Source organism: Diadema antillarum, unplaced genomic scaffold, assembly GCF_040938485.1.
Source record: "Diadema antillarum isolate AM-2024a unplaced genomic scaffold, OU_Dant_1.0 seq00000565_RagTag, whole genome shotgun sequence".
In the NCBI taxonomy this organism is placed as follows: domain Eukaryota; kingdom Metazoa; phylum Echinodermata; class Echinoidea; order Diadematoida; family Diadematidae; genus Diadema; species Diadema antillarum.
In genome coordinates this window covers 2,094,482-2,325,781 of record NW_027271504.1, presented here as the reverse complement: position 1 = coordinate 2,325,781, position 231,300 = coordinate 2,094,482, and the positions used below count along the sequence as shown (strand labels likewise).

At 39.3% G+C, this 231,300-nt stretch overlaps 6 protein-coding genes and 1 non-coding gene across 7 annotated transcripts; 3 read left to right on the top strand and 4 right to left on the bottom strand.

Moving 5' to 3' along the window:
* The first annotated feature begins 9,357 nt into the window (after positions 1-9,357).
* On the top strand, positions 9,358-66,662 carry LOC139735217 (uncharacterized). The gene is made up of 21 exons (XM_071645975.1): positions 9,358-9,631; positions 42,530-42,596; positions 44,270-44,326; positions 45,255-45,326; positions 45,986-46,142; positions 47,437-47,567; positions 50,184-50,272; positions 50,781-51,002; positions 51,516-51,809; positions 52,344-52,522; positions 54,138-54,269; positions 55,190-55,233; positions 56,072-56,472; positions 57,098-57,161; positions 57,367-57,523; positions 58,354-58,568; positions 58,965-59,082; positions 59,786-60,171; positions 61,101-61,542; positions 62,186-62,271; positions 63,305-66,662. The coding sequence occupies exons 1-20, from the start codon at positions 9,582-9,584 to the stop codon at positions 62,230-62,232; spliced, it is 3,324 nt and encodes a 1,107-aa protein (XP_071502076.1). The 5' UTR covers positions 9,358-9,581; the 3' UTR covers positions 62,233-62,271; positions 63,305-66,662.
* A 5,528-nt stretch (positions 66,663-72,190) lies between these two features.
* On the bottom strand, positions 72,191-72,262 carry Trnae-cuc (transfer RNA glutamic acid (anticodon CUC)). Its single transcript has one exon. It is a non-coding gene; the product is annotated as a tRNA-Glu (tRNA).
* Positions 72,263-72,580: 318 nt separating this feature from the next.
* Positions 72,581-180,875, top strand: LOC139735184 (probable E3 ubiquitin-protein ligase HECTD4). Its single transcript, XM_071645944.1, has 62 exons — positions 72,581-73,411; positions 75,704-75,951; positions 77,481-77,589; positions 81,991-82,129; positions 82,367-82,528; positions 83,233-83,419; positions 84,514-84,672; positions 85,581-85,694; positions 86,643-86,792; positions 87,827-88,068; positions 88,586-88,653; positions 89,676-89,759; positions 90,763-90,936; positions 92,608-92,725; positions 93,109-93,318; positions 94,480-94,698; positions 95,381-95,490; positions 96,217-96,409; positions 96,876-96,995; positions 121,908-122,012; positions 131,652-131,815; positions 132,193-132,360; positions 135,308-135,506; positions 136,439-136,546; positions 137,620-137,708; positions 138,292-138,488; positions 138,760-138,877; positions 139,341-139,461; positions 140,124-140,290; positions 143,947-144,093; positions 144,620-144,767; positions 145,831-146,024; positions 146,670-146,977; positions 147,426-147,588; positions 150,173-150,251; positions 150,748-150,938; positions 151,462-151,597; positions 152,996-153,184; positions 156,287-156,442; positions 157,045-157,220; positions 157,815-158,034; positions 159,036-159,197; positions 159,739-159,893; positions 160,432-160,705; positions 161,325-161,589; positions 162,075-162,344; positions 162,799-163,070; positions 163,866-164,032; positions 164,756-165,227; positions 166,170-166,297; positions 166,875-168,952; positions 169,361-169,463; positions 170,208-170,441; positions 170,991-171,181; positions 171,926-172,192; positions 172,676-172,828; positions 173,681-173,853; positions 174,410-174,562; positions 175,154-175,353; positions 176,201-176,396; positions 176,937-177,159; positions 177,813-180,875. The coding sequence occupies exons 1-62, from the start codon at positions 72,675-72,677 to the stop codon at positions 177,947-177,949; spliced, it is 13,359 nt and encodes a 4,452-aa protein (XP_071502045.1). The 5' UTR covers positions 72,581-72,674; the 3' UTR covers positions 177,950-180,875.
* LOC139735188 (nociceptin receptor-like) lies at positions 113,197-114,231 on the bottom strand. Its single transcript, XM_071645948.1, has one exon. It carries the CDS (start codon positions 114,229-114,231, stop codon positions 113,197-113,199), a length of 1,035 nt encoding a protein of 344 aa, XP_071502049.1.
* On the bottom strand, positions 118,684-119,709 carry LOC139735187 (nociceptin receptor-like). The gene has a single exon (XM_071645947.1). The coding sequence runs from the start codon at positions 119,707-119,709 to the stop codon at positions 118,684-118,686; it is 1,026 nt and encodes a 341-aa protein (XP_071502048.1).
* An 8,815-nt stretch (positions 180,876-189,690) lies between the features above and the next one.
* On the bottom strand, positions 189,691-198,710 carry LOC139735164 (E3 ubiquitin-protein ligase RNF185-like). Its single transcript, XM_071645925.1, has 6 exons — positions 198,515-198,710; positions 194,638-195,162; positions 193,304-193,435; positions 192,515-192,569; positions 191,544-191,664; positions 189,691-190,655 (listed from the first exon to the last, which is right to left on the bottom strand). Exons 2-6 carry the CDS (start codon positions 194,790-194,792, stop codon positions 190,558-190,560), a joined length of 561 nt encoding a protein of 186 aa, XP_071502026.1. The 5' UTR covers positions 194,793-195,162; positions 198,515-198,710; the 3' UTR covers positions 189,691-190,557.
* A 5,159-nt stretch (positions 198,711-203,869) lies between these two features.
* On the top strand, positions 203,870-227,494 carry LOC139735183 (prostaglandin reductase 1-like). Its single transcript, XM_071645943.1, has 9 exons — positions 203,870-203,978; positions 205,353-205,398; positions 207,495-207,551; positions 220,717-220,881; positions 222,427-222,544; positions 224,417-224,572; positions 225,159-225,264; positions 226,633-226,751; positions 227,384-227,494. The coding sequence occupies exons 1-9, from the start codon at positions 203,870-203,872 to the stop codon at positions 227,492-227,494; spliced, it is 987 nt and encodes a 328-aa protein (XP_071502044.1).
* The last annotated feature ends 3,806 nt before the right edge of the window (positions 227,495-231,300 follow it).

The following is a 231,300-nucleotide window of genomic DNA, read 5'->3' as shown; positions in this document are numbered from 1 at the left end:
AATCACTCTATACTAATGACATAATTTGATAGTTTCATTGTTCCTTTTACAGTAACTTCCCACTTTTTTACTTTTTTATAGTCATATAATTTGTCTATTTCAAATTAATCGTCACTTGATTAGAATTGCACCAGTCTTGAATTTTCCCTAAATGCAGATTGATGATCCCCATGTCCCTCTGGCCAACATTGAATGTATGAAATATATTTGAATCATCAGCAAATAGTCTAAAATTAAAAAATGAATTTTGAATTTGGTAGGTCGTTTATATATATTAAGAAGAGCGCTGGCCCAAGAACTGATCCTTGTGGTACACCACACTTTAAAGGACAAGTCCACCTTCATACACATAAGGATTGAGAGAATGCAGCAATAGTAGAACACATCAGTGAAAGTTTGAGGAAAATTGGACAATCCGTTCAAAAGTTACGAATATTTTAAGTATATCTGCGCAGTCACTGCTGGAAGAGAAGACTACTACAGTGTATGATGTCTTCTATAATATTGCTGCATTCACTCAACCCACATGTCTATGAAGGTGAACTTGTTTTCGGACTACTGACTGTTTCCTTGTAACATGTATAGGTGAGCCTAAATGTTTCACAGTGAGCGTGATGAGTGTTTTGAAAGCGTGAATAGTGGTCTTGCATCGACCCAAACAGGTTATAAAAATATCACTCTCTGCTAAGCTTCAGTTGGAATTATAGATAAAAAAGAGTGGACTGTGTAATCATGATTTTCAAGGCATAACCTCTAAGAATATAAAGTAGGTAGTCACACAGTCCCTGACGAGAAAATACACTGGTTCTTTTCAGTACATAGTATTATATTTTCTGTATGTCCTTCATCGAAATCTTACATATAAATACTTTCTCCCTCCCTCCCCCGTCTCTCTCTCTCTCTCTCTCTCTCTCTCTCTCTCTATATATATATATATATATATATATTATATATATATATTATATATATATATATATATATATATATATATACATATATATGTGTAATACATTGATGATAGAATATCCTGAACAACGAGAATAATGACACGATACTATACAATACTAACGATACTAGCACAATTTTTCAGTTCAATTCAGTTCCGTTCATTTTTGTCTTTCCATTTTAAACAAATTCATAACGGTTACAGCTCGTTATTCCGAAGGTTCGTTATTTCGAAGGCTCTTTAGTTCGAAGATTCGCTATTCAATTTAATTCAATTCAATTCAATTCAATTCAATCATAGTTTATTTCCAATCATCGAAAATCAAAAAACATAGTACAAAGTATACATGTGATGAAATATTGTTCAAACGTTTGCATAAGATTCATGTAATATATATACGAGACATATTATAGAACAACATATAACATGTACAATATTTAGGAAAACACTGTATAAATACTTCGTGGGCGAGCGGAAAATAAATTCGATTATGGAAAATAGTGATCCACTAAAAAGCATAGCTTGTCGGACGTGGATCGCTAGACAAATAATGAGTAAATTATTTACTATTCTATAACAATATACATGTAATTATTTTGAGATACACCGGTTGGGAAAAAATATAGAATACCAGTGCTAGTGCCCGGACACTGCTCACTGAACCAAGTGTACCGGGAAAATATGACAAGGACAACATGTTCGTACACACATTCGATTACCCACACGTATACACTGTAAGACGCGAGACAGTACCGAGAGGAGAGAAGACGGTAACAATACAAGTCTACGAAGAACAAGAGACAGGAAAGGAAGAGGAGAGAAGAAAGAAGAGAAGTCTGCACACAGAACACGCCAAGTGCTGCGACATCAGGACAAGTGAAGGCTCAAGCATGAATCAAAACAATTTAAATTATCTAAGATTATAAGTAGAAAGTAAATATTTTCTGAGTTTGTATTTAAATGTAACAAATTTTGGGGAATCTTTTAAACTATTATCTAAATTATTCCAAAGTCTGGGTCCGGTATAAAGAAATGTATTTTGGGCATGTGCGGTTCTCATTAATGGAAGATGAAATTCGTCGGATCATCGCGTGGGATAGTTATGAACATGACTATTTCGATGAAATGAATCATGGAATATTTTAGGTAAAAATATTTTTATTTTTTATTTTATTTTATTATTTTAGGTATTCCGAAGGTTCATTGTTCCGAATTTCATTTTCGGAATAACGAGCCTTCGGAATAACGCCACAAATGTTCGGATTAACGAACCCTTTTTCATTTTCGGATTAACGAACCTCTAGGTATAGGGAGTTCGTGTGTTTCGGATTACGACCCTTCGGAATAAAGAACCTTCGGAATAGCGAACCTTCGGAATAACGAACAGCACCCATTAATACAACAGGTAAGAATACAAAATTCAAAATTGAACCATGTCTCTTGATTGCAGCAAATTAAAGAATAAAACATACTGAACAAAAGTGTTAATGGTCATACTAACATCTATCAAAGGTGTCTCAAAAAATAACAGAAATAATGATGAGGCCTACATAACAGTTAGCTTGCATGTAAAACAGTCGTAAAGGTGTGGAATCATCACGGAGAACGGATATGAATGTCTTGACCAACTAAATTTAATCACTGATTAACTGATATAGACCACATGTTGCTTGGACATATCAGTTGAATGAATTCGTACATTTTCCTGATGTGTGAAAATATGTTATAGCGCTACTAATCGAACAGTGCTTATAAAACAACAAGGAAAAGTAGAAATTACGCGGTGCATAATATATGTCCCCGCCGGAAGTAGCATTTTGTAGCAAAATGTACAATTTAGGTCAAAAATCAAGGTCAAAGGTCAAAGAAGCCAAAGGTCAAAATTCTCTGTAGAAGTTTTGAAGCCCTCACCTAGTGCCATCACATAAAGCAAGCGGAATCGAAATTGGGTTAGAAATGGCAAAGGAGTAGCACTTTGTAGCAAAATGTACAATATAGGTCAAAAATCAAGGTCAAAGGTCAAAGAAGTCAAAGGTCAAAATTCTGTGTAGAAGTTTTGAAGCCGCCTCACCTAGTGCCATCACATAAAGCAAACGGAATCGAAATCAGGTTAGAAATGGCAAAGGATTAGCATTTTGTAGCCAATTTACAATATAGGTCAAAAATCAAGGCCAAAGGTCAAAGAAGTCAAAGGTCAAAATTCTGTGTAGAAGTTTTGAAGCCCTCACCTAGTGCCATCACATAAAGCAAATGGAATCGAAATCGGATTAGAAATGGCGAAGGAGTAGCATTTTGTAGCAAAATGTACAATATAGGTCAAAAATCAAGGTCAAAGGTCAAAGAAGTCAAAGGTCAAAATTCTGTGTAGAAGTTTTGAAGCCCTCACCTAGTGCCATCACATAAAGCAAACGGAATCGAAATCGGTTTAGAAATGGCGAAGGAGTAGCATTTTGTAGCAAAATGTACAATATAGGTCAAAGGTCAAGGTCAAAGGTCACAACTGAAATTCTGTGTAGAAGTTTCAAAGCTCCCACGTAGTGTTGTCATACAAAGCAAACAGAATCAAAATTGGCTCATAAACTGGGACAGAGAAGTAGCAAATTGAACAATTTGATCACACACGGACGCACACACACATACACGGACGGACACACGGACACACACACGTACGGAGCCCGTTTCATAGTCCCCTGCTCGAACTCGACCGTTGAATTGTAGTGTATATAGTAGTGTGAAAATAAAACGATACAGATTATGCAATATACGTATCATGGAGCGACAAAGATCAGTTGCCACATACCAGAGACTATAAGACTGAAGGAATTACGTGACGGTTTCTTCTGAACATGTGAAGAAAAACAAGTGGTAATTCATTGGTTGATAGTTTTACTTTGTACATTAGAATTCGGAGATTATGATGGAATAAATCCGAGATTTTCAAGATTCTGTCTTGGTTGAAAAACGATTTGTATGAGATAATTATTCAGCGCGGTTGATGAATTATCTGAAAACACGTTTTGGATATAAGATACGAAAAAGAGAATCCAGTAATAAATTAAATAAATTAATAATATTCTTATCATCCTCGTTATTATTACTATTAACATAAAACATTACCAATGTATCATTAGTATGTAATAATGGGATAAATATAATTCTGTATAGTTATGATTATGATTATTGTTATTAATCACTATCAATTACCTATCGAAGAATGTTAAAAAAACACACACAAATAGGCTATAAAACTCTTCTTCCTGGAAAAAAAAAATACAAAAAGATATACAATCATGTTAACTGGTGGTTAGAGACAAAGTACTAGAAATATTTCTTGAGTGAATAATATTTGCCACCATTGTGATAGGCAAGGTCGTGAAACGGTAAATCCAGTTTATATGACGTATGTGATGGAGCGTTCTGACGGACAAGGACATATAGCCTAACCTCAGTCTGTCCGTTTGGACGTATTTCATTGTGTCGATTTGGCATCTCACCATCGCCATGTCTATACCACTTCAATACAGAATGATTCGTGATTTTATTATATGCATGCATGAATCCCTGTATTATGTTTGTCTCTACTGTGTGTTATATATGATGTGTGTGTGCGTGTGTGTGTGTGTGTGTGTGTGTGTGTGTGTGTGTGTGTTTGTATGATGTGTGTGGGTGTGTTATGCGTAAAAGTAGGCCTATATGTGCGTATGTGTTTGTCGAAGTGTTCATTATATTTCATATTCGCTTCAAAGTTATGGAACAATCCACACCTGGAATAACGAATTAGATATTCATCTAAAATAAAATGATTAGTTTAGTGTAATTCATGATGCACTTAATTCGTCTTTACGTTGTATGTACCTATATTATTCTTTCAAATGAATTTTAGTAAACAAACTATATCTAATTTGATAACAATGGGTATCCATGATTAGTTACAATCTCTTGTGCAATGAATCGGAAATGTTGTCAAGGTGCTCTTTAGAATCATGTCATGGTCAGGAGTATATTCTCCAACACAACGTAACATTTTATAATGAGGCACGACCCGCCCGAATTAGGATGCTGTCGTGTGAGTTCCTGCGTGAGGAAAGGGAACAGGACGACATCCGCAATTTTCTTATTTCAACTATGAATACTACGGTTTGGTTTGGTGTTCGCCCAACTTTATCACCACATTCTGCACCGACTCCTTCCGCCAATAAACCTCATTTATGACATGATATCAACCGCAATATATACCACGGTTTTCTATAGCCCACTGCCCTGAAACAGAGACACAGTGCATGCCATCAGTAAATTCCTCATCAAGTTCAATCTGCCAAACACAACTGTTCACTTGTGTATTCCTCACACATGCTATTATTCCATTCGTATATCCTATAGTGAGGGGCATGTAACACTTGGCTATAATATTCAGTTTGTCTATTCATAGTTAATGCGTAAAAATAATCGGAATCCAAATTGGAATCATTATAATAGTTGCTATAAGTTGGACTATCCCGAGTGTCGGGATGCACCGATTTGAATACAAATATGTCAACAAAGTAACTATAAAGCATATATAAATCAAGACAGATCTCCGAAATAATGTTTGAGTGGAATATAAAGCAGCACAATACCTTACAAGTTTCACTCTTAAAGTGGAAAATGTTGGTTTATTAATTAAAGAGATGGCATAGTTTCGATTGAGCTGGGGCTTCAGGTTTCCAACGTTTTATCATGATGATTTTCAAGATGATGACAAACCTCTTTAAGAAATATGGAAAAGAGTAATAGTTCTTAGAGGATTTCAAAGTTTATTTGATGAAAATTGGTTTTGAAAAGATTGAGATGTCCAAAACAATTAAGCAATCCTAATAAAAGGTGGGATGGGGACCCATCATTTTTTAAGATCGCTTTGTTTTACTTATAGTTTTTGGATATACCTCAGCCATTTAACAGTAGTTTTTCATTAAGAAAATAAACTTTGAATTCATCTTAGGATGCTCTTTAACAATTCATACGAAGGTTTCTAAGTATCTCGCAAAAAGTTAAAAGCCAAATCCTCACGTCAACCAATGCTACATCATTCCTGCTGAATTCGTGAAACACCATCAATGCTTCAAAAAATGTGTTGGTGTATACCAAGCAACCACACCGCATTATGGACTACTATAGGTGCATAGTTTCTTGCATCCTAACCCCAATATATCCATTCCCCAAATACGTGCAAACGGCATGAAATATACGGAGGTAGTTTCTTACAATCCATATATAACTGCATGGAGTCATGGTCGTCCATAGTTTTTTGTATCACGAAACACTATGGATCCAACCTTTCGTTCAATCATGGCTGTCCCGTTAAAGACACTTCGACCAGCACAAGTAATCAATGACTATGACAACTTTGCATAATAATATGTTTTTGTACAGTTGCATAGTTGGGTTGATATCCGTTATTCCGAAGGATTGTTAATCAATCAATCAACTTTATTTTTTCATTTCCAATAAATAAACAGGGAAAATTATATACAATGCATTAACAGAACATATTTGTAACAATTTCAAAAACGCATGTGATCACGAGTAACAGCATAAATTCGTTTTTTAAGGTATACATATACATATGCATGATACAAGGATTGAAATGGAAATGGAGGGTCCCACTAAAAAGCAAAGCTTGTAGGGTATGGGACCCTCAGAAAATACATAAGAAAACAAATCAGTCAGTGCACGGAAACAAAATTATTGTGCCTGGTTAAGAGTTCGTTTATCCAATTGAAGACCGGAATATACAAACGACCCAAGTCTAATTTTTGGCCAAATTCAGTTTGACACTGGAAACTGTAGCTCATAAACGGACTCATGCATCTTGTACATAGTGATAAACCCTAATTACCCCAGAAGTGCCTAAAATGAAAGAGTGAAATCTTGTATGAATGTATAAGAATGACCCATTACAAGTCCAAGTCCCTGTTTTATGAAAACTTAAAGTGGATTATATAGTTGATTTCTGTCATAAGTCTATGGTAGCCTGTGTGGCGAGGGAATTTACAATCGATTATATCTTTTGATGAAACGGCGTCCAGGGACTTGGGCCATTCTTACATTCAGAGCCTTCTACTTTATATACATTCAAAGCCTTCTATTATAGAAGGCTCTGCTTACATTCATATTATAGCGCCCTCTCTCATTATACCTTGTCCAGGCCTATTCCTGCATACACAAAATGAGTGATTTATATAGGTTGGGAAAACAAATGAATGAGTTATAATGGAATCAAGCTAAATAAGGGCAGCAGTGGAGAAAAGGTGCAAAATTACAAAGGAACCAAGTTTCTGTCATTAAACTTGATTGATAGAAGTACTGGGGGCAACATAAATGAGGAAAGATTTGTTTTCAGTGTGCATGCCAGTCAGTGTATAAGGCCGAAATATGGTCTGAATTTAGGAGTAAATGTAGCAATCAAGGCATTTTAGAAGATGGGGAAAGTAGTGAAATTATAGCATTTAACCTGACCTTTGAACAAATGGCCAAAAACATTCAGAGAATCAGTGTCTCGTAATACGTGTGAAAACAAAACTCTATTTTATGAAATACATTCCTGCACTGCCGAGACACAGGGAAAATGGTGATAAGCTTGACCAATGACTTTTGACCCTTGACCTTGAGCATGTGCGCCCACAAGTTGATGGGCACAGCTCGATCTATTCACTCATTCATACCGCGTGCAAAGTTTTAATTGGATACCTCTAGAGGTTCCTCACATAGTCCAGATATTATTGCCTACAGAGACAGAAGGAAGCTATTTCCCCGCATTTAACACATGCACATTAGGCGTTTTCACATCAGCCCGATAAAAATCCAAGCACGAGATATTTTCAAATTTCCCAAGTCAGAAAATAGCGCGCTATTTCGAAACATCGGGCTGATGTGAAAACGCCTATTGTTTTATAGCTACGTGCATATTATATACACACATAAATGCACACACAAAGATACACACACATGATGAATTAGTATCGTGATGAGGGACATTGTGCTATGGTAGGTAACTACATTGTTGTGGGGCATATACGGACTAAAAGCTGGAAAGAATAACACAAGTCACAACTCTCTTATATTCCTTTTACCATATTGTACTATCAATATAGCAGCCTATCCTGTATTATGATTCAAAGAATTACCCAAGTCCATTATGATTCAGAAAACTACCCAAGTTCATTCAATAAAATGACCTCTCCACTATCTTAACAACAGTTAATTATATAACAATATATGTATTAATTTTGTATTTACACTGTTGCCTTCCCATCATAGTTAAATAGAATATTATTGGACAAATAAAAAAGATAAGAAGTTGTTTTTTTATTGTGTGTGTACTCGAAATGACATCCCATGGATTTGGGTCGTTTTTATATTCAGCTGCTCAATTTTTATTGTAGGCCTATTAATCCGAATGCCCGTTTCCCCGCATATGGATTATTCGGATTAACAAACCTTTTTTATCATTTTCTTTTCTATTTTAGTAACAACACGAGCAGCTGGATTGACGAACCTTCAGTTTCTGGCAATTTCTTTTGATTATATCTCAAACACTATGGGATGCAAGAGTTACTAACAATAAAATCTTTTAAATCATTCACCATTAATTATTTGATTATAATGATATCTCATGGGAATTTCAATTTTGGCGGCCTTCTTAAATTATTACTATCTCAAAACTCTCAAAGACGCAAGAGTAGGCTATCAGAGACCTGGTTCGGATTCAGCACCCCCGAAATATGTCATCTTTCATATTAAGAAAAAAAATCATCATGATATTACGAAATATAAATGAATTTCGGATTTTCGAGGCCACTTTGGCGGCCATCTTAACTATCTCAAAATCCTCAAGGATGCAAGAGTTCTGACTATGCACATTCGGATTCAGCACCCTCGAAATAGGTCAAACCCGTCAAAAACATTGGGCGGACAGTAAAACAGGTAGTGTTGTTTAATTACGTTGCACCATGGTTCAGCTTCTTGCACCCAGACGAGTATAGTATAGTACCTCCTTGGTACTAGTAGTAGGCCTATTTATATCGGAGTATGAAGTATAAAGTATTTTGAACCAGAAAAACTATAGACAGTAGCAATGCATAGGGGAGGGTTCCCCTCGTACTGCGCGCCGAGATCCAGGGAGACGTATCACAGTGTAGTATGGTGTTTGTGCGTGCAACTAAAATATAGTTCCCTAAGAAAATGTCACAAATAATCATTAACGTGATCTTTTCACCATAAAGTAACTATATTTATTCAATTATATGATTTTTATTATCCAACGTATAGCCTGTACTGTTCCTAATCTTCAATATTAAAGAAACGTATGACTGCCACTTCGATGTCCTCATAAGTGCGTTCGTAGAATTAGTGCGCCACTGCCGTAGTAACTTTCTAACGCAGTGGAACCTGAAATTCATACAATTTTCTATAATTTACCGTTGATTTTGCATCCTGCGAGGAGGATTCTCACGGAATACGAGGAGGGGAAATTTAGCGAGTCGTAGCTCGTCGATATGAGGGCTTGATCTTTGACGTGTCTTCAAAATCATACGTTCTCCTGACAGCTTTGGGTCGTGTACGTGAATGTAAAACGCTGGTTGCACCGGTATTGAACATGAGTACTAGGCGACCCAGAGAGCGACCGATAAAATCAGGGACCGGCAGGTAAGTAAAATACCCCGTAGAATGGCAGATATTCCGTTAACAAGTGCGGAAGTGCTACATTATGATTCTATGAATGATTAAGTACCTTATTAGGCATACAGTTTGCTGCTGTATCTGTTGTATCCCCGAAAGTGCGTGTGTATTGTATTTGTAAACATGGACGATCTACCACACAAAATGACATGTATGGGTCAGCATGCGTGTGACGACACTCTGGATTCTCCTATCAGTAATGCACGATATATCAACGCTGCCATTCATTCATACCGTGTCAGTGTAGTGAGTGTGAGGATGCAACGTCCTATGTAGAAATATCACTGTACGGCACGCGCCCAGCCATTAGCGTTGACACAGTGCTGCATGCAGTAGGCCGATAAAATATATTCTAGTAGTAGTCTATGCAATTAAAGCTTTCTGAGCTCTTACCTGTAGTTTTGTAGATGTAGTATCATTCTTGCCACATAATATTTTGTGATGCATGTGTATTGCTATTGGGACTGGTTAGACTAGGCTCCTGGTCAGGCCAGGCTGGTGTGATACAGTCAGTAGGCTATGTCCTAGATCCTATTTTCAAAATGTTGGCAATCCATTGATGATTGATTGGTTAAGGCCAGGGGCCACACAGTCACAGAGTTTTGAACTCAAAATGACTGCAGTCTAATTGGTATTGGGTTACAGAATTGTATTCTCACGTGTTTCAGCTTCTCTACAAACAATGTCATTTCATTGCAATTTGGCCCTTGTCCTTAATCCCCCTCTGAATAATAAAATCATTGCGATAAACATTGCTGTGCGTGGAGTGCATGCAGAAGTTACAAATGCTAGTTCGAGATTCGCTCTCTTCTCATCGTATGCATACGGGCGTATGCCTGTCGGAGACGCATGTTCTGCTGAAATTGGCCAGCTGATGGGATGAATTGTCAATATCAGAATAACGGTTGTGATTAAACACACAAATTCACATCATGCGCAAATATCACCCAAAACTTTGCGTGTGATCAGAATCAAACACAAAGTCTCATTTGATATTTGCAAAATCAAACATCTTTTCAGCAAAAGACTTGCATTTAATAACAAAGTTTTGTACAATTTGGGGCCTTGCGTTTGATTTTTCAAGTTGTTGCAACTGGGCGGGCGGAGGCCAACAAGAGTGTTACATGTCCTGCTTTCCACGAGAGTGGCTGGCTTCAGCAGATGAAATGTGTGCGCTAAGCGTATGTGCATTTGTATCAGGGAGTGGTGAGCTTCACAAAATAAACCACAAAATACACACACACACACACATACACATACACACAACCTATGGAATTCCAACTACCAAAAGAGTCACATTTTGAGACAGTACCATTATTTTTATTACATTTTTTCTTTGTCAGAATAAGCTAAAATATTGAATTTAGTATGCACCAGATTGCATGATTTACAGCTTAAAAATGCTAAAGCTCCTTATTGGGGAGGGGGAACAACCCCTCCCACACCCTTGTCTCACTTCACTCAGGTTGTTATTTCGAACATCCTTGAAAAAAAAAAATGTATGGTATCAAATAATGAGGATCTCCCTCATAGCTTTTTGCTAAAAAATTTGACCTAATGTTATAACCAGGGACCAGGGCCCCATTTCATAAAAAGTTGATATGATAGCAACTCTTGCTGGAATGTGGCAATTGTTATAGTAACGACAAGAATCCAGCTTCCTGATTGGCTGTTGCCATTGGAAGTTGCAGTTCCAGCAAGAGTTGCCATCCTAACGTCTTTTATGAAATGGGGCCCTGGTCTGTGTATTATCATACTTACAAATAGTATATTGTAGTAGTATTATGAGTAGAAGAAGTATGATTTTATTGTGGTTATGATTAATTAATAAGAACAAAAAACTATTGTAAGGAAAAATGTATGTCCACATAAATGGTAATAGTTGAAAGTTACTTGTACATACAATGTTTGATGTTGTTTGCATAGTGCATGTGGCTGTGATTTTTGTCTGGTACATGTGTACTGTAATTGATTTTCCCCCTCTTTCAAATTTTGTGCTGCACTAAACTACAATTATCGTAGGAGCATAATGGTATTTTTTAACTATTAGAATACATACAGAATTACTTTCATCTGCCAAATTATGAACCATTGAGGTTCAATGAAATGGGCACAGAGCAAAAAGAAAAATACAGATATCGGAAAAGTTCCTGCTTATTCAATAGTATCTTAAGTGTGTGTCTCCTACAATTGGGCCATGGACATTCTCGAATCTTTAAGTTCAGAGACAATTTTCCACTAAGCTTACATTTTGTATCTTGGTTTCTGATCTTTCTTTTCTGATTTTGGAATTGGGAAACCCCACAAATTTTGTGGGATTACTTTCCATTTCATCACTGTTAAAGGGGAAGTTTCTGTGAACATACAATGGATTAAAGTGAATGCAGCAATATCAGAACACATCAGTGAAGTTGGAGAAAAACTGGACCAATCCATTTAGAAGATATGATTTGTAAAAATTTGGTGCCGCCATTGCTGGATTAGAAGACTGCAACAGTTTGTAAGAACAATACAATGTACATGTATTTGGATAAAGAAAATACAGTGTTTAAAAAGAATTCTGCAAAATTTAATATTTGTAGCTACATGAAAGAGCAATTGACTTACCTCTTTCAGAATGCAAGAAAAATATTGTTCCCCGCTTTACACATGTCAGTAACAAGTCGAAAAATGTGATTGAAATGAAATGTAAATATTGTAACAGAGGCACTACTGCTGTAATTTTCACCAAAGTGTCCATTTCATTGGTTGAAAGAAGGTCAATCATCAAGAAGAAATTAAAAAAAAAAGACTTGCTCATGAATCATACATTCCAATGCAGGTTATAATTTTCATGGAAGTCGTCATGTGAGTACACAACACTAGTTACACATGTATTGAGAAATAGGGTATGTTATGTTTGGGGCTTTTGGCAGTTGGAATTAAAGTCAACCGGCTGGCTACAACAACATATGCATCAAAGAATGCAATTCCAGCCCCAAGTCCTTGAAAATGTAATATCTCATGCATACACTCTTCTCCATGATTGTGCTTCCCTTCATGAGTTGAATTCAAGGGGCTCCCATAGAGAGCTGTAGGCAGTAATGTCCATTGTATCCATTCTTTCTTGGGGGGGGGGGGGGGGGACACAAATGGACCAAGAAAAAAAGGGAATCTGTAAAGACCTTGAATTACCTGGTACATTTATACTTTGTTTAGAGTCCCCCAAGACACGGCACAACCTCCGAGAGATGTTCAGTGTTCACCCCAGAAGAAGGGGACTCTGTAACAGTCAGGGCGCAAAGCGTTTGGGGTGAGTCTGGGGTGACTCTAAGGTAAAGAGCGCGCTACTCAGCCTTGCGCAAGTAGAGCACAACCTTTGAGAGCTATGCTAGACTTGCTTTAGATGACGGGACTCCAAACAGTCTCTTGAGTGAACACAGCACACACTTCCGGTGCTGTTTGTGACGGAGTCCCCATATGTGCGCATAAGAAACTGTTACTCTCTTGAGGAGAAACGTCCGCCCACTGGTCTCCATAGAAGCACATGCCGACCTAGCGCTAGACGACTAGGGGATCTAAACATTTCATTCTACTTTGGGAGCTTTGTGTGACAGGCAAAAATACTGTAAAACACAATATTTTCGCGGCGTAAAATTTTTGCGAGTTGCCTCTAATGTTCAATGCATATACTGTAAAACATGATATATTCGCGGCATGAATTTTTTCGCGAATTGGAACCGACAGCCTTTTTCGTGGCATGAAATTTTCGCGAAGTGCCACTGGCGTTCAATGCATATAGTGCAAACAAGGACTTTTCGCGTGCATTTTAATTTCGCGAATCTTGGCGCTCGCGAAATTCGCGAAATTAAAGTGCACGCGAAAATTCCTCGTTTTACAGTAGTGTAGACAAGAACTTTCTTGTGCATTTTAATTTCGCAAATGTTGGCTCTCGCAAGATTCGCGAAATTAAAGCCAAAAGATAGTTCTGGTACGCCTGTGAAAGTTGTCAAATTTCGCTCCCAAATGTGAACGTATGCCTAAGAAATGTGCGGAATAACGCTTTGATAACAAGATATTCGATGGTTAACAACAAAAATGCGAAATATCAACCAAAAAGGTTCAGTCTCAGAACTTACCCAACGGGGTCAGGCTAAACTCGGACTCGGGAACAACTCGGCCTCGCTTTGACGGCGGGCTGAGTTGTCTTGGTTGTCCCTCTGGATTGTACAGTGTTGTACTATGGGAGCGGCCTGTATAGCACTTCGCGTTCTGGCTACTCGCAGTAATGGTCCAAGTTGATACAACGCGCGCATCAAAAAAACCCTCTTTGGCGCACATGCAAAATTAGTGTGCGCCTATCAAGCACCTCTAAAAACAATCAAAGACACTTGATAAACAACAACTTCAAAGACAGGGTGTCTTAGCAACTCAGATGATGTGCATAATACGCTTGAGGACTGCGCGCTGTCCATTTGTTTTGTACAAGATTAGCACGCACTTTCCTGTCTGTTCAATTAATATACAGTAGAATATGGCGAACACGAACTGCGTGTAAATTGTTTGAAATAGGGTCGAGTTTTCCCTGAGACCGAGTAAGTCTGGATCCTTTTGGAATAAAAGTCGGTTTACCGACTTTTATTTTTTATCTCAAAATACTCCAAAACGACTCATCATCCCGGCAAATCGCATCAGCCGGGTAAGTTTCTTTGTAGACTCTTTCGATATATTGCAAGCAAATATGAAATGGTGCCAGACGGGTTTTCAAACCCTTACCAGAACTATGTTTTCACTTTAAATGCACGTAAACATTCCTCGTTTTGCAGTAGCATCAAATGAAGTGTCAAACAAATCCTCTAATAAACATATTTGTGTGCATTCTAGTGGCATTATGTAATGAGAGAAGCACTCTGAGAGCGCAGACCTTTGCCAAGCAGCTCAGTTAAACCACTGATTTCGTTCTTCCGTAGAGGTCAGTGATTTCTACCCATACTGTGTTATGCATGCTGAAAATTGCCCGATTTCCCAAAATAGAAGCCTTTTGTTACATCATCAATGCCAGCTGCGCGGCGCGCTTCACCTCGCCTTGGACCAGAAACTAGAGCACACTCGAGTACGCATATGAAAACCTAAAAAATACGCAGCTTAAACTCCCAAGTTCATTGACCCTACTGGCCAAAATATCGAAAATCCTTCATAAAATCCATACAAATTCCCAGATCACTTCCAAAATTTAACAATCTGTTCCTTGTGTCATTCTCAGCCTTTCCTGACAGTTTCATCCAAATCCGTTCACAACTCTTTATTTTGCACACGGACAAACAAACAAACAAACAAACCAACGGTAATGAAAACATAACCTCCTCCCTTGGTGGACGAAATAATTGTGGTTGGTGTTTGTGAAAACCATTTGGCATTATGCAAGGTTTAGAAATCTCCTTGTTTCTAATGTCCATAGGTTTGTTACCTGTTTTTTTTGTTTTTTTTTTGTCATATGTGTTGAGTTTCTTTCAGAAATATATGTGTTTGTCTTTTAGTTGATGTGCAATACACAGCTGAAATCTAATGACAGTGACAGGCCAAAGATTCTTGCAATATTTGAGGTATCATTTGTTTGCTTCTGGTCTGGGCTTGAAGATGAAACGCTCTGTTTTTTCCCCCTGTTAACGAGTTGAGGACGGGCTGATTTTGCTACAACATGCATTTCCCATAGACATGTGCACGAGTATACTCGGGACTTGTCCCCAACGGGTTAAGGATAAACATACACTTTCTTTGGAGCAGATATTGGCCAAAGAATGTTAGTAAGCAAGAAAAAAATAACCCTATTACATTCATGACAGTACTGTCTACTTCCATTGTTGGAGGGGGAGTCAGGAATTCATATTTTACTCAGTGACCGTACACTATCTTTGCTGTTTCTTTCGTGCTGACTGAATCACCTGGTTTGTTTCCATGACAATATCTCCTTATTATTAATCTTAACCTAAAATCAATCAGAAACAAATGATATATATCAAACTTAACTATCAGCATTTTGTGAAGTGGTCCCTGTGCAAAGAATTTATTTTGTTGTTAGGGTCTTTATGTTTAACTGATAATCTTCAAAATGGAACAATGCACATGTGAATTTTTACAGCCAGTCTATTTCCCTTGACTTCTTCCATTCTTTCTTTAAACGCTCTCGTGTGTAAAGCAATGTCATGATAGTCATTGTGTCACCTTTTTGTGTCTGCATCCTAGACAATTTCTCTGAATCTTGGGGAAGCCTGTGCGTCTGTTGTGAATATGGCTCTCCTTCCTGACAGAGTCAGTTAAGATCAATGCGATGGAAATTCTTGTACAAGTGTAGCTTTGTCTAGCAGTGTTGTCTCATTTCGGAGTTTTGATTTTTCACCCTTCTCAAGCTTGTCCAGACTCCCTTGGGTATTTTTGTTGCCAAATCATGCGATGAGTAACAAAAATTTGACGAGAGAGAACCAGTTTTTCTCATCGCAGCGTGCTGCTGCTTGAGTATGAGCCCTGTATGCTGTATGTACTTGGTATGCCCAAGTCCTGTGAATTTCCGAGATGTCATTTGCTATTTTCCAGTTTGTCAGTGTACATAAGATCTACAGAGTGAGAAGTTCCTGCCCACGCAAGTAAGGGGCTTTCGGCTTCTCCCGAAATGCGTAAGCAGCAGTAAAGCGTAATCAAATTTATGGGATAATTTGCTTGTTTAGTGTCTGCTCGCTTTTGGGGTGCAAACATGAATGTTGTGTGGTGCAAGACTTGGGATATCATTCCTTTGCAAGACTCTTCCTGTAGGATGTGACATAAGCAAACATGGCTCTGAAAAACAAGGCTCGAAGAGTTTTGAAAAGATCATGGCTGTTGCCCTTTTCATTATAAAGCTTTAATCATAACTTCGCTAAAGATTGATTTCATAATTTTTAAGTAATAGGCCTACCTATTCATTTTGTTAAAAGGTAGAAGGAAGATGATGAGAAAATGGAAGTCCACATTCTTTTCATTAGTGACAGTAATTGTAGAAACTGTAACAGTGCAAAAGCAATAGTAGAAGTGATAATTCTGGTAATAGTAACTGATAATGATGGGCAATAAAAACCCATAATGAAGCAGGGCAGTAAAAATCAAGGATTGAGGGAATTATCTGCGTTTAAAATTTGTGTGTGCCTTTTGCAACCCTGAAAATTAGATTCCTTTCATAATCTGGGGGGCATTTCATGAAGCACTTTGTCCGACAAAGTTGTCAAACAAATTTGCTCTCAGCCAATCAGATGCAAGGATTTCAGTAGCTTGTAACAGTTTGTCAGAAAAATATCCGACCAAAATGCTTCGTGAAATGCCCCCCTGGTGTATTCGTGAGATATACATTTTGTAGATAATTCAATTCAGACCTTTCCTCAGAATAATAAAACTAGAAACTGGACCGAAATAAAATTCCAACCGTTATTCTTGGTACTAAAGGGTAGCTATTTGTTTTTCAAAACTCAGAGGTGTAATACAAGATTTCATATCAGATTTTGGGAAACATTCAAAAATGCAAGATTTTGTAATGTTTGCAAAAGGGATCATACAACCTTTTAGCATTCATTTATTATGACATGGTGTGGAAGTCACACTTGGTTTCCCAATTACCATACTTTGTTTGGATTAAAATTTTGCTGTACTTATAGTCTGAGAGCTGGCTGCTGGTCAATTTACCCCATCAAGCCCAAAAGGTTTGACCCCTCAGAGTTGCTGGGACCACCCTCCTCATTAAAAAAATGCCCGTCAGCCTGGTCCCTGAGGGCGGGTTCGGCCCCCAGGGACCCCCCGAAAAGGCCCTCCGGCGGGTGTAATTTACCCCATGGAGCCCATGGACCAAACTTGGCCTATATGAATGTCCTATGGGTGTACATAATCAAAATATAAAAACTGACAAAATATCTGGTCGGGAAAGGGGTTGCCAGACCGCTTGTTTGCAGGCATAAAACCTTGTTTTTGGGCAAGGAGTCTGCGCCAAGACTACACTGTCCCATAGGCCCTGTACTGTAGCGTCTCCCAACAGGCTGACAGACAGTAGTTTGCAGGCACAAACCCTTGTTGGTCGTAAAGGAGTCTGCGCCAAGACTACTACATGCACCACTTTGGCACTGTCCCATAGGCCCTGTGTTGAAGCTTCCGGGAGAGGCTGCAGTGTAGTGGTGCGTGTATTAGTCTTGGCGCATGCAGACTCCTACATACGACCAACAAGGGTTTGTGCCTGCAAACTAGACAGACAGTGCCAGTTAGTGCATGTAGTAGTCTTGGCGCAGACTCCTTTACGCGCAACAAGGGTTATTGCCTGCAAACTACCCGTTATACCCTGGGACCCAGGGTAGTTTGCATGCATAAATTGACCACGCACACACCCACCCCCCCCCCCACACACACACACATATATTTACACATGACTCTATGTACAACTGTATATACCATAACACTAAACATGTTACAATTAATATGTTTCTCATTAATGCAGCCATAATACCTTGCACATAATAACTGTCAAACCTATAAGATGTTCATACCTTTTGAATGTTTTACATGGATACTATCAATACACCTTTAACCCATCCCCGTCACGTCCCACAAAAAACGTGGTTTTTATTATTTATGACCAAAAGAGGGCGTCCTAGGACCTCAGGCTTGGCCAGGAGCTGTAGAATAATTTTAGCCAATCACAGAGATCCTTACTGGGACTCAGAAAAATAATTTATGCAAAGAAACATATTTTAGAATGTCTCTTATTGGCCAAAACATCTGCCAGGGGTTCGAGCCTGCTGAGAAACTAATCAATATTCATGTTTACAGCGCGCATGTATCTTTGTTGCCCAGCAACTGCAGTGATTTCTTACGCGCGGTATCGTGATATCGATCTCCTCATAGAGTGCTTGACGATATCTCCTTGTGTGTGTACGTGTACTGCTATGCTGGGGCACGGGGCCCGGGGGTGTGTGTGTTGAATTTCATTTACGTTAGTGAGTGTGGGTACCTTCTCTAGGTTTCCCGTCCATTTCTCTCTCTCTTTTCTCTCTTTTGCTTTCGTATCATTCTATATCTTTCATTCTCAGAGTACAATCGTACTTCTGAGAGTGTTTTGTTCATTTTTTCTAAGTGATTATCTCGTTTGCAACAATTTAGAGGTGAGTTTTTGTCCTAGTGTTTGTTGAGTTTTTTGATTGAACACGATGTAGCTTATCTACGTACATGTATGTGCGAAAACATCGTAGTTTGTGTGGTACTCACTCGTTTGTTTTCCGTGTAAGCATTTTTGCCGTAGTGTCTTCATCGTTCGTCTTCCAAGCATCGTGTTTTCACCCTAGTTTTTCTCATCGTAGTTTTTTACCTCGATTTTTTTTTGGGTGCAAGATGTTCTGTGTATTTTTTTCTACGGTAATATGCCATCGTTGATGATCTTCGTGTATTCATTACTAGTTTTTCACCTCCGTTTCATTTTTGTGTACAACTAATGTCTAACGTGGCGTAGTTACAACTATGTTTAGAGCTAGTTAGCTAGGTCTGCGATGTCTGTATCGTTTGCTGATATGTTTTGTGAGCTGAGAGTGACTATGATGGGAGTGATATTCAGGGTTTTGCTGTGGTTGAGGTGATGGCAAGATGTAATTTATTTTGTGTAACCATGTATGACATTGAAGATGGCGAGTAAAACTACGACACGAGTAGCCTAGCCTAGGCCAATGACGAGAGTGACACTGACGAAACGGGGGCTGATGCTCGCTCGTGCACGGGAGTGGTCTAGAGACCTGCATTACAGTTGTGTATTTATTTTTTTTCCTTTTTCTTATTCACTCGGGTATTGTGCTACCAAAATTCGTGTCTCTGAAGAAACTCAACCAAAAGCTTGAAAACAAGTTTGCATCAGGTCTATTCTGTAGTACTAGCACTAGGTTCTAGATCTAATTCATAATGGCGATGCTAATTTAGTTTTCATTTAGAACTCGATGAAATCCATTTTCTTTGCTCATTTTTCAACTGATAAATTATTTAGAACTGTACTTAAATTCTGATGTACTGCATTCACCATTGTAATAAAAAAGAGCCTGCTGATCAGATGTGTCATTGTATCCTTTTCATTTCCTCCCTATCCTTTTGTTTTCCTTCCTGTCACTTTCTTCTTTGACCCTGGATGGAAAAAAAAAATCCCATCTTGCCATGTAAAGACAGAATACATAACCATCATGAAATATCATGACATTGAAGTAATAATAAGAAATATTCAAGTGACCGAAATACTTGTTTGTGAAAATAAATAACAAATGAAAGGTGATTTCTTATGGAGCAGTTCTTTCAAATGTCAAACAGCTTCGATAATGAAGCAAGTGAAATCTGAAAACTATCCTGGCAACAAGGTGAAATTGATAGGGAATTCTGACAAAAACTGTCACACCATTTGATGTTTGAATTTGTCTTTTTATTGGATGAGGTTATAAAACTAAGTGCCGCCGATAAAATAACAATCCTCTCAATTTGAACAAGAACAGTAGGGTGGTACACTAGTACGACTCAGTAAACAGCTGATTATTTATGCATCGTATCCATGGGCAACTGCGGGGTAACTGCAAGAAGGCGCAGGAAATTAGACTTGAGTCAAGAACGACTATTTATTATTATTTTTTTATTCAAACTATTTTTTTTTTCTTGGACTGAAAAAACCCCAAAATATTTCATATTACGCTTCTAAAATATAAAATGAATATATGAAGTCTTTTTATCGTGATTTTATGAAGAATTAGAAGTATTAAAAAAAATATAGATACTAGACGGGCTGAACAAGGAAGTCTAATTTCACCCCAAGAATTTGCAACACACAGCATCTCGGGTGCATTCCTAGCGTTCTTGCCGCACTCTCACGATCACCTAGCTAGGCCATGTGCACAAGCCAGTCACATGTTCACAGTAAACACGTTGTTAGCCAGTTCACCGATCTCATTCCTGATCTCGTGCGTGTAGAAAATTCTCTCAAAACTAAGCCAGACATGATTTTGGAACATACATTACAATGTCAAGACCTTTTCAGTGGACTTTGAATTCGCTTTTTGTCTGTTTTAGCTCTTGAATGTACGACTTCGAACGTCCGATTTGTTTTTCACTACACCACGTGGTAGGAGTTCCGTGTTTTTTCAGCCCCATGCTTCTCCACACGCGTCACACTAGCACTATGTACCTGTACACACACAAGCCATTGCGATCGAAGTTTGAGCGATAGCGATAACATGTGCGGAGCAGACATGCGGATTTCAGCACAGGGTAAATGAGTAGTTGAACGTATCACGATTGTAAAACAAATCTTTTTCTATGTCTCTGCAAATTTGAATTAGGCTATCTCAGCATAGATAGATTATGATACATTACAAAATAGATTAGCCATAGCAAGAACTTGCTTACATGAGAGTTATTAGATAACGTTGCAAAATAAAAACCCCGTCATTGAATGGAATGTTCCAGAGCTATCGGGGGGGGGGGCTCGAGGACATTATGGACACGTCGATTCGCAAGTGGGTAAGATGTGATTACAGATGGCTTGAAATGAAGAGGATTTATCAATGAAATACACAGAAACAACATTTTTTCATAATTCCTGCACAATTTATTATTTCTTTTCATAAAATTCACATAAACTAGTGCTGTATTGAGTCAACTAAGTGCATATTAGCACAAGTGTACACGCATCATCCCTCCTGCCTAGTGGGAATGACACAGGCAGTTTTTTCTATGACGTATGAATGCTCTTCGCGTGTAGATCGCACCGTAGGGAAGATCGCGCCCAAGTTCATGGCCAACTTACTAGGCAGGCACGATATTACAGATTACACAGAGGCCCGTACGTGGATGGGTTAAGGAACACTGAAGAAATTTGAAATTTGTGTGAAGTTGTATTAGGTTTTATTGGCCACACAGCCTACTCTTTCTGTATGATGTATTCACCTTATGAGACTCAAATAGAGCTTTTCAGAAAATGCTGAAAAACCTTTGTTGTGAGTAAACTTCAGTTTAAGACCAACCACAACAGCGCTAAAGGCCAGTTGTATAACACATTTAAGTAAACATTTTCATCAACCGTGCATTAAACATAACTTTAATAAAGTTTATGTCAACAAGTGGGATGTAGCTTGGATTACTTCTTTTTCTCCTGCTTGATATCCTCTTTTAGATACAAATAACAAGTCTAAATCCTAATATAAGATTCCTTTGAAAACCTCAAACTAATAACTTTTTGTGTTTTTGGCTGATAAAAACCACCCTTTGATGTATAAAATAGGCAAGGATTACAGCATCCATGCCAACATTTCCTTTATTTGACTCTAATAAATTCCAAATCAGAATAAACTGCATAATATAAGGAAGGAGCTTAATGGTTTTGGAAATGATATTGATCAATTTTCATACTCAGTAGTGCATGTCACCTCATAGTTTTGGGCACATATCTGCATATCTATAATACTAATGAACATGTAATTACGGTGTTCTCTATACATGTATTTCTTCCTTGGAACCTCAAATAACAAGCTTCACAATAGAATGCTAACTTTCTGTAATGGAAATAAACAGGCCAAGAGCATTTACTTTGATCTTGTGTTCTCTTCATCTCTTCAGCGCTTTTTTTTTTTGGTCATCTTCTTATTTCTGGAGATATATTTTATTTATAATAGTTCCCAGCCCCACACAAATGGTGTCACATACTGCAAACACTGCCAATGACCGTGACCAGTACACACCAAGTTGAAACATAATAGCTCTCTTTTTATATAGCATATAGGCTGAAAGTATTAACTTGGTCTTGTGGTCTCTTTATATCAGCAGTTTTGTCAACTCCTTATTTCTGGAGATACACTGTACTTCATCTTCAGTTCCCCAGCCCCACACAAACAAAACTCAACCTACGGTGTCACACACTGCAAAGAGCGCATCGTAGTATATGATTGCCGTTAACCCGGGACATATACACACAACGTGAAATATAAAATTACCAGCTAAATGAAATGTTAGCTTAATTTCTTTTCTTTAACAATAGCATGCACGATGAGAGCATTTACATGTTGTGTTCTCTTTTATATTAGAATTTTTGTCATCTCCTCATTGAGATACTTTGTCTACCCCCCTCCCCCCCCCAAAAAAAGATAATACTTGCAGGGTGTATACTTCCAGGGTGTCACATACCATATACAGTTACAATGCAGGTCCTAGTTCATATTTATGATTTAGTTGCCATTCAAAACCATGGCAATTACACATCAAACCATGCATCACACTCTATGGAAGACTAAAGCTTACATAAATTACGTATAATGTAGGCCTATGATAAGCACATGTTTCAGTTCCAGTATATGATTCCTGAACTGACAAGTATTTGGCATGAATTTATTTCATATAATATAAAACATAATTTCACATTTTAGTCTATCATACAGTATAATGCATGATTTGAGAAACTGAAGTCTACTCACAACAAAGGGTTTAGTTCAGCATTTTCCAAATATATATATATGTATATATATATATTTGTCTTATATGGTGGATACATAATAAAGGGTAAGCAGGTTGTGTGGCCAGTAAAACAGAATACAATTTCACACAAATTTCAAAATCTCTTCAGTGTTCCTGCTTGAAGGTTCACTGATAGTATCGATGTAAAACATTCAAAAGTTATGAACATAATTATAGGTATGTGCAAGGTATCATGGCTGTATGGAGAAACCACTGGTCATGTTTTGTGTTACGGTATTCTTAGAATACATAGAGTCATGTGTGAATGTGTGTGTGTGTGTGTGTGTGTGTGTGTGTGTGTATGCGTGTGTGTGTGGGTGTGTGTGTGTGGGTGTGGGTGTGTGTGTGGTCAATTTGTGCATGCAAACTACCCTGGGTCCCAGGGTATAACGGGTAGTTTGCAGGCACAAACCCTTGTTGGGCGTAAAGGAGTCTGCGCCAAGACTACTACATGCACTAACTGGCACTGTCCGTCAGCCTGTTGGGAGACGCTACAGCACAGGGCCTATGGGACAGTGTAGTCTTGGCGCAGACTCCTTGCCCAAAAACAAGGTTTTATGCCTGCAAACAAGCGGTCTGGCAACCCCTTTCCCGACCAGATATTTTGTCAGTTTTTATATTTTGATTATGTACACCCATAGGACATTCATATAGGCCAAGTTTGGTCCATGGGCTCTATGGGGTAAATTACACCCGCCGGAGGGCCTTTTCGGGGGGTCCCTGGGGGCCGAACCCGCCCTCAGGGACCAGGCTGACGGGCATTTTTTTAATGAGGAGGGTGGCCCCAGCAACTCTGAGGGGTCAAACCTTATGGGCTTGATGGGGTAAATTGACCAGCAGCCAGCTCTCAGACTATTAGTTGATGCATTGTATTTGATGCTGATAAGGCTATTTATGTTTGTGTTCTGATGGTTTTGGCTCAAGACATGCGCATGGCTTTGCTCAGGTTTTCGTGCATCAGTCAGCTCATTACACATCAAATATGATTAAAAAACTCTTTAATTTCTGTGTTTTTGTATGTGCATGGGTGGGTGTACAATGTATTTTTGTGGAATAGGAACACAAACCTTGAATTTCGCTGTACTCCTTGCATACATGTAATTTTAAGCATTGACTGGCAAGGAATGTCAAATGAAATACATATTTATCATGTATGTTTGGTAGCATGAAATAGAAGCTTGCGGTAGATCAATCCCACCTCCCTCCCCCCCCCCCCCACAAACACATATAAATATACCTTCCCTTGTGTCTATGCCTGAATTGAAGACCATATGGAGGTTCACATTGTTAACAACAAACAAACAAAGTCGATATGCAGTAATTGCTTAAGTATCTGACAAAAATTAACAGTCAGACCCATATTTGCAACTCATTCCTGGTTTGCTATAAATCTACAGTACCAGTCACCACTAAGTATTACACGTTTACACGATTCGAACGTGTACCCACACAGACGCCAGTATCGTGTATTTGGCACGATCACACGTTTCAAAAGATGTTCCGAGTCAGTGCGCTCGCGGGGAAACGTGTAGTCGTGCGAATTACACGCAAGTTCGGAAGCCTGCGCGAAGCGTGTAATCGTCGAAACGTGTAGTACTTACACGATATGTCCGCGCGCGCTCTTCGACTCGGTGTACCAAGGAGGTACTAGGCAAGCCTAGTACCTCCTTGGGTGTACCAGTACAGTATGTGTGTGGCGAGTACACCGGCAATCCGATCGTATGCTGTGTATATATGTATACAGTTACGGTTTTCTGTGCTGTGCCACATTACGTTAGCTTAGAGTGGCGTAAATTCTCAGGTTTCCAGTCCATTTTCTCTCATTTTTCTCTCTTTTGCTTTCGTATCATTATATCCCTTTATTTTCAGAGTACAATCGTACTTCTGAGAGTGTTTTGCTCATTTTTTGTTAAGTGATTACCTCGTTAGCAACAATTATGGAGGTGAGTTTTTGATCGAGTGTTTGATTGAACGATGTTGCAACGTTGTTGATTATAAGCTGTACCGGTAGTATTCTTACCGTAAAGTGTCTTCGTCGTTCGTCTTCAAGCTTCATGTTTACACCCTGGTTTTCCTCATCGTGGTTTTCCAATTCCATTTTGTTTTCCGGTGCAAGATGTTCTGTGTATTTTTTTCTGCGGTAAAATGCCATTATCGATCGTGTATCCATCATAGTTTTCCACCTCCATTTCATTTTTGTAAGATCTAACGTTAGCTAGTCGTAGGGTCTGCGATGTCTGAATCGTTTGCTGATGTGTTTTGTGACAGTGACTCTGATGGGAATGATTTTAAGTTGCGGTGGATAAGATTGGCTGTAATGATAATAATGATAATGAGTGTGGTGGTATTGATGTACGAGCTCTGATGGTGATGCAATTTATTTCGAGTGACAGATATGATGACGTTGACGATGGCGAGTACGAGTAGCCTAGATCATAGATGGGCCTGTAAGTGTATATAGAGGCGGGCAGGCGCAGGGTAGGGCAGTGGCTGACATGACGCCCGCTCGCTCGTGCGCCCGCGCAGGACAGGGTGGTCTAGAGACCTTCATGTTTTTTTCTTTTCTTTTCGTTTGTTCACTCGGGTGTAGTGCTCCCAAAATTCATGTCTTTGAAGTCCTGTCTCTGGGTGTAGAAGCTCACCCAAATTAATTTGTAGACAATAAGTTTGTTCAAGTCCAGTCTGTAATGCTAACTTAATTTCTATTTTAGAACTCGATGAAATCCCATTTTCTTTGCTCATTTTCCCACTATTAAATTATTTAGAACTCTACTAAATTTCTGATGTATTGCATTCACTATTGTGCTATATTATTAAAAGCGCCTACTAAGCAGGTGTTTCATACTTTCTTTTTCATTTCCTTCCTGTCACTTTTTTCTTTGACCCTGGATGAAAAAAAAAATACGATCTTGCTATGTAAAGACAGAAAAAATACCATCGTGAAAATATTATGACAGTAAGCTAATAAAAAGAAAAAAAAAATAGGCGAGTGATGAAAGTTCTTGCACATTTGTAAAATCATAAATCAAAGGTGATTTCTTATGAAGCACCTCTTTCAAAGAAAATAATGTGCACTACAAGATTTTAGTACAACAGTTCAAATGATGAAGTGAAATCTGAAAACTGTCGTGGCATCAAGTGATATTGGTAGGGAATTCTGACAACGACAAAAAAAACAAAACAAAACTGTCACGCCATTTTATAATGTATGATGATTTTTTTTTTCAATAATGGGGAAGGTTACGAAATCATAAACGCCACCGATAAAATCACAGTCCCTTATACAATTACCGTAACAGTTGATTACTTCTGCATCATATATCCTTTTAACTTTCAACTTTATTTCTTTTGAGATAAAAAGGGTATAAACTTTATGAAAAATATGAGCTAAACTTCTGTAGTATTACTTTAACAAACTTGGCAAGTTTAAACAGCACCTTCATATTTTAGTACTATAGTATTAAGTAACGCATTCATTTTCAAAATAGTATTTTGCCTAGTTATGTATTTCTTTGGAATACAAATTTTCCGTTCCTCGGAAAAGTACTTGCTCTGGAACATACACTGTATATGAAACTCGTCACCAATAAAAAAAAACACCATACAGAAGGTACGCAATCTGCTTGACCTTGGTAATCCTTACGCTCACTAACTGCAAGAAGGCGCATGAAATTCAGCTCTGCATATTATTATTACATTTTTAATTCAATATAAGAAAATTCCTTGGACTGAATTGGTATTTATGAACGGGAACTTGGTCATTACATGTTTGCTGCATCTGATTGTCAGTTTGCATCGACGTAAATGCGCACGGCGATGGAGGTAATTTGATTGGTTGTACAAGTAAAAAGCAAACCAAAATAAAATGACTGGACGCAAAATGAGTCAGTGTATCTTTGAACTATTTCATGCTCATGACGAAACGAGGATAATTACTATCTAGCGTTAAACAATATGAGTACATGTATATACATTGATATATGCATGTATATGTTTGTATGCAGATAGGTGTACAATTTGTATGTGATGTATGCAGGCACGTGTAATGTGTCAACATGTCTTAATTTCAACTGCCCATTCAAAGATAGTATACAAGAATAATATTTCATGAAATTGCACAAGGAGTTTAAGCCTGCCCGTCTTAGTTACAATTCCCGACCTCAGAAACATTGATCGACTAATTGCTGTTTGTATTTCAAAGCAACAGAAAGAAATACAGAATCATGACATTCAAAATCAGGTTTTGAATCATCATAATGATACGATGTCATGGTTATGTTAACGAAGTGAAGAAAGTACTCGGGCAGTTTTTAGATCTAGGCAAGACTATACGAATTCACAAATGAAGTGTATTTCTTACGTAAGACACTCTGTCAGTGCAACCTGACCTGACACATTTTCTTGAAAGAAAATTTGTAGAGGGAGACAAAGTGAAGAAACTGGCACCTGACACATTTTCTTTTCAGCGGGAAAATCATCAGCATTATATACCAAACCTCCGTGTAAAGCTGTGTTTAATTAATCCCAGTGCCTTCGGTTCGCACTGATCTCCAAGATCAGAGGCGGGTCCACTCTGTTCCGCTTGGGTGCTATTGTGCGGGACAGACACTGCCGCTCACTCAATCAGCTGTCCTGAAAGGATCGTCTTTCTTTGACAGTCACACCTTTATAGTCTGAGAGCTGGCTGCTGGTCAATTTACCCCATCAAGCCCATAAGGTTTGACCCCTCAGAGTTGCTGGGGCCACCCTCCTCATTAAAAAAATGCCCGTCAGCCTGGTCCCTGAGGGCGGGTTCGGCCCCCAGGGACCCCCCGATAAGGCCCTCCGGCGGGTGTAATTTACCCCATGGAGCCCATGGACCAAACTTGGCCTATATGAATGTCCTATGGGTGTACATAATCAAAATATAAAAACTGACAAAATATCTGGTCGGGAAAGGGGTTGCCAGACCGCTTGTTTGCAGGCATAAAACCTTGTTTTTGGTCAAGGAGTCTGCGCCAAGACTACACTGTCCCATAGGCCCTGTACTGTAGCGTCTCCCAACAGGCTGACGGACAGTGCCAGTTAGTGCATGTAGTAGTCTTGGCGCAGACTCCTTTACGCCCAACAAGGGTTTGTGCCTGCAAACTACCCGTTATACCCTGGGACCCAGGGTAGTTTGCATGCACAAATTGACCACACACACACCCACACCCACACACACACCCACACACACACCCACACACACACACACACACACACACACACACACACATTCACACATGACTTTATGTATACTAAGAATACCGTAACACAAAACATGACCAGTGGTTTCTCCATACAGCCATGATACCTTGCACGTACATACCTATAATTATTATGTTCATAACTTTTGAATGTTTTACATCGATACTATCAGTGAACCTTCAAGCAGGAACACTGAAGAGATTTTGAAATTTGTGTGAAATTGTATTCTGTTTTACTGGCCACACAACCTGCTTACCCTTTATTATGTATCCACCATATAAGACAAATATATATATATATACATATATATATATATATTTGGAAAATGCTGAAATAAACCCTTTGTTGTGAGTAGACTTCAGTTTCTCAAATCATGCATTATACTGTATGATAGACTAAAATGTGAAATTATGTTTTATATTATATGAAATAAATTCATGCCAAATACTGGTCAGTTCAGGAATCATAAGACTGCAACTGAAACATGTGCAATGCCTAGGCCTACATTATACGTAATTTATGTAAGCTTTAGTCTTCCATAGAGTGTGATGCATGGTTTGATGTGTAATTGCCATGGTTTTGAATGACAACTAAATCATAAATATGAACTAGGACCTGCATTGTAACTGTATATGGTATGTGACACCCTGGAAGTATTATCTTTGTGTTTTTTTGTTTTGTTTTTTTTTGGGGGGGAGGGGGGTAGACAAAGTATCTCAATGAGGAGTTGACAAAAATTCTAATATAAAAGAGAATACAACATGTAAATGCTCTCAACGTGCATGCTATTGTTAAAGAAAAGAAATTAAGCTAACATTTCATTTAGCTGGTAATTTTATGTTTCACGTTGTGTGTATATGTCCCGGGTTAACGGCAATCATATACTATGATGCGCTCTTTGCAGTGTGTGACACCGTAGGTTGAGTTTTGTTTGTGTGGGGCTGGGGAACTGAAGATGAAGTACAGTGTATCTCCAGAAATAAGGAGTTGACAAAACTGCTGATATAAAGAGACCACAAGACCAAGTTAATACTTTCAGCCTATATGCTATATAAAAAGAGAGCTATCATGTTTCAACTTGGTGTGTACTGGTCACGGTCATTGGCAGTGTTTGCAGTATGTGACACCATTTGTGTGGGGCTGGGAACTATTATAAATAAAGTATATCTCCAGAAATAAGAAGATGACCAAAAAAAAAAAAGCGCTGAAGAGATGAAGAGAACACAAGATCAAAGTAAATGCTCTTGGCCTGTTTATTTCCATTACAGAAAGTTAGCATTCTATTGTGAAGCTTGTTATTTGAGGTTCCAAGGAAGAAATACATGTATATAGAACACCGTAATTACATGTTCATTAGTATTATAGATATGCAGATATTTGTCCAAAACTATGAGGTGACATGCACTACTGAGTATGACAATTGATCAATATCATTTCCAAAACCATTAAGCTCCTTCCTTATGTTATGCAGTTTATTCTGATTTGGAATTTATTAGAGTCAAATAAAGGAAATGTTGGCATGGATGCTGTAATCCTTGCCTATTTTATACATCAAAGGGTGGTTTTTATCAGCCAAAAACACAAAAAGTTATTAGTTTGAGGTTTTCAAAGGAATCTTATATTAGGATTGAGACTTGTTATTTGTATCTAAAAGAGGATATCAAGCAGGAGAAAAAGAAGTAATCCAAGCTACATCCCACTTGTTGACATAAACTTTATTAGAGTTATGTTTAATGCACGGTTGATGAAAATGTTTACTTAAATGTGTTATACAACTTGCCTTTAGCGCTGCTGTGGTTGGTCTTAAACTGAAGTTTACTCACAACAAAGGTTTTTCAGCATTTTCTGAAAAGCTCTATTTGAGTCTCATAAGGTGAATACATCATACAGAAAGAGTAGGCTGTGTGGCCAATAAAACCTAATACAACTTCACACAAATTTCAAATTTCTTCAGTGTTCCTTAAAGGTGTATTGATAGTATCCATGTAAAACATTCAAAAGGTATGAACATCTTATAGGTTTGACATTTATTATGTGCAAGGTATTATGGCTGCATTAATGAGAAACCTATTAATTGTAACATGTTTAGTGTTATGGTATATACAGTTGTACATAGAGTCATGTGTAAACATAATTGTGTGTGTATGTGTGTGTGTGCGTGTATGTGTGTGTGTGTGTGTGTGTGTGTGTGTGTGTGTGTATGTGTGTGTGTGTGGGGGGGGGGGTGGGTGTGTGTGTGGTCAATTTATGCATGCAAACTACCCTGGGTCCCAGGGTATAATGGGTAGTTTGCAGGCAATAACCCTTGTTGCGCGTAAAGGAGTCTGCGCCAAGACTACTACATGCACTAACTGGCACTGTCTGTCAGCCTGTTGGGAGACGCTATAGTACAGGGCCTATGGGACAGTGTAGTCTTGGCGCAGACTCCTTGACCAAAAACAAGGTTTTATGCCTGCAAACAAGCGGTCTGGCAACCCCTTTCCCGACCAGATATTTTGTCAGTTTTTATATTTTGATTATGTACACCCATAGGACATTTATATAGGCCAAGTTTGGTCCATGGGCTCCATGGGGTAAATTACACCCGCCGGAGGGCCTTTTCGGGGGGTCCCTGGGGGCCGAACCCGCCCTCAGGGACCAGGCTGACGAGCATTTTTTTAATGAGGAGGGTGGCCCCAGCAACTCTGAGGGGTCAAACCTTTTGGGCTTGATGGGGTAAATTGACCAGCAGCCAGCTCTCAGACTATTACGACTGCTAGTACGCTGTCTTTTATCACCAACTCCAATCGTCGACCTTGTTGCCTTCCAATACTAGTAAATGAGAATATTTTCTTGTTGTTGTTTTTTTTGTCCCTCATGCCGATTTTCGTATAGTTGATGCCGAGGAGCGAAACACGAGCTAAGAAGACCGAGTTAATTGGGCTCATTCACGTTTTCCTCTTTAATGATAAAACCAGGGAGGACCCTGATAAAACTAGTGGTCTCTTTATAAAGCACTGAAGACTGTCAGAAATGATGCTCGTGACGTTGTTATACATAACCGGCATGCGCAGTACGTAACCACCACATGCGATTATTAAATGGTACGATATCTAAATTGGAACACATGAAATGCAAAAATAAAGGATGTGCTACTTGTGTATAGCGAATTAATGTCAGGACATGATCAGAAAAAAAAAAACAATCTTGTGACGATACATCAATGCGTACAAAACAACATCAAATTATAATGTTCATATTTCATTCACAATCAAGAATTTAACATATATTTTCATGTTTATATTCAGAAACATGTCATTGACATTTTCAGGATAAAACGGGCCAACGATTTTGCAAAATGTCTTCCAGCGAAAGGATGGACTCGACCAATCGAAACGAAACGATTAACGAGAGACGCGGTTTTCGTCATTACGTAACACAAGTTCAAATGGTTTATTTAGTGATCCATGCACCATTCTTATCACGTTGTGTACACTTAATCGTTTACACATCACAGGACATTTCCCGCCGGGCCACCAAAAAAAGCCGGATGTTTGCCTTATAGTTTTGAAAATGAACAGCGGTAACTATCGGCTCCTTAAGCTGCTAGAATAAATGTTAGATGTTTGCTCTTATTAATTTTGGAAATGAATAACGGTAATATTCGACTCCGTATAATACAAAAATAAATGTCGGATGTTTGCTTATACTTTTGGAAATGAATAATGGTAAGATTCAGCTCCGTACGGTGCTGAAATCAATGTCAGATATTTGATTTTGCGTTCGGAAATGAATAAGGATAAAATACGGCTCCGGAAGATGCTGAAATAAATGTCGAATGTTTGCTTTGACGGTCAGATATAAATGATAATGATATTCAACTCCGTACGGTGATAAAATAAATGCCGGAAGTTTACTTTTACGTTCGAAAGTAAATAAAAATAATATTCAGCTCCGGAAGATGCTAAAGTAAAATGTCGAATTATCCCTTTGGCGTTCGGAAATGAATAACAATATAAATCAACTTCGTACAACGATGAGAAAAATGTCGGATGTTTGCCTTACTTTCGAAAGTAAATAGCAATAACATTCGGCTTCAGAAGATGCTGAAAGAATGTCACAAGATTGTTTTTACGTTCGGAAATGAATAACAGTTATATTTTGCTCCATGCGATGCTAAATAACTGTCGGATGTTTGCTTTTAAATTTCGAAATGAATAACAGTAACATTTAACTGCGTTTGATGGTGAAGTTAATGTTTGCTTTGACGTTCGGGAATGAATAACAATAGTATTCAACTCCGTCCGATGAAAAATACTAGTAAATGTCTGATGTTTGCTTTTATGTTCGAAAGTAAATAGCAATAACATTCAGCTCCGGAAGATGCTAAAATAAATGTTGAATGTTTGCTTTGGCATTCGGAAATGAATAACAATAGTATTCAACTCAGTGTGCGATGATGAAATAGTTGCTGGATGTTCGCTTTTATATACGTTCAAAAGTGAATGGCAATAACATTCAGCTCCGGAAGATGCTAAAATATAATGTCGAATGATCCCTTTGACGTTCGGAAATGCTAATAACAATGATATTCAGCTCCGTACGATGATGAAATAAATGCCGAATGTTCGTTTTTACGTTCGAAAGTAAATAGTGCTCAATAACATTCGGCTTCGGAAGATGCCAAAATAAAGGTCAGATGATTGCTTGAACGTTCGGAAGTGAATAGCAGTAACATTCTGCTCAATAATTAAGATGCTGAAATAAACATCAGACATTTGCTATTTCACATTTCGAAATGAATAACAATAACATTCAGATGCGTTTGATGGTAAAGTAAATGTCGGATGTCTGCCTTGACGTTTGAATGTGAAAAACAGTACATGTATAACACATTCGGCTCCGTACGATGCTGAAATGTGTCAGTTGCTGATTCATTTCACTTTCGGAAGTGGACAGCAGTAACATTCGGCTCCTTACGATCATAAAATAAATGTCGGGTGTTTGCTTTTGAATTTGGAGATGAATAACGGTAATATTCTGCTCCGTACGATGCTAAAATAAGTAACAAATTGTTGATTTTACATTTGGAAATGATTAACGGTATCAATCGGCTCAGTTAGATGATAAAATAAAGAGCGGATGTTTGCTTTCACGTTCGGAAATGAATAAGGATGATATTCAGGTCCGTAACATGCTAGAATGAATGTCGGTTGCTTGGTTTTACATTTGAAAATGATTAACGGTAACATTCGGCTCCGGAAGGTGTTCAAATACTTGTAAAGCGAATGTTGGATGATTGCTTAAATTTCCATCAAAAATAAATAACGGTAATTTTTGGCTCTTGTATACGATGCTAAAACAAATGTCGGATGTTTACAATGTCTGCAAATGCTCCCACTTTCTCATTTCAAACCTAGATTTTGACCGTGGCATCAACTTTTAAATCTATAAGCCTATATGTGTATATCAATATTTGCGAAATCTTAGAACTCAGAATAACGGTATAAGATGATTAAATTTTCTATTCATTTATTTTAGACGTGGGTATACCTGTATCATTCAGTAATACTTGATATTTATTTTTCTATGTTTAGTATAGGACCGATGGTTTTTCTTCTTTTTTTTTGGGGGGGGGGGCACCAAAAAATAAAAATCAATCATTTTGGTGGCCCGATCGGGCCACCAAAATAAAAGCTATAGTGTGGAGCCCTGGTCTTTTGTGGATAAAGTGTCTTGCTGAAGGGCAAATATCGGGCTTCGAGGGGATTGGAACCGCGAACCCGTACCACGGCTAATTGATTCGGATTTTACTTGTATTTGCAGGTCAACTTTAGATAGACCTTTTTTTTTCTTTTTTTGCGATACAGCTTGGGCTTCATGCGCATTTATTTACAACAACAGTAAATCCGAAGACGAGCAGAAAGAATGTCAGCACCAGGAGTAATCGCACCGGGCCGAAAGGGGAAAAGGAAAAGTTGTATATCCTGAATCTACCCCCCACATCGACAAGAAGACAAATGGAAAAAAAGAAAAAGAAAAATATGAATGGACCCACATGAAGCATAATTCTGGAAAATCTGCGGGATATTCGTTATTTCATTTTGCTGTGTTCAAACTATACACCAGTATAGCTTTTCGAGTGTGATCTTAGTGCGTATGGACGTTCTATGGACTTTAAGTTTATAATGCGAAAGAGGGTAACTATACAACAATTAACGACATTGATAACGCCAAACATTCGGAAATTTCAGAGTGCAAGAAAAATAAGACGTCCCGGAAGTACGCCAGACATCATAATTGCTTTTTTTTATTCCTTTATAGCTCCACAGCATCACCTAGGAAAATCAATTTGACCAAGAACAAAAGCGCGTCCCTCTTTTCTTCCTGGGCAATTACCCCGGACCCTTCCCCTGGCCCTAATCCTAACCATAACCCAAACTCCTCACCCTAAACCTAACCCTAATCTTTACTCTAACCTTACCATTAACCAGTATTTAGCGGGGGAAGGGGGGGGGGGTTAATTGCTCCCTGGGGTTAATTGCCCGGATTAGGTTGCAACACACAACAAAAACCTCTTCCCTAGCCCTACACCTTCCCGATCTCCGTGTGTTGTCAGGTGAAACGACATGTTCAAATACAAGAATAAAACAACAGTAGGTATTGATTGAAACTCGACACCCATTCATGCCAGCCAGGCCAGGCTGAAATGTAACTTCAAAGCACATTCCGACAGCTGGCTGACAAAACCACATGGCAAAGGAATTTGCGCGCGCGTGTGGATTGCTCAATAAAATTGGAGGGCCTGGGAGCGGGAGAAACAAGGATGATTGCTACTAGTCTGTGAGTTATCAAAAGCAGACCTTTCGAACAATTGCAAACGTCATGATACTATTTTGTCTTCCTTTTGGACTGAAAGAAAAAAATCACAAAGACGAGTTGAGTACACGTTGTATCACAATTTTTTACATAGCCATGCAAAAAGATTACTACACTCATGTCATGACAAGAAATGAATATTCCAAGACAAATACAAAGCAGCCTCGGGTACTGACGGTGACAAGAGACGCCATGCATTCACGACGCACGTTGGGGAGCAACAGGGAGGTGGGAAGAGACTCTTCCCGCCTCCCTGGGAGCAACATGGAGTTGGCAGGGAGGGGTGATCCTGGAGTTTGTGAGAATTTCCAGATACTCCGTGACAACAGGGAGGTGGAAGAGAGACACTCCACCTCCCTGGTGACAACACGATTGTGACGATCTTAAAGCATGGACCCTACCACGCCCAGCAAATCTGCGTGCTACTTCCTCAAAATTTGAAGGAACTTTGTCTCTGATCTCTTGAGTTGTTTTTGCTGAATATCAGGAGCTCTCCATGCCTGAAGTTCAAATGGATGGTTGCCAAAAATTTCATAATTTATAAATCTCTCAGTAATTTATTTTAGGCTGTTGACGCTGCCGTAAAAACATTCGAAATTTCATATAAACTAGTCAGGATAAAGACAAAAATCTCCGCACAAAACAAATGCAAGTATTTTCTATTGTCATTGGTAGTCAAATTTGTGTCTTACAGATAATTAAATTATGATTAAAGCAATAGGTATAGTATTAACTATTGTATTACACGTAGTAACACTTTCATGATAAGTTTGACGTTTTAAACGGCTACATTAACAAAAATCGCAGGAGAGTTTTTTTAAGGAGTTCAACCATTTCTAAACGTGAAGGCATGTTAAATGAAAGGGAAAAAAAGAATCAACGTTTGTAATCCTGGGTCTTCGACTTGAGCTATCTTTAATTAAACATTCCTTCTCTGTTCATCTCCAAGACCCCAGACTGTTCATGACCTCCGAGAATGCGCCAGTACGCGCGGTTTCTTCTGGTGATTGGTCTCTCTCTCTCTCTCTCTCTCTCTCTCCACCTCTCCCCATTCCCCAGTCTGGCACCTTGGCATCGTGGGAACTTTCATGTGAAGCGTGCCAAGTTACTAGTTACCACTGACCTGCTGGCAGTGTAATAATGCGAGCAGCAAGTGGTAGACATTTTCTTCTGCTGCTGCTACTTTTACTGCCGAAATACTGGTACTCGGCTTGGTTCACCACACACTACCACCAGTTATTTGGCGAGAGACACGTTGTGTATTGGAATATAAATGGACTTTTGCACCTTCCTGAATTGAGTAAGTGTCTGACAGTTGTTGAAATCGTGACATCGCTAACGTTAGACAGCCAGCGTTAGTTTTAGGTTTGCGTATGCGTGATTTCATGGGTTCAATGTTCGAGGAAAATGTTGGCTGTGGGGAAAAAGGTGGCTTCGAAATTTTTGCTTGCCCGATTCCATTGACTGCGCCCATGAGTACAAATTTGACGACCATCGCGAGTCGACGATGATAGTGCTGTTTAGGCAGCTGTGCATGCTGTACTAGTGTATAACTTTGTATATTGTGCACGAAGAATTTTCCGGCACATGGCAGCAGGACGATATGGTCTCTTTCCACCTCCCTGATTAGTGGTATATCTAACGAACTACATTGTAGTATCTAACGAGCTACATTAGTATCTTTGCGGTGTGCCGGAGCATGCTGCTGCTATCCATCCATGCTCGAACGTCGTCTGCTCAACACAGCGCTGTCTGGATTCGATCAGCGCGCACAATGTGCACACGCATGCAACACGCCCGAAACGTGTAGAAGAAAAATACGCGTATCCCTCGCTCGGACATCGGCACTGAATCGTGACGTTCTGAACGCTACACGTTTCCCTCTGCGGGCGGGCCTGTGCGAGCGAATCGTGTAAAGTTCACTTCCACTCGATTCGCTCACGCGAAACGGGTGAGCGGACCCGAAACGTGTAAACGTGTAATACTTAGTGGTGACTGGTACTGTACATAATATTTTTGTACTTACCCTCTTGACAGGGAAAGTAAAGCTCACTGTTAGGCAAGTCAAATGAATTGGTACTTTGCTATTGAGGGTATTGACCCTTGTCCATACGCCTTTCAGGACAAGTGGGAAAAGTGATTTTGTCGTGAAGGGAAAGTACATGTATTAGGGTACATTGATCAGTAATTAACTGCAGGAGTCCTTCAAAATTGTGGGGCATGTTTGGTTTACGCCACTCAAAAACAAGATCTTGGTTTGCCACCCATCAGAAGATTTACATTATACTTCTTTTATATGGGAGTACATCTGTTTGTTTGTTTGTTTTTTGTGTTTATAGTGCATATATGTTCATTGTGTATATTTGAAAAAAAAAAATTGATTAGGTCTAAGTAATAGACCATTCCTGTACTGTATTACAATTTATGGATTATTCTTTTCCTACAGTGTAGTAACAAAGCATTTCATTCACCTGTTTTCTCCAATTAAGTTTAATAGGCAGGAATTCACTTAATTATTTGCTACGAAGGGCAACCTCTGTCAAGCTTATTGGTTGTTAAGGACAGCTTTTGTGAACAAAGCATGCATAAATTTAATACATTACAGAATCTCTTACCAGCATGAATTTTCAGTTCTTATTTAGGGGTGGATGGAATTTGTTAGATGACAGTTCGGACAGAAAGAAAATTATGTTCACAGTAAGAGTTCTACCTAGTTCTGTCAGTTTGGGTAAGTGCACATTTCATATAAGCTGATTCTCGGAAAATATCAAAAAGTGCATAGATCTGCAAATAAGAATGGACAAGCACACATATCATACATGTACATTGTATCATTCTATGAAACATTATTCCACCTAGCTTAAGAATACGGTATACAGTAATACCCCACCAAGATAAAGTATGATCTGAGCTATCATCCGAGATGGTCTGTAATGACCCTACATGTATGTAGTCTTTGACATTTTGTATACAGTGGACTCCCGTTATAACGAAGTCCCCGGGACGAGCAGTTTTCTTTTGTTGTATCAAAATTTCGTTCTAACTGAACAAATAAACAATAAAAATACATAAAGCGTATAATGTTGCGGCCTTAATTCTTACTTCGTTGTAACCAGAATTTTGTTATAACCGCTTTTGTTATAATGAGAGTGCACTGTAGTGTCTCTTGCATAATACTCTTCATTTACCATCTACAGAATACTGTAAAAGTGGAAATATCAACCCACTGAAGACAGTTTGATTTTGCTACATCATACATTTCCCATAAACCCTTGCCTGAGTATGCTCGGGATTCGTCCTCAACAGGTTAATGGTGTTGAAATTTTCATGCATTTCGCGCAACCAGAAACTAGCATGAAAACAAAAGCATGTGAATGTTTTTGCTTGCCATATGTTTCTGTAGTTGATGTCCTGATTCTGCGGAATTACAAACGTGTGAAACTCATCTTACTTGGCTGAGTGTGAAAAATAACTTGTGCAAAAATATCAGCTTTTACAGTAGATAAAACATATTTCACAGAAAGGATTGATGCTCTGTTGGATTTTATTGAATTATTATTTTCCTTCCCTGTGCCTTAGCTGTTTTGTTTTGTTTTGTTTTGTTTTTTCTGCTGTGGGTGCATTTTCTTTCAGAGGGTGTACAATTTCTTTCCATATCCGTAGTCAGTTGAATATGGTCCGGCCATAAAATTAGTTGATCCCTCAGGAGTTAAGTTTGTTTTAAATGATGATGTGTTGTCATTCTTTGCAGTTTGATTTACAAACTTGATTAATACAAAGATAAGGCATCTCTGCACATGATATTGAGCCGAGGTGTTGCGTGCAGAAGCATCAGAAATTGAGAAAACCGAGATGAAAGTGAGATGCATTGACTGGAGAGGGGCTTTTTCGTTCACTCGGCCTGGTATCGTTTTACAGGAAATCTGAGTAATTCAGCAAAGCCCATGTGATAGGACACGCTGTCAGAATACAAACTGTAGGATATTTTTATTGGAATGGACCGTTTCCACTCAATGGCAGTTTGCAGTGATGGAATGTCAACATGTTGTGGCTTTCATTCACCACATTCAGAAGACTTTTTTTTCTTAGACATTGCTGCTTCTGTTTTTTTTTTCTTTTTTTTTTTTGGGGGGGGGAGAAGTATGTTATAAAGAAATGAAAGGATTATGTGCATTAGAATACCTTTGTGTGTGTGTGTGTGTGTGTGTGTGTGTGTATGTGTGTGTGTGTGTGTTTGTGTTTGTGTGTTTGTTTGTCCTAAACATCAGAACATATATTAATATTACTATTCTTTTTTATTGAAAGCATGTCAAAAGAATTCTTTTGATCCAGTGTAATGGATACAGAGATTGTTCAGGTGTCATTAGTACTTATGTATTTCCGGTTTGTTCTTTTACTCTGATATACGTGTATTTCAGATGTCGATCTCATCTTGGATGCCAAGACCTCTCTGAGCCTAATACATGTAGCAAACAGAGTTTCTTGTTGGACAGTTTTATTCTGGTGTGCTTTATATGTCTTGACAATCAAGCCCAATAAATCCTTTACTGCAGTATCTGTGGTACATACGTAGGTAGGGCCTACATGTCAGTGCTTTTAAAGTTCATTTTGCTATTTCTTGACTGATTTTTGTTTCTTTTTGTGTCATTGGATATGGATATACAATTGTATGTGGAGACATAATGATTATAATAGTCTTAATCATCGTCATCATCATCATGAAAATTTAGTAGCATTATGACAGTTTCAATCGGTGAAATTTGTGGAAATCATTCATGAATTAGTGAAATGTCCATAATGGTGTGGTTCACTATCCCATCATTTCTACCTACCATCAGTCAAGGTTGTGCATTTGCTCCTGTATTACTGCATGGTAATCTTGAGTGTTTCTGTGAAGACTTACCCCCCTGGCATTTACTGTGCCCATGTGTTGAGATACATTGTATGTGGGTCAGGGTTGAGAAGGAGTGGGGTGGGGAGGAATGAGTGGCTACATTTGAAGACCGACAAGTGCTTCTTCTAGTGACGGGGGTAAGAGTGCAGAGGGATGGTATTTAGGGGGATTTGCATGTTCATTAGCCACAGCTGATGCCCAAACTGTACTGGGAAGGTTTCGCTACACAGACATTCGTGAAGCTTGTAAAAGGGGCAGACTAAGCTGCGTGGCATGTTTGAAATGTCAGGGTTTTCACTGCATCATCTATGAACATGTAATGCACTGGCATATACCATGTCTCAGCAAGAGAGGAGCTGGTAGTGTTAACAGTGCAATACAGTATACAGTATGTTAACTTACTTTGTGATTTAGGCATTTTCTACATTGTAGGTCCTTTCATTTGTTTGCTTGTTTTTCGTATGTTTTGTTCTGATGTGTTGCCTGTGCTATTTATTGTCTAGTGGCGCTCGAACTGTAGGTCAGTACACAGAGGTATTCATATTTGTAGATAATTTTCTCTGAGGACATACAACATTGTAATGAGCTGTTTTAATTCACCTGCTTTGAACTAAAAACATATCAAAATTTGTACTACATACACGAGTTGAGTGTTGGGCAATCCTTGGGCGTGGGTTTCTGGTTGCTTTGAGCCATCTTTCTAGTGCATGAAAATATGTTGCAAGAATGTTGACCATGTTACTACGAAAAATGGGCAAGTGTCCCACAGTGCTGACAATGCCCGGTGTATGCATATTCGCAGAGTGGTATTGTTCTCTACTGGCCCACCAACCAGCTTTTATAGCATATGGCTACTATGCTGTCAATACTGAGGGTGTATTCTCGGTATTGATTGTTCTCTATGAACAAAGACGTACATGTAGCTTATTTCAGTAGAGTCCTTTGTGTCCAGATGAGAGACTCCTCTGGCTGTGTGCTGTAGATGGCAATGTGTGGCATAAACAGGCCTTGTGCAATGGACACAATGCTGCTTGTTTGTTTTTTCTTTGTTTCTTCCCCCAATATTCTCCTTTCATTTTTCAGTTGGTTTTGAAAAAAAAAAATACACAAAAATGTACATTGTTCTGTCAAGGTGATTTTATGGGGGGGGGGGGGGGAGGAGAATACAAAGGGATTTTCCCTTTTTGCTGTGTATGACTGATTTCCACACATCATACACGTAGCTATTTGCAGAAAGCATTATATGGGATATCCTGTGTATTTTATACTTCAGTTTCCTGCTTATATATACATACACACAGTGAACATGTGTAATAAATTCATGCTTATCATTTTGTTTGCTCTGATCATTTGTAGTAGACGTTGCAACAAAAATTTGGGAATGGATAGTATATAGAGCTTTGTATAATACTGTAGCTGATATTAGTGGTCCTTGTGAATCTTTTTTTCAAAAGGATATAAGGAGCGTGTTCATTAAAAAGCAGAATATGCTCTCTTAATTCCATCTTTAATCTTTACTCATTTCTGGGGCCCATTAAAGTATTGTAAACTTTAAGATATTTTGCGGCATGAAATTTTTGTGATTTGGAGCCAACAGCCTTTTTTGCGGCGCGAAATTTTCGCAAATTACCACTGGCATTCAGTGCATATAGTTTAGACGAGAACTTTCACATACGTAGTTTAATTGTGCAAATCTTGGCTCTCGCGATATTTGCAAAATTGATATGCATGCAAAGATTTCTGGTTTTACAGTACCAGGTATTCAGTATGATGGGTTGACAATGTACACTTTGTACATTCCATAATGATATATGATCGGGGTTGTGTTGATTTGTATTTGAGTTTTTTGGTTTTTTTTCTCTCTCTTTAATAGTGTAATGACTTCGCTTTGTAAGCCTGTCACGACAGAACATCATGCATTTTCATTATGTTCTGACTACAAACACACTGGATGATGTGATGGTTGATGGCTGTGTCAGATTGACCTTGATATATACCTGTGGAAATTTAGAAAGATGCAGCCCTTAGTTCACTGGGAAAATAGGGAGGGATTGAGTGGTAGATGATGCTGTCGCATTCTTTGTGTACAGTGTTTGCTCTAGAATAAAGAAAGGTTCAGGGACAGATAACACACTCCTTGTGTATACATTTTGTGTTAAAAACATATGATTCAGCTTATTACCCAGTGTAATACACACACATGCACATATACATGTACATGTATTGTATATAAATATACTGTCATAAATACAGTAGCCATTAATCAAAGAGTAAAGAGTGAATTGTGTGCCATCTGTAAATCAAAGGTTTCAGTTTTGTGTATCAGATTTGCTTACATTCTTCCCTTGTGTCTATTCCTGTCCTGTCTTTCACAGAACCAGCCGGGCACCACCCAGGAATGCTGTGGCTCAGAATGCATCCCCTCCAACCACATCTCTCAAGGTATGAGCCATCCCAAGGGCTTTCTTACCAGATTATGATCACCCTTTTTCCATTCTCACCAATTAATATCCCAACAATAAACAGGCATGATATTCTGTAGATTTAAATCTGATTTCAGATTTTTTTTTCTCAAGTCTGTACACATTTTGCTATTTTCATTTATGAAAATCACCTGAAAATTTTGATGTCTGATTTTTTTCTAAAACCTCAATATCATCCCTGAATAAAGTGTAACAAAAAAAAAAGGTAATGTTTGACAGTGCCATCCACTCTGAAACTAAAAGTCATGATGTTACAGCGCAGTAGAAATATCTATTGTGCAGTGAGTTGCTAGCCACTGAAGCTTCCATAATGTATAAATGGCTCTGCAGGCTTCTGAAGCAGCTGATGTACTACCAGCCATGCTTGCCTGGTGTAGTGATCTTAACACAGAGGGGAAGTCAGGTGACAGAGATCACAAGTTTTCTATGGTTAGGGTGCATACTTTCAATCATGAAAGCAAATTTCACTCCAAGTTAATGAGAATCATGCTCCATTATGTGTGTAATTTTTCTGGCAATGCTTTGGTGGCTTTTGACATGGTTGCGTGGCAGCGTTCGCAGCCACCTAGCGACTTTTCTCAAAGTCAGGATTTGTCATTGCTAGTGTAACTACTTTGTAAATCTCAGGTGTGAGACAGACCTGCACTGGTGGATATGCATTGCTAAGACAGTATTCAAGTTATAAATCTCTTTCCCCTTGATTTTTGTAAATGGCTGGTTTCCACACCCATCTTGCTTTAACCTGGTGCAAGGTTTGATTGTTACGTCATACATGCGCAAAAAGGGTGTACGAGGCACACAAGAAGTTCCTGTGACTTTCAAACTATAGTAATGCATTTTCTATTCAAAGATTTCTTCTCAATATACTCCTGATATGGTGTAGCTCATCACCGCAATTGTATTTCCTAACTTACTTGATTTGGGGACCAGCTTTATAGCCCTGGGAAATTGTGATGCTAACCCATTACTGTCAAACAGGGTGGGAATGATGCAGATATGTAGCCCCCATATTTTCAGTAAAATGGCCTCAGCCTCTTTAATATGTCTCTTACGGTCTTACAGAGTAGATCAAGACTAGTACTAGAAGTGACCGTGTGGTTTGGAAAGTTGACTGCTAGATGTATTGAACTTGTTTTGAGATGTGGTGCAGTGCAGCAAGCTCATCTGAATTGAAGTTGTGTCTGCACTTTGTCTGATGGCATACCTGGGAGTACTATATGTGTGAACCAGCCTTTAAATCCTTTATTTGTAGTCATCCTTCTGCATTGTTTAGCTCTGTGAATGAAACCTTGAGGAGATACTTGCAGAAATATGTGAGAATTTTTCATAAAGGATAATATCTGTTGAGAGGATTACTGTTTACTCACATCACACACACACACGAAGCTTTGAAGCTTATAAAGACTTTTTCAAACATGTAAGAATTAAATATGCAAAAGAACTGATTTTGATGGTATATTCTGATCCAAGTGATGTACTTAAAAATGAACTCTTTGCAGGCAAAAGTGTGATACATTAGTAGTCTGTGTAATTAGCAGCCTCCATTTGTGATGTGAGCTTGTAGCTACAGGTGCTGACTAATGGCTGATTTTGGTGACTAATGCATGATGCGTTCTTATCTCGCCTCTCCAGAGTCTGCACGGTGTATATGCCAACCAACACTTTGTCCACATGGCTAGTGTGTCTAGAGTGAGTACCATTAGTTACAGCCAAGGTTTACTTATCAATGTGTCAGTTGTTCAAACTGAAATAATGAAAGATAAGATTTCTTTGTGTTGATATGGAATGACAAATGCCAGATAACTTAGCACATATTGATGATATGTATCACAGATGTAAAAGCTATTAAAGTGCTAGGGCATTATGTTTCCCTGGTTGTTTGTTGATATACCCCAGATTTTTAGTAGTATAATGGGGGAAAATAGTTCTGTGGATTTCCTTGAAACAGCTCATGGCGTTCATGGAAATTATAGATTCTATGATTAGATTTTGGATAATATCCCCCAAGGTTGAATGTCGCTAAACTTTTAAAGCGACATTTTTCTGGCTGTAACTTCATCTGGGAATGTCCCATGATGATATGATTAAATAGTAGGAGAAGTGAAAATAAAGACTGTTCTATGAAATGACAGGGGTGGAAGATCAAGGGCCAAGGCGATGGTCAAAGGTCAATGTGCTTTGAAATTTCTGGTCATAATTTTAGTTTTGATTATCCAGTTGTAATGTTATCAGGTAGGAAAGAGAAATACACAAACAGTCATAATGGTAGAATAACGGGTGAAAGTTAAGAAGTCAAAGGTCACTAAACTTTAGCTTTAAAAAGCTGCGCTTTTTTTTTTTTCAGCCATAACTTTAGCTATGAAGTCTCATTGAGATGTTCCTTTGTTTGTTTGATTCTTTTAATGCCATAATTTGGAAATATTCCACAGGCACAAAGATAATTAAAGATCCATTCCCAAGGCTGGTGGTCAAGATAGTAAAAAACAAAAATACCTCTAAATGTAGATGGAGGGAAAAGATATCCCTTATGTTTTCTTATCTTGCTAGTGCGTTGTCATAATGGTATGACTCCTTGATTCTGTAAGGTATAATGTAATATGTCTTGATTTCTACCCAGGGTTGTGTTGCAGAGCTTCAGGTCAAGAGTGGTAAAAAGTTTGAGGGGATCCTGAACACATTTTCCCCATTAGTAAGTGCCTTCCCCTTTGACTTTTCCCACAACATACACAAAGCAAACTATGATACATGCATTGAGAGAAATCAGTATTCATATTCAGACCTCCTTTGTGTGTTTGTATTTAACATCTGTTAGTGAAATTACTGTGTAAATAACAATGTTCCTGTGGTGATGCAACTACTCTTTACGTTGTGATTTATGGAACTTGGTCACATCTTTTGCAGTGATCTGTGAATGTGTAGCAGTATTTCATCAGTCTCAGATCCATTTTCAATTGAGTAAAGAAGTGACATGTTGTTGAGGTTAAGTTGCTGTGTCATTGCTCAAAGCATGAAAGGTAGAATTGACATATGTAATCATGAAATAAGAAAGAACACCTCACTGTCAACACGAGAAGTTTTTGTGGTTTATTCTTTGGTTACATTTTCAACGTTGCACCCATTGGTCCTTTGTTGAATCAGTGGCATTAATTATGTGCTGCACAAAACTACGTAAGTCACATGACCTATTAAATAATGTAGAGTAAGGTGAAAGGCTGAAACACACGAGACTACAAACTTGGTGTACCAGAAATGAGAATCCTGTTGCATTTCATGGGAAATTCCCCAGTGACTTCATCATTTTTTCACTGCACTTGTGACCAAGACCGAAATCTCTTCTCTGTTGATCAGGGTGACGTAGAACTCCAGGAGGTCCACGCCGTTGATCCTCAGAACAGCTCCGCTATCCCGTCACCCAGCGAGATTACCGAGAAGGTGGTGTACAAGGCTTCCAGCATTGTCTGCATCAACATCAAGGACGTCGACATGGACTTTGCACACAGAGGAGGTGGGTGTGGTCATCTCTATGAGTGTTTGTTTGTGCATGTGTAACTACATGTATACATATGATAACATTCGTACACACATGCATATACATGCATAAATGTAAACAGATTGACACACACACACACACACATGCACCAAAGTGAACCGATGGCTAAATGTACTCCAGACTGGAATGTATGGATGACTATCACTGAAACTTTGGAGTCATAATAACTCTAGAATCACTGAGCTAAAATTTCTTGCTTAAAGGGAACGTAAACCCAAAGAGCAATGTGGATTGAGTGAAAGCAGTAATATTAGTAGAACACATCAGTGAAAGTTTGAGGAAAATTGGGCAATCGATGCAAAAGTTATGAATTTTTAAAGTTTTGGTGTTGGAACTGCTGGGTAAGGAGACTACTAGAGGTTATGACGTATGAGTGGACTACAATATAAAGAAAATATAAAGGGAATTCAATAAAAATTCATTTTTCATGAAAATTACATATTCCATCAACTTGATACTGACATATGTTAGGGGTAGCACTTATTCCCCCTGCTTTCTAAGAGCGGCTAGTCAAGTACTCTTTCATTTTGCTAGAAAAGTGAATTTTTGTGGAATTCCTTTTATATTTTCTTTATATTATTGTCCACTCATACGTCATAACCTCTAGTAGTCTCCTCATCCAGCGGTTCCAGCACCAAAACTTTAGAAATTCATAACTTTTGCATCGATTGTCCAATTTTCCTCAAACTTTCACTGATGTGTTCTACTAATGTTACTGCTTTTACTCGATCCACATTGCTCTTTGGGTTTATGTTCCCTTTAATACTGTAAAAGCGGATATTTTCGTGCGACTAATTTTTCGCGCTCGGCAGTGGAAGAAGAGTTTCACATGTTCTTAATTCCACGGAATCAAGACATCAACTACTGGCACATATGGCAAGCAATGATATTCCTGTGCATTCATTTTCGCGTTAGATTCTGGTTGCGTGAAATGCGCAAAAATTTCCACTTTTGCAGTAACAAGGCGTGTCACATTAAAAAAATGATACAGTGGAAGTTTTCACATAATTGATATTTTGCCTTTGGGACACTGTCAGTGGATAATCTTGATCTTGCACATGAGATTAACTGTGCACATATTTCAATATGTCCTTGAAATATCCATGTTTGTGTCATATGGCTGTTTCAGTAGAGCACTAGCTTTACTACAGTTTCTACACTGCAGAAAATATGCCAGGTTTACGTATTTACCAACCGTTGAATTGTATTATTAATGTACATGTATACCTCCTCCATCTCCCGCAAGCAGCCGATGCATTCCAGACGGATGCAGAGATTGCACGGAAGCAGAACGGCCAGATCATGGAGAGAGATTTGGAGGTGTGGGAGGATGGCAACACAATATCGGATTACGGCGACGACCCCCTCTCGTCGGGAAACGTAAGTCTTGACTGACTCGTGATCGATGACTGTAAACCTCCACTGTTGCACAATTTGATTTTTATGCCTCCGCCAACGAAGTGGCCGGAGGCATTATGTTTTCGGGTCGTCCGTCCGTCCGTCCGTCCATCCGTCCCGTTTTGTTTTTGTTGATATCTCAAGAACCGTGTGGTGGTTTTACATCAAACTTGGTATGAGGGTATAACCTGGGGGGATAATACTTTGTTTAGATTTTAGGGTCACGAGGTCAAAGGTCACAGGTTTTGTGAAAAAAGGTTGAAATTTCATGTTTTTCTCCATATCTCGCAAATGGTTCAAGGTATCTTCATGGAACTTAGTATCGCATATGCATGTACCGATGGGCAGTGATTATCTAGGGAAGTTGGGGGTCAGGGGTCAAAGGTCAAGGTCAACTCCTCAAAATATTACTACTTTCCTTATATTTATGCAATGCCTGAAGGATTTTCTTTTTTAACTTGATGTATGCATGTATAACCAAATATATATTCTGTGGGAAGTTTCTTGCCAAAAGGTCAAAGGTCAAGTGAAAGTGCTAAATTGCACGTCTTCCTCCATATCTCAAAAGTAACTCAAGGTATTATCATGAAACTTACATATTTATGCATGTTCTACCTAACAGTGATTCTCTTTGGAACCGTGAGGTCAAAGGTCAAAGGCCAGGTTTAGATAATACTATTTTACCATTTGATACTGAAATTATACTTTTTATGCCTCCGCTACGAAGTGGCCGGAGGCATTATGTTTTCGGGTCGTCCGTCCGTCCGTCCGTCCCGTTTTGTTTTTGTCGATATGTCAAGAACCGTGGGGTGGTTTTACATCAAACTTGGTGTGAGGATATATCCTTGGGGGATAATACTTTGTGTGGATTTTAGGGTCAAAGGTCACAGGTTATTTTGTGAATTTTTTTTTTGTAAATTTCATGTTTTTCTCCATATCTCGCAAATGGTTCAAGGTATCTTCATGGAACTTAGTATATATGCTTGTACCAATGGGCAGTGATTATCTAGGGAAGTTGGGGGTCATGGGTCAAAGGTCAGGGGGTCAAAGGTCAAGGTCAACTCCTCAAAATATCACTACTTTCCTTAAAATGCAATATGCCTGAAGGTTTTTTTTTTTTTTAAACTTGATGTATGGCATGTATTACCCAATATATATTTTTGGGGAAGTTTCTTGCCAAAAGGTCAAAGGTCAAAAGGTAAAAGGTCAAGTGAAAGTGCTAAATTGCACTTTTTCCTCCTTATCTCGAAAGTAACTCAAGGTATCATCATGAAACTTACATATTTATGCATGTTTGACCTAACAGTGATTCTCTTTGGAACTGTGAGGTCAAAGGCCAAAGGCCAGGTTTAGATAATGCTATTTTCCCATTTGATACTGAAATTATACTTTTTCTCAATACCTTGAAAATTACTCAATGCATAAACTTATAAAAGGGTCAAAAGTCAAGTAAAAATCATCAGTTCCCCAAATACCTGCACTCTGACATTTTAATCATTCATCCAATTGAACCTAGTTCTAGGAAAGTGAACATTCAGCACATTTGTGTCAAACCTGTCATTTTAATATTTTGCCAATTGTGTGAAACTGTCGTCACACATTGTCAAGACATTGTACTATAGACCTGTTAGGAGAACCATGCATTATGGCGGAGGCACATCAGTAGCCGTAGCGATATATCTAGTTCTCAATACCTTGAAAATTACTCAATGCATGAACTTATAAAAGGGTCAAAAGTCAAGTAAAAATCATCAGTTCCCCCAAATACCTGCATTCTGACATTTTAATCATTCATCCAATTGAACCTAGTTCTAGGAAAGTGAACATTCAGCACATTTGTGGCAAACCTGTCATTTTAATATTTTGCCAGTTGTGTGAAACTGTCATCACACATTGTCAAGACATTGTACTATAGACCTATTAGGAGAACCATGCATTATTGCGGAGGCATACACCAGTCACCGTAGCGACATTTCTAGTTATCTTTTATGCTTCGTTGGTCTCTGAGAGCATTAGTGAATAGATAAGAATCTCATGTAGGTTGCCCAGCTTTGACCCTCAAGCAGTTTCATGACATTTTGCTCCTGCGACAATTGCTCCTATGAAATACCTGCATGGTAAGCCAAACGTGATTTCTACCCACAAACATGAACCTAACCCTAATCCTCTCATCAAACTAAACCTAAAACCCTATCACAACCCTAACCCTAATCGTAAGTCCTTGGAGAAAATAAGACTGGAGCAGTTGTTGCAGGAGCAAATGTTGTGTCACCCAAGAAGCAGATATGATACTGAGTTTATATGATGTTCATCGTGACCTAATGAATTTGAACTTATTGTTTTGTCAAGGAACAAAAATGTGTGATATCATTCTCATCATCAGAACAAAGAAAATTCATCTTTATCTCCCCATAGGAGCCTGCTGTGATGAATTCATTACAGCATGCTCCTATGGTGTGTTAAAGCTAATTGCTAATTCTGCTTCTGACACGTGACATATTACTCTTGAAAATGTGCATATTGTGTGAAATTGCTTCCTAACTTGTTGAAGCACCATTATTAATGTTTCTTCTGTTGTTGTTTTTTTCCATTGTACAGTCCAATGGTTGGAGTGCAGAAGATATGTTTAGGAAAAATGAGCAGATGGGTGTGACATCATCGTATGACAGTGCACTACCAGAATATACGTAAGTATTCATCCAGTGAATGGTGAGAGTGAGACCAAGATACATTTGCATAGCTGTTAAATCAAGTCACTGAAGCATGAGTGCAATCGTAGAAGAGTTTCTGAATGTAGTATGTTGGAGGAAATGGTGACAGCCACTTTCTTTCTTTATCCGTGCAGAGAATAAATGCTTCTCAAGTCCTGTGCATTTTTTTAAAAATAATGTTTCTGTTTGGTGATATGAAGATGACAGATTGAAATGTTTCTGAATATGGGGAGAAAGCATTGTAGGTAGTATAGCGTGTTGCCATGTGCCATGGAAAATAATGTTTACAGGATTTGTGATAAGTGTCTTGTAGCAAATTTATGTGTACTTTTGACATTAAGTAAAATGAGAGTTATTACACCTTCTTAGAGAGGCAAGTTCTATTGGATGAGCAAACGCCTGGCATTTTCTCAGTCATAACGTGGCTCATTCTGTTTTCGTTTGCATTTTATTTTATTCTTTTTCATTGCCTGTATGGGGACAGAACTCCCCTTGACATGAAGGACACTGAAGAAAATCACAGAAAGATACAGTGGGCGGAGAAGATGGCTCAGAAGATCGAGGGGTCCACGGATTACCGGCACCGAGTCAGCAAGGAATTGGAGACGTCAGAGGATGAGAAGTTTAGCGCCGTCTCGCGCCCCTCGGGCCACAGTTCTTCCTCATCCCCAGCCAGTGCTTCCAGTAGTGCAGAAAGCCTTAATACGTGAGTTTGATCAAGAAGGAGAGCTCAGGCCACTCCGTTCCTATCCCTAACTAAGTTTGAAATTAAAAGATTGCCTGAAGGTAAAGATGCAAGTTGTGCTCATGGGTTTAGGTCATGTCACCTTGTGGTAAGACTGCAAACACATTTTTAAGGTCATGGGCAGATTGTCTTGGTCTTATTTGTTGTGTTTTACTTTTTTCCACCTTTAGGTGTTACATAGTGTTTAGAATATGTAGTTCATGGTATCCAGCTCCTACACAGGGGTCCAGCCAAGAGCTGTTTGTCAACCTTCTGCATATGAATATATAGAGCGTTTCCAAAATCTTGCAGTTGCTTGCATTACTCTTTGATTGAGCAAACCGAAGGAAAACTGTTGCTACTTCTTTGAGTCTCTGTGTGCCCTCTTTGTTTTGTAAATATAAAGCAAGAACAAAACACCAAAATTTTGTGATGAGTACATCAATCTGATAATGGCTGATGAGTGAATTATGCCATTTCTGTTTGTCAACCCAGTGGCAGGTATGTGCCTCCAGCACTGAGAAACAGGCAAGGAGGCGAGGGCCACAATCGCAACATCCCCAGGGGCGCCACGCCCCCCGGACTGTCCCTGCCGCCCGCTGGCCGTGCCAGGGCGCAGTCACCCCACACGCAGCATATGCACCCCTCGCACCCCTCTCCAGGCTCCCCCCATGGCATGGCTTCGCCACAGCAGAGAGTTCAGACGCCACCCCACTCGCAGCCAGCAGTTAGGAGTCCACACATGAACCCCCAACAGCAGGCACCCCATGGTGTTGGCAGCACCCCAAGGTACCATGCTTCGAGCCTCTTTCCTTATGTCGGAGAAGACTCCACAGTGTACAGGCATCTTTCACTGTTCCTTGGGCAGTGCAAAAAATTAACAATAATACTAATTCATGCAGAAGTTACTACTTTTACAACGGTTGTCAGCATTTCACAGACAGATTCACAGACAGAAAGATGAGTCATTGCTGTTTAAGCCATCAATGTTCTTTAATTAACAGTTAGTGTGCTATGTGAACTGGTAGGCAGGCATGCTGGGGTGCATTCTTTGCCGATTGGCACAGATGTCTAGAACACACATTTCAAGTGACAGAGAGTACTTAATCCCTGTTGTGCCACCATGACTTTCATGTTGAACTGAAGAGCATTTATATACCTCAGTGGGATTTGCCAACTTTACAACTAGGTCAAGTTTGAATGTATTACTGAATGCAGATAAAAAAAACCTTGGCCTGTATAACACAAAAAGGGTTAAGTGACACCTATCATGCATCTTGAGCTATCAGGATGACATATTGTCTTCAATCTGCTACGTCATAGGTCCCCGCCTGGTATACCTCAAGCCCACCAGCCCCTCCCCCAGCGAGGTCCCCCGACAGGGCGGCGGACGGCAGCGGAAGTGGTCCAGGGAGGTGGATCAGTACGTCCGCCTGTGCAATCTGTGGGCCCAGTGGTGGCAGCGCCATTTGCTGCCACCGCTGACAGCAAGCAGTCTAATGGTGAGTGCCGGGAATGAAGTCCAGTCAAATTTGATGACAAATCATAACGTGTTGGAATGCTGTGTCATTTTTGAATAGGGGCTTTGAAAATCAAGGTCTTTCAAAGTTTCACAACATTCTATTCATGATTTTGTAAAAAGTATCTACGCTTCGTCTGATTTTAAGTTTATGTGAGGTATTCCAGGGGTCACACTTAACTTTTTTTTAAACTAGCCAGGCGGACTACTTAGAATCAATTTTGACACTGAAGCAATATTTTGGCTAGCCAGACGGACTAGTAACTTCAGAATTTTATGATTTTTAGCTAGTCCGACGTGATTTTGGGTGGCCAATGGCCAGCGGACCATCGCCAATTTCGAACCCTGTATTCATGCACATTTTAGTATGTCTCCTGGATAGAAAATGGAGAAAACATCTCTTGAGACAGGAAAAGTATAGTTGCTCCAAATATCCCCAGTGCTGTTAAAGGGAAGATAAACCCCAAGAGCAATGTGGATTGAGTAAAAGCAGCAACAATAGTAGAACACATCAGTGAAAGTTTGAAGAAAATTGGACAATCGATGCAAAAGTTATGAATTTTTAAAGTTTTGGTGTTGGAACCGCTGGATGAGGAGACTACTAGAGGTTATGACGTATGAGTGGACAACAATACCAAGAAAATATAAAGAAAATTCTACAAAAATCAATTTTTCATGAAAATTACAAATTCCATCAACTTGATATTGACATATATTAAGGGTAGCAATTATTCCCTCTGGTTTCTGAAAGCGGTTGGTCCATTGCTCTTTCATAATTCTAGAAAAGTGAATTTTTGTTGAATTTCCTTTATATTTTCTTTGTATTGTTGTCCACTCATACGTCATATCCTCTAGTAGTCTCCTCATCCAGCCGTTCCAACATCAAAACTTTAAAAATTCATAACTTTTGCATCGATTGTCCGATTTTCCTCAAACTTTCACTGATGTGTTCTACTAATGTTGCTGCTTTCAATCAATCCACATTGCTCTTTGGGTTTACCTTCCCTTTAACATCAAGTTTGGATCGAAAAAAAAAGGTTGCTCTTTCAGTAGACATTAAAAACCTCTAAGTAGCATTTGTGTAATTGTGTCTGTTGTTGTTGTGTCAGCTGTACAAAATATGTGTACAGATGGCGATGTTGATAGTGGTGGCATGAACATGTGTGTTGTTTGTGTGTTTGTATGTGATGTTGTTTGTGTGTTTGTATGTGATGTGAAGGTGATGGTTGGTGATGATAGGGTGAGCTCCAGTTGTATGTGTTGGTGCAAATAAAGAGGACCACCTCTCCTCAAAAACTTGTAGAGTAGAAATGTCTCCATTGTGCAAGTTTTGAGAAAAAAATGCTGATTTTCTGTGTGCCACCATTCATTGCAACCCCCCTTTCCCCCCAGTAGATAAGTCAAGAGATGTATTGTGAAGGTGATGGTGATGGTGATGATAGGGTAAGTGCCAGTTGTATGTGTTGGCATATATAAAGATGACCCCACCCCTCAAAAAACTCTGAGAGCATCAATGTCTCCATCGAGCAATTTTTGAGAAAATGATGCTGATTTTCTGTGCTCCACCATTCTTTGCAAACCCCCCTTTCCCCCCACAGTAGATAAGTCAAGAGATGGGGCTGGTCCCCAGGATGTAGAGAAAAAGACGCAAGCAGAGACTCCCCAGGCCCAGAGAGGAGCACCGACTGGTGAAAAGAGCCCTAGCTCTGGCATCAGTGATTCCAGCAAAAGTGAGCACTAAACTTGTCTTTAGTTTTTGCTTGTGTTTTTGTTGTACAATGCAATGCAATGCGATGCGATGCGATGCGATGCGATGCGATGCAATGCAATGCAATGCGCAATGCAATGCAATGCAATGCAATGATACGCTCTTCCCATGAGACTCAGAGCGCTCTCAAAATTACAACGATAGAAAAAGAAAATGGAGTAGTGAGTAAAAGCAATCAAAGTATTTCGATCAACTTTAGATCCATCATTTAGATAACATACAATAGGTAAATACAGGCATATACATTATGTACACAATTCATACACTTATGCATACACATACACAACATACACATATACCTGTGCAGAGCTAAAGATTGGATTTAGAATAGTATGTTTTTTGAGAGCTTTTTTGAAAGAGTTTTTGGATACAGACTGCCTTATAATCAAGAGGAGATTATTCCACCCCAGTAATTGTGAAAGTCCTGTCACCAGCTAGATTTCACTATGCCCAGTGTTAAGCATACTCCCACACAAATTGAAGGAACATGGTTTTGTGAGTATGTCTCTAGTCTTGTGAACAGGAGTTTGAATCCTACCAGGTGTGACCATCATCCATAGGCACACTTTATCCTTTTCATTTCTACATGATATCCCTCTCACAAGAACCCAAGAGCACAGATGGCTACCTTGCATTCCTGAGATAATGAAAATTGTTAGGTCCTCTTAGAGATCAGTTTTTTGCTTGAACCCCCCTTTGCTCAAATTGATATTTTACTCTGGTGCATCACCAAGCCTTGTATGCTATTGTCAGATGGAATAACAAAAGTAGTTCGTTGAGATCTAGTGTTACATGTTATGCTTGATGCTCACATCCCAAAACTGATGTTTCATAACTATTCTCCATGTTTTCCTTTCTTATGCTCAATTTTTTTTTTTTCAGGGCAAACAATAGAACAGTTCCGAGAGTTTCAGGAAAATTTCATGGTGAGTCAATATTTTCCCTTTTTTTACATTTCCTTGATGACATCTTGAGAATTTATTTCAAGTTTGACAATTTATCTCTTTCTAATCTTTCTCTGTATTCTTTCTTCTTCTTCTTCTTCTTCTTCTTCTTCTTCTTCTTCTTCTTCTTCTTCTTTTTTTTTGGGGGGGGGGAAGAAAAGCATGAGGTTTGCAGGTTTTGGTTAGTGTGAAAGTAAACTGTGGCATATTTCTGTTGGTTTGACACCAATTTTCCTTGTTGGTTGCTTGAGAAAAAAAATACAATACTGTATGCTACTGCCACTGGTCAGAATGTGCAATTTGAACAACAGCCCATGGATAAACTATTGCAGCAACACAATGGTAATGTAGGGGTCAAATGAGAACGTGATTTGCTAGAGGTCAGTGTCAAAGGTCAAGATTGGAGTATGACATTAAGGATAGCCAAAGGGTACTGCATTGGAAGTAAATATGATAGTCAATAACTAGATTATAATCTCTGAGAATTGGGAACATGAAAATCCCTTATGACAAATATTTGGCAAACCACATAGGTTAAAGACCAAGGATAGAATGTGTTTGTGAAGTTTCGCCTAGTAGGTATGTATTCTGAAGGTCAAGCAAGTTACAATTTGTAGCAGAGTAAGTTATGGGGGGGGCATAATATAATTGTCATACAGTTGTAGGAAAGGAGTTACTAGTGGCATTTGCATTGAACTTTGTGGAGCACTGAAGTGTGCATATCAGGAAACCAGAGTTTATTTTGAAGTTGTTATGTTGAAGCGCTATTGCATATGAAGTAGAAAATTTATGTGACTATTGCATCCTTTGTGCACTACAGCTGCAGGAAAAAGAGAAGGCAGGTCCATCTTCTGCAGCGACAACATCCCTTCCTCAGTCAGCAACGTCAGCTCCTAGCAACCCGCAACAGATACAACAGCTGCAACAGCCAGCGCAGCCGACGCAGACAGCAGCGGCAACACCAACACAGACAGCGACGACGCCATCAGTGGCCCAGGCAGCAGCAGCACCACCACCCCAGGTGTCTGCATCACCAACACCTGCTACTGAAGTGGCTAACAGTCCATCAACGACGGCTGCTCCAGCGGTAACGATAGCCACCACTACGAGTGCAACTTCAGCGGCAACTACGCCTACGTCAGCCTCCAAGACGGCAGAAAAAGCAGCAACTCCGCCCACTACGTCTTCATCAGAATCCAAGAAAGAAGAAGCCATGAAGTCGTAAGTCCAATCCACTCTTCTCCTGTTGTGTGCTCTTCTAAAGAGCCCTTGAAGCATCTTTTCTGTTTAGTTTAGTTTTGTTTTCTTTTCGTTTTAATGGGAGTAGTTAAGAAAGAATCAGATTGGACTATGGGGTTCTCTCTAAGCACCTACCTATGATCAACTGCATATGTTCAAATTAAAGAGCAGGTGGTATTTGTTGGATTTTCATGCCTATGAAGGTGCTTGTGCCAGATGATCAATCTGTCGCTAAATTCTGTTACTAATCTGTTACTAAAATCCTGTTACTAAATCTGTAGCTAACTCTGTTACTAAAATCCTGCCTACATTCCCTTCTACAGAGCAAGTAGTATGTGTGAAACACCCACTGGCTTTCATCATGCAGTTTTACTGAGGACCAAATCACTTTTCTCCTATATATTCAGTGTGTGTTTTGAATTATTTGTAATCAGTGGAGTTCTGTCATGTATTTATTTTAAAGTGAAATTTATTTGTAATACAGTATGTGTAATATCATCATGTAAGTGCAGCTGCACTATCCCATGTGTTATTTTGTGTATCTTGTGTATATGTAGATAGAATTGTAGTCAGTCATCACAAAGGTTGCTTTCATTCTCTTTTGCAGGGTGGTGGCAAAATCAACGCTAAACCCCAACGCCAAGGAATTCAACCCGATGGCCAAGACATTTGTGAGTTGATGCAATCTGTTCCCAGTAGTTTTAAAATACTTTTGATATCATCGTTCTTTGAGTGTGAGTTGTGTGTGAGAAGTATGTTGGAGCTGAGGAAGAGTCAGAAATTCAACAGCCATCATTCTCAAAGTCATTGATTTGTGTACAATTATCAATATATCCTATAGTGCCAACCCTCTCTCTCACGTACACATACACACAGAGGATACAGCCGCAGAAGACGCCCACGCCTCCCCGGCCGCCATCCCAGCCCAGTCCGGCCCAAGTCATGCCAACTCCCTTCAGCCACCCAATGAACCCACCCATTTACCCCGTGCAGCACTACCCGCCTAGCATAAGGGCTCACAATCAGCGGAAAGGTAGGCGGCCGTTTGGGTGGCTATTTGCCTGGTGACACTGGGATTGTTAAGTGCGCTTCCTATTTCACTGAGCCCACAAGACTGGGATTATTTCAGCATTGCCGCAAGCAGAAACGTTTTCATTCGATTAGCTTATTACGATTTTGGTTAATTGTTACAGAAGGGTTTTTTTGTCTCAACCCCTTGATGGCCTATAGAGTACTAAAGTGTGATGTCATAGCCACCCATCACCATAGAAACTGGTTAAACAACCTCACCTGGCCCAAGTGTTTATGTGTGCACCTGGTTCCAACTCAAGGTATAATAAAAGACAATGACATCATCACTTTGGTACTCTATTGAGATTTTAATGTAGTGCCAAGGTAGTCTCTGTCAGTGCCAAGTCAATTGTGAGGGAGAATCAATGAACAATAAAAATCACTTCTCCCAACCTGTGTCTAGACCTCTCCTATTGCCACACTTTTGATTTAGATAGACAATGGTTGATGTACATGAGCAGAGTATAGATACGCATACAGTAGGCATTAGCTTGAAATTGTAAGGATCCTGGAGAACTCATAGACGTGGCGGGGCTCAATCTTAGGGAGTGTACTGCCATTGTGACTAGCTGGCAGAAGTGGATGCTTGTGAATACTGTGCCTTGGGGCATTAAGGTCTGCAGGTTGATATCTTGCCAGTGCTGGATACTTGTTTGTGCCTCATTATTAACTCTTTTCCTGCCAACAGCAAGGCTGTGACATGCAACAACAATGCAATTTTGTGCAAGTTTGGCTCTGAAAGGGCTGTTACGGTGAAAGATTCTAACGCTTGCCTCTCTTGTTTTTTTTTAGGTGGCAGCAATATACCCCAGCTGCGGGGCCAGGGAGACATCCACCCCATCCTGCCAGTGTCCATGGCTGCAGGCCAGCCCCTGGTCACACACCTTCCGCACATGCAGCTCTACGCGCCCCACCCCGGCCCCAGTGGCCCCATCACGACACAGACGGGCTCCGGCTCGCACGTCCTCGCCCAACAGCAGCACATACCCTACTTGTACCAGGCCAAGGTAAGTCATGGCGGGTCACGTGGCAGGACAAGGCGACGTGCATAGTCAAGACATGAGATCAGATTTTGAGCAATCAAAGGGATCCTTTTGATATCACACGTACAGGCTGTACACACAAATACAGATAAATATTTTTGTTTTCTTTGTGCAAACATTGTTTAGTGTGTTATTACCAAGAAATTTGCATATGTTCCTTTGGCTGATGAACTGCAACATCATGTACTTTGTCTATCCTGTAGAAGTAGTTTTTTTTTTTCTGTTTGTTTCAATGTGTGATTTTTGAGAGAGTTACTGCTATTTTAGATAGGTTTTACAGGCTTGATAGCGACTGTTTAAAGTGTATTCTTATTCTTATCTATCATTCTGTTTTGTTTTTCCAATTTGTGGCACCTGCAGCAAATACCACCTAGGATACCTAACCAGCAGAACATTGTGGCGGCAGGACAGCACCCAGGGTCCAGCCAGCACCAGATGTCCCAGGATGCTCCTGTCATGGTCTTTCCCACTTTCACAGGTAATGACCCCCCAGCCTGGTGCAGTCGTATTTCCCAACAAGCCGCGTGGGATTCACTCTGTGTGGAAGATTGCTGCATACTGCAACAACCAAATTTGTTTATGATTGATAATCGATTAGAAAACACTACATAGCAACCATGATCAGGTACATTTTTAGATTACAATACTGTCACTTTCCTTTTTGGCTAATATTTTGGATTTCCGTCATTAACTGGAATTGTGTTAGTGCAGTGTTACTTGACACATTTCTTATTAATGCATATGTGCCCAAAAAATTGACAGTTTCCGCAGGCATATGAGAACTATGCTTTCCCTTTTATGTGCCCACTGAGTGGACAGGTAGTGCCAAGAGGTTCATCCTCCATCGCCAGATTTATTTTCAGATTTTTAATAGTATGGTAGTTGACTCCAGCAGAGCACTATGTGTCTGTGCTTAGGGGTTGGTTACGTTAGCAAGACAAGCAGACATGTATACAAGATGATTGCCAAGAACTATGAGTACAGACAATGACTGCATGCAAGGTACTTGATAACATGCACTTGGCCCTATGCTGGTAGCTAGTGAGCATGATTGTGATACTTCAACTGAGGTGATTGCACACGCTTGTGACATGTTAGGCGTTAAAATCAAATTGTACAAGGAGGAGAGTTACATGTCATTCATGCCGCCTCAAAATGTCTGTTTGATGTGTGTATTTCAGCTGGGATAAACAATTTTGCAGGGGCCCAGAACATCCCCATCTCGCAGACGCCAAGCCAGATGCCGACACCATACCACCAGTTCAACCAGCAGCAGCAGCAACAGCAGCAGCTTCCCCAGCCCCAACCCCAGCCCCAGCACCACCAGAACCCAACGGTGCACCTGCAGCCCCACCAGGCGGCAGCTGCTGCAGCGGCCGCCCAGGCCCAGGTGCACCACCAGGCCTCACACCCTCACGGCCACCAGCACACCACGCCCCCCCAGGCGCCCCACACCCCTCAGGGACAGGCGCAGACTGGCGTCATGCAGCAGCCGCAGCAGCCGGGCCACGGGGGCCGGCCATCCCCAAGTCCTGTCAACCAGGTCATGCACCAGGCAAGTTCTCAGGTGTGAACCTGTGTGCGATGTTCATCAGTGTTTGCAAATCTTGCCACTAAGTGATAATGTGCTGCCTCGTCTTTACATTGATTATTATGTATTCCAAGTTATTCATTTGTGTAGTACTGAGCATGGAGAACCATATTTTAGTGCTGTGAACACACAAGAATGAGATTGTATAGCTGCCTGTCATCCATCAATGAAAAGTACTTTTGAAATGACAGTTGGTACAAAAAATGGCTCTTAAGATTTGATTCAAACAGTGTCTTTACATCTCACAGTAAGAGTAGTATGCTGGCGGCTTATGACCAGGCCCCCACAGTAATATGTGCTTGACATGAAAGGAATGTGGAAAGACTTGCACTATGTTTGGAACAGCCGATATCCAATTGGGCCGTATTTTACCTCAAGGAGCAATGTGCAGTTATCTCCTTGAGCCAGTGCTGTGCCCAACAAAAGTTAAGGCAACAGACTGCATTGCGTTTGTCACACAACTTATTTGTAGAAGGCAAAACTGCATCTTGTTACATTGAAAAGACTTCCTTCAGGCCTGAAAAGCATTGAACTCAGTGCCATTCACCCATATCTGTCTGACTGCAGTTTTAGAGCACATCAGCCTATATTCACGGAGATGGTTGAAGTCAAACTCATGGTCTTTATTTAGTTCATGGACTGAATTATGCATGAAAAAGACATACCTTACACATCGCATATCGATGCGCAATTAGCATTGGATATCTGTTGGAGTGTGCGATCTGTCACTCGCGTGTACGCGATATAAATATGCATAAATCATGGACTAAGTCTAAATCACCTTCGTGAATATGGGCCAATGTGTCTAGCAAGTTGAAGGTCATTTAATTCACATCAGCAATAACAGCATAATTAGGACAGTGCCATGAAGTAATTTCTCACTTTTGCCACTTTGTCTCATGTAGCAGCAGCATCAGCAGCAGCCTCAGCAGGCCACCTACCACCCCCAGGGCATCATGCCGGCCATTGGCCAGCCCCAGCCCCAGAACCACCAGATGATGGCAGCAATGGCGGCCGTCAACCAGCAGGGCGGGGCCGCCGGAAGCCCCCACACGGCCAACAACCACTCCCAGCAGCAGAACATGCTCTCCCAGATGCACCCCCACACCCACCATGTCATCCACCAGCCGTACTCCCAGGGGCCCCAGCAGGTGGCCAACATCACCAACGTGACGCCGGTCCACTCCACGCCCCACCCGCACCCCAAGCCAGTCTTCCTTCATAGCAGCCAGGGGCAGCACGCGGGGCCTGGGGGCCAGCAGGGTCTGCAGGCTATACCCATGCACAACCCCCAGCCCTCAATCATGTCATCACCCGTCCAAGGACCCTACATGCAGACTCCACCAGGTAATGCTGATCCTGTAAAAGCCGTTCATTCTCACATTTGAGGACAAGAATAGGCCCAGTACTATTTTGTAGCCAATATTCTTCTCTCTGTAGCATCTGAGCACACATTGGCCGATAAGCCTTGTCATATTGCTCAGATGTTAATGACACATGGTAGGCAAAAAAATTGATCTGTATACTTTCACCTAGAACTCCTTCCTACTGATGATTCTCCTGTTCGTCCAGTTTATTTATTTATCTATCTATTCAGTATTCTTTGACCAGGGTAACCCCATCAGTGGTTTATACTCTGTTATCCTTGGAAGGCCCTGCAACAAAATTCACAAAGTAACATATCAAGGGCATCCAGTTGTACATAGCTCTTTTGGAGCGCTCATGTTCGTCTCTTTGAATCTCTCTGTTTTGTGCATCAATGTGAGTGGATATGAGTTGCTTGTATTCCATGACTCCACTGCATGACTTGGTATTCTTATTTGTAGCAGTGATCGCTGGTTGTTTTGATGAGACATTCCTGAGGACATGTACTACCCATTGTTATGTTATGTTATGTTTTGTTTTTTTGTTTTTTCTCTCCATAAGTTGTCCATGTGATTAATTTGTAATTTGTCTTTTTCCATGTCCTTTTGTCCTTCGGTCATTTCAGGACAATTACAACAACCTCAAGTCCAACAGTATCAACCAAGCAACTGAAGAGAGAGTAGGCATGTTATGTGGATATTATAGTTAAAGGTAGGTAGGCGGACCAGCCCTTGAACATTTACAATTCTAGCAAGCTATCTACTGATGTATTTATCTTTTTCTGGATGTTATTGGAGTTGGTATTCAGCGCTTGCAGGGTCATGAATAATGTGACGGAGGAGTTTGTACTTCTTCTTGTTCTTAATCATCAAAATTACTGTTGCCATAGTGTTTACTCAAAGTTGTTGCACAAGTTTCACTGTTCAAGAATATGATAATCCCTGTTTTATTATGATTTCATTCTTGAACCCATAATCACATTTAGTGTTTTGCAACACTGAAAATTTATGAGAACTTGTGTAAATTAGGATGAACGTATATTCATTTTACGTGGATTATTGAAGAAGGTTGTTACAATAGGCCTAAATTCACAAAGGTAGTCTAACTCCTATCAGTAGATTGTATTTAATCCATGGACTAAAACAAGCACCTAATAGGTGTGCTTTTCACATGCATGTGTCCGCATTCATTCATTATTGGATGTATGTCATGCACATTTCTGTAGGCAAAGTTTGCATAATCCACAAATGAAATTCAAACTACCCATAGGAATTCTAGCCATCGTGTTTATCAGCATAATGCCAACATAATACTGGATGCAAAGGAAATGTGGCTAGAAGTCAAAATGAGATAACCAGTAATTCATTGAACATGTTGTCATGCAGAAACCTCAAATTAGCCATCATGGTCTAAAAAGACTTTAATATATTTCTTACATACAGCTTCTCACTTGCTTTGTACTCTTGGCAATCAAATAAAGGGGGTTTTCTTTCATTCGTGAGCAGTTTGATATCCTTTTGAACCATAGATTACATTGCATACTGAAGCATAGTTATCAAGTTGTTCGAAAAAACACTATGACTCTTTTAGGCAAAAAAAATAAATATGGAATTTTATGCAAGCTGGATAGGATCTTTCTGATATGCTGCCTGAGTGACTGCTCTCAGTGGTAGACTTACGTAATGGGTAAATGCTCCTTTAACAGTTTTCCCTTTTCTTTTGTGTCTTGTTGCCCTATTGACAGGAATGCAGTTTATATCTGGATCAGTGATCCAGGTTGCTTCAAAACCGTGAATGCTGCACGGGGCTACTTGATGTGGAAACAGCCGGATATGCTGCTATGTGTGATAAACAAGAGTATTCCCAGTGGGGAGCGTAATGTCTGCTGACATCGGAAGTGTGGCCCATCGGCATGGCTGTTTTTATTTTAGAGGAGTCGTCTCCGTTCGCGGACACTGCATTCGTAGCAGCATTGAGCGACTTCTCGCGTAACCGCAGATGTGCCGTCATCTTTGTTTTGGGCGGCGTGGACGATTTGTTCGACTCCGCCCCAAGACGTCTTCTAGTGATTCAAGTGTTGGAGGCAAAGGAGAAAGGACAAAAACATAAATACAGATGTATCTGTAGCCAAAGAAGGGCAATGTGTCTGAAAAAAAAAAATAGGAAGAAAAAAAAAGACTACTATAATATGTTATGAGCACAATTCTTTCATGGCTGCTGTAAATCGAAGTTGTGGATTCATGAGATTAAATCAGAAATAGAGAGTGTGTGTATGAGACAGAGAGAGAGAGAGTAAATGTGAGATTTGTACGAGTGAAAGGAGAGTCTAAACAACAGCAGAGTAATTGTTGGCATGAGCTCGATCGAGGAAAATCATCTAGCGAACATGGAATTTGGTTTCTTCATATCACAGCATATTGTGCAAATTAGAAATATTTCTGCAAACCTCATGTTATTAAAAGAACAATGAAGCAAAAATGAACCAGTGGCACGGGTTATTCGGAAGAAAATGACAGATGCCCAGGTGCTCTGTTGGTTTGCCGTCTCCACGCAACAAGCAAATGTAGCGGTGACGAATAGAGAGAAGAGGAAGCCACCGTAGACCCGGCACGGCTCCCATCAAATGTCGAAAACCGATGGAACTGCTCATCGTCGACGGAGAAACGAGGGAAAAAAAATGTTTTCAAAGATTATAATGATATTATATATGTTATCTTTTAGCCAAATGAATGCATCTGTAAAGGAATGCTTTTAAATCAGGCCTTCCTGTCTTATAAGCCGTGAAAATGCTGCTGCTGGACACACGGCAGAAGATGTTTCTCTGGGCGCTCTGCAGGCTGTCCAATGAGGCAGAGAGGACTGTCGTGCCGTGATCGGGTGCGAGTGGGAGGCGAGAGTAATTTACTTGAGAGGGAGCTGTTCACTTCAAGGAAAACAAGCTGGGATCGTCAATATATTTATTACGCGACAAGAGTGAAGTTGGAGCATTCCAGTTTTGTAGAGAGAACTTTCCAGTGGTGTCTGGTGCATGCATTCACCTCACTAGGTTCCGTTAGTTGGACGGCGCCCTCTCTCGGGTCGCGGAGAGCGTGTCGAGAGCGGAGTACAACACGCCCGTGAAGGAGTCAAAACTGCTAGCAGGGAAAAACAAAACAAAACAAGACAACGTGAGAGGGAACAAGGCTTTCGCTAAGAGGATCTTTCAAAGAGAGAAAAAAAAATATCTTTAGGACATCAGGAAGGGAATGATAATTGCAAAGCATATCAGAATTTGAGAGACATTTTATTATAAAATAGTTGTAGTCTGCTTCATGTGAACATTGAAGTACATGTGCATGAACAAGGAATAAGTAAAAAAAGAATTCAGTGGTGCGGCTTTACAGGAATATAAAGAAGAAACAATATTTGTGAGGAAGGAGAAAAATCAACAATGCAATGGCTGCTTTGTGTGAAAATAGAGGAGAGAAAAAAAAACAAATATGTGATAAGATATAAAGCAGTTCTAAAAGACTGCGCCAAACTGGGAAATATAAGATCTTGTTTTATATAAAATGCCACTTTATCTTTGGGGGAACAATAAAATAAAGAGAAAAAAAAATTGTTATGCATTGGAAGTGGCTCGACCCATGTGGTCTGGGAAAAAATAATGGGAAAATTTTCATAGGATAACCCCCCACATTTCTCCACATAAATTTATAAAGGAGTGAAGTTAACTCCTTTGGTACTGCTGCACTGTACAATTGAGCGAGCGTAGTGCAATACTCAAGTCAGTCACAATGTAATGCCGCAGTACTTAACGAGTTAAAGCTCTCCCTTCTTGTAGGGGGAAAGAGGCAACCTTTTCTTGGCGAGGAGCTTGACTGGACATTAGAATGTCTTTCCTCTTTTTGCCAGGATGATGTTGATCAAGAAGGGGGAGAATTGATAGTCTCAGCTTGTAAGTAACAACCAACCATGTGTACAACATTGGACAGTGCTTTAGCATCGACTAACAGCAGAACAGAATTTTTTAGTAAAACTGTTGTTACATTGATCAGTGGGCCACGAGTACCAGCTCTCCTTTCTCACGGCTCAAACATTGAGTCTCAAAAGCTACAGCCTAAGTCAGCAAAGTTGCTGAAGTATCTTTATGTTGTTACGCCCACTGAATGCACATATCCGTAGAAACGCTTGGAGGTGTTTATAATAATTTAGCAGTTAAGAATACGAAGTCAAAGCAACCAACCTTCGAGCCAAATGTATGAGGACTCAAAAGCTAGTTGTTTGTTGACATCCTGTCATAGAAGCAAATTCAGAGGTAGCAGTTTCAAGGGATAATCCATGAAGTGTATAAGTACAGACACTATTATGTCAAACTCTGGGGTTGTGTCGAATTAAGTGCCAAAAGTTAAGAATGTTGACACAAATCTGGTAGGAAAACCGATTAAATTACAGCAGAAACAAAATTAAAGAATTTTAGTGGCTTCCTTTGACATGGTATGATATTAACCTCCATATTCATTGTAATGTGGCTCCATGTCCTACACATTTATGAATCAGATATTCTGTGTCTTGTCTTTTTATGTCTGCAATACCAACTCTTCCCCATACAGTAGAGGGGACGTTTGCCCCTCACAGCTGCTCTTAAATGATAATGTTGCTGTTTTGAGTTGTGAGTTGCTGCTCTGTTGTTCATGTTGAATACCTAGGGAGATTTTCTACCACATCCTCTTGCATATATGGGCAGGTGCTATGTTGGCTTCCTGTAACCCTCGGTCCAAATGTAAACATGATCTTGAACAAAACAAATGGAGAAAAAAAAACCCCACACACGCGAAAAAGGAGGAAAAATGAATGAAGGACAGAGAAAAGAGAAGCTTGGTAAGACAGAACAGGGCACTGCCGAAAATTTTTTCTGACGATACTGCCAAATTCATTTTTTGTCACCCCGTAGTGTTTGCACAGTTTTATTGTAACTCGAGCACAATTCAGAGCGTAATGCAAAGTACACAGTATCGGATCAACATGGACAACCGGGCAACATCTTGCAAACTTTCACCCCCTCTGTATCCATACAGGTGACTCGATGCCTTGTGATTTCACCAATCTGCCGAGATGTGATGTTGGGTTTAACCTTGTGTAGTTATGATAATAGTAATAATATGTATGAATTATATTGCGCCAAATCCACTCTGTAGAGTGCTCAAGGGGCATACATACTATTAATGACATGGTTCACGATTTTTTCGCAAAAACAAAACATCTCTTTTCACAAATACCAGCTAAGACCCTCTCAGTACACCTCCAGTTTTACAGTTATGTTTGATTCCCCCTCCATTTTGTGGCATGTTTTGTACCTCATAAATGTACAATACCTCATAAGCAAGAGAAAATAGTAAACTGTCTAATTTAAGCTTGATTTCCTATGCTTTCGAATCCAGAGGATCTCTGTGATGTTGAACAGTCTGCAAAAGTTGGTTTATGCAATGATGGTAGCTATTTTGATATTCTTTTTGTTGCTTAGTTTGACCCGATGAAATTTAGAATAGTCTTTTGACACTTTTCCTTGTTTTTTTTTTCCCCTTTTGTACTGGCTATTTCAAATGCAAAGTAACTATCAATTTATACCAACGCTCATCATTAATACACCCCTAAGGAGAAATGATGCATATGAAATAAAGTGCTTTGACAGACAATTAGATTTTTAGTTTTTGTTGACATTGAGAGCATTCATGTTTTCACTCACCACAGCCTCTCTGTTTTTGCGAGGAGTGAATTAGAAATAAGATCCGAGTGCATTTAGAAGGGGACTACTGGAGCGTAGAATTGTGGGTGGTGAAATGAGATATATTGTGTTGGGGCAAAAATGTGGTATAAACCAAAATGGAGACTTCTTTCCTAAACCCAGGTCAACATGTATTTTCGTGTATTTGATTGTACTGTCCTATGCCACTTCATAAAATTCACTGTCTTTTTGCAAGCTAGGGGATAATTAGACTTGTGAAGTTTCTTAAAGATGCATGATAAATGTGATAATCTCCCAACTGGTTAAGCACACTCTTATGCTATCGCCCTGGTAGGAGACGTAAAGTTTTGATCAACATTTCCAAGTAAAATTCAAGCTGAGACTATACCAGTCAAATGTCTACTGTGTCTTTTTTTTTTTTCTTCCCTGTTTGTTTGAAGAGCTTGAAGAGCTTGAGTTCTTGTCTTTTGTTCAGTAGTGTAGTGATCTCTGCCTGTACAGGCAACTCCCTTTAGTACAAAGTTCTTGGGACTAGCAGTTTTCTTGTGTCATATCAAAATTTTGTTAAAGCTGAACAGTGAAGTACGCAAAGATATATCTTGATAATTTTGGGACCTCAATTTTTATTTCGTTGTAACAAAAATTTAGTTTTTCGTTATAATGGGAGTGCACCGTACAGGCAAAGATCACTACATTACTGACGTGATGGTAATTGTCCCCGCCGAACGAGTTCGAGCAGGGGACTATGAAACGGGCTCCGTGCGTGTGTGTGTCCGTGTGTCCGTCCGTGTGTCCGTCCGTCCGTCCGTCCGTCCGTGTGTCCGTGTGTGCGTCCGTGTGTGATCAAAATCTTCAATTTGCTACTTCTCTGTCATTTATGAGCCAATTTTGATTCTGTTTGCTTTATATGATAGCACTACATGGGAGCTTTGAAACTTCTACACAGAATTTCAGTCGTGACCTTTGACCTTGACCTTTGACCTATATTGTACATTTTGCTACAAAATGCTACTCCTTCGCCATTTCTAACCCGATTTCGATTCCGTTTGCTTTATGTGATGGCACTAGGTGAGGGCTTCAAAACTTCTACACAGAATTTTGACCTGTGACTTCTTTGACCTTTGACCTTGATTTTTTGACCTATATTGTACATTTTGCTACGAAATGCTACTCCTTCGCCATTTCTAACCCGATTTCGATTCCGTTTGCTGTATGTGATGGCACTAGTTGAGGGCTTCAAAACTTCTACACAGAATTTTGACCTTTGACTTCTTTGACCTTTGACCTTGATTTTTGACCTATATTGTACATTTTGCTACGAAATGCTACTCCTTCGCCATTTTTAACCCGATTTCGATTCCGTTTGCTTTATATGATGGCACTTTTGACCTTGATTTTTGACCTATATTGTGCATTTTGCTACAAAATGCTACTCCTGCGCCATTTCTAACCCGATTTCGATTCCGTTTGCTTTATGTGATAGCACTAGGTGAGGGCTTCAAAACTTCTACACAGAATTTTGACCTTTGTCTTCGTTGACCTTTGACCTTGATTTTTGACCTATATTGTACATTGGCTACAAAATGCTACTCCTTCGCCATTTCTAACCCAATTTCGATTCCATGTGCTTTATGTGATGGCACTAGGTGAGGGCTTCAAAACTTCTACACAGAATTTTGACCTTTGACTTCTTTGACCTTTGACCTTGATTTTTTACCTATATTGCACATTTTGTTACAAAATGCTACTTCCGGCGGGGACATATGTTACGCACCGCGTAATTTCTACTTTTCCTTGTTGATGATGGGAGTGATGATGATGATGAAGATGACAGTGATTATTATATTATTTAAGGAGTGTGACAGTGATATGGTTGGCAGAAAGCCAGATGGCTATGAATGCTTTCCAATCACAGGGAGGTATCTCTGTTTTACTTCTCAACTGATGGTCAAAATGAATAAGTGTTAAGCCCCTCCCCTTGCTTATTTTTTTCTTATTTTTGCTCTTAAAATTGTGTCAGCCCCCCCCCCCCCAAAAAAAAAAGAGTCTATATGACATTATCTTGAATCTTGAAATTGTGTTTGGGTGTTAAAGTGAAATCTCAGGTGCCTGCAGAACTGTCAATTTTTGCTCTGAAATGTATACATGTGCATAGAGTGGGAAATAATGCGGTAATAATGGGTAATGATGAAAATGTGAAATATTAGGCAAAAAGGTTTGCAGGAAGTACTACAGTTAAGAGCATACCTAATCGTGGTTGCTACATTATTATTGTTATTATTTTTTTTAATGATTATTGTTAATCGACAATAGGGCAAGAGCAGTTCTCGCTAATCTTCTGCACTACAAAGTAAATCGCATAGGGAGCTTGGAAAATATGATTGCTAGGGCAAGATAGATCGTTGCGTAATGTTTTACCTACCCACAGTGCTGAATGAGGATCCGGACTCTTCTGGAATATAATTATATGTGCTACTATCAAAATTATTCTACCCCTAATCTATGGTCTCAGAGTACGCCAAAACAACTTGTCATCCTGACAAATTGTGTATTCCAGCTAAGTTTCTTGGGAGACCCTTTCGATGCAGTGCAAGCAAATTCCAAATGGTTGAAGATGAATTATGAGCCTTAAGTTAATAAAGTCTTTAAGGATTGATGAACAAGGTGTTGATGCTGGTGATCAGGTGACGATGAGAACAATTGGTGGTAGAGTAGTGGTAGTTGGTGATTCATGATGTATAGTGATGGTAAACAGGGGTGTTTGTGTTGATGGTACCTGCACTGATGATGGGTGTATTAATGCCAAGAGTAGTACAGTACATGTATTTTTACTGTTATTGGGACTATGTGGCTATATGTGAAGGGGATATTTGCTGTGGCAGTGGTGTGATGACTCCTTCAAAACAATCATTCTTAAAAGACAAGTCCACCTTCATATACATGCGGATTGAGTGAATGCAGCAATATTAGTAGAACACAGTGAAAGTTTGAGGGAAATCAGACAATCTGTCCAAAAGTTATGAATTTTTTAAGCATCTGCGCAGTCACTGCTGGATGAGAAGACTACTACAGTATATGATGTCACATGCGCAGAACGATAAAAGTATAAAAGAGAAAAGTATAAAGACAATTTCACAAAAAAGTGCATATTTCCTCAACTTGTCACTGACTTACATGAAGGATAATATTCCCCCTGCCTTCTGAAAGAGGTAAGTCAATCTTCTTTTTTTATGCAATAAAAGTGAAAATATGTTGGTTTTTATGCCTCCGCCAACGAAGTGGCCGGAGGCATTATGTTTTTGGGTCGTCCGTCCGTCCGTACGTCCGTCCGTCCGTACATCCCGTTTCGTTTTTGTCGATATCTCAAGAACCGTGTGGTGGTTTTACATCAAACTTGGTATGAGGGTATATCCTGGGGGATAATACTTTGTTTGGATTTTACAGAGACTCCAACCCCAAGCACCTTCTGATCTGGAGATTCTCCCGCCCGAAACCCTGAGCAAATGGGAGACTCCGAGTTGATGTGTGCGAAGCGCGAAGTTCCTAGGGTTCTAGATGTTCTCTGGTGCTATCTAAAGACTCCTAAGGCTTAATTTATTTTTTCAACATACGATAGCAATAAGTAAGAAATCCTCTCCACCGGGAGACACAGAACCAGGGCGGGAGAAATAAAATCTCCAGCGGGAGAACGGGAGATTTTGCAAAACTGGGTTTTCGGCGGGAGATCTCCCGTCGAAAACGGGAGAGTTGGAGTCTATGATTTTAGGGTCACGGGGTCAAAGGTCAAAGGTCAAAGGTTATTTTGTGAAAAAAAAGTTGAAAATTCATGTTTGTCTCCATATCTCGTAAATGGTTCAATAGGTATCTTCATGGAACTTAGTATATATGCTTGTTCCAATGGGCAGTGATTATCTAGGGAAGTTTGGGGTCATGGTTCAAAGGTCAGGGGGTCAAAGGTCAAGGTCAACTCCTCAAAAGTCACTACTTTCCTGTATATTTATGCAATGCCTGAAGGTTGTTTTTTTTTTGTTAACTTGATGTATGCATGTATTACCCTATATATATTCTGTGGGAAGTTTCTTGCCAAAAGGTCAAAGGTCAAAAGGTCAAAGGTCAAGTGAAAACAATGAGTTATGGACTGCATTAGGACCGGCCCTATGTATTTTATCAAAAAGTTTTAACGAAAGTGTGATACATGCAATAAATAATGATATTCAAATTAACTAATGACAGGATATGCCAAGTTCAAAAAATTTTTATGAGTGAGATTTTCATGACTCTGGATCTCGGCGCGCGAATGAGCGCGCGAGCGAGGGTGTGGGAGGGGTTTTTCCCCCTGTGGCCTCCCACAGTAGGGAGCCTTTTCAATTTTTAGCTCTTAATAGTGCGATCAGGTGCATACTTAAGTGGCTATTTTTTACATATTTTGAAAGACAAAAGGGAAATGTACCTTCAATTGCAACTATCACTTGAATCCTTTGAGCTATGCTCCTTATTTTTGGCCCAAATTGCAGACTTCACCCAATTCGTGACAAAAATGGGTGCCCTGCGTGAGATCGTGAGACAGACCCTAAATGCTTGAGTCTCACGCAGAATGCGTGAGACTTGGTAGCTCTGTAATGAGGCAATGATGTTACAGCCTCAAAAGCTTGCCGTTGGGTTGTACACAGCAAAAGTCATGTGTAAAATAAATTGGGAGAAGATATTGCTTTGGTAGTTGCAGGAATTGTATTCTGTGCAAAAAAGTAAAGTTTGTATTCTTTTAGATTATTACTAGCACTAAATAAGAATGCATGACCGAGCAACAACAACATGTCTTCATTGCAACAATCACCTTAATGACAAATGCATTAGATGTGTATTTAGAAAATGTAAATAAGAAAAAGAAGAAAAAAAGAGATCGTGTTCCCACACCGGGAATCGAACCCGGGCCACGGCGGTGAGAGCGCCGGATCCTAACCACTAGACCATATGGGATTGCACACGTGTGGAGAGGAACCTTATACAATATATACACTTTTACAATGGTCAACAGCTACATGTTGTTTTTTAACTATAATTACCCAATATTTTTACTTATTCACTTTTGAAAATGGTTAGGATACTATAAAAAATAATATGTTATCATTCTTCATCGAATCAATGCAAAATACCTTCAAGTAATCAATGTTTGTCACTATTTATAATCACATTATGATCCCTCAGTCCAGTTTGTTATTGAAAATGGAATCGCCCAAAAAGGAGAGACGACAGCTAATCTACATATTGCAACAAGATGGCTGCCTCCAGTGCAATCAAGATTTTCTTGTCAGGTGGAAAAAATCAACAGGAAAGGATCATGTGAGCTCAAATGGATTTTTCCGGAATTGAATGACATAGATTATCCAATATGTCTTCAGTTGGTATAACAGATACTTCCCAGTGGTTGTCTGTCAATGAGGAATCGTTGTTTTTACATGACGGTTTGCTGCGGGTTAGCGATCTCGTAAAGCTTCCGAAATACATAAACAATGCCAGCCCGCAGAGCGACAGCGATGAAGTTGTATCGTTTGACACTAAAAATCCCGCTGAACTGAGTCAACGTCTAGTTTCTGTTTGCGAGAGACACAACAATATTTACGCGTATGGCAGACTGCTTGAATACCGACTCAATGCCCTGAAGGGTTTGTGGAATGCTCACCGTCAAATTTGTAGCAATGTCGAGCAGCTGGAGAAGGAGGCGTTCCCTAGCGAGGAGGAAGCCGCCACTGCGGCAGCGGCGGGTATTGGTGGCCTTGGCTTGCTGAAAAAAGTGGGGCAACACCCATGGCATACAGCGGAACCAGCGGCCTTTTCCAGCCGATTAGGTCTACTTCTAGTGTTTCCACTCCTCCGGTCTCAGCAAAGACTTAATCCTGAGCTAAGTGGCGAAACTGCAACCCTTCTCCTGAGTTGCTTGAGAGACTGTCCACCGCTAAGTCTGTCGAAAGAGCCGCCAGACTGTCTGGATGGACTTGAGAACCTCTTGAGTACCTGGCTTGGAGAAGCTGATGATGGAGAAGGCAGCAGAACTGTCGTGCCACAAGGACAGAGTGCTCAGAACCAACAAAAGCTTGCCTCGGCTCTGGTGGCTCTTGCTTGTGCAAGGTTCGTTAACTAAGAGTGAAGACTCCAGGTCAAGTTGTAAACAAATAAAGTTGTAAACAAATATAACAGGGTGCCCATAATTCGACAATAACGCCATCCGCATCCAAAATTTAACTGCTGGCTACATCGTATATATGTACATGTAAAAATCTATGCTTTTGCTTGCAGTCTAATTTTGGCATGGGAGGGATGTCGAACTTCATGCAAGTTTTTTATTGATATTGAATCAAAATCTTCATAGTCATTCATACCTTATTAAATTGCCAACACTTCACATGTTTAGTAAGTACAGACAGCAATTCCTTTAAATTAAAGTCAATTGTGGAATTGTGCTACGACCAATTAATATTATACATGCAATTGTATGTGCTTTGGATTTGATCTAAAGTTTACATTTTATGCCCAGCTGAGCAGTGGAATTTCAGTTTTTTTGAGATTAAGCGTCTTCAAGGGTGTACCATAGCGAGCCTTCACAGTGTATACCACTGCTGATAACTCACAATGGAAGCCAAACAAAGATCATCCAAAAAAAAAAAAAAAAAAATCATTCCTCATTTAGACTCTATCTAATGCTAATGGTTGACTGTGGAACACCATAATTTTTTGATGTTCATAGAAATACACTCAGCAAAAAGAGAAAGTGAACACTTTGTTGAGTTCATATTTTTCACAGAAGATTTTGATAAAAATAAATATATTATACACCATATTAAAGGTAATTTCATTAGCTATCAAATTAGTAGGTCAATATAAAGGAAAACGTTGTGCATGAGTGAACATATTTGTTTTTGTCTACCAAGGCACAAAAGTAAAAATTGCAAAAATTAACATGTCTTTCATTTGGAAATGCCCTTCAAGATAACAATGATAACAAAAGACCAGTTTAACACAATGAGAAACATTAATGACATTGCAAAAATGATCAATTGAATGAACAATTTGTTCTCTTTATCTCTTTATAACGTCAAACAAAATCAAAGTTGGAAACTAAAGGGGGAAAATAAGAATTTTCTGTCAACTCAAACTTCAAATGACATAGGGAGTAAGGGCACAAAGATGTTTAATTGAACAGAATATCTTTACTTCATTCTTTTTATTTAGTAATTTAAGAATGTTCATGAGACAAATTCAAGAATCAAATATTTACACCTTTTCTAATTTGAGAAATCAATTTAAATTTATGCCATTTTTGTTTATATTGCTTCTTCTCTCATTTCTTTTGAACTTGGATTTGACAAAAGATTCTTCATTTTCCTCTGTTTTAGCCTTTATTAATCTTTTGGCTTCAAAGATATCATAGAGGCCATGGCTTTATGTTTGCAACTTAATTCATGTTTTTTGTTGTGTTAAATTTGTCTTTTTTTCATAATGTTACAAGGAAAATGTCTATGTTAAAATAATGTGAAGGAATGCCTTATACAGCATACTGTGCAATTAGAATTCAAACAAAAAACTTCTGCCAAAATCAACATTTGTCAAAATCAGATATGTCTGAAATGCTATGATCTTTTGAATGGAAAATATCCGTGCTGGTCCCATACACCCATCATCATATTTTTAGCAGTATTTATAGTCTTGATGTATGTGGTTATAATGTTTACAGTTTTTGATCTAATGTTTTAGACACTTTGATGTCACAAAATCAAGAGTAAAGAGAATCAGCTGTGCAAATTAATCCAAACAAGATTCAGATCGTCCGTTGCTTGGTAAAAGCTTTCTTATCAGACATAATTTGGGGTTATCGTTATACAGTACTTGTATTCATGCAAATGTTATACTGCATGGCTCACTGCCCTCACTGTAGGTCAAACTAGTATCATGTTATCTCCATGTATTTTATGTAAATACATGGATGTGAGAAAGTGTGCAAGCAGGTAATCTCTCTTCCAATGCTATGTATGGATTGGAATTTTCATATGTTACAGTGCATGTGTAGTAAATTCTATTAAAGTCACCTGGTTTGGTGATGGGTCTTCAGACTTGAAGATAACTGTGCGCAAAGTGAAGCAGAAGGCGGTATATCTGATAATAACTAATGTTTGCATTTGATGACGAGCATAACAATTTACTTGTCAGTTTTGAAAAAGTGTCGCATTGTTTGTACCCTCTGTTAAACACAATTCTAACTCTTTTCAGGTACTTTTTGTCATAATGTGTAGCACTGGTACCAAATAGACATTCTGTGAACATGAAATTTATTCACTTTGCCATTTTAATTAGTATATTATATTGTCAGTTTACTCTTTAATGTTATTGTTGAAGATGTGATTTCATTTTATTTTTGTGTCCCAGGGGTTCCATTGGTACCCTTATCCACACCACTCATCTCCTGCAGCAGCTGGGATCTGCCCAGGGGTCTTCCCAGGGACCATCCCTGGGGCCCCTGCCGGTGGCTGATATCTTACAGAGGCTCCTGAGGCTGGAAGGAGGCCCGGGCTCCCCATCCTACCTACACGGCAGCTGTCATGTCGTCTGCTGGGGCTTTGAGGACATGCTGGGGGACAAGGAGGAGAAGACGGAGGACAAGGAGAAGGAGAAAGGTAGGAGCAGTGGAAGATCAAGCAGTGAAGGATCAAACTCCTTAGAGTTACTGTTTCAATTTTGCTTCTTCTCAGCCTCTTTTACTTCATCAAAAGCTAGGGACCCTCTAATGCTATCACTCTTTAAAAAACAAAACAAATGAACAACAACAACAAACAAAAGAAAACAAAACAAAATATCCAGAAGCAGCAAATATAAGTGTATGGCAACTTGGGGACATACATCCAAAATCCAGGATTGAATAGACACCATCTGTGAAAACCATATCCAGCTGCTTCAAATAAAAGAGCAAAACAATCATGTTGAATTTTTTCTCTCTCTCTCTCTCTGAGCAAATGAATTAACTTCTTTCTCTGATTTTGTTTCTGTTCTCTTTGTATGTCCAAATGATGAATTGCTTTTTCATTCTTCAAAGAAACCGCAAGAGCTTTTTGGATAGTTTGTGCTGTTTTTATCTTTTGAAGAAAGACTATTGATGAATACATGGCACCTCATACCCATGTGTGTGTTTTCTTGTATAGACCATGCAAGACACTGATTGATTGGTACAGAAGATATGAGATCAGTGCTCACTATGAGTATTCAAGATTGAACTTTGATAATTGCTCTGTCATGACATGCTATGTGGTTAATATGCTTTTCGTTCTACTAGTATTGCAATATGAGGCCATAGGTGTCAAAATTAAATAATTTCTTTCTACTTTGTGTTTAAAATTTCCTTTGGTACCGTATTCGCCGGCAATAAGGCTTCATTACATTTAAAGAGGAAATCCAGTCCAAATATAAGTTAGTCTGATAAGAAAGAGTAAAATATTACGAGTTCAATGGTATAATTTCGATGAAATCAGATGTAAAATAAGAAGTTATGACATTTTGAAATTTCGCTATTTTGGGGAGAAACAGTTATTGAACAGTCAACATGAATAAACAAATGGCAAAGTGAGCATGTCATTCCCTCACAACGTACCATATAGTTTGTACATAAAATTTTGAAATTTCCAGTTTTTCAATCAAACGCAATTACGCCTGAGGCTCAAATCCTTGTTTATATCTGATTACTATTCTGAAGTTATTCAACCAGGAATAGCATCATGTTTCAGACTTCAATGACAGAAACATTGAATTTTCATCATTTTTTGTACATGCTCAATGGAAAATTGGGAGGGTATGACATGGTTAGCTCACTCATTTGCATATTAATGTCCACTGTACAAGAACTGTTTTGCAGAAATTAGCAAAACTTCAAAATGTCATACACTTGTAACTTCCTTATTTTTCATCTGGTTTTGGTCAAATTTTTACCGTTGAACTCGTAATATTTTACTCTTTTTTATCAGACTAACTTATATTTAGACTGGATTTCCTCTTTAATGGAAATAAATTCAGGGTGAGGCCAAAGTATGTATTTCAAGGTAAGTACTTAAGTGTAAGAATATTCCAGATGAGATGTCTGTACCTACTGTAAAACATGTTCTTTATTGTCATTTTTAATTTCTAATTGATGGTTTGTTTGTTTATTTGTTTGTAGAGTCCAGTATAGGCAGGAGTCTGGCATGTGATGGTACCTTTCTCTACTGCACCAATGGCAGAGGGAAGGGACTGGCTAAAGTTGGCTCTGGCCTTCATGGCTCTTTGAGGTATATATATATATCAAGACATTAAGAAATTAATAACAGAATGATACGAGATTTTGTTGAAAATGAAATTATTGTATTTTTTTTAACAGTATCTTATCCATTGTTTGATATTTCTTTCTGTCTAAAATATTGTACTTGAAGCATTTCTTGAATGACCAATTGATGTGTTTGATGATTTTATTCTTTCATTATTTGTTAAAAATCAAATTTTGCATGTTTTCCAGTTTTTTCGTTAGTATTCTCATCAGAAGTTACTTTCGATTATTTCTTATCCAAAGTTTAATAGAAAGTTTTGATGACTCATGTAGTGTTCATTTTTATTGTTTGTTTGTTCATGTTTTGGGTGGCACTCTGTACAGATACATGTATACCATCTTGTAGTGGCCATACTTGATTTTACTGTATGTGTCACATTTTCGTACAACCAATACCTGCTGATGAGTGAACAGTTGCTCAGTTGCGAATGGTAATGTTAATGACAATGGTTTATTTAAACAATTCATTTGCAGCCATGGAGATGGTAGAATTGCAGGATTTTGTACATTTTCATTTTATAATAACATACATAATCATACAGTCATTCTTCCATTAAAGTGTAAAACTACACTATCATAAAAAATGACACTTGATGAGCAAAATTAATCAAATACACTTGTACATACGCATTGGAAGCACTGCTGTAGAAAATTAAACATAACCATCATTTCACAATCATATATGCACGCACAATCTTACAAACAAAAATATAATGTGAATGTGGCATTGCTAAATCATAGTACATTCTGTATTATTTCACTGTCTCATAAAGCTTATCATAAGCACTACTTCATGCTATTGCTATTAAAACACACAAGGATAGACCAATTTAGCTAAATGAATATTGTTGTCAAGGGGGGGGGGAGGAAATTGTGTGGCATTAAGCACTCTTTGCTAACAATCTTCAAGAGAGATAGTCATATTGTATTATCTGAAATAATGCCAGTGTGGTAATATTTTATGGTACATTACACTCTTTGAGTGACACTGAAACTGTGAATGACCTCTCGCAAATTTGCTTTCGATCACCATGCAGAATTAGCCGAAGCATACAGCTACATGACTCATGCCTACAGTTACAGTAATTATAACCAGGATATGAGGAGCGAGCAAAACCTACAATTCATTTCCTCTGTCATAGTCCTTGTCTGCCTTCATTTATTAATAATTGCACATTCAAGAGGTACCAGGATGGATATATTCTCTTATGGATGGATAGATAGATAGATAGATAGATAGATAGATAGATAGATCGATCGATGGATGGATGGATGGATGGATGGATATATTCTCTTACGGATAGACAGATAGATAGATAGATAGATAGGTAGGTAAATAGATAGATAAATAGTATAGATAGATAATATAGATAGTATAGATAGATAAATATATAGATAAATAAATAGAGATAGATAAATAGTATAGATAGATAATATAGATAGTATAGATAGATAAATATATAGATAAATAAATAGAGATAGATAAATAGTATAGACAGATAGATAGTATAGATACATGTAGATAGTATAGATAGATAGAGAGATAGTATAGATAGATAGATAGTGTAGATAGATAGTGTAGATCGATAATGTAGATAGATAAGATAGATAAATAGATAAATGTAGATAGAGAGAGAGAGAGAGAGGTGTACATTCATATATCTTTGCAAAGTACATACAATATATGTCACAGTACATTTGTATATGAAGTGCACCCTACCATGTGCTGTATTTTACACATTACTAGCTACTGCAGGATGTGCAAACAGGAAGTCACATATGGTGAATAGTTACCTTATCTCAGCCAAGTGTGTTTCACCTGTCACCGAAGTGCAATGGGCCCTGGGCCTTGTCAAAGAGAGGGCTGTAACCTTTGTCTTGTACTAATGTAATAAAAATTGTGTGGATTTGGAATGTTCAGTTATTTCTTATGCCACTGTCAGGAATTTTCTGTCAGTAACTAGCAATCATGTGATATCTGGTGAGTTCTAGTTGTTTGAAAATGAATAAATGAAAAACATGAATAAATGGAAGTGAATGAATAAATGTACCAACATATCTTCACATTTTTTTTTATTGACAGCTTATGTTCTCAGGGTTTTTATACCCCCGCCAAACGAAGTTTGAAGGGGGTATATAGGAATCAGCGGACGGTCGGGCGGTCGGGCGGTCGGGCGGTCGGGCGGTCGGTCAGGCGGTCGGGCGGTCGGGCGGTCGGTCCGTTGCAAATCTTGCGTCGCGAACTACTTCCTCAGTTTTCAACCGATTCCCATAAAACTTGGCACAGATGTGTGCCTTGGGTTGTAGATGTGCAAGACGTATTTTTTGACAGTACCCAAAAGTACGTTGCCATGGTAACGGCATATTATGGGCAAAAATGGGTACAAATCTTGCGTCGCGAACTCCTCCCACAGTTTTTGATCAATTTTTATGAAATTAGGTACAGATGTTCATCTGAATATGTTAATGTGCAAGACACATATTTCCGCTGTGGCAAAAAGTGCGTTGCCATGGTAACGGCATGTTATTGGTAAAATATAGGGCAAAATGCTTCATGGCAAAGCTGCTTCATCAGTGTTCTTCCAATTCTCATGGAATTCATATTGAATGTTTGTCTTAGGATATAGGTCAGCATGACACATTTCTTGACAGTGACAAAAAGTATGTTGCCATGGTAACAGCTCACATATTATGAGCCAAAATGATGGAAAATTTTGTGTTGCAAACTACTTCCTCAGTTTTTGCCCAATTTCCATGAAACTTGGTACAGATGTGTGCCTTTGGTTGTAGATGTGCAAGACGCATTTTTCGACAGTACCCGAAAGTACGTTGCCATGGTAACGGCATATTAATGGCAGAAGATCAAGGAAAGATCTTGCGGATTTAACTACTTCCTCAGTTTTTTCACCAAAGCGTATGAAATGTTGTTTTGACCAAAGCTTATGAAATGTTGTTTGGCGGGGGTATAACCAGTCCCTGTAGCGACATTTCTAGTTATGCCTCCGCCAACAAAGTGGCTGGAGGCATTATGTTTTCGGGTCGTCCATCCGTCCGTCCGTACATGTACGTCCCGTTTTGTTTTTGTCTATATCTCAAGAACCGTTCGGTGGTTTTACATCAAATTTGGTATGAGGGTATAACCTGGGGGGATGATACTTTGTTTAGATTTTAGGGTCACGGGGTCAAAGGTCAAAGGTCACAGGTTATTTTGTGAAAAAAGGTTTGAAATTTCATGTTTTTCTCCATATCTCGCAAATGGTTCAAGGTATCTTCATGGAACTTAGTATATATGCATGTACCGATGGGCAGTGATTATCTAGGGAAGTTGGGGGTCATGGGTCAAAGGTCGGGGGGTCAAAGGTCGAGGTCAACTCCTCAAAATATCACTACCGGGTACTTTCCTTATATTTATGCAATGCCTGAAGGATATTTTTAAAACTTGATGTATGCATGTATAACCCAATATATATTCTGTGGGAAGTTTCTTGCCAAAAGGTCAAAGGTCAAAAGGTCAAAGGTCAAGTGAAAGTGCTGCATTGCACTTCTTCCATATGTATCTCAAAAGCAACTCAAGGTATTATCATGAAACTTAAATATTTATGCATGTTCTACCTAACAGTGATTCTCTTTGGAACTGTGAGGTCAAAGGTCAAAGACCAGGTTTTAGATGATACTATTTTACCATTTGATACTGAAATTATACTTTTTCTCAATACCTTGAAAATTACTCAATGCATAAACTTATAAAAGGGTCAAAAGTTAAGTAAAAATCATCAGTTCCCCCAAATACCTGCACTCTGACGTTTTAATCATTCATCCAATTGAACCTAGTTCTAGGAAAGTGAACATTCAGCACCTGTGCAAACCTGTCATTTTAATATTTTGCCAATTGTGTGAAACTGTCATCACACATTGTCAAGGCATTGTACTATAGACCTATTAGGAGAACCATGCATTATTGCGGAGGCATACACCAGTCGCTGTAGCGACATTTCTAGTTTTTTTCTTAATTTGCTGACTAAAATGGTATATGACACATGCTTTTCATGAATTTCACAAGTCAACTGATGTTTGCAAAATTGACAACTTACAAAAATATTAAATGAAGTGCAATATAGGTATCTGCACCAAGGTGGAATATTGCAAATTTTACTCCTTGGAAAGGGATAAAAGGTAATATTCATTCCATCACAGTAGTTATCAAATGGAAATTCAACCTCTCCGTCAAGTCCTTATACATGCTTTGCTTATACCCATACTGTATGTTGCATGTTGGCATATACAGTATTATGCCATTAAGTATTTCATTGTTGTTGTTTAGAAATATTGTATGCACATAAATATCTACTTTGTGTCTGTGTTCCAGGGGCTTTGTGTATGCCCGCAATCCCGATGTACCGGTAGGATGGGTCACCTGCAACAACAACTTCCTGGTACACCGCCCTCTGGAGGCAGATGCCAAGACAGACGTGCTTGCCACCATCATTAATAGGAACACGCTCAAGGTGACTAAAATAGACCTGCCCCAAGTGGCTGCACTGCAGCCTAAGTACTGATGAAATGAAATGTAATTCTAAACGTAGAAAAGCTTGATTTTAGTCGGTAAAAATTATAAATATTTACATTTCATGTATAGTAAGCTCCCTTTGCGAAATCATTCTACTTTGTCATGCCCCTGAAAAGACAAACTTCTTATACAGAATGTTTCTCGTCCATTTTCTTCCCACCCACCCCCACCCCAGGTTGAGGGAAGTGTGAAGATGCCAGAGGCCCTTGTTGCTGGGGCCCAGGTCACCGTATCCCTGTGCAGTGATGGCACCTACTTCTACCGGGTCTGGTGCCCCCCAGGGCCGGACAAGAGTGGCAAAGGCCAACCCCTGACTGTGGACATCTTTGACATCAAGGTAAGCCGTCCGACCAAAGGAGCAATAGTTACAGCTGTTGGATATGTTTTATATCTCAGTCAAGGGAAATAAGCTTTGGTACGTTGCACCGGGAATAATTTTATTCTTAATTTTTTTAATTTTATTAGCAATTTCAGCTGATGATAAATATTTCAAATGGTATCCTGTACACTTCTATGGAAAGAACTGCTAAAGAAAAGACAGTTTGTGTAGCAGTGGTATAAAGAATGCATAGCAAATTGTAGTGCGTTACAAGGAAAATCAATCCCTGTTTTAAGTATTTCAAAGTACTAGAGTGTACAAATGTTGGCAGTTTGAACCCATTTCCTACATTCATCAAAAAAGAGTTTATCTCTGTAATGTATTTTCTCCGCAAGAAACTTTGCCAGTGATTGCTTGTTCCACAGATTCAAAATTTTCCCTTGTCATGATAGGGTGCATCATTGCATGATCTGATATGTTTGCAGAAGAGACTTGTACTCTGAGAGAAAGAGAGAGTGTTAATCGTGTAGTTTATGGTACAATGTATAACAAAGCACGAGATATGTGAAAATTTGTGGCAAATATTAACAAAAGTAGGTCTCAGTAAGTGTCAAATCATGCCAGTATCCAGACAAAACTATAGGAATGATATAGCAGACATATCCAGTGCCAAAGAGATTGTGTGGATGATTCATACAGTGCCACACCACTTTCCTCGACAGCAATGCAACGACGAGGTGGTAGCCGAACCGCTGCGACAGTCTCTCGTCCTGCAGCGCAACGACGACGCCCTGCGAGGCGTCAGCGACCCTCTCCTGGTGCGGCTGCGCAGCTATCGCCCCGGCAACGCTGCAAGTCTGGCCCAGCTCACGGCTGTCAACAATAATGCCAGTGGAAGGGAGGAAGTGTGTAAGTGTTTTATGAGAGAATTCATCTTTTAGGGATTCCCGATCAAGCTGTGGTACTTTTTTTTTTTCAATGTATGCTGAAAGTATAATTCCACATCATATTCAAGATTTCCTCACTGCATAGAGTAATATCAGATGAACAGCATGGCAAAAGGTAAACCTAAAACAAGCCTAAAATTTAAAAGGAAAGAAATGTTGTAAGAATTATCATATTTTCAGAATCAGTGATATCAGTCACAACCACATACTATAAAAGTTGAAATTTTAGTGTATTTCTAGTGACATGAAACCAGCTCGAAAATAAAAGTGCACAATTGTGTCTGCTGGTAATATGTAATAATGTAATATCCATTTGATTCTGTGAAATTAGAGAAATGTCAAATTGATATTTTTTGAGCGAGTGCAAAAAAATTCCTCGTGCAAAAATTGTCACTTTGTCAAAACTAATATTGGTAGAGGTGATGATGTCATAACCTGACACGTCTCCTGTTGAATTCTACACAAATATTCTATGAATTGTCCCTTTTACTGTAAGAATTATTAAGAATAAGATAATGGTTTGCATCAAATTATTGTAGCTTGTGATAATCTATCAATGATGACTTTTAGGGAATAAGAGGTCATACTTATTTAATGATTGACCAAAAACATGATTTTATTTTTTTTTTTGTCTACAAACCAGTGAAATGGTTATTTGATTTTGAATCAAACATTACAAATATCATTACAAGATATAAGGTTCCCATTTATACTCACGTCAGTGCCTTGTGTGATATTTTGTTGTTGTTTTCAAGCACAGTTTGCTGGGCTCTCTGTTGGATAGCTGACAGATGCTCAATCTGTTCATTTTCCAAGCAAGAAAAATTAATTCAGTGTTGGAAATGCCGTGGTAAACAGAGAACACACACACAAGCATTGCTCTCTCCATGCTGCTGACATGATGATTTGAATTTCTAAGCTATATGCAAATTGAAAAAAACAACAACAGCAGCAACCAGAAAATAGTCGCAAATATATTTTGAATATTAATGCCAGATTGTTGTGTCGGTGATAGAGTGAAGTTATTTTGTGAATGGTGGACACTCTTCTTTGTAGCCACCACTAGTTCTGGCCTCACCCTGAAACTGCTGCGAAGGTCTCCCATCTACTGTTGTGGCAGCAGTGTCGTAGTGGTGACGGCGCCCCCTGGAGGCAGTGCCAGCACTGCCAATCGCTCCCTCTTCAGTACCACAGCAGGTCTGAGTGGTCTCAGAAGTGAGTTTGGCTTTGACAAGAAATTTTTTTAATGTTTATTTACGTGTTCGTTTGTTTGGGGTGGGTTTTTTTTTTTGGGGGGGGGATTAGCCAGTATTTGGAGCTTTAAAGGACAAATTCACCCAAATGTATGTGTGGATTGAGTGAATGCAGTACTATAAATGGAACACTTTGGTGAAAGTTTGAGGAAAATTTGACAATTTGTTCAAAAGCTATGAATTCTCAAAATTTCAGTTCCGCCATCGGTGGCTGAGAAGACTACATCAGTTTGTGTCGTCACTGCAGGACAATGGTATAAAGAAAATAAAAACTGAACATATGTTCATATTTCTAGCTAAACGAAAATGACATCACTTACCTCTTTCAGAAAGCATGGGGAACAATGTTACCCATATCATGTGTCAATAATAAGTCAAGAAAATATGTACTTTTCACAACAAATAAAATTTTGTGAAATTCTCTTAATATTGTCTATATTTCCTCCTGCACTTGTAGTCTTCTCATAAAGCGATGGCGGCACTGAAACCTAAAAATTGATAACGTTTTAACAGATTGTCTAATTTTTCTCAAACTTCACTGATGTGTTCTACTAATATTGCTGAATTCACTCAATCCACACATATATTTGTGTAAACTTGTCCTTTAATGCATGTCATGCAGTGGTTTGCCAATGTATAGTAAACACTCACATCTTTACACTGCTGGTTTTGCTTGTTTAGCTTTTAGTATTTTGGATTATTTGATATTCAATCATATGTGACTAGCAGTCAGGGACTGTTTTTCCTTGCATAAATGGAATAGAATTTTGCTAGACTTAAAAAAAAGAAGAAGAAGAAGAAGAAGCTTTGCTGGTATTTATCTCAAATGTTGGTATGCTTTGCTCTTCTTTTCTTTGTTTGTATGGACAGCTCTGGCCACTAGTCTGTGTTTCAGTCTTTCAAACGGTCTGCTGACCAACAGACTTGACCTGCTCGATGCCCCGGCGTGTGCAATAGCAAGAGGAGCCAATGTCCAGGGACTTGGTGAGTCCGTCCTGTCGGGGTAACATGAATTGTGTGGGATAGGGGGGCATTTCATGAAGGAACTTGTCGGATAAAATATCTGACAAGTCAATTATATCCGACAAGTTTTGAGAAATTCTTTAGTCTGATTGGCTGATTTCTCTGAACTTGTCGGATATAATTGACCTGTCTGACATTTTATCCGACAAGTTCCTTCGTGAAATGCCCCCCTGGATTAAATTATATTTATTGTCAGTATGGAGATTCACCTTTTTCAGTTTGTTTGTTTGTGTGTTTGTTTGGGTTTTTTTTTAAATAAATTTGACCACACATACACAAATATGTATGGCAACAACATATTTGCACTGGCCAAAAGTTATGCCAGATAACATGTTAAGCATTGGAAAAACTGCATTGTATTTGGCAGATGAATCAGACCTACATGTAGCTATTCAATTATTGTAAAAGGTGTCCCAAAGGTCATTTTGACAAACAAGATTGTGGTATCGCTGACATGTGGATGAGAGACATCACTTTCTATTTGCCAAGTGTTCATGATGTCCCAACACTATTACGTGTAGTTAATGTTGCATTCAATATGTGAGTGGATGCATGTATGTGTGAGTGTGTGTGTGTGTGTGTGTGTGTGTATGTGTGTGTGTCTGTGTATGTGTGTTGTTGTTTGTGTTTGTGTGTGCTGGATGCATTCTGTACATGTGACCCGATGTGTGCAATGTGTTGTGTATGTAGAGTTTGCAACAAAGCAATGTCTTTTGAAAATTCAAAGTGCTTTCAAAATCATTCTCATGACCCGTCTCCTCTGTCCCCTCTCTCTCTTTTTTCTGTCATCCTCTCCTCCCTCTCTCTCTCTCTCTCTCTCTCTCTCTCTTTCTTACTCTCATTCTCTCTTTCGGTCTGTCTGTCTGTCTGTCTGTCTGTCTCTGTCTCCCCATCTCCTTCCTCCCCCAGGTATCTGCTATGACATGAAGAACAACTCCATCTGGACCTGCTCGGGTGACTGGGTGGACCGGTGGCAGAATCCCGGCCTGAGAGCCACCCACCATGTCTGCAGCCAGCTGGGTGTGGCCCACTCCCCTCTGGGTGACTCACTTCCCCACGGTATGTGGTAAAGTTCAAGTTCAAGTTCCAGTTCTTTATTCAACAATTTCATACAAAACATCACAATGGTTACACAACAAAAACACATTAACACATTTACAATCATACAACCCTCTGCAGAACAGAGAAGGAAAGATAAAGACAGTGGAAAAGAAGCATTATAAAAGTATAAGGGCACAACAGGAAGGCTGATTGCCTTAAATGAAGTGGACCCTGATGACAATATCAATCATTCAGATTTGCATATCAATACACACACACACACACACACACACACACACACACACACATTATGAGGTGACACAACGCTTTATACGTAGCAAGATCATTGCAAGTTATGTAAATCTTTTAAATACAACTTACACCCTCTTCCTGAATTGATTTAGTGAAGAGATACATTTGTAGTTCTTATTTTATATTATGGTAAATCATTCCATACCAAAGGGCCTCTATAGAAAACAGAATTTTTGAGCATAGAGGTACGTACGGACTTGAGGTCTTTTCCTGGCACAGAAAACCCTATTCTGTAAGTACATTTTTGTTATAGTGTTGTCAATGTTTCCTCTGATAATGTTACAGATTGATCTATGCTGTCTTCCTTGCTATGTTGATGCTATTTGTTTGTATCTCCATTTGATTGATTTTTATGTGAATTGTAGTTTGTTTTTTTTTGTATCTGCTTTCTATAAACCAGATGTATTCAAAAGAAGTGAAGACAGTGTATGAATACTGTGATATATAACTTCCAGCACTGCAAAATGTTTTAATTGTAATATTGTAATACCGGGGTAATAATAGTATGTACGCGCTTTGAGCACTCTATAGAGTGGATTTAGCGTAATATAGATGATGATGACGATGACGATGATGGTGATGATGATGATTATTATTGTTGTTATAAAAATATTTTAACAAGACAGGGGTGGTAAATGTCCATGTCTGAAATTATTGTGTTTTCAAGATAGGACTGCTGTTTGATGAAATTTGTTCTGATTGTTTTGCTTCTTATTGTTTTGTCCATCCTGGTCGAGTAGACAACATGCTGGAAGTGTCAGAGGTCATACGCCTGCTGCTCCACCACGTGGGGAGTGCCAGCTGCCACAAGGTGCACAGTGACCCACCCCCATCCGGCAGCCTGGGTCGTCTGCTGGCTGGCCCAGGCCCTGCACCCACCTCGCCGCCCCTCCCCCATCTCGCCCGTCTGTGCGCCATCCTAGAGAGGGCGGTAGCAGAGAAGAATCGGTCCATCGTCCAGTGTATGCTGGTTGTCCTACAGGTGATTGAACTTTCTCCTTGTTTGTTTGTTTGTTTGTATGTGCTTTTTGTTTGTTTGTATGCGTTTTTTGTTTGTTTGTGTTGTTTGTTTTTTGTTCTTTGTTGCTGATTGAGGGGTGGGAACAAGAGGTTTGGAGCTTTCATCAACAAGCTGTGCGTTCCAGTAACACTGAATGGAAGAAGAGAGTGTCGACATCTACTTTTCTCAGTGACTGTATTTCCAGCATGATATTGTGAGCCCTCTCATTGATGTGAACCTTTGTAGTATTTGGTGTGCTTTGTTTCTTTTCATGCGGATATCAACAGTGTGTGTTGATGAAACATACATTTTCAAAGGAATAAATGTTTGCCTTTTACTCTAGAACTTATGCTTCTATATATCAAGCAAAGATATTTTCAGGTAGTTCTGTTCCTTAATTTCTGTTTATTTTGTTGGCCCTAACACTATTTTTTTAAAATTTCATTGACGATACTGTTTAATTAATATCATTGTCTGCCAATTTCTTGTTTTTGCAAAGGTTGTCTTCAAGTCACACTCTTTCAGTCCTGACTCACCTGCTGAGAAGAGCATTCTAGACAGAACAAGGTAGATACTTACTTTCACTTGCAATATGTGATAAATGAATATTCATTTCCCTTTCCAAGCCTATGTTCTGTATGCACCTTCTTAAGGCAGTCACCCACTGATTGATGTTCAGTCTCTATGCATTTAAAGCTAAGAACTTACAGCATCATTCTTAGCCCAACCAGACGCTGTGCTCCCCATACACTTTTATAGGAAGACTTTCAACACACAGCTACAAAACTGTTGAATTGTCTACATTCTACCACAAATTTTATAGTTATACTCACATGGAATATAATGTTTGGACTAGAAGTATCAATCCATAGTGTGCACTTTGCGTTGGAGCAAAATTTCAATTTCTGACTGCAAAGCCTGACCCTTTGCTGCACCAATTCAAAATTACGGCTTTTACATGAATGGCCAGTGCTCCGTAATGAGTATGGCGTGTGTGTTGAGAGTGTTGCACAAACCTTGTACCACAGCGTGCATGGCAGCCTTTTGCGATGACCCTTCCAATTGCATGATAAGCAATTACTGCGCAGAGAAATGTGATCTGCAGTGTGCAAACAAAGCATTAAATCTTTGTGTTCAGTAGATTATAAATTGTGTATGTCAATATTAATTGCAGCAATCGGTAGATTAATTGATTAAGGTATGACATAATGGGTCTGAGGTAACAAACATGATGTGATGAATTCAAAATCAGTGTCATTGTACTGAGTAGGCTGGCATTTCAGACCCCATTTGTACAGCCCTGTCGCAACTTCTGTCCAGCGACAGGGTTGTGTATAGTCAGTGCTGCACACTGGCACTGGTCCGATGGTCCCTGACCAGTAAAAATCACTGTCAGAACAGTAACTTTTTCAGGAATGGACCGGTAAAAAGTGAAAAAACTGGGTACCTACTGGTCCGACAAACAGGTCAGACCAGTAGAAAAAATGGGTTAGTGTGCAGCCCTGGTATGGTTATGATTTTATAAACTTTATGCTGCATTAAATCATCTGGCAGGATGTAATCGGAAGAAATTTCCTCTTTCTTGGCAGGAAACTTGTCTGGGGCCTCCTGACAACAGAAGATGAGACGATGACAACAGATACCTTGACAACCGAAGCGTGCAGTGTCATCAGGTAGTGACCCAGCTGATGCATCCTTCCCTCTTTTTTCATCTTCTTCTTCTTCCCCCCCCCCCCCCCCCCCCCCCCCCCCCCCCGGTGTGCTTTTTGTCAGTCAAGAAATGTGTATGGCAGCACCTGCTGTAATTGTTTCATCCCAAATGATATATTTTGTTTGTTTTTGTGCTTTTGTGTGTTTTTTTCTTTGTGTGTGTGTGTCTCCTTGGATGTTTTTCATTTCTCTTTTTCTCTCTTACTCTTGCTCTTCTTTGTTTTCTCTGGTTCTCTCTCAATGCCTTTCTTTTAATACTACTCCTTTTCCATCAATGTTTTCCACCCATTTTTTTAAATCTTTTTTTTTTTTATGTCTGTCTCCATGCATTGTTATATCAAGTATTGTGTGTATAAAGTGTGCAATTACTTTTAGGTACTACATTCTTTGCACATGCACATGTAAACTTACTGGTGGTTAGTGGTAGCCTTGTTTGCTTCCCTGCCATAGACAGGGAACACTGACTATATCTGCCTTATGATATTATGGTTGCTGTCAATAAACAGTTTAGTGGTGCTTTTATTTATTGTGTGGACTTAAAGAAGCATTTCATTCCAGGGCAGTACAAGATTGTGCATGTCATACAATGTATGTATACTGAGCAGTAATCAACAAATTATGGTGAAGTGTTGAGAGGCAAATCCTTCTCTTTTAAATACCATTTATCACCCATGCTACAGCCCCTCAATTCATAAAAGCTTGAAATGGTCAAATGTGCAAGTCAAGTGTCTCATGTTGATATTTTTGTATGATTTTTGTTTTCATATACATATCTAGAGACTTATGGTGTGATACATTTCTAAGAACTGAATATTATTGTGTTCAAATGGAGTAGAAATTCATATCCCTTTGTTGGCGTTGACAAATGGTAATTTGCTGTTTCTTCCTTTTTCCTTCCTTACCCTGTGTGGACATTGGAATATCATGCCCTATTTTACCCAATTCCTCCGCTATTGCCTCATCCAGGACTGGTCTGTCCACGCTCTTCAGTGGGACGGAACAGGTCAACGGACTCCTGCGGCAGCTGCTGGGGGAGGGGAAGAGCCGCCCCGCCCTGGGCCGGCTGAGGGACATGATCCTGGTGGAGCTCTCCCTCCAGCTGCGGCAGACCAGGAGCAGCCCGGACAAGCTGGCAACGATGTAGGTTTCTCCTCCTCCTCTTCTTCCTCTCCCTCCTTCCATAGCAATGGATGCAAGTAACACAGATGCTCCTGCTGATGGTGGTCCTGGGGATGATGATGGTGGTGATGGTGGTGATGGTGTTGATGATGGTGATGGTGATGGTGATGATGATGGTGGTGGTGGTGATAATGATGATGATAATGAGGATGAGGATGATGGTGATGGTGGTGGTGATGGTGGTGGTGATGTTGATGATAATAGTGATGGTGATGATGATGATGATGATGGTCGTGGTAGTGGTGGTTTGTGATGGTGGTGGTGATAGTGATGATGGTGGTGATGATAAAGGTGGTGGTGATGTTGATGATAATAGTGATGGTGATGATGATGATGGTCGTGGTGGTGGTGGTTTGTGATGGTGGTGGGGATAGTGATGATGGCTGTGATGATAAAGGTGGTGGGGATGGTGGTTGTGATGGTGGTGATGATGCTTATATGATCAAAATGACAGCAGTGATAATGGTTCTGATGGGGAAATTAATTTGTGGTGATGGTGATGACACATGATGATGATAATGAGAAGGATGGTAATGATGATTTTGACAGTGGTTGATGGGAGTAATAAAGATTACATTGTTGGAGTGATGGTTGTAAGGATGATGATGTTGATTGCTGGAATGATGATGGCAAAAATGATGGAGATGGCAGAATAATGATTTTCATGGATGCAATGGTGATGACTGTGATGATGATAATTATTAAAGGACAAGTTCACCTTTATAAACATAAGGATTGAGAAAATGTAGCAATATTAGTAGAACACATCATTGAAAGTTTGAGGAAAATCGGACAACCTGTTCAAAAGTTATGATTTTTTGAAGTTTTTGTGCAGTAACCGCTGGATGAGAAGACTACTGCAGTGTACAATGTCACATGCGTACAACAATATAAAGAAAATACAAAGAGAATTTCACAAAATTTAATCTATTGAAAAAAGTACTCATTCCCTTGACTCGTTACGGACATATGTTATGGGTAATATTATTCCCCCTGCCTTTAGAAAGAGGCAAGTCAAATGCTCTTTTGTTATGTGAAAAAAATGAAAATATGTTCAATTTTCTTTACATTTTCTTTATACTGTTGTACGCATATGACATGACAAGCTCTAGTAGTCTCCTCGTCCAGCAGTTCCAACACAAAAATTAAAAAAATGCATAACTTTTGCATCGACTGTCCAATTTTCCTCAAACTTTCACTGATGTGTTCTACTAATATTGCTGCATTCTCTCAATCCTTATGTTTATGAAGGTGAACTTGTCCTTTAATGATTACAGTGTTGATAAAAACCTTATAACTATATCACCGATGGTAGTAATAATGATGACATTTGTGATGCTTATGGTTTTATTTGTATAACAATAGTGAATAGGTTCTACTGTCGGTCACTGTATAGACATTATACGAAAAAAACCCAATGGATGTCTTAAGATGATGACACTTTCAAGATGATTGTCATCACATGTCTACAGCTGTCACAATCTTCATGACAAGAATCACGACACAAATGTCAAGCTTATGACTGTGATGCCTAAAATTCATTGTCTTTGAATGTTACCACTAAGAGTACTGACATCACCTCTCACCTTCCTCTGACATGGCCCCCCACCCCCTCCCCCCACTATTTTCCAGGTTTGAAGATGGTCTCGTACAGCTGATCATGAACATCTCCGTGAGGGAGTCCCGCCAGCTTCTAACCCAGTGCCTGACTGCTGACCAGCCCTTGGACACTGCATCAGCCAGTGTTCCTGTAAGTATTGTATGCCTGTGGGGGTACATGCAGTCAATTTTGAACCAAAGACAATGGAGACGGGAAAAGAAGAGGGAAAGGCTACTCTATGTATACTTAGGGTAATATAGCTCTCCATCCTGTAGAGCAATGCTGCCAATTTATGTGTTTTCTTTTAATCATATTTCTTTTTTTTTTCTTAATGAGGACATACAAACTGTGTTTGCAAAATGGAAAAAAAGAAATCATTTGTGAAATTTGTTAGAGACCGCTCAGCATGTCAAGTTTTTCTATTTTAGTGAGGAACACCACACTGTTTTTGGCTCTATATAGTGTTTGTTGATGTGCATAGGTAGTGTAGATGACTCTAACACTTTGTTATTTTTTTTTTTCAATTCCCCAAGATGGCCAGTCCCTGCCAGCAGTTCATCATGGCACTTGAGATCCACATCCTCCAGAGCATCATCATGGAGGGCGAGAAGCAAGAAGAGGGGTCGGCGAGCTCCAAGGAGGGGGCCGGCAGCGACCCCGTGTTGCCCCACCCCGGCCTGCAGGGAGCGGTGGAGGACATGGTGCTCAAGCTGGCCACCAAGATCTTCAATGGATGTGAGGAGGTGAGGGTGCAGCAATCTCGTCATGTAATAGAGAGTGAAGGTGTCAGGTAGGGGAGAGGAGGGGGGAGGGGGAGGAAGGTGAAGATGAGAAGTGGGGTAGAATTGCTATTGTAATGTGGCCTGCAGGGAATGATTGAAGACATGGGTGCTCAAGCTGGCCACCAAAATCTTTAATGGCTGTAAGAAAGTGGAGATGTGGCAATTTCTTCTGGCTACAGAGTTGGCATTTGGGAGGGAAGCAATGAGTATGAAATTAGGGATGGGGGAAATGTAAATAATTATCCTGCATGCAGTGGCTTTTATGATTAATTTCCAGATCTAAAGCACACCTAAATGATTGTAAAAGGGATAGTTTCATGGTGCTATTAACGTCTTTGAGTGCAACCATTCTACATGTGATTTCTTAAAGGGGCATAGTCCCGGTAGTGTAGAGGGCGCTGTTGATGATACTGCCGATCACCGTTAGCATTGATACGAAGATTACCGAAGTTGAGCTGTCATCAAGAGTAAAGTGCGTAGGTGTTGCTAGGTAACTTTGCCTTCGTTGTCTTCTCTGTGCATCGCGCAGTCTGTAGTAATGCCAAGGTGCATGCATATGTGCTTGTTATTATGACATCACAAAAGAAGTTTACTAAAGCGGTCATCCCCCTCAGCCGAGTCATGAGCCGAACTGTGAGCGGACTACTGGCTACAGTGAATCGGACTTCTTTGGACTCGGAGAAGTGGGCCAAAGCATAAGCGCTAAAGAGGAGTTGATAGCGTAGGTCTCTATAGGAAACTTGCGCCGTGCGCCCGCGTACGCATTTGACTAAAACACCGGGACCATGCACCTTTAAAGTCACAGTAGGCTTTGTACATTCATATCACCATGTCTTCATGAGTAGCAGTCAAGGGATATAGTAGAATTATATGTGTGACTATGCCTTATTTTGTTTCCCTTGTCTTTCCTTTTGCTTTAATATGTTTTTAAAGATCACTGAGCATTTGTAATTACTTTGCTCATGACTGTCTAATCTGTGTAACAACAAAGTTGACTTGTTGTAATATCAGCACGAGAGAACGGCCCAAGAGAAATTTTATCCTGTAGGCAACGTGTTATTTCATCCGTACCTCAACATCCTACTAAACAATTCATTAATGTTCTTGCTTGCATTTGACTAGATCTTGGAGACACTACGGAGCAAGTGCTGCGACCTCCTGAACTCGGACCGGGCTCACCAGCAGACCCTGCAGGGCCTGGACCGGGTGGTGAAAGGGTCCATCCTGGGCTACCTGCTACCAATGCTCATTACCACCTTACGCCATCCCAGCCTCCGCAGCCTCACCCTGGCTGAGACCTTGGTACCACAGGTGGTCCGTCTGGTGGTGCTCATCAGCCAGGTTAGAAAAAAAAGAAATAAGAAATGTGTGTATTCATTCATATATTATTAACATAGATGTATACGTGTATGTTGATGTACATGTATACCTGGATGTGTGTCCTTGCAGCCATGTCGTGATCAGTTTCCTCATTTCACAGAAGTCATGGCAAAACTTTCCTAGAGGAGTTATAGTGGCTCAGTGGTAAAGATCACTGACTATCAATCAGAAGGTCACTGGTTCAACTCCTTTGGCTGCAGCAGTTGTGCCCCCAGGCAAAACGCTTTGTCCTCCTTGCCGAGTCCTTTTGAGGGGACTTAAAGCTGTGGGTCCCATGATGACTTCCTTACAAACATCCATTGCTTTCTTAGTGGCCAATTAAAAACAAATTATGATACAATAGTTATGATCATGAAATATTGAAGGATCTATCTATCTATCTATCTATCTATCTATCTATCTATCTGTCTGTCTATCTATCTATCTATCTATCTATCTATCTGTCTGTCTGTCTATCTATCTATCTATCTATCTATCTATCTATCTATCTATCTATCTATCTATCTATCCATCTATCTATTCATTCTATTTATACTATCTATCTGTACTATATATCTCTATGTATGTATGTGTGTGTGTGTGTGTGTTTCACATAAAAATTTAACAGTTGATTGGTTTCTTGTGCCATTCTCACCATGTGCAGGTTGCAATGATGCTTGGCAATGCCTCCTCCCAGGACAAGAAAACGGACAAGACAAGCTCCCAGCCCCACGACGTGGTCAGTGATCTCTTGGCCAGTCACATCAAGGACAAGTAAGAGTCTTTTTATTTGATGCATCACGCGTTACCCCGGGTTACCGCGTTGTGTAGCGCCACCTCACGTCCACTCGAGGACAGCCACAGAGAAATGCATGCACTGTGTGTGCGTGTACATAGTCATTCCCATGCCACTTCATGTTATACTACGTGTGCATGGCACGCTGTGCTACCAATAGAGTGTGCTTCAGTGCAGTGCAGTGCAGTGGCTAGCGCATGCTAGCTCCAGCACCAAAATAATTTCCTCTTTTTGGCAACCCTGGGTACAACCTTTTTAAAAAAATAAATAATTCAACAAAATGGCTGATTTTTATTTGGTACCCCGGGATACCATTTATGTCATCATGTGTCATTTTTGTCGAGAGGGACAATCCCAGGCCAGCTATGTTCTCTGTCAGCCATGCAAAAGGAGCCATTTTGTAATGTTTCTTTAAGTTCCATTCCTGTAGCTAAACAGAAACTGTTTCTCATAGAGTAAAATATTACACCTTCCTTCCAGTACCTGAACAGAGTTGTTGGAAACTGTAGAGAAAATCATGTTTAAATTTTGCAAACATCTCTTCTGAATAAGTCATTAAATCAATTCTTTGATCAACGTTTTAAATGTCTTTTGATATATGTTGATGATATTATATAGCAAGCGCATGGAAATCATGAAAACCACTTTTCATCTCCAATTGTGATGAATTAGAATGTGATTGATATCGGCTGATTGTGTCGCAGGTCTGAGAAAGCTCCTCAAAATTACCTGACCAGGCTGCGCATCCCGGCCCCCTGGGCGGCGGGCAAGACAGTGGAGACCATCCACCCTGTCAGAGACAACTATAAGTTCAGGGAGACAGTGCACATCCCCGGTGCCCGATGCCTCTACCTGAGGTTTGAACCTCGCTGCGCCTCGCAGTATGACTATGATAAGGTACGTTCCCCATTTCTGTACCCCTGTCCGGGCATAAAGTAGACCGTGTGTGCTGGATCTTGCTGAAATTGGTTTGTAATATTCCATTCCTGCAGATTTAACATTGTCACTTACAGTGATATGTGCTGAATTTAGATATCTTTGCCGCCGGAATACTAACCACTGTCTGCAACAACGTTCATTTGCTTGTCTTTCCATACTCTTCTGTACTCTGCACTTTTCATGCTGCAGCACATAATTTGTCAAAGCAAAACGTGTAGCTATTTCAAAAAGTTATGAAGCGGATTTGTCTGCCGTATTGTGGCCCATTGCACCTTTACTTTCCTGCTCAGCTGTTTGAAATCAAACTTTGTCAGAGTTTAAGGATTTGCTAAAGTTTGATAATGTTGAAAATGAGATTCTGATATTTTTCTTCTCTTCTGTGACATACATGTCTATTTGTGTGTTCTGTTGTTGTTTTTTTCAGGTTGTGATCTATGCAGGTGCAAACACAAACTCCAGGAAAGTGGCTGAGTATGGGGGTAACATGTATGGCTATGGGAGCAGGAGTGTGCTGGGATCAGGCTGGCCCAAGGACCTTGTCAAGGTAAACCTTTGAACTTACACCAATGATCTCTGTAGGAGGTATCTGGATATCTCATTGGCCAATCGCTTTGAAGCCACCGCGCGGCCATCTTACCATGCACATCACCCATACATTTGTGTGTGGAGCTAACAACATCACATGATCTTGGCTATCTTGCTTGAAAATGTGTGCAAGTCCCCATAGAGTTTGCCTGGTAAGATGGCGGCACGGCGGCTTCACTTGTTTGTACAATGTGAATGGGCCAATGAGACATCCAGATACTTTTAGAGGTCAGTGACTTACAAATTGTACGACCATTCTTTTTCCTTTTTTTTTTAGACACTGTATTTTGTTTCTTTCTCCCATCCCTTTCATTATAATGATCAAAATATTATATGATTTCCATTCTTAAGATCATTGTATCATACATATCATGTATTCGCAAAGCTCAAAGTCTGGTATCTTAGAACTATAGATATATACAAAATCCTGTAACGTTCAATTTATCTTGATTGTATTGTGTTTTTTTTCGGACACCAGAGATCTGTCTGCAGAACGAAGTGATTTGTTGACAGACTGAATGATGGCAGAACAGTCAGAAATTGGCTAGAGTAAATCATTTCATATTGTGAATGCTGCTTGTGCTGATTGATTTTACCAAGCTGTGATTTGATGGAGTGAATGAATGAGTGTAAAGTAAATTGATAGGTATGAAGGAAGAAAAGGAGATAGAGAAGGGAAGGAATGGAAATGAAGGAATTTACAAGCGAGTATGTCTGAATGCTGTTCTGCTTTTCTTCCTTGTAGCTGTCCGTAGATTGCTCGTATATACCATCTTGTAATGCTAGTTTTAGACTCAATAGACTCAATTGACCAGTCATTCTTAGCTCTCTTCACACAAATTAGATTATGGAGCCACATGAAAAGAGGGTAATACACTTGTACAGGCAAACTTGTCTATAGCGACCACTGTCTATAGTGACCACCTGCTGTATGCAACCACAAAACACAATTCCCCTCAAGAGAAAAGCCATGTTAACTACTCTGTCTATAGCGGCCACCTGTCTACAACGACCACTTTTTTCATCTCCCTTGGGTGGCCGCTACGCTGGATAGGCAGGTTTGACTGTACTAATGTTTGTTAGTGGGTGTACGTGTCATTATCTCAACCAGTCTCGGCCATTTGTGAAAACACAACTTGGTTCAAAACAAAATGAAGTGGATGCATCTGTGGAGTCATGCTGATAACCTGTGGCTGATTTGCTGCGTAGCTTCTTTAGGTTCCATCCTGTCTGTACGTAATAGGAAGTTTCTGCGCTGCTCAGCAACTCCCACATTGATGCAGTTTGTCACTCAGTGTAAACATTTCATTAGTGTGTGATGATACAAGCTTACATAAGTGTGTGGAAGGTCTCTGCTATTGTCTGAGGTCAGAGGTTGGACTCCTGCTCATTCAGTGCTTCATGGTGCTGTGATGCACCAGGGCCTTGTTTCACTAACATGGGAACTGTATATCGAGCCAATCAATGAACCCACAGTTGGGACAGATTCAGATTAAATCTTGTTGGGAAGGATACATCTATACATTCAAGATGTATAACAGAACATGACAAGGTGGATGCAAGATATTGTTCCCACATACCTATAATGGTGAAAGAGTTCTTAACTTCTGAGGACTGGTCGATCCCAAATTTGTCCCTAGGATAAGTTGAATTGAACTTAGGATTGATTTTAGGATTGATTTTAGAGCTGAGGTAAACAGTGCCCGGCAGATTTGTTTTAGTTTTGATACAACCATCAGCTTGGCCCCGTATTAGTTGGGAGGATCATGGCATTAGACATGTAACACACATTCAAAGAAAAGGATTAGCCAGTTATCGAAAAGGAATTATGAAGGTGAATGCAGAGAGAAAAAGAGAGAGCTGATATGATTGTATTGTATTCATGGGGTAATGAAAGTGTGTATGCATATGAATTGCAGTGTGTGAGTGGTCTGATACAAATTTGAATCATGCCTGAAGAAAAATCTAATATTTTACTCTGCAAGAAACAGTTTTATGTTAGGGCAGAGGTATGCACTCACAGAGTATACCGGAATGCACCAAGAATAACTTTTTCACAAATCATTATTTTGATTTACAATGCTCTGTCCTTACAATGTAGTATGTACATTTTCAGTCATACCATTCTAAAATGTTCTGTATCTTTTTTTTCTTTGCTGTCTGAAGTAGCATCCACGACAAACATGCTACAAAAGCCAGGCATAGTATTTATTATGTTGCTCAGAAAACAATAACAATGTAAGAGAACAGACTTGTAACTGCAGCTGAAAGTACAAATTAAAACCATACACACACTGGTTACATTAAATCTGTGATAGATTCACAAGACTCTTGTATATGATGGCAATTGATGGAGGCCCACAGTATCTATAAAAGCAAAACAATGAAAGTAGTACTCTTATTTCTCAGTACTGAGCCTGATGGCACTCTGCTCTTAAATATGACTCTATGCTATTGTCAAATCAAACATATCTGATGGTTGGGTGGTAGAAGGCTTCACGGTGCACGACGTATTCTTTCTGGAGTATGTGAGTGGCCCTGAAAAGGGCCTACCCAATCCCGACATTTCGGCAAGCATGTTCTCGCCGTTCTCAAGGGAATGAGCAAGTGAGTGGAAAATCCGGTTTAAATATATCTGATTGGGTGACATTGGTAGTACAGTCCGACCTCTCCTATCCGGCCTTCCTCTGTCTGGATCTCTCTGTTATCGTGATGTGATCTCGATATGATTTTTTTTGTTTAATCTTATTTTTTGGGGAAAAGGAAGATTTGAAACTCAGAGCAAAATTCCTACACAAACTCACATGAATTACATGGTATTATTCCCAACATGATTAAAATACCTTCTCATCTTATTTTCATCTAAATAACAAGCATTCAGACATTCACTACCCCCAAGTCACTGCAAGAACGTGGACAGAAAACTTTTCATCAAATCAGGGCACGGTACAGGCAATCGGCTTTCGGCAGCTGTGTGTTTTAAATATTGAGTCTCCCATATCCGGCCAAATCTCTTATCCGGATGAGCGCTGGTCCCGACATGTCCGGATAGGAGAGGTCAGACTGTAGTAGGTTGGTGTTTGCAGGAATAATTGGGGTGGAGAGGGAATAGGCTATTAGGGAAGGTTGCTGCCTTTTTGATATGCACTCAGAGTGGTTGAATGGAAGACAACCCCCCCCCCCCCAAAAAAAAAAAAAAAAAAAAGAGCAAAGAAAAAGCAAAGATAGGATAATTGAGTAGACTTTTCAGGAAATTAAACCAGGTATCCAAACCTTGTGTTGGCCAGGAAGAGCTAATTGCAGGAAGCTTGCAGGCAAAAATTTTGCAGTCCTTGTACAGACACAGGAAAAGAGTAAAAGAAAAAAAGGGTTACCTTTTGGACATCTGAAGATAATTAGTGCATTTGAATGTAGAGATAACTTTTGAATTCACCCCTCTTACTTCCCAGGAAAAGTAAAACAGACAGGACAGGAAGGAAGAAAGAAAGAGAGAGAGAGAGAGGGAGGGGAAGTATTTGACATTGTAGTTTCAAAAACTTATGACTACAGGTACAAATGTTGCCCTGCCCTTGAAACGGGAAGGCGTACTTTCAAAAGTGTATCAGAGGTACTGTATTTCCTGTCAGCCTTGCCTGATTGAGTGATTTTTATTGGGGAATAGGTACACAAATATACATTGAATTGCATTTTACTGCAGCCTATTGGGAAATGATCTCTATTATTTAGATTTTAAAAAAATTGTATACTGATGAATTTCATACCATTTGTCACCATTTATGATACACTTCTCATTTCACGAATTAATCAGCAGTGTGAAAGATCAAAAGAGCAGCCTATCTAGAGGTGTTTGTCCTGATAGCACATGGTGTACACGTGACATATTTTGCTATATTTTCCATGCTCATCACAAATATCAAAACACACAGGTATTTCTTGTTTAGAAATAAAATCTTTAGTGAAGATAGTGATATTCTCATTTGCAGAATTACAAATATAAGTGAGATTTCGTGAACTTTAAGCAGGTTCGACATTAAAGCCCCCATACTGAACAGCTGAGTATAACATTTCATGCTCAAGTGAATGTGCTGTTCTTATTCTGGTTTATGTTGACCAGAATTTCAAGATAGAATATTGTATACTGTAAAACATGATATATTCGCGGCATTAATTTTTTCGCGAGTTGGAGCCGACGGCCTTTTTTGCGGCATGAAATTTTCGCGAACTGCCACTGGCATTCAGTGCATATAGTGTACAAAAGAACTTTCGCGTGCATTTTAATTTCGCGAATCTTCACGCTCGCGAAATTCGCGAAATTAAAATGCACGCGAACATTTCTCGTTTCACAGTATTATATGCATAATGACTGTCAGTACGTAAGACTTTTCATTCGACTATGCTTTAGAGCAAATTACACTAAAGAATATATAGGAAATATGGCATTTTTAGTGTCAGGAGTTGCTTATGAGATGCAATATATTGTTCCCAAAATTGCTGTACTAAAAGTTCATACCAAGTGGGGGGAATAAGATGGCATTATATTGGAATAGATTATCATTGGATATTCATGAAACGCATAATTATATTGATATAATCAGAGTGTAACTGAAATCACTTCTCCTAAATTTTACCTAGCGATAGTAGTTTGCTTTGTTCTATATTATTTATTTGTTATGAGTCGTTCCCTATTTGTATCATCTATTTTCTTTTCTTTTAAGCAATTTGAGTACTTCTGTGGATATAGCGCTATATGATTATCAATTATTCTTATTATTATCATTATTGTTATTATTGTATGTATACATCTATTGCAACCATATGAAAAATTACTTAGTAATTACTTATCTACTCAGATTTAGGGTACTGCCAATTCTCATGCCTACTTGTCCTAGTCAATAAACATGTATGTTCCCTATTGGACTAGCAAAGTTAAGGGCACTGGCATATATAGAAACATGAGGGGAAAGGATGCTTTGTTCAATGCAAAATTTACAACCATTGTGATACATTTCTCACTGCTCAAAATTCAAGTCTAATGTCTTACTCTGCATTCATACTTTTGAAGAAGTAAAGAATATTTAATATCTGCAGAGTGTTGTGTAAGTTGTAAAAACTGAGAGCGCCTCGAAAGTTAAGAATGTCTGAAGTCAGCAAACTTACACAACTTGGGTATATAAGGTCTTGTGGAGTGCTTTGCCTCCATCAGACACTGTCTGTCTTGGTACTGTGGCTGTGGCTTTCTTGCTTCTGGGTTTTCACCTTACCGTCGTCCTTCACGAGAGACTTCAGAATCTGGGATGGCTCTGAGATTTGTGAGTACCGACCAGTGATCATGCATCCAAAGACCGGTCTAAAGATGGGATGCCTTGCAGCATAGATGATGGGGTTGATGACACTGTTCAAGTGGAGGATGACGAGGAAAAGAGTGACAATGGAATTGTAGGCAGATGAGCTGGCTTTGGCGATGACAAGGATGCCGGTGAAGGGTAGGACGCAGGCGTAGAAGCCGCAGATGACGATGAAAAGGTTTTTGGTGATGTCAATATCGAGACGTCTGGAGCCGGGCGTGGACACCATGGAGTGTGCCACATGACGCTTGATGTGGAGGAAGAGGAGAATGTAACAGATGAGGATGGTAACCAAGGAAGTGATGAGGAGGATTGGGACCAACCAGCTGAGTTCGGGAACACTATGCTTGATGATGTAGACACCACAAACTCGCTGGGAAGAGATGATCATTAGTATGGGGGCAATTAACCAGGAAGCCACAACCATCACTGCCATCTTATACGGTGTGAAGGACCATTGGTAGAACTTTCTGGGCTTCGTGATGAGAATGTAACGATTGACTGCGATGAATGTGACTGTGACAAGACTGCATCCCAGGGAGCTTGAATCTATGATAGTCACAGGGAAGCAGGACCACGTTGCTAAGAAGACAATCTGCAATCCCTGGAATGGGTACATGAGACAGGCGAGCAGGTCGGCCACACTGAGACTGACCACCAGCACGTTCATGGAGGTCTGTAGCTTGCGGGAGAACATGACGGCAAGGATGACAAAAATGTTGCCTACTATCCCAACGATCGCCATGGCGAAGAATGCGGTCGCTATGAAGATCCTTTCAACATTGCTGATGCTGTCTACATGCTGTACATGTAAAGTTTCATTGATTGGGAAGTCTGTGGTATCAACGTAATACGTTGATGTTGTCATTTCAAGATCCATAGTGACAGGTTTCTTGCACTGTACACGTAAATAATGAAGAAACAATGCTTTTCAAAATCAACTCGAGAGTATCTATGCACCTTTGTCTTGTAGTGTTATGATGTGTGATATTAACCAGGAAGCCACAGTGAAGCCGTCTGGAGGCTATCGCGTAACCACTCAGTCTGACTCCTTGAGGCGTAGGCAGCTCAGCCAGCCCATCATACTGTGAGAAACTGGAATACAACGCCCCATTTAGTGAGTTTTCAACTGTAATGTGACTGTCAAGATACCACCAGCATTTAGGAGGAAGTGGACACAAGATGCTACATTATGCCAACCACTTTTTTTTTTTTTTTTTTTTTTTTATTCGGGGGGGGGGGGGGGGGGGGGGGCGTGCCTGCGCAGTGTGTGTATGGATTTGTATGCATGTGTCTTGTGTATTAAAGTTTGTACGTTTATGCGTGTCTGACTCTCTGATTTCATCATGTCACCTCTACTAGTTCCTGTTCCTCTTCCCCTAGTTCTTCTCTACAACATGGAATCTTGCTGGTACAGCCAAACCACCTATGCTAAGACTTTGGGTGTAGCACTTGGCTGCCACCAGGCTATTAAGGACAAAATTAATTGGCCAAAGTCGGCATTACAGCTGATCCTAGTCAGAAGCATTTGGCTGGCATCTTGTGAACTGCAGGGCAGACCGACTGTCATATAGATTTCAATCTCTGACATAGCGAATGATCTACATGTATGTCACTCTTTCCTCCCATGTCATGAGCTATTCATCACAATTTGTGCCAACTCCCTCAGTTACAAGTGTACTTGCCAAATGACTACCAAAATTATGTGTACATCGATTCAACCTTTCCCTTGTATTGAAAAGGATAGTAATTTTTTTCTCATAAAAAAAAAAGAAAGGACGTTAGTCTGTTCGAATCAGTGTTCATGAGAGATAAGTGGCATTTCATGAATGAAAAGATCTAGTTAAACTCATGATTTTCAGTGTTATACAGTGCATATGAAGAGAAGGTAATCCAACTGCAGAGAAATATAGATTGTGTGGGTTGGCCTTTTTTTTTTTTTTTTTTATTGAGTGACCAGGTTATCCAACAGGTGGCCATGTTGAAGATTATGTACCATATAAGAATTAGGTATCAATGGAAAAACAGTAGCCCTCTAAAGTTGGATTACCCTTTTTTGATACACACTGTATGATTTGAGGATATGAGTCATGACTGAGATGTCCAAAAACAAAGAGGTTGTAATACAAGGTGGGATCCACCTTTTATTAGGACCACTTTCTTTTACTTTGTGATAACATATATACATCAGCAATATCAAAACAGATTTTCAGCAAAGAAGCTTTGAATTCCTCTTAGAATTGTATGCTCTTTAATATTTCAAAAGTGGTATCTGTCTCACAAAAAGTTAAAATCTAGATACCACATCTCAAACAAAACTATACCACTCCTTTAACCGGGAATGAATGAGTGAACATAAAGACAAAGAGTAAAGCAGATTGAGACTTTTGTGTAGAGCATTGAGCATTGAATATAAACACTGATGGAAAGTAGTAGGTTTTACATGTACTTACTGATTCATTATAGTTAACAGAACATACAATTTTGAAATGATGAAGTGTTACTTTTTTTCTCAGTTTGATTTTGCATGCATTATACGTGTACCTTTTCCGATCATAATTTGTTTTTGTTTGTTGCTTTCTTGTATTACCATGAATTAGTTTTGGGTTCTTGTTGTTGTTTATTTTTCCTTTTTTTTATCATTTTATCTGCAGAGTGTGGCAACCCTGTTTAAAGTATCAGGCCATTCTAGATTGAATGTTCAACATTAAGGATGTGTAAATTTTGAATTAATATCATGGGTTTAGATGGTAACAAAATAGAAGCACTCCACAAGAAATACATCAGTGATATGGTTCGCATGAAGTATTGGTGCTTTCTTTTAAGTGATAGCATTATATCACATTGCATTTATTTCACATTCTGCTGGAATGATGCAGCATGCTTAAAGAATATTTTGTACCAGGTGAATTGAAGATCTAAAAGAGGGTATGACTCAACTTTAGCACTGTTTTTTCTATACTACTTGTAGCAACCCCCTACATCCTCATTCCGCTGTAAATGTGAAAACTTTCACATGTGTCCAGTAACATGATATATGTACTGATACAATAGTGACAACATGCAATTCTTTTGTCTGTATTTGGCCCACATGAATGTGTGCTACCAACAGTAATTAATGTGTTGACAGTAATATAATTACATTGTAGGAACATGTAAATCAATCTCATGCACCCGAGTGTTGAAAAGTATTTACGCAAAGATCTTCTCGTCTACAGAACATTAGAAGACTTTACAAACATTAACTGCTTTCGTACGTAAATGTGAAATACTGTTAAAATGAGGAAATTTCGCTTGCATTTTAATTTTGCAAATTTCGCGAGCGGCAACATTCGTGAAATTAAAATACACGTGAAAGTTCTTGCCTACGCAATATGCATTGGATGCGTGGCAAGTCACGAAAATTCCATGCTGCGAGAAAGGCCGTCGGCTCCAATTCGCGAAATTTTCATGCCACGAATATATCGCGTTTTACAGCATGTCAAACAATGATGACTTATGATTTGCAATATATCCTGCAAAGTCATTACAACTTTGCAGTTTATTGTTTTTATGTTGTATGTTATCAGAATGAACAAATATGATCTGTATCATCTAGATGTCTCAAAGCTGTACAGAAGAACAAATCACATGTAATTCTTTTAATTATGTTGACATTGGAAATACAGATAAGACTGGCTTACACAATGTACTGACACGTGTGAACCATAATTTTGTCTGAGGCTCTCAGAGTTTAGACTTTAAAACAACTGACCTCACTTTTTCATATTGAAAGTAACTGCTTTCATTTTCTCATCGAAGACAAATACAGTTGGAAGTATTCTAATCAAATGTCTTTCAAGTTTTTTTTTTTCAGTACTATAAGTGAATTTTAGATCAGCAAGGAAGTATTGTCTACACAAGAAATTCAGTGTACAGTACACCGATTCTGAATGCAATTTTAGACTTGAAAGAATTGCAGTTGACATGGAAAATATGCATCACAACTTTCAGTAGATACTGTCTGTGATAGGATATTCACTAGTTCAGACGGATAGTATGCCAAAATATGAAGCTTTGTAGAGGTTGGTATATTCTTTAGAAGTTTACTGTGTCCATGTACGGTAGGAAGAAATAGCCAAAAAAAAAAAAATGTATTATGTACATAATTATGCATACCAGCAACAGAATTTCATATCAAGTAGAGGTGGAACAGTCTCAATCTTATATTGCATATATTGCAGTTTGACAGAAATCGAAGATTTATATCAAATTTAAAAGATGTACAATCTGATAGTGATTAAGAATATGAATATTTCATTAAGGTGAATGATTTGGCCTCTTTACATATCATTTCATCAGAAAACTTACTCAGTGGTCCCAGCAATTTTCACAGCTTCACTGGGACTCACTGATACTTTACATCTGCCTCTGTAACATACAGTCAGCGATGACATATCTCATTTCATGGTTTAAAATAGACATCAAACTGAAGGGATGTATAGATGTGCCAATACTACTGGATTTAATGATTAGAGTTTGCTGTGAAAGGTATGATTTCTTTCTTCTTCTTTTCTTGAGACACCAGGTTTACAATGAGAAGCCTATCATACACTCTACAATTCTGCTAGAGAATCGGCTATATTTTGTTGGAACAGAAAAATGATGTTTAATTATCTGACATATACACTTGTACGTGTTACTAATTTCAAACATCTTATGCCTAAATAATGTCATTTGCCATGAGCGTCTACCTTCTACACAGTAGACGCTTAAAAATGCAATTGAAGAAATGACAGAGAAAATGGTGTGAAGTCTCCAATTACTGTTTCAGCAGCATATCAACACAGATAGAATAAGGTAAAACTTGTGGGAGACCACTCTGGGAGACACAAAATCTTATTCAGCAGGTGATCTTTATATACAGGTTCACAAGCATACAGCTTACATTACTGTTTACTCTGATTTGAGTATAATTTTCGTACAAATCCCTTATCGTGAAATATTCTCGCAAAATAAATGGCCTGCACATTATGAACCGCTCTGAAGTGAATCAGATGTTGTAGTTTGGTCCTTTAACAGATGGGTTGATTTTAGAGCATGGTTATTATTCCTGGTTGATGTACATGTAGCACATCTTAGAGAATGGACAGGTATTTCCTTGTACTGACTGATGCAGTTTTCCAGCCTGAATTGACAGCAACATATTGGAATACTAATGTGGAAACTAGAAAAATGGCTAGGAAATTGTTACTCTGCAGCCTATGAATAATGAAGTTTCAACCTGCACTTGCATGCCCTGTCACACAAAACCAATCGTGACAGAGTTGACTGTGAGCCATGGTTACTCTCAGACATACTCTGACTCGGTGCCACGACTGGTGTTTCCTGTCTTGTCACTGAGCCGTGATTTGCCGGCATCCTTCACAAGAGACTTCAGGATCCCGGATGGCTCCGGGATTTGCGAGTACCGACCAGTGATCATGCATCCAAAGACCGGTTTAAAGATGGGATGCCTTGCAGCATAGATGATGGGGTTGATGACGCTGTTCAAGTGGAGGACGACTATGAAAAACACGACAACGGTATTGAAGGCAGATGGATTTGCACTGGATTTGGCAATGACGACGATAGCTGTGTAGGGCAGGACGCAGGCGTAGAAGCCGCATATGACAATAAGGAGATTCTTTGTGATATCGATGTCAAGACGTCTGGAGCCGGGAGTGGACACCATGGAGCGTGCCACATGACGCTTGATGTGGAGGAAGAGGAGGATGTAACAGGTGAGGATGGTAACCAAGGAAGTGATGAGGAGGATTGGGACCAACCAGCTGAGTTCGGGAACACTATGCTTGATGATGTAGACACCACAAACTCGCTGGGAAGAGATGATCATTAGTATGGGAGCGATTAACCAGGAAGCCCCAACCATCACTGCCATCTTATACGGTGCAAAGGACCATTGGTAGAACTTTCTAGGCTTTGTGATGAGAATGTAACGATTGACTGCGATGAATGTGACGGTGACGAGACTGCATCCCAGGGAGCTTGAATCTATGATAGTCACAGGGAAGCAGGACCACGTTGCTAAGAAGACAATCTGCAATCCCTGGAATGGGTACATGAGACAGGCGAGCAGGTCGGCCACACTGAGACTGACCACCAGCACGTTCATGGAGGTCTGTAGCTTGCGGGAGAACATGACGGCAAGGATGACAAAAATGTTGCCTACTATCCCAACGATCGCCATGGCGAAGAATGCGGTCGCTATGAAGATCCTTTCAACATTGCTGATGCTGTCTACATGCTGTACATGTAAAGTTTCATTGATTGGGAAGTCTGTGGTATCAACGTAATACGTTGATGTTGTCATTTCAAGATCCATAGTGACAGGTTTCTTGCACTGTACACGTAAATAATGAAGAAACAATGCTTTTCAAAATCAACTCGAGAGTATCTATGCACCTTTGTCTTGTAGTGTTATGATGTGTGATATTAACCAGGAAGCCACAGTGAAGCCGTCTGGAGGCTATCGCGTAACCACTCAGTCTGACTCTTAGAGGCGTAGGCAGCTCAGCCAGCCCATCATACTGTGAGAAACTGGAATACAACTCCCCATTTAATGAGTTTTCAACTGTAATGTGACTGTCAAGATACCACCAGCATTTAGGAGGAAGTGGACACAAGATGCTACATTATGCCAACCACTTTTTTTTTTTTTTTTTTTTTTTTATTCGGGGGGGGGGGGGGGGGGGGGGGGGCGTGCCTGCGCAGTGTGTGTATGGATTTGTATGCATGTGTCTTGTGTATTAAAGTTTGTACGTTTATGCGTGTCTGACTCTCTGATTTCATCATGTCACCTCTACTAGTTCCTGTTCCTCTTCCCCTAGTTCTTCTCTACAACATGGAATCTTGCTGGTACAGCCAAACCACCTATGCTAAGACTTTGGGTGTAGCACTTGGCTGCCACCAGGCTATTAAGGACAAAATTAATTGGCCAAAGTCGGCATTACAGCTGATCCTAGTCAGAAGCATTTGGCTGGCATCTTGTGAACTGCAGGGCAGACCGACTGTCATATAGATTTCAATCTCTGACATAGCGAATGATCTACATGTATGTCACTCTTTCCTCCCATGTCATGAGCTATTCATCACAATTTGTGCCAACTCCCTCAGTTACAAGTGTACTTGCCAAATGACTACCAAAATTATGTGTACATCGATTCAACCTTTCCCTTGTATTGAAAAGGATAGTAATTTTTTTCTCATAAAAAAAAAAGAAAGGACGTTAGTCTGTTCGAATCAGTGTTCATGAGAGATAAGTGGCATTTCATGAATGAAAAGATCTAGTTAAACTCATGATTTTCAGTGTTATACAGTGCATATGAAGAGAAGGTAATCCAACTGCAGAGAAATATAGATTGTGTGGGTTGGCCTTTTTTTTTTTTTTTTTTATTGAGTGACCAGGTTATCCAACAGGTGGCCATGTTGAAGATTATGTACCATATAAGAATTAGGTATCAATGGAAAAACAGTAGCCCTCTAAAGTTGGATTACCCTTTTTTGATACACACTGTATGATTTGAGGATATGAGTCATGACTGAGATGTCCAAAAACAAAGAGGTTGTAATACAAGGTGGGATCCACCTTTTATTAGGACCACTTTCTTTTACTTTGTGATAACATATATACATCAGCAATATCAAAACAGATTTTCAGCAAAGAAGCTTTGAATTCCTCTTAGAATTGTATGCTCTTTAATATTTCAAAAGTGGTATCTGTCTCACAAAAAGTTAAAATCTAGATACCACATCTCAAACAAAACTATACCACTCCTTTAACCGGGAATGAATGAGTGAACATAAAGACAAAGAGTAAAGCAGATTGAGACTTTTGTGTAGAGCATTGAGCATTGAATATAAACACTGATGGAAAGTAGTAGGTTTTACATGTACTTACTGATTCATTATAGTTAACAGAACATACAATTTTGAAATGATGAAGTGTTACTTTTTTTCTCAGTTTGATTTTGCATGCATTATACGTGTACCTTTTCCGATCATAATTTGTTTTTGTTTGTTGCTTTCTTGTATTACCATGAATTAGTTTTGGGTTCTTGTTGTTGTTTATTTTTCCTTTTTTTTATCATTTTATCTGCAGAGTGTGGCAACCCTGTTTAAAGTATCAGGCCATTCTAGATTGAATGTTCAACATTAAGGATGTGTAAATTTTGAATTAATATCATGGGTTTAGATGGTAACAAAATAGAAGCACTCCACAAGAAATACATCAGTGATATGGTTCGCATGAAGTATTGGTGCTTTCTTTTAAGTGATAGCATTATATCACATTGCATTTATTTCACATTCTGCTGGAATGATGCAGCATGCTTAAAGAATATTTTGTACCAGGTGAATTGAAGATCTAAAAGAGGGTATGACTCAACTTTAGCACTGTTTTTTCTATACTACTTGTAGCAACCCCCTACATCCTCATTCCGCTGTAAATGTGAAAACTTTCACATGTGTCCAGTAACATGATATATGTACTGATACAATAGTGACAACATGCAATTCTTTTGTCTGTATTTGGCCCACATGAATGTGTGCTACCAACAGTAATTAATGTGTTGACAGTAATATAATTACATTGTAGGAACATGTAAATCAATCTCATGCACCCGAGTGTTGAAAAGTATTTACGCAAAGATCTTCTCGTCTACAGAACATTAGAAGACTTTACAAACATTAACTGCTTTCGTACGTAAATGTGAAATACTGTTAAAATGAGGAAATTTCGCTTGCATTTTAATTTTGCAAATTTCGCGAGCGGCAACATTCGTGAAATTAAAATACACGTGAAAGTTCTTGCCTACGCAATATGCATTGGATGCGTGGCAAGTCACGAAAATTCCATGCTGCGAGAAAGGCCGTCGGCTCCAATTCGCGAAATTTTCATGCCACGAATATATCGCGTTTTACAGCATGTCAAACAATGATGACTTATGATTTGCAATATATCCTGCAAAGTCATTACAACTTTGCAGTTTATTGTTTTTATGTTGTATGTTATCAGAATGAACAAATATGATCTGTATCATCTAGATGTCTCAAAGCTGTACAGAAGAACAAATCACATGTAATTCTTTTAATTATGTTGACATTGGAAATACAGATAAGACTGGCTTACACAATGTACTGACACGTGTGAACCATAATTTTGTCTGAGGCTCTCAGAGTTTAGACTTTAAAACAACTGACCTCACTTTTTCATATTGAAAGTAACTGCTTTCATTTTCTCATCGAAGACAAATACAGTTGGAAGTATTCTAATCAAATGTCTTTCAAGTTTTTTTTTTTCAGTACTATAAGTGAATTTTAGATCAGCAAGGAAGTATTGTCTACACAAGAAATTCAGTGTACAGTACACCGATTCTGAATGCAATTTTAGACTTGAAAGAATTGCAGTTGACATGGAAAATATGCATCACAACTTTCAGTAGATACTGTCTGTGATAGGATATTCACTAGTTCAGACGGATAGTATGCCAAAATATGAAGCTTTGTAGAGGTTGGTATATTCTTTAGAAGTTTACTGTGTCCATGTACGGTAGGAAGAAATAGCCAAAAAAAAAAAAATGTATTATGTACATAATTATGCATACCAGCAACAGAATTTCATATCAAGTAGAGGTGGAACAGTCTCAATCTTATATTGCATATATTGCAGTTTGACAGAAATCGAAGATTTATATCAAATTTAAAAGATGTACAATCTGATAGTGATTAAGAATATGAATATTTCATTAAGGTGAATGATTTGGCCTCTTTACATATCATTTCATCAGAAAACTTACTCAGTGGTCCCAGCAATTTTCACAGCTTCACTGGGACTCACTGATACTTTACATCTGCCTCTGTAACATACAGTCAGCGATGACATATCTCATTTCATGGTTTAAAATAGACATCAAACTGAAGGGATGTATAGATGTGCCAATACTACTGGATTTAATGATTAGAGTTTGCTGTGAAAGGTATGATTTCTTTCTTCTTCTTTTCTTGAGACACCAGGTTTACAATGAGAAGCCTATCATACACTCTACAATTCTGCTAGAGAATCGGCTATATTTTGTTGGAACAGAAAAATGATGTTTAATTATCTGACATATACACTTGTACGTGTTACTAATTTCAAACATCTTATGCCTAAATAATGTCATTTGCCATGAGCGTCTACCTTCTACACAGTAGACGCTTAAAAATGCAATTGAAGAAATGACAGAGAAAATGGTGTGAAGTCTCCAATTACTGTTTCAGCAGCATATCAACACAGATAGAATAAGGTAAAACTTGTGGGAGACCACTCTGGGAGACACAAAATCTTATTCAGCAGGTGATCTTTATATACAGGTTCACAAGCATACAGCTTACATTACTGTTTACTCTGATTTGAGTATAATTTTCGTACAAATCCCTTATCGTGAAATATTCTCGCAAAATAAATGGCCTGCACATTATGAACCGCTCTGAAGTGAATCAGATGTTGTAGTTTGGTCCTTTAACAGATGGGTTGATTTTAGAGCATGGTTATTATTCCTGGTTGATGTACATGTAGCACATCTTAGAGAATGGACAGGTATTTCCTTGTACTGACTGATGCAGTTTTCCAGCCTGAATTGACAGCAACATATTGGAATACTAATGTGGAAACTAGAAAAATGGCTAGGAAATTGTTACTCTGCAGCCTATGAATAATGAAGTTTCAACCTGCACTTGCATGCCCTGTCACACAAAACCAATCGTGACAGAGTTGACTGTGAGCCATGGTTACTCTCAGACATACTCTGACTCGGTGCCACGACTGGTGTTTCCTGTCTTGTCACTGAGCCGTGATTTGCCGGCATCCTTCACAAGAGACTTCAGGATCCCGGATGGCTCCGGGATTTGCGAGTACCGACCAGTGATCATGCATCCAAAGACCGGTTTAAAGATGGGATGCCTTGCAGCATAGATGATGGGGTTGATGACGCTGTTCAAGTGGAGGACGACTATGAAAAACACGACAACGGTATTGAAGGCAGATGGATTTGCACTGGATTTGGCAATGACGACGATAGCTGTGTAGGGCAGGACGCAGGCGTAGAAGCCGCATATGACAATAAGGAGATTCTTTGTGATATCGATGTCAAGACGTCTGGAGCCGGGAGTGGACACCATGGAGCGTGCCACATGACGCTTGATGTGGAGGAAGAGGAGGATGTAACAGGTGAGGATGGTAACCAAGGAAGTGATGAGGAGGATTGGGACCAACCAGCTGAGTTCGGGAACACTATGCTTGATGATGTAGACACCACAAACTCGCTGGGAAGAGATGATCATTAGTATGGGAGCGATTAACCAGGAAGCCCCAACCATCACTGCCATCTTATACGGTGCAAAGGACCATTGGTAGAACTTTCTAGGCTTTGTGATGAGAATGTAACGATTGACTGCGATGAATGTGACGGTGACGAGACTGCATCCCAGGGAGCTTGAATCTATGATAGTCACAGGGAAGCAGGACCACGTTGCTAAGAAGACAATCTGCAATCCCTGGAATGGGTACGTGAGACAGGCCAGCAGGTCAGCCACACTGAGACTGACCACCAGCACGTTCATGGAGGTCTGCAGCTTGCGGGAGAACATAACGGCAAGGATGACAAAAATGTTGCCTACTATCCCAACAATTGCCATGGCGAAGAATGCGGTCGCTATGAAGATCCTTTCAACATTGCTGATGCTGTCTACATGCTGTACATGTAAAGTTTCATTGATTGGGAAGTCTGTGGTATCAACGTAATACGTTGATGTTGTCATTTCAAGATCCATAGTGACAGGTTTCTTGCACTGTACACGTAAATAATGAAGAAACAATGCTTTTCAAAATCAACTCGAGAGTATCTATGCACCTTTGTCTTGTAGTGTTATGATGTGTGATATTAACCAGGAAGCCACAGTGAAGCCGTCTGGAGGCTATCGCGTAACCACTCAGTCTGACTCTTAGAGGCGTAGGCAGCTCAGCCAGCTCATCATACTGTGAGAAACTGGGATACAACTCCCCATTTAATGAGTTTTCAACTGTAATGTGACTGTCAAGATACCACCAGCATTTAGGAGGAAGTGGACACAAGATGCTACATTATGCCAACCACTTTTTTTTTTTTTTGGGGGGGGGGGGGGCGTGCCTGTGCAGTGCGTGTATGGATTTGTATGCATGTGTCTTGTGTATTAAAGTTTGTACGTTTATGCGTGTCTGACTCTCTGATTTCATCATGTCACCTCTACTAGTTCCTGTTCCTCTTCCCCTAGTTCTTCTCTCCAACATGGAATCTTGCTGGTACAGCCAAACCACCTATGCTAAGACTTTGGGTGTAGCACTTGGCTGCCACCACGCTATAAAGGACAAAATTAATTGGCCAAAAAGTCGGCATTACAGCTGATCCTAGTCAGAAGCATTTGGCTGGCATTTTGTAAACTGCAGGGCAGACCGACTGTCATATAGATTTCAATCTCTGACATAGCGAATGATCTACATGTATGTCACTCTTTCCTCCCATGTCATGAGCTATTCATCACAATTTGTGCCAACTCCCTCAGTTACAAGTGTACTTGCCAAATGACTACCAAAATTATGTGTACATCGATTCAACCTTTCCCTTGTATTGAAAAGGATAGTAATTTTTTTCTCATAAAAAAAAAAGAAAGGACGTTAGTCTGTTCGAATCAGTGTTCATGAGAGATAAGTGGCATTTCATGAATGAAAAGATCTAGTTAAACTCATGATTTTCAGTGTTATGCAGTGCATATGAAAAGAAGGTACTGTAATTCAACTGCAGAGAAATATGGATTGTGTGGGTTGGACTTTTTTTTTTTAATTGAGTGACCAGGTTATCCAACAGGTGGCCATATTGAAGATTATGGACCATAAAAGAAGTAGGTATCAATGGAAGAGTTCCCCTTTCCTCACAACCAACATTGTTCTCTACACAGTTGACATAATTATGAAACAGTAACCCTCTAAAGTTGGATTACCCTTTTTTGATACACACTGTATGATTTGAGGATATCAGTCATGACTGAGATATCCAAAAACAAAGAGGTTGTAATACAAGGTGGGATCCACCTTTTATTAGGACCACTTTGTTTTACTTTGTAGTTGCATTTATATCAGCAATTTCAAAACAGATTTTCAACAAAGAAACTTTGAATTCCTCTTAGAATTGTATGCTCTTTAATATTTTAAAAGTGGTTTCTATCTCACAAAAAGTTAAAATCTAGACACCACATCTCAAACAAAACTATAGCAGATCCCTTTAACCTGGAATGAATGAATTAACATAGATACAAAGAGTAAATCTGCTTGAGACTTTTGTGTAGAGCATTGAGCATTGAATATAAACACTGCTGGAAAGTAGTAGGTTTTACATGTACTTACTGATTTATTATAGTTGACAGAACATACAATTTTGAAATGATGAAGTGTTACTTTTTTCTCAGTTTGATTTTGCATGCTTATACCTCTTCCGACCAGAATTTGTTTTTGTTTGTTGCTTTCTTGTATTATCATGAATTAGTTTTGGGTTCTTGTTGTTGTTTATTTTTCCTTTTTTATAAATCTGCAGAGTGTGGCAGCCCTGTTTAAAGTATCAGGCCATTCTAGATTGAATGTTCAACATTAAGGATGTGTAAATTTTGAATTGATATCATGGGTTTAGATGGTAAGAAAATAGAAGCACACCACAAGAAATACATCAGTGATATGGTTCGCATGAAGTATTGGTGCTTTATTTTGAGTCATAGCATTATATCACATTGCATTTATTTCATATGCTGCTCGAATGATGCTTAAAGAATATTTTGTACCAGGTGAATTAAAGATCTAAAAGAGGGTATGACTCAACTTTAGCACTGTTTTTTCTATACTAGCAACCCCCTTCATCCTCTTTCCGCTGGAAATGTGAAAACTCTAACATGAGTCCAGTAACATGATATATGTACTGATACAATAGTGACAACATGCAATTCTTTTGTCTGTATTTGGCCCACATGAATGTGTGCTACCAACAGTAATTAATGCGTTGACAGTCATATAATTACATTGTAGGAACATGTAAATCAATCTCATGCACCCGAGTGTTGAAAAGTATTTACGCAAAGATCTTCTCGTCTACAGAACATTAGAAGACTTTACAAACATTAACTGCTTTCGTACGTAAATGTGAAATACTGTTAAAATGAGGAAATTTCGCTTGCATTTTAATTTTGCAAATTTTGCGAGCGGCAACATTCGTGAAATTAAAATACATGTGAAAGTTCTTTCCTACGCAATATGCATTGGATGCATGGCAAGTCACGAAAATTCCATGCTGCGAGAAAGGCCGTCGGCTCCAATTCGCGAAATTTTCATGCCACGAATATATCGCGTTTTACAGCATGTCAAACAATGATGACTTATGATTTGCAATATATCCTGCAAAGTCATTACAACTTTGCAGTTTATTGTTTTTATGTTGTATGTTATCAGAATGAACAAATATGATCTGTATCATCTAGATGTCTCAAAGCTGTACAGAAGAACAAATCACATGTAATTCTTTTAATTATGTTGACATTGGAAATACAGATAAGACTGGCTTACACAATGTACTGACACGTGTGAACCATAATTTTGTCTGAGGCTCTCAGAGTTTAGACTTTAAAACAACTGACCTCACTTTTTCATATTGAAAGTAACTGCTTTCATTTTCTCATTGAAGACAAATACAGTTGGAAGTATTCTAATCAAATGTCTTTCAAGTTTTTTTTTTTCAGTACTATAAGTGAATTTTAGATCAGCAAGGAAGTATTGTCTACACAAGAAATTCAGTGTACAGTACACCGATTCTGAATGCAATTTTAGACTTGAAAGAATTGCAGTTGACATGGAAAATATGCATCACAACTTTCAGTAGATACTGTCTGTGATAGGATATTCACTAGTTCAGACGGATAGTATGCCAAAATCTGAAGCTTTGTAGAGGTTGGTATATTCTTTAGAAGTTTACTGTGTCCATGTACGGTAGGAAGAAATAGCCAAAAAAAAAATGTATTATGTACATAATTATGCATACCAGCAACAGAATTTCATATCAAGTAGAGGTGGAACAGTCTCAATCTTATATTGCATATATTGCAGTTTGACAGAAATCGAAGATTTATATCAAATTTAAAAGATGTACAATCTGATAGTGATTGAGAATATGAATATTTCATTAAGGTGAATGATTTGGCCTCTTTACATATCATTTCATCAGAAAACTTACTCAGTGGTCCCAGCAATTTTCACAGCTTCACTGGGACTCACTGATACTTTACAGCTGCCTCTGTAACATACATTCAGTGATGACATATCTCATTTCATGGTTTAAAATAGACATCAAACTGAAGGGATGTATAGATGTGCCAATACTACTGGATTTAATGATCAGAGTTTGCTGTGAAAGGTATGATTTCTTTCTTCTTCTTTTTTTGAGACACCAGGTTTACAATGAGAAGCCTATCATACACTCTACAATTCTGCTAGAGAATCGGCTCTATTTTGTTGGAACAGAAAAATGATGTTTAATTATCTGACATATACACTTGTACGTGTTACTAATTTCAAACATCTTATGCCTAAATAATGCCATTTGCCATGAGTGTCTACCTTCTACACAGTAGACGCTTAAAAATGCAATTGAAGAAATGACAGAGAAAATGGTGTGAAGTTTCCAATTACTGTTTCAGCAGCATATCAACACAGATAAAATAAGGTAAAACTTGTGGGAGACCACTCTGGGAGACACAAAATCTTATTCAGCAGGTGATCTTTATATACAGGTTCACAAGCATACAGCTTACATTACTGTTTACTCTGATTTGAGTATAATTTTCGTACAAATCCCTTATCGTGAAATATTCTCGCAAAATAAATGGCCTGCACATTATGAACCGCTCTGAAGTGAATCAGATGTTGTAGTTTGGTCCTTTAACAGATGGGTTGATTTTAGAGTATGGTTATTATTCCTGATTGATGTACATGTAGCACATCTTAGAGAATGAACAGGTATTTCCTTGTACTGACTGATGCAGTTTTCCAGCCTGAATTGACAGCAACATATTGGAATACTAATGTGGAAACTAGAAAAATGGCTAGGAAATTGTTACTCTGCAGCCTATGTATAATGAAGTTTCAACCTACACTTGAATGCCCTGTCACACAAAACCGATCGTGACAGAGTTGACTGTGAGCCATGGTTACCCTCAGACGTATTCTGACTCGGTGCCACGACTGGTGTTTCCTGTCTTGTCACTGAGCCGTGATTTGCCGGCATCCTTCACAAGAGACTTCAGGATCCCGGATGGCTCCGGGATTTGCGAGTACCGACCAGTGATCATGCATCCAAAGACCGGTTTAAAGATGGGATGCCTTGCAGCATAGATGATGGGGTTGATGACGCTGTTCAAGTGGAGGACGACTATGAAAAACACGACAACGGCATTGAAGGCAGATGGATTTGCACTGGATTTGGCAATGACGACGATAGCTGTGTAGGGCAAGACGCAGGCGTAGAAGCCGCAGATGACAATAAGGAGATTCTTTGTGATATCGATGTCAAGACGTCTGGAGCCGGGAGTGGACACCATGGAGCGTGCCACATGACGCTTGATGTGGAGGAAGAGGAGAATGTAACAGGTGAGGATGGTAACCAAGGAAGTGATGAGGAGGATTGGGACCAACCAGCTGAGTTCAGGAACACTATGCTTGATGATGTAGACACCACAAACTCGCTGGGAAGAGATGATCATTAGTATGGGGGCAATTAACCAGGAAGCCCCAACCATCACTGCCATCTTATACGGTGTGAAGGACCATTGGTAGAACTTTCTGGGCTTCGTGATGAGAATGTAACGATTGACTGCGATGAATGTGACGGTGATGAGACTACATCCCAGGGAGCTTGAATCTATGATAGTCGCAGGGAAGCAGGACCACGTGGCTAAGAAGACAATCTGCAATCCCTGGAATGGGTACGTGAGACAGGCCAGCAGGTCGGCCACACTGAGACTGACCACCAGCACGTTCATGGAGGTCTGCAGCTTGCGAGAGAACATAACGGCAAGGATGACAAAAATGTTGCCTACTATCCCAACAACTGCCATGGCAAAGAATGCGGTCGCAATGACGATCCTGGCAGCATAGCCAATGCTGTCAACGTAATCGGTCCCATTACTTGGGGAGTCTGTAGTAACAGCATAATCCATTGATGTTGTCATTTCAGGATCCATATTAGCACGTTTCTTAGTACACTGTACTCATGAACCAAAGGCTGGCACTCTTCTATAGGGTTCTCACTCTGCAAGACTCGGAGCCAGCTAGAAGAATCAGCAAAAAGACGAGTCAATGCATCAAGCTGCAATAAAATCAGATCCGGTTATGCTCTGGTGATCAAATGCCCTGCCCCCATTAAAGTCTACTTTCTATAAAGTAGAAGTCACTGTGTGTGACGATATAAGGGTATATGGCAAATAGACAGGATATCCATCTCTCTCCCAGCCACAAAGTGACGTCACTGTCACTGCACAGTAGGAGTTGGTTTAGGAGGAAATGGACCGTGAAATGCTGTGCTTGCCACTTTTTTTTTTCTGTGGGTGTGATTGATGTGTGAGTAGGAAGTTTATGGGTGCTTAAAATTGTTGTGTGTGTTAACTTTTTCTTGTTCATTATTCGGGCACATTGCTATTATTCTGTTATCTGCCCTTCAGCTAATTTAACTCTTTCATGCCTGTCAATCTCTGGTTACAGATGGAAGCTTTCAATCTTGCATTATTTTGCATGGATTATTGCGTATCTATTAAATGGAGATTAGTTTGCAAAGTAAGGTGATACAGGAGTAATTTGAACCAGGCCGCTGCACAAACACTTTGTCATGTATTGCACATACACACACACACACACACACCAACACTCACACATGGCAGCTGATCACTGATTTAGGTATAAAACAGCTGCAAGCCTTTAGCTGCCATTTGATCTTCAAGGGAGTGCCGTGTTTATGTGCCATGCGTCAATACTTAATATACAAACAGTATAACACACTTCAGTGATGCAGTGATGACATTAGTAAGTTTGAATAATTTCAACCTCACTTATAATGGATACCTGTCATCAGTGTGACAATGTTTGGACTACACTGTATTTAGAAGGTACTGGGCATTGGTAATCATGATAACGCCAGAATAAAATGATGCATAAATATTAGGTATTTGCTTCATAAAATTGTGAAGAACGATGACATCTCGCCCAGTCACCATGACAGTGTGAAAGTGATAATGACTGGTTATTGTACTTTACTCAGTAAAATACAATGACCAGTCCTTAGCAAAAATACCCAAATAAGGCAAAATAAATACCTGGTCCCATGTACACTCCCACGCAGTCATTCGATTCTGATCTTCATTATTTCATATTGCAAGTTATCATGCTGCATTAGTATTGTATTAATACAATGTAGTTACACAATGGTTTTGTCTTGATATGCTATTGTGCTACAGTTTCGAGTCACAGAGTTGTGCCACATTTGTATTGTATTAGTAGTTATGCTTTCAGAGTGATCAATACACAGTGGTTTTGTCTCAGTGTCCTATTGTGCTATATTTCCAAGTTCTAGTGTGTGTAAATCTGCAGACATCACAAAAATGCTTCACTGCTCCTAATACCATTTATAGTGCATTGAATGAACCCAGCAATGCTCTTGATGTGCTAATACCTCTTTTTCACCTGGGCAGAAGTTGTGTTGTACTTAAAAGTAGGCAGTTCATGAACTTTTTATGACAAGCCTAGCAATTTTCATGCTTTTTTTTAGAAGGCTTTCGGCCTATAAACACTTTCTTTATTGCTTGGTTCTGTGTTTTCAGTAATAGTATAAATCATTCAGGAAGTCTTTTTATTCTGCACTCTATCAAGTAAAAAAAAATCTCCATATTTCTCTATTTTTCATTTAGAACAATTTAGAATTTAAAGTTGGGACTTAAATTTTTTGTTATAGAATATCTTACTTTGTAATGTCATGACTGATTTGTAAAATTGGCTGCTCATTTTAGGAGAGTAAAGCTCCTTTTTCATGTATTACATTAGCAACTGTTTTTGTTGTTTTTTCTGATTTTAGCATATTTCATGAATTTGATTAGTTCAATCCACTCTTCCTCTATCAAAAAAAAAAAAAAAAACAGGGAGTGAAATTCAAAAATGCCACTGCAAATGACATAAGTTCCAATCATAATTTCTGCTGCAAAGTTTCTCCATAATTTGTAGGGGTAACACTGTTTTTCAAAGCTTGTTTCTGAAAAAATGTGTATGATGTTTACAATTTAATTGCATTAGTTGCAGTTATTTACTCCATTCAGCAAGGAACAACTTGTACATCAAAATGACTTTTGAAGAAATATGTGAAAATGTAGTTATGGACTTGAAATTTGTCTTTCAGGTCGAAGGCGACACGGTTACCTTCAACTTTGAGATGCGAAGTGGGCGGGAACACAACACACCCGACAAGGCCTTGTGGGGATTCAGCTGCACAGTCAGAGCACAGGTGTGTAACAACATGTACTTGTATTTTTGTTGTTGTTGTTGTGGTTGTTAATGTATTTTACTCTTTCTTATTCTCTTTTCATATTTCTGGCATTAGGGATGAATTAACTCTTCTGTTTTTTTTTTTCATGCTAGTACATTTGACATATTGTGTACAGATTATAGTATATTTTTCTCTCTCTGCCCTTGTGTGTTTTAACCCTAAAAGGGCTGGGCTTTTTTGGCTATGCTAAGACGGGGGGGGGATGGATTCTGCCCCCCCCCCCCCCCCCCCCCCCGAGATCTTGGCCATCGGTGGTGCAATTGCGAGGACATTTTGCATGCTTGAGACCCACGTCATAATCTACAAGATTGTGTCACAAGATTTTTTGAAACAGTCAATTTCTAGTTTTAATTAATTAATTTTGCAAATTAAGCTCAAGATCATATTTTAGCCTAATTAAAAGCATTGAGTCTAATATTTGATCTGTAAAGCTGTTTTAGCATATTCAACAATTGTACATCACAAAAACTTCCAAACTTATTTCAATTCTTATGTATTTTATTGTTTTCAGAATTTCTCATGTATTTCCTTGTTTTTCAACTTTTGTTTTTTTCTTAGGTTTTTTTATTGGAAATTGTCACTGACCTTTTTTCTACCATAATTAGCATAAAATCAATCTATGAAAGTGATTAATTATAAAAATAATCAGTTTTTATGACTTTCATGACAGAGCACTGTTTTCCATAGGAAATGTACACAAAATCACAAAATTGTGCCCATTTTGAGGGGACATTCCGCTACCAAAATGGGTGTGGCTTCACAAAAGTATGCGCAGACGTTGCAAATTTGGTCTCAAAAGTTGCGCGAGACTTGAACAAACAAAGTCAAGAAGCCTCACGACGAGGCCTTCTCGCATTACAGAATTATAGCGCGAAACGTCGAGGGGGGGGGGGGGGCGGATTCCACCCCCCCCCCCCCGGTCCTTTTAGGGTTAATCCATATTTTATTTTTAATTACCTCTGCCAAGGGAGGAGGTTATGTTACCGTTGGTTTGTGTGTTCGTTTGTTTGTTACATGTAGTTTGATAGTTAGTTTGTCCTTGTGCAAAATAACTCAAAAAGTACTGAACGGATTTGGATGAAACTTGCAGGAAAGTTTGAGAATGACACAAGTAACAAACGGTTAACTTTTGGTAGTGATACAAGAATTTGGGGGGAATTTATGAAGGATTTTTGATATTTTGGCTGGTAGGGTCAATGAACTTTGGAGTTCAGCCTGCACGTATTTAAGGTTTTCAAACGCGCTCTAAAGTGCGTGCTCCACTTTCTGCTCGGGCAAGGCGCGCCGCGCATCTGAGGTTTTATGAGGTAACAAAGGCTTCTTTTTCAGTATGTATACCTATGGGTGGATATCACTGATCTCAGTGGAAGAGCCCAAAGAGCTTTTCCCCAGTGGTGGAGAGGAGAAAATCTCTTTGGGAAGAGCAAGATCATCGGTGGAAAGTAGCTGCTTGGCGGAGGTCTGTGCTCTCAGAGTGCTTTTCTAGTTCATATATGTGATATATATGTAATATATGAACCCCGTATAAGCAAATACATTTGTATATTTGGATGTGGTATGTGGTAGACCTGTGTCCATGGTGAGTGAACAGACTTTCGTGGAAACTCCATTGTTTCCTGGTGACTAAATACATACAAATTTGGATGATATACAGTCAGAGTCCAACAAATTCTTTTGTTGGACTCTGGATTTTTGGATTGTTGGATTTTTTATCATGGCTACTACTAAAACACTGATCAATTCAGTGCTTATTTACGTCGATGTAGGGCATTTTGTCAATCAGTTGCAATACAGTCAGAGGTTATGAAGTCAAGATCAACCATATGTCCTCCGCACTTCCTCCAACCAAACAGGATTCCTCACACCACATCCCATATAACCCCCCCCCCTTACCTTTCAAATGTTTGTTTGAATGCCTAGCAGCATTGCCTCTCCCAAATCCTTGAATGTGTAAAACTTATAGCGAGTATGACTCATTCAATGCATATTTTGTATTACCAACACAATGGTTTCTACCAGTAACAACACGCCTCCCTTTCGTATTGCTGTCTCCCAGCATAATTTTGATATGATCATCTCGATTGTTCAAGCACCCTCACCTCTCGCAAGTTATCCTCAACAGAGTTGATCAACAGCTCTTAACACTGCTGTCAAGAAGAAATCTGATATGACTCATAGCCCGCAATGGTATCAATGTCAAGTGCATGGTTCCCTATGTTGTCCTATATTCTATGTCGTATTGATTTCCCCCAACATACAATGTAATTCTAATGTGATCATCTCAATTTGTCAGTACCCTCACCTCTCACAAGTTATCCTCAACACAACTCTTAAAAGGGCATTGTACCGGTTTTTTATTTTTTTATATGTTGTTCTTTTAATCCTAAAAGACCCAGTGGTGCAAACAGAATCAAAATTTTTGTAACGATTTAGTCCGTATTTTCATTTTAAAAATGGAACTTTTTGGGTGAGAATTATGCTAATGAGCTGACGAGCCCGGATGTCGTGATGTCACAGGTGCCAAATATATCACTGATTACAAGCCCTTGCATACGCGTGCGTTAAATCGTGCAGAGTAGCAGACGACGCTTAGGCCCAATTTAGCTAGCAGGCGGCACTTGTGTACTGTCCTATCCATGCAGCTGTCTCAAATTTCGCTGAACCAAATCGCACCAAAATTACAGGATATACTTCTAAGCATATTTCAAAATACTGTATTATATTTGAACGAAATCGGTAATCGAGAAGTATCAATATTGATGCCGACTTTCAAGTTGTCACTCAAAAAAACCTCACTCTTCGCGAGAGATCTTGGTAAATGCGACATGCACAATCTAGAACTGAAGTTAGCCGACTAGTACTGTGCGAACGGGGAATTTACGCGGGAACTAAACTAAAAAATGTTATGATTTTGGCGATTTGTGTGATTTACGAACTATATTTTTCATTCAACTTAGCTGAAATAATTTATAAATAGATTTTTTGCTCCCGATTACTTGAAAGATTTGTCTCATGATATTAGACGGCTAACTTCAGTCTGTGCGTGCGCAGGCAGGTAGGGCTACTACGCCGCGATCACTCTTGTTTAGTCGTACAGAGCAGATTATTTTTCGCGACGACAGGAAAGTCAACAACTTCACTTACGCTTCCCGACTTGTGATTTGGTTCCAATTAGCGTGAGCAAGTGGACATGAGTCATAAAATATTTCTTGTGATTTTGGTGCAATTTGTTTAAGTGAATTTTGAGATATCTAGTGTTCTACATGGATACGGAAGTACTCTAGCACTATACCTACGTGTACACCAGTGCTTGGATCGCGAAGCGGCGGCACTGTTTGTATCTACGTGGTCAGGCCACTCTTCCGAGGTATGGGTCCTACTAAAACTAGATCTAGTCCTTGGTGTTAATACGACCACCATGAGATTTATCATGACTACAAAAACATTGAAAATTCATAAAGCAGATACCTTACCTGCAAAATTCAGCACAGAAACAACAGGGCCTGCAGCACAAGGGCCTAGATCTAGCGGCAACGCTAGACCTTGGAGTCTGGACTTTCGTCTGGACTTTCTTCAAGTTCTGGCAGCAGGGGTATGTATTGTATACTATAGCGTTTACGCTGTGCCTATTATTAGCGCTGTGCACGTACAGCTGTCGACGGGGAGGCGAGTGAGTGTTTGTAGGCGTAAACCGTGATTGCCGTTGACTATTTTTTGGATTTAGATTTTAAGAATCACTCAGTCCTCATCTTTGTTAGATAGTTTGAACTGTCGAACCATTATTGCTCATCATCAGTGCATAGTTAGTGCAACGTTACTTACACACAGTTTTCTATGGGCAGCACGTTCGGACAATGATGCCAATTTCATTTTGCATATCTGGAATATTCCCCACAAATTTTATCTAAATAAAAAGCTTTTGAAGAGATTCCTTTTAAAAATTAATGAATATTGTTTAACATGTTTATTTCACTTATATTGCAGTTTTACTAAATAGCAGTTTTTGCAGTACTTCGTGTGAGATTTCATCAGTAAATTGACATGTGTAGTTCGTTTTTGCTAAAGTCGGAGGTTGGCACCTGTGACGTATGCCAAATTGTGTGGATCGTTCCTTGGCTTGCTCGTTTTCATTTTTTTCAAAAAATCATTACAGACTTATCCTGGGTTTTAGAATCCTCTCTTTCCAGTTGTAGGCATAAAAAAATGTAGATTAGAATTATCAGACATTTAGAAAATGTCAGTACAGGTTCCTTTTAAAACTGTCGTGAAAAAGAAGTAATCTGGAATTATTCACACCCACAGTTTCAACAACGTCAAGGGGTGGTTCTCTGTGTTGTCTTGATCAGTAACTTTGCTTAAAGTTTGTATATATCCCTTTTTAAGCATTACAAAATTTTGCATGGTTGAAGAATAAAGTCACTTAAAATCATTTACTGTGAAATCGTACTTTAATGCTCTTTGAATGCTCTTTCCCCCTTGTCATTCGAGGATATGCTCCCCTTGAATACTGAGAATAACAGTTGGATTTTTTTTTTTGATTTTTTTTTTTTGGGGGGGGGGTCTGAATTTGAATTCACTTGAAATCTACATGTATAACATTCATTGTCCCTCCATCATAAAGAAGTCTTCAATTGTATTACTCTGAGGAAAGGTCTGAGTCATCTACCTCTACAATGAGGTTTGATTTATCAGCTTATGAAAGGAATCTGATTTTCAGTTGCGAAAGGGGCACACAAACTTTAATCCTGTTGTTTCCATTGGCAGCCTGTTATTAATACAACAAGATGGCAGGATTGCATTTTAAAGTGTTGACCTTGTGTGGGTTAACAAGGCTTTATTCTGCAGCTGAATAAGAGCAGTTAGCATCTGCCTGCTTGTAGTTTTTGCAATGTTTAATCATGTGCTTCGATGGCATCTATCAAATGTGATGAAAAAACAATATGATGAAGGGAGGGGTTGGGTCAAAGAAATGTGAGTCAGAATGCTGCTTTATTAGGATGCTGTCAAGTTCTGCTGAGCAACAGTGAAACATGTTTCTTGTACATATGTGGATCATCAACTCAGGCAATTTTTCTTTTCCCCATTTTTTTTTTTTGATAACCTCAATCACATGAAGGTATTGTTTACCATTGGGAGCAGTGATTTAAAAAAAGTGTTTGAGTTATCACATTTGATGCATATGTGTAGGTCAGACGTATCACGAAACATTCTACTATATTAAATGGGTTAGTCAAATACCGGTCAGTGATTGGCTAAACAGAGTCACGTGATGGAGGTACATTCGTTATGTTCGCCCATGGGCGAACATTCTTGGTTATGTTCTCCCATGGGAGAACATTTTCACGTAACAAATGACAGAAGGCTTAGGACCGGCCACCCACGCCTCACGTGCGCACAGTGAATTTGGCTCTGTTCGAGCGAGCGATCGAGTGCGTTGCTGTGCTCTGCATGAATGCTGGTGGTTGCAAAGATCGTACACTGTAACTACAGCCCAGTCGCTGTGCAGCGCACTGCGTAGTAACGTATAACAACGTCTGGTCGGGCTACGCGCGCTAGCTACGTGTAAGTACACTGAATCTCTCTACGATCTTTGATGGTTGACGTTGACGTATTTGACTAACCCATATGATATAACAGATGATGACTTTTGTTGTCGGGAACATGTACCAAACGTTCCACCCTCAGGGTTTGAAATGCTATTTCGGGAGGCTATAAGTCCCTCGACTTCGTCTCGGGACTTATAACCTCCCTCAATAGCATTTCAAACCCTTCGGGTGGAACATTTGGTATGTTCCCTCCCCCACCAGTCATCATCTATATAATGTTTCCTGGTGACTAAATACATACAAATTTGAATGATATACAGTCAGAGGTTATGAAGTCAAGATCAACCCTATGTCCTCCGCACTTCCTCCAACCAAACATGATTCCTCACACCATATCCCATATAACCCCCCCCCCCCTACCTTTCAAATGTTTGTTTGAATGCCTGGGAGCATTGCCTCTCCCAAGTCCTTGAATGTGTAAAACTTATAGCGAGTATGACTCATTCAATGCATATTTTGTATTACCAACACAATGGTTTCTACCAGTAACAACACGCCTCCCTTTTGTATTGCTTTCTCCCAGCATGATTTTGATATCATCTTGATTGTTCAAACCCTCACCTCTCGCAAGTTGTCCTCAACAGAGTTGATCAACAGCTCGTAATACTGCTGTCAAGAAGAAATCTGATATAACTCATAGCCAGCAATGGTATCAATGTCAAGTGCATGGTTCCCTATGTTGTCTTGTTTTCTATGTCATATTGATTTCCCCCAACATACAATGTAATTCTAATGTTGTAATCATCTCAACTTGTCAGTACCCTCACCTCTCACAAGTTATCCTCAACACAACTCTTAAAACTGTCATGAAAAAGAAGTAATCTGGAATTATTCACACCCACAGTTTCAACAACGTCAAGGGGTGGTTCTCTGTGTTGTCTTGATCAGTAACTTTGCTTAAAGTTTGTATATATCCCTTTTTAAGCATTACAAAATTTTGCATGGTTGAAGAATAAAGTCACTCAACATCATTTACTGTGAAATCGTACTTTAATGCTCTTTTAATGCTCTTTCCCCCTTGTCATTCGAGGATATGGTCCCCTTGAATACTGAGAATAACAGTTTTTGTTTTTGTTTTTAATTGGGGGGGGGGGTCTGAATTTGAATTCACTTGACAACTATAACATTCATTGTCCTTCCATCATAAAGAAGTTTTCAGTTTTACTACTCTTAAGGAAAGGTCTGAGTTACCTCCCTCTACAATTAGGTTTGATTTATCAGCTTATGAAAGGAATCTGATTTTCAGTTGCGAAAGGGGCACACAAACTTTAATCCTGTTGTTTCCATTGGCAGCCTGTTATTAATACAACAAGATGGCAGGATTGCATTTTAAAGTGTTGACATTGTGTGGGTTAACAAGGCTTTATTCTGCAGCTGAATAAGAGCAGTTAGCATCTGCCTGCTTGTTATACCCCCGCCAAACGAAGTTTGAAGGGGGTATATAGGAATCAGCGGACGGTCGGGCGGTCGGTGGGGCGGTCGGGCGGTCGGTCGGGCGGTCGGTCCGTTGCAAATCTTGCGTCGCGAACTACTTCCTCAGTTTTCAACCGATTCCCATAAAACTTGGCACAGATGTGTGCCTTGGGTTGTAGATGTGCAAGACGTATTTTTTGACAGTACCCAAAGTACGTTGCCATGGTAACGGCATATTATGGGCAAAAATGGGTACAAATCTTGCGTCGCAAACTCCTCCCACAGTTTTTGATCAATTTTTATGAAATTAGGTACAGATGTTCATCTGAATATGTCAATGTGCAAGACACATATTTCCGCAGTGGCAAAAAGTGCGTTGCCATGGTAACGGCATGTTATTGGTAAAATATAGGGCAAAATGCTTCATGGCAAAACTGCTTCATCAGTGTTCTTCCAATTCTCATGGAATTCATATTGAATGTTTGTCTTAGGATATAGGTCAGCATGACACATTTCTTGACAGTGACAAAAAGTATGTTGCCATGGTAACAGCTCACATATTATGAGCCAAAATGATGGAAAATTTTGTGTTGCAAACTACTTCCTCAGTTTTTGCCCAATTTCCATGAAACTTGGTACAGATGTGTGCCTTTGGTTGTAGATGTGCAAGACGCATTTTTCGACAGTACCTGAAAGTACGTTGCCATGGTAACGGCATATTAATGGCAGAAGATCAAGGAAAGATCTTGCGGATTTAACTACTTCCTCAGTTTTTTGACCAAAGCTTATGAAATGTTGTTTTGACCAAAGCTTATGAAATGTTGTTTGGCGGGGGTATAACCAGTCGCTGTAGCGACATTTCTAGTAGTTTTTGCAATGTTTAATCATGTGCTTCGATGGCATCTATCAAATGTGATGAAAAAACAATATGATGAAGGGAAGGGTTGGGTCAAAGAAATGGGAGTCAGAATGCTAGTTTATTAGGATGCTGTCAAGTTCTGCTGAGCAACAGTGAAACATGTTTCTTGTACATATGTGGATCATCAACTCAGGCAATTTTTTTTTCCATTTTTTTTTTTTTTTTGATAACCCCAATCACATAAAGGTGTTGTTTACCATTGGGAGCAGCGATTAAAAAAAAATGTTTGAGTTATCACATTTGATGCATATGTGTAGGTCAGATGTATCACGTAACATTCTACCATGTGAAAAAAAAATGCAATGAAGCCTAAAATATATGGAAATATCACCATTTTTCTCAATAAACCACAACTGTAGACAGTTTATTCGAGAAACCATTTTATGATAACTTGTTCACATTTTGTATATCTAACAATACTTAACATTGATTATACGGATTAACATTTTTACATTGGTTGTTTCAATCCTTAGTTGACATTTTAGAACAATTTTGAAGCACTAAATCTGGGTTTTTGTTACATCAGCCAATGGTAAATAATGCCTGTGATTTGCATTGTGGTTATTAGTCGTTTTAGAGTTGTGTTAGGCCTTTCCCCCCACAACTCTGAGCATTGTTCAAGAAATATATATTTACCTAACTGCTCTATCTATCCTAACAATTAATATTCTAACCATTCTAGAATTATGTGTGCCTGCCTGATAGTAAACTCTTAAGATAAAAGAGGTTACATACAAAAAAAAACCTGAAGTGTTCCCCAGTCTTGGAGACAATGCTTCTGATTTTGTGAATAATTTCATACACTTGCAGCTGCATACCTCTTGCCAATCAGGTATGGAAGCACCCATTTGTATATTGTATTATTTATTTGTGTTTATTTTATTTAAACTACACATACTTGCCAATCATGCACATACAATTGTATCCATGACATTGTTTTACAGGAAACATTTTACTACTTTCGCTTTGTATCCAAGGGCGATTGTGGTTGTTACAGGAAGATGAAATTTTGTTTAGCTTTTGTGGGAGGTATTACAGAGTCACTGGCATGTACAGACTTGAGATCTTATTGAGTGTGCTCAATAGACAAAGTTTGTTACACTGTACCTCCCCAAGTGTTTACACAGTAATCATATTTTATGGTAATATGTAAGAGAAACAGATTTTTTTTTTTTTTTTGACAACAGGGACATTTCAGCTGTAGTTTTTGACATTATCCTGTTTGTGAGATCTGGTTGTGACTGTAATGTTTTTTGTTGGGAAGGGCAGTGACACACACAGACCCCCCCCCCCTTCTCTCCCTTTCTCTCTCCAATATGTCAGAAACACACCGTCATACCTGGGAAATATCTGCCTGGTGTGTCATTTGTTTTACTTCCTAAAATGTACATCTCATAGCAACCAAGATGTTGGGTAGCTATTGTCTACTGGTATTGATATACCCAATTTAGTGATATTGACTGGTGGTGTGTGAATCGTTTGAAGAATGATAGGAAGTTGTTCCTCGGTTTACATCCTCTTTTCAGGGATGCCAGTTTTCAGGCAGGCTTTGGTGTACTATCAAAGTTCAGGCCCTCTCTTGCATTCTAACTGGCATCTCTGTTTTGTTTTTTGTTTTTCCTTCATTTTTCCTACGTCTCTGAATGCTTTCTTACACAGGAGTCTACAGAGGACTGCACCAGTGGTCTGCCCTTCATAGCGGACCTGGCTCTTGGTCTGACAGTCCTGGGTTCAAGCCTCTTGGGAATCCTGTATGAAGGGCCAAAGGTCACCGGTGCTGAGGAGCAGTGCCACGCCCTCCTGTCTTCCAGACTCATGCAGAGGTAATGGTGATGATGACAACAACGAAGATGATGATTGTGATGATATTATGGTGACAACTATGATACTTCCACATCTTACTGAAGCTTCGAATCTGAATTGATCTCAGAGCGCAGTGGGAGCAGATTTGTAACAAATGCATTTTCATATACCTTTACTCTAAAGATGCATGACATACTCCAAAAATGATGAGTGTGTGAGTCAATACAGCGTCGTATTTGATCATATTCATGAGTCCGCCACATTCAGATAAAATGAGCCTTTCTCCCAAGATACAAATGTGACAGTTTGCCAATTAGGTCTACAGATATTGCACAAACGTGACCAGAGGAGTTTGTGGTGATCTTTGATTAGTGTACCTGTTATCTTTTTTTCACAGATGCACCTGGCACCAGATGATCCACCAGCTGCCCTTGGCCTCCTCTACACCTGGGACACAGAAAGGGTCGGATACCAGTCTTCCCCGCCTCAAGCTCTCCCAGGAGACCCTGCAGAGGCTTAGGACCATGACAGGCAGGGCTGCCCCCTTCCTCAGGCCCAGCATCAAGTAAGCCGGTCATCCTCCTCAACCCACCCTCAACTAATCCTCTCCGTGTGTTGTCACCTTACCTCTCTTACCCCCTCTTCATCCCTCCATACCTCTCCTTACTTCTTCCTTTTCCCCTCATCACCCCTTTCTTAGCTTCTTTCCTCATTCCCTCTTCATCTGTCATCATCACTCTTCACCCCATCCTTACCCCTTTTTCACCCTCCCATACCTCTCCTTTCTTTCTCCCTCACCACTTTCTTAGCCTACCCTTTCCTCAACCCTTCCTCATCCATCCCCACTCCTCACCACTCCTTAGCCCCTCCTTAGCCCCTCCTTATCCTCTCCACAACCCCTCATCATCTGTCCTCATCCCTCCTAATCCCATCCTTACCCCCTTCTTGCCCCATCCTTTTTCTATCCTTACCCCTTCTTCATCTGTCCTCAGTACTTGCCACCCCTCCTTTGCCACTCCTAACCCCATCTTTTATTCTATCCTTACCCCCTTCCTCATCCATCCTTACCACTCCTCACCCCTCCCTACTCTCTCCTTAACCCCTCTGTACTCTCTTCCAACCCCACCCTTATTGATTTTGTGTAGAGTAATTCGTGTCTGCTGGGGAGAGGGAGGGGGGTATAGGGAATGTGATTTGTAGCCTGTAAGCTCAAGTGTTTTGTTGTCCCCGCTGAACGAGTTCGAGCAGGGGACTATGAAACGGGCTCCGTACGTGTGTGTGTCTGTGTGTCCGTGTGTCCGTGTGTCCGTGTGTCCGTCTGTCCGTGCGTCCGTGTGTGATCAAAATGTTCAAAATGCTACTCCTTCGCCATTTCTAACCCGATTTTGATTCTGTTTGCTTTATATGATAGCACTACATGGGAGCTTTGAAACTTCTATACAGAATTTCAGTTGTGACCTTTGACCTTGACCTTTGACCTATATTGTACATTTTGCTTCAAAATGCTACTCCTTCGCCATTTCTAACCCGATTTTGATTCCGTTTGCTTTATATGATGGCACTAGGTGAGGGCTTCAAAACTTCTACACAGAATTTTGACCTTTGACTTCTTTGACCTTTGACCTTGATTTTTGACCTATATTGTACATTGCCTACAAAATGCTACTCCTTCGCCATTTCTAACCCGATTTCGATTCCGTTTGCTTTATGTGACGGCACTAGGTGAGGGCTTCAAAACTTCTACACAGAATTTTGACCTTTGACTTCTTTGACCTTTGACCTTGATTTTTGACCTATATTTTACATTTTGCTACAAAATGCTACTCCTTCGCCATTTGTTACCCGATTTCAATTCCGTTTGCTTTAAGTGATGGCACTAAGTGAGGGCTTCAAAATTTCTACACAGAATTTTGACCTTTGACTTCTTTGACCTTTGACCTTGATTTTTGACCTGTATTGTACATTTTGCTACCAAATGCTACTCCTTCGCCATTTCTAACCCGATTTCGATTCCGTTTGCTTTATGTGATGGCACTAGGTGAGGGCTTCAAAACTTCTACACAGAATTTTGACCTTTGACTTCTTTGACCTTTGACCTTGATTTTTTTTACCTATATTGTACATTGGCTACAAAATGCTACTCCTTCGCCATTTCTAACCCGATTTCGATTCCGTTTGCTTGATGTGATGGCACCAGGTGAGGGCTTCAAAACTTCTACATAGAATTTTGACCCTTGACTTCTTTCACCTTTGACCTTGATCTTTTTACCTATATTGTACATTTTGCTACTAAATGCTACTTCCGGCGGGGACATATTTTACGCACCGCGTAATTTCTACTTTTCCTTGTTTTGTTTTGTTTTTTCCAGAAACAAGTGACCGTGTGGAAATAAAATAAATGAATGAATGAATTCTATCCTTACTCCTTACCCCTTCCTCATCCATTCTCATCACTCTTCACCCCCTCCTCACCCTTTCCTAACCCCTCTTTACTCCCTCCTTGTCCTCTCCCTACCCCTTCCTTATCCCTTGTCACCTCCTCTTAAAATGTCCTCATCTCTTCTCTTCTCCATACTGTAAAAGTGGATATTTTCATGTGACTAATTTTTCGTGCTTGGTCGGGTCAGAAGAGTTTCGCGTGTTTTTAATTCCGCGGAATCAAGACGTCACGCACAGGAACATATGGCAAGCAAAAATATTCGCGGGCTTTTATTTTCGCGCTAGTTTCTGGTTGCGCGAAATGCGCGAAAATTTCAACACCGCGAAAATTTCCACTTTTACAGTACCTCTCCTTTCTCCCTACCCGCCCCATCATGTAAACACACACACACACACACACACACATACGTGTACAACTGCCTGCATACACATACACCACCTAAAATGTTTTTTTTTTTTCAAGCATTAATGGATACCTTGATTATCATGTGAAACTTTCCAAATGAACTGTTTCATATTGCTAAAGTTTACTCTTTATTACTTCCTGGAGATTTCAACTGATGTGCAATGTTTGCTTCAGAACATGTCTTACTAGTACGTGAGCATGGCAAAAGTGCAACATGTATTTCCTCTTTCTTGGGAAGAAATTGATACATGCATCATTCACTTTCCTAGAACTTCCTACAAGTTCTAGTGATGTCACTGTGGCAGTAAAATAAAAAGAAGGGTAGTTTTCTCTGAAGTGCTTACAAGCAATTCTGAACTTGATACAAGGTGTGATAAATGTTGTATAAACACATACATGTCTGTGTTACGTACCTGTCACTATGAAATTGTGAAATGTATATCATAAATGGAGGTTGCTTACTGCTCTGTGTGTTTGTTGGGATAGGTGATGGCGAAGATCCTTTTTTGACCTTTAGACCTTCTTACCTTTTTATGGTGTAGAATTGTGAAATGCCTATTTATCAAATATTTATGGTGCAGTGATTTACACAGCAGGCTTTTGTATCACTTGCAGCTTTGGCAAGAGGTTTGATACAATATTTCTTTTCACATTTCGCCTCCCCCAGAGAAGTGATAAATCCAGATGTCTTGGAGGAGACTATCGTATCAGCAGCTGTTCGACACCTTGGCCTAGAGCCTGTGCTAAACTCTCTCAGTTCCAGTGACTCTAGTCTTCCTTCCAGCCACTTTAGCCAGCAGGGCATTTTCATTCAGACCCTAGTGGACATTTTCTTCAGGGTGCACAACCTTGAGAGGCAGCTCCAGGTAAATTTACTCTCAAACCAGAAGTTCACATGAGCACGAAACTTTCGCAAATTTTGCAACGAGCCTAGATTCGTGAAAGTAAAAAAATGCACGCGATGGGTTTTGTCTACACAATGGATTGAATGCCAGTTACAATTCACAAAAGTTTGGTGCAGCAAATACTGTGTATGTGTGTGGATGTGTCTATGTATGGATATGTGTTTGTATGTTTGTATGTTTGTGTACATGTTTGAAGTTGTATATGTATGATTTGGTGCATTTGATAGTGACTTTTGGATGGACTGAGTGATATTGTGCTAATGTGAGTCACATCAGATGAAACCTTGTACAGGAAATAAAGCAAACTATGTGAATTGGAAGAAGCGGTAAGGAAATACTGATGGAAAATGTTAAAAGAGACAAGATAAAGTGACAGAAACAATGGCAGAGGAAAAAGAGACATTCTATGAGAGGATAGACTAAAAGAAAGTTTCATTGAGTAGAAATTATTGAAGGTGGTAGTTTTCCAGGCAAAAATAAAGATGCACCTAGAAACCAAACTTGATCAGGTCATGAAGAGACAATGTCACATGCATAGGAAAACTGAGACTTTAACTGATGGAGAAAACCAACAACAAACAAACATATAGACGGGAAAACCTGCACTTAGTACGTAGCGTATATAATGGAAGACTTAGTAGTGAGTAGTGGATTCAAAGTATTCTTCTTCTTTTTGTCAGAGGCGAGGTTCTGCTCTTTCTGCATAACCATATTGGTGGCTTTAGTAATGATTTTCCTTTTTCAGTGATTAAGTTACCTACCTTGTACTATTTGTCAATGTGCATTTATTTTTTACATCTTTGCATAATGCAAGCGTAGAGTGTAAAGGAGTACATTGCGTGCTCCTAGTGAAAGGTATTGTCACGAAGAGAATATTTCATCCATTCCCACAGTTCATTGGTGACTTGGAGCAGCGATGGGAGAGTGAGGTCAACGAACTGTGCCAAGATGCTAACCGTCCATCCTCACACGCCTTCTTCAATGACTTCCATCTGCAAGAGGTGTGTAATGACTAAAATAAGGCTCAAATAACTCCAACTTGTTTTGATAGCTTGAAAGCATTATGATTTGGGATGTTAACTTATTGTTAGTGCTGTACTGGTATGTCGGGTAAATTTACATAAAACGCTCATATGAATGGACAGTGGTGTATGTTTGACGAAATGAAATTTTTACTGTTGACAGAGACATCTAGTTCATTCAGTTGTATAGCATGATGCACCTGGTTGATATGGTTTGCTGACTATTACTATTCACTTTGGTCAAAACTAGAGGGAATTTGAATCTTTTACGCATTTTTTTCTGTGATGTGTGCAAGGCGAACCATGCCAGTGGATTAGGACCCTTGCAAGAGAAAGTGAAGTAGAACTTTTATGATTTGATTCTTTGTCACAGAACCTCTATTGTCCTCCAAAGTGCTAGTATGCTATTCCCCTCTGGAAAACACATATCATTGCTCTGCAGGACTTGAACTCGGGTTTCTTGATCACAATCTGGATGTACTAATGACTGAGCCACCTCTTCCCCCCAAGCATCTAGTAACTGATGAGTTATACCTTTCAGAAGGAAGAGAATGCTTTTGTCAGTGTTTGCAGCCTTGAATCTTATCAATTACTGGGGTATTTTTCTTCTTTTCTGAATAGATGACTCTTTTAGAACATTGAAACTGTACATTTATCTGTGTAATGAAGATGCCATTTTTTTCCCCAACAATTCTGCAGGTTTCATGGAAAATACTATCTCTCCTCACTTGTATTAGGTTGCATGTCTATTGCAGGAATGGTAAAAATACTGCTCTTCCACCAATATACTTAATTTCAGCCCTCGGAATACTGCAATGATGTTGACGAGGTTAGCATCCCAGTATAGTGAAGCAATTCCGTGCTTTTATGTCATTGCTTGCAACAAAATGGATATCTCATATTGGTTATAGGGTTGAGAATATTCAGTGCTTCAGCGTAAAGATTGATAGGTAGCAGGAGCTATCAAACCAAATTATAGGGAAAAGGCATGTACTTTGTAGTTAAAGATGAACATATTTAGCTGTGTATTTTATGTATATTGGGACTTGCAGGACAAGAAGAAGGAATTGGAAACACTGTGTTTCATCAGAGGTATCGATACTGACACAGTCAGTTTGGAAGAGGCTGTCATTCAACTCAGGTAAGTCTGCAAGTTCTTCCAACTTTTCTCTTCTTTCTTAAATGAATAAAAGAAAATGACTGATTCCGGAACAGTGATATTGGATCACGCATTGCCGAGTTGTATGAATTATTACATCCTAGGAATTATGTATTCTGAATTATGTAGGAATAATGTATTCTTGTTTTTAAGTTCAGGATAGAAAGATATGGCAACTGCATAATTACACCCATACATAACGCTTTTAAAATATGAGAAGTACTGGTTGTGAATGGTCTTGCACAGTGTCTCCTTGTCTTCTATGAAGAACGTAGTATATGATTCAAGAGAGGGCAGTATTTTGCTATTTTCACAGTTAGTGCTGTCAGCTATTGTTGTGATTGGTATTTATGAATGTATTACCTCAAAAGTAATGAAAGACTGGCATTATGTTATAATGGGACTTGTTTACACCTGAAAGTCAAATGCAGTAGGCAAGTTATGTTCATGTGTTCATACTGACTTATGATTATGATGTTGAATATCCAAATGTGTAAGTACTTTTGATGAAGAAAGTCAAAAACAGAATTGCTGTAATCCCTTTTCCTGACCCTCCATTATTTAGAAACCAACTCGGAGAAGAAAGCAGAAAAGCAAAAGACCAGGATGCTACAAAACTGGCAAGAACAGCATCCCTTACTACCGGCATCCTGCAGCGTGCGGAGTCCCTCCTCCAGGTCGCCATGGTGACAGAGGCGGGGGCTCCAAGCATCGCCGGCAGAAGTGTCTTCCAGGGTGTCGATGAGCTTGGCCCTGTGTCGTGTGAGTGATTTGCAATTCAACCGGAGAAATCTTTGCATTTACTATCTTCATCCAGTTGTTGAACAGACTTGAAGAGAAGCACTGTAGAAGAAGAAGTAGAACATTGAACGGCACCAGAGAATTCCCTTGGCAAAATTAATCAGCTGCATGAGAAACCTACGTATATGAAAAGTAAGCCATTTTATTGTCTTTGCATCAATTTGATGTTGCCGCAAAGTGACTTCTTTCATTGATTTGGGGTGTTGTTTTTTTTTCTCTCTCTCTTTTCAAGGGAGTGGAAGTGTGACCTCACAGGCGCCCCCCAGTACTAGTCTCTTCTCCAGGAGTTTATCCATGCCAGCTGATCTCACAACAGCCCGACCCTCCGCCAGTGAAAAGTCATCTGCCAGGTCAGCAGCACCACCAGTTACTTTATTTCTGCTGTTTTACCACAGTTTCTTTGTTACTGGTGTGAAAAAGTTCTTGTCAGTTGGATGACATTTCCATGCAGACGTATGTTCAATTCTCTGAATGATTTAATTCGTAGCCATAAGCAACCTCCTTTGATACATCAAGACATGAATCTGTAATCTATCAGTAATTTCTACTGAAATCACAAGTTTTTTTTAAGAACCTCATTTCAGAGAACGTAGTAATGACTCTGAACTACTGGAAGTGGGAATCCATTCCACTGCTTCATGTTGCCTCTTTATATTCTGTGGGTAAGATGAAACTCCCTCTCCATTTTTTTCCGTCTAGAATTTCAGGAAAAAACAGAATCAAATGAAAGCAACATGATCACTCTTTATGCAGAATACAAGACATGACCTAAAAAAAAAAGATGTGTTTTATTTTCCCTGAATTGTTTTCCAGGATATACCAGATGAGGCGATCACGAAGCAGCGCTTCTGGGAGTCCACCAGAAAGCAAGCAGAATCTCAACCAGCTACTGGACGAACTCTTTGCCTTCATAGGGACCAATGTCCGGCAGGCTGTAAGCAGACACATGTTTCCGTCTGATTGCACTGTGATGCCATGAGAAATAAAGTTGAAGTTATTTGAAACGATGTGAAGTCTTTCTGTATTCAAGACTAATCAGACTCTCTTTTCTACTTTATAGCTAAAACTTAAGATGTGATAAGGACAGAAATTAACCAAATCATGCTCTCTAGGTGTGATTCACTCCTGTATTTACAGTACCAAATGGTTATCTCATATTTCTACTACTAAAACTGATTTTGCTCTTAATTAACGGCAAAGCCCTTTGCATATCTCTACTAGTATGCATTAAGTGCAAGTGGATTTCAAATGATGCAGAAAAATTTTACTTGGTAGGAATGTTTTACCTATAGTGCCATTAACAAAAAACAAAAAAAACAAAAAAAAACCCAGTCAGATATAGCAATCGTACTTAAGAGTTACATGTACATGTGCCAAGGAGCTAACTCCATTTGTATGTGAGTGGTATTGTCTCATGGTTTTTGTAAGTAAAAAGTAGCACCAGAGTAGCTTTGGCATTGGTTCTAATGATCTGTTGTTACCATAACCAACAACCCAGCTACAGACAGAAGATTTAGACGTGTAGAACAAGTAGATTTAGTGATTTTAATTCGTAACCTTTCATCATGCCTTTTAATTGGTGCTTCGGATTTACAGGTGTCCAAGGAAGATTTCTTGTCGGCGGTCAAGGCCCGCCACCGGCGTGGACAATCCAGACAGCAGGCCCTGGTCCATGCCCACCAGCTGATGACCACTGCCGGACACTCGGAGGGCTACGCCCATCTTGTGACCACCGTCACATCAGTACTTCAGCAGGGACCCAGGTGAGGAGATTCCTAGCAATACAGGCTTGTATGTCATGTGATCAATACTGATGGCTTTCATCAGTGTGATAGAATTTCTTCTGGTCTGGTGGGTACCTGTTAAGCCTTTTCATGCTAGGTTTATATTTAACCCTAAAAAGACTGGGCTATTTTGGTAGCTCGAAAGACTGGGGGGCCTAAAGGGCCCCCCCTTAAGATCTCGGCCGTGGATCGCGCGATAGCCGCGGAAATTTGCACAATGGTAGTGTGCAATGTAATCTACAAGATCGTATATTCAAATTTTCCAAAATAGTCTTCTTTTATTTTATTTTGATTAATTATGCTAATTTATGCGAGAAATCAGACTCTTTGATCTGAATCAGTAAATAAAGCTCCAAAAGTGCTCATTTTTGGTCTAATTATTCTTTGTGGCATTCTTAGCAAATGTACTTGAAAAAAAATTCGGTATCAAAATTAATTTCTTATTTATTTTATTGTTTTATGAATTTCTTATGTATTTCTTTGTTTTTTCGACCTTTTGTTTTTGTTGTTTTTTAACAAAATTTGTGGCAGACACTTTTTGAAGCATAATACTCCTAAAACAAATTAATTTTAGCCATTTAGAGTAAAAATAAGCATATTTATATGAACCATGTGAAAAAACTCAATTTGCATTGACTTTGTACACAAAATCACATTTTTTAGCCATTTTCGGCCTCACGTGCATGTACAAAAAGTTACGTAACTTCAGAATCGTACCCCCGGGCGTCACAAATTTGGTGTCAAAATGTGCGGGAAACTCGAAAGAAAAAAGTCATAGAGCATCGCGGCGAGAGCATTGCGTGTTGCAGAGTGATCGCGCGAAATGTTAATGGGGGGGCCTTTTAGGCCCCCCCCCCCCCCCCCCCCAGTCTTTTTAGGGTTAAGGGATATGGAGAAGACACAACTATTTTCCATGAGAAATATCTATGGGATGAAATTCTTCATAATGATTCAAATATTCTTTGCTTTGCCTCTGAATACTGATAAACCTAACATTGTAGTTGCCACTTAATACTAATTTACTTGCATGTGGACAGCAGAAAAATCTCTCAGGTGTTCTCTTTTTATTTAATTATTTTCTTTCTATGGTCACATCACTTGAAAAAAAAATAGCGAGGAATTACAGGTAAATGACTGCCTTGTCCTGTTTTTTTTTTCTCTGTCTCCAGAAGAAAGATGGCACACAGGCAGTATTTCATTGTCCCTGAACGTCCCCTTTTTATGCCTCCGCCACGAAGTGGTGCCGGAGGCATTATGTTTTCGGGTTGTCCGTCCGTCCGTCCGTCCGTCCGTCCGTCCGTCCTTCCGTCCGTCCGTCCGTCCGTCCTTCCGTCCGTCCGTAATGAATTTTGTGGACAGGGTAACTACCAAATCCTTTTGAGGTATCCTAATGAAACTTGGCATGTATGTGTATTAGGGGGTGAAGTTGTGCCTATCAACTTTTGGGTGCACATGCTCAAGGTCAAAGGTCAAAAGGTCAAGGTCAAATGCTTAAAATTTTACTATTTCCCCCATATCTATGCAATGCCTGAAGATATTTTCTTGAAACTTAGTGTATACATGTACTACCCAATTAAGATTCTCTGGTGAAAGTTTGGGGTCATGAGGTCAAAAGGTCAAAGGTCAAAAGGTCAAGTAAAATGTTAAAATTTCACTTTTTTCTCTGTATCTTGGAAATTGTTCAAGGTATCTTCATGGAACATAGTATATATGCATCTACTGACTGGCAGTGGTTATCTAGGGAAATTAGGGTTCATGGGGTCAAAGGTCAGGGGTCAAAGGTCACGGGTAATACTTCAAAATTTTATTATTTTCCTTATATTTATGCAATGCCAGCAGGATTTTTTGTTTTAAAACTTGATGTATGCATGTATAACCCAATAGAGATTCTCTGGGATTTTTTTTTTGCCAAGAAGGTCAAAGGTCAAAAGGTCAAAGATCAAGTGAAAGTGCTGAACTTACTTCTTTCTCCATATCTCGGAAGTGGCTCAAGTTATCTTGAAACTTAGTACATGCTGAATTTATGTATGTTCTGCCTGACAGTGATTCTCTTATGAATCAAAGGCCAGATGAAAATGATAACAATTTACTGTTCAATACAGAAATTGCGCTTTTTCTCCATACCTTGAAAATTACTCAGTGCATAAACTTATGAAATGGTCAAAGTCAAGTTAAAGTTCTTAAATCCCCAAATACATGCTCTCTTATTCATCCAATTAAACATAGGTCAAGGAAGGTAAACATTCAATACATTTGTGACAAACATGTCATTTTAATATTTTGCCAATTTTGTGAAAATGTAATCACACATTGTCCACATGTACTATAGACCTATTAGGAGAACCATGCATTATGGCGGAGGCATACCAGTCGCCATAGCGACATTTCTAGTCTGATTTACCATTAATTGCACTGTATGAGGGCATTGCAATACAATACAACTGTGTAATATTCATTTTGTAATGATCATGTCTATGAAAGATTAGAAGCTTTATCTGGAGAAGGTCTATGGTATTTCATATACAGGATACATCTTGGCTGACATGAAATCTTGCATGGGTGCTGCCACCTAATATGTTTTAAAGATACATACTGGTAGTATGTTTTGTTTTGTGTTGTACAATAAGAAGGAAGCAGGATGTTTATTTTTCGCTGAATTGTGAATGAGCATGTTTAATATTTTGCAGTCATTGTGTTTATAAGCAAAACTGATACACTATTTACCTTCAATATGTTATTCACCTTCAATATATGTTTAATTTTTTTCCCGTCCCTCAAAGTGATTTTTTTTTTTTCATCTACAGAGGGTAGCATTCATGATACTAGTTTGGAAAACAAGGGAATAATTTTTGGTTAGAATGTCATTCTTCTCGTTATCCATATCAAAGGGAACGTAAACCCAAAGAGCAATGTGGATTGAGTGAAAGCAGTAACATTAGTAGAACACATCAGTGAAAGTTTGAGGAAAATCGGGCAATCAATGCAAAAGTTATTAATTTTTAAAGTTTTGGTGTTGGAACTGCTGGATAAGGAGACTACTAGAGGTTATGACGTATGAGAGGACTACAACATGAAGAAAATATAAAGGGAATTCAATAGAAATTCATTTTTCATGAAAATTACACATTCCATCAACTTGATACTGACATACATGTATGTTAGGGTACCACTTATTCTCCCTGTTTTCTGAAAGCGGTTAGTCAAGTACTCTTTCATTTTGCTATAAAAGTGATTTTTGTGGAATTACTTTTATATTTTCTTTATATTGTTGTCCACTCATACGTCATAACCTCTAGTAGTATCCTCATCCACCGGTTCCAACACCAAAACTTCAAAAATTCATAACTTCTGCATTGATTGTCCGATTTTCCTCAAACTTTCACTGATGTGTTCTATTAATGTTAATGCTTTTACTCAATCCACATTGCTCTTTGGGTGTGCGTTCCCTTTAAGTAGCAATGCTTCATTCTCATTTCACTTGTTTCTAGATGAGCATCAGCACGAAATTATTTCTGGATAGCAATTGTCCAACTCAGACTGCCATTGCTCAACAGAAATGAGCATTTTCTCTGAATGATGTACAGTAACAAGTTCCCCCAATCTAAGCCTCTGTTTAATGCCATTCCCTGATACAGGATTGAGGATTTGGTGTGTGGAGGCTTTGTGGAGACTGTCAGGCAAGCCTTTGCAGACGCCATGACAGCCATCGTACAGCTGGCCACGTGCCATCCAACGGACAGCGCCTACAGCATCGGACTTCTCTGTACCATTCCCTATACCAGGTGAAAACCAGCTATGGGTCTAAATGCTGTGTAGACTTGTACATCTCATATACAGTTAGTCAACCTCGCCAAAGTCAACCTCACATAGTCAAAATATTGGTCGAAGAAAAAGTCTAACAAAAATTCTATTCTGGATGAAAATGAGCATGTGATAATTCCAGTCTGTAGGTTGAAATTCATCCAAGTCGAGGGATTTTCTCCCATTCAATTTGGGTGAGGTTGACTGTATAGTAATCATACCGTATTTCATAATTTCTGTGACTTGTAGAAAATATTTCTGACTTTTATCAGTGGATAGTGCAAAAGTCACTTCTGAGTTAAAAATCTCATAAGAAGCCTTTGCAAATTGTGGCACTACATATGAAATTGCTTGTAACATCTTGTGCAAGATGTGTTCATCCCTGATCACTATATTTAGATTTGCAATCATCGTGTGTGCTGATTTATGGCAATTATGTACAAATTTGTAAGTACTACTGTGGTATTCAGTGTGTGTCAAGGTTTTCCACTTGTATTTTCTTCGCAGGAGTGAAGAGAAGTGTCTTGTAGACAGTCAGTTGGTCAGCCTACTGGACAGACTCTGCAGTCTTGGTCACTCGGTCGGTCAGCCCTCGCGGCCAGAGACGCAGTCCAGTGGTCAGAGAGTGTCTGCCCTAGCCTGGGCAGGATTTCAGGTGAGACCATAATGCCACGCCTCAAAGGATCTGTCATGAATAATGCAGTAAAACTTTGCCCATAAATGTTCATGAGAATTGTAAGTGCTGTATATCTGATGAAGTCACTTGTAATGATGGCTATGGCATTATTTTGTGTACTGGCAGTTGATGAATTATGCATTTGTTGGTCCCAAGTTTGACGGAGGGGAAGAATGATTAAAAAAACCCACCAAAACAGCTAGAATCGAAAAGGCCCTCATAGCCCTTCAGACAGCTAGTTAATCATTCATTATGCAAAACATTGTTTGGTTGTTTTTATCTCAAGGGTATATCTTGCAAAAGCAAAGTATTATTGTTTTTTGTTAGTGTTTTTGTGTGTTGACATTCATTAGAGAATCATTGTAAGGAATACAGTAAGTGGAAAATTGAGCAAAGAAAATGGGATTCCATCGGGATTCGAACCTGAGACCTCCGGATTGCTAGCCCTGTGCTCTACCGACTGAGCTGTAGAAAGCCCTAGTTCAGTGTTCGTCCCAGAAACCCTAAATTCTCAATGCTCGAATTGTCAGAAGCTATAGCAGTGTGTTTGTGTGTGACACACACGTACACACTTGAACCTGGCATCCGGAGGTCTTGGGTTCGAATCCCGATGGAATCCCAATTTTTTTTTCTCAATTTTTCCACTAATCAATATTATTCATTTCTGGTCAGTTTTTCTGTTTGCGTTTGTTGAATACAGTAAGTGTTAGGTTAGCATGGAAAGATGAAGGTATGATAACTTCACATCGACAAAATGAGAAGTAAGCCTACTCTGTTTCTAGGAGGAAACCCAGTAGTGGTTTCCCATCTGGGAGACAATATATGGTGCATTTGTGTCAGAGAGAGCAATATCTTTTCAAGATGGCAAATTTGCAAATCTCGCCGCAAATATCAGTGGACTCGCGCAAATAGAAAACTACAAAATATACTACAGCACTTTGTGATATTCCATAACTGAATTTATTGGGGATTAGTTAAATATTATTACACAGGGCAGACCATGATAGTTATGTTACGTGCTGATCTATTTTCATCATGTCAGGTCCTTGCAAATCGATGTGTGTCATGGGAGACAGATGACATATCCCACAATGCACTGGGACATGCCGGACTTGCCCGCCAGGTGTCCCTGCTGCTGACCAATCACCTAGCTCGCGCCACGGAGACCTGTGGTAATGAGGCGGCGGGCAGCGAAGCCCTTCAAGAGGTTCTCAGTCTACTCAACAACCTTTCAAGGTGATGAAACTTTCCAACCATTGTATGTGCCCATACTCCTTTACAAATTTGTATGTGTGTATGTATGCATATACTAGGCACATTTCATTTCAATAGATACTCTTACTTGTAGTCTGTTCAGTTATCTGTCAAGACAATTGAATTAAATTCACATTTAATTTCAGTGGAAACTCTTGCATATAGTCTGCTCAATAATCTCAAGACAACAAATATTCTGAAAAACTGAACACATTCTCTCCTGTGTGCTCTTACATATTTGTGTGTGATACTGTCTGTATGATTTCCATTTGTGTGTACTCGCTCTTTTAAAACCTAAATATATTGGCATGGTTCTCATACTATTCTATTAAATATCTAATGGATACAAGAAAAATGCTTGTTCATATGCATCACTCATTTTTGGCTGTTTAGATATATATATATATATATATATACATATATATTTTTTTTTTTGGGGGGGGGGAGTCTTATATACTTTTTTTTTGAAAGGCAAGAGTAAATCTTATGTTAAAATCCTTCAATTTGATTTTTTTTTTTTTTTTTTGCTGTAACTTTAAATTGTTAAAGGAATATGATGGCATACACCCTCCAGACAAAATTATTTAGACAGACTGTTTCAATATCCCTCCATCCACATGTGTGCAGGAGTCGCATGGGGCGTGCTATCCTCAGCCAGCCAGCCTGTGTCTCCAAGCTCCTGTCTCTCCTCCTGGACCAGCGCCCCTCCCCCAAACTGGTCCTCATCATCCTCCAGCTCTGTCGCGTGGCTTTGCCCCTCATGAGCGCTCAGGACTGTGCCCACGTACGCCTGCCGGTGTGGGGGTCGGAGCTGGCCACACCCGGCGCCGGCGCGACTTCCGACGGGGGAGATGGAACATCGGTTGCCGACGGCGATCCACCAGCCCGCATCGCCAGCCTTCTCCTGGCTAAGCTTGGAGACTGTGTGGTGCCAGGTGAGCTGGTTCAAAATTTTATTTTGATGTCCTGCCTGTTTGCTGAAAAAAAAAAATGTCTTGTGACAGTTTAGAATTCCATTACAACTTTGTCCTAGTATCTGGAAGGAATTAGCAGTGTTTCCCCTTTCATCCAAGAATGGACAGAGTCACAAATAGTTTGTAAAAGGTTCATTTTATGTATTAAAAAAGGTGTAATGTGTTAATGTGATCCTCATATGCATTTACACAGTAAAGACTCTTGTACAAAGTGCAGCTTTGATTTTAGGTCAGAAGCATATTTAAGTACACTAGTGGAGATACATTTTTTTGATCTTCAAGTTGAATGAAATGTGTAAGTTGTGACCGTTTAATCAACCAACTCTTGCCACATGTTGCATTTTCTTATGATGCCTGGGAAACTGAAACCTTTCCTCACAACTCTCTTCCCCCTTTGTATCCTCCAAAGGCTGCCAGACCATGCTGGCCCCTGAGCAGCTCGGTCACTTCCCGTCCAGCAGCTTTGTGCCCAGCCGTGAGGATGACCTCGAGGACCAGGACGGCAGACTGTCGGTATTCCTCCACAAGAGGGAGGACCAGACTTCAAGGGAGGTGATCCAGGCACTGCTCAGGTGAGGACCAGAGGGGAAAGGGTCTGGCTTTAGCAGGTGTATGCTTTTTATGCCTCCGCCACGAAGTGGTGCCGGAGGCATTATGTTTTCGGGTTGTCCGTCCGTCCGTCCGTCCGTCCGTCCGTCCGTCCTTCCGTCCGTCCGTAATGAATTTTGTGGACAGGGTAACTACCAAAACCTTTTGAGGTATCCTAATGAAACTTGGCATGTATGTGTATTAGGGGGTGAAGTTGTGCCTATCAACTTTTGGGTGCACATGCTCAAGGTCAAAGGTCAAAAGGTCAAGGTCAAATGCTTAAAATTTTACTATTTCCCCCATATCTATGCAATGCCTGAAGATATTTTCTGGAAACTTAGTGTATACATGTACTACCCAATTAAGATTCTCTGGTGAAAGTTTGGGGTCATGAGGTCAAAAGGTCAAAGGTCAAAAGGTCAAATAAAATGTTAAATTTTCACTTTTTTCTCTGTATCTTGGAAATTGTTCAAGGTATCTTCATGGAACGTAGTATATATATGCATCTACTGACTGGCAGTGGTTATCTAGGGAATTTAGGGTTCATGGGGTCAAAGGTCAGGGGTCAAAGGTCAAGGACAATACTTCAAAATTTTACTATTTTCCTTATGTTTATGCAATGCCAGCAGGACTTTTTTTTTAAACTTGATGTATGCATGTATAACCCAATAGAGATTCTCTGGGATTTTTTTTTTGCCAAGAAGGTCAAAGGTCAAAAGGTCAAAGATCAAGTGAAAGTGCTGAACTTAATTCTTTCTCCATATCTCGGAAGTGGCTCAAGTTATCTTGAAACTTAGAACATGCTGAATTTATGTATGTTCTGCCTGACAGTGATTCTCTTATAAATCAAAGGCCAGATGAAAATGATAACAATTTACTGTTCAATACAGAAATTGCGCTTTTTCTCCATACCTTGAAAATTACTCAGTGCATAAACTTATGAAATGGTCAAAGTCAAGTTAAAGTTCTTAAATCCCCAAATACATGCTCTCCTATTCATCCAATAAACATAGGTCAAGGAAGGTAAACATTCAATACATTTGTGACAAACACGTCATTTTAATATTTTGCCAATTTTGTGAAAATGTAATCACACATTGTCCACATGTACTATAGACCTATTAGGAGAATCATGCATTATGGCGGAGGCATACCAGTCGCCATAGCGACATTTCTAGTTTATGTTGTCATTGAATGCCCCAAAATACTCCAAAAACAAATTGGGAAACACTAATTGCCAGAATTAACAAAGGTGATTTAAATCACGTCCATGGTTTAGATTTAGTCCATGGACTAAAACAAGTGTCAATTATATGTACTTTGCACATGTGCATGTTAGTGCAGATACATTTGTTATTGGATGTCCATTGGCATTTCGGATCTGTCAAGCACATTTAAAGGGACTGTACAGTACTGGTTGAGGCAGGGATTCATGTTTTGAACATTCCTAAGTGAGATAATGAAAAGCCTCTTATGAAATATGAAAGAGCATGTAATTTTAAGAAGGATTCAACGTTTATCTGATGAAAATTGGTTTTCAAATGGCTGAGATATCCAAAAAAGTGCTAATAATAAAAGGCGACATGCCCCAACTTTATTAGTATCTCTTTGTTTCACCTTGTTTTTGGATATCTCAGCCATTTCAAAACCGATTTTCATCGAATAAACTTTTGAAACCCCTTAGAACCGCATGCTCTTTGACATCTCATAGAGTGGTTTCTGAATATCTCTCAAAACGTTAACAGCTAAATCTTCACCTCGACCAGAACTGTACACACCCTTTAAGCAGATGATATTTTCATAATCCATGGACTAAATTTAAACTACCCACATGGATTGCAGCTAACAAGTATTTTGAAAAGGATGGAGAATGCCATATATAGCTTCTGCATGCAACTTTGAGTAGAGGATGTTTGGAAAAGGATTTTGACTAAAGTGATCTTTGGCTAGTTTACACTCTTGAAATCATTGGTCTCTTGTCAGAATATACAGGCTGAAAATGTTGTTTCTACATACTTACATGTATTTCATGTGGCAACAGACTGATGGTACAAAGAACTGTAGATATTACACAGTGTATAAACACAATTTCAATTTAGTTCAGTTCAATTCAATAATGGTCTAAATGTAATACTTGCATCACAACTACAAAAACTGTATTATGCATGGTTTACATTTAAAAGAGATAACGTTAAAATGGATTACAACGCAAGTTTGACAGGCATACCCTCACAAACACTTTGACACAGGCACATACACATACATATACACAAATACATGTACATACCAGCAAACAGATGCAGTGACACCTTAATTTGAGTGTTGAGTGTGTAGGCTGTGATACTTGTTACATGAGAGCAAAAACTTGACTCCTATCGGATGCAGGTGTGAATGAATGTTACTCATAGGATGGAAATATTTCAGCCCAACAAAAGTCACTTCATGCACAAACATCATTTGAAACAACCCCCACCCCCCCCCCCCCCAAAAAAAAAAAAAAAAATGTGAGACTACTGAAATATTGTGTGCCCTTTTGTCAAATTTCCTTTTTTCTTTTGGTCTGAACAGCTCGGAGGGCCGACCATTCCGTCTGGGGAGCGGTGCAAACATGGAGAAGGTCTTGCGAATGGATCGCAATATGCATACTGTAAGGAGCAATTTTTTTTTTTTTTTTTAATTTGTTCCTGTTTTTCTGTAACACTGCTCATTTGTATGTGATGTGGAAAAAATATGCTAGAAAAGGCAGAACTTTCAGCTTTATCAAGCTTACTGCCGTTTTATCATATAAGTCTGTAGAGTATTATTCCAATTGACAGTATGTGACTATTTCTTAGAGGCTTCTTGCCTTCCAATCAAATTAATGTCACATTTCATGGTAAATCTATCTGAACAAATATTATGTGCAATAAGACATGAAAACTATTCCATCCTTGATCTTTTTATCACCCATGTCACTGTTTGTCAGACTATGAATATTGAAGCTATTTAGTAATTAATTACGATAGAAATGTGCTGTGCATGGCTGTCATGTCAAATGTGAACAATTTCAAAGTTGTGAACAAACTTTAGGAAGAATATATGTATAATACCCACAGTTGTCAGAAGCATTCCAAAATTTAATCCCAGTGGCCTTTGCTTCACAGATGGGTAAGGCTGAACTCTTCACCGAAGATGCAGCCACAGCCATCCAGAAGGCAGGCAAGCTGGCCCAGTCTGGCTTCATTGTTAGCGTCGGTGCTCCGGTGGAGGTTGCCGACCCAGAGAACAGCAACAAGGAGAAGTTGAAACTGACTGCTGAGGCAGTCTGTCGGGAGAAGAATGCTGAACTAGCTAGGTGAGCCAATGAGTTTGGATTTATAGACTTTTTGCAACCAGTATTTAGTGTTGGTGAATATGTCATACAGAGTTTCAAAATATTCTTGGATGAAAAGACTATCTTTGTATTTGTTGTTTGAAAGTTTTGCTTGGTGATGTGAATGAGGAAGGGAACATCTTTTTATCTTTACTATCTTTTTTTTTTGTTCCTTGTATGAAAATGCAAGCATATAAAGATCATTACATTACAGCCAGTTTTGAGCAAATATTCCTGATTGCTTTTGGCAAGATATCCAGAATTTTTTTTTATAAGATGATGATAATTATAAAGCTATATGAAATTATAATGCAATGCAAAAGACGTGGTTTTGTTGTCCCCGGGTTTTGAGTAAGAAAGTGCTTGTGACTGTTCTCCACCATGACCGAGGAATAAAGGCTCATGTATTATGATTTAGCCTGGACTTTAAAAAAGTCTGATTTGATGAATTCACATGGAAATGCAATAAATTCACTCAGTGCATTTTTCTAATGTGACCTTCCAGAACCGACCCCGTGCGACCTTTCATCAGTGGGCACGTTGCCAACAGCATGGCCTCGGAGGTCATCGCCCTGATGCACAGCCTCCTGACGGCACCGGAGTCAAACACGGCGGAGATCTGGGCATCGGCTGTGGAGAGGGTAGGTCAATGTTCTTCCCTTGCCTTGGTTATCGCGTCAATACCCCCCAAAAGCTTGTGAATGGAGTACAAAGTCTGAAGGTCTTTGAACTTGCGATCTGTTTGGAGTATGTGGTACAGTGAACTTCTGTATTAAGTTCCTTGTGATCATGAATGTTTTTGTTATGGGTGTTTTTCTATTCCCTAGTAGGGTGCCAAAGACCTTCATGCTGCATGTTTTCTTTAAGTGTGTGGGGGATTGTTTATTTTTATTTTTTGAAGGAATATGTTTGCTATGTGTGACTTCAGTGAGAGAATATTCAAAAATGTTTGATGTGTTTTGAGCTTCATATCCCCGCAGAGACAAAATTTTTACCTGCTGCCAAACACAGCAGGAGTTGGAGAATTTCTCTTTGTGCACAACTCATTGCAAATCATTGTTAAAATGCAGTGATTGGGCAATGACAAGGTTTGAAATTCACCCATATGGGAAGGGTGCACAGTAACCCCCATTCCCCCCCCCCCTCCACATTGTTGTGGTAAGTTTTGCAGAATCTAAGATTTTCCATTTATGACTTCTTTTTGTCAGACTCTTGTATGCAATTTTTTTTATGCCCATATTTTGTTGTGATTGACTGTGCTGATAGGATCTTTTCTTCTTTTTTTTTTTCTACATGGTGTATTCCCGCAATTGATATGATCTGAATGTATAGATGTATTTGAACCTAACCACTTAAAGGACAAGTTCACCTTCATAGACATGTGGGTTGAGTGAATGCAGTAATATTTTTAGTAGAACACAACTGTGACAGTTTGAGGAAAATTGGACAATCCGTTCAAAAGTTATGAATTTTTGAAGTTTCTGCTCAGTCATGGCTGGATGAAAAGACTACTGTAGCTTGTGATGTCACATGTGTACAACGATATAAAGAAAGAATAAAGAAAATTAAACATATTTCCATTTTTCTCACGTAGCAAAAGAACACTCAACTTCTCTCTTTTAGAAGGCAAGGGGAATAATATTACCCTTAATATACGTCAGTAACAAGTCGAAGAAATGTGTACTTTATTCAAAATGTAAAGTTTTGTGAAATTCTCTTTTTATTTTCCTTATATCGTTGTATGCATGTGACATCATACACTAGTAGTCTTCTCATCCAGCAGTGACTGCGCAGATACTCAAAAAATTCATAATTTTGAACAGATTGTCCGATTTTCCTCAAACTTTCACTGATGTGTTCTACTAATATTGCTGCATTCTATCAATCCTTATGTATATGAAGGTGGACTTGTCCTTTAACTATTCCCAGCCTGTCACTGACAACCTGTAAAAGCCCATTTTGGGAAGAGTAATAAGGTGTTTACACCAGATTTATGGTAAGTATGTAATTTCGTTTCCCTTTCCCTGTGTCCTTGATAGGTCCTGTCACATGCCCTGGACCAAGTACCAGCCATTGTCTCCTCTCAGGCCAGTCACTTGGCCCTCCTGGCCTCCCAGCCCCAGGGATCATCCGTTGATCAACTCCTCTCCACATGCCGCCAAGTGGTGGCAGCATTCTGCGCACTTGGCGGCTTTCAGGATTGTGTCAAGACGGGAGCTACAGCAGAGGTACTTTCATTCATTTGTTTTTTTTCCATCTCCAACAGAACTTGTAAATACAACTGTTTTTGTTTTCACATAAAATATAAGTACATTGTACATAATGTCAATATTATGATAAACAACATTTATGGATATACAAAAGAAAAAGCACAAAGAACATTCTGAAGTTTGAAAGATGCAGGAGATGGGGAGGAATGCTGAAAAAGCAATGCTTGTAGGGTGCGTTCCCCCCAAACATAGTAGAACAATTATACATATCATATCATTGATCTTCTACTTTGTACATGAAACTAATTCACAAAATGAATTACATGAACTACGAATAAAAACCTAACTAGCCCAAGACAAGCACCCAGACAAATCCAAACACTAAGTCGCTGTCATGCAGAAGATAGAACAGGAGAGAAGAGAGAGATGAAGATGAACTGATAACATGATTGGAAAATAGGAGAAAAAAAAAAACAATGTCGATTGTGAAGACAAGAAGTGATGAGTGAACAGAGCCCCTAAGCCACACACATAACATTAGAGAAAAAATGAAATTGAGTATTCCAGGTACTTACTTTCTCCACAAGCATTATAAAAGCCAACTTTAAAAATATCCAAACTAATATACATGTACATGTACATGTTCATGTACACATATATGACATATTCTTGACACGATTCACCAACTACAATTGTACATTTTTATAAATAATGTTGTCTTTCACTACATACTTAATCAAACAATGCAATATTTTGATGTGGCAAGTTTTTATTTGATTACAATAGTAAGTTTTCAGATTTTTGCAACCGTGAAACTGGATGTTATTCTCACTCTCTGTCATTCCATTTGTGCTTTGCCAATGTAATATCTGTCTACAAATCTTATTGCAATTCCACAGCTTTGTGCAGTTTGTAGACAAACAATATCTTTTCCCAGTTCTGCTTGTTTTGAAAGTAAATTAACCCGTTTAGGATGGGCTGATTTAGATAGACTGCACATTTCCCATAGACACTTGCCCGAGTATACTCGGGACTCATCCTCAATGGGTTAAAGTAAAATGCAATCTCTCATAACATCCTACTTACCTGTTTGCAGAGTTCATGACTCATTTGTTTATTGCATTCCAAACTCCAGGTGCATAATGTCCATTCTCCCACCCCACCCTGTTTATACAATGTACCTAAGGCAGAGTAAATGCCAAACAAACAGTATCATTGTAGATTGCAGTCACCCCTTGGACAAAGAAAATCACACCTTGGATAAAGAAAATCAATAATATTGATTTGTAACTCCTCATTCTTCTTTTGTTGTGAAGAAGATTATTATAACTGTTATTTGTGACCACCTGTTTAATTGTTTTCTCATTGTCAGGGTGAAGAAATATACAACTTTGTTTTGTACATATTTGACAAACAACATCTTAGGGCAAGTTTGAAGGTTAATAAACTTATGTGTGTAAGATGTCAACAACTTGGCTAGAGCTTCTCATAGGCCATGTACACATGGTCACCCTATTATCGATGATAGGCTAAAGCGAATTAGTTTTTCACTGTGAGTTGCATTCATGTTGTGCTTACTATTGATGATGGTACTCATTGTTAACCAGCATTGATATATGGAAGTGCAGTGCACTGTGTGCAATGATCCCCATTTCAGGCATGCCAAGCATTTGCCCAAAACCTCCCTGGTATTAATACAGTAATTAAATGTGTTCATTTACCAGAAGTAATTCAGCACTCACAGACATCTAGCTAAACAGTGAGCTTATTGTTGACTATGTTTACATGGGCCCACTAACTGTAGTGCTTCTCAGGGGGTGCTCTCGTCATAGAGCAACATGCACCCTGACTGCAAGATTTCTTGTGGGTAGGAGCATTGGATAACTCTGAGTTAGCTAACCGCGACTTATGTTCACATGGAACCTAGCTTTATTTAGGGACCCTTAGGGCTCCATAGTCATCAAAGTTAGCGAACTCCAAGATAATTTAAAGTTCAGGCAGCTCTTTTGTGAACCAAACTATGAACTGTGCATTGTATGAACAGGAATGCCAAGTAAACAGAGTATTGATGTAGATTGCAGTCACTCATCAGATACAAAAACAAATCAATAATATGGATATTTTTAGCTGCTCTTTCTTTTGTTGTGAAGAAATTAATCATGAATTTGTAACTGTTATAACCAACCACCTGTTCAATTGTTTTCTTATTGTCTTTCTGAAAGAAATATACAACTTTGTTTTTTGCATATTTGACAAACAACTTTCTCAAGCAAAGTTTAAAGATTAATGATCTGATATGAGTAAGAGGTCAACAACTTTTACTGAATCAAAGACAGGGCCAATTTTATACCACAAATGTCTGATATGCCAGTATGGTACATATAGAGTGTATTTAGAGTGCCTTTATTCGTTCATAGTTTGTACTCTTCTTCAGAAGTTATGACAGAATTATCAGAATATACTGTATACGCTGTTATTTTCGCGTACAGATATTTTCGCAAATGACGAAGTGATAGACATTTTCGCGAGATGTTGTTTTCGTGAATTGACTTCGACGCTTACGTTAATGCTGTATCAACAAAACGCATGGAGGCATTTTCGTGTGTTGTTAAATTCGCGATCCAACTGTGATTCGCGAAATTCGCAAAAATTAAACCCTCTCGAAAATAACAGCTTACACATTATAAGAGACTGAATGCAAAGGTCTTTAATAGGTCCAGACAGCTGAAAGTTTGAACAGCTGTTTAAAAACAAAGTTGAATATAAGAGTGCTATTCTGTGGAGACATACAAAATTCTTGTGTTCTCAACTTGGTGTTTGCAGTTTCATGCTTCATATCTTTGTGATTACATTATGCAATATGTGGCTGTGTAATTGTTGACCGATTTTGTTTTTCTTGCCAGTATTCAAGTGGCATAGCTGGACACTAAAGGAATCATGTAGTTTTTCAATTTTAGCAGGAAATTAAGTTAGTGATGAACAGTTTGCCCTGAAAAAAAAATAAATAAGAATATCTGATTACCCAAGAATACTTTATTTTTTCCCATGTCGGAGCTAAGTTAATTCGGGTTGAGCTGCAAGACTCTTTGCTCATTTGAGATATTTTTCATGTGTGCCCAGATTGTTGGTGAGGGATGCACTCCCATTGAGGTCCAGGTTCTGACCATCTCAGAGCATCAGGGTGTGGCATCCGTCTCCATCAAGGATGCAGATGTTCCCAAGATCAGCAACCCAATGGATGTTTCCGTGGCCCGACTCCAACCTCCCAAAAATATAGTAAGATAAATTTTCTTTGCTATTCTCGAAGGAATGGAAACTGTATTGATTTTTATGCAATATGTGCTTCACATCTTCAGTGTCTGTCAACACACTTCTATCCCAAATACTGTAAAACCAGAAATTTTCATGTGTATGAAACAGTTTTGTGAGGATCCAAAATTTGCAAAAGTAGAATGCATGTGAAAGTGTTTTTGTCTACACAGCACATTGACTGCCAATGGCAATTCCCTTAAGCTTAGAATACCATTGGCTCCAATTCACGAAAGTTTCACAATTTCCAGTAACTTTTCTCTTCCTTTTAATGTTAGTGAGTGTGTCAGTCATTGTGAAATTTAAAGAAAGGAGATTGTTCCCAGGCCTTTAAAGTTATGAGGTATAAATCCCAGTAGGCATTGAGCTACATCTGCAAGATGAGAGGTTGCAAAATCATTGCTGCAATGTATTATAAAGTCTCAAACTCAAAAACATCATTCACATAGTTTTGAATGGAATTCCCTCAACTGTACAAGAAGAATAACCTTTAGAAAAGGCATTTCTTGGTCTTGTTTTTTTTTTTCTGCTCAACTAACTGACTACATCTCTTTTCACCTGTCCCAAAGGTGCTTCCCCTGCAGCAGCTGTCGATCACAGAAAAGCTGGTCTCTGCCCTCCACAGCCTACTGCTACCACCGGAGGGGAAAGGGGCGTGTCCCATGCTAGTACCTCTCCCGGCTGTTGGGGATGGGAACAGCCAGGCCATGGCAACCTGCAGGGTCCTGGCTGAGATCAGCAGCAGGTATGGATATGAGGTCATTGTAACAGCCTCGTCTATTTCTATGGTTGAACAGGTTTATTGTTAATAGTCCCACCAATTCAAATTCCTGTTGTCTACATCTGTTGTCCTACAGACTTGTCTTTCTGCTTTTGAAATGGTTGGAGTCTAGTTATATTCACCCTGAGGTTATGTATTTTTATGTACTTCTTACATGCTATTGTTTACTTAAAATATTCTTCCCTTATATTTTGTGTCATGATTGTTTATAGAAAAAAAAAAGTGAATTGATTAAATTTACAGGGGGGAAAAAAGAAAAAGAACTGATCAACAGCATAAATATTCTGCATTGTATTCAGAATAACTGTCCACTATCACAGTGCCATTTCCTGCATTTTTAAATGGGTGCAATGTACTGCAGTATTTTCATTTTGAGTATGAAACCTCAGCAGAGAGTAAATACTGCAGTCAAATATTTATGGCATGTCAAGCATAGAGTAATGTTGGGTATGAACTCCTATGAAGTTTGAAAGCCTCACAGAAAGTTCCTGCAGTAAGCTGGTGTTACCACTAGAATTTTTCTTTTGTGTGTTTGTGTGTGTTTTCTCCCTGCGACAGAGCATGCGCTGTTCTGGCCCACCACATGACAGATCAGGCCTTTGCCAATGAGTTTGTGCGGCAGACCAATCTGCCGCTGGAGGTGCTCAAGTCGCTCTCCCAGCAGTGCGGGACCGGGGAGAGGCAGCCAGTGGTGGCGGCCCAGTGTGAGAGGCTGCGCATGTTGTACCGCGACTGCGCCAGACCCCCCACCCCACCGGCCAAGCAGACCTCTTCTAGTGTGAGTCACTTTTCATGTCATCATCTTCTACTTCTTACATTCTTCTCCTTCTCCTCCTCCATCTTCTTCTTGAATGAATGAATAAAGGAAGGAAGGAATGGATGAATTAAGGAATTGATGAATCCATTATGCAATGTAATAATAATCATTGTACACCTGTACAGTCTTCTTCTTCATCATCATCATTGTCTTCTTCCTCTTCTTCTCCTTCTTCTTCTTCTTCTTCTTCTTCTTCTTCTTCCTCTTCTTCTTCTTCTTCTTCTTCTTCTTTTTCTGCTTCTTTTCCTTCTCTTTGATGATATGCATTTCAAGATTTTATGATCCTTTGAGATGGTATTGATGTTTGTGCATCATAAAAGCAACAAAAGTGCAGTGATTCATTTGCAAGTGGTTCACTAAGAAAACAGTCGAAATTCAGGTGTAGTATTTATCTGCAACAGTCCCTACTCAATGTCACTGTCACAATCAGTGTTTATTTGGAGTGTTTGGAGGCTCTGTTGGCTCTTTGTCTGCTGGATTTACACGGCATGTTTTTCCATTTGACATCAAAATTAATTTTATTCTCAGTTGAAGTATGTATAGGGGGTAATTTACAAATAGATGCCTTCATTGTGACTATTCATTTTGGCTGATGGTACAAATTCTTAGGAACTGTAATATTACATGTAATTGCAGTTTATCAAGTGTACAGTAATGAAGCTTTCACATAAATACGAGCTCATGCTGCATTATTTGTTGAGTAATGATGATATGAATGATAATGATGATGATAGGTTTGTTACTTTTACAGAAACATGATCATCATAGTGAAATTACGAAAGATATTGTAATACTTTCTTAGACCTACTATGACAGAGGTTATGATGAATTTGGTAGACGATGCAGTATATGCTTTTCTTTCCCTCAATGAAGAGTTCACTCACTTGAGCACTACCTGTGACCATATCATTATATCAAGATTTTTATGCCAATTTGACATTGCAATTTCCATTGCGTTACAGTTGCAGGATATGACCTTTGACCCTGCTAGAGCCTATCCACCATCGAAGGCTTGTCTCTTTTCTCGATGCATGTCCTGTCTCACCTTCCTGGGTGACCCCACGACCTCTGGAGGACTGCCAGCAGGGGTCATGTGCTATGCCTCTCAGCCAGTTCCAAGTCAGGTGAGAAACAAACCACCAGACAGGATTCAAGACGGGATTGTAGACAGACAGATAGACATTGGACTAAATGTAACCCATGGACTTGATAAAAGTTCATGGTTATAGACATACAAACATATAACCACACTGTGGGACAAACCCATTTGACAGATGGGGTGCCAACTCTGCTATGAACCTTGTAATGGATTTCTTACACATAGTTCGAGGATTCCTCACAGGGATTTATTGGCGACATGTGTTTGTTTAAATTTTACTGTACTACAATATGTGCTGTATTCTTGCCACACATTAGCTCTGTCAACACATTGCACATTTCAAATGGTTTAGACAGGATAGGCCTGAGCAGATTTGTTTCACATGTGTTGCCAGTGTGAAAATCAGAATAGAATTAGCACTATTTATACTTGGTACACATCTTGAGCGGAGGCTGCACCCCTTTGCTTCTTAACTAGTTTATGTGTTTATGCAAACAGCAAGTTATCCCTTACAAGTCAAAGGAATATCAATCGCATGTACACCTACATGTACTTCCCTTCCCAAGGCGCCCTCATTCTACTGGGAGCTAGAAATCTGTTCGTATGGTGATGCTGCCGAAGACTCGGGACCCAATGTATCGATGGGTTTGGCCCCGCCCGCCCAAAAGAGGGAAGGAACTAGCAATTGGACCAATCCGATTGGAACTGTGCTGTTCCCAGTGTAAGTCCAACCTTCTTTTCTTTTTTTTTTAATGAGATTCATGTTTGTCAGCCTTATACATAGTGACAGGACCTAGAGTGGGGTATTACTATAGACAGGATGTTTTATGTATGCAACACAGAACTATTGGCTTCACATACATCTTTCAAGTAGATCGTAGTATGGAATACTTAGGGTTACTTTAATTCAGTTCAATTTAACCAAGGGAGCTTTTCATTGGTTAGCAGGTAACAGGGCATTCAAATATGGTTCTGAAGAATTTTTCATACGTTTTATAGTGCTCTTCTGGTTTGGTGTGTAATGATAAGTTTTTAGTATAGACCGAATATTCCAGTGGTTTTGTATATTTTGAATAATGTGCACATACAGGTATATCTCTGATTCTCTGAAAGATTTTATTCAGTGCTTAAAGCCAAGAGAGATTTTGAATGCAGTAATGCCATGGGGCAAGTTTTGTCAAGCCAAATTTGTAGTATTTCATTGTAGGATGTTCTGAATGTTTGTTTCATCACCTTTCTTTCTTGCCCGAATGCTGTAGGAGTGGACATGCCATACACTACAGTGGGGCCAGCCTGCTTCGCTGGAAGAGCGTCCGCCTTGACATAGTTCTCAAAGTCGGAGACACCATTGGGATGGGCTGGCAGCGCAACGAAGACACATCATCGTCAGTGGCAGCGGCCAGTGGCGGGGAGGGCGTTCTGGGTCAGCCAGCCATGGGGCACGTCTTCATGACCCTCAATGGCCACAAATTTGCCCCTACACTGGAGGAGGTCAGCAGTGGACTCTGGCCGGTGGTCCATGTCCAGAAGAAGGTATCCTGTAATGGGTTGGTGATGGTGTGCCTCCGGGTGATTTGTGTGATCCTCATGTTGATTGCAAAGATGATGATAATGATGTTTAATGTACAAATGATGTTCATGGAGATGTGATTGTTTGGGAACTAATGATAAAGTTGATTAATTTGCAATTGTTAAGATAATCGAGAAGTTGGTGCAAATAATTATTGTAATGCGTTAGTGACACTAGCGAGGTGTGGCAGTACATTTGTAGCTTTGGGTGTGATATTTCATTAGATGCAGTGTTGATGATGAAAGTGCTGTTGATTGTGGCTACTATGATGATGGTGTTGATGTTGATAGAGATGTAATGAATGTAACAATTTTGTGGATGACAAAAAAGAATAAAACTTTCACCTAGCGTTTCACTTGTCTGTCTGCATCTTTCCATATTCATTGATTGCACAATATAAATGTGAAACCCGTTGAACACAAGTCCCAAGTATACTCGGGTAAGTGTCTATGGGAAATGCGTGTTGTAGCAAAATTAGCCCGTCCTCAACAGGTTAAGGGGAACTTTCTATTAACAGAATCCAGTCACAGACTTTAATACATGTCCCCCCCCCCCCCCCCATGGTGTTATTGTGCTTTCCAGAACACCCAGGTCAGAGCCAACTTTGGCAGCCGACCCTTTGCCTACGTGGACGGCCACTGTCACCACACAGCGGCCATGGAATCCTCTGACTCCATGGAGGAGATTACAGCAAACTTTGGCGCCCTTCCCTTCCATGGGGACTTCGACAGCGACAGCGACCACGAGAGCCTGCCCCCGGAGACCCCCACCGCCCAGGCATCCGCCACGCTCACTGCAGATGCTGGGATCAATTTCAAATTAGCAACTCCACAAAAGATAAGAAAAGGTAAACTATAGAATAGGATTCACCGGTTTAGAACACTGCCATGGAAGAGTTCTGCCAATTAATTGGCATGAAATTTATTATGAGGATAGAATTTCCACATGTACGTCAAAAACAATCATCAATATGATGAATTTGCTGTTCAACTCTATTTTGTTTTGCGGATTATTGCAATCATCTTCGTAGTAACATACATGCCATATATTTTGGGAGTCTAATTTTTCTGAATCGGGACTTTCTCACAATTTTGCAAGTAGTTTAAGTTATGATCGTGGAGTACAGCAGTGGACAGACAAATGTATGCATGTACGATGCATTCATGCTGGGCTCAGAGTTAATATTTTTTTGCATGTTTTGAAATTCTCGAAAAGCATCCGAGTCGCAAAATTACTGAAAATAAGATGCAAAATATATGACATATACAGTAGTAAGTTCACACACTGTTAAAGACCAAGCTTTTTCTTTGTTATCTCATTTCCCTCTGCCAGAATATGATATTGCGGAGTCACAGCACTACAGTCTGCCCGGTGCCTATGCTGACTTCACTACAACGGGCCTCTCCCAACACCAGGGGGCGCCCTCTGCCACGGCAGATGATTCCGACGATGATGACCGAGATGGGGAAGGGCAGCAGGACCACGTGGCGCTCCTCGTCAGGGCCTGGGAGCTCAAAGTCTTCCCCGTCATCCGGCGGAGGTTTAGGAATGAAGCGGAGCGAAGGTCGGGCTTGGAGCAAATCAAAGGAGCCTTGCAGCTGGGTAAGTCTTCTTTTAGTCTTTCTTCGAAGCTGTCTCTGTCTTCACAAAATTTCATCAGATTTGTATGTAGTGTTATATCAGCAGTAAGATTATATTGTCCATCACTTGAAGGTGATATAGCTATTCCCTAATTTTTCTTCCTTTTTTTTGGGGGGGGGGGAGGGGGGGGGGGACACATGTAAGTGCATATAATTAATTGGATCAAAGCAACAGAATGATTTGACAAGTGATCTTTGGTCCTTTGAAGATCAGAAATACTTAGCAGCATAGTAGTACTGTTCACAAACAGACGTGATAACTATTTTTTCATATTGTGTGCATCTCTGTTAATATTAAAGTCTCTTCATTTTGCCCTTTTCCCCATTAGAAAAGCAACACTAGACATAGTACATTACCAATGAAGGTTATTGCATGAAGACTCCGTCAATCTTAAAAACTCTTTGAATGGCTGTAGGCATGACAGACATTGCACGGCAGACTGTAGAGTTCCTGTACGAGGAGAACGGTGGAATCCCGCGCGACCTGCACCTGCCGACGATCGACGACGTCAAGGTGGAGGCAGCGCGCTTCACAATCGACAAGGTGCGCAAGGGCACCACTGTGCTGATCCGCCCCCTGGGAGAAGAGAGCACCGGTGCTGCTGGAGGCACTCTGGTGCCCAAGTACGCCATTCGTAGCATGCTGAAGACCCTGGGCCTGGCTGGTGTTGTTCTTGATGTCGATTCGGTGAGTGGTGAAGCACTAGTTAATTACCACAACATGTGTTGCTGAACCACTACTAGTAGTAGTACATGTAGTAGTAGTAGTAGTAGTAGTAGTAGTAGTAGTAGTAGTAGTAGTAGTAGTAGTAGTAGTAGTAGTAGTAGTAGTAGTAGTAGTAGTAGTAGTAGTAGTAGTAGTAGTAGTAGTAGTAGTAGCAGCAGCAGCAGCAGCAGCAGCAGCAGCAGCAGCAGCAGCAGCAGTAGTAGCAGCAGCAGCAGTAGTAGTAGTAGCAGCAGTAGTAGTAGTAATGGTGTTGTTGTTACTATTGTTATTGTAATTTATTATTATCATTATGATGATAATTGTTATAATTATTATTGTTATCATTATCATGATTATTGTTATTAGTATTATTATTATTATCATCATCATCATTACTATTATTATTATTATCATTATCATCATTACTATCATTATCAATATTATCATTATTTTTTTTCTTGTTATCATCAACATCATCATCTTCATTATCATCATCGTTATTATCATCATCGTTGATGTACTTGTATTACGTTGTGTAGTACGTATGTCAGACAATCTGCCTCTTTTCTGTAGATACTGGTGTACATTTGTTTGCTGTGTGTAAATATGGAATGTCAGCAAGAAGCAGTAGCCACATTCATTCCTCCCTGTTCAAACAATCTTATGTAGGAGGAGACTGTTCTCTATTGCACCAAAGAAAAAAAGAAAACTCACAAAAATATGATGTATAGTAACCAGGATAAACAAAATATGATAACCTGATGAATCTCACTGCAGCAACACGAGCTGGTCCAGGTTGAGTCCTACCTGAAGAGCGAGGGCGTCCTAGTGCGCTACTGGTATCCGCTCGACATGCTGGAGCGCCCCCAGGGTGGAATGCGGCGAGCCAGCAGCTCACTGACAGGAACGACGTCCATTGACATCTCAAACATTCAGTTGCACAGGTTCGTTACCACAGGTGCCATGGTTACCCTAGCTTTGTATTTATGTAATTATCCAGACTACTGGAAATAAAGAAACTTGCATGGGGATACATGTACATGCCTAAATTAGAGGCAGACATTAATAGAATGTTCCATTCTTTTAAGGGAGTGAAAAAACTTGTAGTTTGAATTTTTGAATTGGCATATTTGTCACTGGTAAGCATGAGATAAGTATCGAAAATGATTTGTATCAGAGTTCAATGAAAAAATAATAATTAAGTGTACATCAAAACTGTCCAGACAATAGAAAGCATGAAGTATTCACATCTGTAGTTGATTATTTTCATCTTGAACTTAGCACAAGGCACAACCATGGCAAGAAAGGATATCAGTGAAGCATTCTTTTCCTTGTCTATTCCCATAAGCAGACTTTTGGTAGTTGGAGAATTTTGTGTAAGTGCCATGCCTGTAAAAGGTTTTACAAAAGATGCTTTCCCTGTTTGCTCTGTATTCTAAACTAAGATGGGTTTTACTTTTATGGTGTGTGTGCATTCATGTGCAAGGTGTGTCATTAATGCCACAAGGCAGAAAACTACAGAAGGATGCAGCAATTGAACATTTAAGCATTACGTCACTGATGCATGATGCCATATAATTAGTTTCCACGATGGTTGTGAATGACTTTCATGAATAGCAGGGCATACAAAACTCAAAGTTTGATTTTGTTCAATTTTTTGTTGACAGAGAGTTACTGCAGCGAGAGTCGTCTCTGGCCAGCCTGTACTGCCGCACAGCTCTCACCAAGTTCCTCTCCCACTGCCAGAGTCCTGAGGTCATCGAAGCCATTCCTTGCTCCTTGGCCCTGTCTCCCGCTCAGCAACCCTCTTCCTCTTCCTCCGCCTCCTCTTCCTCCACCTCCCAAGCTACAGCCGGTGGTGGCACCAGACAGCACATTTCTCACCTCCAGCTCCTGTCCAACCAACTCTTGGCAGCCTCGCAGCAGAACGGCCGCCTGCGGGACCCCTCCCTCCTGACCTCCCGTGGGGTGGGGCGCTGTCTGTCGCCCCTCCTGACTCGCAGCCTGACAGCTGTCTTCTACGGGGCCAAGGCGTGGCCTCACCTGAAGCGGGAGCTGGCCATCTCCATAGCTACGGCGACCCAACAAGGGGAGCGCCACCTGCTGGAACTGACCAATCACATATGTGGAATATTTCAGGTACTGCCCACAGGAATATCCATAATGCCATCAATTACGTACTAGGCTTTAGATTTCTAGTGGGTATTTCTCATGCATTTAAAGGATATATCGTCACTGGGGCAACAAGACCTTGTAACTACAAAATATCAAATGTTCAGGAGAGCCAAAAAACATGGTGGCCAAAGCACTGTGGCGAATGGGATAGCCTTTCTTTTGACATGCTGTGGTGGCTTCATTTTTGGAGCAAGACGCTGGTATTTGGACAGGACATCACTTAACCCATTATTTGACCATTAATCAAAAAAACTCATTTTCACCAAAATTGCAGATACAAGGTCTTGTCACCCCAGCGACGATATGGCTTATTACTAAATCTGATATTGTTTTGACCTCTGTATGCCATTAATCTGTTCTTGTGTTGTTAGAGTGGATTATGCTTCAGATTTAAGAAAGTATGACATGAAATCTGTGTCAGTCAAGTGATATGGAACATTTTTGTTACATTTCTGGAAAGATATCTGTCTGTTCTTCTTTGAATATTTTTTTTTCTCTTTTTTTAAGTAGTATATTGGGTTGTTTTGTTTTTGTGTTTTGTTTTTGTTTTGTTTTTGTTTGGTTTGGTTGTTGTTGGCTTTTTTTTGGGGGGGGGGGGGTGGGTGAATGTAAATAGAGGAACAGTTATCAGTGATCAGCTGCTGGGTGTCTGAGAAACAATATCCTATTGTATCTGTTACCATGCTGTGATACTTTCCTGACATGTGACCTCATCCATTATGTGTCTTTATATCAATGACAAATGCACCAAAATACACGTGTATGTGCTGGATTCCCATCTTTATGCTGTACTTGTAGGATATCTGAGAATATTGTACGAGGAAAGTGACAATTTACTAGATGTTGCTTTCATTCTTATTTTTCATTTCAGTAATTTGTTAATTTCTGCATTCTCAATATGCACAGGATCCTACAACCTCCTTTGATGTAGAGTCAATCACAATAGGCGATAAGATCAACAGCAGTTACATCTTCAAGAATGCTGTCAGCCTTGTCATCAGCTGCAAGAGAGACCCCAGCTCTTCACACAGAGAGTAAGTTCAGAAAAGTTGATGTGATTGAACTTTAAACTGGGGGGGGGGGGGGGGGTGTTTCACAAAGAATTTAAGTCAATCTTGAAAGTACAGATCAGCTTTGAATCATGGTATGCTGGGTTTGTTTTCAATGGTATTCCACCTTTCTCGTGGAAATGAAAAATATGGAGACTTTTTTTCATGCAGCCATTGATATACAAAATGAATTAAAGTATGGTGTACAAAGGAGTTTGTAAATTTTGACAATTTGAAATTTATTTCGAAAATATTGAATAAAACTAATTAGGGAAACAGTGGTATGCCATAATTTTAAGTTGACTGTAACTTTAAGGAGTTTATATAGTTATAGTTTACTTTATATAGTTCATCCTTCCGACTAGTGAATATTGTAGGCTTTGTGTCTTTCAGCACAATGTAAAAATGTAAGATCATTTAATGTTTAGTTTCACGAGACATTAAATGATAAATGACAACAATTAGTCAGAGGATGATACTAATTTTGGGAAGTAAGAATGGAAAACATAGTGGATCTAAAGCAAAGATCAATAACTTATTGAACTGTTTGGGGTTTTTTCAGGTCTTCATTATACCAAGCTCCCTGGGCAAGAGTAAGCAGCTACAGCATGGGACAAAGGGTCAGAAAGTCTGGCAGTGTCGCTCCCCTAGAGGTGGTCAGCTACCCCGCTGACACCACTGGCAATACATCGGGAGGGTTGACCACTCCGTCGTCCCAGGTCATTGACCCTTACCCTTCGGTGGTCATGCCCTGCAACAAGATCCATGTGAAAGCCGGTGTCTCTCCTGCCCCAAAGTATATCCTCTGCATCCATGGACTGCCGGCAGAGTTTCCTCTTGCAGTCGCCTTTGTTGAATGCTTGATCGGTTGCCATCAGGAAGTGGGTGATCAAAAGGTCAAAGGTCATGCTGATGTCATCTTGACACCTGTGGCAGAACCCAAGGGGGAAAGAGAGGAAATTCTGAAGAAACAAATGAAAATCAACACCACAGTGTATGTGCGAGTGCTGGAACTACTTTGTGGGTACCTAAGTAAGGCTGATGTCCCTGCCATAGTCAAAGAGCGCTTGTTCTTGATCATGGCACAGATTCTCAGGCTCATCCGGAAGGCAGATGATGCAGATGGTGCCAGTGCCTCTCCCATTACCTTGATCCCACAGAATGTGCTGATGGAGCTTCGGCGGTTCCGGAGTGAAATCAGTCGGCTCTTTGACGAGGAGGCTCTGCTGGCTGTCATAGGGAGTGGCTCTGTGACTCCCGGGCAGCACACATCCTACTTCCAGGCCCTGATGGAAGTGTGCCTAGCTGTCTTTGAGATGGATCAGCTGCAGGTGGCCCCCCTCTCTGGATCATCCTCAATCTCAGTGACGGTAACCTTGCCCCCACCCAGGCCAGCATCAATGGTGAGCCCCAAGCAGCTGGTGCGTTCCAGCCCTCAAGTCACCTCCAGGAAGAGGAGACCCAAGATGAAACGTGCAGCGCAGCAGAAGAGGACTCCCCACAACAGCGAGAGTGACAGTGGTGAGGCATCCTCCAATGGAGCCAGCCAACCGGAGGACATGCTTTGGTTCCACCGGGCCTCGACACTCAACCTCATTCTCCGACACCTTGACAGCCAAGATCCACAGGGAGAGTCAGCCATGAAGACAGCCATCAAGGATGCACATCAAAGTCTGATGACACCCATTGCTCACACCAGGTTGATGATCATCTCAGGGCTGCCTCCCAATATGGAGGAACCTGCTGCACGCAGAGCAATCTTCAAGGCTTGCAATCAGGCAGGCGGACTCTTCCAGGATGAGCTTTGGATACCAGTTCAGGAAGAGGTGAAGCCCCCAACAGCAATTGATGATGACTCAAAGGAAGGAGGACCAGAACCATGCCAACAAGTTGAAGTGTCAACCCCTCCAGAGACAAACTCTGCAGAGCATGCTCCCCGAGAAACGCAGGAGACGCTAGACTCTGCCATGGGCAATGACAGGCCCCAAGGGACTTCAGACACCCAGGCCAGACCATCGCCATCTGACAACAAAGGTGCTACTCCATCTCCAGATGGTGACTCTGAGCCTAGTGATGACAGTGATGCAACCGATGGTGCTGGTAAGAAACACTTTGTTCAAGGATATGCCGTCCTGGAGGTGCGCAGCAAAGCAAAAGTGGAGGATGTTGAACATGCCCTCCTCAACAGCCGCATTCTGGATGAATCTGTAGCGTTTGACAATGGCTCCATGATGAGTGTCACCGGGGAAGATCTCCTCACGATTGCAACGGTCACACCATCCCTTCTGACTGAACCCTCCGAGATGGAGGCCCTGGTAGGGTACCTTCGTCACAAACTCCTCCGGCAGGAAAACTCGGAGCATCTATCCCTCAGCCAGGAAACCTCCTCTTCCTTGGAAGAGATCTTCAACAGCTGTGTCAGGTGTTTGCATTTCAAGCAGAAGGCAAGCATTGACTCTGATGCTGCCCACCCAGAGGTCCGTTTGTCCAAGGATCAGGTGCTTTCTAGTTGTCCAGGCAACCTCCTGAGGGAATTTTTCAGCGCTATTCATCCCGCCAAGTTGACTGTCGATGAGTTTGTCGGTGACATCATTCAGAAGTATGGTGTGCCACTACCGGAGGTCAAGGAAAAGAAGCCAGGTATGAACTTGACAACAGAAAGCAAGGTCAAGTCTTATTTAGAAATATCACAAATACAATCAGGTAGCACATAAACTTGATATGATTTCTCTAAAGTTTTGCAATGTTAGCACTATTAATGTTAAAGCCTTAAAGTGTCCAGTGGTACATTTACTTAATGTAATTTGTCATAGTAGGTATACACTGCAGTAATGTTAGAAATATCCCTGTGTACACATGTAACTCATCTCAGTAGGTATAGTAAGTTACGTTACATGGCATATGACATGTTATGTTAATGCAAAACATATTTTGTCAGTATGATGTATACAGAAGAGTACAGTGTCTTCATAGCAGCTTACATAGTAATGTCATGTATGAGATTGCTCCAGTTCTTGTTCATTATTTTTCTTCTGTTTCTATTTAAAGCGACAAAACCAGGCAAGGAGCACGGCAAGGGCTCTGGCAGGCGGCCAAGCAAGACAATGACCAAAGAGAGATACTCATCAGAGCTGTCCTCAGGCAAGGTCAAGTGAGTACTGAAGAAAGAAGAACAAGAAGAACCTGACATACTGACTGAAAGAATGAGATTGAGCAAGCCCTTTTGGAAAAGTTACTTTGTGCAAGGACTACTGGTTAACCATTTTCCCACATGAGAATGAAAAGAGCTCTTACTTGATGAAATGGTTGTAGACTCACAAATACCACTGTTTGGAGTTTATTCACAACTAGAGACATCTGTTTTTGTATAAAGATACAAACAAACCAAGAACTAGAAAAATGCTTCAGGTGCAGCTCCTAACAACAAGGGCAGCCAACATGAAGTTTGCACTTTGTTACAGCATATGACTGACATCGATGGTGCATTTCGGTGGGTCAAAAAAAATCTCCAGAACGCAGTGACGTAGGAGTGCAATTATGCAAAAGTACTGTGAAGGCTCTCAACCTTTCATGCATAGAGGTGACCATGTAATGGTCAAAGTCAGTTACGAGAGTTCCAGAAAATAAAGTTTATCTGCTTGACATAAGATGCAGTGGTCCAATAACTTCAGGAGAACTTTACACTCCAAAGCCTTTTTTTTCACCCTGATGCTTTGTTTAGTACTGGTTGCCCCATTAGCCTGGCTTCCCAGTCCACATTATATTTTGCATCATGATGATACTAAATACTTGTTAAAAGTGATGAGTGTTTTCTGTTGTGCTGAGCATTTTAGAATGTTACACGTTTGTGATTTTTATCAATGAAAAGTGTGATTGTGGATTTGTTCCTCTTCAGGCTGTCATCAGCTGCAGACAAGAAATCCAAGAGCGCCGAAAAGAAGACCAGCCATCGTGACATGAGCATGAAGGAGAAGGCACTGCTGGCAGAGACTGGTATCAAGGGAGGAGAGATCAAGAAGGGCCTCAGCCTACATGGATTACTACGTCTGGGACTGGACAAGGCCAATGAGGATGTCTGCATGCTGTGGCGGGGGCTCTTAGGGGCTGGCTTTGATCTCCACTTTGCAAGGTTTGTTTTTGACATTGTTTCCTTCATTTGAATGCTCAGTGGCATCTGTGTTCCAGTATTAACAACTCACATCCTTGAATGATCCATTTATTTGTATTTTGGACAGTTTTGTAGACTGAAATTAGCAGTGGTCCATAATAGATTCTTGTAAAATGGATGAATAGCATTGTAGTGATTCTTCTTTTGTCCTCTTCATAGATGTGAATGTCATCTTAAATATGCATTTATGCTTTGCCTTGCATTAACTTTATATTATGGTATAGGGCTCTTTGTCTACATGGAGGAAGTGTGGTGAAAGATAAAAAGCTTGTGAATGTATGAACTGACTAAACATGACTTTTTTGATATTTTCCATTAGAATGAAGATATGTGAAAGATGTTAGCATCTATTTTCAAAATTGATATTTATGCCCTGCTAATCATGTGCATGTTCACTATTGTGTTATAAATACAAGATTTATGTAACAGAAGAACAGGAAAGTGCTAAGATTCACCTGAAATGTGAAGAAACTATAATGGAACAAAGTTGTTTTGCATGACTGATCTCAGAACCAGGCATGAAGACCCAAACAAGGCCGTAGCCTCCCAGCAGTCTTGGACCAGTCAACAGGACCAGGCCCTGGTCCACTACACCAATGAGCTGTGCCTCAAACTGGCCATCACGCCCGCCAGACTCCACCCCCATGAGATAGTCCTTTCACAGGCAGACCTGACCCGCTCGCAGTTCAGCTGTCTCTCCGGTGAGCAGGAAGATCAGTTTTACTTGTCAATTTGAGCTCTTTTACAATATCATCGTTTTTGTGTCTTCTTTTTATTCATAAGGATCCTATTTTCACATCTTCCTCTTTGCTTGCATGTGTCATGAGTTTTAGTGGGTCATCATAATGTGTATATCTTGGTAGTCCCACATCATGAATTCATATTAAAAGAGTTATGGAGCTATTTGAACAGGGTATTTGTATGCCCTTTTCTTAAAGTAGTTTATGTGAGCTGAATGATCTTAAATGTGTGCATGTCTCTAGCATTTCTCACACAAAAAAATATTTGTCGCCTCATATACGAGCCTTATCATTTTGAATTTTAGATTGTTCAAATTTATTATGCAGCATTTGATCGAACAACATACAGTGTACTCCATCATGATGAAAAATTATAGTCATCCAAGAAATGGTGAATGTGACCATATTAACTACTGTAAAAGTGGAAATTTTTGCGCAACCAGAAACTATTGCAAAAATAAAAGCATGCGAATAGTTTTGCTTGCCATATGTTTCTGTAGTGAATGTTATGATTCCGCGGAATCAAAAACACGCAAACTCATCTTACCCAGCCGAGCACGAAATTATCCACTTTTACAGTATTTGGTAATGTGTAATCCTGCTATGAAATGACCATAAAAGCTAAGAAACAATATCAAATTATGCTGCCCAATCATTGGATCAAGCTGTATATATTTTCTTGCCATCCCTTGGTCTCTATGACAGGTGTTCCCATGGCAACCATCCGGCTGCGCTATGCCTTCCTCCAATCCCTCAACTCCAACTTAGAGCACCACTTCCTGCCGCTGGTCGACCTGCGCCCCGCCCAGTCTCTGCAGGAGAGTACGGCGGCGCTGCTGAGCCGCACCAGGTCGTGGCTGTTCTACGACACCAAAGTGCGCTTCTTCAACACACTGCTGGACGCCACGGCCCAGAGGAACGTGGACCAAGCAGCTCCCGAGGTCTCGCTGGACCCCCTGCAGGTCATAGGCAGTGAGTGCAAACAGACGAGAAGTCTTTGATTATTTTCATCAATAGAAACACTCCTCAGTAAACATCAGTGTAGTAAGTGTCATGCCATAGTTATTACAGTGCACCAGATGTAGTTTTTGTGGATCATCAGCATGGAATATCTTGCCAAAGGAACTGGACTCATCACCTTCAGTGTCAATTTTTCAAAAAGTTCCTATATTCTTTTTGACCACAAAAATAGGAAAAAGTTCCAGAAATTGTTTCTTTTTTCAAAATCAAATCTAAGGTGTGAGTGTCAACTTGAACCATGCCATTGCAGTAACACATGTCACCAATCTCAACCACTAAATTTTTTCCTTGTTTTCTCCATTTCAAATGGAGATCTGTAATAGTGAGTTTCTCTTATTTCTTTAACTGGGTAGACCACAGAACAAGATTCATAGACAATCTAACCTTTCAACTGTAGCACCACTGAGAGCTTGTGTGTTATCTATCACTCCACAGCAGCCACCAAGGACAACTCCACAGTCTTCTGCCAGGCTGCCGCTGCCCTGGCCGGTATTGACTCCTCCCAGCTGTGTGTCAAGATCGCCAGTGGTGGGGATCCAACCTATGCCTTCAACGTCAAGCTGGTTGGGGAGGAAGTCCACGGAACAAGTGAGCCAGAGATCTTCCTGATTTAATATGAAAAAAACAAACAAACAAACAAACAAACAAGTACTGTGAACAGGTGTTGCTGCATTCCTGTTATCAGCATTCTTGTTTTGTAATTTCTGACGGTGGGACGGTTTGGGTCCCCAGGCTCTCCCCTCCAGGTTTCCACAGTGGCAGGCAAACTTTGAAGCTGTGGGCTTACAGGTTTCTAAAGTGGATGTGAAATGTGTAGGACTTTGGCCTTTGATGCTTATCTTTGTTGACTGTTTATAGGATGCTGTTGGTCCTGTTCTGACTTATTCAGTGAAAATTGCAAATCACTGTGTGAAATGATATAAAGTGGATATACAGTGTATGCAGTGACCCAACTTTATGCTATAAATCAACTGTAAAGTGTTAGCACCCACTATCAATATTTTCATTTGACTTGGTGTAAGTTTAATTGAATGAAATGATGGCATGTGAGAAAAGATGCTAAATGTGGTTTATTACTCTGAAGATACTTTGGATGTCCCTGCATCTGTTTTACATCATAATACCAAACAGTTTATTGGATTAATATTGGAAATAGAGAGCAGACTCTGTAGGCTGTGGGGGTTCATATTGAAGTCCTGTATTCTTACTTCATGATTCATGCACTGTGTTTTTGAACATGGTCAGGGAAATGTGATGGGTAGCATGCACAACTGTGGCCTCCCTCTCGTGTGTTTCTGCCACCTGATACTGTGCTTGCATTGAAGGGTACTTGCTGTGATTTGTGACTTGATGTAGGCCTAATGTATTATGATGATTCCAAACTTTGATTCCAAATTTCAAATTCCAGATTTGATAACTCATGTGTATTGTTCCAACCAGGTGGTTCATTTCGCCACTTCCTCGGGGAGGTGACCAAAGAACTCCATGGCGACAAGCTCCGCCTCCTCATGCCGTGTCTGAGCAGTGCAGGAGGCGGGGCAGGAGGGCGCTTCATGCTGCGGCCGGACGCAATGACATACCCTGAGGAGAGAATGCTCATATTCTTTGGGCAGGTGAGTTGGAAATCAAATTTTGAAGTCAGGGAAGAACATTTCTTCTTAACAGCTTGTCGTTATTGGACGGCTGGGAAGTGATCATACATTGTTGAAAAGTGTTGAGAAATAACTCCATTTAAGTCTGCATGTTCAACACCACATGCTTGATTACGACTGCAGATAAAGCTATGAAAAAATACTGCCCATACCATGCATTTTTATGAATTACATATGAGTGGAGGTGCTAAATAATGAATCAATAATGTTTGGAAGTTTGCAGTTGGTCGATAGTTCTGATTTCTGGGGTAGGAGACAGTATGATGAGACCTTTAATGTGTCATAGTTTTTCACTTGCTGTTTCTGCTGAATAGCCTGGTAATGCAGTTAGACTAGAAAAAGAAAAGGAAACAGTATACCCATGTAGTTCTGTATTTATACACAATCTACACAAAGCATGTACGCTTCTCAATCCAGTGGTCATTCTTAATTACCTACATACAAAGAGGTGGAATACCCCTCCACCAAACCCTAAAACGTAATGATAAGTTATTTCCCTATGTGTCCTCCTACTCAGCTTCTTGGAATTGCTATGAGAGCAGACATCCCCCTGTCACTGGACCTGGTGCCCAGCTTCTGGAAGTGCCTGGTACAGGAACCACTGGACCTAGACCAGGACCTGGCTGAGGCTGACTTCATCACCCACAAGTTTCTGACCAGGATGGAACAGGTAGGAAGAGAACTTGATCTTGGGGGGAAGGGGGGGGGGGGGGGGGTCTTTGGTTGCCTGTCCAGCCCCCCCCCCCCCCTTGCCTTCACACTTCACTCTTAGACTTTATGTATACATGTATAATTATGACTAGTTTCACATGAAACTCTGAAATTCTGGAGCACTCTCTCTCTCTCTCTCTGATTCTATTGAAACTTTCACTGTTATGATTCGGTAATTGCACTCTATGCATTAATATCTACAGAACATGGAGTAAAGGTACACTTCAATGATCAGTGAATAGTGAGAAGGTTATTCACTTGTACTGTCATATTCCTATGTGTACTGTGGCATGCTGGAGTGTGTAAAAGAGATCTGTTTTAGTACACCATTCTTTGCTGAATTCTAGACAGTGATCAATAAAAGAGCAACGACAACAACAACAGCAACAGTTCCTGCTGTGCATGTTTGTTTGGTCTGTGTGAATGAGGACACAAGGATAGTGGTTTGAGTTATTTGTTTTAAAAAAAATAGACAATTTGAGAAAATGAGTGTATGTTGAGTAATGTTACAATCTCTCTGCTGTAATGATTTCCACATTCTATCTTGAAGGCCCAGACGGAGGAGGAGTTTGAAGCCCTGTGCACCGAACTGGCTGTAGCACACTTCCACCACGACCCCGATGCGATGTCCACCCCAGAGGCGGCATCATCTTCTCAGTCTACCCTCTCTGTCGCACTCCACTTTGAGTATCCCAGCCTGGTCGGAGATCTAGTGGAGCTCTGTCCCAATGGTCATGAGATCTTGGTCAGGTACTTAAAGAGAGCCACTTCTACTACTAATCTTCTGGTGATATTGATAATGATGGTGATATTATGGTGGTGGTGAAGATGATGATGATGATGATGATGATGATGATGATGGCGATAATGACGATGAAGATGAAATTGATAGCCATGATGATGACAATGATGATGATATTGATGATGGTGATGATGGTGACAATTATGATGATGATGATGATGGTGGTGATTACGATAATAGTGATAATAATGAAGATGATGATGGTGATGGTGACAATGCTGATAATGGTGATGATGATGATGGTGATGATGATGATGATAATGATTTTGATGATGGTAATAAAGTCTTTTTTTATCCAGGGGAGTGTGTTCAGTGCAAGAGCACCCAGCAGTCATTACTAACCCCTGTATTGCAAGTTTTGTCAGTCATCAGTTTATACAGATGGGTCAAGAGGGACATAGTGGGACCTATTTTCTCCAAAAATATGCTCCGACAAGAATTCTTATCAGCAGACTTTAAGGGTTTGAAGGAGTTTTGTAAAAAAAAGGATATAGATATTAAAAGAAAATTGTATTTCATATTTCTGTTGCAGTGAGCACATTGCGTCTTGTAAAGGGCTCTGTCAGATAGTATCTCACTCTAACCTCCATATAAACATTACTTTGACGTGATATATGAAAGGCGATATAATCATATTGATTAAATTATAATTACATTACTCAGAGGAATGTTGAAACCATACAGAGTCATAGGCAATAACATTGTGTAGGTTTCATGTGATCATATCTAGGGTAAATTTGAAAAAAAAAAGAGAATGTCTTCTAAGTCCCCCATGATATCTTGTTTTGTTAATAGTTGGAACAACCGAAGGGAGTACGTTGAGGCTGTGCGTGCCCTACGTCTGCGTGAGCTGGCGTGTCCCGAGCGCATGCTGGCCGTCCGCAGTGGTCTGGCGTCCTTTGTCCCACACCACCTGCTGACTATCATGATGCCATCCGACATGGAGCTAAGGATGTGTGGTAGACCTCATGTAGACCTGGCCCTGCTCAAGGTATGGTTCCAGGGCAGCACCGTAATAGAGTGCAGTTGAATATAACTGTCAAATGTATTTATTGGATATCTTAGGATGCTCAACTTTAATTGGCTAGAAAGAGGTCAACCACATAAACACAGTTCTGAGATAACTGACTTCATAGTTTAAGATGTAGTTACACATGCAGGATATTCAGCATTCAAAAACAACAGATAAAGTCAGAACATCATGGTGAAATGCTTCGTGAAAATTGAAAAATCTTGGACGTCCAAACTTTTTTCTACAAGACACGAGTATGCTATGTACCAACTCTTTGGGTTATTCAGAGTATCTTCAAAGCAAATGGTCTATTTTGTGCTGTTAGCATTTCTGTATCATTCTACATTAAAAGTATTATTTCCTTCATGGCTTTTACCATAATTCCCTCAATCCTAGTGTACTTGTTTCTATTTTTGAAAGGACCATTTGTATTGGTGTCATTGTCCTATTCATTGGCCTCATGCCTCCATACATGATATTTATACTACTTCATCTCACTCTGTCTCCCACCCGGTGCAGGCCCACACCATGTACCAGGTAGGGCTGGTGGAGACCGACACCCACATCGAGTTCTTCTGGCAGGCCATGGAGAGCTTCTCCCAGGAGGAGCTCAGCCGCTTCATCAAGTTTGCCTGCAACCAGGAGCGCATCCCCAGCACCTGTCCCTGCAGACAGGGGACCAATGACGCCGCTCACGTGCCCCCCTACCCCATGAAAATTGCACCCCCAGATGGACCCGGTGGTGAGTCTTGTTGATGCTCTGCTACAGTGTCATCTCATTGTCACTGGATTTTTAAAAGAAAAAAAATATTATATAGGTGTGTGCTTACAAGACAAGATGGTGATGACTTGAAGTAGAAATGTTGAATAGAGTCTTCAAATGTTTGTAAACTTTGCCTATTTTGTTGTGTATTGCCTGAGTATGTAGTTAGGTACAATTGTATATAGTTATTTATGCATAATATTTGCTCTGCAGTGCTCAAAGTTCAAGCTTCTTGATATCACTGTGTGGTCATGTTCTGTAGCTCAGTAGGGTGTTTGTTGTTTTGAAATTCTGTCATAAGAGTGTGATCCTGTGAAATATCTGATCAGATCTCTGCTGTGTAAGTAGCTGTGACGGTAGCAGGAAAACTACCACCAGATAATGATAAGAGAGTACCATTGCCTTCATGGTCCTTACAGTGTCAAATGTGTTCACTGTTTATAAGTAAACAACAGCTGTACACACTCACATTTAGTACTGCATGTATACTAAACTTGGCATCGTGAAACAAAATGTCCTAGAAACTAGCTGACTACCATAAGGCTATTGTGTACAATGATTTCCTCTTTTGACATACAGTGTATGCTATTAAGTTCTAATTTTCTATCCTTTGAAAATCTGCATCTTTGCAGGTTCTCCAGACCAACGCTTCATTCGTGTGGAGACGTGTATGTTCATGATCAAGTTGCCTCAGTACTCCAGCCTGTCCGTTATGAAGGAGAAGCTACTGTATGCCATCAACTGCAGGGAGGATCCTCTCAGTGGATAAGACTGCCTGTGCCTGCTACGTTCAGTGGACGGAATCCAGTATTTATTAGCAAACCATAATAGCTGCTCTGTCAGTTTTGAATTCCATCCGCTGCAGTCAGGGAGCACTTCACTGGCCACACTGGAGGAGCAGGGTCGTGCGGTGGATGGCAGCCAAGTCACTTCCCACCAGTGCAGTTATCTTCATTGTGTGCGACCAACACCTTAGCTCAGGCATTATGTGGAATATGTGCATCACATGGCTAGGACATATGTAAAGGATATGAATTGGCTCTGTTTGTTGTTATGTGGTGAACAGAAACAAAAACTTGCCATATTATTGACTGTTTGTTTGTTTGTTTGTTTATTTTTTAACTTGAACTATCATGTGCTGATAGCAACTCTCAATACAAAGAGAGGTACTTTTAGGTCATACTGTATGAACCTTAATTAAGCTGTGAATTTTGTAGAAGAAAAATTCTGTGAGTGCTGCAGTAATGCGCCTATCACTGTATAGTAAAATGGTGACACAATCACATATTCTTTGCAGCCTCTATGCACATCTAGTAAAATAGCCAGTTTCATACAGATTGATGTATAGTTGTGTTGTTCAGTACTTTCACATGCAGGGGCATTGCCTTTTGTTTTTCCTTTGTTTGTTGTATTGGCGGGATTGGGGATGAAAAGTTTCATTCTAGGTGACTTACAGTGTGCAAGCAAAATGGTTCTGTCTTTTGATGTTGCAATATTAGATTAGACAATACATGTACATCCATAGAAATTTAATCATCATGTTTGCTGAATTCAATTATAGGTGTTATTAATGATGGTGATGATATTGATGTGTTAGATTTATAAGGTGCATTGATGCAATTTCTACAAGTGAGACTGTACACTCGTTTATCATGGCCCCGTATCTATTTTTTTGCCAAGGAGACGGTATGTCGTATCTATGCATTGTACTCTTAAGGTGCTCAAAGTCCTCCAAGGGATGGAAAACAACACAGTCATGCAGCCTTTCCTGTGCATGGAAACTACACCTTGTAACGATGCCAAATGATGTTTGTAGAGTGACAGTGCATGATGATACTGGTATGCAGTGCTTTGCGTGTTGTAGTCTCTCCAGGGGGTATTTTGCGCCCGTTCACTGATTTCCATCCAGTGAGAGAGAGAGAGAGAGGGAGAGTGTGTGTGTGTGTGTGTGTGCACTGGGAGCCTGATTATGACTAGATGCTCCTTGCAGTGGTGGAATTCATCAGAGAAGCATTTTCAGCAGAATTATTCACTATATTCAAACTGATGGTACAGTATCACCATTGCCAAAAGTAAACCCTGACAACTTTGAGCATTTATTTATGCATTTATTTCATTTTCCTTAAACTAAATGCCCCTTTCCTCTTCCTTCACTGTATGGTATTGACCAAAAGACAGATTTAGAAAGATGCTCTCTCTCTCTGTAGCACAAAGTCCTCTTGCCGAACTGACCAAGGAGTTTTAGAGACATGGCATACACCCTTTGTCTGTTGCTAACCATGGGGTTGTAGAGACCCCATTTGCTGAACTGACCAATTAACGTTAAGACAGATATATGACGTAATGTGTATGTGTGCAGAGAAAATGATGACTTAAGTGTACATAATCCTTGTCTTAGTAGAGAAGAATATAGTTGACAAGTGACAGAGAAAAGAGAAAAGAGACAGAAAGAGAGAGAGAATGTGATTTTTAGATATGACACTAACACAAATGTTGCAAAGAGGTATATGATATCAGTACTAACAAATAAGCAGAAGAAAAAGAAATATTTCGAAATACTTTCAGCATGGCACAACTTATGGTATGAATTTTCGTTGTGGTCTGCTGTTGTGTGGAGTGAGTACTTACGCCCTCTCATTGTTTTGATTAAAATGAGCACAAATGAGTGGTCGTTGAAGTTGAATGCCATATATGAATTGTTAACCCTTTTCTTTATGTACAGCTTTTGTAGGGAGGGATAGCTCCCACATGCAAAAGAGCATTCTATTTTTGACCTTTGAAAAAATTTCCCTTTTGAAAATGGTACAATTTGTATGAGATGAAACTTGTTTGCATGAAGCAATTTAATGAATTGACTGGTGAATTTTGCCTTTGACACCATCGAAATGGGGAACAGCATCGCAAAAGCAAGTTTGTAGTGGCACTATGCAGTGAAGGAATGCAAAATCATATTCTTGTGATATGCATCTTGGGTTTGTTAATATAGACCTTCTGCTTTGGAACTAAATATCAAGCATCCTTATCTCTTGAAATATGCTGAGACATATATTTTTTGCATGCAGAAATGATAGGAAATGTACGGCCCATCAGCAATTAATTTTACCTTTTGACCTGACACAAGACTAAAGAGTATTTATATATGAGAATGTGTCACTGAAATGTTCAGACTTGTTCAGCTATTGTGTTTTTCTTTGTGTGTGTGTTTTTATTTGTGGGCTTAGTACTATTTTTGAGTGACTGATTTTTGATGTAGTAGTAGATAAGTTAATCTGCCAGCACCAGTAGCTAAGCTCATCTACCTTTTTAATCCCTTTGTCTTCGAGTGTGAGGTCTGTATGCATAGTGGTAAATGTGTTTGTCTTAAACAGAAGTTTAACAGTGTAGGATGTCTTCTATGAGCGATTGATATTAAAGTGGAATGAGATGTGGATGGAGTAACACTCTTTCCTTTATAGTGGCATATCACACTGACCTTGACGGCTGTAGACAACAACGTAAAATCCATAAAGTGCAAATTGTTCTCATGATCCAAATGAAACACTTCCAGTCAAATGTTTAAAAGGGATGATTAGTTACCTAGTGTGATGACAGGTTTTATCTACGTATTTCTGCACCTTTACAAGCTCACAAAAGTCACCACCTCCGTTAGCTCAAGTTCAAGGTCTAAAATCCTTGTTTCATTCACTTTTGACTGCAAGGTAACACATGGATGAATGATATTTTATGTTATGATGTTTGTATCAATGCGTGAAATACAGTTGTGATTGTTTGATATGCGATGAAAGAAGGAGAGTAGGAAAAAAAGAGACAATTCTAAGCTGCTAAATACCTTTGCTTGTGCCTGATTTTTGCTTGTGGTTGGTTAGATTTAAAAAATGAATTAATGCTGTGATGTGTTATCTAATTCAGTCTTCAATGATTTGCTCAAGACTCACTTTGTTTCCTCAAGAATCTCAAAATTACTTGAAGTACCTTTAACTGTTTAAAAGAGTAGTGTTTTGACACAGCTTTTTTACCCTCAATCTCATCCAGTTTTGTCTATTAGTATTGCTTTTGTGTTTAGATATACAATAGACTTTTGTCATGTGCTAATTTTTTAAATGATTTATCTTCTGCTGCATCACTGGTATGTGACAAGGGTCCTACAAATGATCATATATGAGTTTGTTAGCAATTTGTAATAGGCATAAATTCTATTGTTTTACTTGATCGTGTACTTAATGCTGTGTATTTATTTCAAGAAAAAATTGAGATTTGGTTGTTTTATGATACAGAAATTATTAGATAATATTTATTTCTTTTGATTATGTATAATGCACATTTATATATTCCTGCATAAGTTTACAAAAACCAGTGATGACATACTTCTGAAAATTGTTTACCTTAATTCTCATATAATATAACTAATTTTCTTCTATAATGGTAACCTTGAGGAATTAAATGGATTTGAAATTAATTTGGTGTGCCAAGTGAGTTTCCCATATTACCTGTACATGTATTTGAGGGCCTTCATATTTCAAAGGTAGATTTTTTTTTTCTTGCTGTCAGTTAACAAAGGTTGAAGCAGCTCATTTGCATAAATTGCCCCCCCCCCCCAAAAAAAAAGGCACATTTTCAAAATAAAATAACAGGCTGTATGGTTTTGAAATCCTGTTTTGATTTGCACAATGTGGCCTGTTAGGATTAGAAGAGCAACGTATTTGAAAAAGAAGATACCAGTGCAGTTTCCTTAAAGCAGGTCTGCCAACTGCACAAAGTAATTGCAACTCTCCACACCTTTATCATCTCAATCCATCAGATCCCTGTGTCTCAAGATTTGCGCGAGTCGTCAAAACGTGTAATTTAATCGCTGAGCATAATTAGCCAGAGTGTGTTGACCATCCGCCATACCTACACCATGCAATGGGTGTGGGAATGTTGGAAATGACAATGCTGGTAAGTGATTTGTGTTCAAAAGAGGACAGAATTTGCCTCCAGCAAGAGGTACAATGTAATCCTCTGGAAGGCACTTCAGCAAGATGTCATGCAGTCTTCCAGCCTGTCTGGGAAGTGACATGTGTTCTGTAATCGGTTGAAACATCTCTCACATGATTGAATTAAGTGATATGCAAACTTCATGTGCTTATAATTTTTTTTTTTTTCCCCCTTGAAATACATAATATATAGCTTGAACCTACAAGTTGTATTTGTGTTTTGTCCCCTACCCCCATAATGCCATTTTGCCCGTAACAAATGTCGAAATGAGGAGGAACCATTTTGAGATACGTTGTACATACCATTACTTTTGCAGACATCATGACAATCCTCCTTCTATGCAGCACAAATTGCCTGAATATTTTTACCACAATAGTTTGATATCATAAACTGGCTTCTGTCTATTTATTTGTCCACGTAAATTACTGTTCCGTAGTTACGTCATTTATCATTCAACCTAGACTTTTCTAGAGTGTTTGCAATATTTTGATAGTCAGTTTCGATGTGATTGTAATTGATGTGGTTACACTAGAACTTGATTTAAAAGGAAACATGGGTCATCATAATCACTGTTATTAGAATCAATTTTATCATTATTACTATGATTTATTGTACTTGTACTCCAACTGTCTTTGTAATCATCCTTTATTTCATGATTTATTTTATCTTTGTTTTAATAGTGAAGTGATTCTGCGGAAGGATCTTGTTTCTGTCGTGGTCGAATCTTGCACGCTGCAATATCTGCAGTGATACATCATTTCATAACACTCTTACTAGTAAGCTTCTCTCACTGGAAAGTGATTTGTTGAAGTTTGTAGTCTGGAATTATTTGGCACTATTCATAACAATGTAATGTTGCACTTCTCATTTGTGAAAGCAAGGTTGTGGCTGTGGCTATTTCAGACCACTTTTCAAAATACTCTCCAACTATTTTACATATTTGATAAGACATGATTTGTCAAGATTCTTCAGGCTTGAATCATAAATCTGATGCTTTTTATCTCAATGAGGCAAATTTGAATTTGTAGTCAGTAATATCCAAGTGTATTAATGAATCAATAGGAAGTAGGAATTGCACAAGGCACGTTTAATCTGACACAGCGTTGTAAAATTGTCATGGTATGCACAAGCTATCTTGAAAATAGCAGTATCATCACCCCCTGATCTTTGATCATCACACTTGATTGAACTGCTCATCCGGTTGACCAGGTGTGGCGGACATACTTCAGTATTCTCAATGTACAATGTATACCTTCAGTCGCCCCTGGTTTTTGAGATCCCACCATATTGGACACAAAAATCACACACACAGACAAGCACAAGACGTCTACATGTGAGACATGCACATATGAGACATCAAAAAGAAGAAAAGGGGGGGGGGGGGGGACAGCCAAATAACCACTCCCAAATATGCAATCACAAAGCAAACAAAACAAAAACAATAACTGTAGGTCCTGAATTTTGAAAGAGAAATGCTATCTCATATCCAAGTTGTGTAATCAGCTGAAGCAGTGTGACAATTTGATCTTGCAGCTCTCTCAAGGTATTCTGCCGTGATGGGAAGACAGATTTGGCATTACATCTAATTCTCTTATATTCTCATATACAAGTGTATTGAAATGCAGGCTCCTACCTGTATGGTCAATGTTTGACTAAAGCTTATAGAGACAAACTTTGGACTGTCTTTCTGTATGTGACCTAACAACATATTTGTCACTGAAAATACTCCTGCCTCTATAGCATTTACATTCTTGTAAAATACCTGTGCTTGAAGTGTATGTTCTTCAATATGCATTATTTTAAAGGGCTACTTTTCTATTTAAAGTTTTGCATGCACTTTTGCATTAATAGAATGGACAAAAGTAAGAATGATATATAGCAAGGCATTATCGATCATATATGTTTTGACCTATGGCACTGATTTTATAGGTATCTATTAAATACGGGATTGTTCTTATAACTTTGATGTTTGAAGAGATCCTTTGCACACTGCAATGAATGAGTTTGTGTGAGATATTGCTACGATCGTGTTCAAACTAGTGCAGTGTGCTCAGCGGAGAGTTTTACTGTATTTGACCAATTATGATTTGTGTGTATAAGGAGATCTGAATATATAATTGGGTAATCTACCAAGCAAAAATGTAGCTGAATGCATGTATATATTCCTATGAAAGTTGAATAAATGTAAATAAAGGTTTCACAAGAATAGGTAAGAGACTCAGTTTGTTTCTTTGTTTTTTTGTCTTGTTGCTTCCAATGCGGTTAGGTGCGCTTTTGCAACCAAAGATGTTGCTTTCATAATTACAAGGCATGATAAAGTGTATATTGAGAATATACATGTGCATACAAATCACTGCAATATTACACCAAAACTTAATCTACAAGCTTGAAAATGCCAAGAAAAAGAATAAACAAGGAGATGATTTTGTACATATCCATTTTATTATATGTATTGTTTTTTAACATTTACATAACACATATGATCTCAATTGATATACATGTATATATACCAGTATATCTATAGACATTTAGGTGCAATACACAAACATTCTGCATTCCATAAGAATAATCCTTCACCCCCATATGTCCCATTACATCATTTCTCACACTGGGGGTTAGAAGTCTATTTCTGTTCCGTCATTCTGAGAGCAGTTTATCATACACTCACACATAACAGTGCCAGATGGGTGTTAAAATTGCTAATGCATTCTTGTCAGATTCCACTACTGGTAGTCAAAAAGGAACTTGACCTAGTTGAGGATGTCAAAATATCTGCATCAATTGGGTAGCGAGTGTCAAAGGTCAAATTAGTACCGATCTGCCTTGTTATGTCAGCCAGTCAGGCCACAGAATACTCAAAAAAGACTCGCTTCATACTATCAATTTTTCAAATACAAGTTGAAATTGCCATACAATGACATGCAGATGCAAGGGTCTGCCAGGTACAATGGACTCGCATTAAAGAGACATACAAAAAAAAACAATAACGATTTTGTAATTTCAAAATGTTATATCAGGGTGCCAAAAACACTGAGATAGAGAGAAACCTTCCTGACTTCCTGACCGAGGAAACTACTTGTATTACGAAGAGATGCTGCAGCAGCAGCATTCTCTGTAATGAGAGTCCATTGTGTTCAGCTAATTTTAGCATGGAATGAAAACCATTTGGTATGCATTCAAATTCACAATGGCACATTAGTTATGGAGAAATTTGAACCCTAACCTTTGAAAGGTTTGCAAGGCAGGGTTTTGGCAATCAAAACAGACCATGTAACAATAATACACATGTATTGTAATAATAATAATAGCATGAACTCTATGATTTACAGCTCACCAATCACAAAAGGTGGTAGATGTCATATGCATTAGGGATTTTTTTTTTTTTAAAGGAAGAATTTGTCAAAAAGACCCAAACCAATTGCATTACTTGTTACTCAAGTTCACAGGTAGCATAGCTCACATATTAAGCGAACTTGTGCAGAAGATTAGATGGCTCAGATGTTGGTGGGTATCACATACCAATAATGCCTGCCTGCGTGAATACAAACTGTATGTGCACATTCAAGTACATGTTAACAAAATCACACACCGACTAATGCTTTGCATTCCTGGCGCATGCACGGCAGGGAGAAAGTTGTGCCTGACAGTTGTCATTAAGCATCTCCTCTGTGGTCTAGACAGTGTGAAAGTGTCTTCGAGACAGGATAAGTAAGTGAAATTACAAAGCAATCTCTTACAATGTGATACTCAGTACAACAATCTTGCTCAGTGCCCAGCATTCAAGTGTGCATATTTCCCTTTGTCATTTAATATGGGCAATAAGTGTACAATGTATCATATTAACCCTAACTAGGCCAGCAGGGGGGGGCCTCTGAGGCCCCCCTCGACGTTTCACGCGATGTATCGCTATCGCGAAAAGCTATCGCCGCGACGTTTCATGACTTTTTTTCTTTCGATTCTCCCCCATCTTTAGACACCAAATTTGCGATGCCCGGGCGCGCAGTTCCGAAGTTGCACATAAATATGTATGTGCATGTCAGACCAAAAACTGCTCAAAAATGTGAATTAAAGTACAATTTCAATGCGAACTGTGTTTACAGGCAAATTTCATAAAAGCATGATTATTTTGGGGTTTTATCGATTACAATCAATCCATTACATATTTTCTTGTTTGGAACAATGTCGCCGACAAATTTCATCGAAAAAACAATGAAAAACATAAAGTCGAAAAACGAAGAAATATATAAGAAATTTAAAAAAACAATAAAATACTTAAGAAATATTTTCTGATTGCTCAATTTTTTTTCTCTTACATTTGCTGAGGACACTAAAAAGAATATTTACACAAAAAATGTGCCTGTTTTGAGCTTTATCTAGTGATTTATACCAAATTCACATTTTTGAGCAATTTTTGGTCTGACATGCACATACAAAGTGTACATATATACGTGCAACTTTGGAACCGTGCTCCCGGGCATCGCAAATTTGGTGTCAAAAGATGTGGGAGACTCGAAAAAAAAAAGTCATGAAACGTCGCGGCGATAGCTTTTCGCGATAGCGATACATCGCGCGGAACGTCGAAGGGGGGGCCTCGGTACCCCCCCCCCCCCCCCCCCCGACCTAGTTAGAAAAGGAAGTGTTCAAAGAGAGTGTGTGTGTGTGTGTGAAACCACATGGAATCATAAATTTCCAATTTACATTTTTGAAATGATGACGCTGATCCTAGTCAAATTATAGGATGAGAACGTACACGTCACCAGGCATTAATTTTGCGTAACTCATAATATTGCTTATGACTGGTCACAAGTACAGTATAATGACTCGTCATTAGCACTTTTATGCCACACAAGTGACCAGGCGAGATTTCACTGTTCTATTTACTCATAATGAGCGTGATTTATCAAATGACACAGATCTGCTTTATCACTTTAGAAAACAAAAAAATACGCATTTTGTTCAGGCATTTGTACAATTACCCACACTTGGTACCTCTGAAATGGTCAAAACACCTTTTCGTCTTTTGCCTCTGGTGCCTAGGACATGTTAGACTGTTCAAAAAGCACCTCATGTGGGCAAATTCTTACTAATGTCCTCACTTAAGCGTATTATTTGTACTGGTATACTAATGGTCATACTGTGTGACATAAAGAGATGATCCTTGGACAGCACAAGAGTCAAACACTTCTAATTCATTTGGATTTTGAATGGCATTGGTACTGGTGAGCAAGAAAGCATAAAGATAACATGACATTTGCCCCTATGACAATTGCTCTAGTCTTATTTTCTCCAAAGACTTAGGGTTCCAAGTTGTCATCTAAGGGTTTTAGGTTTAGTTTGATGTGAGGTTTATGATTAGGGTAAGGGCTATTTTTGTAGGTAGAATTCATGTTTGGCATAGCATGCAGATAGTTCATGGAAGCAATTGTCATAAGAGCAAATGTCATGGAACTTTGCCAAGCATTTATAAATGTATACATTCATTTTGGGACGTTTGTCTGACTTACATTGCTACCTTCTTCCTATACCCGAAGGATACTGAACTTCTGAACAAACAATAAAACGTTTCCCTGCTACTTATACTAATACTGATAACTTGAAGTGATCAACCAATCTAGCAAACAAATAATCTCACATTCTGCAAAATTTGGCAAAATTCCTCATGCAACCTAAAATTGAATAAGCATCATATCATACCATAAAGTATGGACATTTCTCACTAAACTCCTGATTAATATACAGTTGTAGAGTGCCTCACACCTACTGCACTGTTAACCTCCACGCCCCCCCCCCCCCAAAAAAAAAAAAAAAATGAGAGTGTGACAGAAAGAGACAGAAACAAGAGAGAGAAAGAGTGTGAAAAGAGAGAACAAATAAAAATGGGAAAAAGAGATAGACTATAGGCAAGAGGAAGATGGGGAGAGAAAGAGACACACACTGTGACACAGACACACAACACTCATATGATCAAAACAAACAAAACAAAAAATGCCCAGGATGAAATCCCTGACAAAATTCAAATGGCACGAGTTGCACGGATGCATGATATTTTACAAGCACAATCATACAATATATCAACTACAGAAAACCATACGAATAGTTTGCTTGCTCAGCACCAATCATGTAACTTACTGTATACCCCGGTAAGCTGTTATTTTCGCGAGGGTTTAATTTTCGCGAATCACGGTTTAATTGTGAATTTAGCAACATGCAAAAATGTCGCCATACGCTAGGTTAATAATGCATTAAATGATGGTGTCGGTGTCAAATCGTGAAAACATCTCGCGAAAATGGCTGTGACCTCCGCATTCCTAAAACATTGTCAAGCATTATTCAAGCATTGTCTCTATCTGTGTAATCTATCAATCTCTGTTCTTTCTCTTTAAAAAAAAAAAAAAAAGTTTTTCTTGTCAATATGTACATGGACTCCTTGCTGACAATCTTCATTCCACTGCACTCAACACTGTGCAATCACAATTCCTGGGAATAAGAACTGTCCCACTGTTATTGTCCAAAAACCAACTAGCATCTACACTGACTTTGAATAGAACATTTTTGTTTCACTGACCTCAGTCAGGGTTAACGCTGTACCCAGTCTATGGACTGCACCACATGGAATAAAGAATATCTTCGCATGCACCAGATGGTCAAACTACACCAAGAGAATCTTGAATACTTTTAGATACCACAGGAACAGATATAAAGGATTCTTAAGTGCAAGAATTTTTTTTTTCTTTTAGGGGGGCAGGACTTTACCATACACTGCAGTATTTGAGAGTTCACATTGGAAGTTAAGGTAGATACATGTACCTGTGAGTTTGACTGGTATGATTTGTTTTGTTCTCTTTTCTTCAACGGGGCAGTGCAAAATGAGTCCTGCAGCTGTGGATGTCATGACAACCACTTACTTTGAAGATTACATTTCATTTCATTTGGAATTATATGTGGCAATTTGGTCCGTTTCTTAAACGTATAGGTATCAGACTAATAAAGGAAATGGCAAGTTAAGATCAAAACCTTTCTGTTTTCCTGGCTGATGCATATTCAATAAATGTCTTCACAAAATAAAATCATGAATACAAACCTATATAACAATAAAATGAGAAATAAAATGTAAAACACAGAGATACATGTATATGATCCCAACGCTTTTGCAACAATCCATACCAAATCTTGCATTGTGAGGTGGAAAACTACATTATACATTCTTTCCTCTTGTAAAATCTCCATTTCAATTAAATCAAAATTTAACTGAAAGAAACAGTTTGCTTGAACTGTCGATTTCATTTTTTTAAATAGAATATCAAAGTTCTCATGGCATTTTCTCAGAAAGAAACAAAAAACCTAAATTGCACAATACAGAATATAAATAACTGTTCTGCTCAACAATGTTTTCAATTTCAGTTTTTGCTTTGTCTTAAGTTCAATAGTATCAATAGAATATGGCCAAAGGATGAACAATCTTAACTCTTGTTTGTTTCATTTCTCAACAGAGTAACATAAGCATTTAAAATAGCATGAAGTAACACAATGCCTCACTTTAAATATTTCTTCTTCTTTTACGCAGCATATAAATGTGCAAGGGATCAAATACTGTTTAAGGTCCAGCATTACAATCTTACAAGAGAAATTCCAAGATCACTAAATTATCTACAGCCCTGAGGATAAATATATAAGGGGGATGGTGAAGTGAGAACTATACATATGTCATCAAAGGTACTTACATAAAGGAAGATAAGAAGCTTAGAACACTTATACGGAGCTTCACAAAGTTGCAAATGAATCATATTAGTTTTTGTTTAGTTAAAAGTAGTGCATCTTGGAGTAATTCTACAACAGGAAATGTCGTTCGGTACCTGGCAAAGCTTCGTAAAGACAGCAGTAATATCTAAGCCTGAGGATTAGAATATAGATGATATTTCCACATAAGGATGAATGACTGTTGAGTTGTAGGAGCTAGAAAATAATCTACACTAGATAAACGGAGCAAACATCTATAGATACATCACTCTCTTCAAATCGGTAGCTTGCACAAAAATTTGAATCTGTAATTTCAATCCTCAACCTTGGAGAACCAATGATGTGTTACCTCGGTAATATATCCTTGCACAGTATATTTGCAAAACTTGTCCACTCAGGGATCATTTGAGACCGAAATCATTTCTTGGGTAAACATAAAGTAAATGTAAATATGCTGCTATTCTTTTTTTTCCATCACATGTTACTGTTTGGTTTAATCACCTTTTTTTTCCTTTTAGTTGATCAGTATTACTGCTTTAGACTTCATTTCAACCCAAAACAACATTTGTGGCAAAGGTGCAACATCTAAACCATAAGCTTTCTACTTTCCACAAAACACCTTGAGCCACTATATGAAGAAATCCTATTCCAGTTTGACCCTAGACTTCATGCTACTAGCAGCCAAAAGACGAAGAGGAATGCCACCCACAAGAATACCTTGGACAGGAACTGTTCCTCAGGATTAGGAGGGACTTGTGGACGGGCTAAATGGGAGAAAAAGACACAAAGTGACCACTGATAAGCCAACAAATATATCAATGTGCACAAATTTCCACTTAAACTAACAGCAACTCAATTCGAAAAAAAAATGTTTAAGAAAAGAATAGCCAAAGTATCCCATCTTTACTTAAATTTTCAACTTAAAACTCAAACAGCAACTCAATTCGAACATGTTAAAGAACAGGGCAGCCATAAAAATAAAAACATGTTAAAGGAAAGAACAGCCATAGCATTCCATCTTTACTTAAATTTACCACTTAATCTGTTGAAGACAAGTCAACAATATACTCGGGCAAGTGTCTATGGGAAATGTGTGTTGTAGAAAAATCAGCCCGTCCTCAATGGGTCAAACTCAACCAACAACTAAATTCAAACATGTCAAAGAACGGCACAGCCAGAAGAATTCCATCTTCACTTGAACAAATCACAACATCACATAGCTGTGAAGGCCAGCCCAAAATGCTAAGACAAAGGGGATGAAAAAATTACTTTTTTGAGGAGAGTAAACCCTCTCACTTGAGAAGTGTTCTCAGGTGGATGGCTGCACAAAGTCATAAGGGCATTTTATGTGTGTACTCGTCTTTTTGTTGGGCTTTTGGTCACACGTGTCTGCAAGACGAGGTATTCATCAAACCTCAAATCGGATATAAATGACAGTTAGTAAATGCAGCAAAAGATAGCTATGGCAAAGATATATGCATATCACAAGTGAACATACTTGTGAGTTGTGAAGAGCATATCAATGACATTACGCAGCCTATATGAGATTATTATCCTGAGACACATCGAGAGAAAGAGAGGGAGAGGAGGAAAAAGCTGTTTTACTGACATACAATGGAAGAGAAGGTTGACAAAGAGATATGTATTCTTACGTGGATGACCTATTCTTCCATCTCCTAGATTGAATGTTGATGCGAAGAACCCAAAGGGAAAGGCACCTATACCAAAGGACATGTGGAAGCCACTGTCGCCGAAACCGAATCCTTGGAATGGCTAGACGTTGGTAGTGGATGTGAAAGGTGATACATAAGAATTAAAAGGTGATGCATATCAATTGTCAGTCATTCTACATCAAAACCAGATTTTGTAATATCAAGCAGCTACTGGTCTATGAATCTCATGTTTTCTCGTTCTTCACATCAAAAAATTAAAAAAAATTAAAACGTACTTGTAGTGCATGTGAGGATTACTTTGTGGAAAACTAACCTTCTCTATAAAGTGTCGTGTTTTTGCAAAGTTCATCAGTGCTACAAATGTAGATTGGACTTGAATATCCCGCCCAAGTCACTTGAAATAAGTGTACAGTACAGCACCTAAGCTTTGAATAGTTCAAGTTAAGCAGGTTGGCTGTAACAACCAGAACTGGTACACAGTATACACAATATGTGTGTGGACTGATTATACTTCATCCCTTCAGCGGATACACACTAGGTGAAAATTTGTTTGTATGTTTGTTTCTTTCACTCAAGTCTATCACTTCTTCCAATATGTACAGGAATTATAGATGTATATGTTAACATCATGTGAAAAGATCCATCACTGACATGCATTCTACTCACTCTATAACATCACGCAACACTCAGAATAAGACATCTGTTGGTTATATTAAGAAATTTGACAATGGTGCAATTTCAAACTTGCATCAAATCAACTTTAACAATCATTGCCATATTGATGAATTAATTGATTGATTGATTTGGCACATTGCCCTCATAATCCCCAACTTAGAGGGGCCATTGACCGAAGATAATAATCATAACACAATCACGGTAAGCAGCATATTCTCAGTAAGTGAACTGGTATTTATGACTGAAATTTTACGGGAGGAAAGCCTAGATCTTACCCCTTGAGTTTCTGGCTCATGGCGTTCTCCTTGTGGCCTTGGGGGCATTTTGTCTCTGCATACAAGAAATATAAGAATAACATACATGAAATACATACTTGAAATACACAAAAGTCATTTGGCCTGAATGATGCACAGGTACCTCTGTCTTTTTTTCTCCAGATATTGCAAGGTTTACCAGTACTTCTTTTTGTAAATATTTTTCAAACTCCTACATGTACAATGTACCTCAACTAGAAAAAAAATTGTGAAAAATCAAAATTTCAAGTACACGTACAATTTTGTGCTGTAACACTTGAGCATGAATAAGCTCAGAATTCTGGAACTGCATTGGCAATGACATTCTTCACTGCTGATCCACCTTGTAGTCAATCTTTGTGGTACATACAAATGAGCAGGCCTCCATTATTCACAGTATGAAGCAGTTTTCAACTATTTTTGAGAGACATGCACCTACAAGCACTTTTCCTTTTAAACGGTGCCACAATGATGTGATGGCACTGTTTGCAATGAGATGACACTGCAAGAGCAAATAGTGAGAATGATACTACTTCGTGGGGTACTGTAAACGTCAATATCTTAACATGACTAATTTTTTGTGCTGAGCTGGTCAAAAACATATTCGCAGGTCCTTGAATTCGTGATGAACAATTGTCAACCCATTCAAAATTGTGAAGATATTTTCGCGGGTTTTAGAATTCGCGCTAGCCAGAGGTAGCACGAAATACGCGAAAATTAATGTACCACAAAAATTTCTGCGTTTACAGTATATTGTATACACCGGCTTACCTCGGGTCCTGTTGATTTGTGCTCCCCCTGCCGTAGAGTGGAATGACCTTGTCTCGACTGATGCCTGCCTTACATACCGGGCACACTTGTCGATTCGGTCTGGTTTCTAACCACTGGTAAAGGCAAGGCCAGCTGCATTGTAAATAACACAAACAGAACACAGTATTAGTAAATCCAAAAGTTGTGCCTTTTAAACTAAGATGAGCTGAATTCGTGTAAAAGGCGGTGAAGAACATTAAGAACTTTTCAGAGTATTTTGTATACTTGGTTATGTGTACGTGTATGTGTGTGGGGGGGGGGGCATTGATCCATATCTTATGCCACTAAATATGACAGCTGCACAAATCTGATAACATTTACTGAATCAGTGAGCAAGTAAATTTAACATATTATTTCAAGCCCAAGTTTCTGAAATTATTGCACTGGGATGGGCAATAGACTAGTACAGGAGTAGTTTATGGATTCTAAACAATCGTCTCATGAAAGCCACACTTAATGTTGTAAGAAAAAATTTCTAAGGTACAGTCAGTACAACAAATCTTCTTCCAATAACGTCACACTCACTTTAAATAAAGTTTTCTTAAATGAGTAACTTATGTATGGTATGGAATAAAGAATGAATACACTTGTGTGTATTACACTGCAGAATGTAGTGAATGATCAATCATGTAAGAGATAATGTGTGTATTTTTTCAAGCAATAATTACTGATACTTTGCAAAATTACGCAGAGCTATTTACCATTCTCACATTGCACAAGACCAATAGACTATATGCATAGAAAGTAGATATTCCATACACAATTCATCATTAGCCCTTTACATAGTGACTTCGGAAGGACCATGTTAATAGCTCAGCAATATAATGTGGTGCCTCCTTCAAACCTTGGCAATAACATTAGTGTACATCTGAATCACAGACATCATTTGTGTTTGACGACTCTGCTTTACTGTTAGACCAAAATAGCAAAAGGTTTTTTTGTTTGTCTGTTCTGTTTTTTGGGGGTTTTTTTAGGTATGATGGTACTACTGGTATACTTCCTTTCAGTTCACATGACGGTATACATCGTGTTCGGCAGATAACCTTGGGCATACTGTAAAAGTGGATATTTTCGCACGACAAATTTTTCGCGCTTTGCCGGGAAAGAAGAGTTTCGCATGTTTTTAATTCCGCGGAATCAAGACATCACGCACAGGAACACTTGGCAAGCAAAAATATTCGCGTGCTTTTATTTTCGCGCTAGTTTCTGGTTGCGCGAAATGCGCGAAAATTTCCACTTTTACAGTAATAGGCTACAGGGTTGTGTGAATATTACGTAGTTGGCCCGCAACTCACCAGAATAAATGGCCGCATCTGCTCACCACGGCATCCTTGGCTGTGTCTAGACAGATGTTGCATTCAAACAGACTCTCTTGGCTGGCTGTATCATTAGGGGTAGCAGATGCCCCATTGGATGGATTGCTACTATCTTCTGTACTATTGCTTGCCATTGTCAATAAAACGTCTTGATACTTGTCCGCCTACCAATAAAAATACAATACCTCACAAAGCTTGGGAGTATCCAATCAGTCTCTTCAAAGAAAGCGGCTAGTTCGACCACTCTTCCGAGTTAGCTATTCTGGCAAACTATTGTGCAGCATGTCAAATCAATCTTAAGCAAGTCATAGCTCAACTGCCAAGGAGATCAGATTTTTGTGATGCAGCCGGTGATGGGTGGAGAGAGGTGCATCCTTCCTGCTGTCAGTATAGGTTTGATGGAGCTCCTTTCCACGGTGTCAGGCAAATTCTCTTTAGCCGGTCAGATCCAAACCATTCAACACTTGGTCGAAGCTCAGAAACTCATGTCTTGCATCCCTCCGCCTGTTACTTAATATGTAGAAAGCAATGATGACATTAAATATAAAAAATTTTCTAATTTGTTCAAAATTCTCTTGTCAGTTTGCCAACAAACCTCATCATCACACATTTGGAAAATGCAGGTTTTTGTACGTGGAATGCCTGTCACTACACTCTTGAAATTACATTGTATTTGCATGCGTGCATGTACAGTAGGCCTGCCTACTACTAGCTCTGTATAACGCAGGTGTCCACTGTGCAGATTGTGTTTCATTTGGTATAACACACTACAGGGTGCAGCCACTCAACCAACAGAAAAGTAAATTTATATTTTGTCAATTCGGGATTGATGTACGACTCTTATCACGAGTAGATCTACATTTGAAGTAAGAATACAATTCCGGGAGTGATTGAATTTTTAAAAAAAAAAAAAAAAAAACTAGAATGAGAAATATTAGATCTAGACCGATTTATCTGCCTCTTGTTCGGAGGCCTCTTGTTAACTATATTATACAGTCGGTAATATAGTCAGCCCCTAACAGACAGATATCTTCCAGGGTTCCATTCACCCTACTGTGCGGACTTTACTACTGTAGCTCTACTTACCCATCAGAGGCGTCATGTAGGAAATTGGGTAGAATTCCCCCTTTTCTGTTATAAGACATCACAAAACTTGGCATGCATATCTTTCTATACTCAAGAAACGAGTGAAGCTCACCAATTTCTAGCCTTTTGCAAAGGCAGCTCGCATTGGACTCGCACACAGCGACCGGATAAGAGCGAGCTACAGCAGCTCGCCGCTTGCGCGCTTTGTGCGTACACTGCTCGGCTCTGTGTGCGTGTCCTCAAATTATAGCAAGCTGCTATGTAAATGCAAAAGGCTAACCAATTTCATGATTTATTCTTCTTACCACCCATACCGGCCCCAGTATACACGATTCTGCATGCTTTACTGCTTAAAACGGCCTTTGAACTCTGCTCGCCTACACGGTCAAGATACAGCAGTCATGTTAAAAACCACTGTACAAGCATGTGTGCGGTAACTACGACCAGCAGCCCCATACGCATAGCGTAATGGGTCTGCGCACTGTAATATTTAGGATCATGACAGATTAGTATAGCGGACAAATATCAACTTAAAATCAAAAAATTTCTTCAATTTGAAGACTTACCAGTGAATTTGAAGTATAGACAACAGGGTTCATGCAACGTTTAGTTCTGCCAATAGTCCCTTTCTGTTCAAATTGATGGATTAATATGACTCGGTCCAGAGGAACCTGGGAGAGCTACACTGAATTGACTGCCAGTGCATGTGCACACATCACATGCGCACAAACCCAAATCCATTGACTGGATAAGATGTCTGTGTGCGCATGCGCTGGCCGTCAATTCAGTGTAGCTCTCCCAGGTTCCTCTGGATCGAGTCACATTAAGTCATCAATTTGAACAGAAAGGGACTATTGGCATAACTAAATGTTGCACGAACCCTGATGTCAATACTTCAACTTTACTGGTAAGTCTACAAATTGAAGAAATTTTTAGATTTTAAGTTGATATTTGTCCTCTACACTCATCTGTCATGATCCTGAATGCTACAGTGCGCAGCCCCATTACGCTATGCGTATGGGGCTGCTGGTCGTAGTTAGTGTGCGGAGACATGTACAGCACTGTAGATTGCCCAGTCTGCACAGCAGAGTGAATGGTAGACAGAAAAATCCATCTGTCTGGAGGAGTCTTCTATCATTTTTTTACTTTGTTGGCTCTCCTCTGTGGATCCGTGAGGCCAGTCGCAGTCTCCGCGGACATATCCCCTGGACGACACACCCCATAGCATAGTGATCACATGTGGTGTCACAAACCCCTTGTGGGGACAAGTAGAAGTCTAATTTACATTGTTTTGTACAATAATTACAACAGATAGAACAAGGTTGATGGGCACATGGAATGTTGCGTGGGGACCTTGAGAAAGCATAGCCCCGGAGACCGCGCCAAGGCGCGGTCCTGGCGGCTACCTCGCAGCTGAGCGGGAGCAAAAATCACGAATAACTCCATTGCCACATTCACGGTGACTTCACAAATAAAGCACGGCTAAATTTCTATCATAAACACAGTGACAATAAAAAATGAAATAAACACTACCTTTTCGACTTGGTTTTTCTCACCCATTTATCTAGAAACTGCAAAATTTTCTACATTTTTCTTCTTCTTCCAGTCTGGTACAGTCCGCCTCTGGCATATTATCGTACCTTGTGCTTGTTAAGTGCCGGGTGTACAGTGTGCAGGTAAAAATCCTCTACAAAAATTTCTATGTGCAGCTAAAAAACAAGATGAGAGCTCATCGGAGCTTTACAAGTTGCACCTCCTTCTTGAAGCTCTCCAAGGAGGTGCAGCTAATGGTGGAAGGTGGTAGGGCATTCCACAGACGAATAGCATCTGGATAGAACGTGGACTGAAACAAGTGAGTTCTGGCAAATGGAACTTGAAGCTTATATGGGTTTCCGCGTTTTTTAGGAGTAATAAGCGGCCTGCCCTAGTGCAACAGTGGAGAGACTTGCTGCGATATCCATTAGTGCGCATTGCGCATGCTGTCAATGCACTGCACTGCATGCATGCTGTGCACCTGTGCAAGTGATTGTGAGTTTCAGTGAGCATCGGTGAGCTGAAGATATTCGCGTTTATATAAGACAACATTTTCTGCATCATAAGCAATGAAATACATTAAACAGTCGCCGAAATTAATCATTTAGGTTTGATCGACCCATGTAAGTATTCCTAGTAGTTTTTGTTGAAAAATTAAGGAAATAAAGCGCTGAAACGGCACCGTTTTGTACAAATCCTCGATCTGAATGCGAAAACGGCACAGCCCCAACGCTGCACGTTGGCGCTGCACGTTGGGGCTGTCGCAGTTAGATTATTTTACAAGCAGATGAGTGGACGTGATATAATTTACAGTGTACTATTGCAAAATGAATGAAGGGCTGAGCCTGTCTGAGGCTTGAGCTATTTAGACTTAGTTAGAGGTGGGAAACAAAAAACAAAAGGGAAAGACAACCTGTCGCAAACAGGCATGATTGAGTGTAAGGCCTGTAAATACAAGACCAATTTCTGACTATTATGGTTTTGTCTTGTCTATCTCTAGATTATCTAGACGTACCTAGACTATATCAATATAAACCGGTTTCACTCTAAAAAAGTTAATTTTACTCGTTAATTAATAGCTGAGTGTGGCGCACTGCACTGCACTGCACTGCACTGTTGAGTGTTGTTACTGACTGTGTTAGTGTGTAGGCGCTAGATCGCGTTATACACAGCCAGCACGGCGTCTTGTCTGGTCAGGCTATGTCTAACGTTAGACTATGTGTGTGAGAATACGTACCATTTAACTGTCATTTAGTCACATCAGTATCGACAGACTCCCAGAATATATGCGACTCAACAATGATGATGACAAACTTGTTCAAGAGTAGACACAGTGCACTGACAGAAAACACGTCTTCCCTCAGTTCCCTGCTTATGTTATGAGTAGTTCCGATTCGCCTTCCAAATTCTATCTACAATAGTTACATACAGTGCAGAGATGAGTGCTGTACATGTATTATGTACGCACATCACCAAAGGATCCTACACACACCACCACCGCATTGCATAAGCATTATCAATAGTCTACGTGGTTTAGTGGGCACGAACTTTAATTTTGGCACTAGCGCCCGCATGGGGTTATTGCAACATCACGTTGCAGAATAATCTTACACTTTCTTTGACATAGCAAAAACACTACAGTATTGACGCAGCTCGGAGTATCATTAGTCTTCCTAAAATAATGAAAATCATGTTTAAGTCGATAATTCAGCAACTACTTGCCCTTTCCCTCTCAAAAGTCATCTATGACTGGGAAACTGCATTGATTTGATGGGAGGAGAGGACTCTTTTTTTTAAGACCTTGTATAACTAGCTCTGCCTCTGTAGAGGTCCCACACAACATTCCATGTATAGGCCCAACTTCTCGTCTCACCTCCCTGCATAAATTTAACCTGCGTCAATTTTGTAAATAGCATACAAAACAATGTACATGTCCCCACGAGGGGTTTCTGTTGTGAATGAGTTCTGAAATGAATTGAAATTGAATTGAAAAAATTGAATTGAAATTATTAGCATAAAGCTCTACATGCAGAGCAATCATAGACTTGTTAATGTGAGGTACAGACACGATTGTATCGATAGCACAACAATGTCAACATGATAAGGGATTAGAAATTTAAAAAAATCACCAAACTTTACAAGTTTTATAAAATTTCCTCTAACTGTCCTCCATTTTTGGTTACAAATGAAAAGTTGAAACAGAAATAAATTGTTGATAGATCTGCAAGGCTGGTGAATTTAGAATTCTGCTGTTTACAAAATTTACAAAAATATTAGTGGGTAAATACTGTGGCGCGGTGATTGAGTCGAGTGATCCACGTCATGCAAGCTAGATATCGTTATTATTTACTTTATGTCACCATTGCAAAGTATACGCATGTTCAATTGTTTTCTCATTCATGACTATGTGTATATTATACAAATATTTGTTTGAAATCTTATGAATTGTATACTTCTTACAAATTGTCAAATAATATGAATTGTCAAATAGGCCCCGAACTATACAATAATTATTATGTACTCCTCCCCCCCCCCTTTTTTTTTTTTTTTTTTTTTTGCTGGATGGAAATAAAGTATAACTGAATTGAAATGAACTGAAAATTCTTCCATGTGCTCTGCTGCTGAGTTAAGTGCATCCGGTGTATACGACAAATTGATATGACTAAATTGTGTGTGTCATCTGCGTAGCAGAATATACTCCAGGAAACTTAATCATGGACATTTAGTCCATGGGCCAGGCCAGATATTGGTACCACCTGAGGTGGCAATACCTTTTTGGTGTCATTTTGTTTGTCGGGCATAGATATGCTTATCAAGCTATGATAGCATTTCAAAATGAGTAGCTTAGTCATAATAAATGAATCATGTTTTAAACCAAGTTGGTCTCGTTGTTATATCCCTGTACATCTGAATCGAGACCAACCGCTATACAAAGAAGAGCACTGTCTTCTGAACTTTGAACTTTGAACTTTATTGAGAATAACACCTTTTGGCCCCGTGGGGGCATTTAAAGGCTTAAACGTACATATACAAACAATGTAAACATACACTGTAGTATCATACTATTTGCGATATAGAACATATTTACAAATAGTGTACTACATGTATATACAGTTGTCAGCCGTCACTCAATCTGTGAATCAAGGCTTACTTGGCAGTAAGCAAAATTAATTACTTAGTTACTTAAAGGGAAGGTTCAGCAGTGGGGTAGAGGGAGGTCTAAACTTTAAAAAAGAATGATTTATGATATCAAACAAAGACAATTATCAATTTTTAATACTTTGTATTAAATTTTGGTTGTATTCAACAATTATTTGAATAGAATTAATTCTGATACAACATAAATATTAAACCAAAATGTGAAACTTAAAATTTTTTGTATGTGGCCGCTGCATTTTGTTCAAATTCAAAAAAAAAAAAATGATTGTTAGATACATTAAAGGCAGTATCTTTTCCAGGATGCCTGACATGCAGGTATGGTGTCTCAGACATGTAAAAAGCCACATGAAAACACTAAATGCATTTTCAAATGTCTGGGTGTTTTATGAATATATTTGAGGTAAATGGATCGATTATAAATTAATCGATTAACAAATTTTTCATCACTTTTGAATTGTAAGTTCTCTAAAGACTAAGACAAAAATGCAAATAGGTTCTAAAGTAACAAAATTACATTTTAATCGTAGTATACAATAACAAAGGGTTTTTTAAAACAGTTGAAAGCTTCGATTATGTTCCACTATTGAACCATCCCTTCAAGTCGGAACCGGATAAATAGTAATGGTGCATAAGACATTATAGTTTCTAAGTAAAACAGTAATATAAAGAGTCATGGAATTAGGAGGGGGAAATGCATTCTACGGGAAGGGAAAGGGGAGAGATGGGTATGGGGGGAGCTAAAATGGTGGCTTAGAGGACTTCCACCATAATAGCATAATATTATGTTCACAGGTGTTCTGTTGTAAACGCAGTGCGCTTAGTCTTTATTTAAGGCAGCGAAGGGAATATCCAAGGGTTATGATGTCTACAGCGCTTAGTCTAATATTCAAGACGGCGAAGGGAATATCCAAAGCTTATAATACAGTGTACATCCCTTTATCTAAAAACAACAACAACAACAACAAAGCAATTCCTCGTGAATTTTACGGTATTTTTCAATTATTTATCATTTTCCGGTAAAAACGCTACGGTGAAAACGCTAATACCACCCCAATGTCGCTTTATTTCCATCCAACAATGAAAGATTATGCAAAAACAATGTACCGGTACACTACAATACATTATAATTGATAATGTTGTAAATGAACAGAGTGATTTTTGTTTAAAACTGATGTATTTGTTGAGAGGGTGGTATAAAAACAGTATAGATAATCCCTTTTATTAGAAACTTTAGATATGATAACGGTTCATTGTTCTAGATAAAGACTAAGCGCACCGCGTGACAGCTGTGGACATCATAACCCTTTGGATATTCCATTCGCTGCCTTCAATAAAGACTAAGCGCACCGCATTTACAACAGAACACCTGCGGACATACAGAAGGCAGTGCTCGTCTTTGTATAGCGGCTAGTTTCGATTCAGAAGTATAGGGATATACAAACGAGACCAAATTGGTTAAAATTCATTTATTATGACTAAGTTATCATTTGGAAATGCTATCATAGCTTGATAAGCGTATCTATGTCCGACAAACAACATGATACCAAAAAGGCTTTGCCACCTCAGGTGGTACCAATAACCCATTTTTCGGGTCTTGGCCCATAATGGACTAATTAGGCGTTTTCACATCAGCCCGATGTTTTGAAATAGCGCGCTATTTTCTGACTTGGGAAATTAAAAAATATCTCGAGCTTGGATTTTTATCGGGCTGATGTGAAAACGCCTATAAGCTTATCCGTGTACAGAGGGAGATGGACAACCGACTAAGGGCGCAATTGAGACCTTTGTTGGCCTCCAAAGGGCAATCAGAAGCGATTTCATCGATTCCGACTTATAGGCGTTTTCACATTAGCCCGATGTTTCGAAATACCGCGCTATTTTCTGATTTGGGAAATTTTCCCGATAGCGAAATTTGTATAGCGCGCTATTTGATAATGTGAACACAAATTAACGCGCTAACTGTATCGCTCTGATCGAGAAAATTTCTCGAGTCCAACTCGGGAAATTTCTGAAATAGCGGGATAGTAGCGCGCTATTTGACACTAGGCGTTTTCACATCAGCCCGATAAAAATCCAAGCTCGAGATATTTTCCAATTTCCCAAGTCAGAAAATAGCGCGCTATTTCTAAACATCGGGCTGATGTGAAAACGCCCTAAGCCCGAAGAGAATTAGCCCGCATTTTTTTCGAGCTAATTCGACAGCTGAGTATGTGCAAACAGCATCTGTAATGGGTGTGCCCTCTCAAAAATTCCTCATGATTTGTGTGCAGTTTGCCTCGATCGATCGGGTCACACACGCTAGGCATGATGATGGGATGCATCGCGCTAATTTCTCGAGTCGTTTTCACAAGGCGTTTTTACATCAGCCCGATAAAAATCCAAGCTCGAGATAATTTTCTTATATTTCCCAAGTCAGAAAAATAGCGCGCTATTTCGAAACATCGGGTTGACGTGAAAGCGCCTAGGGCGTTTTCACATCAGCCCGATGTTTCGAAATTAGCGCTAGGCGTTTTCACATCAGCCCGATGTTTCAAAATAGCGCGTTATTTTTCTGACTTGGGACATTAAAAAATATCTTGAGCTTGGATTTTTGCATGGAAATTGGGAATTGTGAAAGTTCGACTCCAGTTGGAGGCACCAGACGCAACAGAGGATGCTGACTACAAACATCATAGTCAACGTGATGATCATCAGAAGGAAGTGCACTTTAATAGGGGAATCTTGAGGACAGTGTCGAGGGTAGTGACATCAGAAGTACTTGGTGGGGACTTCTGCTTCCTTCTTTTTAAGGCCATTTTCACAGTCACAACATAACTTGACACTGTCACTGCTCAAAATGATTTGGTGAAGACGAGTGTGTGTCAGCTGAGATCAGTCACGTGATTGCCGCAGTATCGCTTTGCATAATTATTATGTTGGGCATTCGCTGCTCATTCGCTTTGTCCGCTCAGCATCCGTTGGATTGACTGTACGCATTCGATTTCATTAGTTGCTTTATCCGATCGTAACACGGTTAGCATAAGCGAACGTTCGAAAACCACATTTTGCTTGCGTATTCGAGCGTATCTGGACTTTGCCAAATTTTGCCCATCCGCTATAGACATCCGCTGATTTATACGCTATATATACGTGTGACAAGGCCAAATGTTTAACAAAAAAACGTTGGAATGCACCTTCCTCTCGACTCAGCATATAAATTTGTGCATGCTTGTGTGATCAAATTGTGACTAACAAAAGACATGGTGAGGGAACTTTTTGGGGGCGTCCATTCGCCCTCCACGGGTGAATGCTCGCCAGCCAGACAGAGCTGAAGAAGCTTGACTCGGACGAGTCACGAAACTGTTCTCTCCGTGATTTTCACAAGTAAGGCCAGTCGAACAGATTTAATTTACACGCTTTTATACACGTGAAGACAAGTTGATATCAACGCAGAATGTCTCGAAAAGGAAAAAGATGGGTCCTGGTGAAATATTTCGATGGTTTCCCGAAGGAGAGTGATGTGCGACTCGAGGAATTCAATATACCAGCCCTTCAAGATGGAGGTAAAACCATGCAGGGAGGTGCTAGAAAAGGAGAGACGTGCTCTTCGTAATTTTTGCAAACACATTGGCATAATTGTCAGAGATAATTAGTTAAGTGTTGTTTTGTTTTATGTATTGTATTTGGGGAAGTTTTCAGAACTGGATTTTTTTTTTAAATTTTTGGTACTTTGTATTAAGGATTTACAGTACAATTTCTTTTTCAGGCATTTTTACTTCACCTTATATATAATATATTATATGTATATATATATATATATATATATATATATATATATATATATATATATACTTACATGAAATGGGGTTTGGGGTGTATCCCCAGGGCATTGCCCCCGTCCTGAGTCGGCACCACCCGGTCCACGAAGTCATGAAATGACACTGTCACTGCTCAAAATGATTTGGTGAAGACGAGTGTGTGTCAGCTGAGATCAGTCACGTGATTGCCGCAGTATCGCTTTGCATAATTATGTTGGGCATTCGCTGCTCATTCGCTTTGTCCGCTCAGCATCCGTTAGATTGACTATATATATATATATATATATATATATATATATATACTTACATGAAATGGCGGGAATTTCACTTTATAGGCCTATGGTGTATGCATGCATCTACTAGTACTCTTAATAATTCTTTTCGGTGTAATTTGCATATTTTTGTGAGTTCTTCTTCCTTGTTAGACAAATTCACGCAGTACTTAAAATTTCATCATTAATTTTGAGTGGATAGAAAGAATATACCTGAAGTTCTCAGGAATAACAAATCGCTACACGGATAGCTTCAAGTGTATTGAGGAAAGATTACAATAATGAAATATATCTTATAGATAATAATAATGAAAATGATGAAAAATAAATGCATCGCTGGTTAACCATAAATTATTATGCGCTCGTATTGAACACCGATACAGGAATGTGTGAAATGGGGCTGACTGCAGCGGATTTCTTCTCCTTATATTTCACTGCAACTTTTTTCGACCGCATGGCTTTCAATTAGTCTCCCTAATTCTGCAGGATGCTTCCTGAAAACTTCTTCATGTCTAGACAATAAGAAACATCAAAATCTCCCTGTTTTGACGCAGGTATCATTTTTTCCCTCATCGAGTAGCATATACAGTATATAGCATATAAAGATCTTCCTAATTCTTCCTTATTAAAATCTCCCTGACTTTGACAACTGTTTTATATCAGATGAATATTGGTACTGGCCGTGCAACTGATTTGAGTATATAAGGTTGTGCATCTCAAAGTAGTGTATTCTGGATCTCAAAGTAGTCTATATTCTGGATAGGCATATGCGTAAAAATCACAGTATATGTATCTTTATTGGCCTGTATAAAGTCTTCGTCTATTCTTTATGCACGTGTTCGAACAGAGGTTCTCGTGGAAGCGGAGTTTCTCACCGTGGATCCATACATGAGGTATTATGAACAGTTGTCAAATTACTTCACTTGTTTTCCTTTTCAAAAGATACAAAAGTGAAAGATAATACAAGTGCATGGCATTCACAATCAGATCTTATTACTACCATTTTGTGGTCGTTGTTGTTGCATGATTACAATCATTGTTCATGACCTCCCAAACATTTCAATTTGCTATTTAGCCTTTTACGACGAGTAGGGGAAAGGGGGGCAATTTGAGCCCCCATTTTTACATTTTTAAAAATATCTCAATAAATAAAACATGGTGGAGCATGATAATACCACAGGTAATAGTAGTAGATAGGCTGAATAATACCATGTAGAAATTATGTTACCAGCTATTCCAATTAGCATATTAATTGGTATTTAATAACTACAACAAGGGGCTCAATTTGCCCCATGAAAATGGGGTAAAATGAGCCCCTTTTCAAAACCATGTGTAATTAATCAATTTCTGTTCTGTAACAAACTGTAATAAATTTTGCTGATCTCATAAGTATTCTGGAGTATAAAAGTGTTGCTATAGCTTAATATCCTCCTAATTAATTACCACAATAATTAAAGCAATGTTAATGACATAGCTTATGCGTTTCCACCATGTTCTATTTCCGTAAGTGTTGTCACACAATGCATAGTGTCTATTTTATATGATTTGTTAGCAATAATTGCTTACAAAAAGAAACTGCTGTAAAAGAGAGATCAATGCCACAGCAGCAACACCCCTGCAAAATAACTTTGGACAGAGATAACAACCAATGAACCTGAGTTGATGGTATCATCAATTTCACCACATGCTTCGCATTTTTCGACTTCATTGTCATCCATTTTGGGTTTCATTGTCACTTAGTGGAAGTTCCACTGACTCATCAAAAATATTCTGTTTCATCCCTGTCTTTCCTTTGTTATTTATTCTTTCTGTTCTGCTTTCCTTACAGTCTTCTTTTATCCTCTTCACTCTTTCTCATTCTCACCCAATGTTCCAATGTACCGATTAATGGCACAAATACGTTAGTGCAAGATGCATCCTATTATTGTAGGGCCACATAACCTGTATTCTCTTTAAATGTGTGCTTGATTACATGCATTTCTCTTATGCAGGTATTTTTCAAGAAACATTCAATTAAAATCATAAATTGTATTAAAATTTGATACTCGATCCATTATTCACAGTACACAGCATCCATACATAACAGAGGGGGCTCATATTACCCCACGGGGTACTATTCCATACATTCACATCCAGGCACAAAATCAAAATGATTTTCTCTAGAATTATTTTATGATTTGCACATACTATGGCTACTTAACACAATCAACAAAGAATATAAATAATTGAAGCAAAGGGGTGGATAGAGTACTGATCTTTCCAAAGTGGACATGCCACTTTCGAGATGAAATTCCTTAGTGCTATGTGTTTAACTGCTCCTCCTTGCCATATGAAATAGGACGTAGGTGAATATTATACTGCAACTTGTGGCAGAGATAGTGGACTAACATACCACAAAATAGTAGCCAGTTTGGCCCAGTCACATTAGAGCAGTGAGCAAAATTCCTCAAGGGGGCTCATTTTACCCCGTGGCTCAAATTGCCCCCCTTTCCCCTACATACACGTTTTCAAACGAGAATCTTGTACTTCTGATCCCACTGCGTGTGCATGATAACGGCTCCGCATCTTTTCTTTCTATAGCTGGACAAACAGTATACTACACGTCTACCATTAGCAATGTTGAAAGGGATCTCAAAAGACAATTGATATTGATATTGATATTGATATTGATATTGATATTGATATTGATGTTGATTTTGATATTGATATTGATATTGATATTGATATTGATATTGACATTGATATTGATATTGATGTTGATTTTGATATTGATATTGATAAAAAATATTGATATTGATATTGGTATTGATATTTATTTTGATATTGACATTGATATAGATAAAATTGATGCTACAACGAGAAGAAGTGTATGAGGGGAAAATAAATCTGACCATTATGAACAACCAATAATCATCACATCCAGCTGAAGGCACTTCCCTTCTGTTTAAGACGTGCGCTGCTAAATATGATCTAACCTCTCTCTTTTCAGACCTTACAACAGGATACTTGCAGAAGGCATGGTGATGACTGGAGAACAAGTGGCAAGGTATGTGTTCAAGAATCTATACTTGTGTTCACCTTCCCACCTCCCTGGTTCAACGGAAAGCATCCATAAACATCAATCAATCAATCACGATAGCTTCAAATGGAGCGCCGCCCAGCCCCCAGTTTCTTTGGGGACCATGTATACTTGGTCACTTTCCAACTTTCTCGGATAAAAAGTCCCCATTTTGGAGAAGATTATGACAATGATTTATGTTTTACAAATTCATTGATACACGCTGGAAAATTAGTAGCAGTATATTATGCTTTGTACCGTTCTTTTCCTATCATGTATATATTATTATGTTTATTTCAATTTAATTCAATTCATTTATCTCATACTCCTCATTTATGAATATTACATCAGAAATGATAGCACAAGTTATTTTACCTTGTCAACAATGTACAAAAACAAACAATATATACATACATAATATACATGAAAATAACACAGTAATTGTAATGATAACTGGCCGAAATCGAAATGGAGTTGTACAAAGAGAAGTATGACGGGACCTACATGAAAGCTAGCTTGTTTGGCTGTAAGCCCCCAGTAATCGGTGTTTGTGAAAAAGAGAACGGATAAAACGGATAGAAGTTTAGACCAGGCGATTTAATAGTACCAAATAAGAGAAGCGGGGTAGGCCCTATGTCTATTGTGATGAAAGGAATGAAATAAGTGGCATGTTATTGAGCCATTTTTGGTGCCTGGCGTCAAGCTCTGGGTAGACAATGAGAGAGAGAGAGAGAGAGAGAGAGAGAGAGAGAGAGAGAGGGAGAGGGAGAGGGAGAGAGGGAGGAAGAGACGAGGTTGCATGGAGAGTGCGGAACTGGTGACGCAAGGCCCAGATTAGGCACTCTGCAATAGCGCGTTGAAAAGAAGGTTTGCATACGACAATATTACATCATATACAGGGGCGGATCCAGAAATTTCGTAAAGAGGGGGCGCGTTTACAAAATTATAGGGGAGGCGCACGCACCCCTCCCCCCATTTTTTTCCTTTTTATTTCTTTTGTTTCAACAAAAAATAAGGGGGGGGGGTGCGCCCCGGTTGCGGTTCTCCCTGGATCCGCCCCTGATATAGATGATGACTGGCGGGGGAGCTAACAGACCGAATGTTTCACCTGAAGGGTTTGAAATGCTCTTGAGGGAGGTTAGTCCCGAGACGAAGTCGAGGGACTTATAGCCTCCCGAAATAGCATTTCAAATCCTGAGGGTGGAACGTTTGGTACATGTTCCCAGCAACAAAAGGCAGCATTATTATATGGGTTAGTCAAATACGTCAACCCCCACCAAAAGATCGTAGAGATTCAGTGTACGATCTTTGCATGCAACCATAGTAGGCTTGCTAAGGGCGAAAAAAGGGGTGATCGCTGCATTTTATAGTACAAATGTCCTATTTGGCACACATGTTCCTCTATACAATTGGAATTGAAAGAGACAATCTGTATCTATGCAATAATTCATTGCAAAAATACATATAACAATTATTTAAAAATATATGTGCATCCAGCGGAAGTACCTAATTTAGTAAAAAAATATTCTATAGAGTATGTGGAAACAATTCCTGCAAAAATTGATTTCATACCTATATAAATATAAAATTTGCATAATCATGCAAGTTATTGTGCAAAAATCTGCATTTTTCAAAGAATTTCTCAACTATTAAGCACTGGATCTTGTAGTACAAAGTTTGAACCTGGGATGGATGTTCCTTGGGTCAAGAGTAAATGATTCATCTGAAGAGAAACTGTCTCTATGCAAACAACCTGTTATTTGCATAATATGCATATCAATACCTACACATCGATAGATAATCAGAACAAACAAAAAGCCTTAATGAAGCTTTAAAGAAACTCCCCTTAAATCTCATCCTACATAGATTTAACCCGTTAGAAACACTTTATGAAACAAAATGAGAAAAGAAATTGAATTTATTGAACCATCATTACCGGCTAATTTACATAATTACTAAAGAAAGTAAAGTAAAAACATTATTTTTAAAGTTTTCTTACAGTCAAAGAACTGCATTTTATAATCGAAACTACGGAAGTAGTATGCATTTCCTTTAGTCAAAAGGAAATGGTTTGCAATATCAAAAGACTATTTGTCTATGCAAATACCACCTAATTTGCATCTTATGCATATTACTACCCGAATGTACCAGAAGTCAATGGTCAAGGTCGCCTTAAGAAATTGTATCAGTTTACGCAATAACTCAAGACTATAGACTATGCAAATTTCACCAAACCTGGTCCAAAGATGACGTATCATTGATGGGGCAAGTGATTAAGCAGTTTTTGAGTAAAATCAGCAAGAGATCAAAGGTAAAAAATTTCAAGGTCAATGCTAAAATTTAATTGTTTTCCCCATATCTATGCAGCGTCTGAAGGTACTTTCTTCAAACTTACCGACTGCATACAATGTACTACCAAAATAAGATTCTCCAGAGAATTTCAGGTCAAGAGGTCAAAGGTCAAAGTTCAGGTGAAAGAGTTTAAATTTCACTTTTTTTCTATGTATCTCGCAAATGGTTCAAGGTGTCTTCATGGAACTTGGTACTGGCATGAATTTTGTAGGGAATTTAGAGGTCATTTGTCAAAGGACAGGGGTCAAAGATCAAAGTCAATTGGGCCCTCAAAATTTCACTATTTCCCTCATGTTTTTGCAATGCTTGTAGGATTTCTCTTGAAACTTCATATATACATGTATTATCTAATGGATATTCTCTGGGAAATTTCCTGCCAAAATGTCAAAGCTCTGATAAAAGTGCTATATTTCACTTTTTCTTTCATATCTTGAATGTGAATCAAGGTGAGATCATGAAACTTATAGTACATATTAGTTGTGCATGTTCTACCTGACAGTGATACCTTTGTTTATTATCGAAAAAAACGTTAAGCCCTCGCCTCTCGAGTGTTTTTGTTTCCTCTTGATAAGTAGGAAAGGACATGAAATTCAGTGACATGGTTTAGTCATCACAGTCATTACATTTAATGTAATGGGTCGCATGGAAGTTAATTTTGATGCACACGTGTATAACCTCTGACATTCTTTATACCTTTTACATTTTTTCCTGTGTATTTCTTTTAATTTAACCTCTGACATCTTTACACTAAACCAGTTAACATAATTATTTTTTGGAAAAAGCTTCAAGATCATGTAGGTCATATTAGCTGATTATGTGGTGGAATATAACATTCTTTAGACCGCCAGGGAGTTACATTTTCCCAAGGGAAAACAGTCACAACCAGGGAGAATATGACATTTACGATTCACGTAAAAAGTAGCCTGTGACGATCTGCTGACAAATCACATCCTAGTAATTGTAAAAGCCATCGAAATAACTCTTTTATGGCTGTGAACATAGTAATTTTGCTTTGATTTATGGTTGAAATTGACTGATTTTAAGTCAGAGACTGAGATTATTTGACTTAAGGTTCATGTATAACATCTCCTTTATTGTTCACATGACAAGTTTTGCATATTATTGCCATATCAAAATGTTATTGTGTATAAAATTCCTAGCATAGTTCCCATGCAATAGTATCAATAGTATACTGAGTTAACATTTTTTTCCAGAAACAGACTTTGTTGTCCCCGCCGAACGAGTTCGAGCAGGGGAATATGAAACGGGCTCCGTACGTGTGTGTGTCCGTGTGTCCGTCCGTGTGTCCGTCCGTCCGTCCGTCCGTCCGTGTGTGCGTCCGTGTGTGATCAAAATCTTCAATTTGCTACTTCTCTGTCATTTATGAGCCAATTTTGATTCTGTTTGCTTTATATGATAGCACTACATGGGAGCTTTGAAACTTCTACACAGAATTTCAGTCGTGACCTTTGACCTTGACCTTTGACCTATATTGTACATTTTGCTACAAAATGCTACTCCTTCGCCATTTCTAACCCGATTTCGATTCCGTTTGCTTTATGTGATGGCACTAGGTGAGGGCTTCAAAACTTCTACACAGAATTTTGACCTTTGACTTCTTTGACCTTTGACCTTGATTTTTGACCTGTATTGTACATTTTGCTACAAAATGCTACTCCTTCGCCATTTCTAACCCGATTTCGATTCCGTTTGCTTTATGTGATGGCACTAGGTGAGGGCTTCAAAACTTCTACACAGAATTTTGACCTTTGACTTCTTTGACCTTTGACCTTGATTTTTTACCTATATTGTACATTGGCTACAAAATGCTACTCCTTCGCCATTTCTAACCGGATTTCGATTCCGTTTGCTTTATGTGATGGCACTAGGTGAGGGCTTCAAAACTTCTACACAGAATGTTGACCTTTGACTTCTTTGACCTTTGACCTTGATCTTTTGACCTATATAGTACATTTTGATACTAAATGCTACTTCCGGCGGGGACATATTTTACGCACCGCGTAATTTCTACTTTTCCTTGTTTCTAACTCAAGCTTGTAAGTTCTTAATGTCCAAATTGTGTGCAGCTACCCTTGCATCCACATACTTATAATTTGCACAATCAGTTTGATGTAAAAAGCCTCTTATTCGCTTGATTGCCTAGAAAAATGCAATGAAAATTAGAATTCACAATTTCACAGTATTTTTTGTAATGATTTTCTAACCATGACTTCAGTTGTGTACTGTTTGCAAGGGAAACACAGTCCTTTTATAAGCAATATTGTTCCAATTTGCATCTTTTCATATGTAGGCTCTACTGTTAGATTTGCATAATCATATTTAAAGAGTGTCACTATCGATTGTTATTTTTTCCACCCAGCAAAGCATTTATGCAATGAGGGAAAGTTGCTAGCAAAAATCATTTCAAAGATCAATATGTTTTGAAATTTCACGTCTGGTGTACTTATTTACATAATTTATGCTTAAAATGCCTAAGTTAATTTAACAACATAGAAACAATTTAAGCAACTGAAAAGTGTTGTTGTGAGAATATTGTCTCATTCTATTAGCTTTTTGGATATTAAGTTCAAAGCGATTTAAGACATTGTCACCTTGATAATAAATGATAATAATAATTGCATTTATATGGCGCTTCATACTGACGTTTCTAAGCGCACTTTGCTACTCATACAAATAGACCAGAAAACACAATAACATTAACAAAATTAACGTTAACAGTAACAAAAGAAGAAGAAAGAAAAGAAAAGAAAAGAAAAATACATGTGATACAATGGTACAATAATTGATAACTGTGTGCGCCTCCAGAAAAAAAAAATATATATATATATTACAGCTGATTAAACAGGTGAGTTTTAAGAAGAATTTTAAATGATTCGACAGATGAGGCATTCTGAATATAAAGAGGAAGTTTATTCCAAAGAGTGGGAGCAATGGAAGAGAAGGCTCGGTCACCATAACGGGTTTTTGTACGTGGGCCATGAAGTAATTGGAGAGAGGAAGATGAACGGAGGGGTCTGGCAGAAGAGGAGGAGCGGAGAGAGACTAGGTCTTGAAGATATATGGGTGCAAGATTACGTGTGATTTTGTACGTCAGAAGTAGGATCTTGAAAGTAATACGGGAATGTACTGGAAGCCAATGGAGTGAGCGGAGAACAGGAGATATATGGTCATGTCTCCTACTAAGGGAGACTAATCTAGCGGCTGAATTTTGGATACGTTGGAGAGGGGGTATGTGAGAAAGAGGGAGGCCGGCAAGGAGGGAGTTGCAGTAGTCCAGATAGGAGGAGACGAAGGCATGGACGAGCCGCTCAGCTGATGATTGATCAAGCAGACGCCTGATCTTCCCTATTTTGAAAATACCCCATGATGCAGACTTACAAATGTTTGTGATATGGTGTTTAAGAGTTAAGTGTTTGTCCAAAGTAAAGCCAAGGTCTCTAACACAGTCAGAGACCTTAATAATCCCATCCCGAGTAGTTAGATCTGGTAGAGGAACTGTGCTCCTAAACTGTGAAGAGAAATGGATGAGTTCAGACTTGTCTTCGTTCAGACGGAGTCTGTTGGCAGTGGACCAGGTTTTGATGTCGTTGAGACATTCTCTCAGTGAATTAACAGCAGCAATCCTATCGCCAGGTGACATAGTTATGTAAATTTGAGTGTCGTCAGCATACATAGCGTAGTTGACTCCATGATGACAATTGATGATTCTGGTGAGTGGACCTGTATAGAGGAGAAAAAGAAGGGGGCCGGCAACGGATCCTTGCGGAACTCCGCAGCTGATAGGACTAGGACGTGACCAGGTCCCATTGATTATCACCCTCTGTGTGCGATCTTGAAGATATGACTTGATCCATTGGATGGCAGTGCCTGTGATGGAATAGTCATTACTAAGTCGTTGTAGTAGCAACGTGTGGTCGAGCGTGTCAAACGCAGCCGAATAGTCAAGAAGAAGAAGAGCAGCCTCATTGCCCTTGTCGATAGCAAGAAGGAGATCGTTGAGCACTTTCAACAAGGCAGTTTCTGTTGAGTGGAGGTTGCGGTATGCTGACTGGTTTGTAGGAAGCAGATGATTACTGTCAACATAAGACATTAACTGTGTAGACACAATCCTTTCAAGAAGCTTACTCACAAATGGCAGATTGGCAATTGGTCGGTAATTGCTCAGGACATCGGGATCTAGGTTCGGTTTCTTCAACAGAGGGGAAACAAGAGATGTCTTGAAAGGTATTGGAACTATACCCGATGACAATGATGTGTTAATGATGTTTTTAGAACCGGAAGCAGCTCATCAAGGCACTCTTTGAGCAGCCAAGTTGGAAGAGGGTCCAGACTGCAAGATTTTGGTGGAGATAGCATGATGAGACGTCGAAGCTGTTCATCAGTGACTGGATTAAACTCGCTCAGGTTGCAGTTCAAAGAGTTCTCAGGAGCCTGGACGGATAACTCCAAATGGTTCACGTCAAATACAAAGGAAGACACAATATCATCGATTTTCTTCATGAAGAATATACTGAACCTGTGCGCCAGTTCTGAGTCAGATGAGTGTTCAGGATAAATAGCAGAGTCAGAAGGGGTGGACAGTTTCTTCACGAAGTTGAATAGTCGTTTCGAGTCAGCATTGGCGATCTCTTTTCTCAGGTACTGGGACTTTGCATCAGTAATCAGACTGTAGTACAGCTCACATTCTTGACGATACAGGTCCATGTCAGTCTGCATGCCGGACTTCAACATGCGACGTTCAGCACGACGCCGACGCCTCCTGGCCTCCCTAACCTCATCAGAGAACCAAGGGGCATTGGGTCTAATTGTCACAGTCACGGTTTTAACAGGGGCATGCTTGTCCAACAGATTACTCAGCATGTCATTATACATTGAAATTGCTTCTGTAGGACAAGATGTACACTGGGAAGTCAACAACGCCTGTTTAATATCCTGGCGGAAAGAGTTGGTGTCAATATTGCGAAGCTTTCTAAAGCTTACTTTCCTTCTAGGATTTGGTGGGCCTTTAAGATTAATGGCGGAAAGAGTGGCGGAGTGATCAGATGGCAAAGATGGCAATACAGTGATATGGGAAATAATATCTTCAGATTTCCTACTAAAGACTAAATCAAGTGTGTGGCCTGCTTGGTGAGTGGCACCCTTAACATGTTGATGAAACCCAAAGGCTTCGACGGCATTGAGAAAAGACTGAGCGAAACTATCAGCAGAATCATCTACATGTATATTAAAGTCACCAAGAAGAATGGTTGGATGAGCATCAACAGCAGCACTTTCGAGGAGAGTTAAACACTCATCAAGAAAGTCGTTGCTGGTAAAGGTGTGACGAGAGGAATGGGGTGGGCGATAAATACAATAAACCCGAACAGTAGATGAAGAAGTGAGATGAATCGTGAAATCTAGCAGTTCAAAAGACATAAATTTGTGTGTGTCATTGACAACACAACGCGCAGCAGACCTATACAGGACGCAGATACCACCTCCTCTAGATGTCTTTCTGGGATGATTGATAATATTGAAATTTGGAAGGGATAATTTCAATTCAGCAAGGGTAGGCTCATCCCTCTGGTCACCTGAAAGCCATGACTCAGTGATGACTAACACATCAATATCATTATCTATGATCAGAGTTGACACTGCATCGACTTTATTCGTCAAGGATCTTACGTTCCATAAACCAAATTGAGACCCACTGGAAGCATCACAAAGGGACTGTGACCTTGGAATCCTTCGCCTACGGCGTCCCCTGTGAGTACGCCGCTGCTGCGCAATCCCAAGATCACATACCCTTCTCCAAACAGTCAAAGGAAGTAGATGACTGGGCTTCCCATTAAACTGATGGAGGACATGTACATCATATGTAATACGATTCGGTTGAAAACTACTGCAATACTCATTAGCATGTTGCATTACATCGACTTCAGTACATGGACCTGGGTTTGTTTGAATGTCACCCGACAGTAGGATGGCTAACTGAAAACATGCACATGTGTTGCTATAGTATGCAACAGGTTTACCACAGTGTCTGACAAGCCTGTGAACAGGAGAAAGTAGACTGTGATTACAGTTACAAGCATCAGTTGGCAGCATGAATACATGGTTCACGTTCAAGAGAGATACAATCAGAGGTATACAAAAGAAGAGATGCCAGAGACGCCAGATCTTAATCCCCTCCATTGCTGTGGAGGTGATGCTATTGACATACACATGTGAACGGTGTGACAACAAAAGGTGCTATTGAAAGTACAAAGCAAGTACACACACAAGATGCATGAAGCAAGTGTACAACACTGGGCTGGACACTGAAAATGGCAATACAGAGTAGGCAACAGTATCAAGATACAAAATTCATCTGCTTAAATATACAGCTAACTTACCAACAAATTGACTGGAAATGGTCTAGCAAGATTCTTGACACAAACAGAATACAATATAAACAACCATACTGCAAAAATGCAGCAAAAACCAGGTAAAAGAGACAATATAATCAGAGCCCTAAATGAGTGGGGCTACCTATGGAGGCGCACACCAAAACAAAAAAAAAAACCTTAAGGCTTATTGTTTGTCCTGATTATCTGCAGATGTGTAGGTATTGATATGCATATGCAAATAAAAGGTTGCTTTCATAGAGACAATTTGTCTCTTCAGATGAATCATTTACTTTTGACCCAAGGAACATCCATCCCAGGTTCAAACTTTGTACTGCAAGTACAAAGATCCAGTACTTAATAGTTTAGAAATTGTCTCAAAAATGCAGATTTTTGCACAATAACTTGCGTAGTTATGCAAATTTTATGTTAATTCAAATAGGTATGAAATCAATTTTTGCAGGAATTGTTTCCACTTACTCAATAGAAATTTTTTGCCAAATTAGGTATTTCCGCTGGATGCACATATATTTTTAAATAATTCTTATATGTGTTTTGCATAAATTATGCAAATTAAGGCTTATTTGCATAGATACAGATTGTCTCTTTCGATGAAAAATTTCCAATTGCCCTAGGAAACATCTGTGCCCAAGTAGGACATTTGTACTAAAAAATGCAGCGTTTACCCCCTTAGCAAGTCTACTACCACCAGCATGCAGCACAACACAATCGCTCGCTCGCGCATGCAGAGCCAAATTCTCTGTGCGCGCGCGGTCTTTTTTATTAGGCCTTCTGTCATTTTGTTACGTAACTTGAAAATGTTTCCCCATGGGAGAACATTGCCAAGAATGTTCGCCCATGGGCGAACATAACGAATGGACCTCCATTACATGACTCTGTTTAGCCAATCACTAACCGGTATATTTGACTAACCCATTTAATATAAGACAATGCAAATTTATTCATTGTCTGAAGACATGCACTCAATATAGACTCTTTTAATTTGCGTTTAAATGAATATAAAGACGAGCAGCTTGTTATTTCGGGGAGAGGCCATTCCAGTATCTGGGGCCTGTATACATAATCGTGTTTTTTTTTTTAGCGAAAATTGTTCGAGTACATGGATGGTAAAATGCGTCGCGTTGGCGGGTAGGATGATTAAGAATCAAATTGTGTGTTTTTTTTTTCTGAACATGCCAGTAAAATCGTCCGGTAACCCCTTGGCAGCAAAATTTGAAAATAAACACAGAAAATGTACACCAAATATAGAAAGACACCGAAAAAAAAAACATACTGAAAGCGCGTATAATGCTGTTGACCGTATGAAGAATTAACCAAAGTTCCATCTTTGATTTTAAAAAATGAATAAATAAACAAGCGAAATTAAATCAGGGGTAAAAGAAAAACAAATAAAAGTATTGTAGGCTAGAGTGAAGTAGCTGAAGAATATTTTCTAGACATCCCAAGAGGGAAGTATCCCCAGGTCATCGATCATCGATATGTATGTGGTTTACAATATACTTTAATATGTAGGGCCTACTCGTTATGGTCAGGATGGTACAACACGAATCATTGAATTATCCCGTGAATAATACTCCCGTTAGAAACGAGGCACCATGGTGACTTGCGTGAAACATTTAATGCGTCCAGGAACATAGGTACTTTCAGTTGACCACAATATACGCAAAGTAGGTCGGTACCCTACATCACGACATTCAAATGCACGACGCCTACTGAACGTGTAATGGTGTAGAAACTGGAGGAGCGGGTGGGGGAGGAGATGAAAATTTTGCTTCAATAAAATTAGATTCCATGAAATTGTGCATAAGTAGTAATTGTATGGTGTAATAAAAATTGGAAGAAAAAAAAAGACTGTAAAATACGCAACTATTCACATGAGTAAGAAAAAGCAGTTATTAAAATTCAGTTGATACATCCTTGGAAATGAAGAGACAATATGACCCGACCTAAACCCTCTTAGCTCAACACTCATTGTGTACAGACAGATCGGACCTGGCAAATACTAAGTTACTGCCCCTGTGCAAACACTTAAGGACGTTCCTCAGTTAAAGTGAAGTCCATGTCATTTTCTTCAAACTTTCCACACCCTAACTTTGACCCATCCTAAGCCCAAATAATTATGTAAATAAAACCATAGGTCCATGTGCTTGTTTTTCTTCTACGGGACTTTGAAGAATATGACTAATCTGCCGTCCTGTACCAAAATGATGCCGTTACAGGATCTTGGGCCCCGTTGCAAGAAACTTTGCGTTTAAACGCAACTTGCAACTGATTGTCACTGGCCAATCAAAATCATTGTTGCATGCATGTCTTCTTAATAGGGCAGACCCTGAGCCAATCAGAATGGTTGTTTCAAAATTAGCAATTATTTGCAATTGATTGCAACTTTCTTGCAACGGGGCCCAGGACCATGACTTGCAACAAAATCTGCAATAACAAACTTAAACACCCATAATTCTTTCAAAATCCACGTTATTTTCTCCAAATTTGCAGAAAAGGGTACTCAAAACCAGGAAAAGGTTGTAAAGTTAGGGTTTACACTCTCATTCTTGAGCAAGCAGCGCCCTCACGCGGCAGAAAACACCGAAATCTCTCAAATCCTTGTCAGTGACATTTGTGTTATATCTAAGAGGTGAACGAAAGGACAAGGTTCATAAAACCTTTATATGCTGTACATTCAAAACCCATGTCATTTTCACGAAACTTTACCAAGTTGTAGAAGAAGGCTTACTTATTCCAGAAAAAACAATAAAAATTGGGGGTTCCTGTGCTAGTTTTTGTGCTGACAGCACCCCCATTATGTTATAAACCTATCGTGGGTGCCCTGATTAGGTGGGCTTCATGAATGTCATGCTGTACATTCAAAACCCATGTCATTTTCATAAAACTTGATCAATTTGTAGAAGAAGGGTTACTTAATGCAGAACAATTGTAAAAATGGGGGGTTCGTGTGTTCGCTTTTGTGCTAGCAGCGCCTCCTTGCTACAGAAATCATCGTAAGACCCCCAAATCTGGTCGAGAAACAATGCAGGGATATCCTATGATGCATGAATCTCATGCCACCCTGTCAGGGCATCCCAGCAATTTCGGGGTCTTACATGACATAATTATGTCGTATGGTGGCACTGCTAGCACATAAACGAGCACATGAACCCTCAATTTTTATCGTTTTTCTGGAATTAGTAAGCCTTCTTCTACAATTAAAATGGTCACGTTTCGTGAAAATGACATGGGTTTTGAACGTACAGCATAGATTTAAGAACTCACCCTGTCAGGGCATCCCATAGGTTCTTGACCAGATCTTGGGGTGTTACAATGATAATATCGCATGGGGGCGCTGCTAGCTCAAGAATGAGAGTGTAAACCCTAACTTTAAAACCTTTTCCTCATTTTGGGTACCTTTCACTGCAATTCTTGCAAATTTGGAGAAAATAACGTGGATTTTGAAAGGATTATGGGGATTTAAGTTTGTCATTGCAGATTTTGTTGCCAGTCATGGTCTTGATCCTGTAACGCTGTCATTTTGGTACTGGACGGCAGATTGTCGTGTTCTTCGAAGTCCCGTAGAAGAAAAACAAGCCCATGAACATGTGGTTTTATTTACTATTTGGGCTTCGGATGGGTCAAAGTTACTGTATGGAAAGTTTGAAGAAAATGACATGGACTTCACTTTAACTGAGGAACGTCCTTAAAAAGAATAAATAAAATTCATTCTTTTTGTTAGCATTCGAATCAGCATAACAGGGCATTCAATACTGGTCATAACCCATATTCCTCGTGAGCAGATAACCTGCGCTGTTTACACACATTTTTGACCTTTACTTTGACCGCTATCACAATAGCGTTTACTACAAAATGCTAGGACTCACGTTTAAGTTTTTAAAAAGTGCTGTTATTCTACAAAGTGGGACATCATTCCCACACCACGATTTCCACTGAATCGCTGTGTATTAACATTGAAAAAAAAATACAGAACTGTTCTGCAGAATACATTCATCATGAAATATTCAATGTGCTTTCTGTTTGGAAATCAAGTACAAGGCTACGCAATTTTCATGGATTTTTCCAGCTTAACTCCGTTCAAAGGTTGTAAAATACGTACTGACGGCTCGTTTCTCAGCCAAACTTTCTAGGCTTTGTTGCAAACGGAGCAAAGCAGCAGTTACCTACCTTGTGTATGTGCGTGTATGCGTGTGTTTGTGAATAGAGTGTTCCGTTAAAGGAAAAAAAGACAGCCGATCTGTGACTGATGTGTGCTGTGATAAGGATTTTAACTCACTGCGTCCCACGTTAACTTCCTGTGCATCTAATGTGTGTGAAATAATATTATGTGCACATTATTGACTCCCTGGCATAGATAAGTATATGCAACTGTTCATTTCGCCTCTATTCAGGGTAACCAAGAGTCGCAATGACAAGTTCCCGGTAGGTACGTGGGTGAAAGGTTTCCTCGGTTGGTCCACCCACACTGTTAATGACGGCAAACGACTCAATGAAATGCCGACTTTACCGCCGAATGTGCCTCGCTCGTACGCTTTGGGAACTATCGGCATGCCTGGGTAAGAATTTGTATTTGTTTTTTTTTTTTTTCCCCAAGGCTTTTTAAACGGGGTCATCCAACTAGACCGACACCCACGAGTCCCCAGCCCATGAGTTCGACACTGGGTAAAGACAGCCCACGAGATCCACAGACACAACACGGGGCTTAATGTGTCGGTCTCGTGGGCCTTGTTAGCTTAGTGTCGAACTATTAAATGGGCTGTATGGCTCGTGAGTTGTATAACTCATGAGCTGTTTGACTTGTGAGCTGTATGACTCGTGGGCTGTACAACTCGGGTGCTGTTCGTATTCCGAAGGTTCGTTAATCCGAAAATGAAATAGGGTTCGCTATTCCGAAGACTCGTTTATCCGAAAATGAAATAGGGTTCGTTATTCCGAAGGTTCGTTGATCCGAAATGATATAGGGTCCGTAACGCGAGCCTTCAAAATAAAGAGCTTTGTTTCATTTTCGGATTAACGAACCTTCGGAATAACGAACCTTTGGAATAACGAGCTGTAACCTTTATCCGACAATAAATTCTAGACCCTTATTCTTTACCCAGGTAATTATAAATTCTTCAAGGTCCGTCGTTAGCGCAGAAATTGTGTTATGTGATCTAATTTGTTCTGGCATTCTGTTTAAACGGGTGCACGTCACGAGACATGTGACCATGCATCACAAAAAGAACTAAAATTCGCAGGTTTCGATTTTATGTGAGGACTCAAAAATAGGTCACCGGGGTTAACTCATGTCAATTTTTACATTTTTTTGAATGAACAGTCCATTTTCTATAATAAGTTCCTAAGTTTGGGATTAAGAAACGAATGATAAATTCTTTTTTTCTCTCTCTTTTTTTTTTTGCAGTTTCAACGAGGTGTATTCAAGTTCTTTCGAAAACCAGACATAAATGAAATGTTACTTATATTTTGAAAGAGTATCTTATTCCAAATCATATGGTATCATTAATTTTGTATTTGGTATGTGTTCTTACTTGGATGAACAGGAGGAATTGTTTGCGAGAGAGCAAAAATCAACTTTGGCGTACAAGTATTTAAGTGAGAGAATTTATTGAATGTATAAATAAGATGACCTGCGTTTAACCCAAAACGTCAACATGTTCTTTTTTAATGATTTTTTTTTCGTTTCAGTTTGATATATCCACAGACAATGCCTTTCCGCACATTAAAGTGGGAGTCGTAAACTCTAAACGAATTAAAGTTTTGTAATGACCTCAGAACATTTTGCTTTGCCTTGCTTTGTGTTTCATATGGGGATGGCCTGCCTTAAAAAAGGAGGGGGTGCAAATGGTTTAAGAACATCCTACTGCTCAAACTGGTGATGTCCAGGCACCCCTCCCCCCCCCCCCCATCTGCAAACCGAATTCTCTGGCAATAGATTGTAATTATATAAATGTGCTTTTATTCTTTGTTGAATAGATTTCCTTTCAGCTACATTCGTGTTTGTTGTTCTGAGGTACCGTGATACGTGCTTTGAAAAAAAAAATGATGTATCTTAATCGTTGATTATTCGAAATTATGCCGTCAATGTTCCTTTCCCGTCGCAGATTGACGGCTTACGTCGGATTCCTTGACATCTGTACGCCAAAGGAGGGGGAGATAGTTCTTGTTAGTGGAGCCGCCGGAGCAGTGGGCAGTGTCGTGGGGCAGATTGCCAAGATTAAGGTACCTTGATACAACGTTAATAATAAAGAATCAGCGGCAAAACCAAAATGATAATCTTCTATACTGTTCATAGAATCAGCGATAGTGTTCACTTTGACCGGGTTGTATTGTCGCGAATTCACCAAGAGTCCTGATGCTAATTGAACAACTGCTGTCGCAACGGATTCATAGGATCAATAATCTGACCGCAGTAACTAAAATGAACGACCGCCGCATAGACAGCCAAACATTAATTTCTAGCGTGACTGCAAAATTGATCAATCATTAAGACTACTGACCTGATCTGAATTAGATCAGACACTCTTCAATACAGCTCTGTTTCTATTTTTATCTAAAAAGCAGCAACAGTGTTTTGTTTTCATCAGTGTGTCCTTTTCTCATGAGAAATCGTGCCAAAACTATGGACTACTTCGCAACAACAACAACGACAAAAACAACCTACTACTCCTATACTATAGTATACGAGTAGTTGTTATTTAGCAGTGTATACATGTAGCAGTATATACTACAGCTAATAATTTGTTTTTTGTTTGATAGATACTTTATTTTCTGCAACTCAATATTAAAAAATACATAATCATGAACATGGGAAACATACAAAGTATATTTGAAACAGAGTCGTTTGACTTGCATAAACAACGATATAAAAGGAAATTAATGATATAGTATTACAGTATGCATGTCTATGCAGCAGGGATTACAATAACAATATTATATTTAAGAAGCGATAATGCAGAGGGCCGCCATTGTAAGCATTGCTTGAAAAGATGGCCAGCCCGAGGAAAAGGTAGGGACGTACTAGATTCGTAACAATACAAATTCTGCTGCGAAGGTAGCAGGGAAAAATAAACTCTGATGTGTGATGGTGGTGACCACTGATCACCATTACAGCTGATCACCATTACTGCTTAGTTCTGGCAAAAATATTTTTGTAACCTGTACTATCGACTCTGAGATTCCCGTTGTGTCCACTTTTCTTTTCCTGGAAGTGATTTCAGTCTTAGTCCATATCAGACCTCTTCCGCATTATGCTTCAAATCGTTAATGGAGTTTGGGAAAGTTTGTCAAAGCATCGCCAAATCATAACTACTCATTCATAAATGGTGACACACGCTCTTACTGCAACAAGCCAACTTAAAGGGGAAATCCAGTCCAAATATAAGTTAGTCTGATAAGAAAGAGCAAAATATTGCGAGTTCAACGGTATAATTTTTATCAAAATCGGGTGAAAAATAAGGAAATTATGACATTTTGAAATTTCGTGTTTTTTTTAGGGAAACAATTCTTGAATAGTCAATATGAATATGGATATGGCAAAGTGAGCATGTCATTCCCTCACAACTTACCATTTGGTAGTTAATATACATAGAATTTTGAAATTTCCAGTTCTTTCAAACGCAATTATGTCCGAGGCTCAAATCCTCGTATGTCTAACTGATCACTATTCGGAAGTTATTCAACCAGGAATAACGTCATGTTTCAGACTTCAATGAAAGAAACATCGAATTTTCGTCTTTTTTTGTGTATAACGATCAATGGAAATTGTGGAGGGTATGACATGGTTAGCTCACTCATTTGCATATTAATATCTACTGTACAGGAACTGCTTTGCAGAAATAAGCAAAACTTATGTCATAACTTCCTTATTTTTCACCCGATTTCAGTCAAATTCTTATTATTGAACTCGCAAAATTTTACTCTTTTTTAGCAGACAAATTAACTTATTTATGGACCGGATTTCTTTTTTAGATAATCATACACGTATCGCTTCCCCTCCCTCCTCCTCCTATACCCGCTCTCCCTCCTCCCCGCTCCCCCCCCCCCCCCTCTCTCTCTCTCTCTCTCTCTCTCACTTTCGTACACTCGTCAAAGGGATGCCGTGTCATTGGCTCCGCTGGTTCCGATGAAAAAGTGAAGTACCTCAAGGAGATCGGCTTCGACGAGGCGTTCAACTACAAGAAGACCACGGACCTCGACGCCAAGCTCAAGGAACTGGCTCCAGACGGGATCGACATCTACTTCGACAACGTAAGTATCTGCAGAGCTTTACTAACGAGAATCATGGCACGGTATCAACAACTGGCAAGCAGGTGACTGGAAACCTTCTTCAAAATCATGAAATCAACAAGAGACCTCTTTTCTGTCTCTTTTTTTAAATCTTGCTATCCTAATAATGACAGCGAATTGTAGTCTTATGTTTATAACGCGGCCGCGATTCATTATTGTGACACTTAATTAGTTGATTTCAGATCAGATTAAAGTCAATATCAAAACAATCCCTTGCATCAAAATCAAAGTGGAGAAGAAGACTGTTACGGTGTGACGTCTTCCGTCACCCTTCCAGCAATAATATCTGTATTTAGCTAATACAGAGTACTTTTAGAAGAAAATTAGCAAAAGAAAAACGAAATGTTTTGCATATCTGTAAGTATATTCTTCTGTTCCTTACAATGTCTTGTGCTTCACATCACAAACGTTTGTGCAAGTCAACATATCTAGTTATAGGGTTACAAAGAATTAACTTCCGATTCCTTATTCGTTACCAAAATAATGGTAATCACATAACATAATCACATTTTAATGACAATGCTTTTTCATTCCCTTGATACGTCAGGTTGGAGGTGAATTTGCCACTACTGCCATCATGAACATGCGAAAATACGGCCGAATATCATGCTGCGGCTCCATTTCGACATACAACACTGACAACCCTGTGAAGAGTGAGCCCAACTATAACCTCTCAGGACAATTGGAATTGCGTTCTATTATATAAGTGACATACGTGCAGCGTATCTGTTTTACACTGGCAATGACAGAATTAAAACAAAGACACATTATCAGGGCAATTATCTCCCGTGGACAATTATTATACCCCCCCCCCCCCCCTAGGCTATAGATACTGGTCAATGATAAGGTTAGAGTATAAAATCTATAGGGTTAGGGTTAGGTTTAGGGTTAGAGTTTGGGTTAGGGTTAGGATAAGGTTCTGGATTAGGATTAGGGTTAGGGTCAGGGGAAGGGTCAGGGGTACTTGTCCAGGGGGTAATTGCCCTAGACCCATTATAACTTACAACTGACCTAATGTAACTACAAATGGAGAGAGAAGGAGAAGGATACCCTACTTGGATCCACACAAAGAGTGCTAGAGAAGGAAGAACTCTCCAGCCCCTTCCTTAAAATCATACTTAAATGAACATGATTGTAGGGCCTTTCCATAATGGATTCTACATCGAGTTGAAAATAAAGGTTGGGGTATAAATAGGACGATAAGAAAAAAAGAGTGTAGTAGAGTGCAGTACATGTAATTATAACTGGGCCTATGTTTGACATGAAGAAAAGACAAAAAGGCTGTTCGACGAACTTTATTTCCCCGAAATACATGTTAACGACCATCTGTTTTCCAAGTACATGTATCCTCTCCTTCTCTCTCTCTCTCTCTCTCTCTCTCTCTCTTTCTCTTCCTCTCTTTGAAAAACTAGAACATTCAATTATGATATACGTTATAATATTGTGACTTCTAGATGTTGAATAACTATACTAAGGCAAGAATGTCACGTATATGAATTATGAAGGTTCAGAGTTGTTTTCGACTTTTTTGTCTAAATAATGATTCGTTACAAGGCTAACCTTCTGTGTGCCACATTCATTGGCTGTTCATATAGGTTTGTGTGCAAAATTAGTGCACATTTGACTCATTTTCGCTTAAAGGATTAAAGAGTTAAAAGTAGCAAACACTGAGGAGGAAGGTCTTTTTTATATGTTTGTTATGATGTCTTTCTGTATACAGTTACAACAGCGCTGTGCCGTGCTATATACATGTGTATTCTGCTAGATATCTGCTGCGCATTTTCTGCCAACGGGATGTTGTTCTTCGACTGTTTTCTTTTTTAAAAAATGCCAAAAAGCACATTTCTTTCATCTTTGAATTCCTTCCTCTTCCTGACTCCCTGTCATATGCGCTCTCTACCTCTCATCACGCTTTCTACCAAGCTCTCCTAAACACACTCATTGTCTCTCATGTGATATACCGTATGACTAACTTTGTGACGCACATTAATTTCAGGCGTTTTATGTATTTGTTTATCCAGCGGCTCCAATCTTCGAAAGGATGTTATTCTCTGAGCTGAAGATGCAGGGATTCATGAATTCAACTTATGCTGGGCGTTTCCCCGAGGGTCTTGCAGATCTGACCAAGTGGGTTGCCGAAGTAAGTACTGTATTTTGTGCCGACATAATACTGTATTAGCCTTTTAATAATTTGCGGATTCTTGGCTGCGCTTTTCGCTTAATTAATGCGAAGTTTGCAATCTATTATGTGCGATTCATACTATCCCGGCAGGTGGTGCTATAACTTGCAGTAACTCATTTACAAGATGGCAATACATTCATAGGTTGATAACTATAAGTCTTGCGTTTACCTGTTCGTGAAATCAAGAGCGCCTGCATGGATTCCTTGCTTGTTCTTGCGATTTTTGACATCACACATGGGCCTATTACGCTCACGCACCTTTGAAAATCAGTCTCCAACAAAGTATCATTGATCTGAGGTGAAATGTTTACATCTTAGCATAACAACTGTATAGTTCTGTAAACGGGATAAAACAATTGTTATATTGAAGACATTTCCATTTCATATTCTTTGCCATTATACTGAGATGATTGGATGACGAACACGATCGTTTGATGTCATTTGCGGATGACAAATTATAAGTATGTATTAATAGTATCCTACAGAGACATTTTCTTTAGTCTGTGTACAGAAGAGAGGTTGGCAACTGAGCAACCATAGTTTTATTTATCGCGTTCCTTGTTTCTTCTGTTGTACCTCTAACCATGCAGGGAAAGATCAAAGTAAGGGAGCACGTCACCGAAGGATTTGAAAACATGTTTACAGCTTTCACCGAGCTCTTCACCGGGGCAAACACGGGGAAAGCGATCATCAAGGTCTAGAACGGCCAGCTGCTGCCTCATGATTTGGCGAAAAACTCTTAAGAAGATAATTTTTGTCACTGCAGATGTATATTTTCATTATTCTTTCTTCAGTAATAGGTGTAACGAATGCAGTCTGCACTGCAGAAATCTTCTTTAGCGTACTGTGATATGCTTTTATATACATGTACTCAATGATGCTTTGAAATTTGAATACATGTACCCATACTAAAATTATTCCCTTTTTAAAGTTTGTCCCGTCAAAATGAGTAAGATTCACTTGATTGCTCAGACTTTAATTTGTTTCTTTCCATATTTCATATTTTGATTAATACGTCACTACTTTAAGATTTTTTTTTTAATCTGTTAAGTTGTATTTGCTTCTTTTAAGAAAGTTGATCTCTCATTGGACGCCTAATTGTCTTTTGTACAATAACTTATTGTATTACTGTGTCTTAATCATAATCAGGCAATAATGTTCCAACTGTTCATTCTGTGGAATATTCATGCATGTGAAAACAAATGCAAATGTGTAAATTATTGGGACTGAAATCATTAAATCTGTGTCTAACGCATAAACTATCATGTATCCTCTACCAGCAGGGGGAGATGTAGATGGGCAGATGTTGGGTGCAGAAGTTACCTGCAATGTAAAAAGTATGGGGAGAGCAAACAGCTGAAATACAAACATTCATTTTGTTTTGAAACATTTGCCTTTTACATAGATCGGACAAAGGATATACAAACAATGTAATGAGAAGTTAAGGCAGGTCATATGAATGAAAATAAACTTTTGTCATTGCAACCTTTACAAACGTATTACCATAATAAACGAGAAATGTCGCTATGGCGACTGGTATGCCTCCGCCATGATGCATGGTTCTCCTAATAGTACAATGTCTTAGGCAATGTGTGATGATAGTTTCACATAATTGGTAAAATATTAAAATGACAGACTTGTCACAAATGTGTTGAAGGTTCACTTTCCTTGAACTACATGTAGGTATAATTGGATGAATAGCTAGATTGGTAAGGAGTGCAGGTATTTGGGGATTTGAAGATTTTTACTTGACTTCTGACCCTTTGATAAGTTTATGCATTACGTAATTTTCAAAGTAAGGAGAAAAAGTGTAATTTCAGTATTAAATAGGAAAATTTTAGCATTTTAACCTGGCCTTTGTCCTTTGACCTTTGACCTATAATGACCCTAAATTCCCAAGAGAATTACTGTCAGGTAAGACATGCATAGATAAATACCAAGTTTCATGATGATACCTTAATATAAGTCACTTTCGAGATATGGTGGGAGAAGTGAAATTTAGCACTTTCACTTGACCTTTGACCTATTGGCAAGAAACTTCCAAGAGAATATTTATTGGGTAAGGCATAATAAAAATAGTTCAGCCACAGTTTCTCTCTCTCGTGGGAATGCTACGTGCAATTTTGAACTTATACTTGTTCTAGGATTCTCAGGGAGGTACTGGTCTTTACAGCGGTTCACATGAGTGAGAAAAAGAAAGAAACGGTAATCACTAAAGATAACATGTTTAGGCTATTTCATCTTTATTATCCTGTCACATTCAGAATGACAATAACGATGCTATAACACCATGCCTTGAAATGAGGGAGATTGAAAGGTACTCGGTATGTTGAATAAAGCAACATCAAGTTCAGCTGAAAACGCTTCATGTGCATTGCACAATCATGAGCCTACTACACATGGACCAGGGAGGTGGAAAGAGACTCTTTCCACCTCCCTGCATGGACGCTCGTCAATGAATTAGTGCATATCAAAGAGAATCGAAGAGAGTCGCATGCAGCAGAGTGAATCGTTTCATCCGTCCTTGTAATTTACCGGGGTTATTTACGGTATGTGGTTGCAGGTCTTTGCGGGTGCTATTTTTTTCTTGTGTGTGTGTGTGTGTGTGTGTGTGAGTATATGATTATATATATATATATATATATATGATCATATATATATATATATATATATATATATATATATATATATACACTCAGCAAAAAAAGTAAGTTCCCCCCTAACATTTTTGGATATATCTCAAAAAGTATTTTACGGATGTTCATAATTCGAACGGGAATGGATAGGGAATTTCATTACTCATAACATGAATGGCATATCATTGCCACCAGATATCATTATTGGTGTAAAAAATCGCATTTTATGTCAAAATGCATGGGAAAAAAAGTTGCACTTTAGGCCATAGAGAGCATATTGTATACATTTCCTATGTAAGTTATCAAATGATCTTTTTAAATTGTGTAATTCTCAGGAATTTCTTCAGGTACAATGTGCTTCCCTATTAAACAGATGTTATGCATACTTTTTGAACAATAGGCCTTCTCAATATGAAAATATTGGTAGAAGCCATGTGATTTGTAATTCCAATTCAGGTTGATCACATTAATGTGCCTGTGGGCATTTTGCATCATGCCCTCAAGTTGTAGATCAGTTTGCTGAGGGAAATGGCATCGAACGTATGGAGTGGCCTGCAAGATCCCCTGACTGTAATCCAGTAGAGAATCTTTGGGATATCATTAAGTGGAAAGCGAGCAAGAAGTTGAAAGATGACACTTCACTGCAAGAATTTCAGCGCATCTTGCAGAGAGCATAGACCAACATTGAGCAGCGCCAAGTACAAACTTTAGTTAACAGTTTGAGGAGGAGATGGCGGCTGGTTATTGCGGGTGGTGGACATATCAATTATCAAATACTTCACTATATGCTCATGAAAAGAAAGAGATAGAGAAATATGCAATAACCCATGCTTAAATGTTCAGAATCATGAGTGATTGTTTGAATATTTGTGTAAAAGTCATTGCAAATCACGAAAGTGCAACTTTTGTTTCCATGCATTTTGACATAAAATGCATTTTTTCACACCAATAATGATATCTGGTGGCAATGATTTTCCACTCATGTTATGAGTAATAAAATTCTTTATCCATTTCCGTTTGAATTATGAAAATCGGTTGAATACTTTTTGAGATATATCCACAAATGCTAGGGGGGAACTTACTTTTTTTGCTGAGTGTATGTATATATATATATATATATATATATATATATATATATATAGGGCCTATGGTTTCTTATAATAATGATTCTTGTATCAATGAACAAAATTCGAATTAAAAAGAAATAGAAAACGTCTAAAAATACAATCGTGATTGACGTAATGCTGCTTGTGCTATCAAACAAAAACACAAAAAGAAAAGTTGGCTTTTCATACACCAATTACCGACCACTGCAAATTCACTCACATATAATCAATTCATTTCGTTTCATGGAATCTAATTCATTTCATCAACAAAATGCAATTACAGTGAAAACCTTTACATAAAATAATATATGGTTACCCAAAATCAACGTACAAATTAATATTTTCCCCCTTAAAGGGGATGGCTAGTAACTGATCAGTGGGAATCAGTGGGAATGCTGAGGGACGATCGTTCCAATCCTTGTGGGATTCATTTAAGAGTAGATTATATATCTATTCTTGTGTGAAAATTATTTGCTTCAGAATGGTCTCATATTCAAGTAATGTGCAGTTTAATGTTTCCAGGTAAGCGTCCCTGGTCAGTGACGGGGCATTAATCTGCACATTACTCGAATATGAGACCGTTCTGAAGCAAATAATTTTCACACAACAGTAGATATATAAAATTGTACTCTTAAATGAATCCCACAAGGATTGGAACAATCATCCCTCAGCATTCCCACTGATTCCCACTGATCGGTTACCAGCCATCCCCTTTAAACATGTATTCTCACCAGTAGTGACATCCTTGACTCGGTGTTGTAATAA

What these genes read in the sequence shown, in the direction of transcription:
- LOC139735184 (XM_071645944.1), top strand. Translation starts at nt 72,675, where the DNA reads ATGTCTTCAGTTGGTATAACAGATACTTCCCAGTGGTTGTCTGTCAAT. An exon ending in GGGCATCGGCTGTGGAGAGG is followed by an intron (nt 151,598 to 152,995) that starts GTAGGTCAATGT and finishes TGTCCTTGATAG; the next exon opens with GTCCTGTCACATGCCCTGGA. An exon ending in TGCTCATATTCTTTGGGCAG is followed by an intron (nt 173,854 to 174,409) that starts GTGAGTTGGAAA and finishes CCTCCTACTCAG; the next exon opens with CTTCTTGGAATTGCTATGAG.
- LOC139735187 (XM_071645947.1), bottom strand. Translation starts at nt 119,709, where the DNA reads ATGGATCCTGAAATGACAACATCAATGGATTATGCTGTTACTACAGAC.
- LOC139735188 (XM_071645948.1), bottom strand. Translation starts at nt 114,231, where the DNA reads ATGGATCTTGAAATGACAACATCAACGTATTACGTTGATACCACAGAC.
- LOC139735183 (XM_071645943.1), top strand. Translation starts at nt 203,870, where the DNA reads ATGTCTCGAAAAGGAAAAAGATGGGTCCTGGTGAAATATTTCGATGGT. An exon ending in GGCAGATTGCCAAGATTAAG is followed by an intron (nt 222,545 to 224,416) that starts GTACCTTGATAC and finishes CACTCGTCAAAG; the next exon opens with GGATGCCGTGTCATTGGCTC. An exon ending in TGACCAAGTGGGTTGCCGAA is followed by an intron (nt 226,752 to 227,383) that starts GTAAGTACTGTA and finishes CTAACCATGCAG; the next exon opens with GGAAAGATCAAAGTAAGGGA.
- LOC139735217 (XM_071645975.1), top strand. Translation starts at nt 9,582, where the DNA reads ATGAGTACTAGGCGACCCAGAGAGCGACCGATAAAATCAGGGACCGGC. An exon ending in ACCCCCTCTCGTCGGGAAAC is followed by an intron (nt 47,568 to 50,183) that starts GTAAGTCTTGAC and finishes TCCATTGTACAG; the next exon opens with TCCAATGGTTGGAGTGCAGA. An exon ending in ACCCGATGGCCAAGACATTT is followed by an intron (nt 57,162 to 57,366) that starts GTGAGTTGATGC and finishes ACATACACACAG; the next exon opens with AGGATACAGCCGCAGAAGAC.
- LOC139735164 (XM_071645925.1), bottom strand. Translation starts at nt 194,792, where the DNA reads ATGGCAAGCAATAGTACAGAAGATAGTAGCAATCCATCCAATGGGGCA. An exon ending in ACAAATCAACAGGACCCGAG is followed by an intron (nt 192,570 to 193,303) that starts GTAAGCCGGTGT and finishes TCTTGTATGCAG; the next exon opens with AGACAAAATGCCCCCAAGGC. An exon ending in TGGAAGAATAGGTCATCCAC is followed by an intron (nt 190,656 to 191,543) that starts GTAAGAATACAT and finishes TCTCCCATTTAG; the next exon opens with CCCGTCCACAAGTCCCTCCT.